Below are 288,358 nucleotides of genomic sequence, written 5' to 3' on the forward strand. Positions count from 1 at the left end.
GTATGACTATCATAAATAATAATAATAACAAAAAAAAAGAAAAAAAAAACTGGAACAAATTGAGCAACAAAATGATTGTAATGGATTACAACCTATAGAATTAAATATTCTTGTGTTCTTACTGATAACAGTTGAATAAGTAAGTTAACTTTTGGAATATAGCTCTTCCCTACAGTAAAATCCCAATTTTATAATTAAAATTGAGATAAAGTAGAAGGAAAGAGGGAAATAGAAAATTAGCAACAAACAACACAGTAACTGCTGCTGGCAAAAACTGATAGATGCTAAAATAGCACAAAAATCAGTTTCAGAGTATCTCCTCCCATTGGACACCTACTAATTAAAAGTAGAAAATCAGAGGGGCACCTGGGTGACTCAGTGGATTAAGCATCTACCTTTGGCTCAGGTCATGATCCCAGGGTCCTGGAATCAAGCCCATCAGGCTCCCTGCTCAGTGAGGAGTCTGCTTCTCTCTCTCCCTCTCCCCTTCCTGAGGGCCTGTGCTTGAGCTCCCGTGCATGCTTTCTGTAGTAAAGTCTTTAAAAAATAAAAGTAGGGACACCTGGGGGGCTCAGTTGGCTAAGTGTGTGCCTTCAGCTCAGGTCATGATCCAGGGTCCTAGGATCGAGCCCCACATCAGACTCCTGGCTCAGCAGGGAGCCTGCTTCTCCCTCTCCCCCTTGCTCATGCTCTAATAAATAAAATCGATTTTTAAAAAAATTTTTTCAAAGTAGAAAATAGGGAGAAATTTGGTAGGCACCATTTTAATCAAAGGTCTAAGATTAAAATCACTAGTAATACATCTATTAACGTTTCATATAAAACAATGAAAAGGGCACATTAATTCTATAGTATTCTTAAAATGTCTATATTATCAGAATAAAGAAAAGGGAGAAACAAATATGAAATGGGAGAGGCGAAAGGGAACTCTGTGAAGTTGGATTAAAAATTGAAGTGTGGGATCCCTGGGTGGCGCAGCGGTTTGGCGCCTGCCTTTGGCCCAGGGCGCGATCCTGGAGACCCGGGATCGAATCCCACGTCAGGCTCCCGGTGCATGGAGCCTGCTTCTCCCTCTGCCTGTATCTCTGCCTCTCTCTCTCTCTCTGTGTGACTATCATAAATAAATAAATAAATAAATAAATAAATAAATAAATAAATAAATAAATAAATAAATAAATAAATAAAATTGAAGTGTAGGGCAGCCCGGGTGGCTCAGCGGTTTAGCGCCGCCTTCGGCCCGGGGTGTGATCCTGGAGACCCGGGATCGAGTCCCATGTCAGGCTCCCTGCATGGAACCTGCTTCTCCCTCTGCCTGTGTCCCTGCCTCTATCTCTGTCTCTGTGTCTCTCATGAATAAATAAATAAAATCTTTAAAAAAAAAATTTTGAAGTGTAGGGGATCCCTGGGTGGCACAGCGGTTTGGCGCCTGCCTTTGGCTCAGGGCGCGATCCTGGAGACCCGGGATCGAATCCCACGTCGGGCTCCCGGTGCATGGAGCCTGCTTCTCCCTCTGCCTGTGTCTCTGCCTCTCTCTCTCTGTGTGACTATCATAAATAAAAATTTTTAAAAAAATTTGAAGTGTACTACTAACAATTCATAAAATATATATTTACATACAAATGTGTGTGTTTGTTTCCTTGCTCTGTGATATCCCAGAATTCATGAGCATAATTAGTTCTCAGATTTAAGTTTCTAAGTATTATTCTCAAAACACACACACACACACACACACACACACACCAGTTCCTTGGAAAAATGGCTGATTCCAAGGCTCCGAAAGGTTCCAAAATTAGTATGGAACATCTTATTTTACTATAAAGTAAGGAAGTGCTCAAAACATGTCTGGTACATCAAAAGGAGCCAGATCTGATGGGGCTCCCCCAAGCCAAATCTCAGACATTTTAACATCAATGTAAATAAGTATAGTAACAGATTATAATCCACTAAACAAAATAGAAACCTAAGAGTCTATACTTTAAAAAAAGTCACACAAATGGTAGATGATATATAGATACACATGGAGGATTCCTTACAAGAAAATGATATATGTGTACCATGCAGCAGAACTGAAAAATGTGTATCTTACAGCTATCAGGATAAAGATTAGTTTAGACAATTATCGAGTGTTGTTAAGTCAGAGAAGAGAAATGGGACCTTTGACAACAAGCAAAATACTAAACATAATCTTAAAGTTTCTCTCCACAGATTGCTTATTTCCCCACGAGGGGAAAAATAAACACTACAGAGTGAAGACACAGAATACTACTCTGACCAAGTGTTGAAAATCAACATCAATAATGAGTTCCTCAGATGTGTTACAGTCATAAAAAGACACCTCACTTTTGTAGTATTTTGGCTGGTGATACATAACCTCATTCTAATAGAAATTTATCTAGAATTTTATCTAGAATAGAAATTTATCTACCTAGATATTTATCTAGGAAACACTAGACAAGCCCAACTTGGAAAATATTTTATAACGCACACAAATACACACACAGAGCTGACTATTTTTGTTATGGAGAACTGATCTTCATTACTATCTGACAGTAGAGATAGTATCTTTGTATCTCCACCATCTATCACATTACCTGATAATTAAAGCTTAATAAACATTGATTAAGTGGATACTCTCTGCCTAGACTAAGATGCTAATAAGTCCCAGACAGTGTCTTTTTTTTCCCAGACAGTGTCTTTATCTGTTTCTCACCCTAATTGCAGTGAAGATACAAAGTATAGTGGTCAAAAGAATAATAAATTTTTAAACTAAACAGAATTTGTTTACTGAGTTACATAATATTCTACACTCTCACCTCAACTAAGTTTCTGAAAGCAAACTTTTTTCAAAACTTGTTAATACTATATAAAATCAGAGAATTAGAAATTTTAAGAATCAGGACGACTAGGTGGCTCAGCAGCATCTGCCTCTGGGCTCAGGGTATGATCTCAGGGTCCTGGGATCAAGTCCCACATCAAGCTCCCTGCGAGGAGCCTGCTTCTCCCTCTGCCTGTGTCTGTCTCTGCCTCTCTGTGGGTGTCTCATGAATAAATAAAAATGAAAAAATAAAAAAATATATTAAGAATCACATCAAATACATAGTTATACACTAACTTTAAAAAGTCTTGTTTTCTCTCCCCTTGAAAAAGAAAAACCACGAAAATAAGTTGATATAACAAGATTTATGGTACACTGCAGTTAGAACCCAACTTTATTGTTACAACCAATTTTTATTTACAGAATATAAATCTCTTCAAAAAGATACATTCCTTCATTTAATCAATGGTAAAAGGCCTTATTAAACAGAAATAAAGCCAAAATGTCACTTATATTCAAACAGAAATACAAACAACTTCATTAAAAGTTTATGAACATACGGCAAAAATGTATCTTTACTTAAGCAGTTACATGAATGAGGCTGTTTTCCATTTTCTTCACTGGCAACCCCATTTTTATCCACAGAACAAGTTTTACACTTAAATTAACAGTAGTAAAAATGTAAAAATTAAATTTTAAACATGAAAATATGCAACAAAAAACAGGAAGTATCTCCATTACCAAACAGATTAACAAGTTTTCAGACACTCAGATACTTTCTGAGGCATATCAAAACACCTACATCAAAATTTGCATTCATTTGAGAGGTATCAATACATTTTCAGTGCTGAGACTATTTGTAGCACTTACAGTATATACAAAGCAGCATTATACTACTATGGTTCACATTTGATAAACACAAATTTAAGCTTTATGCCACAATTTTCCAATTCAACATACAGCTAACGCAGTGACAATTATTCATTTTGTTTTTTTCTTCTGAAACTCAATAAGGAAATTATCACTTGAGAACATGGAATAATGCCATGTCTTATTTCTTATGATAACAGTATATTTTAAAATTCAAATACTTCAAATCATGGAAACTTCACCCAGCTGTAAAAAGGTTCCTAAATACAGTACAGTTAAAATTAAGTTTCCCCTTAGCAGATTCCACCAATTTATAGTTCATTTAGTACACATAAATAACAGGAAACTTCTTCAGATTACTGGACAATAAAAACTTCAGTGTGTTACTACCAAAACTGAAGTAGCAGCACACCACAACCATGGCAAGTAAATCCTCTTGCCTCTTCCACTGCTTTTGGGGGTTTTCTCCAGATCATAAAAGCTAATTTACATGGATACTACCAGGTCTCAACCTATCTCTGGAAACTCCTTTATTAAAAAGTCTTGGAACTTAACTAATGAAACAATTCAAATCAGCCAGCTTCTTCTTACCCTTCACTAACTAGTTCCAATATAACATATAATGTTTTCAATTTTTATGAACATTTTGTTAAAATGATTAATGGTATTTATACCATTAATGGATAGGATGTAAACAAAAATATGCCTATATTTAGGAACTAAGAGTATTTTACAGAGCAATTTTTCATAACTAGAAAAGCTGAAAGATTCATAATGAACACAGATTTTATTTAACCTGCTATTTGATACCATCTATAGCATAGTAAGTGCATTAGGTACAGGAAAAAAGAGAAAGCAGATTCTAGGACAGAAATCTACTATAAAAAGTTGAATTTGGGATGCCTGAAAAACAAAACAGTATTTGTCTATAAGCCTATCATTTTTTGTCCAAAGAGTTGAAATCTTCTATTTCAAATTATGATGCATAAATTAAAGTTGTTTGTATAAAAACTGTGTTCAGAAAAATCGAATTATGTAAGATACCTTACTAATTTCAGTTTTCAAGTATTCAAGTAATCCAAACCCAAGTATTTTCTTTTATAGCAACACACAGACTAAGCTTCAAAAATGGGTAAAAAATCATTTAAAATAATTGCTATGCTTTTCTATCCAAAAAGTATCAAACCCAAAACATAACACTGTAATCACACAAGTGATATGTAACTTGAAAAAAAAGTTGATTCAATGTAACTAACATCTTTAAAAAAAAAAAAAAAAAGATTATCTTAATATATAATTGAAGTTTCCAAAGGACATTCTAAAATCTAATAAACTAAGGAAGAAAAATCAGAGCTAATCAATTTTGAAATAAAGAGAAAGCTGCTTTACTACACACTTATAATTTATTTCCTTCGTGCACAATAATTGTGTTTGCCTTTTGAGGAAAGTAGTAAAGTTTACTGCCAATAACAAAACTCTCCTCCTAGCATAAAGCATTAGTGATTTTTGTCTATCAACTGAATGACTGATTAATATTAGAAGCTTAAATCTGTATCACTTTGGAATGCATCTGAAATGCTTATTATAAGCAATTTAAAGCAGAAAATCAAACTGATAGTATTCTCATTCTTTTATGAAGGAATTTAAAAATGACACAAAAAGCTTTGTGTAATGTAAAAAAGAAAAATGTATATATATTTTTTTGTATATAATTTTTAAAGTGAAAGTTTTTAACTTTTAATTGAGAGTGCTTGGGGAACTTTTCTGCTTCAAATCTGGAAGCTTTAGTAACATTTATAAACTGAAATAAATATTTGTAGTTTAGCAAAAATGAAAATAGCAGTCATTAAAAGATTACTCATGACTTATGTCTTTTCTTTTATAATCCATAATGAACAATTTTATATTTAGAGAAGCCAACTGAGATACGCTTAAGTTGCACTAAGATCTATTATCATATCTCATATATATGGGATTTAGATTCACACAGAAATATGTAAAATTTCAAGGTTTTTTTTTTTTTGTAGAAAACAACCTTGAAAATAGGAAAAGATAATACTTCAGACTGCAATCATCACATTATATTTTTAATTTGCTTTAGCTTAGAATCATGAGTCAAAGAAAGGAGCTCGCAGTGTATTTATTTACTGCTTATAGGAGTCTAATCTCATACAAACTAATGGCCAACTAAAGAATGAAGAAAAGTCATATTAGGCACTGAGAGGCTAAATAAATAAGTACTGACATTAACAAGAACTGATAAACCTTATTTCCAGTTCCTCTTGTTATCCCACTGTGCAGCCAGAATTTTTGGCTATTTCCAGTCTAAAACCAAAGAGCTGTATCATTTCCTTACCAAAAACAAAACAAAACAAAAAACAAAAAAAAACACCTACAAAAGAGAATGCAAAACAATACACAATCTCATATGCAAGATACAATTCACACTAATTTACAAATTTTTATTTACACTGTTTTATATACATTCCAGGCAGACCTAGTTGAGTTTTGTGCTCATGTTGATCTCAAATGACCATGTGAACAGTATGATTTACTACCACATCTCTTTGATTTCCAGAAAATCACGTGGTAGCATAGGGTCAACAGGGGGGAAAAAACAAGTATTACTGGTCAGGTAAGATCATACAAGTATGTAAGGAACAAAAGGGAAAAAAATGTGGAATTTTGCTTATTAAAGCATCCAGGCCACTATGGTCTATTGACTAACAATAATGAGTATACATGAATGCCACTTCTCTAACAACCATTTTCATATTTACAAAATGAGCTTACTACCAGCTGAGTTATTAGGTAAGGCATTCAAGTTCCTTAGCGTAACATAAAAGGCAACAGACATCTCAGCAAGCCATATGACAAATTTTAGAGGGATGTTTCTCCTTCAGAAAGAATCCTTTAAATGGCCAATAAAAAGGGAAGCAATTTTGAACCCTCTTACTAGCCTGCAGCATGATCCCAAAAACCTGTACAGGTAGTGGGAGCATCACAACATCCAAAATCTAGCCATAAAGTGGGGAAAATATCTTCAATGTCTCATTTTGTTTCCAACTTCCACTGCATACTCCTAGGGCTAAAGTAAGAGCCTCTACTCCCCTTTACATTGAGTTCTATATGAATCTCTCTGAAACACAAGAGTATCACAGCCAGCAGCTATGTGCACTCTACCAGCAAAGGCTCAGTGAATCTCTACTCAAAATAATTTGAAAAATATGGAGTAAGATAGAAAACTGATCTTCTCTTCTCCCATAGTACTCCAAGATATATACTGTTGCACTTTAAAAAGTCAGAAGTCCAAAAAAACAAAAAAAAACAAAAAACAAAAACAAAAACATTCAAGGGTATTACATATTATTCATTGTCCTAAGAAAATGTTCCAAAAAAAAAAAAAGATAATGTTCCAACCACAGATGAAAATTCTACCAAAAACAATTCCTCAGACTCACTCTAACATTATGTAAAAAGCTATTAATTGTTTAATTGGTTCCATTCGTTTAGTCAATTAAGTAAAATTCTATTGATCCTACAGTAATATGATTTATAAAAACAGAAGTGAACATTTGTAACATTGGGGAGGTAGAAAACAAATCTTAGCCTAACACTGTTATAGACACAAGCAGATTTTAAGAGTCTATTTATGTAACTAGAATTTACCATTTAAAATGGCCTTTAAGTGTTTCTGCTTATTAGCTTTAAACATCTTGAGATAATCCAAGTATTTTAAAGCATTTATCTGAGAATATAAGTCATTTGGAATAATACATCAAACTCCCCAGAAGATTTCTCAGAGGATATGTTTGTAGTTGCATATTCTGAATATGCAGATTCATTAAGTCAACTTTGTACATGGGCACTTATGTGACCAAAGTGCAAAGCTTGTCAGACTAATTTTCTAAGTAAAGGTAACTATGACTGCTCAACTCCACACAGCAGCAGTCTTCAAAATGTGAACCCTACTTATCGCAAAGATCTAACTTCCTTCCATATAATAATTGCCACCTTCTCACTCCCAAACAAAATTAAAAATACACAAACAAAATCAAGAGAAACTAAAACAGAAGCCCTCCTACCATGAATATTTAATTCACATTTTGTCAGATTGTAAGTGTAGTAGATCAATGTCCTAAATGCTCCTTATTTAACTGCTTTTAATTTATTTCTCTGAACCTACATGTATCACGTAATCATTTGCTATCATTCTAAAGACATGGAGCCAAATGAACACATGAAACCAACTGTTAAGGAATGAATCTGGGAAGGTAAAAAAGAATCTATCTAAATGACATTTTCTTGTTCCCAAGTATGATAAACATTCTTTGTTTCAAAAATTAGCATTTGTTCTACCAGCTAAACAGACAAAAACACCGAATACCTCACTAAGTAAAACAAAATTTTTGGTAAAAAGTAAAGTGATATTATCAAATTTTAAGAACAAACTAGCAACCTAAATGACCATATTTAGTATGTGAAAACATTATTTAATGCAGATTTTGGTAACTGTATCTATTCCAGGATTATACAATAAATGTTAATATTTATACTGCCAGATATGTAGGAAAAGGAGAATTTAATTTTAAAATATATTCCCAAGAAAAACACTTTCCAATATTCTATTCAAAAAGATGTACCACTAAACATAGACAGTAAATACAGTTTACCCTCATATACAGATATTTTTTTATGAATACCCTAAGTAATCTATACCAGTATCTGGCATTTCAAGAGTGATGATTCATATTTCTTATAGTGTATCAAGATAAAAAGGTTATACTGAACATCTAGACTGTTTGCTAAAGTTAATATTATTAAAGCAAAACTTTAAAAAAAATTTCTCTGGAACATTTTCATTGCTTACACTCAACCAACAGATGAAACAGATGAAAGCAGTCACAGAATTATGTTAAATTTATAATAAATAATTCACATATAACATAGATTAAATTATCAAAGGATTACTGACATATTTATACCTTTTTGCAGATTTAACAAACTTCTAATCCACCACAAACTGATAGCAGTAGGTATACTTCTTGACATTATTCAGTCTATTTAAAAAATAGATTGGTTGTTTAGAGGCATAATTTGTAAAGCAAGATAACCAAATTAAACAACAGAATTTTAACAAATATTGGCTCTTCAAAATTTCTTAAGAAAAGATACACAAGCACTGTTCAGCTACTTGAAAATAATCAAATCTCTTCTTTACTCAGGCACTTTTAATGCAGTAACTTCAGGCTTCATTTTAAAGTATTGGTTAAAACGAACAATTGCATACCTAGTGAGAAATGAATAACAAGAGAATTAATAAAAAATGAAAAACTTAATCCTTCCCCTTCTTTTTCCACTCACCCTTCTAAGCTGATTTTAAGTTTTAAGATTTTTCAAAGGACTTATTTTTAGTTTATTGCACCATCTACTGGACAGTTTTCTAATACAGTATTTAACAGATTATACCAGATTTCCTTGCAGACCAATTATTAAATATATGCAACCCTTATAAACATTTGACTGAAAATAAGAACTACAGTGTAAATAATAACTACAGTGTACCCTACGAGTTGTGTGTATATCCAAAAAAAAATTTTTAAAAAGGAGAGACAAACGTGATGTGTAATGCATATAAGTACAATTAAACTTACCCAAGGAAATCAAAATCAATAGTGGAATATTTGGCTTGAATCAAAGCCCATAATCCCCAAAAGAAATGAGAAGCCTAAAGAGGAAGGAAGGAAAATCAAGAATTATGATACACATTTCTTTATAAAACAATTATCAAATAACTAATGTTTTTCCTTTTTCACCAACTCCATGTAGAATACTGTCTTAAAGCTTTTTATATATAAAATACTTAAAACACAAGTAATACTGAAGTGTACAGTTACCTAGATGGCTATAGATCACTTCTGTTCACATCCAAAAAGGTCAGAATATATTATAACCACTTGGAAAATAGAGCCCAATTCTTGTAACTGCTTTGCGGAGACAGAGTTCAGCGTAAGCACTAATAGATATTGGTTAAATGTTTTTAATGATTATAATCGCTAACAGGCTTCCCTATAAAATACATAATTACCAAAGAATCTTGGGTTTTTTATGTAAAAATATAAACAAAAAGGAAAATCCAAATCTCAAAAAATATATATTTAAATATGAAAAATGTTCTAGGCATGAAACATCTGAAAACAATTTTTATTGGCCCAACAATTCTGCATAAGCAACCATGACATAAAGTAACATGATTTTACTTATGTCAGAGAAAAGTGGGTCTTAAGACTTAAGAGAAAAACAGATGACCATGTAGGAGCTCTAAAATAACTACTTGTGTGTGTGCTTTACAATCTATTTCTAGTTAAACATGAAAATATTTTAAGATTCTGATAATAACTAACAAAACTTTACTTCCCAGGGATCCCTGGGTGGCAGAGCGGTTTAGCGCCTGCCTTTGGCCCAGGGCGCGATCCTGGAGACCGGGGATCGAATCCCACATCGGGCTCCCTGCATGGAGCCTGCTTCTCCCTCTGCCTGTGTCTCTGCCTGTCTCTGTGTTTGTGTCACCCATGAGTAAATAAATAAAATATTTTTTTAAAAAAATGTTTAAGCCCTTATCGTAACAGAAGTTATAAAAAAAAAAAAATTACTCCACAGCTGTGGTATTACCTAACCAAGTCCGATTTGGTTAGGTAAAACAATACAGTGCATGAGAAAGGATTCTAAATTTTAATTGAGAACTATGAGGGTTTATGTCCAGGTTCTGTCACTAACTCCTTTTGCAACCTTCATTAAGTCACAAATTTTTAGTCATAATCATCACTTAAAAGATGAGAAACTATTAGCCTTCTGTATTCCACAACAGGATTGTTTTAAAGATTAATGGAAATTATATATACACACACATACACACATATATACAAAAAATTTGCCCTCTAAATTTAAAACTAAAGAGGTCTTTAAAGTATGTTGCTGTAAAAATATCTATTTAAGGGCAGCCGCAGTGGCCCAGCGGTTTAGCGCCGCCTTCAGCCCAGGGCATGATCCTGGAGACTGATGATCGAGTCCCCATGTCGGGCTCCCTGCACAGAGCCTGCTTCTCCCTCTGCCTATGTCTCTGTCTCTCTCTCTCTCTCTCTTTCTCATGAATAAATACATAAAATCTTTTTTAAAAAATCTATTTAAAAATTACTATTGCACTTTGTTTTTAACTTCCTTAAAAAAATCACTATCGGGATATAGAACTTCCCTTCATTTTCTTTTTTTAAGATTTATTCATGAGAGACATTGCGGGGGGGGCGGGGGTTGCAGAGACACAGGCAGAAGGAGAAGCAGGCTCCAGGCAGGGAGCCAGACGTGGGACTTAATCCCAGGACTCCAGGATCATGCCCTGAGCCGAAGGCAGATGCTTAACCACTGAGCCACCCAGGCATCCCTAAAACTTCCCTTCATATACAGATAAAGAAAAGAATAAATGATGTAGTAAAGAATAAACAACTAAAGTACATGCACATGAGCCCTAACAATTAACTTAAAGGGGAAAAAAAAAAAGCTGAACTCTGGAGTCAAGTTGAAAAAAATTACTAGCTGCATGGCTTTGAGCAATTTAATTAACCCATCTGTACCTTTATTTTCTCATCTGCAAAATGCAGATGTGATACTATGATTTATAAAAGAATTACGTATTTGGCCTTCATCCACTGTTTCTGGATTAGAGTTCCCCAAATCCTCAGAATTTCCTAAACATAAGAGCAATGGCAACATCTTGTTAATAACATTTGATCTCTTATCCTAAGTTTCCGAAATAGTTCCAGAACAATAAAAGTGTAAGTAATGAGGGGACTTTTGGAAACCCCCTCTAGAGGACTGGATCCAGGGAACTTAACTATGTGATTGTAGAGGGATGGATCTTCCAGCCCCCCATCTCACCACCTTCAGAGAAGGGAGAGGGGCATGAGACCGAGTTCAGTTTTCAATGGCCAAGGTTTTCATCAATCTTGCCTACGTAATGAAGTCTCCATATAACCAAAGGTGGGGATTCAAAGAGCTTCCAGGCCTGGTGAACCAGAACACATTCACATGCTGGAGGGTGGTATGCCCTAACCTCCTAAAGAACAGAAGTTCCCAAGCTCAGAACTCTTCTGGACCTTGCCCTATATACCTCTTCATCTGACTATTCCTCTGTTTCTTTATAATAAACCAATAAACATACTTAAAAGCTTCTCTGAGTTCTACAAGCCACTCTAACAAATTAATTGTATCCAAAGAGGAAGTTTCAGAAACCTCCGATTTATAGCCAGTGGGTAAGAAGAACAAGAACAACTGAGACTTGCAAGTGACATCTGAAAAGGAGGATTGTGGGGTGCAGTTTTGTGAGATTGAACCCTTAACCTGTGGGATCTGACACTTATTTACAAAATTGAAGCTCACAGAGTCACAGCTGAGAATCAGAGAACTACTCAGTGGTGTGGAAAAAACACATATCAAAGCCTAGTCTCTATACCTAGTATATAACAAACACTCAATAAAATGTTAATTAATACCATTATATAAAATAAGGATGATAAAATTTTTCAAAAATGGTTTATTCTACCTGAGGAAGTCTCAGGTATTGAGAAGTGAATTATGAGAGGAGATGCGCCTTCCTTCTTTTTAAAGTCTAAAAGAATGGCTCCCAACCATGGGAGATTCCTGAGGCCCAAAACTATTTTTTATAATATTATTAATATGTTACTTGCCCTATGACTATCTTAATATCTGCACTGATGGTTTAAAAGCAATGGTGGGTGAAGCTATCGGCCCTTTACAGTGCATCAAGGCAGTGGCAGCAAACATTCACACACACTCACATCATCTCTACACACAGTAAAAGGCCAGTCTCACCAAAGAATGTCCTTTATGAAGCCATTGAAACTATTAATTTTATTAAATTTATATCAAGAGAAAGGTTCTTTCAAGGAAAAACATTTATGACCAAGTTACGAGCTGAATTTGTACATTTTTACTGGAACATCATTTTTACTTGAAAGAATTAAGTGACATTCAAACTAGGTATTAGAGTTGGGCAGTTAGCAGATATTTCTCAGATTAAAAAAAGGGGGAACTTCTCATTTCAATGAAAATAATTGACAGTATTTGTTGCCAATGATGGTCTTCAAGTATTCAACCTAAAATTAGAACTTTGGAAAACTTGTATTTGATTCTGTGAGCTTAGCAGCTTCTCAATACAGTACTCAAAACCTTTTCTGATGATACTGATTGTTATCAATGGATGTGATATTTTTATATCATATAAGATGTTTCAACAAAGATCTATACAACTCAATGATCAGTATTTTCCAAATAACACTTAATAATGTTAAAACTACAAAATCATGCACTGCTAAAAGAACCACTCAACGTGCAACATAAACCAATGGATTATAACGTACTGGAGTACAAAAAGTTAACTGATGTTTTCAGACTGCCCATTACAATTAACCTCTAAGAAATAATCACTTGCTGACTTTTGGTGAAGTATCAAAGAGAATATCCACAACTATCTGAAAAGGCAAAATATTCATCTCTTCCAACAACATGTGGGTGAAACAGAATGTTTTTTATATACTTTAACCAAACCATACATTGCAACAAATGAAATGCAAAAGAAGATATAAGAATCTAGCCTTTACATCTGCCTTCAGGCTCAGGTCATGATCCCAAGACGCCCCACATAGGGTTCCCTGCTCAGCGGGGAGTCTACTTCCCCGCCTCTCCCTCTGCCTGCCACTCCCGTTTGTGTGTGCTGTCAAATGCATAAAGTCTTAAAAAAAAAAAAAGGAATCTAGCTTTTATTAAGCCAGTAGTACAGAGATTTGCAAAAGTGTAACATAATGCCATTCTTTTGTTTTGTTTTTGGGAAATGGTTATTTTTCATTTTCAAATGCTATTTATGGACACCTGAGTGGCTCAGTGGTTGAGCGTCTGACTTTGGCTCAGGGCTTGATCCCGAGGTCCTGGGATCGAGTCCCACATCAAGATTCCTGCATGGAGTCTCCTCCCTCTGCCTATATCTCTGCCCCTCTCTCCCTCTTTCTGTGTCTCTCATGAGTAAATAAAAAAATCAAAAATAAATAAATAAATACATACATACATAAACAAACATTAAAATCGCAGATAAATAAATAAATTGATTAATTAATTAGTTGCTGTTTGATGTTAACAAGTTTATTTTTTAAGATTTATTTATTTGGGGAAGGGAGAACAAGTGGGAGGGGCAGAGGGAAAGAGAGAATCTCAAGTTGGCTCCGTGCTGAGCATAGAGCCCAATGCAGGGCTCAATCCCACAATCCTGAGATCACAACCTGAGCCAAAACCAAGAGTGAGACACTTAAAAGACTGTGCCACCCTGGCACCCCTACAAATTTATCATTTAAAAAAGATTTACTTAATAAATATTTTCAATTTGTTTTAATTTTCAATAAGATAAATACTGATAATTAACCTAAATAAACAAAAGCTCATAGAGGTCCTCAAAAAAATACTGAAAGTGTAAAGAGAATCCTGAGACCAAAAAGGTTAAGAACACTAATCTAAACCACCAGGCATATTTTAAGTGATATAAAAATCATCTGTGGATGCTATTGTAATTTCTTCCTATTAGGCTGGTTTTATAAGCAGAAAAGACTGAAAGTGGGAAATTCTATACTTAAAAATAACATCAAACCAGCTCTTCCTACCATTTCAAGCAGCATTCATTCCTACAGTAGTGTAAAATAACTAAATGATTCTACACTAGAGAAGGATTATACTTAGTACCTTTTAGGGGGTGAAAAATGAAAAACTTAGATCTACCATTAGACTCTTAAATGGATGAAAAGGAAATGTAGGAAACAGTTTTTTCATCATTTGCATTCCCCAAAATGGCAGAGAAAATTTAAGTCCAAATAATATAATATTCTGTGTGATTTACTTATACTATTTCTTTCAGACTTGGAAGCTATAGATATATAATTCTATCAAAGGGCATTTTAATTTCTAGGCTACTCATTTCTGTTGGAAAGAAAAATTCAAGGCTTTATATGACGAACCAGTAACTAACAATGTATCCTTGAACTGTTTCCTGAAAAACCCCTAAAAACTCTAAGATTTCACTTAGAAATAATCTGAAGTCTGAAAACAATGTGCCTAAAAACTCTGCACAGCTTAAAAAACCATATGTACACTTTGATTTTATAATGCAAATACCTACTTTTGTTTACCATCTTAATATTAATTATAGTAAACAATAAGAAACACGTGAAATCTTTTAATATTTCCAAGTCTGCTCACGCCCTCAGCAATAAACAAATATTTAACCAGCCATTTATTAAGAAATATCTATATCCTGATTTTATTCAAACCTCTTTTCCAGGGCACCCGGATGGCTCACATCATGATCTCAGGGTTGCAGGACACAGCATCGGGTTCTATGGTCAGGTTCCATGCTCACTAGGCATGGAATCTACCTGGGATTCTCTCCGTCTCCCTCTCCCTCTCCACCTCTGCCCCTTTCCCTACCAGTGTATGCCTGCATGCACTCTAAAAATAAACAAAATCTTAAAAAAAAAAAAAAATTTCCCACTTATCAAATCAGTTTTTTTTTTTTTAAGATTTTATTTATTTATTCATAGAGACACAGTTAGAGAGAGAGAGGCAGAGACACAGGCAGAAGAAGAAGCAGGCACCACGCAGGGAGCCCGATGTGGGACTCGATCCCGGGTCCCCAGGATCTCGCCCTGGGCTGCAGGCAGCGCTAAACCCCTGCGCCACCGGGGCTGCCCAGTTTTGTTTTTTTTTTAAGATTTTATCTACTTATTTGAAAGAGAGAGCATGAGCAAGGGGAGAGAGAGAGAGAAAGCAGGCTCCCTGCTGAGCAGGGAGCCCAACGCAGGACTCAATCCCAGCACCCTAAGACCATGACCCGAGCCAAAAGAAGATGCCTGATGACTAAGCCACCCCAGCACCCCTCAAATCAGTTTTAGAAATTATGTATATGCCGTCTTTGTGACAAGTGATCAAGGAAGGAGGAGTCCCAGAGAAAGAAACAGTATTTAAGACATGTCCAAATGGAGTAAGAGGAACTTGCCAGAGGATGCAGGGAATAGAGATTTTATTTATTGGGGCATCTGGGTGGCTCAGTGGTTGAAGCATCTGCCTTTGGCTCAGGTCATGATCCCGAGGCTCCCCCACATAGAGCCTGCTTTTCCCACTGCCCATGTCTCTGCCTCTCTCTGTGTGTGTCTCTTGAATAAATACATTTTAAAAACTTAAAAAATAAAATAGAGAATCTTACCAAAAAAAACCTCTTTCATTGTTTGTATTTAAACTTACCAACGCAAACTGATTGACCTGAATGAAGAGTATTTCTACCTCCTTTTCAGTAACTTCAGTCCCAAAGCCTTTATATTCTTTGTAGGCTTCAAGGTAAGAACGCAGCCACTGGCCCTGTAGTTGTCTGTCTGGATAGAGACTATAGTCTACATCACTCACACCTAATACGGAAAAAAAAATACACTTAAAAGATTTTAAAAACACAATGTCTTCTATATGCTTTAATAACCCCTAAAGAAATCCTAAATACTTAGATGTTAAGTAAATAGCATTAAAATAATAAACAAAAATACATAAAGTATTCCAGCTTAAACTCTAAAGCACAATACATTTCGTCATCATGAAATCAATTCTCATTGCTTCAATTTCTTCTGAGAGGGTGAAGCTTGAACCACCAACCATAAAAGCTCCAAATCTTCATTTAATAAGTACTTCAGATTATTATGCAAACTAATACTTAGAGCATTTCCTAGAACTGCAGCTCTAAAAACATTTTTGACCATTACTCATGGGGTTAAGAAATACATTTCAAAAAAAAAATAAAAAATAAATTAAAAAAAATAAATACATTTCATATTGAACTTTGATACACTCTACTGGTATTAAGTTCCACAAAACAATATCGACCCTAACTATACACCTTCCAACTTGGATATTTTCTATTTCTTTTCTATTCTGTACTTTAAAATAATTAACCCACAAATTTGGTTTTAAGATAAGCAGTTTAAAAAAAATGCTAACCTAAAAAATTAAGTTCGTACTTTTTTTTTTTTTTAAAGCTTCACACTCAAAGTTCTACATAACTTGGTCCAAACTTTGCTTCTCTGGTCTTATAACCCAACCCCTGTATTCTCCTTCATGAGTTTTACATCCTACAAACAGGTGCACTCACATTGACATTTTCTTCCTCCTTCCTGCAGTGCTTTCCTTTCTGTTCTATCTGCACATCTCAAATTCTACCTAACTTGCAAGCTTAGCTCAATTTTTCTTACACAAAATCATATTAGGACCACTGGAGAGTTTCCTATTTCATACTGACAGCAGTGACTACACATTATACTAACATGGATTTGGTGATGTCCCATTATATGCACAGCTGCTTTCCCTCCTGACAGATAAGTGAAAATATGTACAGCACATGTGTGGGGATATAGCATGTATATGAAAAGTCTATTGTAGGGAAATAACTAAAAACATGTCAATTAAAATTAATTAATTAAAATAAAATAAAAAATAAAAACATGTCAATTAAAACCCCCTCCAACTTTTTCCCAGTCTGATAACCTTAAGTAAATGAAAAAAATAGGAATGCATGAATGTATACAAATAAAAATTCAGCAGTGAAAAGTCCCTCCTAAGTATAAACCATCCAGGGGAATTTCCTAATCTTTAGTTTTAGAACATTCATTGTTTCCAAATATAGTCATAAAATGTGTGATCTTGCTAAGTTACTTTCTCCATTTGTAAACTGGGAACATAACCTAATTGACAGGAGGAAAAAGTGAGATGAGATTATTGGAGGAAGGAGATGAGATTATTGGAGGAAGGAGGAAGGAGTGTAAGGTGTTACACTATGTCAATCTAAGTCACAAGTATTATTTTTTCTTATTTTCCTTAAGGAATTAAGGAAAGGGTCATCTCTTCTCCCTCCTCCAATAATAAAGAAAAACAAAGTACAAGGTCAGGAAGGAATTTAAAAATGTTGTCCCTGAAAAAAAAGAAAAAAAGAAAAAAAAATGTTGTCCCTGGAACATCCCAGGTGAACTTCTCTAAAGAAAAACTATAAACCAAAAAAACAGTTCTCAAATAATTATTTCAAAGTTATATATGCTGCTCCGTTAGTTATACCCTCGATTTTACCTGCAAATTCATTGAAATGATTTCCGATATCATATGCCAGGTAGTTGTATCCAGAATATTCATAATCAATGAACTGTACATCACCTATGTGAGACACAAAAACAAAGACATAAGAAATCATATATAAGATCAGAAAATCCCTATGCTATTTGTAATTAAATAGCTTCCAAAATTTTGTCTCATTGTATGTGCTTGGTTACATGCACTTCTGAGACAATACAGGGTAAGGCTGTGAATTTTATGGCAATGAGCTTTACAAAATTCAAATTGCATATTGTCAACAGCTTCTTTGTGAACACTAATGTCCACTGTATTAAAGAAAAGTCAAAATAATCATTCTCCAAATTCAGACAAAAGCAAAATATCTCTTTCACCACAAGGGGGCATCAGTTACTTAAAAATTCAAGTTTAATGAGCAATGAATACTATCTCTGGAAATTAATAATCTATGCAATTTTAACAAATTATGACACTCCAAAAGTAAACTGACAAGCTACTTTACATATACAAATCAAATATAAACTCTGAAAGACTTGAATTCTGCAGATCCTGCAGTTTTGCTATCATACTTGATCAACTTGACAATATCCCTAATTTAAGAAATTAGTTGCTATAAACTCTTATTTTCCTCCAGTGCTACATAACTAATATTTCCAATAGCATACCTGAGCAGCATTACGGTGGTGGTTTTATCTTTTAAAAAGAACAAAGTTACAAAGTTACTTGTAAACTTTTCTTTGAGAAATTTTTACATTAAGATAGATGCCAATTCTAAATTAATGGTAAATATATATGCATATTTCAATCTTTACTTAAGATAGTTGCCTATTCTAAATTAATGGTAAATATATATGCATATTTCATTACATTTCTCCAAAGACAATCCTGCTCTACCTGCCCAGGGGACATGCTCCTGCTCAGGAACATTCATTTTTGAGTACTAAGTATTATAGAGGGTTTGTCTGAACAAAGATATAGGTCTTTTTAAAAAAGAGACAAGAGAAAAAGTTTTATTAAAAGAGAGAGAAAGAGTTAGAGACATTAAAAAAATAAAAATAAAATGGGTCACTGTCGACACCAGGCATCACAAACTCAAAGGCTTACAGGGCCATACGATTAAAATGGATACACGAACAGAGATGGCTGTAAGAACAGTTTCTAAGCAGCTTATATTGAGAAAATGCATAACAAATGCCTAGTTACACTACTGTCTTTTAAACATCAAAATGAATTAACAAAACAAACTCCTGGTCTACACACACTGGCATTTTCTAACTAAAAGTTTTTTTGAACTATAGTATCTTGATACAGAGATACATGTTTAAGTTAGGGGTATATGCTGATTATATCCAAACTCAGAAAAAGAGAATTACATGACAGAAAAATATCATGGCAAATGGAATATTAACAAAGCAAAAAAATTTTCATGTAATTGCATTTAATATGTAATTCTAAACTTGTATAAATAATAATCAAGTCTAGAGTAAATTAAGTGAGCATTATCAGAGTATCAAAGCCCAGTTATCAAAATCTACATGCATACTGACAAAATAAATATAAGGTTTTAAAATGTTGGTGACTATAATAAATCACTGCAATTGAACCACCATAAGTATTATAGTCTTGAATTCAAAAAACTATCCCAGAGAAAGTCTTAAAGTTAACCAAATTACTATAGTAAATTGCAGAATGGGAAGTGAAAACATGTTTTAAGGTTTGTTCTAGATACCACTGGGAATAAGAGGGTGAAGACCACCATCATGACAAAATACTCTGTAGCCATGAAAAAAAATTTCATTTTCAAAAATTGATGACCAGGAGAATTACAAATGTTATATGAAAAAAAAAAAGATACAAAATAGTAAACACAGTGATCCAAATTATTAAAATATTATGCCTGGAAAGAGAGAAAAACATATAATGCATAGGGGGAAAAGATGAATGGAAATTAACCAAAACAATTATGTTTCAACTGGTTTCATTACAGGTGATAGAAAAGTGACCTTTTTCTCCTTTTATTTTAAATCACTAACAATAGACATTACTTTTAGAAGGAAAAAAAATGACAGCTCAAAAAGATTAAGATGAATTCTCTGAACAAAAATTGTAAGAGACTAATAATGATTTGGGATAGATCTATCCAGCCAGTCTTTAAGAAATCAGGACTCAAGAAGATTCAACAAGTTGCAAAACTGAGTCAACCAGTTTTTAATACAGTTTTTTAAATTGCAGCTGTTGATTGCTTTAACTCTTTAAACACAAATTCTTGTAGAGCTCATATTAACTGTTACATGCCAATAAAAATACACAGCCCAGTCCTGAAGCTTACTTTTGCCACATAAACAAAAGCTTCAATTTCAATTTTCAAAATTATATTTAGAATTTGGTGACTATAGTTAAAATGGCAGGTAAAAATGCCTGCTTGTAGAGTAAATACAATTTAAATAAAGCATAGATCATCTTAACATAAGTTAAAATCTGTTTCAGTATGAAAATTTTAGCAATGACTTTTTGTAGTAGCATTAATTCATTAACACTAGCCTTTATTTTTAAATGCAATGTTGAGTTTATAAATAATGAAATTTAAAAAATAAGAAAATGAAGCTAACAAGATACAGATGAGGCTGTTACCAGGCTCCGTGCATGTGAACAAGTGATGCGATAAACCTCCAGTCAGTGCGTTTAAGAAGCACGGGGTGCGCCGCCACATGGCAGCAACAATGGCATACCTAATCTGTAGCAGATGAAGAAAATTTGGCAAACTCACATTTTACAAGACACAAAGCTTAAAAGGAAAAAATCTTTTTTAAAAAATCTGCATTAACTATTCTTTTTTCAAATTATTGCAAACAAAGTGGAACTCAACCTTAAATTTAATCTTCTGCAACAAAATAAAATTAAAAAGGCCTACTTCACTTATTTTGGGTGCCAGAAAAATCAAATTACTGGAAAATGCTTTCCTACCAAGAGAAAATATACTGAACCTTTTTCTTGTACAAATTTAACTTCTGGTTTCTAAAATTTCCAATTGTTTAGAATATCCACATCACTATCAATAATAGTTCATATGGCACAACTATCTTTAATTCTTTAAGACATGAATTTTTAATTGTGGTTTCAAGGATGAAAAAAAATGAGACTAACTCCCAAAATTTTTTACAAAATTTTGTATGTTCATTTTCTGAGGGCATTCTCAATTTTCCAGATTCACAAGGGATCCCTGATCTCTAAAAAAGTAAAGCAGCACTGCTTTAGTGGCTAAGATTATATATTCCTTATCTTTACTTAATTAATACATTGACTGCACATAATGGGTATATCATAAGATTAATGAATAAAGTTATAACTCAGATTTTTAAGAGCTACATTTTTCTTTTTATTACTTTATTTCTTGCATATCTTCAGTTATGAAATCCACACATTACTGAGTTTAATTGTTCAGATCTCAGTATAGCTGAAAACAGCCAATTTTTAAAGTACTTTAAACCAAAAAGAATTAGTTTATTAACTAAGGCTATAAAATTCACATGCTACATTTGTTTGGATTCCTTTATTTTGTAGTTGAAGAGAAAGGGATAAAAATAAAAAGCAAAATAACCAATATGAGAACTTGAAAACCTTTTCAACTCCCTCTACTTGCTCTGCAAGTGTTAGGTAAGGTAGAGAGAGAACAAAGAGAAAAAATAACCACAATTACACTACTGTTAGCAAAAGGCTTTTTCTCTCATACAGAAAAAGTATTGGAATAGTCTGCTCTGAGAAACTTTCTCTTCATCCCTCACTCTGGCGTCCAGGACCTGTATATACCTCCACCACAGTGCTCATCATTCTGAACATAAATATACTGTTTCATGATCTGACTCCTCCACTACATGGAATATGGCTTCCTGGAAGGACAATAAGTCCCTTTCATCTTTCATCATGCAATCCACAGAGTAATCAATATCTAGGCACATAGTTAAGTATTAAAATGCTTATAAATGGAGGGCTTTGCATAGAATGCTGAGACACAATGATAACACACATGTTTAAATGGGTGGTGGGGAAGAAGGAATAAGCATGAAACACTAAGAACAAAGTATGGCATTTCTGACATTCATGTACAGGCTTGAACATACAGTGGGAATGAATGTATGAGTAAAGAAAAAACACTAAGCTAATAACGTTTAGGCAGCTCTTCCTTCATAGTTCAGGTTTTACAGTCCATTCAAGCTTTTAATAACCGAATTTAAGGACATTTTATTTTATGCTAAGTAGTAATCCAGAATTAAAACAAGGTTAAGACTATCCTTCATAAAAACTCCACTTTGGAAAATACAGGTTACCAAATGCAAAAATAAATTTGTATTTACTTAAATTTTAAAACAAAACCAACAACTGCAACAAAAAACCCTCTGTCATTAAAATATCAATGAAACAACCAAACCACAGTATCTTTCATGAGTAATAGAGTGGGTAAGACTTATAGCCAACCAAGTGACTGAGAATGGTGCCTCACACATTTTCTATTTACAATGTGTAAAACTCTAAAGAAAAACCTGGTTTACATTATAATTCCCAGAATAAGTTTCATTTTTCTTTCACTCATTTGTATTTCTTTAAATAACTGTAAATCAGCAAGTTGTATATTTCACTGACAGAGAAAATAATCAATGAGTGTCATTACTGAATTTTAAAGTTCTATATTAAATCTTTATCTGAGCTTTTATGAAAAAATGGGGAGAGGGGGAGAAATGAAATAGTCACCAATAAACATTCAGACAGAGCATCAAGACATGAGAGAACATACTCAAAAGCTTTAGCAATTACTTCTAACAGGGCAGCAGTTTAAGGGTTAGTTGAAGTTATAGTATTAGAATTCAAGTCAGTTAGTCTATAAGCAATACTACAATTTATTCTACTTCGTATAAATTCTTTTTAAATTAATGATTAATTTAAAAGATGACTGAAAGCTCTGGAAGCAAGAACCGCTGCTTCCGGTTTTCTTATTATGTAATAAATTCTATCATCATATCAGTAAGCATTCTTTCCTTACCTTTTTAAGATGTCATTTCACTGAAGGCAAGGAATGGGCCGCTGTTTACCAACCACCTAATTCCTGGCACTAACTTTTCAAAAATCTTGACAGCTACCATCACCTTCAGAAAGGAAGCTCACTCTTCTCCCATATTCCTGTGTCCTGTCAACTGACATGGTGAAAACAGGTAGAGGCAGTATTTCTTCCTGTGATGCCTACCATCTCCTGTAACATTCACAGGTACAAAAGCCTATAAACTGCAGGGTGCTCACAATCTTTGTGTATATGTATGTGTGTATAAATATGTACTGATATGTTCATAAACACATACATATATACATTTTTAAACTTTACTCACTCAAGTTATAGTTAGGATAAAATCTGGAAGCTGCACTTAAAGACAAACTGATTGTCATCTCATACCTATGAGCCATAATTCCACTAGTTATAAGACATATATGTAAGTCAACCACTGGCTTATAATAACTATTTTCACTTCTTCAGAATCAAGTATATTTCGTAAAATTGCATCCTGTAAACATAATAAAGGGGTTGGCGAACTATGTATATTCATGCCAAATCTAGACCACTGCGTGGTCTTGTAAATAGTTTTACTGGAACACAGTCACACTCATTTATTAATGTATTATCTATGGCTGTGTTTGTGCTATAACAGAGCTGAACAGTCACAATGGAGACTATAATATGGTACACAAAGCCTAAAATACGTACTATCACACCTTACAGAAAAAGTTTGCCAACCCCTTTTATAACAGCAGCAGCCATGAGCTGCTAAGTATATACTCCAATGCTATATACTTTATACACATAACCCAAATTTTTGTCAGGAATCACCTGAAGTAGATATTACCTCTAAGTTAGAAATAAAGCATATTAAAAGTTCTAGATTATCAAAAAGTATAAGCACTGCATGGAAACCTGTTAAACATGCAGATTCCTTAGCCCACCTACGAAATTCTTGTTCAGTTAGTCTTAGATGGGACATAGAAGCCTGCATTTTTTTTTCCCAAGTACTCTGGGTGATTCTGGTGCAGAGTCAAGGATCAAATATAAAAATAAAAAAATAAAATGGGGGTGCCTGGCTGGCTCAATCAGCGGAGCATGCAACTCTATATATCATGGTTGTTAAGTTCAGGCCTGATATTGGATGTACAGATAACTTAATGATAAAATCTTTAAAAAGGGAAAAAGGGAAAATGATTTGTCTAGTATCACCTACTTCCACATGTGATTGAGCAGGAATGTGAACCTGTGTGTGCTTGGTTCTAACATCTACATTTTTTCCAATTTCTCTTAGTTGTAACTAAGTTCTTAATACATTTGCTTTCTAAGAGTTACTCAGAAATTCTTAATCTGGTGACAACATACAAAATCTAAGTTATTACAGTTGAAAAATACATGTGGAGACTTCAAGATGATCCACTATAAATTCATAGTTTAACTAAAATTTGCACTTCTGAAAAATGAAGGGTATGAAACATATTACGGAGAGAGATACTAAGTTTGATGATGTTAAAGCCAGTACCTTGGCTTTCATCTTATTATGCTTACATATTTATAACTCAAGTGGGTACAAAATACTGAAGTTTTAAACTCAAATCACATGAATCACTCAACAAGTGATAACAAATTAAACACATCTGTGAATATGATATGCAATATAATCATTTACCCTATGTAGAAATTAATTTAACCTCAAAAGACTGCACCCTTGGCTTAGCCAGTTAAAGAACTTCTGCAATCCCTATTTCTAATTTTAATTATCATCTTTGAAATTGCAGCTGTAAGTACTAATGCTACAGTCTAACTTTTTGCTCATTAAATTTACTAAATTTACAGCGTTTACAATTATTAAGCATGGTATGCTTATAACTAAAAACAAGTATGTCATACAGTTACATTACTTTAAAACCATTAGCTCCTAATTTCAAACAGATAGAAAATAATACACGTTAACAAACCTCTTGCCACACTCTCATGAGTTTTAGATTTTACTTGAACATTCCAACTGTATTTTCTTAATCCTATGTATCAACTAATCACATAGCAATGGACTTTTTTAATGGATGCCATAAAGTCCAAACTTGCCTTCCTAAAAGACACTATAAAACCACTGTCAAGGAAAAATAACAGAACATATCCATAACTAACACACAAACATAACCACAAAGACAAGAAGAAACAAATGGTACACAATAGACTTCTTAAAGAAAGAAAAACTAAAAAATGTATCAAAATAGTTACATTTGTTGAACTGTGAAATTCATTCTTCTGTGTAGGGAAGAAAAATTAGGCACAAAAATATGATTTAGGTAACTTCTGGTAAAACAAACAAATGAATAACCTTGAAATCTTAAGAGTCAAACTGAAACAGAAAGATTTGTTTGAAAATATAAGAACTTTTCATATCACTGAAAACAGTTTAGATAAGCAACTGATTAAAAGTAAAAATGCATTTTTTTTAACTTAAAACAAAGTAATCTGATTTTTTTGGTCCCTTATATTTTAGTTTTATAAACAAGTTTGGTCTGTGAAATGAATATGCAAAAGAAACTTATAAAATAAAAATATGAAAAGGTAAAATATATTCCAAAGGAAATACGATTCTCTTTGATTATCTTGCAGTTAAAAATAAAGCTGAGTGTCCACTTCAAACGTAAGATGAAGTCCCTCACTTGAAATTCCATTATATAAATTGTGTTATTTGGTTTTGCACTGAACTTAAAAGCTAATACATCACTTTAATGTATAACTAATACTCTTGTCTCACAAATGGCCTTGAGATTTGGTTACTAGTATATAATGAGTATACATGTGACAATTATATATAATAAATGGATAATAAATAATAAATAGGACACTGTCAAGCACTCCATGTTTTAAGGTACACCTTTAAGATTTTTTTAATGTTTCCACACAAAGACCTCCAACATTCAAAATAAAGATTTCAGCTTAATGTATTCTAAAAAATAAAACTTCTAATCCACATTAAAATATAAAATATAAAAGGTACTCGAACATGTTTTTAAGAATATATGCTTCAGTCTACCATCCTTGACAGTGCTCTTTTGTTAATTTTCTTCAAGTCAAAGTCAGTTACAAATATGAACAATCTTTGCATTTGAATAGTCTCATGTTACAATCAAGTAAGAATGGTCATAAATAGTAATTTAATAGAATTATGACCATTTCATCAGAATTGTTTGGCTTTAGCATTCTCACAAAAGCACAATTTTGATTAAAAATAATCTTCCAACTATAATGACTATTCTCAAAACTGTTTCCTTTAAAATGAAAGTTTCACAATTTCAGACTTTTTAAATTAATACTAATCCTTCAACCATAATTACATTTTCCAATTTCAATTTATTATTGAAGGGGCATCTATATTTTAGCAACCAAACCTCAAACCACTTTTATCCAATAACGTAATACAACCACAAGTGTTTCTTAAATACGTAAACAGAGAATTTGAATACAGCAAGATATGAACAATTACAGAAAACATTTCATCAAAAATATCACTGTCTATACCTCAAAAAATGTTAAAACTATTTACCAAAGCTTCTTGATTACTACTTTACTAGATATAAATTTCAGCAAGTACAAATAACATTTCCTCCATCTGTAGCTCTCTTTAGCATCAAAATATCTAACAAATCAGCACAATAAACGAATAGAAAACCTGGAGACAAATTTGTTTCTAATACTGTCGTCCTTCCCAACACTGAGAAAATTCTGTATTTATTAAGAGCACTGCAATGTCAGTTGGTTTTTCAATAACCCCCATTACAAGAAGGTACATTTTCAAACCATGAATTAATAGATTTTACAGTTAAATTTAAAAACAAAGTCATTTTATCATTTTTCATTTAAGACTCTTAACAAGAATCACAAACTCTAATAAATGTTTTATACAAATATATAGAGAATATATATTAATTTAGCACAGTTACCACGATTTTATAACCTAAAAGAAAATCTTTAAAGACTTCATGAATATTTTTAATCCTTACATCTGCATTAAATTTATTTACTGATACAAAGATCAAAGGACCATTAAGAACATCAAAGGAATCAACTTTACTTACTGCTAAGGTCAGATACCTACCTTGTTTCTCATTGTAGATTATATTCTTACACAATAGGTCATTATGGCAAAGCACAACAGGTGAGCCCAGGTTGGAAAGAATCTCCTTCATCCAAGTCATTTCTTCCTGAAGAATCTGAGAGCTTGGGATATCACTTAAGAACCTTTTAGTTAAAAAAATAAAATAAAATAAAGTTATATATTACTTATATTAATGACTTTTTTCAAGTTTAAAGATTAAAACCTATTTTTTAAAGATTTTATTTATTAAAAACAAAGGGGGGTGGGAGCAGAGACACAGGCAGAGGGGGAAGCAAGGCTCCATGCAGGGAGCCCGATGTGGGACTCAATCCCGGGTCTCCAGGATCACACCCTGGGCCAAAGGCAGCATTAAACCGCTAAGCCACCAGGGCTGCCCTAAAATCTATTTTTAGTAAAATCTTTCCATTCAAGTGCATAGACTTCTGAATTAAAACAGGCCATTACAAAAGTTGGAATAAAGGAAAATCTTATTTCATGAACTTAATATGAATAAAAAGAAACTAAGCAACTTAAAACATAGGGCAGAAAAGTAAAAAATCAATTATTACAAAATTGAAGGAGGAACTCCCAGGTGGCTCAGTGGTTGAGTACCTGCCTTCAGGTCAGGTCATAATCCCAGGGTCCTGGGATGGAGTCCCGCATCAGGCTCCTTGCAGAGAACCTACTTCTCCCTCTGCCTCAGTCTCTGCCTCTCTCTCTCTCTCTCTTTCTCTCTCTCCATGTGTCTCTCATAAATAAATAAAATCTTTAAAAAAAATACAGGGAGGAAAAAAAAAATACAGGGAGGAAATATGTATATTTAATGGCTAGCATTTACTAAGCACTATTCTAAATATTTAACAGTTATCTCCACACACAAAGTTTATTTTTTAAAGATTTTTTATTTATTTATTCATGAGAGACAGAGAGAGAGAGGCAGAGTCACACACAGACAGAGGGAGAAGGCTCCTCACAGGGAGCCCGATGCAGAATTCGATCCCCGGACCTAGGATCCCACCCTGAGCTGAAGGCAGTGCTCAACCACTGAGCTACCCAGGCGTCCAAGATACAGAGTTTAATAAAAAAAAAGAGGTTTAAGTATATTATTTAAAGTTATAAAGACAGTTTATTAAAAAAACTAAAATGTCTATGGGAAGGGTGAATGTAGTACAAATCAGCTAAATTTACCTATCAAAGTCAACAGACTATCACTATTAATAAACCTAATCAATTCTATGATAATCATCAGATATAACTTATGAAATCATATCTAGAATACTCCATTATCTATTATAGAAATAGTTTCAAAGTAGTGAGACTGGGAAGTCTGGTAGGGAGAGTAGCAAAGAGGACTAGAGTTCATGGCTTTTTAATCCTACACTCTTCTGTACTATTTATTACACTATATTTATACTCATTTGATAAAAATAAAATGAAACAAAAATAGAGTGCTACCACTCATTCCTCAATAGCACCATCTGGCTTACAAAATTGCAGTTAGTTTATGCTTCCTCTTCCCTTAACACTTTAAGCCAAGTTTTCTTCATTCTTTCTCTACACTCAAATTAGCGCCTTACTTTTCCAATGTACAATATAATAAAGACTGTCAATGAACTTAATTTTAATAAAGTGGCCTACTTAGATGGTTGCTGCCTGTATTTGCCAATATTGCATTCTTCTCTAAACACAGCTTCCAAATACAATCCTTAAACACTCTTTTCAAAATGGTGTAATTGTTCAAGAACCTATTTAAAAGGTAAAGAGTTGAACAGAAATAATAGAACTCAAAGGATTGAACATAATTACAATCCTATACAAACAAAAAGGAACAGAAGAAAATATGAAACCTATTTCTAATATTTTAACTGTTTTTAACATTTTCGTTGTATATCATCTATTAGGGCAGAGTGCTTTTTGTGCTCTGTTCTACATTGTACATACTAACTCAATGAGCCGTCATAAAAACTCTAAAAGGTAAATATACTACTCTTATTTCCATTTTACTTCTGCCCCAGCTTACAAAGCAGAACTGTTAACTGGCAGAATTAAGGCTTCATCCTAGGCAGGCTGCCTCCAGCATCTTGTGTTCTTAATCCACACAATACTACACTGTCTCTAAACTCTGCATTATCTTAAAAAGTCGAGAAAATCATACATTCACTATTGCCAATACTTCATTATTTTTTAATTTTTCAATAGAATTCTTCAATAAAATTGCTATTTCAAAAGAGGATTTTGTGTTTTTACACTATCACTTCTTAGAATCTAGCACACTGGACACACTTAGACAAATGTTTATCTATCCCAGTTAATGGCTATCTACTATCCCTAACAAATTCAAAGTTTGACAAATCACCTGCAAATAAACACATATACACTGAGTGAATCAAACTAATCTCTAAAATAATCCAATTCAACAGAATAATACAGCGACTTTTCCCTAATAAACAGTAAAAAGAGAAACATGAAAAACTCTATAGGTCCTCTCTGTCTCTATTGTTCTTAGATGAAAATTTCCTGAATACAAAAGTTGGACACTTTTGTTTTAGACATAAGAAGAAGAAAATAAAATTCCTAATTTTTGTCCTAGTAGTAATCAGACTATAAAAATATGTTCATATAAGATTCTAAATCCTAATTTACAGGATGCCTCGGTGGCTCAGCAGTTGATCTGCCTCTGACTCAGATTGTGATCCTGGGTTCCTGGGATCAAGTCCTGCACTCGGATCCCCACAGGGAGCCTGCATCTCCCTCTCTATGTCTCTGCCTGCCTCTCTCTCTCTCCCCCTCTCTGTGTGTCTCTGTCATGAATAAATAAAATCTTAAAAAATAAATCAATAAATATATACTAATTTACAATTTTTTTATACAAAGAATAATAAAATACCTTACTTGGAACCTGGGGAGTCAGTTTCACAAAAGCTGAGTAAGGGCAGCCCAGGTGCTTCTCCCTCTGCCTGTGTCTGTTCCTGTGTGTGTGTGTGTGTGTGTGTGTGTGTGTGTGTCTCATGAATAAATAAAATCTTAAAAAAAAAAAAAAAGCTGAGTAAGACTCCTGTAACTGAATTTTCAACCTCATAATAGATTTGAATAGTCTCAGTAAACTAAGACAATCAAAATGTTTTCACACTCCAATATTACTACACTGCACCAATGTAAATCTTCTGGCATATTTAAAACAGCTTTGAATAGGGATGCCTGGGTGATTCAGTGACTGAGTGTCTGCCTTTGGCTCAGGGCGTGATCCCAGGTTCCTGGCGTGGAGTGCCGCAACAGGCTCACCGGGGAGCCAGCTTCGCCCTCTTCCTATGTCTCTGCCTGCCTCTGTTCCTTCGTGAATAAATAAATAAAATCTCAAAAGATAAATAAATAATAAACAGCTTTGAACAAAAAGAATTTTTTAAAAAGGGCTCCATCACCAACTCACTCCATGCATAAAGTACCATTCCTAGCAATCGTAACACTATGTTTACTTCTAAATAAATATATTTGTTTCTTGGCTGGGTACCTCTACCCACTCCCTACCCCTGGCTTTTGTAGGGTGTTTTTTCTGTTTTGCTTTGGTTTTGAGTTGGATGGGGGGAAGGGCAGTTATATTTCTGTAGTGCCACCTGAAGGTCAAATGAATCAGGGCTAATTTAATCAAATGTGAAAAGAGCAACCAAACCAGACTTTATACACAAAAATCTTGTAAGCTATCTCTGAAACCTTTTATGTATAGAAAAACAAGGCTAAAACAATTTCAAATGTAAAAGTAAATTTACCTTTTATTAAGGTCTTCATCTGCAAATCCTGTGGGAATGAGAGAGAAATATTTTCCCATCTTTAGCCATAGATTAGATTTGGGAATCCAGCCATTGTGTGCATGGATAGCATGGATTTTAGCAAGCTGACGTGCTATGAGCCTGTTTTAAAACAAAACAGCATAAAAAGAAAATATTAAGCATCACAGGGTTCATGAGTAAACTAAAATAACAGTATGCATTTGATAACATGATTTCATTTTTACCTAGTATAAGAGTCAAAGTAATTTGTGTCAAGACAACACTCACAAGAGGCAAACAAATGTTTCAAAGCATCAGTAGGAAGAAACACCTACAATTAATTCAGTCAACAAATAATTATGTCCAAAAGAGGGTGAGCGTCTGGGAGTAGGTGGTCTATTCTGATTACATAAGCAATGGTTAGGACCAACAGGACAATACATAATTACAAATTATTTCAAGGCCTATATTACATATTAATCAGATACATTTAAATTGCACTGAGAGTCCTTTGAATTTTGAGCCTTTGTAGTCACTGAGGTTAAAGGACAAAAGAGGACTAAAGTAAAAAGGTCACTGGCAGGTAAATGGGTTTTAGAAGTTATTTTCTACAACTGTGTTAAAGACAAATTGCCTGAACAAACATTAAGATTTCATGATGTCAGAATCAATCTCCTGGAACCATACAACAAAATAATTTGAAACTGTATATACCTGTATCCATGCTATCTTTGTATCCTGTAGAACCCAGAAGAGCACATGCTAATATAAGTATATAAAACAGAAATAAGTTACCAAACAGCCTATATAGACTAGTAGGTGGGAAAATGACTTAAAGTACTACAAATTAAAGAACTTAAAAACTGGCTGGTTTGAAAATGCTCACAATCTAATGTAATGCTCCTCACAGCATTACATAGTTCTAGGACCAATAACATAGGGCCACCTAGGAATGTCTGAGGCCCCACTTCAGATCTACTGAATCACAATCTTTGAGAGTGGGCCCCAGTTCACTGCACTTATTTTTTTAAAGATTTTATTTATTTATTTGAGAGAGAAAGTGAGAGCATGAGCAGGGTGGGAGGCTGAAGGAAAGGAACAAGCAGATTCCCCACTGAGTAAGGAGCCAAAGCAAGACTCAATCCCAGGATCCTGGATCAAAGGCTCAACCAACTGAGCCACCCAGGTACCCAACAGCATTCTGGATTTTAAACAAGATCTCAAAAAACAAACAAACAAAAATAATAAAAAAAATAAAAAATAAACAAGATCTCCAGATTACCTTAATCCACTGTAAAGTTTGAGAAACACTGATATAATGAATGATCCGATTCTGCAGCATGGCTCCATACGGAAAACAAACTTTGGAAACTTAAAAAAACAAACAGAGGCATAGGTACTACCTCTAGAAATTCTGACTTAATTGATCTAGAGTATACAGCCAAGGCATCAAGATATTTAAAAGGTCCCTGGAGTGCCTGGGTAGCTCAGCCAGTTAAGCACCCAACTCTTGATTTCGGCTCAGGTCATGATCTCAGGGTTATAAGATTGAGCCCATGATAGCTCCACACTGGGTATGGAGCCTACTTAAGATTCTGTCTCCTTCTCCCTCTGCCCCTCCCTCCACCTTCCTCTAAAAAAAAAAAAATGTTTAAAGTTTCTCAAATGACTTAATATGCAAAAGTATTTGACAGCTGTTCGATTAAGACATACAGAGAATCTAGCATTGCAGTATTGTGATTAAATAGACATTTTTATACTAGAGTGAATATTTTTTACCTAGTTTCTAGTAACAAAGGAGTTCTGATTTTCCTTTGGAGAAACCTTCATCCCCTTCACTTTTAGTTCATGGGTTCATCCAGAACTGACCTCAATCCAAACACTATCCCATCTGTAGCACTAATTTTAGGAGTTAAGATACGACACAGACTTGCCCAGAGCATTCCATCCTTCTGTATTTGTTCCCCAATGATTGGTTTTGAGCATATTACTCCAACTAAGCCAAAAGGTTTGATCTCAGGAACTCTGACTGATGCTATTGATTTCGGCTGAAGCTATTAGAAAAAGAATGCCGGGCAGACTGGGTGGCTCAGCGGTTTGCCTTCAGCCAAGGGCCTGATCCTAGAGCCCAGGGATTGAGACCCACGTCAGGCTCCCTGCATGGAGCCTGCTTCTCCCTCTGCCACTCTTGCTCTCTCTCTCTGTGTTTCTCATGAATAAATAAAATAAAAATCTTAAGAAAAAGAAAAAGAAAAAGAGAAAGAAAAAGAATGCCCTGTTCCCTACTCTCCTCCCACCATGGCTGAACTGATCAGATAAGCCTGCAACTGCTGATAATTATAATTGCCATTCCTTTTTTTTTTAAGGTTTTATTTTCAAGTAATCTCTAAACCCAACAAGAGGCCCTAACCCACAACCCTGAGGATAAGAGCCTCACGCTCCACCAAGGTACCTGTATAACTGCCACTCTTGAGGAAAATCTGCCAGAATATAAAGCTAACACAGAATAAAACAGAAGAGTAATACTCCCCTAAAAACAATGTTAGAGTCCCTGGATCCACCCATGCTTGAACTCAGTATTCTCAGTTATATGTACGAATAAATTCCTTCTTCATTAAGTCAGTTTGGATTTTCCAATTATCAAGAGATCAGTGGGTAAAGCTTGATTGAGCTTGATTGAGACACTTGATTTCAGGGTTATTGCTTCGAGTCACATATTGGATGTAGAGATTACTTAAGAAAAAAATTTTAAATTAACATTTCCTCCAAGAAGCCAACAAGTATAAGATAGCCAACAAGCATAAGAAAAAATGACTAAAGACCAAACAAATGAAAATCAAAACCCCATAACCATTGGGAGGATAAGTGCTGGCAAGGATACAGAGAAACTGCTGTGTTGTGCAATATTAGTGGGAATGTAAAATGGTGCAGTTGATAAAAATAGTATGGTAGTTCCTCAAAAATATAAAAATAGAATTACCATATGATCCAACAATTCCACTTCTGGCTATATATCCAAAAAAATTGAAGTCTTGAAAAGATATTTGTATACCTATGTTCATAACACCCTTATTTATTCATAATAGCCAAAAAGGTGGAAGTAACCCAAAAGTCCATCCATGGATGAATGGATAAACAAAACACAGTATATACATAAAATGGAGTATGAGTCTTAAAAAGGAAGAAAATTCTAACATGCTACAACATGGATGAACCTTGAAGACACTGTGCTAAGTGAAATAAAACAAAAAGACAAAAGTGTGATTCCACTTGATGAAATACCTACAGCAAATTAATACTGACTGGAAACAGAATGATGATCGCTAAGTCTGGAGGTAGGGGAGTATTGGAAAGCTCCATTTTAATGCATATAAAATTTAATTTTGTAAGATGAAAATACTTGTGGAGACAGGTTGCAAAACAGTACCAATGTACTTAATAATACTTAATGGTATACTTTAAAAATGATTAAGATGGTAAACAGTTATATGTATTTTACAGTTGAAAAGAAACTTTTATTTTTTTTTTGAAAAGAAACTTTTAGTTTCCTGCCCAACACCTCCACCAAAAGAAAAAATTTTTTTAATTAAATGGTTATAAAAACATAGTTCTTGGGACTCCTGGGTGGCTCAGTGGCTGAGCATCTGCCTTTGGTTCAGGTCATGATCCTGGGGTCCTGGGATCCAGTCTTGCATCAAGCTCCCTACAGAGAGCCTGCTTCTCCCTCTGCCTATGTCTCTGCCCTCTCTGTGTCTCTCATGAATAAATAAATAAAATCTTTAAAAAATATATATACATATATAGTTCTTAACACGACTTGATTTGTTCAATTGTTTTCTATTAGTAAAATTTATATACAACTGAAAAATTTATAAAAAATCTCATTAAGAGATCCCTGGGTGGCGCAGCGGTTTGGCGCTTGTCTTTGGCCCAGGGCGCGATCCTGGAGACCCGGGATCGAATCCCACATCGGGCTCCCGGTGCATGGAGCCTGCTTCTCCCTCTGCCTGTGTCTCTGCCTCTCTCTCTCTCTCTCTGTGACTATCATAAATAAATAAAAATTTTAAAAAAATCTCATTAATTCTGTACTACTTAATAAACCATGAATTTTTATTTGTATATTAAGAAGGTAATTGGGACGCCTGGGTGGCTCAGCAGTTGAGCATCTGCCTTTGGCTCAGGGCGTAACCCCAGAGTCCTGAGACAGAGTCCCACATCCGTGCTCCCAGCATGGAGCCTGCTTCTCCCTCTGGCTATGTCTCCGTCTGTCTCTTTCTCTCTCTCTCTCTGTCTTTCATGAATAAATAAATAAAATCTTTTAAAAAAATTTTTAAAAGAAGGTAATAAAACTTACTTAAAGATTTCTGATTTTCACTATCATATATTGGTCGGTCCTTCTTCTACCTGATCTCAGTAAGGCTTTAATGCACTAACATCAAGGCAAATGCTACTTTAAAATCCCATTTTCCAGGCAGCTCGGGTGGCTCAGTGGTTTAGCGCCACCTTCAGACTAGAGTCTGATCCTGGAGACCCGGGATCGAGCCACGTTGGGCTCTCTGCATGGAGCCTGCTTCTCCCTTTGCCTGTCTGTCTGTCTCTCTCTCTCTCTCATAAATAAAATCTTTAAAATAAATAAATAAATAAATAAAATCCCATCCTCAATAAAGCAAAACATTTGAAAATTTGAAGGCTTCAGAGAATTTTTTTAAATATCCACTAATACTAATTGCCCCCACTCTTGGAAACTTTTAAAAAGTTAAGAGCATTATAATAATAACAGGAATTTTTTTAATTGAGAAATAATCCATAATCCTACCACTCCAATAGTTTCATTTTTAACACACTCCCTTTGGATTTTCACATAAGCAAATTATTGTGTGACTGTAGCCACAGTTCAGTTATTAAGCTGATTTCTTCCTCTTAGCTTTACATCAGCCATTCTGCATATTTTAGACACTGTTCAAACTTATCATTTTAATAGTAGCATATTTATTTGTGCTGATGTGCCTTGGTTATAACCAAATATAAGAACTGTTATAACATAAACATACAACTTTCTTTTATAAATTATATATTATATCATATATCGCCCTGACTTCCAAAACTGCCAAAATTACTCGTAACTCACGATATACCAGTTCCACTACAATACGTTCCAGCACTGGAAGTCAGTGATTTCTAGTTATGCTCTTTGATAAATGTGTAAAAATTCATTTTAAACTGCATTTCCTCCCATCATGTCTGTTGCTGGGTAGTTTTTAATTAAACTGCAGGCAGGATTCCTAGTAAAAAGCAACTTTCAGAGAAATACCTGATGAGAAAAATTCCTAAACATCTGTGAATTTTTATTTAAACATCTGTGAATTTTTAAAAATTTTCTGAAGGTCTCTGTAATACTTGATTGCCACAGAAAAGTTCAAATAAAACAAATCATGATAAATTTCTATAAACTGAATTACTAAGTGTTAACCTGGCACAACTCATCTTTATCTATCATACCATTCCCTCAGTCTCTACCATGCTCTGCTTCTTCCTTTAAAGTCCGGTTCAGGGACACCTCGGTGGCTCAGTCAGTTAAGTGTATACCTTTGGCTCAGGTCATGATCATAGGGGTCCTGGGATTGAGCCCTGCATCAGGCTCCCTGCTCAGTGGGGAGCCTGCTTCTCCCTCTCCCTCCCCTCGCCCTGCACTTACGCTGTTCTCTATCTTTCTCTCTAATAAATAAAATCTTAAAAAAAATTTTAAAGTCCAGTTCAGAAGTGATCTCACTGAAACACTGCCTGATTTCCCCAGTATACCACAGTAAACTCTATATATCTTTTCTGAAAATCATTTCTGTTCTTCTGTGTATACTATTTAGCTTACTTTTTTCTTTTATTAAAAGATTTTATTTATTTATTCATGAGAGACACACACAGAGAGAGAGAGAGGCAGAGACACAGGCAGAGGGAGAAGCAGGCTCCATGCAGGGAGCCCGATGTGGGAATCGATCCTGGGACTCCAGGATCGCGCCCTGAGCCAAAGGCAGATGCTTACCCACTAAGCCACCCAGATGTCCCAGCTTACTTTTTTCTAAGATTACTGTCACACACTGCAAATTACTAGGAGAGCATGGACAGTCTGAATTCCTTTTCTTTCCCTAGACTAAACATAAATATAAATCAGATTTCTTATATTCCAAGTAGATACTCTTACAATCACAATACAGGCAAGTAGCTAGGTCAGAATGAACCAAAGCAGGAGAGCACTGTAGACCTTGACCTTAGGCTCAATCAACATTTACTAAAGCTATGATTAATCAGTCTGGATTACTGGCTGCAGAACAGCTTACCTAGTAACAATGGCTCAAATGTGACACCTAAGTAATCTGAAATTAGAAATAAGCCTTATTAATTAATAAATCAAAGACCCATTTTTATCATAAATATATGAAATTCATTTTTTAAAGGAGAAAAGCTAAATATAAATACATCATCCTAAATTTAGATCCCTAACCTCTTCTGGAGCTCTAGAATTATCATTTATTCAATTGCTTACTTGATATTTTTTTAAAAGTACCTCACTGTACATATTTGAAAACAATAAAACATTCCTTTCTAAAATCATTTACATTTCAACTATTTTATTAATATGCCCTTCCCTCCATTAGCTCTTTCTATACTCTGTTCTCCAGTAATTAACAAAACCTTCTGAACACTTAAATATCCCATGAGAGAATTACAACATAATCTGAAACAAATTTAATTGCAAAATAAGGATAAATAGCCAGTGTAAATACTCATAGTGTTAACTAACCATAATCTAGCATCTTGTTTTGCTTCCTTCCTCAACCCCCATTCTATTGTTTTTCAAAATTGTGAGTCAACTCAATATAATTGTGAATCAACTTCATTGTAAGCCAACTGTCATAGAACTTAATTAAAAGTATTGCTTTTTGGTCTCTAACGGCATTCTTTTTCAAATGAAATGTGTATATGCCTGTATTAATATCATAAATGCATATTCTAAATAAGTAGATCTAACTGAAAGTATAGGAAAAGACTTCTAGTAGACTTCTTTTAGAGCAGTTTTAGGTTCACAGCAAAAACTGAGAAGGTTGAGATTTCCCATACGCCCCCTACCCAAAAGAAGCTCACCTCCCTCCATTATCAACATCCTCCACCATAGCAGTACATTTGTTGCAAAAGAAGAACCGATATTGACACCCAAAGTCCATAGTTTACATTTGGTGGTGTACATTCTATGGGTTTGAACAAATTTGACAAGTATCCATCATTAAAGTATCATACGGACATTTTCACTCCCCTAAAAATCCTGTTTCATCAATTCATCCCTCCCTCCCCACTAATCCTTAGCAACCATCAATCTTTTTAGTGTCTCCAGTTTGGCTTTTTCAGAATGTCATATAGTTGACTTAATGCAAACATGTTTATGACGTGGTATCAAACACCAAAGTGAGCTTTTGCAAAACTTCAGTATTCTTGATCTGGTGGCTCAGTCAGTAAGCATCCAACTCTTGATTTCAGCTAAGATTATGATCTCAGGATTGTGAGATCAAGCACTGTGTGGGGCTCTGCACTCAGCAGCAAGTCTGCTTGAGACTGTCTCTCCCTCTACCTCTCTCACCACTGTCCTTCTCCATCTCAGGGTTGCTCTCCAAAATAAATAAATCTTTGGGACTCCTGGGTGGTTCAGCGGTTTAGCATCTGCCTTCAGCCCAGGGTGTGATCCTGGAGTCCCAGGATGGAGTCCCACATAGGGCTCCCTACATGGAGCCTGCTTCTCCCTCTGCCTGTGTCTCTGCCTCTCTCTTTCTCTCTGTGTGTCTCTTATGAATAAATAAAATCTTAAAATAAAATAATCTTAAATAAAAAAGAATGTCAATGGGCAGCCCAAGGGGCTCAGCTGTTTAGCGCCTGCCTTTGGCCCAGGGCGTGATCCTGGAGACCCAGGATCAAGTCCCACGTTGGGCTCCCTGCATGGAGCCTGCTTCTCCCTCTGCCTGTGTCTCTGCCTCTCTTTGTCTCTCTCTGTGTCTCTCAGGAATAAATAAAATCTTAAAAAAAAAAAAAGAATGTCAAAAAAACTATAATTATTCTTTCTACTTAAGATTACCTAAGACCAATTATGCGAAGCTTTCCTTCTAAAAGAAAATTCTATAGTAAACTTAATGACAATTATTTAATTATGAAGAATCACAAATCAATAAATAGGATAAAGTCTGCATTAATTTTCTTGAGTCTTTTCACTTCAATTCTACAAATTTTCATGTAACTTTCTCTATGTGATGTAACAACGGCCTTACTATTTTCCTTACATTTTATGATCTTTTCTCAGTAAGTAAAAAGATTTACTCATTGTTATTCTGGGGGATATACTTTCACTTAGCCACATGACCTTAGGCAAATTACTTAAAATCTTTACACCTTACTTTTCTCATCTATTAAAGTGAGATCTTAACATTATCCATTCCCTGGAATTATTATGAGTTGAATTTATTAATATACATAAAATATTTTGGGGCACCTGGCTGGCTCGGTCAGTGGAGCATGTAACTCTTGATATCGGGGTCATGAGTTCAAGCCCCATATTGGGCATAATTTACTTAATAAAAAAAAATATTAAAATATACATAGGGACACCTGGGTGGCTCAGCAGTTAAGCATCTGCCTTTGGCCCAGGGCATGATCCGGGATCAAGTCCCACATTGGGCTCCTTGCAGCCTGCTTCTCCCTCAGCCTGTGTCTCTGCCTCTCTCTCTCTCTCTCTCTCTCTCTCTCTCTCTCATGAATAAATAAATAAAATCTCTTGTAAAAAATAAGTAAATAAAATATAGATATAGCAGAGCCTGGATGGCTCAGTGGTTGAGCTTCTGACTCTTGGTTTTGGCTCAAGCAGGTCATGATCTCAGGGTTGTGAAATGGAACCCTGCTTCAGGTTCAGTACTCAGCAGGGAGTCTGCTTGGGATTCTCTCTCCCTCTGCTCCTCCCCTACCACTCTCTCTCTAAAATAAATCTTTAAAAATACACACACAGTGTTCAAAAGTGTCCTGCCCATATTAAGCGCTATATCAGTATTAGCCACCAGCATCAGTTTGACAATTTCTCTAATTAATAAGAACTGTAACATACCCATTACTACCTTTTCCTTTAGGATCAACTAAAAATAAAATCGTGACATTTTAATATAAAACCGTCTCCTTGAGGCAATTAAAAGAAAAACCCCAAAAAGAGGACTACTCGTGGGTAGTTAATACATAAAATCACTTAGTTGAGTAAGATTCTGAAATCTCATCTATGTTCAGAACTAAAGAACTCGGGATCCCTGGGTGGCACAGCGGTTTGGCGCCTGCCTTTCGCCCAGGGCACGATCCTGGAAACCCGGGATCGAATCCCACGTCGGGCTCCCGGTGCATGGAGCCTGCTTCTCCCTCTGCCTGTGTCTCTGCCTCTCTCTCTCTCTCTGTGTGTGTGACTATCATAAATAATAAATAAAATTTAAAAAAAAAAAAAGAACTAAAGAACTCCAAGATTGGTTAGTTTTGTCTGTCACAAACAAGAAGGGGGGTTTAGTGGCAATAGTTACTTGGTATGCTACATCTACATGCTGCTTGCGTACATCTTAAGGAATACTACATATTATAATAAATAGTACACAAAAGCAAAAAATCTGTGAATTTTAAAATTCAGAAAATGTCTCTAAAAGCATAATAAAGTCAACTGATTTATAACGTCCATAATTTACCTAAGTACTTTAATACTTTCTTGTCCAGGTTGTTAGAAGCTCTGCCTAAGTCACATAAAATATGAAAAGTCTTGCAGAAAAAAAAATAATAATTATAAAGCTAACATTTACATAGTGTTTAACATATGCCAGGTATTGTTCTAAACTTTTTACATATACTAACAACTTTAATCCTTACAACAACCCTAGAAGTAAATATCACTATTTTCATTTTTTAGATAAGGAAATTGAAACACAAAATGTTTTAAGTAATATCCCCAAATTCACATAGTTCGTAAGTCTGAAGCAGTCTGGTTTCACTGTGTATCCTTAGCGGCAGAGATATAATGCCATATATAGAATTTCACATGGCTTTAGATTTTATAACGTTACACAATCACTAAAAGAGAAAAAAACTGCCCTAGACCTCCCATATCAATCAAGAGAAAAATCTCCTGAATGTGAACTTTTTGACCAGCAAACAGCACCCATTGCCAATAGTTCAAATGGAAGTTTAAATTTTGTGAGTTAAAAACAGCATAAGAATGTCAACATCAAATGAATAAAGTATGGGTTTCACAAAGCAATTAAAATGGGTACACCAGGGCAACCCGGGTGGCTAAGCAGTCTAGCACCGCCTTCAGCCCAGGGCCTGATCCTGGAGACAGGGATCGAATCCCACGTCAGGCTCCCTGCATGGAGCCTGCTCCTCCCTCTGCCTGTGTCTCTGTCTCTCTCTTTCTCGTTCTGTGTCTCTCATGAATAAATAAAAAATAAAATCTTAAAAAAAAAATGGCTACACCAGTAAAAATGGTTATAGACCCTAAGCAATTTTCTTCTTAAATCTTTTGGACATTGACTCTTAAAACTAACATTTTTCTCCCTGCTTTAGTTACTAGGAAGCTCATATGGCCCTTCTCTAACAACCTTATGGAATATACTTTTTGTATCTGAATCTAACTCCAGCTTTTCCTTTGACCTAATTTGTGCATCTAATCACTTTTAATCCTGTTACATAGATGTATCTCAAACATTGTGAACAAAACTGAAGATTTATGAGGGAGCCTGGGTGACTCAGCTGACTAAGCCCCGTGTCAGGCTCCCTACTCAGCAGAGGAGTCTGCCTGCCTCTCCCTCTCCCTCTGCCCATGTTCTCTCTCTCTCTCACTGACTCACTCTCTCTCATATAAATAAATAAAATCTTTTAAAAAATTGATTTATAAATAAATCTGATACAGACACGCACACAAACCTAAAGACCAAAAAATGTGACACATAAGAAAAAACATAATATCTATTAATCAGGTCCTTCAATATATTCTAAAGAGTACACTCACATTAGGAAAGAGACTCTCTGGTTAAAAACTGGGGTTTGAATAAATAGATTTCTCTGCCAAAATATTTTTAAATACTATTTGAAACAGTTTAAAATAGGTAAATACTGTTCTACTCCATTTCCACCAGTGTGTTAACGAAGCACCTTTATAATGTGATCCAGGCTCTCCTCTCTCAAATAAATAAAAAATTTTTTAAAAAGAAGGAAAAAGAAGAGGCGCCTGAGTGGCTCAGTCAGTTAAACAACAGCCTTCAGCTCAGGTCATGATCCAGGGGTCCTGGGATGGAGCCCTGCATCAGGCACCCTGCTGTGAGGAGTCTGCTTCTCCGTCCTCTCCCTTTGCCCTTCCCCCTGCTCTTGCTCTCTCTTGCTCTCAAATAAATTAATTTAATTAAAAATATATATACGATCCAGGATCCCTACAGACTCAAATCTATTCAGATTTATGAAGTTAAAACTACTTTCATAAGATACCATTTACCTTTTAAACTCTAATTCTCTCATGAGTACATGGTGTAGTTTTCAAGAAGTTACATGTGTGATGTTATCACACTGACAGCTAATAATGTGAGCTTGATATTCTTATATTCAAAAAATGTTTTAATTTTTAATATGGTAAACATTGATAAATAAAACTCACAAAAACTCTAAGCCCTCAATAATCTGGAGTTGTAAAGGGATCTGGAGAACAAAATGTTTGAGAACTTCTGGTTGGAACTATGAATGAATTTGCAGTTTGTTTGGTTTTTTTTGAATCTGCAGTTTTTAAATCAAGCTCATTTACTAGTTTTTTAGAGCAGAAAGAGAAATATAAAAAACAGTAATAAAAAAACTAATTTTGGAAAAACGATGTAGCATATGCAACAAATTTTTCTTACAGAAAACATAATACACTGAATTAAAGTTGTACAAGTAACATAATACACTGAATTAAATAAAAAGTTTAAAAAGTAACAGTATTAACAGAATTGAAAGAATCTTAGCAAAAACTCCGAAAAATATGAGCAACTGAATTACAAAAGTTGGTAGGAAGAAACGTGTAATGCTTTAATCCAAGCACTACTTTAAAAAATTAAGGGGACCAGGATCCCTGGGTGGCTCAGCAGTTTAGCGCCTGCCTTCGGCCCAGGGCGTGATCCTGGAATCCCGGGATCGAGTCCCGCATCGGGCTCCCTGCATGGAGCCTGCCTCTTCCTCTGCCTGTGTCTCTGCCTCTCTCCTCTCTGTGTCTCTCATGAATGAATAAATAAAATCTTTAAAAAAAAAAAATTTTTTTTTTAAATTAAGGGAACCACTTCACACCAGTCAGAATGGCTAAAATTAACAAGTCAAGAAACAACAAATGTTAGCGAGGATGCCAATGTTGGTGAGGATGCAGAGAAAGGGTAACTCTCTTACACTGCTGGTGGGAATGCAAACTGGTACAGCCACCTGGAAAACAGTGGTTCCTCACAAAGTTAAAAATAGAGTCCCCCAGCAATTACACTAGGTATTTACCCCAAATATTTACAGCAGCAATGTCCACAACAGCCAAACTATGGAAAGAGCCTAGATGTCCATTGACAGATGAATGGATAAAGAAGATGTGGTGTGTGTGTGTGTGTATATATATATATATACACACACACACACACGCGCGTGCGCGCGCACAATGGAATATTACTCAGCCACCAAAAAATGAAATCTTGCCATTTGCAATGATGTGGATGGAACTAGAGGGTATCATGCTAAGCAAAATAAGCAGTTAGAGAAAGACAATTATCAGTGGTTTCCCTCATGTCAAAACAGAGGAGCACAGGGGAAAGGAGGAAAAATAAAACAAGACGAGATCAGAGAGGGAGACAAACCGTAAGAGATTCTTAATCACAGAAAACAAACAGGGTTACTAGGAGGGTGGTGGGGAGAGTAATTTGGCGATAGGCATTAAGGAGGTCATGTGATATAATGAGCATCAGGTGTTACAGACAACTGATGAATCACTGAACTCTACTTTGAAACTATGTTAATTAATTCAATCTAAATGTAAAGATAAAAAGTAAAATAAATAAAGTAAAAAATTAAGGGGAAGCCTTGACACTACAGCAGGCTAATCTAAAACCACATCTCACAGTCCTTTCTTTTACAAAGACTCGATGAGACAGCAGACAGAAAGGATTGTCTTTCTTCAGGAAAAACAAAACAGAACCCTAACTAAAAAAGTTTCTAAGTTAACCAAATAGTTGCTCAAAGGAAGAAAAGGCAGTTTTAAAAAATATTTCGTTAGAGCACTTAATACTCTTATTTTTCAAAAAGATAAATTATTTACAAAAAGAAATGTACCTGAATATGGCAGGGTTGCAGACATGCTTTGGATCCAATGCTTCTCCCTGTATAAATTCATAACACAGTCCATTATTGAAGGTACAGTAGAGTTGTGGTGCACAGCCATGAGCCTGTAACACTCGGAAACTCTTCACTTCCTCATCTCGATCAACCAGTAACTCAGTCTTATTGCCATAAATTCGCACCAGGACTACATCTTCCATTGTATTGCTCACATAACAGCCAATAAGTTTATTTGTGATTCCATCTGTGAAAAGCTGTCAAAAAAAAAAAAAAAAAAAAAGGAAAGGTAAAAATGTGGGGAAAAAGCAATTGCATACTTTTAACGAATGAAATAGCAGATAGCTTGAAAATAAATACTAATTAAAAGAAAAATATCTACCTTTAACATAAAAAACTTTTATTTTTAAAGATTTTGTGTATTCATTCATGAGAGACAGAGAGAGAGAGAGGAGAGAGAAGCAGAGACACAAGCAGAGAGAGAAGCAAGCCCATGCAGGGAGCCCGACCTGGGATGTGATCCTGGGTCTCCAGGATCATGCCCTGGGCTGAAGGTGGCACTAAACCGCTAAGCCACGGGCTGCCCTAAAAAACTTTTAAATACAATTTTGCCTAACATGTCTATAATTTTAATTCTAGATTTAAACAAAAAAGAATGCTGTAATTCCTATATAACATTGTCTTTCTTGATCCAAAATGTTAATTATTCAATCTCTGGTACTCCCACACAATGTTTTGATACCTATTGTATCTCAAAGTATGCTTGTACTTCAATCACTGCAGTACACACACACACACACACCTCTCTCCTATGTCTAATAAATTGGAAAGTCTCTAAAAACAAGACACTGCCCTCCTCCAGCATGGCATATAGCATATAAAAGGTCTTTACCAACAATCACAAGTATAAATATACAAATATAAATCTACCATAACTTACACATTATGGTAAATCTCATAGAAAAAATTTAAGTGTTAATTTTAAAGGTTACTTAACATGCATTAGAAATTGTTTTAAGGGCAGTCCTGGTGGCTCAGCGGTTTAGCGCCTGCCTTTGGCCCAGGGCGTGATCCTGGAGTCCCGGGATGAAGTCCCACATTGGGCTCCCTGCCTGGAGCCTGCTTCTCCTTTTGCCTGTGTCTTTGCCTCTCTCTCTCTCTCTCTCTTTGTGTCTCATGAATAAATAAATAAAATATTTTAAAAAAAAGAATTTCAAGTTCTTTTTTATATCAACACAAATGGTACATTAAAAAAAAGCAGGGATCCCTGGGTGGCGCAGCGGTTTGGCGCCTGCCTTTGGCCCAGGGCACGATCCTGGAGGGCCGGGATCGAATCCCACATCGGGCTCCCGGTGCATGGAGCCTGCTTCTCCCTCTGCCTGTGTCTCTGCCTCTCTCTCTCTCTCTCTCTCTCTCTCTGTGACTATCATAAATAAATTTTAAAAAATAAAAAAAATAAAAAATAAATAAATAAATAAATAAAAGCAAACAGATGATTAGCAGTCTTAGTTCAAATCTACTCAAAAATTGCAACCTTCACCTTCCTCTGATACTAAAATTAATTTTTCTATTTGCTCAACAATTCAAAGCTCTTGGAGGCTTTCAGGTGGAACAAAGGGATAAGAGGTGAAAGTGTAAGCAAGAGTTAAGCACTTTTTTTTCAAGAAAACTGGCAAAAAACAAAAGGAAAAAAGCCAAAGTATAAGTTTTAAATGTACACATATTTACCTGATGCCGGAGAAAGAATATAAATGCTTCTAATTCAATTTTTGTAATGATAAATGACATCTGAAAAAGCTTTACATCTTCAGATGAAAATTTCAAAGTATTTACCAAAGTATTATACAGCTACTAGTTTTTATATAATGCACTTTTTTTAATTATATACAAAACTTATTAACCTTACTCACCTAATGCAGGTAAACTGTATGACCTAATGTAAAGAGATTTATTCTAAATATCTACTTTTTCAGGTATGCAGTGACATACAAGTACTGCTTCCCACCTAGATTTCACAAAGACTTGTATGCAGAATTGACAAGAACAATATGCACTTAAACTAAATGTGAATCATTTTATTAAAAACTGTGTTAAAAAGCATGTTGTTTACTACAAAGGCATAGAAATTTACACACGTTATTCTGTAACTTCTTCAGATGTCATGTACAGATAAATATCTCAATTTACTGTAACAAAGACTGAGAAACCAACTCCAAAATTCTCTATGTACAACAGCCACATACTTCCAATGAAATAACAGTCACAATAAATCTTTAGGGTAAAAAATAAATACATGACGGATGGCTCATGAGTGGCTCAGCAGTTGCGCGTTTGCCTTCAGCCCAGGGCGTGATCCTGGAATCCCAGAATCGAGTCCCACCATCGGGCTTCCTGCATGGAGCCTGCTATTCGCTCTGCCTATCTCTGCCCCTCTCTCTGTGTGTCTCTCATGAATAAATAAATAAAATCTTTTTTAAAAAATGCATGAATAATATAACTTCACATCTATAAAATATTATATAAATAAGGATAAAAAAAAGTCTGCAAAGATATTCGACAAATATTAGGCAGTAAATCTTGGTTTTTGTTTCTTGTTTCTTGAATTTTTGTTTTGTTTTGTTTTGGCTTTAAGTATGTTTTCTCACTTTCTTTTTCCTGCAATGAACCATAGTTTACATATGGAAAATTAAATTGCTAAAAGAAAAGCCCAACAGCTAGGAACTGACCTGGCACTCATAGTAAGGCCCTGTGGTTCTGCTGAACATAAACAATTTCACAGAACACCAACATCAGATGAGGCCACTCTGACCACAATGAATCAAGACAGAGATAAAGCCACTCTTCAATCATGTCCGAACATATACAAATTATAAAATTTTTTTCAAACCACAAAAATGACTAAATATCCCCTTATTTGAGCTAATATGAATGACAGCTTTGGCCTTGCTTCGTTCCTTCAGTCCTCTAGGTAAGATTAAGATATCCAGTCATAGACTTGCCCCACTTTCTTCCTGACAGACTTAATCCAGAGGAAAGCCTGCTTCTTTGACACTCTCCCAAATCAGCAAGCCCAAATTCTATAATAAGTTCTTTCTAACACCCACTTACTGAGATCCCTACCATTCTGAGTGATATAAGCTTTCTCTTAAACCCAACATGTTCAGCTATCAGTGTGTTCCTGATGGTCACTGGAGAACACTGGCTTTAAAGATGGAAAGATAATGGTTTTTGCCCTCCAATGGTTCCCACTCCGCATTTATACCAACAAGAAATTCAATGTGCTGAACCTTCTGAAATATACAATATATACTAGATACATACTAGATATATATATTGTAGTAGATATATACTAGAAATATCAAATGTTGGGGCACCTGGGTGGTTCAGTCAGTTATGAATCTGCCTTTGGCTCTGATCATGATCTCAGGGTCCTGGGATACAGCCCCGAGTTGTGTTGGGTTCCCTACTCAGCAGGGCCTCTGCTTCTCCCACTGTCCCTCCCCCCTCCTCATATTCTCTCTCTCTCTCTCTCAAATAAATAAATAAAATCTTTTTTAAAAATGGGGGAAATGTAAAAATTTCATCTCAATAAAGGTGGGACAAAACTAATAGAAATCTCATGGAGCTCCTTTTCTTAATTATCCTGCACTGTTTATCAAGTATTTAGGATAGTACTAACTCAGATGATGAGCTAGAAAGCAAGACTTCTTTGAGTCTGAATTCTAGCTGTATTATCTACAGGCTGCATAACCTTAGGGAAGTCACTTAATCCCTATGTGCTTCATTCTCCTTATATATAATATTAACATACTGGATCTATTTCATAATGTTATGAGGATTAATGACTTAATACACATAAAAGCTTTAAAACAGTGACTGACATACACTAAGACCTTAACATGCATGTTCTATGCATGTAGAAAACTCCATATTTACATTTTAATAAAAGACGAAGAATTCACAACAGAAGAGTTAAGACAAAATGTATGTTACAGGGACCCCTGGGTGGCTCAGAGGTTGGGCGTCTGCCTTTGGCTTAGGGCGTGATCCTGGAGTCCTAGGATCGAGTCCCACATCAGGCTCCCTGCATGGAGCCTGCTTCTCCCTCTGCCCTTGTCTCTGCTTCTCTGCTTCTCTCTCTCTCTCTCTCTCTCTCTCTCTCTCTGTCTCTCTCTGTCTCTCATGAATAAATAAAACCCTTAAAAAAAAAAAAACCCTATGTTACAGATTTACAGATTAGCCTAGACTCTAAGCTACACTGGTCCCACCTAACAAACCTTAAAGACCCAAAAGACTCAAAGTATTCCCAAGTAACTATAAAAACTATTCAGTACTTAACAAGGTAAAAATTCACAATGTCTGACATCCAAGCGAAGATTACTAGGCATGCAAAAAAGGCAGAAAAATATACTCATGAAGGGAAGGGGGGGATCAATTAATCAATTAATCTAAATGTTAGACTCAGCAGACATTAAATCTGTATTCTACTAATATGTTTTGTATTATATAACAAAAAGTTATGCAGAGACATTGCATATAAAAAAGACCCAAATCAGGCAACTCAAAACATCTAAGGAGAGAAATGCACTAGACAGATTTAACAGTAGGTTAGATATTGCCCCCAAAAACGCAAACTTGAAGAAAAAGCAATAAAGGGATGCCTGGGTGGCTCAGCAGTTGAGCGCCTGACTACAGCCAAGGGCATGATCTTGGGGTCCCGGGATCAAGTCCTACATCGGGCTCTCTGCATGGAGCCTGCTTCTCTCTGTTGTCTGCCTCTCTTTCTCTCTCTCTCTCTCATGAATGAATAAATAAAATCTTAAAAAAAAAAAAAGCAATAGATACTAGAACAGAACACAGAAATAGAAAACAGAACACATGAGGGGAAAAGAAAAAAAACTAGCTAAACTACAGAGCAAGTGAGCATGAGTGAGTGAGCAGAGTATCCATGAGCAAAGAGATTTTCTATCCCCCAATGGAGAAAAGAGGAAAAAAATATTTTTAATGGCCAAAATTTATCCAAATTAGATGAAAATCTATACACTGAAATATTCAAGAAGTTCAATAAGCCTGACCCCAAGAAATACAAAGAAAACAATATCAACACATATAACAAAATTGTTTAGAACCACAGATGAAACATGTAATGGTAATAGTACCCATTCATTTTATTTTCCATGTACTCAAGCAAATTTCTGAGAGTCATCTTTGACCCCTCCCCTCTCCAGCCCCCACATAAAAAGTTCTGTTCCTAAATAATTCTTAAAACTTGTTTCTTGGGGGGGGAAAAAAAAAAAAACTTGTTTCTTGGGCAGCCCGGGTGGCTCAGCGGTTTAGCGCCGCCTCAGGCCCAGGGCCTGATCCTAGAGCCCCGGGATTGAGTGCCATATCAGGCCCTCTGCCTGGAGCCTGCTTCTCCCTCTGCCCGTGTCTCTGCCTCTCTCTCTCTCCCTCTCCCTCTCTCTCTCTCTCCCTGTGTGTGTCTCTCATGAATAAATAAAATCTTTTAAAAAGAAAAAAAGAAAAAAAACTTTTTTTGAGAGAGCTTGTTAACTCATTAAGTAGTTACACTAAATGTGAAAGAACGAAATCCATTTAAAACACTGTGAAAAATACATATTTATATATGCTGCTTTTACAAGAGACATGCAAAAGAAAGCTGACGTAGTTACACCATATTAAACAAAATAGTCTTAACAATATGTTCTGGGAAATAAACAGACATTTTATAATAATGAAAAAAATGGATCCAGGAAGAAGATGTAACAATTCTAGATGTGTAATGCATCCAGTAACACAGCTTCAAAATGTATTTAGAAAAAACTGACAAACTAATTGGATAATTGGTTGAATCTTAAGCACACTTCTCAAGAGCTGATATTTTTAAAAACAGACAAAAATCATTATGCATACAAGTGATCTAAACAACAGAATCAAAACCCCAACTTCCTTGACATACACAGAACTCTGTATCCAACGATAATACACATGCTTTTAAAGCCTACATGAAGTATTAGCAAAACTGACTATAAGCCTGATTATAAACAAGCCTCAATAAACATCAAAAATCAGAATATTTTCTCAAACTACAAGAGAATATGTGCCAGACATCAATAACACAAACTGCACATTAACTTATACATATCCCAAATAAAAATGATTAAAATAGTAAGTTTTATGTTGTTTTTTACCACAGTAAAGAAAAGACTTTAGGGCCCCTGGGTGGCTCAGGTCATGATCCCAGGGTCCTGGGATGGAGGTCTCCATCAGGCTCTCTGCTCAGCAGAGTCTGCTTCTCCCTCTACCCCTCCCCCTTGCTCATGCATGTGCGCACACACGTTATCTCTCAAATGAATCTATTTAAAAAAAAGAAAAAAGACTTTAAAACTCTCCCATTCATTTGAAATGAAGCAATAATGAATATGTAAATAATCCAAGGGATGAAGAAAAAAAGATAATTAGAAAACATTCTGAAGTGAATGATGATAAAAATATTTCAAAACTTGTGGGCACTTTCAGGGTCACATAAATGAAAATATGAAGAAAAAAAAAAAAAGATGGGGAGCCTGGGTGGCTAAATTGGTTAAGCACCTGCCTTTGGCTCAGGTCATATTCCCAAGGCCCTGGGATCAAGCCCACATCAGGCTCTCTGCTCAGTTGGAGCCTGCTCCTGCTTCTCGTTCTCCCTCTTCCTCTCCCTCCCCCTCAGCCACTCCCCCTGCTTGTGCTATCTCTCTGTCAAATAAAATCTTTTAAAAAATAAAGGCAGGGATCCCTGGGTGGCGCAGCGGTTTGGCGCCTGCCTTTGGCCCAGGGCGCGATCCTGGAGACCCGGGATCGAATCCCATGTCGGGCTCCCGGTGCATGGAGCCTGCTTCTCCCTCTGCCTGTGTCTCTGCCTCTCTCTATCTCTCTGTGACTATCATAAATAAATAAAAATTAAAAAATATTTAAAAAAATAAATAAATAAAGGCAGAAAAAAAATAAAATAAAATAAATAAATAAAGGCAGAAAACTGGTGACATAAGCTTCCAGCTTAAAAAAACTAGAAAAATAACAGCCAGTTAATCTTAAAAAAAAAAAAAAGATTAGGAACAAAATAAAAGGGCAAAATTATCAATAAAATAGAACTCAACAATCAAAATTGTTCTTTTTAAAGATAATGTTGATAACTTCCAAGCAAAATTATTAAGAAAAAGAAAACAGTTAATAAGATGCCAAAACATGCCAAGGACATTACAAGAAAATAGTTGCAAAAATCCTAATCAAAATATTAACTAGGGGCATCTAGCTAGCTCAGTCAAAAGAGGGTGAGACTCTCGATCTCAGGGTAGTGATTTTGAGCCCCATTGTATAGAGATTATGCAAATAAAAAAAATGTTTTTTAAATTAGTAACTAATACAATATAAAAAAAATAACAAATCGGAACCAAATGGGGCTTACTCTATATAAGCAAAGACTTTTAACATTCAATTTTTTTAAAAAATCAATGTTATTCAGCTTAATAACAGAAATTTGGAGGAAAATATGTAATCATCATGAGATGCAAAAAAGAAAAAGCACATGAAAAATTCAATACCCATGTATGATTAAAACATTTGCAAACTAAAAATAAGATGAAAACTTCCTTGGAGCCCCTAGCTGGCTCAGTCCATAGAACATACAATGTGATCTCAAGGTTGTGAGTTGGAACTCCACACGGGGTGCAGAGATTACTTAAAAACACATACATACTTACATACATAAAGAGGAAATTTCCTTAATCTGACAGAGTATCCAAAGAAAACCTACAGACATCATCATAACTCATAATAAATTACTGAAAGCATTCTCCCCCTGAGATTGGGAACATGATAAGGATGCTCACTATCACCTTTTATTTCAACATTGTGCTGGACATCCTAGCCAGTGCAGTAAGGCAAAAAAAAATAAATAAATAAAGGAAGAATAGGAAAGAGAAAAAATACATGTATCATCATTTGCAGACACAGGGAAAATACAAAAAGCATATACATTAAACATTAGAACTCATGTTTGAAAATTTCAATACATAACAATAGATTGAATTTCTATATATACCAACAATTCATTTTTTTAATTATACCTTTTATAATAATATCAAAAAACATCAAATTCCTAGGGGGGAAAAAGAAAAATCAAATGAAACATGCAAGACCACCACACTGAAAACTTCAAAAGTCTGAGATGCCTGGGTGGCTCAGTGGTTGAGTGTCTGCCTTCAGCCCAGGGCATGATCCTGGAGTCCCAGGATCAAGTCCCAACATCAGGCTCCCTACATGGAGCCCACTTCTCCCCTCTGCCTGTGTCTCTGCCCCAACCCCCTCTCTCTCTCTCTCCCCCCGTGTCTCTCATGAATAAATAAATAAAACCTTAAAAAAAAAAAAAAAAAGAAAAGAAAACTTCAAAAGTCTGAGAAGGGGTGCCTGCTGGCTCAGGCTGTAAGGCATGCAACTCTTGATCTCGGGATCATGAGTTTGAACCCCACATTGGGAGTAGAGTTTACTTAAAAAAAAAAGTTTGAGAGAAATAAAAGGACTAAATAAATGGAATATTCCTTGTTTATGGATTTTAAGACAATATTATTAACGATTTTTACTTCTCAAATATCTATAGATGCCACAAAGTATCAAACTCTCATTCAGTTTCTTTTTGTGAAAATTGAAAAGCTAAGTCTGCAATTTATATGGCAATTTAAAAAGAACAGTCAAGGCAATTTTAAAGAACAAATTAGAATCCTTTACCAAGGAGTGCAGTAAATATACAACATATCAACACCTACAGCAATTAATCAGGTTCTACACTTGATGATGTGTGCTTTTTATTACGTGTATAACTTAACATCAAACAGACTGTTATTAGAGTTAATGTGACATCCACATCAGGAAGAAATGTACCTTCACATAACCTTCTCATTACCTTCAGCTCTAGGTAATCTTAAAGAAAATTCCCCAAAGCTTTAGAGTTTTAAAAACTGAAAAGAAATATACAAGTATTTTTGCACTTTCTCTAATTTCTACCTTAGTATTTTAAAGAAGAGGTATAGATATAGACAGACAGATGGCCCCCAACTTAGGATAGTCTGACTTACAATTTTCCAACTTTACAATGGTGTTAAAGCAATATGCATTCAGTAAAACCATACCCTGAATATGAATTTAGGATTGGCAATATATAGTATGATCCTCTCTCATGACTATGGGCAAAAGCAGCTCCAGCTCTCAACCAGCCAGAGGATTATGAGAACAACCAACCGGTACATAAATGACCATTCTATACCCATACAACCATTCTGTTTTTCACTTTCAGTACCATATTCAATAAATAACATAAAATATTCAACACTTTATTATAAAATAGGCCTGTGTTAGATGATTTTTGTCCAACTGCAGGCAAATATCAGTGTTCTGGCATATTTAAAGTCGGCTAGGCTAAGCTATGAGGCTCAGTTGGTTACGTGTGTAAAATGCATTTTGATTTAGGATATCTTTGACTTAGTATGTAAAATGCATTTTAATTTAGGATATCTGACTTACAGTGGGTGTCAGGATGTAACTACATCTAAGTCAAAGGATACATATATCTATGAAATGAAATAAAATTTCTTACTCTATTACATGCATTCTCAACACAGCTATCACTAACAAAGAAGAAAAAAGAATCTTAAGTATTACAATGGTTTGTGGCTCATCAAAACGCAATCCTGACAAAATCTTATTCTTCGGTACATAATTTCTGTTAGATAGAAATCAATAAAATTTTTAATTCAAACTTTCTGTTTAGGGAGAAATTATTAAAAGGGTTGAGAAACAATGGCCTAGAACACAGGCATATTCAATATATGTTTGCTTATATATAAACTGATTGTAAAATACCTTAGAAATGATCAATTTGTAGAATGAGAATCTATGGGAACTAAGGTAAGTTCCCTTACTTATCCAAAGTCACAATGGCAGAACAGGTCTTAATCTGTTTCAAGGATATCAAAACCTACCTCACGTTCACTAGTATAATCCTAGACTCACTATAATATTGCTAAAGCATCATTTGGGGGAAAAAAAAGGTTAGAGGATGATAAATCCCTGATGCCAGGTGTTTGCCAAATCACCCATAGTATTAAACAGTAGGCATGCTGCCATCTGTTACAGGAGGTAAAAATAAATGGAACCTAGCAATGACAGATCCAACCTCAGGAGTTTAGTCACTGAATCCACAATAAAATGCAAAATGAGAAATTGCCTAAATGCACAATTCGCTGGCTATTGTTAGCATACTACCTAGAACAGAAAGCCAGACACTTTTAGGGTGGATTGTGACGTTACACAGACCCAGATTCCAACTGGTCCAGTGCACCATCAAGCTGCTAACCTCAAAACCATCATAAAGGAGAAAAATCATGCTGAACAGCAAATTTACAGCTGTTTACCAAAATGATTCAGGAGGCAAGGAAACAAAATCAGGAAACTAATAAAACCAGGGGATATAGTGTAAAAGTTGTCTCATTTAATGGCTCAAGATAGCTAGCTCCCTAAAAAACCTTTTAGTTTTTTTAATTTTTTTAGAGATTTTATTTATTTGACAGAGAGAGCACAGGAGCACAAGCAGCGGGAATGGAATGGCAGAGGGAGGGGGAGAAGCAGGCTCCCCACTGAGCAGGGAGCCCAAAGTGGGGCTCAATCCCAGGACCCTGGGATCATGACTTAAGCTGAAGGCAGACACTTAACCAACTGTGCCACCCAGGCACCCCTAAAAAAAAACCTTTATTAATACGACTCATAAGAATGGTTAAGTTAGCCTGCTTCTCCCCCTCCGTAGCTCCCTCTGCTTGTGCTTGCTCACATTCTCTCTCAAATATATAAAAATCCTTAAAATAAATATAAAAAAAGAATGGTTAAAGTAGAAGCAGTCTATGGTTTGAAGACCATGGCACGTTTGTGATAATACAGGACCCACAGCTCACTACTGTTAGTCCTTAATGGCAATGACTAACCCAAACAAGAGGGCTAGCCTTGTACAACGAATGAAGTGGCTAGAAAGTTTGTTTATCCCGAGAAGAGGAACTGTCCTGTCCTTTGCATGCAAAGTGGAATAGTCCAGATGAAGTGGCTGATATGCTGTACATGCAGGCCACACTAGATTTGCTTTATAGTGACCAAGATATTCAACCACTTAATATATCCCATCCCCAGGTCATGGTGAATACTGTGTATAAAAATTACTCCTACTACATACATGGGTCCCCCATGTAACTTTACTTTTACCAACAAAAGAAACTGTTCAGGATGTTGGATCAGAGTTGCTGTCTCAAGCTTCCCATCATAGGTCAGGAATAATACCAAAAAATTAGATGGTTCACTAACAAGCAGAAAAGATGGCAAATCTACTTGCCCCAGTAGAATGGAAGGTTTTAGTGGTTACTGAAAAACCAAATAAATAAAGCAGATATTGATAAAGTTGAAGCAAAAGTTTTTAACCCATCATTATCAGATACTGAGTGGACTGACAGGACTTGCTACTTAGTCTCCCAATATTGAAAGGCCCCTAACAAATCTACTCTATTTACTCTAGTTTGGAGACCTTAAAAAGCCAGAACACAGGGACACCAGGGTGGCTCAGCAGTTAAGAGTCTGCCTTCGGCTCAGCGTGTGATCCCGGAGCCTGGGGATCAAGTCCTGTGTCAGGCTCCCGGAAAGGAGCCTGCTTCTCCCTCTGCCTATGTCTCTGCCTTTCTCTCTGTATCTCTCATGAATAAATAAAATCTTAAAAAAAAAAAAAAAAAGCCAAAACACAAAGAGGAAAAAAACTATGATATTAAGCATGTGCCATCAACCTGGGGATAGTCAACAGATCAATCAAAGATGAAAAATGACTGTGAAGGTAGAATCTTAACCCCCAGGAGCCAGAGACCCGAGACCAAATGAACATATGTGGGTAAAATGGCCTAGAGCTGGAGAGAAGAAACCTTTTTGAGACTCCTTGACATGGAAGCCCGATGCATTGAATCTAACACCTTCGTCAGAGACTCTAAAAGGAACAATAGGTAAAACTTGAGATACGGGGATGCTACTGTTGATGAGAAAATTTTGGATGCAAATTAGTGTTGGAACAGATATATGAGGTGATTTTGTCTCCTCTGCCAGAATGTATTACTGATTAGATTATGTTTTGTAGAAATGCTTCCTTTAGCTTTATAAAATAGAAGACACATAAATTTACCCTGCAGTCTGGACTAATGGACCATACCAACTGGGAACTTACAAAATTGCCCAAACCTGCCACAGATGCTATTTACAGCAATATAGAACACCTGGTGGGCAAAAAGAGTTTATAGCTTTAATGACACCTTAGAAGCTAAAGTGACATCAATAAACTTAAAGGTCATTTTGAGACCCGCAAAATACAGTCCAATACCTTCTTTCGGTATGTGACACTGTCCTACAACTACAAACCCTGAGGTGGTAAAAGTATTAAACTCTACTTAGTCACTCTTGAAATTTCATTAATCCTAAGGATGATTTAAGATACCAAGCAGAGGGACACCTGGGTGGCTCGGCAGTTGAGCGTCTGCCTTTGGCTTAGGGCATGATCCCAGAGTCCCAGGATTGAGTCCACCATCAGGCTCCCTGCATGGAACTTGCTTCTCCCTCTGCCTATATCTCTGCCTCACTCTCTCGCTCTCTGTCTCTCATGAATAAATAAAATCTTAAAAAAAAAAAAAAAAAAGATACCAAGCAGGGAACCTGTTTTGACATACATTTATGATCTAGGATAACTAATTACTGAATTTAAATGAATAAACTCTTTCAAGTCAATAAAATAAAAAGTTTCAATTAAATTAACGGTTACTACACACACAAAAATCCTAGAAAGGTGGAAATTAATACCTATCAGTTAACTGTTTTGTGGGGAAAAAAAGTCATTGGGTTCCATCATCTTCCAAAATAACAAAAAGAATGTAATGAACAATACCATTTTTGTGCATCCCACTAACAAAAATTTTTTAATTTTGTATCAGATTGGACAAGATATAAGGAAAAATGTACTCTCCAATACCGTGTTGAGAACTATAAATTAACACACCTTTCATGATAATCTGGCAATATTAAAGTGAGAAACAGCATGATAGTTTTATATGTCAACTTGGATTGGCTATAATACCCAGTTAGTCAATGAAACACTAATCTAGATATAGCTGTGATAGTATTTTGTAGATGTACTTAACAACTACCGTTACATGGGTGGGCCTCATCCAATCACTTTAAGTAATGTAAAACAAGTTTCTTAAGTGTTCCTGAAGAAATCTGCTTTAAGGGACACCTGGGTGGCTCTGCCTTCGGCTCAGGGTGCAATCCTGGAGTCCCGGGATCGAGTCCCACATCGGGCTCCCTGCATGGAGTCTGCTTCTCCCTCTGCCTGTGTCTCTGCCTCTCAATATCCCTGTGTTTCTCATAAATAAAATCTTAAAAAAAAAAAATCTGCTTTAAGATTGCAGCATCAGGAGCACCTGGGTGGCTCAGTGGCTGAGTGAGTGTCTGCCTTTAGTGCAGGTCATGATCTTGGGGTCCTGGAATTGAGTCCCTCATCAGGCTCCCAATGAGGAGCCTGCTTCTCCCTCTGCCTATGTCTCTGCCTCTCTCTGTGTCTCTCATGAATAAATCCAAAAAAAAGAAAAAGAAAAAGAAAAAGAAAGAAAAAAAGAAAAAGAAAAAGAAAAAGAAAAAGAAAAAGACAAGACAAAACAAGACTGCAGCATGGGGCGTCTGGGTGGCTCACTCGGCCAAGCATCTGACTCTTGATTTTGGCTCAAATAAAGATTTTATGGGTTGTGGGATCAAGCCTAGCATAGAGACCCCCATGGAGCTCCACATCGCACTGGGCTCCACACACAGCAGGGAGCTTGCTTGTAGATTCTCTCCCTCTGCCTCTCCCCTGACTTGCATGTACACAGGGACGCTTTCCCTCTCTCTCAAATAAATAAATTGAAAAAAAAAAAAAAAAGACTACACCATCAACTCCTAAGTTTCTAACCTACTATCCTGCCCTACAATTCAGACTTATCAGCCTCTACAACTGTTATGAGCCAATTCTTTGAAACAAAGACTATATAGTATATATATGAAATTCTGTTTCTCTGTAGGATCCTAACTGGCACATAGTTTTTAACCTTTTAATCCCACTAATAAGGTTTAGGGACACTTGGATGGCTCAGTCAGAGGAGCATGTGACTCTTGATCTCAGGATTGTGAGCTCAAGCCCCACGTTGGGTGTAGAAATTACTTTAAACATTAAAAAAAAAGGGGGGGGGGGGTGGGAGAGGCAGCCACGGTGGCCCAGCCTGCCTTTGGCCCAGGGCGTGATCATGAGGCTCCAGGACCGAGTCCCACATCGAGCTCCCTGCATGGAGCCTGCTTCTCCCTCTGCCTGTGTCTCTGCCCCCCCACCCCTCTCTCTCTCTGTCTCTCTCTCTCATGAATAAATGAATAAAATCTTTAAAAACTATACATATATATATAAAAGCAGTTTATGCAATACTATTTTTAACATGCAAAAAATAAAACAATTCTATGATGTTTAAAAAACATGGGGCAGGGGTACCTGGGTGGCTCAGTCGTTTGAGGCTCCAACTCTCATTTTCTTTCTGCTCAGGTCATGATCTCAGGGTTGTGAGATGAAGCCCCACATCAGGCTCCATCAGCATGTAGTCATATTAAGATTCTCCATCTCCCTCTACCCCTCCCCCCACTTGTGCAAACATGTACACAGCACATGCCCTCTAAAAAAATTAATTCTTTAAAAAATATATGGGGCAGATTATACATACTGACACAGGAGGATGTCTAAGATACATTATTTTAAAATGCAAGATACAGGGCAGCCCCAGTGGCTCAGCGGTTTAGCGCGACCTTCAGCCCACAGCGTGATCCTGGAGACCAGGGTTCGAGTCCCACATCAGCCGCCCTGCATGGAGCCTGTGTCCTTCTGCCTCTTTCTGTGTCTCTCATGAATAAATAAATAAATAAAATCTTTTTTAAAAAAATTAAAAATGCAAGATACAGAATAGCTTTGTTGTGTATATAAAAGGAATATAATTATATTTATTGATATTATTAACATAGGTAATTTGTGCCCTAATAAATCCATATAATCTAATTTTTTGGAAGTTCAAAAAATTGCTCACAAAATTACTGCAGAGAGAATGAATGAGTTGGAAGTTGAGGGAGTTAAACTTTCTACTTTTCATCTTATAGCCTTGTATAAGTTTTAAATATTTTATAAGGAGCATATATTATTTTTTAAACAATATTATTTATATTTTTTAAACAAAATCAACAGGTTTAGATAGGATATGAGCCTTTGTAGTTTTCAAATTTTTTTTTTTTAATTTTTATTTATTTATGATAGTCACAGAGAGAGAGAGAGAGGCAGAGACACAGGCAGAGGGAGAAGCAGGCTCCATGCACCGGGAGCCCGACGTGGGATTCGATCCCGGGTCTCCAGGATCGCGCCCTGGGCCAAAGGCAGGCGCCAAACCGCTGCGCCACCCAGGGATCCCAGCCTTTGTAGTTTTCTACTCTATATTCTCTAGCTATCTTAAGCTTCATTTTAATAATTAAGTCACATGATGTTTAACATGACCAAATATTATGTTTATAGCTATCAAACATTATAGTCAATAACATACAAACATGTAGAAGTGAAAGGATGAAAAAAACAGGAACTCAAAACTGTACATGTGGCATGATCCTAATTATGTAAAATATGTATGGCAGAAATATAAGGTAATAAAAAACGGTCCATTTTTTTTAATAAAATACGAATAGAAAATGGTTTTTTCTTCCTATTCAAAGTTTCAATATTGTGAAATGTTTAGTAAAACTAAATTATTTCTTGTTCATGCTCCCTATAGAAGAAAATTAATAACCTTAACATATTATTTTCTCGTAGTACTGACTTGTAAAAAAATGACTAATTCAAAATACTGTTAGTTTAAAAAAACAAACAAAAACAAAAACAAAAAAACAACCTGCTATTGTGACTTCCACTAGAGGGAGGGAGAGATTAGGACCAGGAAGGAAAATAGAGAGATTCTGGATTGGGGATATTTTCTTTCCCAGGGTTCGGTTACACAGTATTTGTTCTGCAAAAAAAAATTTATATTTCATGTATTTTCCTGTATGCTTGATTGTATGTCATGACTTTTTTTTTTTTTTTTTTTTTTTTTTGACAGAGAGAGAAAGCCAAGCAGAGACAGTGACAGAGGGAGAAGTAGAAACAGGCTCCCACTGAGCAGACAGCCTGACGTGAGGCATGGGGCTCGATCCCAAGACCCTGAGATGATGACCTGAGAAGAAGGCAGGCACTTAACCAACTGAGCCACCCAGGAACCCCTGTATCTCATGACTTTTAAAAGGGTCAGGGACACCTGGGTGGCTCAGCGGTTGAGCATCTGCCTTCAGCTCAGGGCGTGATCCTGGAGTCCCATGATCGAGTCCCACATCCAGCAACCTGCATGGAGCCTGCTTCTCTCTCTCTCTCTCTCTCTCTCTCTCTCTCTGCATCTCTCATGAATAAATAAATAAAATTTAAAAAAATAAAAGGGTCATAAAAAATATTTTTTATCAAAAAGCAAAATAATTCCTGAGAAGACAAAATCATGAGAAATAACCTGATTCCTTAAACACAGATCTTCCATTACTTCTCTATTTTTTGTCACCCACAGAAAAATAAAGGGGAAAAAAACCCCGCTAAGCTTGCCTTTTCCCTCACCTGCAAGCAATTAAGTCCTGCATATTTACTTTCTGAAATGTCAAATCTGTTCTTTATTTTCATCTCCAAGGCAGCTGTCCTAATTTGGGTCACAGCACCTCTTGTCTGGACTAATTCAGCAGTCTCTCCTAGGCTAAGTCTTTCTCATTTTTTAATGTGATATGCAGACAAAAATATACATTTATCATCTAATTCAGTACCTACTTTCATATGAAACTAAAACAAGCTTCACTAAACAGCCTTTACTTCATTGTTTGCAAGACTCTCTGATCTATCTTATCACATCCTATTTTAACTCATCTTTTTAAATTGTAGTGGTTTCAATTCACTTTATTGATTTAACATCGAATTAGTGTGGGTAACCACCAGTTTCAAAACCAATATCCTAGGTGATCACTTATTCCCCGATTCAAAACATCTCATTCAACTACTGCTGCTTTCAATATAGTCTGCCACTGCTCTAAAAAATATACAATATAACTCACCTGCTTAAAAATATTCACTGGCTTCCCCTTATATCCTAGATAATAAAATACCACCCCCTTAATGAAGCATAAAACCTTCATATCTAACAACTCCCTTTCTCAAAAATCAGTCCCACTTCTTTTCTTGTTCACACTCCATTCTGCCCCCAAAATACTCATAGCCTAGCTTTGTTTTTTTTCCCCTCATAGTCTAGCTCTGTGAAACTAGGTTTCATTACCCAGAAATGTTTCCCCACACCATCTGACCACATCTTTCCTTCAAAGCTCAGTTCAGGTATCCCCTCCATCAAGCCTTCCCTCCTACATTTTCCCATGCTTACCTTGTTACAGTTAGTTGTACAAAAGAATGCTGTTTAAAATCAGCATCATCCCTGCTACAAAAAAAAAAAAAAAAAATGTATCGGGGGCACATGGATGGCTCAGTTGGTTAAGCTTCAGGCTCTTTATTTTGGCTCAGGTTATGGTCTCAGGGTGTGACATCAAGCCCTGCATTGGGCTCAGTGCTGGGTATAGAGTCTGCTTAGGATTCTCTCTCCCTCTGCCCCTCCTCACTCACACATGCACAAGTTCTTCCTCTCTAAAACAAATAAGGCTTTTAAAATATATATACACACACGTATATGTCTATATATATATATATGTATATATATAACAAAATTACTGAATTTTAGGAACTTACAATTCTTTCGGATCAAGTATCCCATTTACAAATAGGAGGGGCTGCTGAGGGAGATGGGAGGGAAAGAGTTGGAGGTATGTAGTACTAATATATACTATGCATAACTTTATGTATTTCTCAGGATATTCTATTAGTAGTAAAGTAGTAAAAATTGGTGCTGGTTGTAAAATTACCATTAGTAGTAAAGCGTTAGAGTAGTAAAATTCTATTATTTTCTACTAGCCTATTTTCCAAGGTAAATAGTAATCCCATTTCACAGAGATTTAAAACTTGCCAAAGGTTGTACAAATGGCTGGTATCCGGATTCAAAAACCAGCCTCTTTCCACCACATTATGCTGAGGCCCCAGAGAGGTCAAGCTGTTTTAGTCCAAGTCGCACAGCTGTAAATACCTGAAAATGAACTAACATGTTAGGCTTTTCTGACATTTTAGTCATAATAAAAGACATGGGAGTCTATCAAACATTACATATCTTTGGGGAGCTTAGCTAGTTCAGTTGGTAGAGCATCTGACTCTTGCTCTCAGTGTCATGAGTTCAAGGCCCATGGCGGGTGTAGAGATTACTTTAAAAAAAATATACACACACACCTTTAATAGGAGGTGCCTATCAAACATCTGTTCTTAGCTACACTCAACAAAGTATTAGGGCCTACTACTCATCAAATACATTATTATAAAACACTGATAATCTCACAAAAAGAAAAGGCATAGGAAATGGAAAACTGGACCTAACTGCTGATTTTAAAAGTCATGTTGAATAAAAACTATAACCTCTTTGGGAGGCCTGGGTGGCTCAGCGGTAGGGCGTCTGACTTCGGCTCAGGGCATGATCCCAGGGGATTGAGTCCCACATTGGGCTCCTCGCGGGGAGCCTGCTTCTCTCTCTGCCTGTGTCTCTGCCTTTCTCTGGGTCTCTCATGAATAAATAAAATCTTAAAAAAACCACTAAAGGAGACATAGTTCAAAAGAACTGTGTATGTTTTTGTTTTGATTCTTCATTTAATACATTATTAGACATTAAATATCAAATATCAATATTAAAATAAGAAATATTATAGGTTTTGTTAATAGGGTATTTTAGCAACCATCTCCAACATAACTAAATAAAGAGAAGGGGATATAAAAACTGCTATGTAGCTACACAACCAAACACAAAAATAAAAAAAGGGATAACAAAACTATGCATCCAAAAACATGAAAAAAACTTGTAGTACAGCAGGAAAAAAACAGTATGCTTTTTAAATGTTCTTCTGTAGTCTTTAAACATGAATATGAAACGTTTATTCCAAAAACACTACATTATGATTATTTTATCCTCCCTAGTAGACTAAAAACTTCAGTAAATATTATGAAATAAAAACCATTGTGGGGAAAAAAAAAAAAAAAACACTGTGACTGGTACTGTCGTTTTGGGTCTACTTTCCAGTAGGGAGAGTAACTTAGGGTAGCTAAGCATTAGGGTACACTCCAAAAAGCTCAACAATCTTCTCATAATTTTTTTCAATCTTGTGTGAATAGGAAAGTAAAAAAATTAACTTGTTTAAATTCCAACTGAAAGAAGATACAGCATTCCTTGTGTGTGTAAGTTTTGAGCAAAGATTGGGCCCTGTATCATTTTGACTGAATCAGTCTTTTTTGTTTGCTTTTGGATTTTCCAGTATGTTCTGAATAGTTTAGCTCATGAGTAATCATCAGGTAAAATAAGTATTACTAAACTTCTAAGGTATGTTTAAAGCATATTTTAATTACACAAAAATCTTAGAAAAAAATTTCTTTGAAAAAATAGGCTATATACCCTCTTTTTTCTAAAAAAAGATTATTTGTTTATTCATGAGAGACACAGAAAGAGAGGCAGAGACATAGGCAGGGGGAGAAGCAAGCTCCATGCAAGAGTACCCAATATGGTACTCGATTCCAGGACCCGGGTATCATGACCTGAGCCAAAGGCAGACACTCAACCACTGACCCACCCAGGTGCCCCAACTATATACCCTTATTAATCTGTTGACTATATGATACATACTTCCCCTTCTGAAATGTTAAGTATAATTGTTATCTTTATACTTCAAAGGAAATAAAAGCAAATCTCAAAAGAAATATTCTGAGATTTACTAAAAAAAAATACAAGGGCAGCCCGGGTGGGGCTCAGTGGTTTAGCGCTGCCTTCAGCCCAGGGTGTGATCCTGGAGACCCAGGATCAGGTCCCACGTCAGGCTCCCTGCATGGAGCCTGCTTCTCCCTCTGCCTGTGTGTCTCTGCTCCCACCCCCATGTCTCTCATGAATAAATAAATAAAATCTTTTAAAAAAGAGAGAGAGAGAGAAATCCTAAAGCATCATAAAGAAGAGTCTGTAATGATAGAATACAGGAGTCCGATTTTCTCAAGTTGAGAAATCACCAATGAATGACTACCAATTCGAGTAATAGTTGTCTCAGCTTCTGTATCAAAAGCACTGCTTGCACAGGGAAGAATTATATTTCTAATAATCATTCTTACAGCAAAATAAGCGGTAATATTTACCTTCGCTGACAAGCATATTGGAAGTTTGGATTATGAGTCCAAAGGTCTTAAAAGTGAAAAGTTGCTGCAGAATAACAGATAGGATTCAATCCCAAGTATTTTCTGACATCAAAAAAGTTTGATGTTACTACATTTTTTCCCCTTTTTTACCTATACCCTGGCTTTATTTCACGGAGTTTCATTAAAAAAGGGGGGGTGTGGGGCGGGGGGCAGCCCAGGTAGCTCAGTGGTTTAACGCCTGCCTTCAGCCTAGGGCCTGATCTTGGAGACCTAGAATTGAGTCCCACAACGGGCTCCCTGGATGGAGCCTGCTTCTCCCTCTGCCTCTCTCTCTCTCATGAATAAATAAAATCTTTAAAAAAAAAAAAAAAAGCATCTACCCTAATATGGTTGTTTGTAGGATTAAATGATAAGATCACCTAACTCACAACCTGGCACATTGGTACCTCAGGGTTAACTGTTATTTACTGTTCTACAGACAAATACATAAACTGAAACCCCAATCTTCAAAGCTTTTCAAACTTTAAAGTCTCTGTGTTAAAAGTAGCAGTTTGCCAGCACCAAAGTTTCCCAGGAAGCAGCACTGTCTTTAATTAATATCTGTTTAGTTTATAATTGGCTGCCAGAATAGAAATAATTTTAATGAATATAAAACTCTTCTGTAATAAACTACAAACAAATTAATAAATAATAAACTAATGAAGTTCAGAGTTTCAACTTGGAAGTTTCAATTTTGGAAATTTCAATTAATTTAACTTTCTTAATTAAAGGAAAGAAGAGTGGGCGCCTGGGTGGCTCAGTAGTTGAGCGTCTGCCTTTGGCTTGGGTTGTGATGCTGGGGTCCTGGGATCGAGTCCCACATCAGGTTCCACGCAGGGAGCCTGCTTCTCCCTCTGCCTGTGTCTCTGCCTCTCTCTTTCTGTGTCTCTCATGAATAAAAAAATATTTAAAAAAATAAAGGAAATAGAGATTACTAGTTTTTTTTAACTACACATGAAAATCATTCTGACTTCCCTATGTTGTTTAGTCAGCTAACAGTCCCTTAAAATTTCAAAATTTTTGTCTAACAATTTTTTTTTCCCCCAAAACACATGGGTCCTTTTAATATGCTCAAAACTCTTCTACGCAACAAGAACTGAAACTAACACTTCTGAAAGCCCAAGTGTCAGGAACCGTTCTGGGCCCCAGAACACTGTTCATGTTTTATTCATCTTTGTATAGGTGACTACTTTAGCAAAGAATCTGAGATAATATTCAGATAACACTGCTGAATAAATTAGTCGACAAAATAAAGCAGATAACTTGGCCACTTCTTACAGTATCGCTCATATTTGAAACAAAGCCCAAATATCTCAGCTTTCAAAATTACTGACTTTATTTTGTGCACGCAAGGAAAATGGAGGTTCATTGTCCTAGATCCTGAAACTCCGAAAGTTACATTAATATTCAAAATAAATGTCGTATGTACTAAATCTTAATTTATTAGAAATAAGTTAGTACAAAACACGTAGGTCCCTAAGGACTTTTTCTCCTAATTTTTGCCTATGAATACAATGGCACACTGATCCATCAAATACGGTTAATTTTACTAACGCGACTAAAAAAATTCAGAAATATCGATTCGAATAAAATATGTGTAAGTGCTACCTTAGAACCCGATCGAGTAATGCATGACCACAGTTATTACTCTGAAACCGAGTGCTCTCGCCAATCCGAGGATTTGAGAAGATAAAACGCAGGGTGAGACATCAATAGGAGTAAACCGCCGAGGGGGGGAGGGGCGGGGAGGGAAAGGAAAAGATCAGAAGGATTAATTACTGCATTATCTGTGGAAGGAGAGAAGGTACCTGGGGACGAATGAAGAGGACCCCCTTGCGAGGGGAATGGGAAAGGCCCCTTTTGCAGTGAGAAGGGGCTGGGGGAGTGGGAGGAGGGGCAACGAGCAACAGGAATTTTCCCGGTATGAATGGGTGCGTCACTTACGTCGCTGCTTCCAGAAAGAAATTTTGCCCTGAGGACAACCTCCAAAAAAAGCAATTGTGAAGGAAGGGGGAGTGACCTTCGTCCGTGGGATGGAGGAAACACACGGTCACTTCCCAAAGGACCGAGGGAGAAGACGTTCCCGTTGGTTCTCCCTCGATCACCCGGGAATCGAGGGATTGTGGGAGCCCCCACCCCCACCCCCACCCCCACCCCCGGCCCGGGCCCAGTCAGGGCTGTGAGAGACCCCGTGCTGAGGTGGGCGTTACCTGCAGGGTCACCTCCTGAGGGTCCCAGTGCGGCCGCAGGTGTTGCAGGAGGCTGAGGGCCCCCTCCCGGCAGCGCTGCTCCTCCTGATCCTGCACCGTGACGTCCAACTTGGGCACCTCCGGGGAGCCGGGCGGGACGTGGATGTAATTGGCCATGGCCCAGGCGACGGCAGAGACTACCACCACGACGACGGCGACGGCGACCACGAGAACGGCGGGCGCCGACAGGCTGGTGGATCCTTCCGTCCCGGGGCGCCCTCGCAGGAGGGCTAGGGGCGCTCCAACTGACGGGCGAGCGGTCGGACGACGGCCGGACGCGGCTCTCTCGCCGACCCGGGCGTGCACAGCGGCGCAACGGGGCAGGGGATGTGCACGCGAAAAGATTCCGCTCGTCTGCGCTCCACCGCCGGCGGCCGCGGAGCATGCCGGGACTGGCCTGACGCTGGCGTCATGCGCGGGGCGGGGCCTGGCGTCTGCGTCACAAGCCGCAGGCGACTTTCTGGCCGCGAGCACAATGGGCTGGCGGCTGTGAGCTCGCGCCGTCGGGGCGCGGGGCCTGGGCCCGGCCGCTCGCCGCTGCGCCGCCGCGCGGGCTCCTCCTCGGGCCTGAGCTTGGGCGCGGACAAGCCCCGAAGGCGGTGAAGCCTTAGCTCAGCTGCTCAGGAGCGTGGGCGGGAAGCGAGCTGCATGCCCTGGAGTAACCCCCGGAATAGCCTCGAATTGGGCCCGGGTCTGGGTCTGGGGGAGCAACGGGGTCGCCCCCGCCTGGCCGCTCTGTACGGTCGCGTGGGCAACGAGATGCTCCTGGCCGTTGGGGCCGACTTGAGTGAGGTTTGGGTGAGGCAACGACGGCACTTCAAGATCTGTTTTGAGGCCAAAGGTCTGACCGTACCGAGAGTTGTGCAGAGCCAGGGAGAAACAGCCCGAGGACCAAGAGGAAAAGGAAGGGAGGAAACAGAGTTCTGAGACTCAGCGCTAGGACGGCTCCAGGCCTGTTTCAGGGTATTTCCCGCGCGGACCCTAAAACAGCTACTTTAAAAACTTCTAGCTTCAGGGCAGCCCCCGTGGTTCTGCGGGTTAGCGCCCCCGCCTTTGGCCCGGGGCGTGATCCTGGAGACCCTGGATCGGGCCCCACGTCGGGCTCCCCGCCTGGAGCCTGCTTCTCCCTCTGCCTGTGTGTCTCATGAATAAATAAATAAAATCTTTTTTAAAAAAACCTTTTAGCTTCAAAGTTTTACATCAGCTATTTCCCCTGTTAAGATAGTGCTGGAGGGGATCCCTGGGTGGCTCGGTGGTTTAGCGCCTGCCTTTGGCCCGGGGCGTGATCCTGGAGACCCTGGATCGGGCCCCACGTCGGGCTCCACGTCGGGCCCCACATCGGGCTCCCTGCGTGGAGCCTGCTTCTCCCTCTGCCTGCCTCTCTCTATCACGAATAAATAAAATCTTTAAATATATATATACTAAAAAAAAAAAAAAAAGATAGTGCTGGAAACTGGATAACCCCCAAGTAATTTACTGGTTTCTCCTAATTTTCTTGATTGAGGAAAATGGTCCGAGATGTGGCTTCTTCACCTGTCTTCCCTGAAACACTTAGGGCATGGTATGTTTATTAGGGCTAAATTGAATCACTAACTGGGTTCGGCTTAATTAACACTCAAATGCTTAATTGCCTCCTTAACATGAGTTTACATTCTGATTGTTCACAAGGAACTTACTTAGTTTTGTAAATCACAAAATAAGTAGCTATCAATAAGGGCAAATTCATAGGCTAAAAGGAAGAAAAAGAGGGGTACCTGGGTGGCTCAGTTGGTTAAGTGTCCAACTCTTGATTTTGGCTAAGGTCAGGAACTGAGGGTGGTGGGATCCAGCCCTGTGGGGAGTCTGCTTGAAACCCTCTCCCTCCCCCTCTCATCACCACTGCATGTGTGCAGGCCTGCGTGTTTGTGCTGGCTCACAGTCTCACTCTCTCTCTCTTTAAAATAGGTAAATTTGCAGATCCCTGGGTGGTGCAGCAGTTTAGTGCCTGCCTTTGGACCAGGGTGCAATCCTGGAGTCCCAGGATTGAGTCCCCGGTTGGGCTCCCTGCATGGAGCCTGCTTCTCCCTCTGCCTGTGTCTCTGGCTCTCTCTCTCTCTCTCTCTATCATAAATAAATAAATAAATAAATAAATAAATAAATAAATAAATAAAAAATAAAAAATTATGAAAGATTAAAAACCTTAATGTTATAAGCAAAACTTTAGAAATATATATATGAGGAGTGCCTGGTGGCTCAGTCAATTGGGTGTCCAAACCCTGATTTAGGCTCAGGTCATGATCTTGGGGGCATGGGATCCAGCTATTTGTCAGGCTCCACACTCAGCAGTGAGTCCACTTCCTTATTTTTCCCTCTCCCTTTGCCTCCTCCCAGCTCATCCACACATGCAAGCACACATTCTTTCTAAAATAAATACATAAATCTTTAAAATATATATATAAAAAATAGAATTATAGGGATCCCTGGGTGGTGCAGCGGTTTGGCGCCTGCCTTTGGCCCAGGGCGCGATCCTGGAGACCCGGGATCGAATCCCACGTCGGGCTCCCGGTGCATGGAGCCTGCTTCTCCCTCTGCCTGTGTCTCTGCCTCTCTCTCTCTCTCTCTCTGTGTGACTATCATTAAAAAAAATAGAATTTTATATATATATGAAATGTTCATTCCTATCAACTTGATCTACGTATTTGGTGCAGTTCCAATGCAAATTCCATCAAGTCACTTTTGTGGATATTGACAAACCAATTGTAAAGCTTATATGGAAAGGAAAAGGACCCAGATTAGCCAATGAAATACTGAAAAAGAAAAAAGTCAGAAGACAGACACTACCCAACTTCAAGACTTACTATAAGGCTGCAGTGATCAAGAGAGTGAAGTATTAGCAAAGAATAGATAAACAAATCAGTGGAACACAATAGTGCAGAAAAATAGATTCATATAAATATAGTTAACTGCTCTTTGAAAAAAAGCATAAGGCAATTCAAAGGAAAAATAATAATTTTTTTCAATAAATAGTGCTGAAAGGACTTTATTTCCACATATAAGAAAACATGAATCTAGACATAGGCTTTATATCTTTCACAAAATTAACTCAAAAAATTATAGACCTTAATATAAAAACTATAAAATTCTTAAGACAAAATGTAGGAGAAAATCTAAGTGACCTTGGGTTTGGCAATGACTTTTTAGATACAACATCAAAAGTATAATCCATGAATGAAAAACTGGTGAATTGGACTTCATTAAAATTAAAAACTTCTGCTCTATGAAAAACAGTTAAGAAAATGAAAACCAAACCACATGACCAAAAGAATATATTTACAAAAACAGTTATCTGATAAAATACTTGTATCCAAAATATACAAAAAGCTCTTAACCATAGGTTAAAAAAAAAAAAAAAAACAATTTCAAAATGGGCAAAGGAGGGCTGCCTGGGTGGCTCAATTGGTTAAGTGTCAGACTCTTAATTTTGGGTCAGGTTGTGATCTCAGGATTGTGAAATTGAGCCCATGTCAGGCTCCACACTAAACATAGAGCCTGGTTAAGACTCTCTCTCTCCCTTTCTGTCTGCCCCACCCCATACAGTCTCTCTCTCTCTCTCTCTTAAATAAATAAATAAATAAATAAATAAATAAATAAATCTTAAGAAAAAATAAAGAATGTATTGCAATAACGAAAGTGATGGGAAGGCCTCCCTGGGAACAATTTTTGGGCCTGATCTGAATGATAGGGACATATGTAGAGAAAAACCAGTAGGAAGAAACCACAAGGAAGCAAAAACAGATAATTAGAAACAAAATAGAGATGAAAACAGGTGGAGAGAGAAAAGACAGAGAAGCCAACTCTTCGCAAACTAACCAGAGGTACTGTTGGATTCCCAGAGCTACTCCTTGATTTCTGACTTCTGAGCCACTGCTATCTCCTAAATGTATGCATAAACACATGCATATATTCCACCTGCCATCTTTATTTTGTTGTAAGATATTTTTATCTATCTATCTATCTATCTATCTATCTATCTATCTATCTTTGTCCAATCATTTCCCTAAAGAAGGATAGCTCAGTTGCTAACAGATTTAGATATTTTGAACAATACCGCAATACACATTCTTGCACACTTTCTCATGTATACGTGTGAGGGGCAAAAGGAGAAGGATAGGGAGAAGCAGACCCCCTGCTGAGCAGGGCTGGATCCCAGAACCCTGAGATCATGACCTGAGCTAAAGTCAGATGCTTAACCAACTGAGCCACCCATGCTCGCCCAAGCTGTTTTAATTTTTTAGGTATCACTTATCACTATGTAAGTTATGTTGAAATCAACATACTTACTTTTTTAGAATCTATCTTTTGTGCTACAATGTTACCTCCAGGAGAGCAAAGCCACAGTTTATCTTGTCTATTGCCACACTGCCTGGAATAGTGCCTAGAACATAAAACATACTCAATAAATAAGTGCTTACGCCCACCTGGTTAGCTCCTGAAATTCTGCCAATCTCACATAAGAATAGTTCTCAGTCAAGGGTTGTATTTGCTCATCCCCGTAGAGTACTCTGATTATGTTGAGCTGATTACTTCCTAGACCACAGGCCAGCCCATAAATTGTCTCTGGCTTTGGAACAAATTCTTAGCTTCAGGGTATCATTAAATCTGCCCAGTACTTTGCAACAGATCTGGAATATAGAAGATAGTTGTGAAAATATAATATCGATGTAAAACGTCCGACCTGTTTTAGTCCCCTTCCTGTATTTAGCATGACATTGGGGTCTCCAGTACCTGCCTCCTATCTCTGTTTCTTGAAGTCCCACTCATTCTCCAGAGCTTAACTGTCCAACAATCATGTTCATGGAGCTCTAAAGGGAAGCAGAATTCACTATCTCAAAATATCTCACTTTGGTATGAGGATTATTTTGAGCGAAAGGCAATCAAAACCCAGCAGATTCAGGAAAAGCTCTTAACCTCCCCTTCAACTGAATTTACATTGGAAATTTACATTGGAAAGGGGGCTTATACTGGGAAAAGAGCTATTCCAGAGGTATCTTTTTTCCCTAAGAAACTTATCTGCATAGCAGGACAAGCTATGTTTTCTAAATATCTCCTCTGACTTCCTATGAATGGTCTTCCTCTCCTTCTTCCTCTTCCTATTCCAAACCACTAATCCTTTCCTTAGCTCAGGATATTACATGACCCTCAACTACCTGGCTGTCCTTTGAGTCTTCCTACTTTTATGGAGCTTCCATATACATACTTTTGTTTGTTTTTCTTCTGTTAATCTGATTTATATCAATTTAACTAAGACTAGCCAAAGAATCATAGAATGGAAGAAGAGAAAATTTTTCTCTCCCTATAAAGCCTATCTGGATTTTCCTAAACCAAATTTACTTCTTCCTTTTATGTATCTTTTAGAACACCTAACAAATTCTGCCATATGCCACCCACATTGTAGATGTAAGTCATAAAGATAGTGCTACACATAAAAGACTAGTAAAAGGTTTATAACTTGTTACATAATGAGCATTTTGTATGAAGGAATGAAAGGATCATTGAATATAATTCTAGAGGCTCAGTCATAATTTTTTAAATTACAGTGGAGTTAACTTTAGTTACCAGACTAATATCACAAAGAATTTGCAGAAGAGGGACGCCTGGGTGGCTCAGCGGTTGAGCATCTGCCTTTGGCTCAGGGCGGGATCCTGGAGTTCCGGGATCGAGTCCCACGTCGGGCTCCCTGCATGGAGCCTGCTTCTTTCTCTGCCTGTGTCTCTGCCCCTCTCTCTCTGTGTCTCTCATGAATAAATAAATAAAATCTTAAAAAAAAATAAAAAGATTTAAAAAAGAATTTGCAGAAGAAGATATTCTGTAAAATAAGATTATGTGGTCAAGTCTAATAGCTAGATCAGACACTAAAGTGAAATCCTGTTTAAAATGAATCACTCTTGGGCACCTGGGTGGCTCAGTTGGTTAAGAAGCTGGCTCTTGATTTCGGCTTGGGTCATGATCTCAGGGTCGTGAGATAGAGCCCCACATCAGGCTCTCAGTGCAGAGTCTGCTTCAGATTCTCATTCTCTCTCTCTCTCTCTCTCTCTCTCCCTCTCTCTCTCTGCCCCTTCCATCCCCCTAAAATAAATAAATAAAAAATTAAAAAAAAATGAGTCACTCTTCTGTGCCCAACAGAGAATCAGTTATATAATGTCATTGTAAAGTGAACTGAAAATTCAGAAATCCAAAACATCTGTAATACCTGACAATAAGAGATGTGCATGGGGCATCTGGATGGCTCTGTCAGAAGACCATACGACTCTTGGTCTTGGGCTCATGAGTTCAAGCCCCATGTGGGATATAGGAATTACTTAAATTAAAAAATAAACTTTAAAAAAATATAAAAGACATGAACACTCTGTTCCTCTATTCCCCCCACCAAAATAAAAAAGGAAGAATTTCTAAATGCTTAGATTTTCAGAGCTGCTACCTAAGAATGAAACTGTACCTATTCCATACTTCACAACTTTAAGGTAGCCTAAGGGTTCTGGCCATGTATAAAACTACTATAACAGCCACATTAAACATCTGAGAAAAATTGTGTTCCTTATATGCAGGCTCAGTTATAAGAGCTAATAAATATTTAACTCTATAAAACATGTCTATTGGTACTTGTTCTAGCTTGCCTCTTTTTCATATTCCTAGAATCAGATTATTACTCCATTATTTCACACAATGGAGAAACTCTTTAAGAGCGAGAATTCTATCATCTTCCTTTTTATATCATTTTCCATGGCCTCAAGGCACACTATAAATCACAATTATGGATTTAATTGAATATAGAAATTTTCATTCATTTGAATTTGAATTTTTCTATCTAAAATATATAAGGGCAGGGGCACCTGGGTGGCTCAGTGGTTGAGTGACTGCCTTTGGCTCAGGTCATGTTCTGGGGGTCCTGGGATGGAGTCCCACATCAGGCTCCCCGAGGAGAGCCTGCTTCTCCCTCTGCCTGTGTCTGCCTCTTTCTCTGTGTCTCCTATGAATAAATAAATAAAGTCTTTACAAATAATTAGAAATAAAATAAAATATATAAGGGGAAAACTTTTAAAAATCAGTATAACAGTGGGACACTTGGCTGGCTCAGCAAGTAGAACATGAGACTCTTGATATTGGGGTTGTGAGTTAGAGCCCTGTGTTGGGCAGAGAGATTACTTTTAAAAAATAATAATATAGGGGCATCTGGGTGGCTCAGTTGGTTGAGCGTCTGCCTTCAGTTCAGGTCATGAGCTTGGGGTCCTGAGTCAAACCCTGCATCAGTGGGGAGCCTGCTTATCCCTCTGCTCCTCCAACCCCCCCCCCCACTCATGCACTCTCTCTCAAAATAAATAAAATCTTTAAAAACTAAAATAAAATAAAGGGCTATTTGTTTTTTAAAAAATCCTTTTAAGAGTAATAAAAGGGGATACATTGGGGGATCCCTGGGTGGCTTAGCAGTTTAGTGCCTGCCTTCGGCCCACAGTGTAATCCTGGAGTCCTGGGATCGAGTCCCTGTATGGAGCCTGCTTCTCCCTCTGCCTGTGTCTCTGCTTCTCTCTCTGTGTATCTCTCATGAATAAATAAATGAAATCTTTAAAAAAAGGGGGGGGGATGCATCTTACCAAATGTTGAATCATTTCATAAAGCCATAAATTGTGAGACTGACACAGGAATGAATAGATCAAAAGAAAAAAGAAGAGAAAGAGAAAAAAAAAAACAAGCATATATGGGTAGTTAGTATGCAATAAAGGTAATATTTTATTAATTTTTTAAAAGATTTTATTTATTCATGAGGAACACAGAGAGAGAGAGGCAGAGACATAGGCAGCGAGAGAAGCAGGCTCCATGCAGGGAGCCCAATGTGGGACTCGATCCCAGGTCCCCAGGATCACACCCTGGGCTAAAAGCAGGTGCTCAACGGCAGAGCCAGCCAGGCATCCGTAAAGGTAATATTTGAAATCAGTGGGGAAAAAAAATAAATAAATAAATAAATCAGTGGGGAAAACAGATTACTTTGAAAATTTGAGATCATATTTTTCATAAAGTTTGATAAAGTGGGTTTAGCAGTCCTTATTATTGTTCTTTAAGTGGTATTAATTAAGTTCACGAGTGCTGATCAATGCTTCATCTTAATTCCATGTAAATAAGTGACAAAAACATCATCTTACAGGTGAAAGAACAGATATTAACTTATTTATATTGCGTATTTTCTTTTTAAATCCATCTTTCCCAGGATTTGGCTGATGATTGGCATTTAATAGGCACTTAATAATTCATCAGATGAGAAAATGGGTGACAGGATAAATATGTTCTGCATTATATATATTTTTAAGATTTTATTTATTTATTTGTGAGAAACACACAGAGAGAGCCGGAGACATAGGCAGAGAGAGTTGCAGGCTCCCAGCAGGGAGCCTAATGCAGGATTGGATCCCCGGACTCTGGGATCACAACCTGAGCCAAAGGCAGATGCTCAGCCACTGAGCCACCCAGATGTCCCTGCATTATAGGTTTTTTTTTTTTTTTATTGAGTTCAATTTGCCAACATATAGCATAACACCCAGTGCTCATCCCGCCAAGTGCCCCTCTCAGTCCCCATCACCCTGTCACCCCAACCCTCTGCCCACCTCCCTTTCCACTATCCCTTGTTCACTTCCCAGAGTTAGGTGTTTCTCATGTTTTGTCACCATCACTGATATTTTCACTCATTTTCTCTCCTTTCCCTTTATTCCCTTTCACTAATTTTTATATTCCCCAAATGAATGAGATCATATAATGTTTGTCTTTCTCCAATTGACTTATTTCACTCAGCATAATACCCTCCAGTTCCATCCATGTTGAAGCAAATGGTGGGTATTTGTCGCTTCTAATGGCTGAGTAATATTCCATTGTATACATAGACCACATCTTCTTTATCCATTCATCTTTCGATGGACACCGAGGCTCCTTCCACAGTTTGGCTATTGTGGACATTGCTGCTATAAACATCGGGGTGCAGGTGTCCTGGCGTTTGCACTGCTGTGGATTTACCCCAAAGATTCAGATGCAGTGAAACGCCGGGACACTTGCATTATAGTTTAAAACAATTTTTTTTTAGACTCCTAAGATACGCTGATTTGAATAGTCACTGTATATTGTTTTACTACCATTTCAACTTTCCCAGATGTCCCTAATTACTTTAACATCAATTCCTAAGTTAAACATTTAATATCTCTCCTCTTATGCCTATTCCATATCCCATAAGGAGTATTTGAAACAATATTTTGGTAGTCATAAGTTAGGATTTCAGAGCAGCTCTGTATGCACAGAAATTACAAAAAAACTAATACCTGCTCCCTGTGTAATCACAACATATGAAAAACACACATCAAATAAGGACCACTTACTGCAGCTTGAGATTTTATTCTATCTTGCTCTAAAAGGCACGGTTTTGCTTCATAGTTATTTATTTATTTATTTATTTATTTATTTATTTATTTATTTATTTAGCTTCATAGCTCTTTAAAGCATACTATACAGAGATTAGAGAGGTAATGAAGGAGTTTAAAAGGATTTGAGATTTGTAGTTAGACCTCCTGCTATAGAATTTGAGCAGTTAGTTTATTTCATCTTTTAAACTTCAGTTTCCTTATCTTCAAAACAGTGATACTAACAGTGATGTCAGGATGCCTGGGTGGCTCAGGGGTTGAGCATCTGCCTTTTGGCCCAGGGCGTGATCCCAGAGTACGGGGATCGAGTCTCACATCGGGCTCCCTGAATGGAGCCTGTTTCTCCCTCTGCCTATGTCTCTGCCATTCTCTCTGTGTGTCTCTCATAAATGAATAAATAAAATCTCAAAAAAAAAAAAAAACCAGTGATGGCAAGAAGATTTTTTTAAATTTTTTTAATATTTTATTTATTTATTCATGAGAGACACAGACTGAGAGAGAGAGAGAATGGCAGAGACACAGGCAGAGGGAGAAGCAGGCTCCATGCATGGAGCCTGATGTGGGACTTGATCCTGGGATTCTAGGATCACACCCTGGACCAAAGGCAGGCACCGAACCGCTGAGCCACCCAGGGATCCCCAGCAAGAAGATTTAAAGATTGTATTTATCTATTCATTCATGGGAGACACACAGAGAGAGAGAGGCAGAGACACAGGCAGAGGGAGAAGCAGTCTCCATGCAGGTAGCCCAGTGCGGGACTCGATACCGGGACTCCAACATCACGCCCTGGGTTGAAGGAAGACGCTCAACCGCTGAGCCACCTGGGGTCCCAATGTTTACCTGAATTAAATGAAATGATACATAATAGTTATTACTAAATGAGGTGGTTCTGTTATTATTAGATAGTAGAAGGTAAAAGACTTTCTTAAACCAGGGGAACTGTTCCAGTGTTTTGACATTAGTTCAGTAAATGGGTCTCAAAATCTAGAACTTAGTTATGTCTTTGGAGACTGCCTATCCCAAGAATGTTTTTTCCTCTTCTCTTGAGATAGATTTATCAGAACTTAAAGGAGAATATTCTGGAGGAACAGTAAGGAGAATATCAAGGACCTACTTTCACTGGCCCTTTGTAATCCACTAGGTCCTCTCATCTTACTCTCCTTTTCTTCCCATTGTATATTTTAAGGCTGCCCTGAGTAACATGACCTGGAAAGAGACACAATAGCAAGAAATGAGAAGTGACATAGTGACTGGTTGCTCAGTGATAAAGTCTGCAAGTCACCTAAACACAGAGCAGATGCAGGGAGATTGGCCATTGTTTTGGAGGATTTACGGATATGAAAATTCTAAAGGTTGCTGCTTAAGAGTTAAATGAAATGCCAGTTGTGTTTTGTTTTGTTTTTTTAAGACAAAGATGGGAGGAATGAGCCCTATTAATTGTAAACTGGCAAGATAAACTAGGCTGCCTAGGTAACCACTAGATAAGAGCTTATCAGGCAATCCAGTAATATAACAATCCAGAAGAGCTTAAAGTAGCAGGGCTAAATCCTGATGGCTTAAAAAGGACAAAGCCTACTGAACTAATTAATTAGCTTTTATAATGGTGTCCGGCCATTAGTAACTATAAGGAAACGTTGGCTTTTATGTATTTGGACTTTAGTAAAATGTGATTCTTTCTTCTAGTCAACATATTAAGACCATAAGGTCTAGAATTCAGTATTATGCAGTAGAGAGAATTATACAGTAGAGAGAAAATTGATTGAATATCTTATCCAAGTGGTTTACAGTACCACTGCTGCCAAAATGTGCCAAATGGGGCTGCTTAAGAATCAGTCCCAGGGATTTTCAATCTATGTGACAAGTATGAGGCATTTTACAAAAACCAATAGTAGTTTCTACCCACTCCTGCAATTTTGAGTCCATGTCTGGAAGTCATAATAGCCAAACCAAATTATACCTTCATGACCCAAAGCCATATGTCTGAAACAAATACATGAGAGGTGGCCAATACACAGACCTTCAGGTGGAAAAAAAATTTTTTTTTAATTGGTTGGGGGGATAAATGAGAAGAGGTAGAATGGTAGAAAAACCCGATTAACATAAAGTGTACTAGCTACCCATAAAAGAAATATAGATACAAATTTTAAATATAGATACAAATTTTAAAGTTAATTGTATTTTGCATTGATCATAAAATAATAAATGTTATAACAGGACACATGCCAAGTCATACAGAATCAAAGTTATTAAGTTGTGGTTGAAAAGAAGGGTCAAAAATTAAGAAACAAAGAAACATTCTTCTAAATAAAAACTGAGTCAAAAAAGGACATTTAAAATACATTAACAGGGATCCCTGGGTGGCGCAGCGGTTTAGCGCCTGCCTTTGGCCCAGGGCGCGATCCTGGAGATCCGGGATCGAATCCCACGTCGGGCTCCCGGTGCATGGAGCCTGCTTCTCCCTCTGCCTGTGTCTCTGCCTCTCTCTCTCTCTCTGTGACTATCATGGATAAATAAAAATTTAAAAAAAAATTATAAAATACATTAACAATATTTGTGAAATAATTGATGTGAACACAATATACACAAGATAAATCAGAACTTATACTTGTGGGTTGACTTATGACTATTTTGTCATACATAGGAAAAGAGATAATACAGTTTTTCATTTGAAAAACATCCTGTGGGGGGCAATTGGGTGGCTTAGTCAGCTGAGCAAACAACTCTTTTTTGTTTGTCTGTTTATTTATTTGACAGAGACAGAAAGCATAAGCAGAGGGAGGAGAAGCCGACTCCCCACTGAGCAGGGAGCTAGGAGCCCAGTGCAAGACTGGATCCCAGAATTCTGGGATCATGACCCAAGCCAAAGTCAGACACTCAACAGACTGCCGCACAAGCACCTGAGCAACCAACTCTTGATTTCAGCTCAGGTCTTGACCTCAGGGTTGTGAGTTTGAGCCCCATGTAGGGCTCCACACTGGGCATGCAACCTACTTAAAAAAAGAATAAATTAAATTTAAAAACATCCTAGGGAAGGGAGGGCAGAGGCACAATGAGATTCATAAAATCAATCTTTCTTTGAGCTCAGCCAAGCCTACCTTAGTTTTAAAAATGTATGGGATATCTGGGTGGCTCAGTCAGTTAAGAGTCTAACTCTTGATTTTGGATCAGGTCATGATCTCAGGGGCCTGAGATTGAGCCCCATGGCTTAAGATTCTCTCCCTTTGAGGCACCTGGTGTCTCAGTGGTTGAGCATCTGCCTTTGGCTCAGGTTGTGATCCTGGGGTCCTAGGATCAAGTCACACATGGGGCTCCACACAGGGAGCCTGCTTCTCCCTCTGCCTATGTCTCTGCCTCTCTGTCTCTCATGAATAAATAAATAAAATCTAAAAAAAAAAAAAAAAAGATTCTCTCCCTTCTTCCTCCTCTGCTCCTCCCCATTCCCCCGCCCCAGCTCATAAATACTCTTTGTCTCTCTTTCAAAAAAAAAAAAAACAAAAACAAAAACAAAAAACAAAAAATGTAAATGGAATTCTATACACCACCAATAACTAATTTGGAAGAAAAATAAATTTTTAAAGATTATGTTGGCAATTGCAGCAAACAGAATAAATTACCCAGAAATAAAGATGTGCAAGAATTCTTTTTCCTAAGTGCATACTAATTTTTAAAAATTATAAAATATTAATATGTATAAAGAAAAAGTCCTGTATTTTTTCCTACTCAGAAATAATTATCAATAACATTAGCTTCAGATGATTTGCCTGAGATAATTTAATCAGGAACGGCTGGGTGGTTCAGTGGTTGAACATCTACCTTCAGATCCAGGCATGATCCTGGGGTCCTGGAATCGAGTCCCGCATCAGGGTCCCCACGGGGAATCTACTTCTCCCTCTGCCTATGTCTCTGTCTCTCTCTGTGTGTCTCTCATGAATAAATAAATAAAATCTTTAATAAAACAAAAAAACAGAGAGTGGGACGCCTGGGTGGCTCAGCAGTTGAGCATCTGTCTTTGGCTCAGGGCGTGAACCTGGAGACCCAGAATCAAGTCCCACAATGAGCTCCCTGCATGGAGCCTGCTTCTCTCTCTGCCTGTGTCTCTGCCTCTCTCTCTGTCTCTCTGTCTCGTGAATAAATAAATAAAATATTTTTAAAAATACAGAGAAGGGTAATTTAATCAAAATGACAATTGGCCAAAACGTATTCCCAATAACTTTAATTTTCAAACATGATGCCTCATTTAACAACTTCTCAGTACTTATTTATATTATTTTTATTTATTGTTTAAACCGTGAAGATTTGGGGAACTGTATGTTAACTGCAATAAAACCCAATCCATTCTGAATAAGTTGTGACTCAAACAGTTTTCAGATTATTGTACCAAAATGTTTAAGGTTTAGGAAACATTTAAATGGCTTTTGAGACTTCATGGCATAAGATAAAATCTAAATGTAAATCAAAAGCTTTGTATCGGGGATCTAGTCATAATTTTACAATGATTTTTTTTTTTTTTACAATGATTTAAAATGTCTTTTGGAACCTCTGAAATGGAAACACAAGAGACCTTTTGTGAAGCAGATAAGATGAAATTGGTTGTCAAATAATATCACTAAGTGTTAAATTCTGCCAAGTAACTAGTAGAATTTACATGGAAAGCTTTCCTTTGAATCCTATTTGAAATTCCAGAGCCTAAAGTAAAAATGATTCTGACCATTATGGGTTAAACTATATAACTTAGTTGTTAATAACCGGACCTTTACCAAAGTTCTCAAATTCCAAAAGTTCTAAAAACCAAGTTTTTTTGACATTTGCCACAGAGTAATTAACAATTCAAAGCTGAACTGAAACCAAATTACTTGGGACACCTGAGTGGCTCAGCAGTTGAGCCAGGGAGTGATCCTGGAATCCTGTGTTTGAGTCCCACATCGGGCTCTCTGCATGGAGCCTGCTTCTCCTCTGCCTCTGTCTCTGCCTCTCTTTCTTTCTGTGTCTCTCATGAATAAATAAAGTCTTTTAAAAAATCAACTTACTTATAGTCCTCATTTGTTCTACTTGGTGTAAATTCATAAGTTTAAATCATATTCATTTCTTTGTTTATAGGGAAGTTCCCAGATTCTGCTGGAAATGTTAAACAAATTTGCCGTATGCTCTCATTTACCTTTCTAAAATCTGAAAAATTCTGAATTCCAAAATACATTGAACCTCATGGGTTTTTGATAAGGGGTATTGATTGAGCTATAAATTTTAAGGTTTTTTTTTAATGATGTATACTCTATACCAGACTACTCTAAATGCTTTATTTATTTTAACTTAATTCATCTCACAATACGTATAAGAAAGGTACAGTGGTTATTTCTATTTTACAGATGGGGAAACAGACACAGAGAAAGGTGAAATAACTTGCAAACTAGTAAGAGGTGAAACCTAGATTCACATCACCATGTCACTGGGACAGCTGGACTAGCTCACCTGGCTTTTGAATGATAGGTCAAGACTTACTTAGTAGGTAGGTAAAACAAAGCTAGTTCATACTTAGTTTTCTCATTGTAAAATGAGATGGATATTACTAACTAGCTCATCAGATCATTGGCTCGATTAAATAAGACAGGTAAATCACTTAACGCAGTGGCACATAGTATCTACTTAGTATGTTTGCTATTGTTAATAGTTTTGGTCAGTTAATGTTAATCTGAACTACCAACCACAATGGGGACCTCGAAATACTTAAAGGCAATTTTTTTGCATTAGTTAAAAGAAAATATCTGGGGTGCCTGGGTGGCTTAGTTGGTTAAGCGAATACCTATGGCTCAGGTCATGATATCTGGGTCCTAGGATCAAGCTCTGAGTCAAGCTCCCTGCTCAGCAAGAGTATGCTTCTCTTTTCCCTCTCATGCTGCTCATGTTTTCTCTGTCTCTCTCAAGTACATAAATAAATAGCATCTTAAAAAAAAAAAGAAAAAGAAAATATGTTTGAACTAGACCGTGTTTATAACTTAAAAAAATATATATGCAAATGAAATCCACTTTTTTTCCTTGTACTATGGTTTATATAACACAGTGTCTGATACAGAGTAGATAATAAATTTTTTTGAGTGGACAGTGTTGCAAAGTTATAAAGAGACAACCACATGCTTCAAATTGTGAAATGTTGATTCTGAGTCCATACAAGATACATATCACTGAAAACCTTCGTTGATAATGGTAGATAATAAAATGTTAATGAGTTCATTGACTTCCTATAAACAAATAGTAGAGTCCATAGTACATATTTCATTAGAGTTATGTTGAAGAACATCTTACCACTTATCTGGCACAATGTCCAATAAAGAGGAAAAAGAACAGAGCTTACCTTCTCATTTTAAGTCCCTCAGGCCACATGGGACACCTAGGTGGCTCAGCGGTTGAGCATCTGTCTTTGGCTCAGGGTATGATCCTGGTGTCCCAAGATCTAGTCCCACATTAGGCTCCCTGAATGGAGCCTGCTTCTTCCTCTGCCTGTGTCTCTGCCTCTCTCTCTCTCTCTCTCTCTCTGTGTGTAGACACACATGAATAAATAAATAAATGAATGAATAAATAAATATTTTTAAAAAAATCCCTCAGGCCACAAACTGGCTAACATGGAGGAGAGGAGACACCCTGGTGAGCGGAACCCAGATCTGATGGTTGAATTTCAAATAACGAAATATAACTAGAAAGCTCTGGGATCTGACTGAGATATCAGTAACAGATGAATCAGGTGATTTTGATGGAAGAGTTGAAGTCATTTAGAAAAATATGTTTTCAAAAAAAAAAAAAAAAGAAAAATATGTTTTCTGTTTATACCATAGTGAGGGGACACTGCTTATTAAAGTAGTTAGTTATTGTATATTTTTCTGGTAAAACGGCTTTGAAAAACTTTTAGAGCCCTTAAAGATTTTAAAAGCCCATAAAATACATCAGAATATATTTATTTATTTATTCATGAGAGATCTATCATAAAAGCAGTGGAACACCAGAAATATGTCCTTCCTTTGGTTTGTGCCCCCCACCCCAACTCCTACCCATATTTCAAGATCAATACAGACCAATAAAATGAAAAGGCACAGGTGTCTGTTTGGCTCAGTCAGTAGAGCACCAGACTCTCGATCTTGGAGTTGTGAGTTGAGCTCTTATCTTGTTGGGTGTAGAGATTACTGAAAAATAACATCTTAAAAAAAAAGTAAAATGAAAATGAAAAGGCCCCCTTGAAAGGGTAGAAAATATTTGCAAACTCTATATCTGATAAAGGATTAATATTCAAAGAGCAGATTGGTCATTGCTTGGGAGGTGGAGGGAAGGGGAAAGAATAAGTGAAGATGGTTGAAGAGCACAAACTTCTAATTATAAGATGAACAAGTTCTGGAAATCTAGTATACAGCATGGTGATTATGGTTAACAATACTGTATTACAGACTTGAAAATTGCTAAAGTAAATTTTGAAGGTTCTTATTACTTAAAAAAAGTAACTGTATGAGGTTATACAGGTGTTAACTAACCTTATGTGTGTTAACTAACCTCGTTTCATGATATTTGCATATATCAAATCATATTGTGTACCTTAAATTTACACAACATTGTCAATTTATTTTTTTAAAACAGTATTTTTTAAATTTGTATTTATTTATTCATGAGAGACACAGAGAGAGAGAGAGAGGCAGAGACACATGTAGAGGGAGAAGCAGGCTCCATGCAGGGAGCCTGACATGAGACTCGATCCCAGGTCTCCAGGATCACAGCCCTGGCCGAAAGTGGCACTAAACCGCTGAGCCCCCCCGGGCTCCCCTATATGTCAATTTATATCTCAACAAAGCTAGGAAAAAAGGAAAGGTAGTATTTGGAACTAGATGAGGTGATCATTGCATAGCGTTGTGAATGTACTAAATGCCATGAATTATTCAGTTGTGTGTTTTTTTAAAGATTTTATATATTTGAGAGAGAGAGAGAGAGAGAGAGAGCATGAGTCGGTGAGAGGTGCAGAGGGGCAAAGGAAGAGGGAGAAACAGACTTCCTTCTAAGTGGGGAGACTGGCCTGGGGCTCAATCACAGGACCCTGAGATCATGACCTGAGCTAAAGGCAGATGCTTAACGACTGAGCCACCGAGGCACCCCTGAATCATTTTTAAAAGCTTTATTTATTTATTCATGAGAGACAGAGAGAGGCACAGACATAGGCAGAGGGAGAAGCAGGCTCCCCTGGGAAAGCCTGATGCTGGACTCAATCCCAGGACCCCGGGATCACAACCTAAGGCAAAGGCAGATGCTCAACCACTGAGCCACCCAGGTATCCCTATAAGAGGCATTTTAAATAAAATTTTAATATTGGTGGCAAAATAGTACCCGATTATGTGTCCTGCATTGTTTATATTTTAGAACCTGTGACAAATGAAAATGTCTTTTCTAGCTGAGAAAATAAACTGTGTTTTATGATTAACAAGATTGAAACTCATCTGGACTTTGAGGAATAAACAAATCAATTTGGTTTTAATTATTAAAAAAAAAGAAAATGATTGAGTTAATTAAAGAATTAAGTAAGTTACATGTATTTCTCATCATGAAAGCTGAAGTTAAGTTTTGGATGGCCAGTACATTTTAGAAAAGTCACTGATGTTCCTGATCATGAAGTGTCAAATGAGCCAGGTTATTTAGACCTTTTTCGTAATATTACAGGAGATTGACCTCACAGAGTTGATAATTGACTTTATTTCTTGCCAAATTGCAGGCACTCATATACCTGTTAAAATTATGAAAAACATCTAAGTCTGTTGACTTTTTATAGATCACTTTGTTTACTTCAGACTGTGATGAATTTATTACTGTAAAGAGAGTGAAACAGTTCTAAGAGATCTTCATTTCCTGGTAAGGTGATAGTGAGCTGGATGGGGGAATATGACCTAAGGCTTGCAATTCTACACGATTGTTTCACTTCAAGTAACTCATTAACTATTTGTACTGTGAATAAAAAATGCCTGGTGATTTTAAAGTAACTAAATAGAACAGTAATTGTTTATGGAAATAGGAAATTCTTCCTAATTTTTTGCTCTTGAGGGCTCTACTGCTTGTGAGTTGTCTTTCATTCACTGGGATATTCCCTCAAGTATTTCCTTAGTGTGTAACTATTCCAGCCTCAAATGTGATGTAGTTAGGGTTGTAAAGCCTTCATTTGAACTTTGTTTTGTGATTCATTTCTCATAACAATGGAACTTTCAACTTGGCACGTGCTCAAATATGTGCTTGGAAATATTCTTCAAAGAAATAAACATAGTGATGCAGTGATGAATTAAAAAAATAGTCTAGTAAGAAGCAAAGTTAATATTGTTTAGTTTAGGTTCTTATACATGATGGTTTGCGTTTAAGATTTTAACTAACGTAACATTGGTATTATTATGGCTATATTCTCAGCTTTAGGAGACTGGCTACAGGTCTTCTCTCTGTTGACTTGCACAACTTGTCTAATGTAAACAAAAACTTTCCTCAAATAAAGGTGAAATATTTTCAGAAAAAGTCTTGTTCATCTTTGGTTTCTTGCCAAAAAAAAAAAAAGCCTGAACTAATTATTTTACAATTTAAGAGTATCTGAAATGAACTGCAATTTAAAAACCTTCATTGATTTTGATATATGTTTTTCACGCATGGATGAGTATCTCAATGAAAGAAAGTAGTCGTTCCACTTAACTGAGTTCAAATCAGACCCTTATAGGATTGTTATTAATTTATAATGTCATTAAAATAAAGACAAAAGAATACTTTTTAAATGAGGGTGTGGATAAATATAACCAGAAAATCAAGGCTGATTATATGTATGCCTCCTGGGAGCTAAAGTAATGTGTCGGTTGCTAATATACAACTAACATTTATTAAACATTATGGCAGCCAGTGTTCTGCACACTTTATGAACATCACTGATCTTCACAAGCACTCTTTAAGAGAGGACCATGATGAGATACACAGCTCTCTTCAAGGAGAGAAAAACGTTTTACTAAAACTTGTCAATATTAGGGGATGCCTGGGTGGCTCAGCAGTTGAGCATCTGCCTTTGGCTCAGGTAGCGATCCAGGAGTCCTGGGATTGAGCCCCTGCATTGGGCTCCCTAGGGGCGAGGAGCCTGCTTCTCCCTTTGCCTGTGTCTCTCCCTCTCTCTGTGTCTCTCATGAATAAATGAATAAAATCTTAAAAAAAAAAAATTGGCAGTATTAGGCAGCTGAGTCTATTCCTAAAAGATATTTCCAATTATTTTCAGTTGTAGGTTTTGTAGAGGCTGCTTTTAGGCAACAGGCTTGAGCAATGAAAACTTGAGCAAGGCATAAGAACCCACAGTGACCACCCAGGTGAATGCAAACAAGTTCATTAAGCCATCCTCCTTGAAATAGCTGTAATTTACCAAAGAGCTACTTGCAACCAGGCACAGTTACCAAAAAAGGGAGCTTTCCTTATGTCCCCATTCTCCCTCATTCTGTCTTATAACTGGAGCCCCTCACCAGCATCCTGTGGCAGTCTCCTTTGCTGTCCTGTTTGCCGCTCCCTTGATGTGTGTTCGATAAACTACAATTTTCGTTGTGCTTTGGGGAAGACTTTCAGTGCCTGTGCCACTTTTGATCTGTGGTCACATATCCCTTTAAGGACTGCCCTGAGCCAGCAAGACCCCATTCATGACAATGATCACCTGACCTTTACTGCCTGACTGCATGTACCCACTGACCTATGGATATATATACACACACACACACACACACATATACCTAGAAGTATTTCACACGTGGATGAGTACCCACCGACCTATGTGTATGTGTATATATATAATACACACATATATATAATATATAATATAATATTTTATATATATATATATTTATATATATATATATATATACCTAGAAGTATTTCAGCACTTTGGAGACAGTCTTTGAGATATTAGTCTGGTGTCTTTCTGGTGTCACCCTCACTGAAATAAATTCCTTTCCTGTTTCACCATCACTTGTCTCTGTGCCTTTGGATTTTGTGAGCAGGAAGTGGCTGAACTGGTCTGTCTGGGACTTCTGGAACTGGGTGTTTTTACAGTCCTGCATCCTGGCTACATCTTATATTACTTTGCATTTACCTCTTAAAGTAATTTTTGATAGATTATCCCCATGTATCCCTCCTTTCTGCCTCTCTTCCAGTCTCCCTCTCTTCTTCCCTCTCTCCCCTTCTTTCCTTCTTTTCTTTTCATTTTTTGGTAAAGCTCTTTTACATTATTTTGAAATACATTTTAAAAGAACAAAAACAAACTCTGCCCCCTGGTAATGTTAATCTCAGTGCTTTCAGCCTCGCAAAGGGACCTCATTCATTCACTCTCCCTTTCCCTTTCCCAAAATGTCTTTGTAAATCTCCAAAGTCAAAGGTCACAAATTTGACAAAAATAACTGTAGCATTTGAAATGGCAATCCGTCTGCTACCCGCTATTCCCCTTTCTCTGCTTTGTTTCTCCATCTTCTCACCTTCCAGCACACCATATAGGGACTTGTGTATGAATTTATGGTTCTACTCTCTGTGCTAATACCTAAGCTCCATGAAGGCAAGGGTTTGTGTCACTTTTGTTCACTGTTGAGTCCCCATTACCCAGCACAGGGCCTGGTACACAGCCAATGCTCAATAAATATTTGTTGGCTGCAAACAAAGCTGCTCTGTTGTTTGGCTCCATGCAAACGTCATCACTTTTTTCCGCTGCACCACCCCAATAGCAGTCTGATCACTCATGCAGAGTGTGGACTCCTGCTTTCTGATTGGTCTTTCTGCTTCTGCCTTGCTCCCAGCCCTCCTATGCAGATGATCAGATGAACCTTCAAACACGCAGTAGATCACATCACTACCCTGTTTAAAAGAGTGCAGTTTTTTCCCATTCCACTTAAATTCTTCTTGGCCTATATACTTTGGCCTTTGCCTGCATCTCCAAACACATCTTACACTACTTTTCCTTTACTACCTTCCAGCCTTAAACACCACCTTTTGGGGATTTTTTTTGTTTGAGGTTTTGTGTGTGTGTGTGTGTGTGTGTATGTGTGTGTGAGGCAAACTCTTTTTCTGAAGATTTTATTCAGTTATTTGAGAGAGAAAGAGAAAGAGTACAAGCGGGGGTGGGGCGAGGAAAGGCAGAGGGAGCAGCAGACTTCCTGCTGAGCAGGGAGGGAGATGTGGGGCTCAATCTCAGGACCTTGAGGTCATGACCTGAGCTAAAATCAAGAGTTGGATGCTCTACCGGCTGAGCCACCCTGGTGCCCCCTTATTTAATGTGATTGTTTTCCTGATTTTTATTATGCTTGCCAAATCGTAGGATTGGATCTTCCTACTGGGAGGATTTACAACTTGAATGCGACAGAAAGGAAGGGATTGGCCTTGGGCGTCTTAACTCAAACCCCTGGGGCCAACTCAACAGCCACCGGGTTATTTAAACGAAGAGCTTTATCTGGTGGCCTGTGGCTGGCCCGCTTGCCTTAGGGCAGTGGCTGCCACTGCCCTCTCCCAAAGCTATGAAGTATCACTCTGGAAGGAACCCTCCACCCTTTCCCATGCGATAGGTAGTGGGTGTGACTGGCGGGTGGAAATTTAATCAGATCAAAACAGCCGACACCAAAGAGCCCATAAAAACTCCTAGATTTTTAGATTTTTTTTTTAAAGTTTATTTTTTATTTTTTATTTTTTATTCATGATAGTCACAGAGAGAGAGAGAGAGAGAGAGAGGCAGAGACAAAGGCAGAGGGAGAAGCAGGCTCCACGCAGGGAGCCCGACATGGGACTCGATCCGGAGACCCCAGGATCACACCCCGGACCGAAGGCGGTGCTAAACCGCTGAGCCACCCGGGCTGCCCAAACTCCTGGATTTAAACACCAAAATGGCAACCCTCTTGGGTCCCCTCCTTCTATGGGAGCTTTGTACTCTCGTTTAATAAACTTTGCCATCTGAGGGCTGCTGGCGGGGATGGATGTGGGGGGATGGGTTAACTAGATGATGGACATTAAGGAAGGACATGATGTAATGAGCACTGGGTATGACATAAGACTGATGAATCCCTGAACTCTGCCTCTGAAACTCATAATACACGCAGAAAATAAATAAGTAAACTTTGCTATGACTCAATACACTTTTCTTTGTTGTCCCACGCCCTTCATTTGGTTTACCTCCTCATTCTTCTAAGCGGTGTGGTGTGACCAAGAATTGGAAGCACTAAAGGAAAAGAAACCAGGCCAATCTATTATCAAAAAATATGTTTTCAAAGAATATGTACCAGCATAGAAAATTATTCGTTGATAAATGGAAACATTCTCGTAGTTCAAGTAGCCGAATACTTTTAAAGGAATCCTAATAATAATTTACTTAGCTCTCCTCTAAAAATTCTTTTTTTCCTCTAAAATTTTTAATAAACTTCTATTTATATGCCCCACCAGCACTTCCCACACCTCTTTTTCTCTCCTTTTGATTTTCGATAACCCCATGTTATTCTGGAGCCACTTACAGACAAACTATATTCAATATTCTCTTCCCTTTTTCTCAACTGCTTTCCCTTCCTCTCCATCACCTCTGTTTTAAATGACTTCAGTTAATTCGTTTTTCTTTTATTTCCACCCTTCCCAATCTTGAATTTTGCATCTCAAAAGTCCTTCAATCCAGTAGGGCAGAGTGACCTTTTCTCTGGACTAAAAGCGTGGGAAGCTAGAAGGGAGAAGAAGAAGAAGAAAAAAAAAAGCAGTCAGCATTTGCATTCTATCTTTTGGCAGAGGGAGGGTCACTTCTACATTAAGAATTTTTTATCCTGTTCAGTTATGAACTCCCTAACAGAACTTTAGATACCAAATATTGAAACTTAGTATTCAAGTATTATTATCAAACTGCACTTTGGTTTCAATGTATCAACTTAACCATACTCCCACCAGAAATTCATCATCATCTGTATCTTTATCAACATGAGGTATTTCTTCATCTCTTTCTTTATGTGAAACTAAAAAAAATTATTTTAAGATACTGATACACTCTTATTACATGAACTATATATATGGGCCATATATTCTAGTCCACTAAAGTAACATAAGTAGAAGTGTTAAAATAAAAAAGAATATAAAGGTCTCCCAGATAGAAGGGCCAGGATTTTGCTGTAAAAATAAAAACTTATATTTGAATTGTGTTCTAGGATCCTGCCAATCCCTTATGGTTTATATAGGTATGATTTACATATATACTAGTTACACTGAGGGGCCAGAGTGCCAAGAAGTAGCCAGTGGTTAATAGGGAATAGGTCAAGAGGAAGGAAACGCAGAAGTAAGGGCTTAAAATTGCTTCCTTGTTTTTGATTTTTAAAAAATTTCCATTTCTAAATATAATGATATTACTAGAGCCCTGCTGCTCTCTTTGATTAACTGAGAAAAGATTAATTGCTACACTTTGCACCTCACTAGATACTTCCTGTAATATCCTGTTTTCTGTTAACTACTTGATAATTCAATTAAAAATCAGTAGAATTATAAGTAAATGAGATGAAGTCTCATGAGGTCTTAGATGTACTTTAAAATACTTTAGCAACAAAAATAAAGTACAGGAGGGTAGATGAAGCTACAGTGGCAAAATGTTTATAATTTTTAAATCTGGGTGTTGCATGTATTAATTAGTGTTCAGTGTACGAGCCTCTTCACTTTTGCGTTAGAAATTTTCATAACATTAAAATCACTGGTTACATTGAAAGCAATCAAGCTCTTAGCTTTAAAGAATAGTTTCATGTTCTACCAATGAAGAATTTTTTTGGTTGCATCTTAATTTATTCAGAAGAGTATTGAAATTTTCTGATACCTGAAAATTTTCTCTCTAAAGACAAAAAAAAAAAAAAAAAAAAAAAGGAAGAAGAAGAACCAAAAACCTATGCAATGGTAACTATCAGATTCAAGACATTTTGAGATTCGGCATACTTAATAGTGACACCAATTTGTACTTGTCACAAGTGAAAAATCTAAATGCTTCTGATACCCAGATTCTTTACTAACTCTTTCCCACCTCCCACCCCACCCCTCTTCTTGTTCTTGTACTTTAGTCTCAGATTTAGCCTTAAACACTCTTTTACTTTACTTTATTTTTCTTATTGATTTACTACAATGGAAAATAAGCTACATAACATCCGAGAGAAAGAGACTCTTAGGTCAAAAAGAATTTTAGAAGAACTAGGACAAATAATAAGAATGGTGGTAAATAAAGAGAGAAGACAAAGGAACTAACAGGTTTCAAATCCTCCACTGTGGACCAAGGCAGTATTATGGATATTTTACATATAGCAGAGTAAGACATTTTTTGGTATTGTTTGTAAGAAATGCTTATTATTTATTTCTTGAAGAGTCACTAGAATGGCCCTATTCTTTATATAAATGTCAGGCAGGCAGAGATCTTTAATGAGGGTATAATGCTCTGTAATAAGAGTATAGCAAATATCTTTCATTGCTTCATCAAGTCTCTCACTCACTGTGACTCCTGAAATGTAAAGCTGGTTACTTAGGGCAGAAGTAGATTAATTTGCATAAGGAGCTCAGAGTCTTCTGGGAGAAAATAAACCCTAAATATTCTCTCTGGGGATATCCTATCTTCTCCTCTCTGAGAATGTTGCTGGAATGGAAAAGGCAGGCTTTATTCATCTAAGGGCCAGTGGTAAGGATAGGCAACATGTCTCCTAAAATAAAATTAATGTAGAGAAAGGAGTTTATCTGGCCTGGTGGCTCTAACTCATGACACATAAATAATATAGAAGTAAATAGAGAAAGGGGCTTCTGGCTGGCTGGCTCATTCACTAGAGCATGTGACTCTTGATCTTAGGGTTGTGAGTTTGAGCTCCATATTGGGTGTGGAGCTTTTAAAAAAGAAAGAAGTAGAGTAATAAACATATTTATACTGTTTTTCCACATAAAACATTATTTGGTACTTAACATCCTTCCCTTGAATAAGACAAAACTTTTACCTCTCTTTGGATTTTCCCATCCTTCACCCTCTGCTGCATTGAAATTATCTGGAAATTCAGCTGTAAATTATTATTATATTTTTATTTTTATTTTTTTAATTTTTTAAAAAATATTTTATTTATTTATTCATGATAGTCACACACACAGAGAGAGAGGGAGAGGCAGAGACACAGGCAGAGGGAGAAGCAGGCTCCATGCAGGGAGCCCGACATGGGATTCGATTCCGGGTCTCCAGGATCGCGCCCTGGGCCAAAGGCAGGCGCTAAACCGCTGCGCCACCCAGGGATCCCTATTATTATATTTTTTAAGATTTTATTTATTTATTCATGAGAGATGCACACAGAGAGAGGCAGAGACATAGGCAGAGGGAGAAGCAGGTTCCATGCAGGAAGCCCGATGTGGGACTCGATCCTGAGACTCTGGGATCACACCCTAAGCCAAAGGCAGACACTCAACCCCTGAACCACCCAGGTGTCCCAACCTGCTGTATTTTTTTTTTTTTTTTTTTTTTTTTTTGGCTGCACCATACTTCTACTTTCTTGGGAAAATTACCTATGTATAAACAAGTGTGGCTTGTATTTTAAAATTAAAGGAAAATTATTTGGAGTCCACTCTAGTGGACAAAGCAAGAGGTATTCAAATCTCATACAATCTGCTCTAAGTTCCCCAACTTTCTCATGTTAAAACCTGACTTAATTCCCACCTTCCTTTCTTGTCTGAGTAGTTCTCTCCCTTGATTCCCAATATAAGGTGTCATTTTCCCCTTGAAATCTCTCCAAGCATCTCACTTCACAGAGATTCTTTTCTGCCTCTGAATCCCTATTATCTTTACCATTCATTTTCATATTATTTTCTATTGTTACATTTTAAATATATACATAAACTAAAATGGAAGGTATTTGAGAGCAATGACTGTGTTCTAGATCTCTCTGTAGTTTCAAAGGGCTTAATGTAGTATTTTAGATACAGGCTAAACATTAGACTAAAACTAATTTGGTCGGAACACATGAGTTCTTCCCCTACCTCTCCTTGGTTCTTTTTAGCTTAGTAACCGTCATGGACAACTGAATGTGAGTCTTATGGCTTTTATTGGTCTACCTAGCAACCAGGAGGGTTCCCAAGGATACAAACCCTGAAGATACACGCTTTTGAAATGGTAATGAATGGAACTAAGGAGGTAGTCCTAAAACAGAGTACATTTCCATATAAACTGAAATCATATATCAATATTAGAACTACTGTATAATCAACTGTGGTTTATGATCTCAGTAGGAACTATTATTGCCCTCTTTATAATCAAACATTTTATTTTAGTCACATCAAGCAAACATCTCTAACTTTTATTTTTAAGATTTTACTTATTTATTTGAGAGAGACAGAGAGGGAGAATATGAGCAGAGAGAAGGAGAAGCAGACTCCCTGCTGGGCAGCGTGTCCAACTCAGGGCTCCATCCCAGGACCATGATATTATGACCTGAGCTGAAGGAAGGCAGACGTCCAACCGACTCAGCCACCCAGGTGCCCCCACCTCTACCTTTTTATTTATTTTGTTTTATTTTATTTTTAAAAACATTTTATTTATTTATTCATGAGAGACACAGAGAGAGAGGCAGAGACACAGGCAGAGGGAGAAACAGGCTCCATGCAGGGAGCCCAACGTGGGACTCGATCCCAGGTCTCCAGGGTCATGCCCTGGGCAGAAGGCAGGAGCTAAACCGCTGAGCCACCCAGGGATCCCCCATCTCTACCTTTTAAAAATGAAATCATGAGGGCTGACTAGAGGGATACCAAGAACAAAATTACAACCAACCATGTTCACATAAGGCAGATTTAACAAATACTGATCAGCCATTTTTCTTAAGAAATAAACATTATAAAGATGAAGCCCTCTAGCCTTGTTTTCCTTTCTCTTACCCCAGGAGAACAGCTATCCCAAAGCTCTATGTATATGTGTATATGTATATTCTTCCTATCCATGTTTATATATATTTTACCACACATGTATATATCCATTAATACTGTATAATATTATTCTGTATGTTTACGAATACTACACAAATATTATATCATATATAGTATTCTCCAAACCGGTTTTTCATTAAAAGGTATGTGTTTGAGATGTGAGCATGCAGGTACATGCAATGGATTCATTTACATTGCTACATAGGATTCCGTACAGTGCATAATATACAATTTGCTTATATATTCTCTTATTGAAAAGCATTTAGATAATTTCCAGTTTTGGGGGAGCACCTGGTTGGCTCAGTAGATAGAGCATGGGACTCTTGATCTTGGAGTTGTGAGTTCAAGTCCCATGTTGGGCACAGAACTTACTTTAAAAAAAAGATTGGGGCACCTGGATGGCTCAGCTGGTTAAGCGTCCAACTCTTGATTTCAGCTCAGGTCATAATCTCATGGGTCATGTGATCTAGCCCCAGTGGGGCTCAGAGCTCAGCAGGGAGTCTGCTTGAAAACTGTCTCCCTCTGCCTGCCCCCACACATACATGTGCTCTCCTGTGTTCCGTCTTTCTCTAAGATAAATAAATAAATCTTTTTTTTTAAAAAAAGAGATTATTTCCAATTTTTTTTTGAAATTAAACCAAAAGAGCAGCAGCAAATGTCCTTGCACCTGACTTGACATGCATGAGATCCTTTTAGTATAAATATTTGAACATGAAATAATGTTAATGTGATAAATCATTACAGATTTTCTGATGTTAGATAGACGATGCTTATGTTCATGGAATAAACCTTATTTGGTCATGACTTTTTTTCAAGCTTTGTTTATGACTTTGGCTCCGTATTCATAAGTGAGGTTCGTCTATGATGTTATTTTCTTGTAGTGTCCTTACTTTTGTTACCAAGGTTATAGAGCCTTCTAAAATAATTTGAGGAGCTTTCCCTCTCTGTTTCTAAAATAGTTTGATTACAGGAGAATTTATCTCACATTTAAAAAACACTGAGGTAGGATGCCTGGGTGGCTCATTGATCTGCCTTGGACTCAGATCATGATCTCAGGGTCCTGGGATGCAGCCCCACATCAGGCTCCCTGCTCAGAGGGGAATCTGCTTCTCCCTCTTTCTCTGCCTTCCCCCCTCCCCCCGTTTATGCACGCACACTCCCCTCACTCTGCTCTCTCAAATAAATAAATCTTTTTAAAACAAACACTGAAGTATTCTTTGTTTTGTTGATATTTTAGATTTTTCAAATACTTTTTCAATAAATACTGCAAAATTAATTTTTTTTAACATTTTATTTATTCATGAGAGACACAGAGAGAGAGGCAGAGACAGAGGCAGAGGGAGAAGCAGGCTCCCTGTGGGTAGCCTGATGCGGGACTCCATCCCAGGACCCTGAGATCAGAACCTGAGCCAAAGACAGACACTTAACCACTGAGCCACCCAGGTGCCCTACTTTTTTCCTTAAAAAAAATTTTTTTTTTTGAGAGTGAGAGAGGGAGGAAGAGAGGAAGAGAATCTCAAACAGGCTCCCCGCTAAGCAAGGAGCTTGACATGGGGCTCACTCCCATGATCTTGAGATCATGACCTGATCTGAAACCAATAGTTGGACACCTTAACTGGTTGAACCACTCAGGTGCCCCTATTTAGTGTTCTCTTATGTAATAATCCTGAGGTGACTAGACCAAGTTTTCTGGCTGGTTTTGCTCTAGACAGTCATTAAGTGGATCTTATACTTTGCGAGCGGTATCTTCACCATTGCCTAGGGCAAGCTTTTTTTTTTTTTTAATTGAAGAATAATTGGCATACAGTATTATATTAGTTTCCAGTTAGGGCAAGGATTCTTAACGATTTTTGTGCTATAAACTCCTTTGGCACTCTATTCAAAATGATACATAAAATAAAATACATTTTTTAATGCATAAGATGAAATACATTTGGATTTAAGGGAAACAAATTATGCTGGATTATAGTTATCAAAATAGTTTCCTAAGTAGTTATATAATAATAAGTAGACTTAATTCATTAAATGACACACTCTAACAATGGGTCTAATAATAACCATAACTTTGAAGTATGCTTAAGTATAAATGATATTTAGAGATATCTGAAAAAATGTAATCTGATATGAAAATATTTTTTATTTTATTTTATTCATTTATTTTATTTTTTTTGAAAATATTTTTTTGAGTAGGAAATTCATAGGTATTACTAATACCACAGCGTGATTTGTTGTCTACATTCATAATTGAAGAAAATATTAATTTAGCTAGAGGCTAGTGATGACAAGGATGGTAATATTTTCCTATCCAAGTTCATGAACCAAAGATTAAGAACCCCTGCCCCTAAGTGTGTCTTTCACTAGAAGCTGAGTCTTAGGCAGTGATCTCACAAAAAGGGGGAAGAACATGAAAAAGTGTACACTCACTGTCTTATTTATTTATTTTTAATTTTTTTGCACACTCAGTGTTTTGAAGTTCTGCTCTGAAAGTGGTATATATTACTTCTGCTCACTAGGACTTAGTCACTGGTCACTGCTAGCTATAACATAAGCTGAGAAACACAGTCTTTGACTAGGAGCCACATGTCCAAATACAACTGTATTACATAGTAAGTTAGTAATTGGCAATCTCCTCCATGCTCTTATAAGAAAAAATAATTTTTACAAGTTTTAACTTATAAACAGATATATGGCAGGGTGGGATTCCCTGAGCATTTCTTAGTGTGTAAACTTCATAAGCATTTTAAGCATTTTTATGTTTTAGTTAGATGAAATATATTTTTAAATTGCAAACCAAAAGCATATAACCTAAGCTAGGGTGGAAATGGAATTAGCTCACCACAAAGTTGTGAATTAGGTAAAATTTATTTCTGTCTTTTTTTTTAAGATTTTATTTATTTATTTGAGAGAGAGTGTGTGCACAAGCAGGGGGAGCAGTAGTGGGGGGTTGGGGGGGAGCAGGCTCCTCACAGAGCAGGGATACCAATGTGGGGCTCCATCCCAGGACCCTGGGATCACGACCCGAGCCAAAGGCAGACGCCCAACCGACTGAGCCACCCAGGCACCACTATTTCTGTCTTTACATTTTCATTTCTACCCATGTTTTAAAATATCCTCTCCTCTTCTCTCCCGTTTTATGAACCTGCATCTTTTAGCCTTTATTTCCATTTTATTTTGAACATTTTCAAACATACAGAAAAGTTGAAAAAATAGTATAATACCTATATATCTTCCACCTAGATTCAAAAATTGTTAATTGTTAACATTTACTTTATCCCTCTTAAATTTTTTTTTCAAAGATTTTATTTATTAAAAAAAAAAAAAAGATTTTATTTATTTATTCATGAGAGACACAGAGAAGGAGAGAGGCAAAGACACAGGCAGAGGGAGAAGCAGGCTCCATGCAGGGAGCCTGATGTGGGACTCGATCCTGGGACTCCAGGGTCACACCCTGAGCTGAAGGCAGATGCTTAACCGCTGAGCCACCCAGGCATCCCTATCCCTCTTTATTTTATATTTATATACACATTTGTCAAGAGATGTATATTTACATCTGTGAATGCACAGATATGAGGTGGGCCTTTCCACAATGTAGGCTTTCCTAAGTCATAAAGCAAGACTGAAGTAATTATAAAACAGTTTCAGGATTCCAAACTCAACATTTTGTTATGCATTTAATTTGGTTTCATGCACATTACACAAAGCAAAGCACAATACAAAGTCACACAACAAACAAGATACAACAAGAGGCGAGGAGTTAGTCCATGAGTACACAGTTGAGATGAGGTCCAGGTCAGCTCTCAGTGTGTACTGTTTATTATGCTCTAGCAGTGGAGGATCTCTATTATGTTCAGAGATCAATCAGGCAGAGGCTTTGGCACCAGTTGCCTTTTCAATGTGGTCAGATGTGAAAGGGTCAGTATCTAGAGTCTATTTGCTGCAAAAGTCCTTCCTTTTTAAAGGAGTTTAATCAGTCTTGGGCCTTTGCAGGCCTCTTCTGGTTCTTCCCCTTATCATTATGGGGCGTCGATGGGGCATCTGTGCTGATTTCAGAAATATCCAGTCTTAGCTGCTACGCCCTTGGCTACATGACATGAGTCACTGCTTGACGTGAGTGATCCATCTTGCTCTCTACAATATTTTTAAACAATTTGAATGTAAGTTTCAGATATCATGAAACATCCCCCCTAGATACCTCTGCATGTATCTCCAAAGAAATAAGGACATTGCCCCATATAATTATATTATCACTCTTAAGAAAATTAACAATATGGGGTGCCTAGGTGGCTCAGTCAGTAAGCATCTGCCTTTGACTTGGGTCATGATCTCAGGGTCCTGGGAATGAATTCCACATCAGGCTCCCTGCTGTATGGGGAGTCTGCTTCTCCTTCTCCCTTTGCTACCTGACCCCCACCCCACCCCTTATGCTTGCTCTCTCTCTCTCAAATAAATAAAATCTTAAAAAAAAGAAGAAAATTAATAATAATTCCCTAATATTTAATATCTTTTCCATATTTAAATTTCCTAATCATTTCAAAAATGTTTTGGATAGGGGTGCCTGGCTGGCTCAGTTGGTAGAAAACGTGACTCTTGATCTCATGAGTTCAAGTCCCAAATTGGGTGTGGAACCTACTTAAAATAAATTTTTTTAAAAGATTTATTTATTTATTTATGATAGACAGAGAGAGAGAGAGAGAGAGAGGCAGAGACACAGGAGAAGGGAGAAGCAGGCTCCATGCGGGAGCCTGACATGGGACTTGATCCCGGGACTCCAGGATCATGCCCTGGGCCAAAGGCAGGCGCTAAAACGCTGAGCCACCCGGGGATCCCCAAAATAAAAAATTTTTAAAAATGTTTTGTATAGCTAATTTTTCTCTAATATGCATCTTTTAGTTTGGTAACAAACCTTTTCAGCTTTGAATGAAGCTCCTTAACATCTAAGTAATATCCGTGTTTATCTAGACTTATTTCTACTTGTGCATCCAATTAATACAAAGACAGGAAGGAGAAGACTTGGGTTTTTTCCATTTTATTAAGTGGATCTTTTGCTTGTACCTAATATTAAATTAGACCTCATGCTGTTGCTAAAAGGATACAGGTCTTAGTGACTTTAAATAAGAAAAGGTAGATTACAGGGTATTCTGGGACTATCTGTGCCATTTTAGGCCACACTTGACCTCTTAGCTTTCTTTTTAATTTTCCAAGATTTTCAAGATTCTACCAATGTTTATTGACTAGTCAATATGTGCTAGTGACATATAATTAAGATAGACATGGTCTCTGCCCTCGAGGGAGAGAGATCACTTAATAGTTTCAATAAGAAGAAAACAATCATGTTTATTGAAAGTGTACTACACAAGAGGCTCAGAATTTGTATTGCCTTTAATCCTATCCTGCAATCTTCTTGCATTCCCTGGCCCTGAGATCTCCGCATGTTAGACATCTGGGTGTCATTATTACACTCCATCTCCTCCCTGTAGTGTCTTAGCCTGGTGTTCCAATTTTCCAATCCTGCAGCATTGGTGTTATATTTTCACCCCTAAAGCACCAACATAGAAGTCCTAGGCACAATGGTTCTGGAGCCTCAAGCCCTTTGGTCCCAAGACTCTTGGATTATGACTGTGAAAAAGAAAGTAACTGCTCAATTGTTTTAGTCAGTTACTGCTGCAATAATGCTGCAGAATACACCACTCCAAGCTCAGTGGTTTAAAACTACAAGCATTCAAAAATAAATAAATAGGGATGCCTGGCTGGCAAATAGCATGTGACTCTTGATCGAATAGCACGTGACTCTTGAACTTGGGATTTCGAACCTCACACTGGTGTAGAAATTACTTAAGAATAAAATCTTTAAAAAAATAAAAAATAAATATAAAGCTACAAGCAATCATTTTTCTCTTACAGGTCTGTGGGTTGCTTGCTCCTTAGCTCTTCTGGGCAAGAATTCTTTTTTTTTTTTTTTTTAAAGATTTTTATTTATTTATTCATGAGAGATGGGGGTGGGGGGGCAGAGCAGAGACACAGGCAGAGGGAGAAGCAGGCCCCATGCAGGGAGCCTGACCTGGGACTTGATCCCAGGTCATCCAGGATCAGGCCGTGGGCTAAAGGCTGCGCTAAACCGCTGAGCCACCCAGGCTGCCCAAGAATTCTTTTTTTTTTTTTTTAAGACTTTATTTATTTATTCATGAGAGTGCAGAGAGAGAGGCAGAGAGAGAAGCAGGCTCCATGCAGGGAGCCTGATGTGGGACTCGATCCGGGACTCCAGGATCACGACCTGAGCTGAAGGTAGACGCTTAACTTCTGAGCCACCCAGGCCTCGTCCCTCTAGGCAAGAGTCTTATCTCTGATCTCTGGGTTCCAAGTTCCAGGTTGCAGGTTGGGTTCAGGAATGCTCCATATACTTCTACAGCAGCCATTCAGGTCAAATCACCACAGCACAACAGGACAAGATAAACTTTGCAAGTACATCTAAAGCCTGTGCTCACATAATTTACTATTTCATCATCATATACTGTTGATTAAAGCAAGTCGCATGACTATCCCACAAATCATTAGGACAGGGAAATAGAGTCTATGAGAAGTTGGAAGGAGAGTGGAGTGAATTTTTGTGGAACATAATGTATTACACCAAGATTTCCAGGAAAAGAGGCACAGAGGGGGGCAGGACACAGAAAAGCTAAATTCTGGCCATGATTAGAGATGGAAAAGCCCCCCCCCCCAACACTACCTATCAGGAGATAATATGGAGGACCCACCTCAGTGAGTGTAATGATAATAGTGATGAAATAATATATCATAAAAAATTCATTGATCTAAACTAGAGTGAAAACTAAAATACTAGAAATAAAATAAAATAATATATTTAAAAGCTATTTTGCAGAAATTAACAGGAAAAAAAGATTAAATAAAAGGATAGATTAGATTGGATTAGATTTAAGAGATGGATAAATCCAAGATTTTTAAAATTATTATTTATTTATTTTTGTATATTTTTTTATTGGAGTTCAATTTGCCAACATATAGTATAACACCCAGCGCTCATCCCGTCAAGTGCCCCCTCAGTGCCCATCACCCAGTCACCCATCCCCCCACCCAACTCCCCTTCCACTACCCCTTGTTCATTTCCCAGAGTTAGGAGTCTCTCATGTTCTGTCATCCTCACTGATATTTCCCACTTATTTCCTCTCCTTTCCCCTTTAATCCCTTTCACTGTTTTTTATATTCCCCGTATAAGTGAAATCATACAATGTCCCTCTCCGACTGACTTCACTCAGCATAATACACTCCATTTGAAACCACTGGAAGCAAATGGTGGGTATTTGTCGTTTCTAATGGCTGAGTAATATTCCACTGTATACATAAACCACAGCTTCTTTACCCATTCATCTTTCGATGGACACCGAGGCTCCTCCACAGTTTGGCTATTGTGGACATTGCTGCTATAAACATCGGGGTGCAGGTGTCCTGGTGATTCACTGCATCTGTATCTTTGGGGTAAATCCCCAGCAGTGCAATTGCTGGGTCGTAGGGCAGGTCTATTTTTAACTCTTTGAGGAACCTCCACACAGTTTTCCAGAGTGGCTGCACCAGTTCACATTCCCACCAACAGTGTAAGAGGGTTCCCTTTTCTCCACATCCTCTCCAACATTTGTTGTTTCCTGCCTTGTTAATTTTCCCCATTCTCACTGGTGTGAGGTGGTATCTCATTGTGGTTTTGATTTGTATTCCCTGATGGCAAGTGATGCGGAGCATTTTCTCATGTGCATGTTGGCCATGTCCATGTCTTCCTCTGTGAGATTTCTCTTCATGTCTTTTGCCCATTTCATGATTGGATTGTTTGTTTCTTTGCTGTTGAGTTTAAGAAGTTCTTTATAGATCTTGGAAACTAGCCCTTTATCTGATATATCATTTGCAAATATCCTCTCCCATTCAGTAGGTTGTCTTTGAGTTTTGTTGACTGTTTCTTTTGCTGTGCAGAAGCTTTTTATCTTGAGGAAGTCCCAATAGTTCATTTCTGCTTTTGTTTCCCTTGCCTTCATTGATGTATCTTGCAAGAAGTTGCTGTGGCCAAGTTCAAAAAGGCTGTTGCCTGTGTTCTCCTCTAGGATTTTGATGGATTCCTGTCTCACATTTAGATCTCTCATCCATTTTGAGTTTATCTCTGTGTATGCTGCAAGAGAGTGGTCTAGTTTCATTCTTGTGCACGAGGCTGCCCAATTTTCCCAGCACCACTTATTGAAGAGACTATCCTTTTTCCAGTTGATAGTCTTTCCTGCTTTAAGTTTTTTGTTTTTTGTTTTGTTTTGTTTTTTTTTTAGATTTCATTTATTTATTTGAAAGAGAAAGAGAGCACACAAGCAGGGGGTGCAGGAAGCAGACTTCCTGCTAAGGGGGTGCTAAGCAGGGAGTCTGACATGGGGCTTGATCTCAGGACCCTGAAATCATGATCTGAGTCGAAACAGACACTTAACCACCTGAGCCATGCAGGAAGCCCAATCCAGGATATTTTTGTATACAAATCTATGTGACTTCTTAAAGTATAATAAACAAAATCCAGAGAGTTGTGAGGGGTCTGAGAAATAATCAGTGGTATTGTGATTTTTTTTTTAAAGATTTTTATTTCTTCATGAGAGACACAGAGAGAGAGAAAGAGAGAGGCAGAGACACAGGCAGAGGGAGAAGCAGGCCCACGCAGGGAGCCTGACACGGGACTCAATCCCGGGACCCCAGGACCACGCCTCAGGCCAAAGGCAGGCGCTAAACCGCTGAGCCACCCAGGGATCCCCCTGATATTGTGATTTATAATAAAAAATATATTTGGTCTTTGTCTCATTCCTGGCACAGAGCTCCTGAAACCCTTGTAAATTCCTAAGAGATAAGAGCACTGGGAGAATCTTTTGTTCTAATGAGGCAACTCTAGGTGGGCTCCAGGATGGCTTCTGGATGCAGGCTGATAAGATTAAGCTATGATTGGAAATTTGGAATTTTCAGCCTCATTCCCCATACACCAGGGGAAAGAGGCTAGAAATGGAGCTAATTATTGATCATTAAATACATGAGGAAGCCTCCATAAAATCCCAAAAGTATGGAGTTCAGAGTGCTTCCAGGGCTGCTGCACATACCCACATACCCCAATTCTACAGAGACAGAAGCTCCCGTGCTCAGGGTGCTCCCATACCTCACCCTACGTATCTCTTCATCTAGCTTTTCCTCTGTATCTTTCATCAAACTACTTAATAAACTAGTAAACATGTTTCCTTGGGTTCTGTAAGCCACTTTATTGAATTAACTGCACCTAAGAAGGGAGTCATGGGAACCTCAGACCTATTGCCAGTCAGAAGCACAGGTGACAAACTGGACTTGTGATTGGCATTTGAAGTGTGGTGGGAATAGTTTTGTGGGACTGAGGACTTAAGCTGTGGGATCTGATGCTATTTCCAGGTGGATAGGGTCAGAATTGAATTAAATGAAATCGTAGGATAGCCAGCTGGTGTCAGAGAATTGCTTGGAGTGGAGAAGAAACTCCCACACTTTGAAATTGGGTGCAGAATCTTAATCTTCAAAAATAACTGTCAACTATTCTTCTCAATCCTATGCAACACATGATGGTTCTCTCATCCAGATTGTCTTGTGACTTGTTTTGACCAATGAACTATGGGCAAAGTTATACTGTGCAGTTATGCATTTTTACTTTAAGGGGTCATCTTGAACATTTCAGCCTCAACTGAGCTCCCAGCTGAACATAGCTGGAAGAGTAATCCTAGTCAATACCATATTAACAGATTTGCTATTCACTTCAGTCTAGCCAACTCACAGGATCATGATAAATTCTAAAGTTTTTAAGCCATTAAGTTTGGGGATAGTTTGGTACTCAGTAATAGATACTTCATAGAGAAATTGGTACTGGGCATGGAGTTCAGTTACAATAAAAAGCATAAAATATGCAGTGTTAGCTTTTGGACTGGGTGGTGGGCAGAGAATGGACAGATACAAGGACTGTATATTTATATTGTAAAAGCCTGGAAAAGCAGTGAGGAGACTGTCGATAAAGACAAGACAAATATCAAAAATAATATTTAGTGGAAATTGGCAAAGATTTTATTACTGGAGACTAGAAAAAGAGAATCCCAAGTATGTAGTGGTAGAACAATTAGCAAGCCTACCATCTGAGTAGCTTGGAAGAGAAAAAGTATTCAGTGAACCTATAGATTTATTTGTGGAGATTTCCAGACAGAACATTAAAAGCATCAATTGGTCTCTTTAGCAACAACATATGATAAAGTATTACAAGAGAAAGAGGAGGGTAAAAAGGGATTGTTCAGTTTGCAAGTGGAATTTAAAGGACATACACAAGGCTGACAGCCTTTCCAGTAAGCAAAGATGTCTCAAGGCAAGAAATGTCTTCAGAACAAAGTTAAAATTCAGAGTTCCGCCAGTAAAACACAGTCACAATCAAGGCAAGTGCAGCTGTAAGACCTTTAGTTAAGGCTTCAAAACGAGGGATGCCTGGGTGGCTCAGCGGTTGGGTGTCTGCCTTTGGCCTGGAGACCCGGGATAGAGTCCCACAATGGGCTCCCTGCATGGAGCCTGCTTCTCCCTCTGCCTGTGTCTCTGCCTCTCTCTGTGTGTCGCTCATGAATAAATAAATAAAATCTTGAAAAAAAAAAAAAAAAAAACAAGACCTCAAAATGAGAGGGTACCTGGCTGGGTCAGTCAATAGAGCAGGTGACTCTTGATTTCAGGGTCATGAGTTCAAGTCCCATGCTGGGTGTAGTGCCTGCTTAAAAAAGGGGAGGGGGGAACACTTGGGTAGCTCAGTGGTTGAGCATTGCCTTTGGCTCAGGTAGTGATTCTGGTGAACCTAAGTGAATCTTAAAAAAAAAAAAAAAAAGACTTCAGAATGACTTAAGGAAGTGTCTTGTAAATTCATAGATTTCTATGGAAAGGTATCTCTAAGAATCATAAGGGCATCATCCCATAGTAGCCTAATATATGCCCCAAGTAGAGAAAGGGCTGTCTTATTATTTTTTTTTTTTTTAGATTTTATTTATTAATTCATGAGAGACACAGAGAGAGAGGCAGGCAGAGACACAAACAGAGGGAGAAGCAGGCTCCACGTAGGGAGCCCGATGTGGGACTCCATCCGGGGACTCCAGGATCACACCCTGGGCGGAAAGCAGGGAGCCAAACTGCTGAGCCACCCAGGGATCCCGAGAAAGGGGCTATCTTGCAAACAACTATCAAAATGGCTTTTGAAGCTCACATAGAATGAACCCCCAAAAGATTTTTTTTAAGGTTTTATTTATTTATTCAGGGCTAAATCACTGAGCCACCCAGGGATCCCCCCAAAAAGGATTTACATACAACTTCCAAAGTCATTAAAAGAATTGTCCCAGCAAAAGCATCATTATCTTATACCAAGGGATAAAGTTAACTTTGAAAGAAGCATCTGGGCCCAGAACTTTTTTTTTTTTTTAATTTTATTTATTCATGAGAGACAGAGAGAGAAGGAGGCTCCATGCAGGGAGCCCGACGCGGGACTCGATACCAGGTCTCCAGGATCACACCCCGGGTGAAAGCAGCGCTAAACCACTGAGCTACCCTGGGCCCAGAAATTCTGATGGAAGAAAGCAGGCTGTGAGAATTACTTATGGAAAAAGAATGATAATTTAGGCAGACCAAAGATCGCACAGAGGCCAAAACCAAGAATCCATAGAACAGTGAATTCAGAAAACTTTCAGAGAACAGAAGTAGGACCCATCTCTGGAGGTTGGGAAATGGCTACATGCACTTCCCAGATTTCAGATATGGACAGTGACTAGTACGTGTCTTCTATTTCCTGCTTTTAGGACATGAGCTTCTCTTGTAGTTATCCTATACTTTTCTCACTCATATATATAAGTGTAGTCAGGTGTAGGGTGTGGGGAGACAGGTGTTTTTAACTCACAGGTCTCCAGATCAAGATTAGTCTTCTCCACCTTTGGACTTAGATGACAAAAGCTTAGTTTTTGTTTTGTTTTTTAAGATTTTATTTATTTGGGCAGTCCCGGTGGCTCAGCGGTTTAGCTCCTGCCTTCGGCCCAGGGCGTGATCCTGGAGTCCTGGGATCAAGTCCCACGTCGGGCTCCCTGCATGGAGCCTGCTTCTCCCTCGGCCTGTGTCTCTGCCTCTCTCCCTCTCTGTGTTTCTCATGATAAATAAATAAAATCTTCAAAAAAATCACCAAATTACTGGGGTGGTTTATTATACAACAATAACTAATGAAAACATGATATATGAGAATATTTTTGGGACGGTGGGACACATTTAGGGAAATAATGACAATAATTAAGGCTTCAAACATGTTGAATTTGAGATAAGAGTGGGATATATAAACAAATGTTCTGCTATCAAATTTATAATGCCTTTAAGAAGAGTAAAACAAGATTATATATTTATTTAATATCTTAACCAATTTATGCAATTATTCACTGCTAATCTATTATGTGCCAGGGGTTGAAAGATAATGCATTTCAAGAGACTTAAACTATTTTAGCCAGTTAATAATTTCTGAATATTTTTGTAAATACTGGTAGCTTCTACCAATGAAAAGTAGGCATGACTATTTCTCCACTCTCCTCCCTTCTTAACAGACTTGATATCAGTGGTATCAAGTCATAGACCAAATTCTGACAAGTGCATAAGATATAGGAATGGTCTTTCCTTGACATGAATGCAAAATTCTAAAAAAAAAAAAAAAGACTGCAGAATTCTATTGAGAAACATATATTAAGATGGTAAATCAAACCAAAATCATAGTATTAATATTTTATGGTAGGTTTGAGAATATGCTCTTCATCTTTGGTTTATTTTAGTGTTTTCAGGGGTTTGAAAGATTTAATATTTTATAGATTATCCTCATGATTCTAATATGAAAAGCTTCATAGGGGCAGCTGTGTGGCTCAGTTGGTTAAATATCCAACTCTTGGTCTTGGCTCAGGTCATGATCTCAGGCTCCATGATCAGTGCAGATTCTTTTCCCCTCCCTCTTCCTCCCCCTGCTTGTGCTCATGTGCTTTTTCTTCCTCTCTTAAATAAATAAATAAATAAATAAATAAATAGTAAAGAAGAAAAGAAAAAGACAACATCAAGTGCTGGAGAGACTATAAAGGAACTTAGGTTTATAGATTTCTGGAGGGAATGCAAATGGTGTGACTGCTTTGGAAAAGTTTGGCTTATTTTATTTTTTTAGATTTTTAAATTTATTTGACAGAGTGAGAAAGCTCAAGCAGGAGGAAAAACAGAGGGAGCCTGATGCAGGGCTCAGTCCCAGAACCCTGGGATCATGACCTCAGTCGAAGGCAGACACTTAACTGACCGAGCCACCCAGAAGCCTGTAGTTTGGCATTAAAAAAAATTTTTTTAAGATTTTATTTATTTATTCATGAGAGGCACACAGAGAGAGGCAGAGACACAACACAGACAGAGGGAGAAGCAGGCTCCATGCAGGGAGCTCAATGTGGGACTCCATCCCGGGACTCCAGGACCGTGTCCTGGGTGGAAGGGAGGCACCAAACCACTGAGCCACCCAAGGATTCCCTGGTATTTTTTAATTTTTAATTTTATTTATTTATTTATTTATTTATTTATTTATTTATTTATTTATTTATAAGATTTTATTTATTTATTCATGAGAGAGAGAGATAGGCAGAGGGAGAAGCAGCCTTCATGCAGGGAGCCTGACATGGGACTCATCCAGGGTCTCCAAGATCACATCCTGGACTGAAGGCGGTGCTAAACCACTGCGACATCGGGGCTGCGCCCTGGCATTTTTTAAAAAACAAAGTTAAGCATACATTTATAGCACAACCCAGCAATTCCACGTTGGTATTTATCCAAAGGGAATGAAAACATTTCATTTCATTTCATACCTACAAAAGGACTTGATCCTGAATATTCAAAGCAATTTTATTCTTAATAGCTCTAAACTGGACCCAACCCAAATGTCCATCACGAAGTGAATGGAGGGGTGCCTGAGTGACTCAGTCATTTGGGTGTCTGACTCTTGATTTCAGCTCAGGTCATGATATCAGGGTGGTGAGATGGAACCCCAAGCCGGCTCCATACTGGGCATGGAGTCTTCCTCCCTCTCTCACTGCCCCTTCTCCCCTTCCCTCTTAAAAAAAAAAAAAAAAAAAAAAAGCTAAATGGATAAGCAAACAGGTTTCCTTTTATTGCTAAGTACATTTCATTGTATGGATGTACCATTGAACGTACTGTATTTCCTATTCTATCTCTCTCTAAACTAACTAAATAAATCTTTAAAATGGCTATACCAGGGTGGCTCAGTTGTTAGAGTATGTGACTCTTTTTTTTTCCCCCCAGGTGCCCTCGGCATGTGACTTTTTTTTTTTTTAAGATTTTATTTATTTATTCAAGAGAGACACACAGAGGCAGAGACACAGGCAGAGGGAGAAGCAGGCTCCATGCAGGGAGCCCGATGTGGGACTCGATTCCAAGACTCCAAGCTAACGCCCTGGGCCAAAGACAGGCGCTAAACCACTGAGCCACCCAGGGATCCCCTGGGCATGTAACTTTTGATCTGAGGTTTGTAAATTCGAGCCCCACAGGGGATAGAGAAGTTACTTTAAATAAACTTCAAAAAAAATAATAAAATGGCTCTACATTTTGCACTTCCACCAGCAATTCTTGTTATGAACTGAATTGTGTCCCCCCACTCAAATTTATGTGTTGAAGCCCTGACCCCCCAATGTGACCATATTTGGACATAGAGCCTTTAAAGATACAATAAAGGGGCGGTGGGTCGGGGCGCAGCGGGCAGCGCAGCCTGCTCTGAGGCGGCTGGTGGTTGGGGGGGAGTTGCGAGGGGGGTGCTCAGGGGAGCGGGAGTGGGGGGCGGGGGCGGCGTGCGCGGATGATGGCCAAGTCTTCGGACAAGCTCTACTGGGTCGAGTACGCCTAGGGCGGGCGCGCGTCTTGCAAGAAATGCAGCGAGAGCATCCCCAAGGACTCGCCGCGCATGGCCATCATGGTGCAGTCTCCCATGTTCGATGGAAAAGTCCCACACTGGTACCACTTTTCCTGCTTCTGGAAGGTCGGCCACTCCATCCGGCACCCCGACGTGGAGGTGGACAGGTTCTCTGAGCCCAGGTGGGACGACCAGCAGAAAGTCAGGAAGACTGCGGAGGCTGGAGGCGTGACAGGCAAAGGCCAGGATGGAGGAGATGGCAAGACAGACAAGACGCTGGCTGACTTCGCAGCCGAATTCGCCAAGTCCAACAGAAGCACGTGCAAGGGCTGCCTGGAGAAGATAGAAAAGGGCCAGATATGCCTGTCCAAGAAGACGCTGGATCCAGAGAAGCCCCAACTAGGCATGATTGACCGCTGGTGCCACCCAAACTGCTTTGTTAAGAACAGGGAGGAGCAAGGGTTCCAGCCTGAGTAGAGCACCAGCCAGTTCAAGGGCTTTGGCCTCTTCACTCCAGAGGATAAAGAAGGCCTGAAGAAGCAGCTCCTGGGAGTCAGGAGTGAAGGGAAGAGGGAAGGCGGTGAGGTGGATGGGATAGATGAAGTGGCCAAGAAGAAATCTAAAAAAGAAAAGGATAAGAACAGTAGGCTTGAGAAGGCCCTGAAGGCCCAGAACGAGCTGATCTGGAACATCAAGAATGAGCTAAAGAAAGTGTGTTCTATGAATGACCTGAAAGAGCTGTTCATCTTCAACACGTAGCAAGTGCCATCTGGGGAGTCTGCGGTCTTGGACTGAGTGACCGATGGCATGGTGTTCAGTGCCCTCCTTCCCTGTGAGGGAGGAATGCTGGGGCCAGCTGGTCTTCAAGAGTGATGCCTACCACTGTACCGGGGATGTCACTGCCTGGACCAAGTGTATGGTCAAAACATAGACACCCAGCCGGAAGAGTGGATGACCCCAAAGGAATTCCAAGAAATCTCTTATGTCAAGAAATTGAAGATCAAAAAGCAGGACTGGATATTTCCCCCTGAGACCAGTGCCCCGGTGGCAGTTGCACCCCTGCCGTCTACTGCCTTGGCGCCTGCTGGCATGAACAGCTCTGCTCCACCAGGTAAGCTGTTATCCAACATGAAGATCCTGACTCTTGGGAAACTCTCACTAAACAAGGTTGAGGTGAAGGCCATGACTGAGGAACTCAGTGGAAAGTTGACAGGCACAGCCAACAGGCCTCCCTGTTCATCAGTACCAAAAAGGAGGTGGAGAAGATGAACAAGAAGATGGAAGAAGTGAGAGAGGCCAGCATCCGAGTGGTGTCTGTGGATTTCCTTTGGGACGTGTCCAATTCCACCAGGAGCCTTCAGGACTTGTTCTCCACCCATGTCCTGGCTCCCTGGGGGGCCAAGGTGAAGGCGGAGCCAGCAGATTCTGCAGCCCCTAAAGCCAAATTGGGAACTGCGTTCTCCAAGAACAGCGAGGGCCCCGTCAAGGAGGAAGACGTCAACAGATCTGAGAAGAGAATAAAATTAACTCTGAAAGGTGGTGCTGCTGTCAATCTGGATTCAGGTCTGGAACACTCTGCACATGTCCTGGAGAAAGGTGGGAAGGTGTTCAGTGCCACCCTAGGCCTGGTAGACATCGTGAAGGGAACCAACTCCTATTACAAGCTGCAGCTTGTAATGACAAAGAAAGTAGGTACTGGATCTTCAGGTCCTGGGGCCATGTGGGCACCATGATTGGCAGCAACAAACTGGAGCAGGTGCCATCCAAGGAGGAAGCCATGGAGCACTTTATGAAATTGTATAAAGAGAAAACTGGGGATGCCTGGCATGCCAAGAACTTCACAGAGCATCCCAAAAAATTCTGCCCTCTGGAGATTGACTATGGCCAGGACGAAGAGGCAGTGAAGAAGCTGATGGTGAAGCCTGGCACCAAGTCCAAGCTCCTCAAGCCCATGCAGGACCTCATTGATGATCTTTGACATAGAATGTATGAAGAAAGCCATGGTGGAGTATGAGATTGACTCTCAGAATATACCCTTGGGGAAGCTGAGCAAATGGCAGATTCAGGCTGCGTACTTCATCCTCAGTGAGGAGCAGCAGGCAGTGTCCCAGGGCAGCAGTGACTCCCAGATCCTGGATCTCACAAATTGCTTCTCCACCCTGATCCCCCACGACTTTAGGATGAAGAAGCCCCACTCCTGAACAATGCGGATTGTGTGCAGGCCAAGGGGGAAATGCTGGCCAACCTGCTGGAGGCCTACAGTTTGCTCAGGGGTGGCTCTGATGACAGCAGCAAGGACCCCATTGACATCAACTATGAGATGCTCAAGACTGACATTAAGGTGGTGAACAGAGATTCTGAGGAAGCAGAGACCAGCAGGAAGTATGTTAAGAACACTCACCCGACCATGCACAAGGCATATGACCTGGAGGTAGTTGATATTTTTAAGATCCAGTGTGAAGGCGACAGCCAGCACTACAAGCCCTTCAAGCAGCTGCATAACCGGAGGTTGCTGTGGCATGGGTCCAGGACCACCAACTTCACGGGGATCCTGTCCCAGGGCCTCTGGATAGTCCCTCCCACCCAGGCCTGTGACAGGCTACATGTTTGGTAAAGGGATCTATTTTGCCAACATGGTCTCCAAGAGTGCCACCTACTGCCACACATCCCAGGGAGACCCCATAGACCTGATCCTGCTGGGAGAAGTTGCCCTTGGGAACATGTATGAACTAAAAGCACACGTCACATATCAGCAAGCTACCCAAGGGCAAGCACAGGGTCACAGGTTTGGGCAAGATGACCCCTGACCCTTCCGCTAGTATTAGTCTGGCTAGCGTAGAAGTCCCTCTTGGAACTAGGATCTCCTCTGGGGTCAACGACACCTGCCTGCTGTATTACGAGTACATTGTCTACAACTTCACTCAGGTCAATCTGAAATACCTGCTGAAGCTCAAGTTCAACTTCAAGATGTCCCTGTGGTGAGCTGGGGCGAGAGGCTGAGGCATAGCCCGGTGGCAGGGATGAGGATGCCCAGCACCCCGTACTGCCTGACCGGGCCAAGGCCGCCGCCCTGCCGCCCAAGACCCACCTCCACTCAGTCTCCTTAGGAAGGATTTTCTACGAATGTTTGCTCACGTGTTAAGCGATGTTTGCCCACTTTTCAAATCCCTTGTTTGTATGGGTCTGGGAGTGGGGCATGGGTGGGGTCCCCCTGTGGCCAGCACCCTGGTGGGGACGACTGAGAGTAGAAGAGGAAGGGAGTTCTAGACTAGTCCTGCAGGAAGAACCACCCGCGTCACAATGTCTGCCTTACTCACTGGCTTCCTAGGGGGTGGGGGGAGGTGGGGGTGGAGGGAGTATTCCTTCAGCCCTTCTAAGTGTTCACGTTTAGTTCAGTTTTGGAAAAATGTTATGCATTTATTTTGAGGTAAAAATAGAAACTAATTTCATACTAAAAAAAATTAAAAATATGTAATAAAGGTTAAATGAGTTCATGAGGGTGAAGACCTAATCCAATAGGACTAGTATCCTTATAAGAAAAGAGACACTAGAAGTCCACACACACACAGAGGAAAGGTCTAGTGAGGAAACAGAGATAGGGGAGTGATATTGTGGCCATCTGCAAATTAAGAGAGGCTTCCCCAGAAACCAACCCATCAGCACCTTGATTTTTGACTTCCAGCCTCCAGAACTGTGAAAAAAAAAAAATTGTTGTTTTAAGTCTCCTTGACATATTCTGTGATAGCAGCCAGAGCAGACTAATATAGGTATATAGCAGCATCATTGTGGTTTTAATTTTCATTTTCCTAGTGATTAATAATCTCATACCTCTGTTTGTATATTTATTTGACATCTCTAGCTCTTCTTTTTTTCTTTTTAAGATTTTATTTATTCATGAGAGACACAGAGAGAGGCAGAGACACAGGCAGAGGGAGAAGCAGAGGGAGAAGCAGGCTCCATGCAGGGAGCCTGATGTGGGACTGGATCCCGGGTCTCCAGGATCACACCCTGGGCTGAAAGAGGCACTAAACCTCTGAGCCACCCAGGAGTCCCTGCTCTACAAATTTCTTAATGTTAGGATCATTGTTTTTACCATGATTCTGTGATTCATCAGCATTTGTATTTGCATATTCTTTGTAAAAATTCAGTTTCAATGTTGAAAAATTTTTTAAAGATTTTATTTATTTATTTGATAGAGAGCACAAGAAGGGGGAATGGCAGACTGAGCAGGGAGCCTGATGCAGGGCTTGATCCCAGGACCCTGCTGAAGGCAGACACTTAACCAACTGAGCTAAATGGTGCACTTCTACTTTTGTAAGTAAATAAGAAATCAGTCAATAAAAAAATGAGTAAGGATGCGTGGGTGACTCAGTCTGTTAAGCATTCACTTTTGGCTCAGGATCGAGCCTCACATCAGGCTCTGCTCAGTGGGGAGCCTGCTTCTCCCTCTCTTGTTCCCCCTTCTTGTGTTCTCTCTGTGTCAACTAAAATCTTTTTTTTTTTTTTAAGATTTTATTTATTTATTCATGAGAGACACACAGAGAGAGGCAGAGACATAGGCAGAGAACCAGGCTCCTCGAGGGAAGCCTGATGTGGGACTCAAACCTGGGACTCTGGGACCACGCCCTAAGCTGAAGGCAGATGCTCAACTGCTGAGCCACCCAGGCATTACCCACCCCCTTTTAAATATTTTATTTATTTGAGAGACAGAGTGTGCAAGCAGGGGGAGGGGCAAAGGGAGAGAGAGAGAAGCAGACCCCCCACTAAGCAGGGAGCCTGATTTAGGGCTCCATCCCATGACACTGGGATCATGACCTTAGCCAAAGGTAGATGCTTAACCTACTAAACCACCCAGGTGCCCTGTCAAATAAAATCTTAAAAAAAAAGATCAGTGAAATTAATTGAACAGTCATTTGATCCAAAGCATCATTAGTGATAGGTAAGTGGGCTTTTTACACCTGCTCATGTTAAATTTTTGTCTTTCAGCATAGTCTTTAAAAAAATGGTACTCACTTTTGAAGTAGATGCCAATGCTTCTTCAAGTGATTTGTCTTCTGGATTTTCAGTAGTCAGTACTATCATTAACTATGGCCCCCATGTAAATAGTGAATGTAAATAGTGCCACACACATTGTGCAAGTTACTATTCCATCATCAATGGAAATAGAGTACTTAACTTTTCACTAAACATGCATGTTATGGTTGAGTTACGTTGTGTTCTCCAAGATTCATATACATTGAAGTCCTAGTCTCCAGTACCACAGAATGTGTTCTTATTTGGGTCTGGAGTTTTGCAGATGTAATTAGTTAAGATACAGTCATACTAGAGTAGGGTGGCCCCCTAATCCGGTATCACTGGTGTCCTTATCAAAAGGCTAATTCTGGATATAAGCATGCACCCAAGAAGAATATCACGAGAAGATAAGGAAAGAGATTGAGGTGATGTTTCTAAATGCCAAAGATTACTAGCAAACCACCAAAAGCTAGGGGACAGGCATGGAATATTTCTCTTAAATAGCCCTCAGAAAAAAAACCTACCCTCCCATACTTCTTTTTAGACTTCTAGCCTCCAGAATTGTGAGACAATAAATTTATGTAGTTCAAACTGCCAAGTTTGTGGTATTTGTTATGTGGCAGCCCTAGAAAACTAATAATTGAGTCCATGTGTTAGAGGTAACCACATAATGGGAAGTTCTCTTCATTTACTATCATGTAGAAGAAAATGCTAATTTAAAAAGGAATAAAAATGTGACATTTGAAGTTTATATATGTATTATTAAAACTTAATAGTATTGGGGCAGCTGGGTGGGTCAGTCAGTTGGGCATCTGACTCTAGATTTTGGCTCAGGTTGTGATCTCAAGGTCATGAGATGCAGGCGCCACGCTCAGCAGGAATTTGCTTGGATGTTGTCTCCCTCTAACCCTTACCCTGTTAGCTCTTCCTCTCTCTCTCAAATAAATAAATCTTTTTTAAACCCCCCCCCCCAAAAAAAAAAAATTTAGTGTCCTTTTGGGACTCCTGGCTGGCTCAATCAGTAGAGCATGGGACTCTTGATCTTGGGGTTGTGAGTTAAAGCCCCACATTGGGGATTGAGTGTAGAGATTACTTAAGATAAAATCTTAAAACAACAAAAAACCCAGAAATAAAATATTAAAAAACCAAATAATAAATAAAATAAAATTCCCCTGGCAATATACCCACTTCATGCCCATTCCTAGGGTAGACTGCTCCCACCATCTTATCCTTGGCACACCACTGATCCACATCCTTGTCTAGTGCCTTCCTACATTGATTCTAAGCTACACCTTATGATTTGCTTTGGCCAATGCAACATTAGTAATCATGATGAAAACAGAGGCTTAGAAAAACACTTATACTTTGGGGCTAGCTCTTTATTTGTAGTCTTGAGATTGCCATGTGAAGAAGTCTGGACTAATCTGCTACATGGGGGATCACATGGCCCTACCAACAGCAGCACTTATAAGACTTATGAGTGAGCTCTATTTCTCAGTTCATCCCTGATCAGGTTACCAGATGACTGTAGACAAATGAGTAATCCTAGGTAAAAGAAGCAGAAGAATCTCCCACTTAAGCCTAGCCCAAATTGTTCTGATCCATGAATTATGAGCAAATAAAATGGATGTTGTTCTAAGCCACTAAATTTTGGGGTTGATTTTTATGTAGCAATATGTAGTTTATGTAGCAAACTAAAGCATCATCATAAAGATTTTGGCTTTTAGTCCAAATGAAAAAATGGTTTTATGAACTGAATTGTGTCTTCTCCCTGCCCCCCACCCCCATTCACATGTTGAAGTACTAACCCCCCATGCGACTGTATTGAAGATAGAGGAAAGTAAGGTTAAATGAGGTCATAGAGGTAGGGCTCTAATCCAATTGTATCAATGTCCTTATTAGGAAAAAACACCAGAGATCTTCCTCATATTTTCTCTGACATGTGAGGAAACAGTGAGAAGACAGTCTTCAAGCCAGGAAGGGAACTTTCACCAGAACCCAACCAGGTTGGCACCATGATCTTAGATTTCTGGTTTCTAAGACTGTGAGAATATAAAGTTGTGTTGGTTGAGCTATGTAGTTTATGGCATTTTGTTATGGTTGCCCACGCTGACTAATACCTATAGGAAGATAGTTTTTGAGCCAAGGAGTGACATGATCTGATCTTTCAAAAAAAATTATTCTGGCTGCTACTATGAAGAAAAAACAAACAGAAAACCCATAGGTAGCCAAGGGAAGAAACAAGAAGACCACTTAGAAAGGTGGTGGAATGATCTAGGTAAGATATAATAGAGGCTTGGACCACATGGGTGGTAGCTGTGCAGATGATGAGAAATGGTAAGAATCTGATTTCTGAATCTACAAACAAGGTTGCTGACAAAATGAATGTGAGGTACAAAAGAAAGACAGTCAAGGATGGCTCAAATAATTTTTGCCTGAGCAAGGAAACAGATGAGATCATTTAATGAGAAGGCAGAGAATACAAACAGCAATTTGGGGAGGATCTACTAGTAAGATCAGGAATTCTGTTGGAAAATATTAGATTTGAAATACCTATTATGTTTCTGCACCCAATATTGATGTGTGGGTTTTCCCCCCCACAATTCCTTTTTTTTTTTTTTTAAAGATTTTATTTATTTATTCATGAGACACACAGAGAGAAAGGCAGAAACACAGGCAGAGAGAGGAGAAGCGGGCTCCATGCAGGGAGCCCAATGTGGGATTTAATCCCGGGACTCCAGGATCACACCGTGGGCCAAAGGCAGACGCTCAATCACTGAGCCACCCAGGCATCCCTCCCCTCACAATTCTTTCAATAACAGCTGGGTACCCTACAACCTAACTCATTTCTGACACTATCTACTTGATAATAGTCTCAGATCCCATGGGATAAAGATTCAGTCCTACAAGACTGCCCTCCCCCTACTTCAGATTGCAGTGCAAATCCAGGTTGTCACTTCTGTTTCTGACCAAATGACTATAGGTTAGAGATTTCAACAACCCACTCCTTGGGTTTGATTAACTTGCCAGAGTAACTCATATATTTAGAGAACCATTTGCTTGCTAGATTACCACTTTGTTATGAAAGGATAATTCAGGAGCAGCCAGATAGAAGAGATGCATAGAGCAAGGTATGTGGGAAAGAACATGGAGCTTCTGTGTCCTCTTCAGGAGTGCTACTCAAATTTCCATGTGTTCACAAACCTGGGGACTCTGGCCCTGGTCTTTAGGGTTTTTATGAAGACTCCAATTCTGTAGGCACGATTAAATCACTGGCCATAGATTTAACTTCCAGCCCCCTTCCCCAGAGTTCAGGGGGATAGGACAGAAAATTCCAACCATCTAATCACCAGGTTGGTTCCCCTTGCAGGCAGCACCCATTCTTAGATGCTTTCCAAAGTCTTCTTATTAGCATAAACTTGGGTGTGGTTGAAATAGGTTTGTTTTGAATATCAAGATAAATCATTCTTATTACTCAGGAAATTCCTGATTTTTAGGTGCTCTAGGCCAGAAGTGAGATGAAATCCAAATATACATTTCTTGTAAATCACAATATCTATACACATCTAGTCTACAGGAGAAATATTCAGGCTGGAGACATAAAATTAGAAGTCATGAGGATAGATAATTTAAAGTCACAAGACTAAGGATTTTCTATGAACTTAGAACAAACTGAGAAGGGAAAATACCAAGATTAAGTCCTGGGACACTTGAATGTTAAGAGCAACTCTCAAATTATGATTTGTGTCTCCATGGGGTTCTCTGAGATTTTTCTATGGGGTCCTGGAGGTCAGACCTATTTTTGTAATAATACACAAACACTATCTGCCTTTTAAAAATAATGGTATTAAGAATCGCACTGAAAATACAAAAACAATGGTGGGTAAGTCTGCTGCCACTTTAGCACAAATCAAGACAGTATCATTGAACTCTATTAGAAGCCTTTGTACTTTTCATCACTGCTCTTGTAGTTAAAAGTACCAGTTTCATTGAAAAATGTTCTTGAGGAAAGAGTAAACATTACTCATTAAATCTCAACCCTTAAGTACATATTTAACATCCTATCAACACGGAAAGTCTTTTTATAGCACTTTTAGTACAAGCCAAAGAACTATGCTTATCTTAAAGAAAGACACTTGTGTCATTGTTGAACTAAACAATATTATTCATGGAACACAATTTTTATTTGAAAAAAAATGGCTAACAGAAAAAAATTATGCCTTTTCAGACTTGGGTTCTTAATAGACATTTTCTTGAAAAGGAACCAAGTGACCTTGGCACTTCGAGGAAAACAACTGATGGCATTTGTTGGCACTGATAAAATTTGAACTTTTAAACAAGACTTATACTTTTGGAAGATTTATTTATTTTTAAAGATTTTATTTATTTATTCATGAGACACACACACACACACACACACACACACACACACACACACACATACACAGAGGCAGAGACACAGGCAGAGGGAGAAGCAGGCTCCATGCAGGGAGCCTGACTTGAGACTCAATCCTGGGTCTCCAGGATCACACCCTGGGCTGAAGGTGGTGTTAAACCACTGAGCCACCCGGGCTGCCCTAATTTTGGAAGATTTATAGCTGCTCCTGAGCTTGATAGGTTCCCAATACTTGTTTGATGAGATGGGTGGTGATAACAGCAAATCTGATTGTTTTAGATATCATATGAGATGTGTAAATATTTGGAAGATCTGCATAATTCAGGGAAATATTTTCTTTTTTTAAAGATTTTATTTTTTTAAGCAATCTCTACACCCAATGTGGAGCTCAATCTCATGACCCTGAGATCAAGAGTATCATGCTCTTGGGGCACCTGGGTGGCTCAGATGAATCAGTGTCCAACTCTTGGTTTTGGCTCGGATCATGATCTCAGGGTCCTGAGATGGAGCCCTGGTTACAGGCTTCATGCTCAGTGGGGAGTCTGCTGAGATTCTCTCCCTCTGTGTCTGCCTGAGCCCCTCAGGCTCTCTCTCTCTCAGATAAAGAAATAAATCTTGAAAAATAAATACTCCTTCTTTTTCCAAATACATACTGTATGAAGTCAGATTTTCTTCATTTGCTTCTGGAGAAGAGGAAGGTGATGGTATCTAGAGAGTACTGGTTGAAGACTTTGCTTTAAATGAGTGAAAAGTCCCTCTTCTGTTGAAACAAGAGGTAGTAAATAGAGGATGAGGGTAACTGCAGACAAATTTGTAGGTGCAGAAGCAGGAAACTGAAGGAGTACCAATCTGATGGCTTCTATTTTCACTTAGAAGTAGGAGGTGACGCATCTGTTGAGATGAGGGGGTGAAATGTTTGGAGGCTTTAGAGGAGGAAAAAAAAAGTGAAAGGCTGAAGAAAAGAGAGCTGACTTGGGAAATTAGAAGGAAGTCTAGGTAATGTTGAGTTTCCAGGTGGGGTTTAGGATCATGCATCATCCAATGCACCAGTCTGTACAATTGTTGGTTTTTCCCTAGCAAATATTTGACAGTCCAGGTGTTAGTACAGAGATTACAGGCAACAGACCTGCTGGACAGGGGTAGGTAAGTTTTGTTTCTGTAAAGAGATAGATAGTACATATTTTAGGATTTGTGGGCCAGATGGTCTCTATCACAGCTATTTAACTCAGCCTCTGTAGTGTGAAATCAGTCATAGACAATTTGTAAATGAATAAGAATGACTATATATTCAAATAAAGCTATATATGGACACTAGAATTAGAATTTAATACAATTTTCATGTGCCATAAAATATCCTTATTTTGAGTTTATTAACCAGTTAAAAATGTAAAAATAATTATTAACTTGTGACCATAAAAAATAGGCAGTAAAAAAAAAAAAAAGGCAGCAGGTAGATTTGGTTTGCCCATAGTTTGTGAATCTCTGCACTAGACTGTGGCAGATTAGAAAAAAGTTGCACCCTCAGGGAAAAACTACCTCAAGACCTTGAATAGAGTCTGGGTTGGTTTCCATTTCCTCCCTTTGTAGCATGTTCTTGTGTAATGTATAACGTGCATCTATTTATTTATTTATTTTTGAGTAGGTTCCACGTGCAACATGGGGCTTGAGCTCATGACCCTGAGATTGAGAGTTGTATGCTCTACTGACTGAGCCAGCCAGGTACCCCAACATGCATCTATTTATATCATGGTCCTTACAGAGTCTATCAGGTAATATGACAAAAGGAAACTAAGTATGGGAATTGAGATTGATACAGAATGTCTGAAGTGATGCACAGCTGCAATATAAACAGGATAGAAATAGAAGTGAAAGTGGAAAGGAGCTCATAGGCGTCCATATCAGAGTGTCAAGGGCAATTAAGTCTTGATGAGCTCAAGGGACTGATGGATAACGGAGTGACTAAGGGAAGAACTGGAAGGAAGATCAAAGTCCTAGAGTGGTATGTTTGCATGTAAGATTTTAGAGTGAAGGAACTCTGGGTTAATAATAGGATACGGATGGCTCACAGGGGTCAAAGTCTTTTACGAGAAAAAGGTAATGACCAAGTTGTCAATAAGTGACAGTACCAACAAAGGTTAGAGTTTGATGTCATGAATCATAAAGGAACAGAAAGATCTGAAATGTAATGAACTGAAAATGGTTCAAGGACAAAGGGAAGATCCATCAGTGCTCTAACACATGCCTGACATTCTCTGGTCATCTCCCTTCCAAAAATTAGCTTCTGAGCTTTTGCTCCTGTACTCTAAGGAACTAGGTTCTTCAAGATCCTTTTCTTCCCTTCCATAGAACTGGTCTGGCAGGAAGACAGTAGTGAAGAACCTTAGATGATAACAGGTGAGGGAGCAGAAAAGTTTGGTATAATTTTTGCTTTGTTATGTTCATATTTTTCACCTGCCTACAGGAATCCAGTTCAATGTATTATTCTTCTTAAGCTCAGTATGTACAAAATGGAATTTAGTTTCCTCTTTGACACACTCTACCCTTTCCCCTAACTAAACTTTTGCTTCCCCTTGCGTATACTCTCTTAGACAAGGGCCAGCCCTCACTGACACAATTCCTTTCATAGCAATCCTTAACCCATCCAACTGTCTTTATTGCCACTGTTACTTCTCTGCTTCAGACTCTCATCATCTCTCACATAATAATTTCAATAATTTCCCTAATAACTCTGACTTTATTTGCAATTTTCATATTGTTCATTGTGGATTTTTTTGCATTAATTTTGATTTTTAAAAAAAGATTTTATTTATTGATTCATTCATGAGAAACACAGAGAGAGAGAGAGGCAGAGACACAGGCAGAAGGAGAAGCAGGCTCCGTGCAGGGAGCCAGACGTGGGACTCGATCCAGGGTCTCCAGGATCACACCCTGAGATGAAGGCAGCGCTAAACCGCTGAGCCCCCTGGGCTGCCCATTAATTTTGATTAAAAAAAAAAAAATTCATTGGGGCACCTGACTGGCGCAGTCAGTAGAGGGTATGACTCTTGATCTCAAGGCCCTAACTCTGAGTCCCATGCTATATATAGAGATTACTTAAAAATAAAAATCCTAAAAAAGTATATTGCATTAAAATATCATTTATCGTGTTTAGTGAGCTTTTTAGTTCCTCCTTAAATTGTGCATACAAAGCAAATGCTTTCTTTACTCACTTCACCCTTGTCCCAGCCCTACTTCCTACTACCACTATCTTGTCTTTTTTTTTTTTAATTATTTTTATTTATTTATTCATGAGAGACATAAGAGAGAGGCAGAGACACAGGCAGAGGGAGAAGAAGCAGGCTCCATGCAGGGAGCCTGACATTGGACTCAATCCCAGGCCTCTAGGATCCCACCCCAGGCTGAAGGCGGTGCTAAACTGCGGAGCCACCAGGGCTGCCCTCTATCTTGTCTTTTGTAATCTGTTTTCCATTCAGCAAGGACAGTCAACTCAAATACATGTGCAGTGATGCCACATTTCTGCTTAAAATTCTTCAATGAAACCCTCTCAGGTTAATTCAACAAGACCTGCCTGTCCTTGCTTACCACGATTTCTGGTTTCTGCTTACTATTTTAGCCTCTTTTGTAGATTTCCTCCCCCTCATTACACATGGGCATATAATGAACACATTGTTTTTAGAGCTTAACATGTATTATTTTATCCTATATGATGAGGTGGGGTAAATACTCTTATTTTACAGCCAAAGACATTTAACTATAAAGTTCTGTAATTCCCCTCATCTAGGTCTGTTTTAAGCTTTTTCAAATGTTTCCACTGCCTGGAAGATTCTTCAATCTCCTAATCTAGTTACTTCCTATGGTAGGCTAAATAATGCCCCTTTGCCCGCGGAGACATCCACATCCTAATCCCAAGAAACTCTTACCTTACAAGGTAAAAGAGATTTTGCAGGTATGATTAGGTTGAAAATTTAAGAATTTTGAAACGGGGTGATTATCCTGGATTATTTGAAGGGGTTCAATGTAATCACAAAGGCCCTCACAAGAGGGAGGCAGGAGGATCAGAGTGAAAGAGAAGATGTGATATGGAAGTAGAAGTCAAAGTGATGCCATTGCTGAAAGGGGGCCAATGAGCCAAGGAATGTATGTGGTCTATGGAAGTAGGAAAGGATAAGGGACAGAGTCTTCCCTAGAGCATCCAGAAGGAATATAGCCCTGTGACAGCCTGATTTTGGACTTCCAGTGTCCAATGACCAGAAATTTGAAAGAAAACAATTTGTGCTGTTTTTTTAAATTGTTTTTTTTCAAAGACTTTATTTATTTATTCATGAGAGACACAGAGAGAGAGAGAGAGAGACACACACAGACAGAGGGAGAAGCAGGCTCCATGCAGGGAGCCCGATGTGGGACTTGATCCCGGGACTCCAGGATCACGCCTTGGGCAGAAAGCAGGGGCCAAACCGCTGAGCCACTCAGGCATCCCCATGTTTTTTTTTTTAATTGTTATATAATTGACATATAACATTACATTAGTTTCAGGTAAGCAACACAATTATTTGATACTTATATATATTGTGAAATAATCACCATGATAAATTTAATTAACATCCATCACCACACATATATTTCTTTTCTTGTGATGAGAACTTTTAAGATCTATTCTCTTAACAACTTTCAAATATACAATACAGTATTATTAAGTTATAGTCACTATGCTGTACAAATATATCTTATTTTAAGCCACTATGTTTGTGGAAGTTTGTTACAGTAGCAATAGGAAACACTTCCTCAGGGAAGCCTTTTTTTTTTTTTTAAGATTCTATTTATTTATTCGTGAGAGACACAGAGAGAGGCAGAGACACAGGCAAAGGGAGGAGAAGCAGGCTCCATGCAGGAGCCCGATGTGGGACTCGATCCCGGAACTCTGGGATTACGTCCTGAGTCAAAGGCAAAGGCCCAACCGCTCAACCACTGAGCCACCCAGGAAAGGGAAACCTTTTTTAATCCCCCCACCCCAAACTGGATTAGCCATTCCCCAATGTTTGCTCAATTCCTTGTCCTTGCCTCTCCCATAGCATTTGACTTGATGCATTGCATTTCTCTGTTAGAAGCCCATTTCTGTGTCTAGGCTGTATGTTCTAGACATAGGGCTCATGTTGTTCCTCTTTACCCCAGAGCCTAACTTAAAGATACACACTTAAGGCTCAATAGGTATTTGTTGGATAAATGAATGAATATGACTTCTCAATCAAAGAGGGCTAAGATAATGTATTTATATTAAAATCATTATGTCGTGGCTATTTAGTTTGAAATGGAACTGAACTTGTCTTCCTAGCAAGAAAAATAAAAATAAAAAAGGCACAGAGTGGACTTTTTCTTAAGTGCCCATGAAAATAAAAGGAAGAAGTGGTTACCTCGACAACCGTGAGAAATCTGCTTTCCTTAGAGAAATGAAGTAACAAAGTAAGAGAGAGAAATAATTAAGAAATGTTGAGGTTTAGCAGGGGCTTCTAAGTTATTTACAGAGTGAGACATAAGCTTAGACATGACATATGTGCCAGCTGTCAGAAGTTTTTATTGATGACAATAGTGAATTAAACGTGGCTCTGCTGGGTTTGCTATATGCAAACTCATATATGACTTGCATATATGACTCCATCATGAGTCAGGGCCACATGACATTTTATTTATTCTTATTTTCCTTATGTTGTAAATCTTTGTTATGCCCTAGTTTCACAATGTTAATTTTAGTATGCTGATTTTCAAAGGCAGAGGTCACTACAGAATTGTGAGGGGTCATTACTGGGTCACCTGAGTTTCTCATCATCTACTTCATCACCTGTTCAGAAGTCTGGCATGGTGGCTGGGTTCTCTGCTCAGGGTACTACAAGGCTGACATCAAAGAGTCAGCTGGACTGAGTTTCTATCTGGAGGCTCTGGGGGAAATTTCACTTCTAAGCTCACTGCTATTGTTGGCAGAATTTAGTTCCTTACGATTGCAGGACTGAGGTTCTGTTTACTCACTGGCTGTCAGCTGGGACCCGCTCTGAGCAATTAAAGGCTGCTGTTAGGTCTTTTCCCCATGGTCACCATTGTTTGTTTGTTTGTTGAAATGAACATAATGTCAAGATTTTATTGTCTTCATAACAAAATATGGAGCTTAGAACTGGATCACTTTCTCTTATCTCCTCCCAGTTCAAAATGCTTGCATCTCTTAACAGCCAGCATCCTCTTAGATCTGCAGTTGAGCTTGACACATTCAAGCCTCAGCACAATCTTCTTGTAGTTTTAGCCTTTTCCCGGAAAATTGGCTTAGTCTGCCCACAATAGCCACTCTGCTTCCTGCCATAACGCTGCTTTCCCTGGACATAAAGAGAATCTTTGCCTTTCTCTCTCTCTCTCTTTTTTTTAAAATAAGGATTTTACTTGTTTATTCATGAGAGACACACACAGAGAGAGAGAGAGAGAGAGAGAGAGAGAGAGAGAGAGAGAAGCAGAGACACAGGCAGAGGGAGAAGCAGGCTCCATGCAGGGAGCCTAACGTGGGACTCCAGGACCATCCCTGGGCCAAAGGCAGGCGCCAAACCGCTGAGCCACTCAGGGATCCTGCCTTTCTTGTACTGTGTCATTTTGAGGGGTTGGTGCTTACCACACTTCTTGCAGAAAGTCCAGCGGGTTTTAGGAACATTCACCAACTTTGCGAGAGCGCTATTGGCACGGAAAGAAGCCCGTGGTCACCATTGTTACTCCACAACATGGTATGTTTGCTTTCTTCCAGGCCAGCCAGAGCACAGTTCTCAAATTTCGCCTTCTACAACCAGCCAAAGAAAACTCCCTACTTTTTAAAGAGTTCATAGAGTTAGGTCGGGCCCACCTAGATAATCTCCATATCTCAAAGTCACTTCTGCCATATAAAAACATAATCACAAGAGGAAAAGTCATTATATTCACAGTCCCAGGAATTATCAGGGCATGTATAACATATGGGTGGAAAATTTGGTGCTATAGTGAGAGTTCTGCCCACCATATCACTGCACATGAAAGTTTATCAGAATGGGAAAAGGGAGTATATTTTGAAGACAATGCAATCAATAAGTCATCAAAAATACCTAAGATTTTTCTTAGTACTTTTCCCCACAGTCCCAAAGAGAATCATTCCTTTAATGGTATTAAACTTGAACAATTCACACGTATATAATTAGTTTCATTCAGCGTGATTAATATGACAAACCCAGTTCTTCCAGCATGATTCAAAACTTAACTGGGTCATACAATTAGCTTGTGCAGGCTACCCCTGCTGGCCGGTGAGTGCAGGTGAGCTAACTAACCCATGAAACAATAAGACATTCTTTTGAAGAGCTAACAGTATCAGGTGGTAGTTATGTTATTATGCTAGAGTTTTCCAAGGTGCTGCTACTAGGGGAAACTGGACAAATGGTACATGGGATTGTGAATATATACGTTTCATCTCAAACTTAAAAGTTTAATTAAAAAAAAAATCCAGGTTTAATATGGTGGCGAATTAGATCTAGGTGCCCCATGTCAGATATCTGAACGTAGGTATTGGTTTTGCTCTTTCCAGAATAAGAAAACTTGACCAGAGGTGGGATAGAACTGGAAGCTTGAGGAATGAGAAGGACGTTTGGATCTCTCTTAGTGAGGAATCTGATAAGAGCTCAGTGAATGATGAACAAAAGCTCCAGATAAGCTCTTTTTTAGCTGATGTAGCAGTTTCTAGATTTCATAGTGGATAGTGTTCCTTCCATTCATATTTTGAAATTTGTGCATTGTTCAGAAGATTAGAAATCCAAAGTTTTTGCTAAGTTTTCCTTCTGTTATTCAGAAGTACCACATATCTTAAGCAACACCTGTGTGTTTTGTAATGACTTAATAGAGAATAATTAAAAAAAAAAAAAAGCCACAAGGAACAAGGTACCTATTTTCTCCTAGATCCCATTTCTGTAATTCCAGTCACCATTACCATGTGACAAGGAGGCCCATCAGTGTTTTCTTGTCTGTAAATAGGTTACACCCTGGTAAGATAAGAGAGCTGAAATGAGACTTTGATTCAGTCAATTATGATTTTGACTATATTTTAGAGGATGCAAGGGTGGCTCAGTTGGTGGCATATGCAACTTTTAATCTAGGGGTTGTAAGTTTGAGTCCCATGGTGAGTGTAGAGATTATTTAAAAAATATTCTTTAAAGTATTTAAAAATAACTAAATTTAGATTTTAACTTGTTACATAATGAAACATCAAAGTATTATATCCTATGATCAGCTTCATTCTTGAGTTATTCTATTTGATTCCAAGCAAAAAATTTCCAAGCAACTTTCCAATGTCATCCATCAGCTATTTTTTCCTTACCTCTTAGTTATTAAATCTTCATGTGTTGCTACTCCAAGCCTGTAGTAATTGAGGAAATTGACTAAGTGTCCTCATTCTGCTAATCCGTGCTTATTTTTCACAAAACTACTAATCCTCAGGGAACATCTCAAACCATCACTTCTATTTCTTGAGTCAGAAAAACAAAAAGTAGGGAAAGTTGTGGATGACAAGGACTCTTGGAAGATTAGATAATCTGTCTTTTAACTAGAAAGAGATGGATTTGATAGACTGTCATTAGAAGTTCAAGGTGCCCCTTTGAGGTGCCTGGGTGCTCAGTCAATTAAGCCCAGTTCATGATTCTAGGGTCATAGGGTGAGCCCTGCATCAGGCTTCCTGCTTAGTGAGGAGTCTGCTTTTCCCTCTTCCTCTGTTCCTCCTGCCTGTTCTTCCATATCTTCCTCCCTGCTAGTGTGCTCTTTCCCTCTTTCTCAAATAAATAAATTAAATCTTTTTAAAAAAGTTCAAAGTGCCCCAAGGCTAGGATTATTTGATTATCAATATATGTTTTAAAAACTAAGACAAAGTTGAAGGAAAAGAGTATAAAGGATGTTTTTGTCTTTGTATCTTACTCTCTGTCATGAGAATTTTTGTATTTATGCAACACTTCAATTAAAGAAAGCCTACCTTTCAAGGCCCTAAACATAAAAAACAAAACATTTGAATTTGATGTCATTTTAGGCATCAAGGTCACTTTTCAAGGAAAGAGGTGCCTAGCTCATGACTATGGGTCCTGACCACAGATGTACTTTTCAAACTTTGGAAACAATGAAGGCAATAAATTTCACTAGCAGATAGCTTTTGCCCTATTGGAATGCTGCTTGAGGCCACCATGTTAGAGCCAATCTATCCTGCCATAGGATGGCAAGCCATGCAGAAGAGACCCGAGACCTGACAGATATGCAGTTACATGAGTGGGTCCAGCAAAACCTACAAAACTGACATAGGCAGGTTGGGTCTGAGGACCCAGGGGGTGTCCCACAGGACCAGCCAAGAGGGTTCTTGGCTTCACACAAGATAGAAGTAAAATTCAAGTTAGGAGGAAGTGAAAACAGGGATCCCTGGGTGGCGCAGCGGTTTGGCGCCTGCCTTTGGCCCAGGGCGCGATCCTGGAGACCCGGGATCAAATCCCACATCGGGCTCGCGGTGCATGGGGCCTGCTTCTCCCTCTGCCTATCTCTCTGCCTCTCTCTCTCTCTGTGACTATCATAAAAAAAAAAAAAAAAAAAGAAACATAAAAAAAAGGAGGAAGTGAAAACAGTTTACTGAGTAGTATAAGTGATAGAGTATAGCAAATAGAGTGTTTGGGAGACTCGGAAAGGAAAGGAGAGTGAGTCTCTTTATTGCTTGGGGTTATGGGTTTAAACTGGAAAAGGGTACAGGGTATATGTTCTTTCAGGAATCCAGGGTAGGGTCTGACCAAAGGTGACTGACAGGTGAACAATAGGTGTTATTTCACATATCATTGAAGGTAGAGGGTATTGATATCAGTGTCAGCTGAGATTTGTTCAACGCTAATGTCCTGGGAACACATTTGAGATCCAGTTCTTCTTGGATGTCATCAGGTGTTTGGGGTCCTAAGATGAAATTCAAAGAATGACTGTTTTGCTTCCTTCTTGGAGTGGGAACATAGCTTCTTTGATTTATTCAGATGTAAGATGAAATATGGAACATGAGGAAATGCAGCCTAGCAGAAAAACAGTAGAGATGGAATCTTTCTAAAAATGAAGTCTCTTTAGTTTCCCCTCTCAGAGCTATCCAACCAACCCACAGAACTGTCAGCATAATGAATTCTTATTAAGTCACCAAGTTTTAGGGTAGGCAAAACAGATTAAAATAGTTGAGCAAGATTTCATGGAACTCAACATGGAAAAAATTAGACTCATTTTTCTCGACTTTCAGACTTCACTTTTTCTAGTAATGATGCCACCATTTCTTTTACTCTGTTTTGAAACAGAAGCATTTTTTTCTTCCTATCTTTTTCTCCCTGATATATAGTGTCTAATTCTTATCAATTTTTCCTTAATGATTTCCATCTCAACTCTCGTTTCTATTACCACTGTCACCATGTTCACGCTAATTTAATAATTAAAGTACAGCAATGATATTTTGCTTTCAGTCTTCAGTAGTTCAATTAATCCTGAATCCTCATGTGACTATCATTGTACCAAAATATTGTTCCACCAATTATGCTTCTTTCCTTTTTTTTTAATGCTTTTTGCCACCAAAAAAATTCCTCAATGGCTTTCTTTGCCTACCCAAGAAAGTTCTTGATCATCAAGCCTTATCTATTGAATCATCTCCTTCCTAATTCTGATTGCTATATATATTTCCAGGCATAGCCTATCTTTCTCCCAATTATCATTTTTCTCCAAAAATCCCAACTCCAGCCCAACTAGCCTACTCATAGTTTCTACACTATGCCATAAGGATTTAAAAATTTTTTTTTCTAAATGAATTCCCACATATCTAGAAGTGTTCCATTCAAATTCTACCTTCTATATGAGGTTTCTTCCCTAATCATTCCCAAATTATTTTTACAAAGTCTATTAATATTTTACTGTCCAAACCATTCAGTTAATACCCACTACTATATAGTCATTCATTATAATTATATTTATTATGTATACATGTTTTATCTACATGCCTTGTAACCTTCTGTTGATCAGAACCTTCTGGAGATCAATGTTTACATTTTATGCCTTGTACAAATATAAACTGTTGGGCAGCCCCAGTGGCTCAGTGGTTTAGCGCCGCCTTCAGCCCAGGGCGTGATCCTGGAGACCTGGAATCCAGTCCCATGTCAGGCTCCCAGCATGGAGCCTGCTTCTCCCTCTGCCTGTGTCTCTGCCCCTCTCTTTCTGTGTCTCATGAATAAATAAAATCTTAAAAAAAAACAACAAATATAAACTGTTGTCAGTAAATATTAATTGATGTTGAAAGTGGCAGTAAGATTTGAGTGGGCTGGGGGGAGAGAAGGCTCATTCTAGAGGAATAGGAGCAAGTGATAGTATGTATGGTTTATTCCAGTGGTGGGAAAGATAGTATCAAATAAAGGGTCAATTTAATTACCTAACAATAACAACGACAATAAAAGCAGAACTCAGCCAGACAATGATGTTCATTTATGCCTCAGGACTTTATACTGTTGTGGAAAATATGATCACAAAAATAGAAATTTAAAAATACTTTGTTTGCAAAAACTGTGTTACAGGAAGGAAAGAGGGGGAGTGTTCACTCACTGGAGGCAAATTACCACCATTTGCCAGTTCCAGGATCTATTTTACACCTAAGTTCTCCTCCCCATCCCCCAGTTGTCTAGTGGTTAGCAGAGGAGGAAATACCTCAAAACACCCAGCAGGGTAGGGGAAGGGTGGGCCCTGTAGTCAAAAGGAGATCAATGCAGGTGGCATAGGCCAGTGGAAGAGTCATGAAAATAAAGCTAGTATTGTTGGTAGGGGACAGATCACGTGATTTAACAGAGTCTTATAGTCTAGATGTTAATTTTTGGTTTTTAACTAAATAGCAGTAAACAGGTACTGAAGAGTAGTATGAATTAGAGGATGTTTGAAAAATCCTCCCTTAGCTGGGGGAGGTGGTGGGTCAGTTTCTTTATCCATATGGGAAGCATCTCCTGGTGGTCAAGACACTAGGGGAGTAGCAGTACGTAAGGTCCCAGGGTATGTAGCTTGATTTAAATTTGGAATATTTATTCAAGTCCCAACATTTTTATTTATTTACTTTTTTAGGTCCTAACATCTCCAATATTAAAAGATATGTAACTGACTTACATATTACTTATGGAAACCACTTAAAATTTCAACTTTACTCCATCTTGATTGCAGTAGCTATCTGCAATTATAGCACCAATAATATGTAAAACTACTCCCTCCTGTGGGAAGCAACATATAACCTGTTTAAAAATCCCTTATCCAGCTATCTAGAACAGACTGGATAGGGTTCATTTCACCATAGGCTATACAAGGTGCTAGCCATAAACTCAGCTCACTTTTTTTCTTGCCATCAATTGTAGTAATTAGTAACCACTCGTCAGCACTCTTCTGTTGAATAATGCTTGTCCACATTGGAAGCTGAATCTTGCTCATGACAAATTTAGTAAATATAGAGCTCTAGTTTTGCTTTCCAAGGTACATTAGATGTATTACTGGAGCCCTCTAACAACAGGAGAGATTTGAAGTTAACAAAAGGTTTAGGAAATTATGTATCAATGTAAATCCAATTAACTTAAGTGTTAGTGTCTCTGTGAAGATAATGGCTTTTAGGATCATAAAAACTCTACTAGTGCCACCTAATTGGCAAAGGAAAAATGGTATGTTAGAAGAAATACAATGTTAACTTTAAAGGGTCAGGCATATAACTTAGATCCCATGAACTGAGGCGAATTGAGACCTACTTCAGTCTGTAGATACTGAAATGGAATGATTCATTTGAACAATTCAGTTGAAATGGAATGATCTAGTGCTAGGTGATAGATTAACATAAGGAGAAGTAGGCATAGTTTGACTTTAAAAAACCCAACAAGGCAAAAATGAATGAAAAATCCACTTCTGATGTCCTGCTCTTGAATCTCTGAACATTTTTACTTTCTTATATAGAAAAGGGTCTGACAAGAAAGAATAAGGGATCTTTGGCAAAAAATTCCCCTACAACAGAGTGATATGAATATATTTGTTATTTAAAAAGATCACTTGCACTACTTTATGGTGAACGGATTAAATGAAAGCGAGAGTGGAAGTGGGGAATGCAGTCTTCCAGGTGAGAAATAATAGTGGAAAATAGATGGATTTGAGAAATCTCTTAGGAGTTATAAACAATAAGACTTGGTGATTAATTGGGTGTCAAGGGTAAGAGGAAGAGTCAAAGATAATTGTCAATGTGGCTAGGGTTTTCCACAAAGGCCTTAAGTAGATATAAGTGGAAAGCCTCTAGGCATTGCAGTACAGGTACAAATGAGAAGAGCTTTTCCTGGTGCTGGTACAGTAAGTCAGGCCATAACCTTCCATTACCCCTAGATGACATAGATCACTGAGTGCATTGATGGGTACTGATATGAAGCAATGTGTTTCACTTCAGTAATCTTCCAATATAGAGAACTTTTTAAAAAATATTTTATTTATTTATTCATGAGAGATACACACACACAGAGAGGCAGAGACACAGGCAGAGAGAGAAGCAGGCTCCATGCAGGGAGCCCAACATGGGATTCGATCCTGGTACTCCAGGATCAAGCCCCTGGCCAAAGGCAGGTGCTAAATCGCTGAACCACCCAGGGATCCCCTAGAGAATGTCTTACTTAATGTGGCCATTGTGCCTTACATACATGAGACACTCCTTTATGCGATACAAGGGAACCAATGGGAAGATAAGCTGACCTAGCTAGCTATTTAACTCATTTTTACCCTTTACTCAACTGATTTGCTGCTTTAGAAGGAAATCAAAGTAAAAGCACCTGAGAGTTCAAGTTGCCATGTGTATCTATCCTCAAATTTAAATCAGTGAGTTTCCGGCTTGAGCACTTGACTAGGTAGCTGGTGTTCCATAATTCAAGATGGGTAACATAGCAGAGAAGGATCAGGTTTTTTATTTTGTTGTTGTTGTTGATGATGGTGTAATTATTGTTGTTGTAGTTGTGGGAGAGATAAATAAGTTCAGTTTTGGATGTTAACTTTAAAGTCCCTTTGATACTCCAAATGGAAATTGGAGGCTGGGGATGCCTGGGTGGCTTAGCGGTTGGGTGTCTGCTCAGGGTGTGATCCCAGATCTGGGATCAAGTCCCACATCGGGCTCTCTGTGAGGAGCTGCTTCTCCCACTGTCTATGTCTCTTCCTCTTTCTCTCCGTGTGTCTCATAAATAAATAAAAATAAACCCAAAAAGAAAAGAAAGAAATTGGAGCCTGAAATTTGAATATATGGATCCAGATACCAGAAAAAGGTTGTGGGCTAAAGATAAAAATGTCATAATCCTCAGCTAAATAAATAGAAATTGAAATTAATTTCTACCTATTCAGTTAACTAATTGAATGAGATCATCAAGGAGACAGTATAGTTAGAAGAGAAGAGGTCCAAGAACTGAAACCCCGAGGAAAATCCCTATTTGTTAAGGACAGTGAGGAAGTTTAGAAGGCAAATACATATATATTGCAACAGATAACAGAAGCATGGTATCTGAATATGAAGCAGAAAACCATTTCAAGGGGAACATGATTAACAATGTCAAATGCTACTGGGAGTCCTGTAAAATGAAAATTGTCCACTAGATTTAGCAATCTAAATTATTGGTTATTGATGGCTTTGGAGAAAGTTGTGGAGGGAGTTATTTTGGTAGATTGGTGGTAGCTAAATTCAGAAATGGTTGTGCTTTTTTTTTTTTTTTTGTTGTTGTTGTTTTTAATTTAGAGACAGTGAGAGAGAGAGAATGCACATATGGGAGTGGGGGAGGGAGAGAGAAAGAGAGAATCTCCAGTAGACTCCATGCTGAGCACAGTGCCCAACAACCCTGAGATCATGACCTGAGCCAAAATCAAGAGTTGGTCACTCAACGGACTAAGCCACCCAGGCACCCCAAAGTCAAAAATTGTTTTAAGAGTGTTTGTGAAGTGAGGAGAGGGCATCAAAACCCTTGAGAAGTTTAACCTTGAAGGATAGAGAGGGATTCAAAGGAATATTTTAGGAAGTCAGAAAAGAGAGAGCAAGGCAGTAAATGTATATTATTAACATTTAATTGCATAGGCATTTGTGGATTACAAGAAGAGCATAGAGAGGAAACTGAGAATTGAAAGATGGACAGTAAACAGTCCTCCCCTTCAAGGTGGTCAAAGTTTTTAACAGAGGATAAAGAAAGATACATAATTATGTATACAGACTGCACAGTAATAGATATATTAGATTTAGTGGTAGCATAGCAGTGGAAGTAAAGAGTACGTTTATCAGGAAGGCAATAAGGGAAGACATTAGAAGTAACATTTAAATGTTTGCTAGGATGACTATGAGAAAGAGGGAAAAAAGCATAGTTTATAGGAAACTACACATAGCCTTTAAAAAGGGGTTCTTGGAGTCAAATTGCCTAGATATAAATCCTGCCTCCAACATTACCCGCTCTGTGGCTTTGGGTAGTCATCAAGTAAGCATTACAAAGCTTCAAATTCATCATCTATAAAATGAAGGCTGATAATTCCTATTGTTTAGGATTTTAGAGAGCTTTATTATTATTATTATTTTTATTTTTTTGGGGGGGATTTTAGAGAGCTTTAAAAGCTGTGAAGCACTGAATTTAGTGGCTGGTACAGAGCAAATACTCAATATATGTTAGCTTTTGTTATTATGGGATCTAAGATGCAAAAAGAATGGTGCAGTATGACGCTACAGAAGCTAATTAGGAACGAGATCATGATAGATTTGTCAGGAAAGTTAACACTGTTCCCAGCATTAATTAAAACAAACTAGTATAATTATTAGAAAACAAACTGAAGTCAGGCTTAATTCCACTAAAAAAAAGTCTTCAGGAAACATCTTAATTATAATCTCCTGTTAATGAAGCCTTAGGCAACAGGTATGTATAAGTACCTTATACTTGTACTTGATACTAATTAGAAGGTTGAGATAGCTAACCCCTAATTGTACAATTTGCAAATATATTTTTATATTACAACATTTTGTACTACAAAGCATTATTTCCCATTAAGATTGTTGCAAAACTTGAGTTTTCTAATTTTTTTTTTAATGTTTCAGTACTTTTAAATTTTTTTCTCTTAGAATTCTGATTTAAATTCTAGTTAGTTGGGACGCCTGGGTGGCTCAGAGGTTGAGCGTCTGTCTGCCTTTGGCTCAGGGCATGATCCTGAAGTCCAGGGATCGAGTCCTGCATTGGGCTCCCTGTGAGGAGCCTGGTTCTCCTTCTAGGCCTCTGCCTCTCTCTCTGTATCTCTCGTGAATAAATAAATAAATCTTTAAAAATAAATAAATAAAATAAATTCTAGTTAGTAAGTACATTAACTAACAGTACATTATTGGTTTCAGGAGTAGAATCCAGCAATTCATCTCTTAATACAACACCCAGTGCTCTTTATAACAAAAGTACTCAATATCCATCATCCATGTAGCCCATCCTCCACTGACCTCCCTCCATCAATTCTCAGTTTGTTTCCTATCTTTAAGGGTCATTTATGGATTGTTTCCCTCTATCTTTTCTTCCCCCCCCATCTGTTTATCTTTTTTTTTTTTTTAAGATTTTATTTATTTATTCATGAGAGACACAGAGAGAGAGAGGCAGAGACACAGGCAGAGGGAGAAGCAGGCTTCCTGCAAGGAGCCCAATGTGGGACTCAATCCCGGATCCCAGGATCACGCCCTGAGCTGAAGTCAGACTTTCAACTGCTGCGCCACCTGGGCTGCCCGAACTTATGCCTTTAAAAGAGAATTTTGCGTCACCACTGCCTGGAGTTAAATTAACCTGTTTAGTATTTTTTTTTTTAAAGACTTTATTTTTAAGTAACTTCCACACAGAATGTAGGCCTGAAACTCACACCCCCAAGATCAAGAGTCACTGGCTCCAACCACTGAGCTATCCACATGCCCCACCTGTTAAGTATTTTTATTTTTATTTATTTTTATTTTATTAATGAGAGACACAGAAAGAGAGAGAGAGAGGCAGAGACACAGGCAGAAGAAGCAGGCTCCATGCAGGGAGCCGGACACGGGACTCTATTCCGGGTCTTCAGGATTAGGCCCTGGGCTGAAGGCGATGCTAAACCGCAGAGCCACCTGGGCTGCCCTGTTAAGTATTTTTAAAGTTTAAAAGGTGTCTCAGGGGATCCCGGGGTGGCTCAGCTGTTTGGTGCCTGCCTTTGGCCCAGGGCGTGATCCTGGGGACCCAGGATCAAGTCCCACATCGGGCTCCCTGTGAGGAGCCTGCTTCTCCCTCTGCCTGCCTCTCTCTCTCTCATAAATGAATAAATTAAAAAAAAAAAAACAACCTTAAAAAAAAAAGGTGTATCAATTTAGGGCATCAGGATGGCTCAGCCTGTGCATCCAACTCTCGGGTTTTAGTTCAGGTCATGGTCTCAGGGTCCTCATGTCCAGTCCTGCAAAGGGGTCCCGGCTCAGTGCAGAATCTGCTCTGGGTCCTATCCCTCTCCTTTTGCCTCCCCACACCCCCATGATTTCTCTCTTTCAAATAAAGAAATCTTTTTTTAAAATTTTATTTATTTATTCATGAGAGGCAGACACAAACAGAGATGCAGAGACATAGGCAGAGGGAGAAGTAAGCTCCCCATGGAGCAGGGAGCTGGATGTGGACTCCATCCCAGGACCCCAGGATCAGGCCTAAGCCACCCAGGCAACCAAAATAAGTATCTTAGAGAAAACGTGTATCACTTAAAAAAAAAAAAAAATCATTTGGTCATGTTCCAATCTTGATGAATCCAGCGGTTAAAACAACAACAACAACTAAAAACAACAAAAAACTTTCTATGGGAATTGATAATGGTGATTTTGGTATCTGATATAGTATATACTGTTAATGCTGTTTTTCCTATTTGGTGTAGGGGGACTTGTGTCACATCCCGTGCGTGTGCCTCAATTTCCCGAATTTTTTCCCCCGATGGTTTCTTATAGATTTTGCCTCTTTTTTGCATGTTTATTTACAAATGTAATTAGGCCGATTGTTCAAGCGGTTTCATTAAGCTCGGCTGGTTCTTTCTTTGCAGTTGACTAGGAACTTCATAAGGTAGGAGGTCCTGACCTCCGGCCAGTGAAGTAGGTCGTCGGCTTGTTGATGCTTAATAAACGGACTGAGCCTGTGCAGGCATGCAGGGGAAAGCCCTTCGGCGGCTCTGGATTTCAAAGGATTGTTTTTCCCCAAGACCTACAGTAACAGGTGTACACGACTGAAAAAATAATAAATGTTGCTATGCAATACTTACTTGACTAGGACCCAAAATGTCCCTGAAATTTCTTACCCTCCTCCATACACGACAAGGACTGCGTCCCTTCCAGGCAGAACCAGGGAAACTGATTTTTACAAACCCCTGAGGACTGGTGGCTACAGGCCGCCTGAAATCGCTTCTCGGGCAGTCTGCGCCGCCGCTCCTTCGGTCACACCCCTCGAGAATGCGGCGCTCGCAGCCGGGAAGCCACCGAGACCTCCGGGCACTCCGCCCGCCCCTGCGCGACCCGGGCCGCTCCGAGGCAGGCAGGCAGGCGCCGACCCACCGCGCCGGCTCGGTGGATGATGCAGGGCTCGACCAACTTCCCTGTGCTCCCGCTTCCTCGGAGTCCGCCCCGCCCCCTCCATCTGCGCTCGGCGAATTTAATTCCTCCTCGGCGAAGCGGGCCGAGCGCCGAAAGATCGATGTCTCCCCCACGCCCCGAGAGCCGCCATTTTGGGGGGAGGAAAACACCAGGACGGGTTGGCGGAGCCTGCGCGGGATGCTCATGGGCTTTTGCTTCTCTTGCCAGCACTGTGGGGCCGGGGTAGAAGAATCCTCCGGGGCCACTCCTCCGGCTGCCTCTCCGGCATGAGGCCTCAGCGCCCGCGCGGGACGGCCCCGTCATTCATCCGAGAGTGAGTGGCGATCGGCGGCGTGGCGCGCCCTCGCGCGCCCTCGCGCGCCCTCCGCTATCAGTTATCCCGCGCGCCCCCGGCTGCGCGCGCGGCTCCTTGCGCGCTCCCGCCCCTCCCCCGCCCGGCGCGGAGCTCGGCGCAGACTCGCTTGTTTGTTTCTGCAGGAGCCCAAGAAGAGGCCGAAGCCGGGAAGATGCCTGGGAAGCTGAAGGTGAAAATCGTGGCCGGGCGCCATTTGCCAGTGATGGACCGAGCTAGTGACCTGACTGATGCCTTCGTGGAGGTTGGTGCAAGGTCCTGTCCCTCAAAACACAGGGAGAGTCAAGCCCTTGTGAAGGAGCCTACCCACCTCGCCCCCAGCTCTTCAGCCCATTCTCCTTTCGACTGCCGTCCTTTGTGCGGTGCTCGCCCAGCCTTCCCCGGAGGGCCGACTGCCCAGACTGCAGCCCCTGTGACGGGTGCACCGCTCCCGGGCATCTGCGGCGACCTCCGCCGCGCGGGGAGGCAGCTCCTGCTCTGCATGCTGGGGTGACCCTGAGGTCAGGACTCCTAACAGGCCAGCTGCCGGTCGGCAGGAGATCCCGAGGCGTGGCCGCGCAGCCACCGGAACGCGCGCGCGCGCGCACACACACACACACACACACACACACACACGTGTACGTTCTCCTGTTTGAGGAGGGGGGGCCTCTCAAACCAAAGTAATGGAGATCACGTCAGGATGGTAGATACAGCCCGTTATGGGCACTTGCTAGGTCTCCAAGGCGAGGCGATCGCACTCTTGAGCGTAACATTCTCTGAGTCATCCGTGTTAAGTCTTAAAAGACAACCCCAGCGCTTTCTGCTCTTGTGTAGACTGGTAGATCCGATGAGCTGTTTTAGGGTAATTTAGTGCCTAGAGGTAGGAAGCCAATTAAGTGCCATGGATTTCAATTGCAAAATTGCTTTTTAAGCCAGATGATTAGTTTAAAACTCATGCAAATTAGCACAGGCCTAGGGCCCCGGAAAGTAATAATAACCCAGAGTCTGAAGGAAGCCAAGTAAAAATTGTAATAAAAACTGACTTGAGGGCAGCCCGGGTGGCTCAGCGGTTTAGCGCCACTTCAGCCCAGGGCCTGATCCTGGAGACCCAGGGATCGAGTCCCACGTCGGGCTCCCTGCACGGAGCCTGCTTCTCCCTCTGCCTGTGTCTCTGCCGTGCGCGCGCTCTCTCTTTTTCATATTAATAAATAAATAAAATCTTAAAAAGAAAACCTGACTTGATGAGCCAGAGCATTAGAATGATAATCATCTGGGCTAGTAATGCTTAGAGTTGAAAGCTGCAGGATAATAAACAACCTTATTTCATCTCAACATAAAATATTCTTGATGTTCCCTAAAGGTTCTCTGACTTAATAACTGCAGTTTCTTCCCCTCCCCCAACATTGCTGTGGTAATTCTTAATCCCAGCTTCATTTTCGCTTGAGAACCAGATGCTGAGTGTGTTCTTGGGCCAGATGTCAGGTAATGGGGATACACGGATTACCAAAGAGTAGTTGCTTTCAGGTAGCTCAGAGACTGACTCATGCAGTTTAGGTTAATAACTAATAGTTATCGTGTTGAGTCTCATTATAGGTCTTTGCTAACTACTTTTTAATTCTAACTCCTCATAACAGGCCTGCTATTCTATTATCCCATATTATAGTTAAGGTAACCGAGGCCTAGGAATAGTAAATAATTTGCCTAGGGTTTTTTAACCTAATAAATAAACTTGTGGTCTGTTCTCTTAACCACCGTGCTAACATTACCTCTCTAGACAAGTTGATGAGTGTTGTACAATATAGAAACTTCATTCTGTCTCTGAAGGTTTAGGAAGTTTTCCTAAGAAAATGACATTTGACCTGAACCTTGAACGTTGAATGACGATCAGGATTTTACTAGGTAGAGGGAACATCAAAGGCACAGAATGGGGTACATGGTATGTTCACGGAACTATCTTAATTTGAGATGTGTCTGGAGTAAAAGGCAGTAATTGGGCAGTAGATGTTAGAGGGGATGAGGCTGGAAAGGTTGGTTGGTGCTAAATCTCAAGTTCTGTACTGCATAATTTTTCTTTTCTATAAGCAGGGGTAAGCAAAGCACTTTTTTTTTTTTTTTAAATATTTCACTTCATTTATTCATGAGAGAGACACACACACACACACACACACACACACACACGGGGGTGGAGGGGCAGAGACACAGGCAGAGGAGCCCATTGTGGGACTGAATCCTGGGACCCTGGGATCATGCCCTGACTCAAGACAGATGCTCAACCGCTGAGCCACCCAGTCGTCCCAGCAAAGCACTTTTTAAGAAGAAATGAAATATGATCCTGTATTAGGTTGTTTATAGGAGGACTTGTGTGATAATGTTATTGATGGACTGGACAGATGAGAGATGAGACAGGGAGATGAGAAGGTGGTAAGATTATCCAGGCAATATGTGTGTGTCAGGAATGGCTGTGGGAACTGATTAGAGGAGAAAAACATAAGGGACATAGGTAAAATCATCATGTCTTGGTAATAAATGGTTTTTGCTGCTGAGGGAGGGGTTGGATTCAAGAATGACTTTTTAAATTTTAATTTTTAAAATATTTTATTTATTCATGAGTGACACAGAGAGGCAGATGCAGGCAGAGGGAGAAGCAGGCTCCCTGCAGGGAGCCTGATATAGGACTTGATCCCAGGACCCTGGGATCTCACCCTGAACCAAAGGCAGACGCTCAACCACTGAGCAATGCAGGTGCCCCAAGAATGGCTTAATTCCTTCTGTCAGCAAATAGCTATTGAATGCTATTTACCAGGCCCATTGCTAGTCACTGGTGTATAGCTTGATGCTTATATGATGGTGAACAAAATAGACTTGGTTCCTAATATTAAGGAGTTTATATTTTGGTGGGAGAGACAGACATTAAAACGTAAAGAAATAATTAAATAGGCAATTGTATTGAGTGCCATGGAAGAAGACAATAGAGAGTAACAGGGAACATCTACTTTAGATTGGGTAATCGGGAGACCTCTGAGGAAGTGTCAATCAGACAAAGACCAACTGAGGAGCCAGCTGCTCTGGGAGTATATTAGGAAGTGAAGATGGGTATGGCTGGCATGTATTAGTATAGGAGACAGTGGTGTAAGATCAAAGTTGGAGAGTTAGTCAAGGAGGTGGAGGGGCAGTTAGTCAAGGAGCCAATCGTGCAAGATCTTAGAGGCCCTGATTAGGACTATGAATTTTATTCTAAGTTCTTTGGGAAGCAGTTGTTGAGATTCTTTTTTTTTTTTTTTTTTTTTTTTGGCTATCTGAAGTATCTTTTTTTCCTGAAGAGGGAAAGAAGCTGAAGCAGACAGCTAATTAGGAGATTCTATAATACTTCAGAAAAGGAAAAAAAAAAAAAAGCTCAGAAAAGAGAAGGTAAGAACCAAGATGTTGGTTTGGTAATGGAGAGAAGTGAATGGATTCCAGATATACCTTGATGATACTCTAGATTTGTTGGTTGACTGGAGTAGGGGACCTGGGAAAGGGAAACTAAAAGATGACTTGTAGCTGTCTGGAATCTTTGGGGTAATTTTCTGAGGCTTCGGGGGGATTGGTAGAGATTGATTGAGTAGGTGGGGGATCAATTTCCATTGAAGTGTGTTGGGTTTGAGATGTTAATTGGAGTTGTCCCCAAGGAAGTTAGATTTGTGAATATGGTGTTCAGAAGAGAGGTGCAAGTTAGAAATGAGTTCATACAGGCCAGTGCTTTTCCATTCTGTGAGACTCAGTGCTCCCTTTATTAGCAGGTATTTTGAAATCCACACTTTATTGTGCTGGCATGATATTTATGGCCAATGTAACCTATTCTCACAATTAAAAAAAAGTCAATATATTGCTCTATTAGTATGACAAATGAGAGAATATTTTTAGTACGCATTTTAATACAGAAGTACTTGTTTATGATCACAGTAGAAGGTACAAAGTAATCAGATTGAGCCCATGAAATTTATTAAGCCTTTGAATATATCCATCACAGTACTGGGTATATAGTATAGTGTGCTGGGGATATAGTAGTGAATAAGACAAAAATTTCTTTAATTATGGAACTCACATTTTAGTGGGAGGATGGAGTTCATAAAGAAGATAATTAAAAGATAAACTGATAGATGGCGAGAATTTAGAGAAAATTAAAGCAAGGATACAAGATAGAGAGTATCTCACCTATCTGTAAAAATCACATGAATCTGACTTTTCATACAGAGACAATTGTGCAGTTTTGACATCTCAGATAGGTCTTCATTGCTATCTGATTTTCCAAAATACTCCTGGGAAAAAGCAGAATTTCCCCTTAATTTACATAATGATTGTATTTCTTGACAAATTTGTAAATGAAAACTGCATTACAACACCTTTTTCCCCCATTACAACACTTTTATCTGTAAAATGAGTTAGATTTTTAATCCTGTGTGATTATCTGGTAGGACACTTGCAAGTCGTGACATGAGACAACTCTTCATTGTAGGGAACTATTTCTTGTATTACAGGGTACGTAGCTTCTCTTGTCCTTCCTTCTAAGTATTAGAACTATTCCCCACAAATATCCCCATAGAAATATCTAAAATTCCCTTAGGAATTGGCCTTTCCCTTTTGTAGACCTCTGCTTTAGGGGGAGAGAGGAGGCATGGATCCTTGAGAAAAACTTGACATGAACATGTTTATTAGAGGAGGAGGACTAGGGGGAGAAAGCAGATTATCAGCGAACGGGGAGAGAGAAAAATCAGGAAAATAATGTCTCAGAAGCCAAGAGAGGGTTTTTAGAAAGAGGAAGCCTCTTCCCATTAAATTTCACTGAGAGGTCAAGTAAAGAGAACAGGAAAATCAATGGATTGGACAGTATGGAGGTTGTTATAGGAACCTGGGAAGGGGAGTATCAAGGAATCTCATACTGTAATGAGTTAAAGAGGGTTAAAGTACAAAGGGAGATGAGGAAGAGGTGTGGATGAATAGACAACTGTTTTGAGAAATGGGGCTGTGAAGAGGAAAGGAAAAATAGTGTGGTATTTGGGGAGTATGTAACTTTTAGTACTTAAGATAAGCTAGATGATACTAGAACATATTTGTGTGGTAATAGGGAAAATCTGTCAGGAAGGGAAAGATTAATGCAAGAACAAGGGGATAATGAAGGATTACGATATAATAAAGGGATAAATTGTGTGATGTAGATAAGTAACTGTGTAAGATCATAGGAAAGGGAGATAATGATGCCTGAACTGTTCACGAGAAGTCTTTGTGCTGGGCTTGGAGGATGGTAAAATTTAGATAGGCAAAGAGGAAAAAGGGGTATTTTTTTGGATGAATAGGACAAACTCGGTAAAAGCAAAAGGAGAGGGATAGAGCATATGTGGGAGGGTTTTTGTGGGGGAAAATTCTTTGCTAAGTAGGGGGGATGCAGGTTATTGAACATTCTGAAAACTAGGGAGGAGGAGTCTGTACAGTAGAAGCTCTCTTAAACAACTTCCATTAACTAACTTAACCATAGTTCCCAGTGCACTGCATTCCTTCCATAAGCATATTCTTGAATACCCCCCACATTGCTAGATTATCCTCTAATGTGCCTGTTCCTCCCATCAGTTGGCTGGTAATATTTTACTAAGAGGCAGTTATGTTTTTTCCCCAAACCTGTTTAGTAACTCTATTTGTTACTGTAATTTATTTAAACCTTATGTAAACTGGTGAAATAAGACTGAAAATGAAGTTGATAATGCTATGTAAAGACATATGGATACAGTCACTAAACTTTACTCTTGAATTAGATTGTAAGAAAACTAGGATTCTGTGTTCATATATTTTTACAAGCAATTTTAAGTTCTACCACCACATAAAAAAAACGCAAACTGGAAATCACAGATGGTACATTATGGGTGTGGTTTATGCAAAAAATATGATGCAGAACTTACGCTGGACCCTTACTCAAAGAGGCCTTAGCCATACATTCAGATATAGAGGAATGAATATTTACATGTTTTATCTTAAAATGTTTACCATTTGTATCTTTTTTTCAATAAAGATTTTATTTATTTATTTGGGAGAGAGAGCATAAGCAGGGGAAGAAGCCAACACCCTGCTGAGCAGAGAGCCCGACTCGGCCCAATCCCAGGATCCTGAGATCATGACCTGAGTGGAAGGCAGACACTTAACCCACTGAGTCACCCAGGTGCCCCATTTGTATCATTTTTAATGATTCTTTGATTTAACCAAATTACCAAATTATTTGATGAGCTGATCAGATACCAGTTGTGATTGCATTGGTGGAAGGAATTTCTACTATATACAGCGGGAGGAAATTAGGAAGCTAGTGAAGACCAAATAGTATGTATGTAGGTATTTAAAGATTTGTTTATTTTAGAGAGAGAGAATGAGTAGGGGGAGGGCCAGAGGGAAAGAGAGAGTCTCTAGCAGACTCTACACTTAACACAGAGCCCAGAGTGGGATCATAATCTGAGCTGAGGCCAAGTTGGTCGCTTAACCAACTGCGCCACCTAGGCGCCCCACCAAATAGTATTTTAAGATAATTACTCTTGGCAGGAGTCTTTAGGATGGGTGAGATGATGAAGTTCTGTAGAAGAGAAGTATTAGTGGAAATTTATCCCATTATTAATGTGCATGTTACAAACTGTTTGGCAAGCTTATTACCATTTTATGTGTATCCAGGAGCCTTTGGGGGAACAGGGAGATGAAAGGAAATTAATATTTAAAGATATACAAGACATTTTGCTAGGCTTCTAAATGCATTTTCTTCTATGATACAACAATCCTCCTTTCAGAGGAGGAAGCAACATTAAATAACTTTCTCAAGGTAATTTAGCTAATGAGTGGGGAAAGAATGCTTTTACTTTACTAGGGAATCTCATTAAAATCTCTGATGTTCTTTAACAAAGTTGTAAGGCATTCATTTAATTGCTGGGTAATAAAATCTCCTTTGAATTAAATAAGACCAAATGAACTATGATTCTTCTTTAGTAGAAGAGGAATCATCACAATTTGGCAAAGTCCACATTCAAACCTTTTTCTTTTTCTAAAATCTTATTTGTTTGTTTGTTTAATGTAGTTCGGGAGCTCTCAGATCTTTATTATATCTGGAATGAATAGTTGACCAAAAGAAGAATAAAAGGCACAGTATAGCAGTACAGTATAGTGGGACAGTCTTGAAGAAGGCTGAACTCATAATTTAAAGAATAATATAGTAGGGTACCTGGGTGGCTCAGTCAGCTAAGTGTCTGCCTTCTGCTCAGGTCATGATCCCAGGGTCCTGGGATCAAGCCTTGCATTGGGCTTCCTGCTTAGCAAGGAGTCTGCTTCTGCCTCTGCTTGTCCCCATCCCCCCATGCTCTCTCTCTCACATAAATAAGATCTTTAAGAAAAAAAAAATAAAGAATGATGTGGTAATTTTGTTGTTTTTTTTTTAAAGGTTTTATTATTTATTTATTTATTTATTTATTTATTTACTAAAGATTTTTATTTATTCATGATAGAGAGAGAAAGAGAGAAAGGCAGAGACACAAGCAGAGGGAGAAGCAGGCTCCATGCGGGAGCCCGATGTGGGACTCGATCCCGGGACTCCAGGATCGTGCCCTGGGCCAAAGGCAGGCGCTAAACCACTGAGCCACCCAGGGATCCCCGGTTTTATTTATTTATTCATCAGAGACACACACACACACAGAGAGAGAGAGAGAGAGAGAGGCAGAGACACAGGCAGAGGGAGAAGCAGGCTCCATGCAGGAAGCCCGACGTGAGACTCGATCCTGGGTCTCCAGGATCACACCCCGGGCTGAAGGTGGCACTAAACCACTGGGCCACCTGGGCTGCCCTGATGTGGTAGTTTTGGCAGTTGCACCCAAACCTTTGTCTTTTGAAACAAGTGTTAGCAGTACAGTATAACAGTGTTTTACTTCAAATAAAGCAGTTATTAGGTAAAGTAAGTACTATTTCCTTAATGTTTTGAATATTAAAACATAATTAAAATTAAATGAGAAACTGAGCAGTAACTTCTATTCTCCCCTGGCTCCTCCCCCTTCACTTCCCCATTAAGTTTAATTTTTTACTGTTTGTGATTGAAAATTAAAAAAAACTTACTGAAGTAATACATGAATAGCTCACATTACAATAGGTTAAACTAATTCAGAAGTGGGGTGCCTGAGTGGCTCAGTAGGTTAGTCATCTGCCTTTGGCTTAGGTTGTGACCCTGGAGTCCTGGGATAGAGCCCAGCATCGGGCTCTCTCCTCAGTGGGGAGTCTGTTTCTCCCTTTTACTCTCCCTCTGTGCTCTCTCTCAAATAAATAAAATCTTAAAAAAACCCAAAAAACAACTCAGAAGCAAAACTTCTGTACTTTGTACTTATTACACTATACTGTATTCCCTACACCATGTCAGCCCTTTCTTCACAGATAATAATTGCTCTTAGTTCTTCAGCATGTGTTCATTTACCCCTCCTTTCCTTAAAAAAAAAAAAAAAGAAAATTTGCTTACATTTTAAAAAACAAATGTAAACTTGCTTTATATATTCTGTGACTTGTTTTTTTCAGTTATTGTGTCATTGACATTTCCACATGACAGTACTTAAAATCAGCTCCATTCTTTAACAGCAATGCATGTGATTTATTCAATAATTTTTGTGTTGAATGATTATTTAGATTTTTTTTTAGTGTTTTTTAGAATGGAGACTCATGTGAAAGTGCTTTTATGGGATAAATTCCTGGAAGTGAATCCAGAATTCTACAATTTTAATCAAAATAAAGTTATTACGATTTTTAATTTGAATTTCTAAGTTTTTGAGTTTTAAAATGATACATGTTACAAATAGAAAAAATATGTGCATGGTTCCGAATTCAGACGGCACAAAATAGGTCAACTTCTCTCACATCATGTTTCTTTTACCAAACCTATTCTGTTCTTTCTAGTGGTCACTGTTAACATTTGTTATATGTCCTACTAAAAATAATCTATACTATATATAGGCGTATATCATATGACTTATAAGATTTTGGCATTTATTTCTCCCAAAGAATGCCATACATGCTGTTCCACAGAAGAAAGGTGTATTTTGGTGATTGTTCTGTACCATGTGGAGAGAACTGCTTCATTCTATTTAGCACTATACTTTGTGGCTCTACCATGCTTCATTTACCAATTTCAAATTGGTGGATATCTAGGTTATTTCCAGTCTCTTGCTACTATAATGCTGCTTGTACATGTCATTATGCACTTCTATATGAAATTAAAGGATATAGGCATTTAACATTTTGATACGTTGTCAAACTGCCTTTCTTAGAGATTGTTTTAATTTATACTCCCACCAACAGACTATTAGAAGACCTCATTAATACTGTTTTCAAACTGTTTGCCAACATAATAGGTAAAAATAGTGGTTTAATTTGCGTTTCTCTATCATTTTTTGATATATAGTTGACTCTTGAACCATGCAAGGCCTTTTAGGGGCAGTTGCATAGTCAGTAACTATGTCAATATTGTCTTAAATGATACAAAACACAGTAGATGTTATACATCTTACACTAGATATCAAAAATGAAAAGATAATGTAAAAAAGTTCATATTTTTTTACAAGTATAATTTATGCATTGATAACAAAGAAGCAGCAGTATGATTGCTTTATGGTAGCCTGGTATAATTGGTAGGAATGCTTCATAATACACTAACAAGTGAATCATAAAGTTTTATGGCATACAGTATTGCAGTCATATTTACAATACAGTATTAGAAATGTAACTTAAAAAAAGAAACACTTACCTGTGATCATGGGCTGATATGCAGTTTCTCCAGTTATGAGAGAGGTATATTGCAGTTACATAATTCTTTGAAAACAAAGTTATAAAACAGTAAGAAAACTAATATGATTAATTTTGTACTAAGTATTGCTCACCTATGTCTGTGTAAGTATAGACTAAGCACTTCATGCAATTCTTGCACACAATGACTACTTAGGTACTGATGATGACATAAAAATACCTCATATGGCTCTTGCTGTATAGTTATTACATTTTCACATGAAGACATTTACATATACACACCAGATAAATTTATTAACTGTGCAGCATAATGATTAGGTACCATTCATTAAGTGGAAGTGAATTGTCATAAAGGTCTTCATCCTTGGCTTCATGATGAGTGGGTGGAGGAGGAAGACGAGAGGTTGGTCTTGCAGTTTCTGGTGGCAGAAGTGGAATAGGTCGAGGAGTTGGAAGGGGAGGCAGTAAAGGCAGGCACACACGGTATAACTTTAGTGAACTATGTTGTAATTTCTGACATTTTTGCCTTTTCATTTTTTAAAAATTACTTCTATACAGTACCACTGTTTGCTTTAGTTTTAGTGCTAGGCTCCTAGAAAGGTCCATGTTGTAAAAGAAATCAGTAACAGTCTTGAATAATCCCGTCCTTTCTGCCAGATTGTCTAATGTCATTTTGTTTTTGGTCACTGCTGCTTCTACAGCTTTTTCTCATTGTTTGGCACTGGTTTAGAAGCATTCCTCTCCATCATGTTGTCTTCTTTTAATTCTTCTGGTGTGCTGTTTATTAGCTCTTAAATTTCTCCAAGATCCAAATCTTGAAACCCTTTACCTTTTTGGTCATATCCACAAACTCTCCCATTATTCCCTTGATTAGCCCTGTTGTGAATCCTGTGAAGTCCCGTATGACATTCAATTTTCTCTGGCAGGAATTTATTGTATTGGGCAGCCCTGGTGGCTCAGCGGTTTAGTGCTGCCTGCAGCCCAGGGCGTGATCCTGGAGATCTGGGATCGAGTCCCATGTCAGGCTCCTGCATGGAGCTTGCTTCTCCCTCCTCCTGTGTCTCTGCCTCTCTCTATGTCTTTCATAAATAAATAAATAAATCTTAAAAAAAAGAAAAAAAAATTTATTGTATCATGTTCATGGCTTTCATGGCTTTTTCTGTAACAGTGATGGCATCTGCAGTGATGTAATCCTTCCATACTTTCATAATGTTCTCTTATCAAAATTCTCTATGGTGTTGACGATCCATTTCAAAGAATACCATGTGTGATGAGCTTTTAAAGGTCCTTATGACCCCCTGATCTAGAGGTTGATTATGGAAATCTTGTTTGTGGGCAGGTAGGTCACTTGGATGCCCTTGGTGTTGAGTCATGGGGTTCTAGGTGGCCAGAGGCATTGTCCAATATCAAAAGAACTTTAAAAAGGCACTAATACCTTAGTGGCAAGGTATTTCCTGACTTCAGGGACAAATCTTCAATGGAACCAGTCCAGAAAAAGGGTTCTTGTTGTCCAGACGTTCTTGTACAACTGAAAGACTGACAACTGGTATCTATCTTTTCGATAGACGAGGTTTGGAGGTTAGCAGTTTATAGATAAGGGTGGTTCTGATCATAGTCCTGACTACATTTGCACAAACAGTAGAGTTAGTCTATCTCTTCTTGCCTTAAAAACTGGAGCTTAATAAAAAAAAAAAAAAAAAAACAAAAAAAAACAAAAAAAAACTGGAGCTTATTTCTTTTCTCTTTCTTACTAATATGTATCGTTTGTGGCATTTTTTTCCCCCTCCAGAATGGGGCACTTTTGTCTGCATTAAAAATCTGTTCAGGCAGATAGCCTTTCTCCTCAGTGATTTTCTTTTCTTTTTTTTTTTTTTCAAGATTTTATTTTTATTTATTTATTCATGAGAGACACAGAGAGAGAGAGAGGGAGAGAGAGAAAGAGGCAGAGACACAGGCAGAGGGAGAAGCAGGCTCCATGCAGGGAGCCTGATGTGGGACTTGATCCTGGGTCTCCAGAGCAGGCCCTGAGCTGAAGGCGGCGCTAAACCGCTGAGCCACCCGGGCTGTCCTCAGTGATTTTCTTGATGGCGTCTGGGAACTTGTTTCTGCCTCTTGGTCAGTAGGAGCTGCTTCTCCTGTTATCTTGACATTTTTTAAGCTGCTCCTCTTTGTAAAATTATCATCCTTTGCTGGCATGAAATTATTCAGCTTTAGATCTTTCACCTTCCTTTTTGCTTTATATTGTTTTTTTTTTTTTTTTTTTTTTTAATTTTTTTTTTTATTTATTTATGATAGTCACAGAGAGAGAGAGAGAGGCAGAGACACAGGCGGAGGGAGAAGCAGGCTCCATGCACCGGGAGCCCGATGTGGGATTCGATCCCGGGTCTCCAGGATCGCGCCCTGGGCCAAAGGCAGGCGCCAAACCGCTGCGCCACCCAGGGATCCCCTTTGCTTTATATTGTTATATAATGGCTTCACTTTTTTTTCGATTCATATGCCTTTTTTTTTTTTTTAAAGATTTTATTTATTTATTCATGAGAGAGACAGAGAGGGAGGCAGAGACACAGGCAGAGGGAGAAGCAGGCTCCGTGCAGGGAGTCCCCCGATGTGGGACTTGATCCCGTAACTCCAGGATCACGCCCTGAGCCCAAGGCAGATGCTCAACTGCTGAGCCACCCAGGTGTCCTTGAGTATGCCTTCCTAATAGCAATCCTGCATCCATATAAAAGCGACATTTTCAATATGAGATAAAAAGGTATTTTGCAAAAAGTGTAGGTTTTTGCACCTGTTGGCATAGATGCAGCATTGGCTTCATGAGTTTTCTTTTTTACAATGGCCCTTATGCTGGATTCATTTATCTCTTGAAGTAGCTGGCAAGTGCAGCTGTAGACCTCTATAGTTCATATCAAGCAGTTCAGCTTTTTCTTGTAACGTCATGACTTTTCTTTGAAACAAACAACAAACAACAGCACTAGTGGTACTTCATATGGGTCCCATGATGTTATTCCAGGCTTATGGTATTGAATGGATACTATTCAATGAATACCATTCAATGAATACCATACAATATGCACGAACTGCAAGAGGTCACTTTGTACTTCAATATGCAAATTACTGGAGAGATGAACCCCACTCATGCAGAGATGGGTAGTATTAGTGTTTAAAGTAGATACTAGCGGGATCCCTGAGTGGTGCAGCGGTTTAGCGCCTGCCTTTGGCCCAGGACGCGATCCTGGAGACCAGGGATCGAATCCCACTTCGGGCTCCCGGTGCGTGGAGCCTGCTTCTCCCTCTGCCTGTGTCTCTGCCTCTCTATCTCTCTCTGTGACTATCATAAGTAAATAAAAAAAAAAAAAAAAAAAAAAAAAAAAGTAGATACTAGCAACAACACTTGGGCTCATGGCAGTACCAACAGAAGGTGGTATGAAATTATTACAGTATTATGGTATATGTTGCAATTAATTTTATGCAGTTATAATTTAATATCGCATCTTTACATTCATTTACATTTCTCTGAACTGCTAAAGGCATCATGTGTAGTCTTACATACTTCTGTGTATGTTTTGATCAATTTTAACTCTATAAATAGGGTATATTTTATGGTAGTAAATGATAAAATAGACTAGTATTTGCATATATTTTATACATTCATGACATAACTATTTCTTAGTTTTTTTGCTATATTTCTAGCTACATAGTTTGTATGTGAGTTTTTTCAATTTGTCACAAATCTCCAAAATATTTTCCAGTATGTTTATTGAAAAAATTCTACCTATAAGTGGATGTGTGCTGTTCAAATCCATGTTGTTCAAAGGTTAACTGTGTTTTAAAAGCATGTATATTAAAATAAATAAAAACATCTATGTTTCCATTTATTTGAATTGTCTGTTCAGGTCTTTTGTCTATTTTTTTTTGTTGGGTTGTTGATCTTTTTCATATTGCTTTATAGAAACATAGTAGAAATGGAAGAAAATAGCTCTTTAGTATATATTTAGCAGATAATTTTTCTTATTTATCTTTGACTTTCATATATTCTTTACTGTGCCAGAAGTTATTATTTTCACATAATTTTTTTTAACCTTTTCTACCCTCTAACTAACCTGCCTAGGTACCAAAATGGTTGGTACCATGTCTGATAATTCAAATTAAATGATAAAACACCTAGAAAAAAATACAGAAGATAAAAATAATTATTGTTTTGGATATTTTGATTTTAGAAAATTTCCTGGACTGATAAAACAGTAAAATCAGCAAAATATAATACTGAAGGAGAAAGGACATTTCTTTCAAAAAGGAAAGGAGGCTTCATAGACTATCTGCTTGAACTAGCATTTCCTAAGAATCTACAGTGTGCAAAACTGTGTGCTGGATATTGTCTTAAAGGGAATAGGCTTTAGTGAATTTAGAGGTTAGGAAAGATAATGATAATAGCTAATAGGATTAGGGAAGAGATCAGATTTAGGAAAGATGAGGCCACCTAGGAAGTAGTTCCCTGGCTGTTTTGCTTTTAAGCTTCCTGACCACTTCTCAAGTTCAGTCAGATTTCATAATATCCATTCTAAGTTGGAAGCAAATCCCAGGGATTTAGTCTGCTTTCTGCATTCTTTATTCCCTTCTTCTTAATTATTTTCAGATCTTTGTGATTTAGTGTCTGCTAAGACTGGTTGTGAAGTAAGGTAGTCTCCCTAATCCAATCCCTTTCATTGTTCCTGAGGATAAAACCCTTAATGATCATGGTTTGTTGCTGATCACTATGCAGTGTGCACAGATAAGCATTCAAAAAAAAAAAAAAAAACAAACAAAATAGGGAAGCTGGAAAATAGGATATATTTCCAAGTTCTTACAATAATGGGCTCTAATTCTGGATTCCCAAGCTGAAATGGTAAAAGGATAGTCAGCTGACTTTTTTACTTTCTGATTTTTTGCTGGTCCTCTGCCATCAAGATTCCTCTTTTGTCTGGGCTTTTGTTCCCTGAAGGCTATATTGACTCCTTCCTTCATATTGACAAAATGGTCTGTTTTTAATTTTTGTGTAGAGCTAGTCAACCAGAATAGTAGGTAATCTTTTATTTCAGATGTAACCTACAAACTTATTGGACCCACCTGTACTTTCTTTTCTTTTTGTTTCAGGAGATAGTTGTCTTTTTTTTTTCCCTCTACGGTTAATCTTGTTATCGCTTGGCTGACATTAAAATGTACTTATATTTGCATTTTTGATGTTTATATTTGGATTGTTTATTTGTTTTTAGGTAAAATTTGGTAATACCACCTTTAAAACAGATGTGTATCTCAAGTCCCTTAACCCTCAGTGGAACTCAGAATGGTTTAAATTTGAGGTAAGTTTTTTTAAATTTTTATTTTTTAAAGATTTATTTATTTATTAATTTAATTAAAAAATTTATTTATTTATCCATGAGAGACATAGGAAGGCATAGAGGCAGAGGAAGAGGCAGGCTCTTTGCAGGGAGCCCGATGCCGGATTGGGATTTTAGCCTGGAACTGGGATCCTGCCTTGAGCTGAAGGCAGACGCTCAACTGCTGAGCTACCCAGGCATCCCAAGATTTTATTTATTTGAGAGAAAGCAAGCGAGTACAAGCAGAGGGAGGGGCAGAGGGACAGGAATAAATAGACTTCCCACTGAGCAGGGACCCCACTTGAGCTCAGTCCCAGGGTCTTGGGATTATTACCTGAGCTAAAGGCAGATGCTTAACCAACTGAACCACCTAGGCACCCCTTGAGGTAAGTTTTTAAATGTCAGCATTTTTTAGTATACTTTTTGGAAGTGATAGCTTCCCCCAGGAATGATAGGAGTACCTTTTATTTCAGGTGTAGTAGTTCTCCTACACCATAAAAATACTTTTCTTTTTTGCTTAACTTAGATTATTGAATTTTTTTAAAAAAATAATGTTTATAGTTAAGAAAATACAGTGTATGAATATAAGAACACAAATTAAAAAAAATAGAATCTTTTAAAATATCGTATTATTATTACTGTAATAATCTTTGGGTTTTAGTATGTACCAAAACCCACTTAAGGATAGTATACAGAAAAAAAAAAAAAGAATAGTATACAGATTAAATTAAAAAAAATTGTATTCAAAAGTATGTGTCAAAAATAATGCCATTTTAACCATTTTTAAGTATAATTCAGTAGCATTAATTACATTCACAATGTTGTGATAGCATCACTACTATTTCCAAAACTTTTTCATCACTCCAAACAGAAACTGCTCATTCGCAGTAACTACCATTCCCTCTTCTCTGAGCCCCTGGTAATATCTAACCTACTTTCAGTCTCTTTGAATTTGCCCATATTAGATATAAGTGGAATAATATGATATTTGTATTTTTGTATCTGGGTTTCACTTAGCATAATGTTTTCAAGGTTTATCCATGTTGAATAATGTATCAGAATTTCTTTACTTTTTATGGCTGAATAATATGTGTGTGTGTGTGTGTGTGTGTGTGTGTGTGTGTATCACATTCTGTTTATCCATTTATCTGTTCATGGACATTCAGGTTGTTTTCACTTTTTGGATACTGCAGTAAACATTACTGTACCAATATCTGTTTAAGTCCCTGTTTTCAGTTCTTTTGAGTATATGCCCAGAAGTGGAATTCCTGGGTCACACGGTAAATTGTATATTTAGCTTTTTTTTTTTTTTTTAAGATTTTATTTATTCATGAGAGACACAGAAGGAGAGGCAGAGACATAGGCAGAGAGAGAAGCAGGCTCCCATGGGGAGCCTGATGTGGGACTCAATCCCAGGACCCTGGGAATCACTCCCTGAGCCAAAGGCGTCGGCCATTGAGCCACTCAGTGCCCTTTATGTTTAGTTCTTTGAGGAACTGCCAAACTGTTTTCCATAGTGGCTACACCATTATACATTCCCACCAGCATGTATGAGAGTTTTAATTTTTCTACATCTTTGTCAAGCTTTGTAATTTTCTTTTTTTTTTTTTTTTTTTTTTAATTTTTATTTATTTATGATAGTCACACAGAGAGAGAGAGAGGCAGAGACACAGGCAGAGGGAGAAGCGGGCTTCATGCACCGGGAGCCCGACGTGGGATTTGATCCTGGGTCTCCAGGATCATGCCCTGGGCCAAAGGCAGGCGCTAAACCACTGCGCCACCCAGGGATCCCTCTTTTTTTTTTTTTTAAATATCCATTCTAATAGGTGTGAAGTGACATTTACAGTGTAATTTTAATATGCATTTCTGTCCTGAATGAGGTAACATGAATTTTTATGGCTAAGGACCATTTGTGATTCTTTTACTTTGAACTACCCCTCATATTTTACTCCCCCAAAAAGATATTTAGAGATGACATTATGAAGGTAGACTTCACAGGACTTGGTAACTAGTTTAATGTGGAAAATGTAAATATGATATGATATATCATTGGTTTTGATTTTCATTTACCTAATGACTAATAATTTTGAGCCTCTCGTGTTTATTGGCTGTTTGTATGTCTTTGGAAAACTGTTTAGGTTCTTTGCTCATTTTTAAGTTGGGCTGTTTATCTTTTTATTAATTTTCTTGATAGGACATTAATATTTAAGAATATTAATTTCATTTTATTGATGCAGTACTAGTAATTCTTAAAGCTGCAGAATACTGAAGTAGCATAGATAACTTTAAAAAATAATATCTTTGTACTTTTCTGAAATAAGGGGCTTTTATAATGTTGAGATTTAGTAACTAAAGTTATCAGCCATTTCCCTTAAAATTTACTAAGTTTACTACTATTTTCGCTAGTACTTATAGTAATACTGTATATTGTGTGAAAAATGTTCCTAAACTTTGTGTTTATAGTTAACATTAATTATAAACTTTTTTAACTTTGTCAGTTGTGATTGATACTAGTTTATATGTTGTGAACTCTCAAATATCATGAACAAATGGATGTTTAGCTTTTTTTTTTTTTTTTTTTTTTAATGTAAAAGAAGTATTAGGCCAGGCAGTGTAATGATATTTGGGAGCTCCATGCACTGATTTGGGACCCAGGATCCTTTTGTCTTTCTTCTTCATCATCTATAGCCTGTTGCTTCCGTATTGATGATCACATTAGTTTCCGAGTTAGTAGCTGGAGTTCCAGTGATTACATCGGTGATCTAGGCTAGAAGAAAGAGCTGAGTAAAATGGAGTATAGGAAGAGCACCTGGATGGCTCAGTAGTTGAGCGTCTGCTTTCAGCTTGACTCATGATCTCAGGGTCCTGGGATCAAGTCCTGTATCAGGCTTCCTACAGGAAACCTGCTTCTCCCTCTGCCTATGTCTGCCTTTGCCTACAGAGCCTCTGTCTCTGTGTCTCTCTTGAATAAATAAATAAAATCTTAAAAAAAAAAAATAAATGGATTATAGGAGAAGTGGTGATGGGTTTATATGTATTTTTCAGCTGAGCAAGCCCTGTTTGAGAAATTTTTCCTTACCCTATCTAGTGTATATGATTTATGCTTATATCTTAGTAGTTACAAAGAAGGCTAGGAAATTTAGTCTTTTAGCTGGGTATGTTGCTGTGCAACTGGAATTTTTAAACACTTAAAACATTTCTGAGAAAATCTTTATAATATTTCATGATTTGATATTGACTCAATTTAATCTATGAAATATCCTTAATTACTTTATTGAAATTAATTAAGATTAATTTCTGAACTTCTCTCTTCAAATTATTTCTATTATTAGCTATCTATATATATCATCAAGAATTCTAGTCACTTGGTTGGTATAGAGCCCTGTAGTGTCAGGGAAGGAATACTGTAGTGTATTAGTACGTAAGATGAGGGTACTCCTGGGTAAATGTGTAGATGGTTAAATAAGTGTACACAAAAAATGTTATTAGTGGAGGTAAAAATTGGAGGAATGTCTTTGGAGCAGCAGTTAATGGCTTAGTTTATGATTCTTTCCCTTTTACTAAGAATATAAGTTAATGTCATAGTGTCAGATGCCATTGATGACATGTGATTCAGAATGAACTGGAAATCGAAGTGATTATTTTGACATTTCACTATGGAAATTTTCAAATATGCATAAAAATAGACAGGTTATATATCTATCATTTACCTTTACTTTAACCTATGCATTGTACTGTTCTTGTTTTATCTGTTATACCACCCCACACTTGGCAGGAATTTTAAGACAAATGCAAAATATTATGCCATTTCATCCATAAATTTTTAATTATATTTTTTATAGAGAAGTATCCTTTTTTTTCTTAAAAACAAATCATCCAGTTATGGTATCAGTAATAACAACAATTCTTTCTCGTACTTTATTTATTTATTTATTTATTTATTTTTTAAAAGATTTATTTATTTATTCATTCAGAGAGAGTGAGAGAGAGGCAGAGACACAGGCAGAGGGAGAAGTAGGCTCCATGCAGGAAGCCCGATGTGGGACTCAATCTTGGGTCTCCAGGATCATACCCTGGGCTGCAGGCGGTGCCAAACCACTGTGCCACCAGGGCTGCCCGCTTTCTTGTACTTTAATTATTAAAATAATCCTCAGAGGTTGGGTTATTAGCCCAAGACCAACAACAAATGGAATGGGGAAAGGCATATTGCATAGTTAAGTTTAAAAAGTTAATCAAACTATATGGATTTGCAGAGATACCACTTGACCAAAGCATATGTAAGGAGAATGTAGAGATTTTAGTTAATGACAAACTCTGTCTTAATGAACAGAGTGGTATGTCTGCTGTAACAACAAACATTCATAGGTTGTGTTTAAGAAGTATATTTTAGTAATAGAATATAATAATCCTTTTATCTTCCATCCTTACAAATATCAGTAAGATTGTGTTCCATCTAGCCATTGCATTTGATGAGGAGTCCTGGCAAATTAGAGGATGACATGGTATCTAGAGTGTGGCAGCTGAAATATGAACATGTCTTCCATAAGGGAGAAATGTTTTTTGTATCATGCTTTGCCTCAGTTTGGGGTACCATAACAGAATGCCATAGAATGAGTGGCTTAAACAATAGCCTTTTACTTCTGACATTTCTGAATGCAGGGAAGTCTGAGATAGTATACCATCATAGTTTTGTTTTGCTGAGGTCCCTCTTTCTGATTTGTAGATAGCAGTGTTCTTGCTGTGTCCTTACTTGGCAGAGAATCATCTCTCCCCATCTTTACTTGTAACGTGATCCCATTTGTGAGGAATCTGCCCTTAAGACCTAAATAACCTCCCAAAGACCCTATCTCGAAATATTGTTATACTGGGGATTAGGACTTCCAGATACAGATTTTCAGTGGGTAGAAACATTTAGTTCACTCCATTCTCCATTGTAGTTCCTCTTTCTAGCTGTATCACATTACTTGGCATGTGATAAGTAATTAAGAATAAGTAAAAAGAGAGAAAATAAACATTTATTTCACTTAATTCATAAACTTAATTTTTTTCTTAAATAATATGTTTTCCTACTGTTTGTTTTGTAAAATTGAAATTGTCTTTAGAAATGATATCATTGTGCTCATTAGCATCCTTACTCTCCTGTGAATAATATATGGACTCTATTATGACATTCTTTAAGCATTTTTGCTGGATATTAGTAGTAAAACACAGGATAATATGTAGAAAAAGAAATAGAAACTTTGGGTGTTAATCATTTTATCTTTGTGCCTGGAGGTAAACCATACCTTTATTTATTTATTTTTTAAGTAGGCCCCACGCCCAGTGTGGAGCCCAACATGGGGGGGTCTGAACTCATGACCCTGAGATCAAGACCCAAGCTGAGATCAAGAGTTGGACACCCAACCAGTTGAGCTACCCAGGCGCAAACTTTACTTTTTTCCTTTAGAAATTTGTCAGCTTTTATTTTTATTTTTATTTTATTTATTTATTTTTAAAATATTTTATTTATTTATTCATGAAAGACACAGAGAGAGAGAGAGAGGCAGAGACACAGGCAGAGGGAGAAGCAGGCTCCATGCAGGGAGCCCAATGTGGGACTCGATCCTGCAACCCTAGGACTACGCCCTGGGCCAAAGGCCAGCACTAAACCACTGAGCCACCCAGGAATCCCCTGAAATTTGTCATCTTTTATAAAAAAAAAAAGGATTGTAATGTGTGTGTGTGTGTGTGTGTGTGAGTGTAATTCCTTTACATTTGTGCTTAGAGATCAATTTTTTTTCCCTAGAAATAAGTAATCTTTTACATTTAGTATATGTATATATTTATGGTAATGAAGATTTAAAAATGAAAAGATGTAATTTTAAGGTATACTTTTAGGTGGATGATGAAGATTTACAGGATGAGCCTCTACAGATCACAGTTCTTGACCATGACACTTACAGTGCAAATGATGCCATTGGTAAAGTGTACATTGATATTGATCCTTTACTCTACAGTGAGGCTGCAACAGTCATCTCAGGATGGTTTCCAATTTATGACACCATACATGGTAAGCAGTATATTTTAAGAAAATAAATCATAGTTCAAAAAATTTTTCCTTAAAGACTTCTGTACTATACTTGTAGTTTTGAAATAAATATCTTTAAAAAAAGTTTTCTTTTTAATAAATAGTCATATTGTTGGTAGAAGTGTTATTTTTCTGAACATAATTTGAAGTAATCTCTGCTAAATTTGTACAACATAGTAAATGCATTATTTAAAAATCATGTTACGAGTGTACAGTGGCATTTTCTAGAGGTTTTATGATATATTACCACACATTGAATGCAGAACAGAAATGAGAATCTAACTGTATTTCATGAAGCTCAACATTATAGAGAACTACAAAAATATTATTCTTATTACTAGTTTTTTGTTTTTCAAAATATAGTAATTTTCATAAAAATGTTTATAGTAATTTTTATAACAATGTTTATAATAGTAAATATTTTTTGTAAGTATTTTTCAAAATTCTCGTCTTTAATTTTCATTCTCAATTTTCATTTGACTTTTTAATTTTTGATTTTTAAAATTTTATTTTATTTTATTTTTTATTTTTTTTTATTTAATTATGATAGTCACAGAGAGAGAGAGAGAGAGAGAGAGAGAGGCAGAGACACAGGCAGAGGGAGAAGCAGGCTCCATGCACCGGGAGCCCGATGTGGGATTCGATCCCGGGTCTCTAGGATCGCGCCCCGGGCCAAAGGCAGGCGCCAAACCGCTGCGCCACCCAGGGATCCCTGATTTTTAAAATTTTAAAAAAGATTTTATTTGAGAGGGAGACAGAGAACAAGTGGTGGGAGGGGCAGAAGGAGGGCAAGAAACAGACTCCCGGAGAGTGGGGAGCCAGACACGAGGCTCAATCCCAGGATGCTGAGATCATGACCTAAGCTGATGTTAGACACTTAACCGACTGAGCCACCCAGGAGCCCCTCTCAATTTAAGTTTTAATTATAACATGGTAAATATTGATATATGACTCATATAAACAAAAACTCCTTGAAGTTCTCAATAATTTTTAAGATTGTAAAAGTGATCATGTCATTAGAAAGTTTGAGAACTGCCAGCCTGAAAATATGCCATCTTTTTAGAAAGGCAAATGGACCCATAAGGAACTGGCAAATGTTTCTCTTTACAGTCTAGCGCTGTTCTGCCTATTTTTGACCTGGCAATTCCGTTGCTAGCAGCTTATTATAAGAATAAGAAACTGAGATTTATGTAAAAGTATATTGTGATACTATTTTTTATTATTATATTAATATTTGCAATGGTAAAATAAATTGGAAAAGATATACTTAAATAAATTAGAGCATACATAGACCATGAATTACACAGTTAGAACAAAATGCGTGTTTTTGGAGTACAGTGGCATAAGGAAATGTGTATGATTTATAAAATTGTAAAATTCTGTAAAATTCAGATTATAAAACATTATTATAGGATGATTCCATATTTGTTTTAAAAAGATTATAAAAAATAAAAAAAAAGATTATAAGTATGTGATATGTGATAAATTGACAGAAGACATGATAAAATACTAATTTTTTTTTTTTAAAGATTTTACTTATTTGAGAGAGAGAGAGACAGAGGTTGAGAGCATGAGTGGGGAAGAGCACTCCCGCTGAGCAGGGAGCCTGATTTGGGGCTCAGTCTCAGGACTCTGGGATCATTATCTGAGCTGAAGGCAGTTACTTAAGTGACTGAGTCACTCAGGCACCCCATTCTTTTTTAAATTATTTTTTTAAAGATTGGTTTATTTATTTTAGAATGTGAGGAGGGGCAGAAGGAGAGAATCTCAAGAAGACTCCCTGCTGAGCACAGAGCCCTATGGGGCTCAATCTCAAGACCCTAAGGTCATGACTGAAGCTGAAACCAAGAGTTGGACAGTTAACTGAGCTACCCAGGCGCCCTGATAAAATGTTTATTCTTGGATAGTTTTATTTCTGGACTATAATCCTACTTTTCCTCTTGCTTTTTTAAAAAGATTTTATTTATTTATTCATGAGAGACACAGAGAGAGAGAGACAGAGACACAGGCAGAGGGGGAAGCAGGCTCCATGCAGGGAGCCCAATATGGGACTTGATCCTGGGTCTCCAGGATCACGCCCTAGGCTGAAGGCGGCGCTAAACCGCTGAGCCACCGGGCTGCTCTGTCCTCTTGCTTTTTTATGTATTCTCTACAATGTAAGTATATTATCATTGTACTCAGGAAATAAAATCCAGTCCCAGAGTATATTACTAATAAAACAGGCCACTGGAGAAATAATCTGGGTTTGGATTAAAGGCAGTAACATTATGAATGAATGAATTTTTGAAATACTTTTTATTAAATTGGTTTATATATGTTTATATACATAAGTATTTTGTATTAAGTTGGCTTAGTATGTTTATGGCCCCTCTATTAGGAACATAATTTATTATTATTTCAATGGGTAAATGAGCAAGTCACTCTTTTTAGAAGGCCTTCCACAACTCTGAATTTGCTTGACTTGCAATCAAGACAGTCCAGTAAAAATACTTAATAAATGTTAGAGATAGAGACTGGGTCATTTTTATTTATTAGGGCATGTTCTGAAAATCCCTTATTTTTCAAATTTCTTAGCTCAACTTACTATATTCATTGAAAAGAATAAAACTTTTGTCTTAAATGAAATTCTAGAATTAGCTGATAGGACAGTTTAAGAACTGACTTCTAATCCTGGCTGTACTACTTAACTATTATTGACACTCTGCAAATTACTTAACTTTCATTAAACTTTAATGTCTTCCTCTATAACATGAGGATGATAATACTACAGAAATTACCTTACTGGGTTGGTATGAGAGCTATGAAATACTACATGTAAGGTATTTCGAACATTATCTGTGCTCAGATGTTACTATCATCATCATTATTGTCATCAGTTTAATTGCAGCTCCTTCTAGTTACTCATGATTTAAATAAGTAGAGACTTTCAGTAAAAATGAAAAATTTATTCATTCTCTAGTGTATACGTGTACTTCAGAAAATGTAAGAAGCTACTTAGAATAAAAATAATAGGAAACAAAGGAAAACAGCATTGCTGTTATGATCGATACGTTATTTTAGAGTCATCAGTTGATGTTCGTTTGCTGAGTTACTTAATTGTGCTTTGTTTTGTTAAGGTAAAAACTTGATTTTCCTTTTGAAATTTTAGGTATCCGTGGGGAAATCAATGTAGTTGTCAAAGTAGACCTCTTCAACGATTTAAATCGATTTAGGCAGTCATCATGTGGAGTCAAATTCTTTTGCAGTAAGTAAATGCATTTTCTCATTTAACAGGAAATTTAATTGTTAAATATAGTGAATCAAATTAATATTTCAGAAACCTAATGGAAAAGCTATTATACTTTGGTTTTAATGCCAAAAAGAAAATTGTTAATTTTTCAGAAACAATAACTATAGCTTTGGGGACTATTTATTTGATTTTAAAGTAAATGAAATTAGTTTTTATAAGTTCATAGAAATTTTTGTTAGATAGTCCATTGGAGCATGAGGTGTACATTGACCACAAGGTCAGAGGAGTTTGTGGGGCAGTAGGAAGGAGACTACCCTTTCTGACCCTACACTGGCTTGTACTTCAGACTGGAACATTGCTGGTAACAGTTGCTTACCGCTAGTAGAAAGAGTGACTGCTGAAGATCTTGGATTCTTAACCACAATTTTAAAGAAGAATCCACGTATTAATGAAACAATTTAATCTTGTTTACTTAAATCTTACATTAGTATTGGGCCCAAAGGTGGAGAATTGATTGTAGAAGCACTACATAATAGTACAAATCTGAGATATCTAAGAATGACTGGAAACAAGTTTGAAAATGAAGGTGGAATGTGTTTTGCAGGAATACTACAAATTAATTCATCCTTAGAGAAATGAGATCAGAGTGATTTGGTCTGGAAATGTAAAATGTGATAGCATTTACAACAGTCCTAACTGAAAATCAAACAACTAAGGGAGTATACCTAAATCTACCTAAACTGTATGGTGAATAGGAGGAGTCCACAGTTCATCTAGGCCACATACTGAAAGAAAATCACTGCCTTGTTGCACCTTTCATGTATAAGCATGGTTCTATAAAACAGGCGATGCAGTGTATCTGAACAGTAGCCTATATGCTACCTTGGTGTCAGCTGGTTATTAGCAGTTAGCAACATCATAGGGAGAGATGGACTTGTACTTTCAATGAAAACAAATCCCACACTCTATAATATCTACATTTGGGGAAACAAATTTGATGAGGCTACATGTGTGATATAATCAGACTTAATGCAAATGGGCCATCTAAAATTAGGCAATACAGATGGAGCATTTGTGGTGGGTGGACATGTGTATTTTGCAGAAGTCTCCAGTGGCCTTTTAAAGCATTATAATCAGACATCAACTTATAGAGAAGTTTGCAGCCACTCATCCAATTCAGGTTTTACTCTCTCTTTTGAAAGAGAGAATTTTCAAGCAGACTCCCCACTGAGCACGGAGTTTGATGCTGGGCTCCATCCTACCACCCATGAGGTCATGACTTGAGCAGAAACCAAGAGTTGGACTCTAACTGACTGGGCCACCCAGGCACCCTACAGGTTTTATTCTTCTACCAATAAGTCAACCTCCATGAAAAACAAGCTCTGATATAATTTTCACAGATTTATCTTACTACTTTCACAGCAATGAATATTTTATTGCCTATTACATTTTTCTTTTATAGATTAGAACAAGTTACCTTGTTAATGTGTAAAAGATATGACTATATGGAACTTCGTATAACTGTCAAAAAATACAGTGATATTTTATTTTTTAATTTTTATTTATTTTTAAAAAATATTTTATTTTTAAGTAATCACTATAGTCAATATGGAGCTCAAACTTACAATCCTGAGATCCAGGAGTTGCATGATCTACCAACCAAGCCAGTCAGGTACTCCTCCAATGGTGTTTTAGTATAGGACATTGTAATAAGATAGGAGCAGAACACTATAGCCAGACATTGTGATGCTATCCAAAATTAAATCAGCATTTATAGGTGCAGTTCCTCAAGTGCCATGATATGTGGGCTGGTATTTGGCAGATGTGGGCACTCACAGCCAGCCTGGGTTAATAGGGTGGAAACTCCTAAGTAGCTGAGTTAACTTTAAGGCATGGATGTCTGTTTTAAGAGACTAATTTGGTATAGATGTTCTCTGGTTCTCCCTTTGTTGTTTGGTTTGGTTTGTGTTTACGTTCTCCCCCCGCACCCCTTTTTAAAAAAGATTTTATTTATTTGACCCAGAGAGAGAAAGAGCAGAAGCAGGGGGAGGAGAGGGAGAAGCAGGCTCCATGCTGAGCAGGGAGCCCCCAAGTGGGGCTTGATCTCAGGGTCCCGGGACCATAACCTGAGCCAAAGGCAGATGCTTAACCACCTAAGCCACCCAGGTGCCTCTAGGTTCTCCCCTTTTTGAATCTGAATAGATCTTATTTTAAATCTAATGACATTTGGTGTTCTATATATTAAATTAGTTTGTTACATAGTATAATGACTATTGAACCAGTTGGCTTTATGGCTATGGATTATTGGAAATTGCAGGGCTATAGGACTCCTCAGATTATGTCAGAAAGGTAATGCTTTGATTTTTGAGGCTGCACTATGTGTTGTACAGAAGAACTTTTTCCAAGGGCTTTGAATAAAGTTTTTTGTATTTTTTACCCACTTTTTACTTAACTTACTATATAATGATTACCTAGCTGACTTTCACTTTGATTTTTAAACTTTGTATTGAATCCTATTTAAGGTTGTCTGTGGCTGTTTTCTAAATTATAAAAATACAGTTTATATCTACTGTTTACTGTGAGAAAGACAAGAGGTTTCATTAAAGAAAATGATTATTTCTAAGAATAATATGGAATTTAGAAGACTGAAAGTATAGCATTATAATTACATTGAAATTAGCACAGTAAAAGGTGTTCTTGTATTATATATCCAAAAGGTAAGAACTTAGTTGTACGTTTTTTAAAAATTGAATTTAACCTTATGATAAATAGAAACATAATGGACAATTTCTTTTAACAGCAACATCTATTCCAAAGTGTTATAGAGCTGTAATAATTCATGGCTTTGTAGAAGAGCTTGTGGTCAATGAAGACCCAGAATATCAATGGATTGATCGAATTCGTACACCAAGGGCATCAAATGAGGCCAGACAGAGACTCATTTCTTTAATGTCAGGTATTAAAAAAAAACCAACTTTGTTACTGACTAAATTAACACTGTTATGTTTTTCATTTCCTTTTTTATGCTACCTGAAATTTCACAACGAAAGCTATAAATTATACATGACTGATTTCCCTACCCTTCTCCCTATCTTTCTGGACAAACACGTACTGCCACCTTATAAGAGGAAATCTGAATCAGAAGCTTATACTTCCTTCTTAACTAGGTAGTAAAAGGAATTTGTGCTCATGAAGTGGCATAATGGAAAGAACCCTGAGCAAGGAAGTAGGAACTGGGTTCTAGTTTTCCTTTTCTAGTATTTATTTGTAGTCAGAGTTTAGGTAATACCTCTTAATGTTTTTTGTTGCCTTTTCATAGCCCTTCTCTGACAACTTGTTTTAGCTCTCTCTGTTTCTTCCTACCATTCTTTTTTTTTTTTTTTAAGGAGTTTATTTAAAAAAAAAAAAGAGTTCATTTATTCATGAGAGACACAGAAAGAGAGAGACAGAGGCAGAGACGTAGGCAGAGGGAGAAGCAGGTTCCATGCAGGGAGCCTGATGTGGGACTCAATCCCGGGACTCCAGGATCACATCCTGGGCCAAAAGCAGGCGCTACACTGCTGAGCCACCCAGGGATCCCCTCTTCCTACCATTCTTAACCTATTTTCTTTATTTTTCTTTGAAGAACTTGTTTACCATTTAAAATTTATATGTATATATGTTTGTGTGTGTGTGTGTATATATATACATATATATACATACATATATATATACACATATACACACACACACTCACATGTATATCACATGTATATCAGACAATAAGTATACATGTTATATTTAATAAACACAAATGTTATACTTATGTATAATAAATTTGTTTTAAATATAAAATATAAATACATTTATATTATATTAATAAGTATACATTTATTAATACTTATAAATCAGTATAAGTATATTTATACTTAATATAATATATAATGTTATATTTAATATATTAAATAATATATCTTTTTTGTTCACCTCTGTATTTCTAGCACTTAGAAGAAAGGAAGAATGCCAGGCACATAGTACACAACCAAAAATTATTTGGTAAATGAATGCATGAATGAGTGAATCTTAATATATCGCATCTGTAAAATGCAACTAGTAATGTCTTACCTCCCTGAAAGTAGGAGGCTGAGGCAGATAATCTTTTAGGTTCTTTTCAAGTTCTAAAAATCTATGATTTTTTTTTTTTTTACTCTTTTTTTATTGCTATCCAGCTTTATATTACGTAATATGAAGATCTGAAGCAGAATGAATTTTCTTTTTTTTTTTTGGTAGGTGAACTGCAGAGGAAGATTGGCTTGAAAGTACTTGAAATGAGAGGAAATGCAGTTGTTGGGTACTTACAGTGTTTTGATCTGGAAGGCGAATCTGGGTTAGTGGTACGAGCCATAGGAACAGCTTGTACACTGGATAAACTAAGTAGCCCGGCAGCATTCCTTCCTGCATGTAATTCTCCATCCAAAGAAATGAAGGAGTAAGTATGAATCAATGAATCATTCTTATGGAGCTTTTTATCTTTTACCTGTATGTTTTCATTTGATTTGAAATATTCTGGTAGAGTTGTTTAACATACATTGTTCCCTATGGTGATTTTTTTTTCATATGGTAATTTTTATTATCAGAGATAACTATGAAAACCTGAAGCTTTAATCTGTTTAGCTATTCCTAATATTTTATTTATAGTGTCTTAATATGAAACTCAAGTTAAATAATGTAAAACCAAACTGATTTCAGATCTTTAGACACTATATTTAAAGCATAAAATGGATATTTATGGAATTTTTATTTATTCTTTGGGGAGTGCTTAAAACCCATTATTATACATGATAATCCAATTATGCTTATTGTTACCAACATAGTATAGAAAGGAAAAGTATAGCAGGAAAGATTGACCTTTGCAGGGGTCTCAAATGCAAATGTCTATGAAGGCCAGACAGTTTATATAAATAAAATACTAGAGTATAATTAAATAGGGAGTACTAAGGGTCATGTAAAGCAGATGTTGGCAAATTTTTTCTGTGAAAGGCTGGATAGTAAATATTACACGCCCTAGCCATATAGTTTCTGTCTTTGTTTACCAGAAAAAGGAGTTTACTGATCCTGATCTAAAGGAATTTAGGCTCATACAAAAACAGAGTGTGATTCAACAAAAACACTTTGGTTGGCTGGATTTGGCTTAAGTGTTATCGTTTGTGTCTAAGGCAAAAGATTCTCAACGAGGTGGTGGTGCTGTCTACAAGGAATGTTTAAAATGAAAATTTTCTGTCATAATGATTGGGGTGAGGGGGAAGATCCTGGTTGAGGACTAGAAGTGCTGACGGTTCTGTACAGCAAGGGACAACTCTGTACAATGAAGACTTGTTCCATCTTAAATACCAGTAGTACTTCCATTGAGACCCACTGATATAGAGATTCTTCTAGATCCAGGGTAACAAATTTTTTGTAAATGACCAGAAGATATAGGTAAATAATTTAGTCTTTGTTAATAACTACTCAGCTTTGCCGATGTAGCATGAAAACAGCTATGACAGTATGCAAATGAATGCGTGTGGTTGTGTTCCAATAAAACCTGATTATTTACAGAACAGATAGCAGGATGGATTTTACCTGTAGGGTATAGTTTGCCGACCCCTGCCCTATATCATCAGGGAGTCAGGATTCTGTAGTCAGAAAACCCAAAATGCTTCCCAGATTAGCAATAGCCAAGAGGAGGTTGACTAAAAAACAATCACAATCTTTTTAAAAAAAAATTTAAATTCCAAAATAATTGACATACAGTGTTATATTAGTTTTACATGTACAATACGGTGATTCAACTTTTTTTAACAATATTTTTTAAAGTGAGATTTTCCACTTAAGCTTATTTTCTGTTTAATTATTTCCTTTCTATTGGCCTTCAGATACATTCTGTTCCTCTCTGTTGGCCTTCTAATACGTTCAGTTATTAGATTAAGTTTTAGTTACAAGAGGGAGCACAGTATTAGATATATTGCTTGATCTTATTGGGAAATACCTTGACAAGTGAGATGAATTGTTTTAAATGAATTGAAGAGTGAATTTGCTTTATATTCCATTTAAGATATGTCTTAGAAAGATATGAACTGCTTGCTGCCACAGATAAAATCAGGTTGCAGGTTTAACTTTTTGAGGGATTCAGTTATTTTCTTTTTCCACATCAAATTTAAGTAAAGACCTAGGTCCCTCCTTTTCTTGCCATCCTCCATGTTTATCTAAATTGCTTGAAGGGGCCTGACTTTTGCAGATGTGATGTCTGAAATTTTCCTCTTTTCACTAAATTACTTAGTGGAAAGAGAATAATACTATATTATCTGTTGGTTTCTTACACAATGATATATTGATAGTAGTGGAGTACGTTTTACCTACATTTAGGAATAGTTCCATTAATGTAAATCTTCTGGGGTTTTGTAAGTGTTCTCCTTTTCCAATTTTGTTGTAGCCCATCTGCCTTAAGTTGTCAAATATTCACATCGTGAAGAATTTAAATTGCTTCGTTAAGATTTTCTGAAAGACATCTTATTACTGCCTCAGTCATGCTATTTAAAAAATAAATAACTCAGTACTCTGGCTGCTTTATTTCATCCAGCTTCTTTGTATTTTTGATTATGACTCAACTTGGGTGCTAGTATCAATTGTTTTATGATTCAACTGATTATAATTATTCTGATGTTTAATTATAATGTTGATTCTAGACAGGAATTTGATAAAAGATAGTTTGGATTATGTTCCTGTTTGAATGGATTTAATATTAGAAATGTCACTAGGGTATTATTGCAAGATATCTTTAATACAAGGAGACTGATAAGAATTAGAACTCCAAGAATACATATAGTGATACTCTCTTGTATTTGGATTTTAATTAGATGTGATAATTGGAACCATTTACAGTGTTCATTTTATTTTACCTTTATTAATAGTGTGTTCTACTCCATTGGGTTTTTCTTTCCTTTCAGATATTTATTGTAATGGATAATATAAATCTCTTTGGCATTTCCTTGCTGAGCTATCTTGATGGTAGAGAGTGCATTTAAATACAATCCACTGCTTCTCTACTTAAAAAAAAAAAAGTAGTCTCTAAGAGAAGTTAATTGTAATTTCTCCTCTACAGCACTGATTCTTAGAATTTTAACTTCATTAGTGACTTCAGCAGAGAAAGAAAAAAAAATGAAACCTCATTCAGTTGTTTGTATACAAATAGGTCATCAATGAAATGTTTGATTTTTATCAACTGTATTAAACACAATTTTATTTTAAACTAGCAACAAAAACAGAAACATTGTCCTATTGTAAAACCAGTGATATTTTCAGAAAATAGTCTGTAGATGTTGTGAAAGACCATTATTGCCAGTTAATGATAGCTTATATTTGAACTGTGACAAATTGTGATTGTCGGTAATGTTCACTGGCCAGTAGAAAAGAAGAGGCAAGGAAGAGTTGAGCTCTTGATCTGCTTAGTTTGCATTCTAAAAAATGGGGATAGGATAGTTTTTTAGAGTGTATTCACATATGATTCTTTCCCCTTTTTATGCATAAGCAAAGGCACTGCTTAGTGAAATAATTGCTAATATGAAGTACAGGATTCTTAGTTGTCTGTCATTTTTCTCCATTCAATGTAACTATGTCCTTTTAGCAAAATTTCTTCATGGAAATTTAAATATTATATGTGAATATGTATCTGTGGATGTGATCTAAATATATACCTATACTTACATATAGATATGATCCATTGTAGGATATCAGTTGATACTTATAAAATTTCAATTCAGAATGTAGTTTAATAAATTCTATTTAAGTTTAAATAATATATTCTCTTTGAGAGCTAGACAAAAGTTACCTACATTGTTTTACTAATGTGTTTTGAAAAGCAGTGTCCCCTTGCTTTGTTTTGTTTTCCAGTGTAGTCTGGAAAGCACTATATTTGGAGTGCTGAAGTCCTGGAATGTTTATATTTGCTTGTATCCATTTACTTCATTTTTTTATGCTGTCATTTTTCATATTTTCTATTACCAATGTCTTGTGATTATAGACAGAAATAGTTCTGTTAAACTTTTTTAATAGAAAAATGTCATTATTACATCAATTCAGTTTCAGAAGTAATATAAGAACTTTATATTTGAGTTTTCACTTTTATGGGTGTAGTAAGCTTTCTGGTGATCAAAATAATAACAAGCATTTTAAAGCAACTTAGAATCCAAATCTTAGTCTTTTTCTTATTTAATGCCACAATTTCTGCTTGCTGTTTTTCTTATTCACAGTCCTAATTATTAATCTGATCCCTTAAAACTATAACTGTATCCTAACAAGTTAGTATTTAGCAATTCTTTTTAAATTAAAATTTGTTTTTTGCATGTTGAGGATTAAAAATTCCTCTCCCCTAACTAAAGCTCCTTTGAAGTTATTTTAACATAACTTTGCTATCTGTTGTATGTATTGTTTTCTTTTCTTCCACTTTGACTACAAATTCCCTCAGGTCTCCGCTGGTTCATCCTCCAAGCCATGGATGCCGCTCGACTCACAACAGCCCAATTCACACTGCTACTGGCTCACGACTTACTCAGAACTTCTCTGTGTCTGTTCCCACTCTCATCTATACTGGTACGAGACTGCTCAGACTCAAGAGCTGGGGAAAGCAGGCCACAGTCAGAGTGGCTGCAAAGGGCAGGCAGGCAGGTAGCATAGTGTAGGCAGGTACCACAGGTCTTTGCTTCCTCCTTTTCTTACTTGAAGTCCAGCTGCAGTGAAGAAATCCAGTATTTAGCCACCACAGAGGCTGTAACTACTTGGAAGTGAAAATGTTCTTCTAGCTTCCAAAGTCTCTTCCATAGATCCTGTAAGAACCCAATCTTACATAGGCATCCTGTAAGTTTTTAGGAGAGTCCTCCAGTATGTATTTTTGCCATTATTTCTGCATTTGGTTAGAAATAAAATTGATGATTGGATTCTAAATGAAATAACTGTCAAAGCTTTTGATTTGCTTATTTTATTTATGTACAAAACTTATTACATAGTAGGTTCTGTTTTATTCTGTGGAAGAGAGCTATTGGAAAACAGGTAAGCAACTTCTGCACAAAATGCAATGGTTCTGTGTAGCTGTATTCATTTTTTTTCACTGCTGTGTTTTTAGCTGTGGCACTCTTGATGCTATAGGATAAGGAAACATTTTTCTTTTGAAGATATCTGTGTGTGCAAATATAAAAACAATTGTGAATATTTACACACACCATTTGCAGCATCATTTTTTTTTTGTAACCTTAAAAAGCATTGTTTATTTGAAAGTATTTTAGTCATGTATTTATTCTTTTTATTTTTCCTTTTAATATTTTTTACCCCCTTAGTCTGTCATTTCATGCTTCTTTGCTTTTTTACTTGGCTTATTAACTGTTTCAGTGCAGATAATTTTTTATCTGGATAATGATGAATGGTTAAACAGCAATTGGTTGTCTTTGGCCTCATACCCAGCTCCACACTTAAGAAATGACTGCTGGCCCTGCCCAATACTTTCCTGGTGTTTGGATCATGCTGCCTTCCGTCAAGTCCTTTGGCACATGATTGCTTAATATTTCTCCACCTTCTTCTGGCAGGATTCCCTTCAATGAAGATCCCAATCCCAATACTCACTCATCAGGACCCTCAACCCCTCTGAAAAACCAAACTTATTCCTTTTCACCTTCCAAGTCCTACAGTCGACAGTCCTCTTCTTCTGACACAGATTTGAGTTTGACACCCAAAACTGGTAAGGCGCTTCCACCCACCTTTTTCTTTTCGTTTTTTCCTTTTTTTTTTTTTTCTTTCAAATTTGTTTCTGTTCTTTATTAGCTTTCCATCCAAGGCTTTCCTCCTGTTTTTGGCATTTAAGTTAAAAGATAATGTGACTACTGATCATTTTCAGTTACTATCATTAAAATATGGAAATTTCATACAGTTCAGAAATTACCTTGTTCAAAGATCTGCCATTTGTTGATTTAATCAGTGTGGATATGAAGTCCAGAATTTATTTTTGCATGTAGACATTTTTCATTTCATGATCATAGTATGAGGAATAACATCTTAAAGCTTTTGAATAGAAAGTAATACTAGTACTTGCAATCCAATTCCTCATGCAGTGGAGACATTTTCAAATTCATTTTTCTGTCTATTTCTGAGTTTAATTATAAGATTTTATTATAAAAAAGTTTGGAACATTTGAAATGGTTATATTGGAGTGCATATATCTATTTATTAACTTTGTGCTATTTAAAATGTTTGGTTTTGCTAGTCCTTACTCTTTAGGTTAGAAAGTAGCATTTTTACTTATTCTTACATATTTCTCAATGTTTGAAATTTATGATTTTCCCTCTCCTATTTGTATTTTGATGAATAATTTCTGTGAGTTTTTATGAATGTTTTATGATAAAAATTGTTTAAAAAGTCAAAATATTTTGTTACTTCTTAAAGTAGAATTAACCTATTTAAATCATTAAGTTAGTATTGTTAAGGAAAGTAAAATGTAAAAAGTCAAAAAGTAGTTAGCAATTTTTGTAAATATTGTTTTTGTCTGGTGGTTTTTTCACCAGATTAATGAAAACATCTTGCATAGTTTGTGTCATTTTTACCATCTTTAATAAACTTTTGTGTGTTAGGAAAGAAATTTATAAAATGATCCTAGATTTTATGAAAACAATGAAAAGAAATTAATTCAATAGCCAGTGCTACTTCTAAAATAAGGAAAGAACATTAAAAAGAAAGCCTATAGATTTAGTATCTATTTGTATAAGTGTAGTCACAAAATGTGAGGAAGATAAGTATGAATACCTAATTCTTTAAAAAGAATAGCTTATTTTTTATTTAGGTAAACATAACATGAATAACACATAAAAATCATGAGATTTAAAAAAAAATATTTATTTTAGAGTGAGTGAGCATGTGCCCACATGCACATGGAGTGGTGGGGAGCAAAGAGAGAATCCAAGCAGCCTCCCTGCTGAGCATGGAGCGCTATGTGGTGCCAGTCCCACAATCCTGAGATTGTGACCTGAGCCAAAATCAAGAGTAGGATACTCAACCAACTGAGCCACCCAGGCCCCCCAAATCATGAGATATTTGATAGTGAAGCTATGGAGTGTGGCATCTTAACCATATTTATGCCATAAAAACTGAACCAAAGTGTAGTTTCTTCTTCTTCTTCTTTTTTTTTTTTTAAATAAAAGGTGAGATTCTGGCCTTCAAATTCATACCTATCAAAACAAGAAAGGCTTAGGATAGTATTTGAAGAATAAGTTTTCTTAAAAATATTTCTTTAGGCTTTGACTCTTGGTGACTTGTGTATTCCAGGTGACTTTCTGATATTTTAAACTTTATTTTTCTTTACCGTGCCACAGATAAATTTTTGAAAGTATTTCCTTGGTCTATTTCCTTTCTTTTAATACACCAGAAGACCAAGTCTAAAAAAGATGGTCAAATAAAACTTAATTGAATGAGATTTGTCTTCCCTTAGCTTTCTTGTAGGCAGTCAATTATCAATGAAAACTTTTTTGCATTTGATTTTCTAGCTCCAAAGTTCTAGTTTTTATTTATTTATTTATTTTTATTATTATTTTTTAAAGTTCTAGTTTTTAAAGATTCATTTATAATAGTTATTATTCTCATGTATTTCTATATTAGCTGTCTCTAAATAAATTATTTTGTTTTTCTACTGCATATGCTATGCACTATCGTTAATATATATTTGTAGAACATTAACGATTTTTAGTATTTTGGCCTTATCCTGATCCCTAAATACTTCTGAATATTCCTGAGGAGTGTTCTGGAAGAGATTTGAAATGGCAAAATTATGATTTTTTATTTTTTATTTTTTTATTTTTTTTATGATTTTTTAAAAATTTCTCAAACTATAATTGAATATGCATTTCATAATTCTCTGCTTTCAAATTTATCTGTATACAAAATCAGTCTCTCGAGAAATAGTGGGGATAGCTGATTATGATTGATTTATTATATGTAAACTGGGAAACCAAAAATAAATAAAGCATGGAGAAAATTCATTTTCTATTTGTAGTTAAACTGTTGTTTTTTTTTCAGATAAGTCTAATTTTAAAAAATGGATATTTCTGTAGGTTCTGATTTTTGGCATTTTACAGGTTTTATTTTCATGTATTTTTTTTCAAGTACTCAATTAGGGGATCCCTGGGTGGCGCAGTGGTTTGGCGCCTGCCTTTGGCCCAGGGCGCGATCCTGGAGACCCGGGATCGAATCCCACATCGGGCTCCTGGTGCGTGGAGCCTGCTTCTTCCTCCGCCTGTGTCTCTGCCTCTCTCTCTCTCTCTCTCTCTATCATTAAAAAAAAAAAAAATTCAAGTACTCAATTAGGAGTGGAATTTTAGAATACTAGTGTTAGAGTATTGATCTGACACTGATTTAAGCTAATTTTTACTTAAAAAAAAAAAAAAGGCTTTTAACCATGTATATTTTTTGTGATTTGAGAGTATTTACCCCTTACATACTCAAATCTTTAAGTGTGAACAGTGTTATGGTCAGACTTGAATAATTAAAATTTTAGAGGAAAAAGAAAAGTAGTAATATCTCAAAGATGGACAGGAAGAAGTTAATATTTCAGATTAATGATGGCAACTGTTTAATGTGGTGCTTTTTATGGGTATTCAATTAAAATACTCATTAGTGATACACTTTAGTAACATTTGAAGAACTGTACTTTGCCACTTTAAATCATGTTTATATTTGAGGCAATAAGTTTCTGGCTTTAAAAATGTTTAAGATGTACATTTTAACTTTATACATTCTTAAGCAAAAAAAAAAAGGCAATTTAGGTGTTTTTGAAAAATCAGTTCCCAAGTGATTATAATGGTATAAAATCCCATGTTAATGATTTAAAAAATTTTTTACAAATGCAAAGTTTGTAAAGGTTTGGCTAAATTTTAGACTATACCTTTTATTTATATTGTGTTGGGTAGATGGTCTTGCTAATGACTTCATATGCTTAGTGTAATTTATGTAGCATTTTAAAAACCATTTTTACTGTTATGTTTTGTTTCATCATTGCTTTCCTTATTCTGCATTTTCTGATCATCTTCTGAATCTGCATCTTTTCTCTGCTACTTTCCTCCACAGCACCTTACTTACAGGGGCCTAGGATTTACCTATGTCCTAGCTCCCCCTCTCTCTCTTGTGGTTCCCTTCATCTTAAAAAGTCCTGTCTCCTCCTCTCGGAATCTAGCCTTCCCCCTCATCCTTCTAGCCCTGTCAGCCCAGTTCTGAGGAAAAGTGTTTCTTTCAGTGAAGAGCTGTTCCTGGCTGCTTCTGGTAGGATCACATTATGTCAGCTTTTTAATCCCTTTATTTTAAATCACCTTTGAAAACAGTTAATTATTTCATATTATAAAGAAGTATTGGGTATCTTACATAGGGCGTACTTCTTATTTTTCTTATTGGTGGACAGAGTTAAATGATTATGATGATTGTGAGGACGTGATTGAGGGTTACTTGATAGATAATTATGAATATTCTGAAATTATTTTATTTATTAAAAAATTCTATGTCCGAGGACATAGATCTGCCTATTTCCAATGATTTTTAGACTCTCATTACTAGAATTTCTGTTTTAGACACTTTACTTTCTTTCCCTTCACACCAACTCCATTTACTTCAGTCCTGCACCATCATGTTGCTTAGCCATATGGTTACAGTAGTAATTATTCTGTTTGAACCAATTTAAGTCTCATTTGGTGATATTCTTTCATTATCCATTTTTTTCTGTCCATTACATTAATTTTCAAAATATTCTGCTGTATTTTCAGATGTTTTATTTATCTCTACAAAATTACATTTTATTTTATGGCTTTCAGTATGCTTCATATAAAGATCTTAGTTTCATTTCTATGTTTAGTATTGTATAGTCTCTAAAAACTGTATTTAGATTACTACAAGAAAAATGCTTTCTTTTTTTATTTTTAAAGAACAGAATGGGACTATACATATGCTAACCTTTGTTTCCTTATCCAAGAACAGCTAAAAATGTATAAGTAAATTAGTTCCTTTTTTAAGTCATTGCAGTAAATCTGACTGTATGTATCTTCAGTTTTGAAAGGGTGGAATTGAACTGTTAACTTCAGTTTATAGAGCACTGGCTTCTTATCTGTCCCCTGCTTTCTGTAATTTTTTTACCATAGTTGATCAATTGGTACTATCAAAAGATAAAGTAGGGAAAGAAATGAGAAATTAAGCCTTTAAAAAATACATCTAAGAGCTTGGGAAATATACTTTTTTCATTCATAACTATGTACATTTGTGATGTGTCTAATATGTCTGATTTTTAGTTTTTAAAGGTATTTTATGTAGATTTTTGCAAATGAGTATTTGAAAACTATGAATGTTAATAGTGTTTTGTCATACTGTTATATTTAGGAATGGGAAGTTATCAGAAATTAGATTTGCCTATATTTCAAAACTGCCTAAAATTCATGCTCTTAGAGAATTTTGGAATATTTTTAGTAAGCCCAATTAAAAGTGCTTCTCTTTATTTACTTTTAAACAAACATTTGATGTTTCTCGATTTCTTTTAGTATTCTTAAATTGTTACCATAGTAAGCTTACAGTTGACCCTTGAGTAACAGGACCCTGCATAAGTTGAAAATGCTCATATAACTTCTGATTCTCCAAAAGTTCAACTATTAATAGCCTACTCTTGACCACAAGCCTTACTGATAACATAAATAACACATATTTTGTCATGTGGATTATATACTGTATTCTTGCAATGAAGTAAACTAGAGGAAAAAAAATGTTATTAAGAAAATCATTAGGAATAGAAAGTACATTTACAGTTCTGTACAGTATTTATTGAAAATAATTCATGTGTAAGTGGACTTGTGCAGTTCAAACCCGTGTTGTTCATGGGTCAAGTGTAATTGGTAATATCTTGATTATTTTGTATTAGAAGACTCGACTTTTAAAAATTGAATATTATACAAAAATTCATCACATTAAAACATACTTTAAAAAATAGGTTTTAGAACAGATTGAGTCTAAAACTAGCTGTGATCAGTATGGTTTTGACATCTTGTTTCTAAAGAAAACTTTGTGAATAAAATAGAGTAAAATATGTGCTAATTGCCATGTCAAGTACTCTAAATGTTTGGATCATTTTAAGAGATTTTGACTCATGATATTTATAAAAATGAATGCAGTTAAACCTTCTGTTTCTATAGTTGTTTTTTGGTTGTTATTTATGTACTGATGTTCTGTAGGAATGGGAAGTGGTAGTGCTGGAAAAGAAGGGGGGCCATTTAAAGCTCTTTTAAGACAACAGACTCAATCAGCACTGGAACAAAGGGTAAGAGACACTCAACATTCTTTATTCTTACACTGTTAATATGATTTTATTAACATGTTTCCTTGTATTTATAACTTAATATATGGTTATATAATATGGTTTTGATCATGTATCTGTAATGTAATTTCAAAGTCCAAAAAAATTTATTTAAGATATCAAAGAAACTTGTTTATGAATAATTAATTTTAATTTGGAGTAATTTTGTAACTTTTTTGTTTTATCCTCCCATCTTTTATTAGAAATAGTCTTTTTGGAAATAGCCATTGAATGATGAAATCATTTCTCATTTTACCTTAAAATTATAATTTATAGAAGGAAATAGTAGACTTTTTCCAGAAAAAATATTTTAGTTGTATATTAAAGATAATTCTTGGGACCACCTGAGTGGCTCAGTTAGTTAAATGCCCAGCTCTTGATCTGAGCTCAGGTCTTACCTCAGGATTGTGAATGCAGGGCTCTATGCTGGTCATGGAGCCTCCATAAAAAGAAAGAAAGAAAGAAAGATAATTCTTTAGTACATTAATATATTTATATGCTGTGATTATTTTTATGGGTGGCCAATCTCTGAGGGGTAAGAAATGCACAGATTTGGTATTTCTACAGATTTACATAAACAATGTGTATTTGGTATGTGAATACATGTCTTTTAATTATTATAAGTTTAATCTTTAGTTAACTATGTTAAATGGGAAATAAATAGTTCAAATTTTTGGATGATTTTTCTCTTTTTATTTTTTATTTTTTTGTGTGTGTAAACTTCATTGCTAAGGGAGGATCGCCTCATAGGTTCTGTAGAAGGCGGGTATGTTTCTGAACATGTGTGAGAGCCTATTTCTTGTATTGGTAGCTGTTCTAGTTTTAATCTTGATCATTTGTTTTATTTAAGCTTTAACAAATGTTGCCAGCTTTATTTCTTTTCGTAATGCAATTTTTTTTAACTTATTAGCACTGTGAGGCTCATTTTTTTTCCTACTTAACTAATACAGTGCATGATTATTTATATGTTATGTTAGTTATTTTAAGGCACAGTTCCATAGCTTTCATTGTGTCTGATTTGGAAGTTTATAGCATTTACAGAATTTTCTTTTACATGTTCTATTTTACACTAGCATTAAAAAAAAAAAAAAAGGTAAAACCTAGTAAATACTTATAAAAGAATGCATTCTATAAAACAAAGATATTTCTTCTCTAGAGATTAGCTTTTGAGAATAGTGTTTTTAGATTCTATTACTACAAACAATAGAACGGTTTGCTTTTTTTAGACTTTCTTTCCTATGTGGAAAGTATCTGTATGTATTGTTTGCCTTTTAGACCAGGCTGAGGGAAAGGAGAGCTGAGCTAAACAGATTGATGAGACTTCAGCACCACAAGCTGTTTGCTTTATCCCCTTATCAGGCAGCAGTTTCCCTTGAGCTACTTTAACACCTTGCAGGCATACCAGCTCCTGTCATGCAAAAACCCGCTTAAACTTTGGAACCATTTATTAAAACCAAATACTGAAAGAGACTGAAAACAGAGAAGTGAGTCAGGGTGAGGGTATGTGTTCACTTAATAATTTTTTAGGCCAGAATGCTCTTACCTCCCCCCACTCCAGTTTTACATTCTCTACAGAGTTCCTTACACTAGGAATATTTCCTTGTAATTATCATTCTAGAATTCATAAGAATAGAAAAACTGATACGAGATCAGAGATTTTGCCCATATGTCTGCCTGTGACTGTATTATCTATATTAAGAACTTTTGAAAACACCTAGCTTTATAAATAGAAAAACACTAATCAATAAAAATTGTTTCAGATTTAGTTTGGATAAAATTTATGTTTTCAGATGTGCTTTTTAACACTCTTAAAGTTTTGGACACGGGCATACATTACTAGATAATCTTTATGGAATTAGCGGTAAAGTTGTGGGAGAACTATATAGTTTTCATTTACAACTTTGTAAAACCTGAGTTGGCAATATATTTATGTACCTAACCTGTAGTAGTTACTTGAGTTAATGAGATTACCTCTCTATCCTGAGTATGTAATAAATAGAACAAGCATCATCTTTAGCTTTCCCATTCACTAATGTGAGTTGCCATTAGTATGTCTTTGTTTTGGGAAAAAATTTGTAGAGAAGTATGAAGAATTCTCCCCATATGTGTCCAGATATGACTTAACTGCCAAGTTTAATACTACATCAAGGTGAACATATGATATACTTAATGCCATTTTTATATTTATTTTTAAAATATTAATTTATACCCCTTGCCACCTTTAATAAATTATATGGCTTTTTTTTCTTGAGGCAAAGAGAACCTTTGTCCAACATCTTTTATTTAATGGATTAATCAAGTAGCAGTTCTCAAAAAACGAAGTGTTCTCTTTTTTCTTTCACAAAATCAGTGAAAAGTAAGTTGATAAAATCTTGGTGATAGAGGTCAGATGATTAGGAGATAAGAAGTAGAGGTAAAAGTTTGATTAGATTTAGGTTCTACCTGTGAACTATTTGATGTAAAGCAAATTTATTTTTCAGTATGATTCTTCTTTCACCTGTAAGAAAAATGAAGTTACTTTTCAGCTGCTGGGATGTATATTTTTCTTCAGTAAAGAAACCTGGTTGACTTGGTTTAACCTAGGGTTTCCGAAATATATTTTACAATGAAATCTTCTATGTGAAATACCTATTAGTATGGACCACACTTTGGGAAACACTGGCATAAAGCAAACTCTGTTGATAGATTATGAGCTTTTTAGAAGTGGAGTAAAATTATACAATAAATCATAGTTGGAATTTGGCATGGAATTTTTTTTTTTTTTAAGATTTTTATTTACTTATTCATGAGAGACACAGAGAGAGAGGCAGAGACACAGGCAGAGGGAGAAGCAGGCTCCATGCAGGGAGTTGGGTGTGGGACTCAATCCTGGGTCTCCAGGATCAGGCCCCGGGCTGAAGGTGGTGCTAAACCCCTGAGCCACCCGAGCTGCCCGTGGAATTTTTTTTTTTAAGATTTTATTTATTTATTCATGAGAGACACAGAGAGAGAGGCAGAGACACAGGCAGAGAAAGAAGCAGGCCCCATGTAGGGAACCGGATGTGAAACTCGAACCTGGGTCTCCAGGATCATGCCCTGGGCTGAAGGCAGTGCTAAACTGCTGAGCCACGCGGGCTGCCCCTCTTGAATTTTTTTTTTTCCTGTAATTTTTTTTAATCTCAAAAGTTAACTCTGGTTTCTTGGGATAATAAAGGGAATATTTGATTAAAAAATAAACTATTTAAATATATTCTAAGAAAAATTCTAGTTAAATGTTAAAACATTACTCCCATCTAGGCGTTAAAAAGGGGTTAGTCTTGGCTGATCTTAAGGAAGCTGTTCTTTTCAGTGGAAGAGAACCTATAAATTTATCAGGAATAATGATAGACTAGAAATTAAGACCAGCTCCTTGCCTCACTGTTTTAATCAGAAATTTCAAGAAACCAGGTTTATAGCTCACAGAGGGCTGGCACTGTTGTAAGTACTTCTAGTAGTCACTATATATTGGGGCTGGAGATGATAGGTATTTAACAATGGGTATCAGCTGTAGTTCTTCTGAAAGAATTATCTGAAGATGGAGTTTTGATTGAATAACCATGCCATTTTTACATGCTCCAGGTTAGATTTTGTGTGTTTAAATGTGCTGATTGGACAGGTAGCCCGGTTTAAGTTGACAGAGTAGGTGTCTGCCTCTTTGGACAGCCATTCCCCTACTTTTTCTTCTATGACCAGCAACTCTGGTATGATACTTTTCCTCTTGTCCCTTTATCTCGTCTTCTGGAGAAGAGTCAGAATCGCAAGTTCATTTAGGTTCATTTTTATTTTTATTTTTTTTAAACAATACAAATGTGAAGTCTTTTTTTTTTTAAAATTTTTATTTATTTATGATAGTCACACAGAGAGAGGGAGAGGCAGAGACACAGGCAGAGGGAGAAGCAGGCTCCATGCACCGGGAGCCCAACTTGGGATTCGATCCTGGGTTTCCAGGATCGCGCCCTGGGCCAAAGGCAGATGCTAAACTGCTGCGCCACCCAGGGATCCCTAGGTTCATTTTTAAACCTTCCTAAATTCTGATATGCAGATATTTTCCAATATGTGAATTTATTGAACTTCTTTCTTTTCAGAAAGATGTGCAGATTTCCATTTAGCTTACAAAAATTTTACTTTCAGTCTTTTGTCTAGAATATTTAAAATGTTTAAGTATAAAGATTAAATGTAAAGTGCTTTTTTATGCTATGCTTCAGTACTTTGAGGAAATTTAAAAACCATGTACTTAAAATTGAAAAAGAAAATCATAGGTAAGATATTTAAGTTTCTGATAGCATAAGCTTACTTGTATGTTTCTCATTTAAAACTTATATTTAAAAAATTCAGGTGGAAATGAGACATTTTGACTAAACATTTTATAATACATGTAAGTGAAATTCCCCTCCTAGCCTCTCCCTTTCTTCCTTTTTGCTTATCAGCAGGACAAACCTATCCATTTCCACAGATTGGTTTTTACTTTTTTTTTTTTTTTTAAATGTAGCCTAGGTTTTTATTACCCTTGTTAATTTAAATATTACTTTTAAATTCTAACTGAATTTATTTCTAAATCCTCTATATATTTTATACTATATCTTCATGGGTAACTCAAATGTGCAGGACTGTTTGCCTTTGTGCTACATAACTCCAAGTTGCTATGCTTTGTGAATTATGCTTTGGTGAGTGTATTCTCTGTGCTTTAAGCAACCAGTCAGTAACCTTGCTGTTTTACATGTGCCTGCTTCTAGTAGTATATTCTGTATGTCTTTATCTCTTAGCTTTTATTTGCTACATATAATCTGCTATGGTCCAGAAAAAAAAGATATTGCTAGATTTTAAAATATGTTCCTAAAATTATGTATTTTTAATTACTGTATGACATAGTATGGATATAGTCTATAGGGATTTCTTATGAGTCAAGTAAATAAATTTTAGTACTTGGATATATAGCAGTTCTTTTGACTGTTGAGAGCACTGTTTTGCTTATTTTCCAGCTCTCAGTTATGTTCTGAATAGCTGAGGCTACTGGTAAGTGACTTCTGGTTAAGTGAGCTACATTAATCTTATAGCCAGATGAGGCACATATTAAATTTTCCTTGCTTGCATCCAATTTTCTGTAATATGAGAGGCCTCTATATTTGGAGAGTCACAAGAGCTTCCCTTTTTTCCTGGGTTCTATTTCAGTGAATTTCCTTTCTCTGTTTTCCCATTTCTCTCTTACCTCTAAATTGATGATATTGATGTCCTTGAGAAAGAACGGGAGAATGAAACTTGGAAGAACTCCTGGAATTTTATTTCCTCCCTTTCTGTCATCTACATTTTTCTCCCTTTTCCTTAACATACATTTATGTACTTAAAATTCTCTCCCGCTGGGGTTGGTGTTCATAGAGTAAATAATCTTACACAGCGATTCTCTACCCAGTAAAGCTTGGTATTTGCCTTTCACATTTCCATGAATGTCTTAACCCTCACTGCTTATTCTCTCACTCTTCCCTCAGTCCCACATTCTTACTGATCTCTTGGACTAGGCCAAGAGTCTTTACCAGTAGCCTGGAATTGAGTAAGTGTACATCAGGGGGATTTTGTCTATTCAATGTCTACTGAGAAGTAGACATTCAATAGAAGGGCAGGAGAATCCTTGCATCTCCCTGTTAATTTGCATCTGAGTAGGAGATAGAGAGGAAGGAAGAGTGTGTTCAAATATCCCAAAACTCTGAGAGCCTTTTTTTCTCACTGAAAATCGATAAAGAGAGTGTTTGGATATTGTATAACATGATATATATGGGGAAAGGATTAGGAACTCTAAACATCTTAGAAAACTTTTATTTACAAAGCATGTATAATGTGTAACTAGTTGGTAGCCTTTTGTTAAGGGATAGGATTCATATTTCATAGGATGAATATAATCTATGGGGATCAGACTTTTTAACAAACACATTTTTTGTACTTTACACATGGTCAATTATATTTTCCCCCATTTCTTTCTACTAGGAATTTCCATTTTTTACCTTGACGGCATTTCCTCCTGGATTTCTTGTGCATGTTGGGGGTGTTGTTAGTGCACGCTCTGTGAAGCTTTTGGATCGTATCCACAATCCTGGTATGTCCTTTAAAAGTTTGTTTTCAGTATTGCATTTACTTAAACTGTGGTTATTAAAATTAATTTTTATAATTAAAAAAAATCAAATCTAACTGAAAAATGAAAAAGAAAATAAAAACTGGCGCATATTGCTTTAAGTATTTGCAGTAACCCTAATTGAAAAAAAATCAAATAAGTAGAAGTATATTCTAGTTAGCTTTTTATGTAAAGCAAAGAGATCTTGATTAATTTTTTTTGGCCAAAGCATCACTTTGAAGGAATCCTTAAGTAACTTTTGAGTCAGCTCTTTTTCTTTGATCCAGGCAGATAGCAAATTTTGCAATTTGACCATTTTCATAAGATGTTAATTCTTTTAACTAGCAATAATTCTCTGTAGGATATTTTAGTAATTTCCTTATTCCTAAAAGAAGTATTCCTTTGAAATGTAATTATAAACATTGTGTAGTATCTAAGAATTAAAAAAAAAATAGTGCTGTCTGTGTATTTTCGGTTTCTTTTCTGAAGCTATTTATTCTATATAAGTAAACAAATAAGAATAGTAGCTCACCTCTTTAAAACATGGGACCATGATCATAAAAGAAAGGCATCAAATCAGTTTCAATTTCAGGCCCTTGGTTTAGGAATGCTTTGATGGTTTTTTTTAAATCCCAAATACATGATAAGTGTGGTAGAAACTTTCTGTATGGAGTGTTCTTGCAGTTCTCATTGACTGGATTCCTAGTAATTTGCTCAAGTCACTTATTATTTTGATGATATACTATAAAGCTGAAGTTATGTTACTGTTTTTATTTGGCATATATACGTACATATTTTTGAAAAATTTAAATTGTCACTTCCAATAACCTCTTCCTGACACTTGTACTAATAGCTACAAAAAGTAAAACTCTTCGAAATTATTTTATGCAAAACATTGCAGATAGTGATTTTTGGGATTCAGAACATTACCATTCTTTTAAATTTAAGAAAAAATGTAACCTGTGCCTTGTGGTTTGATGTCATTTCAGTTAATAATTCCAGAGAAACAGAATGGAATTTTTTCCAGAGCTGGAACGAGATTTTCAGAAGAATAATAGCTAGGATTATTTAACTCTTAAAGCTGAACAAATACATCTTTTAAGCATTAGTCTTCTCTTTTTCTTCTCTGGTTTATTATTTTTTCCCACTATTTCTTATTTTTTTCTGGTCAATTTGAGATCTTTTCTTTATTCTGTAGTAATTAAAGACATATTTAGATTGATGCCAGTTTAATGTATTGAGACATTGGAGACTTCAAGTTCCATATCTTTATGTTTAGGAACTTGTATTATTTGGAAAGTTCAAGGAATTACTGAGTTAATATACCTGACATTAACTGTGTGGCCCAAGGCTTGTTGCCTCTGTTTCTTTGGCCTGTTGACTCAAATATTTTAATAGATTGCACCCACTGATAAGCTCCAAAAATGGTTTCAGGAATATATTTAACTGTTGGTGATATCTTCTGTTTACTGAAAACATTATGATTTTATTGTTGCTTCCATGTACTCTGAGTAAGCCATAGAGTCTGGGAGAACAAACAAGGGTGACTTAAAAAAGTTTAAGTAGAGAGCTGTATTTAAAATCCCATTACTTTTGACAAAAAACTCTTCTTTTAAGTAGAGAGCTGTATTTAAAATCCCATTACTTTTGACAAAAAACTCTTCTTTCGTGCTTATCATTCTTGCCAGTGTATTATAGTGGTGTGAGAAGTGTAAGAATCCAGGCCCAGGGAAGAAAACAGGAATTTTTATTACAGAATACATTTTGTGTATTGTAATTATCAGCTTATTCATTCTCTTACTTTGCTCCCCTTTTTGGAATATTTTTTTCAATTTGCATTTACAAATTCTCAGTTATTAATGTACTTATTTCCCAAAAGATTATGGGCATATAATATAAATGCTTTTAATGATACATAAATTATATTTTAATTTTGTTTTATTTTCAGTTAAATACAAATCGACTATATATTCTAATGGTTTCATTATTACAGTATTTTGATGTAAATATCACATTCTTTGGGTTGTTTTATATATGTATTATGCATAAAAGATTTTAAGAACGTTTTATTAATGTTCTTAATATTTCATAAATAATTATTTATGAAAAAGATTTAGTTTGTTGAAAAAAGCTGAATGTTAAAAAACCCCTCTAGATTAGCATCTACCATGATGATGATGTATTAATTTTATGTCACTGAGTTACTTTGCTGAGAGAAACTTATGATGAATCGAGATGCATGTGCTAATGTTTAAAGTGCTGTATTTGCACCTTCAAATGAATCTTGCAGCTATTTTTTTGTCTAGTGAATATGGGAAATTTTCATTCTACACTGAGCATAGAAGGAAAAAAATCTTATTTTAAAACCACTACCACCTGCTAATTATGGATTATTATTATTTCGAGTTAGCTCTTTTAGAATTTTCTCCTTTCTTAAATATTAAACACGGAAAAGAATGGAGTGGTTTTAAAAATCAAGGTCATTATCTTAAACAACTCGACTTTAGTTGATATTAGATTATGATAGCATGCTCCTTCTTCTCTTTCTATTTCTACTTCTTATTAACTCTGCTGTCTGTGTCTTTCCAGTTCCTGTCGAGTGGTGTTGTCAATTATGTTCTTGTTTGTAGTGTTTTTTTTTTTTTTTTTCCCTACTATTCTGCACCTAAAACTGATCTACTAATTTGCTGTTTTGAACTCAGCCTTTGTCGGAATTATGGGTAACACAAGATCTTACAAACTGCTAGACTGGAATAGTTTCAATTCAGGTATTTTGATGGTCATTCAGTACTACATATGCTGACAAAAATTATGGCAGCTCAGTGAAGTTTTTAGAAATGTTCTAGATTAAATAGGTTTAATGTCAATTCAGTTATACAGATAAATTCTGCAGTACATGTGTTAAAACTCTTACAGTTTCCAGGGAAATGCAAATATAAAAACGTGTTAACTAAAATGAATTAACCAAAACCATAGAAATACCATAAATTACAAATGGCTTTTGTTAGGTGATTAACTTTCAGAATACTAAATTTAAATTATATTTATTACATTTTGGGCAGTTTTTTCATATTATGTAAATGACATAGACATTAACTTTACGATTAAAGAAATATTGTTAAATATATTGTAAGTGTTAAATGGCTAGTTTGATAAGCTTAAAGTATGTTTAAATGTTAAATTAGATTTGAATATAATATATTTAGTAGTCTATAAATACTATAGAAATGTAACTATTACCATTTTTATTTATAATTCTAGAAGTGTTTCAAAATTTGGTAAGTAAGAGCAGATTTTGGGGGAGATTAACAGCTTTCATAAGCTGCCTTCCTTCCCTTTCCACATGAGAATATGATTTTTCTTTTTAAGTAATTTTACATATGGATATAGTTTGTAGGTTTTAGAGAAACTTAACTAAGGTAAATTTACAGCTGATGATGTGGTTTAGAGTCAAAGCCAATTTTTCTTTTTGATAAAAGTATATTTTTTTAATATAACTATCTAAATTATTGTGCTATTTATTTTTGGAATTAAATAATAGAACCATTTTGATTCAGTATCAGGAGCTGATATTTTGCCTAAAGGATTTTACCAGTATAACTATTTACAGAAAAACAAAAACACCAAGAGACTCAGCATTTTAGATAATATCCCATAATCTTTTCAATATTGTAAACTTTTTTTGTTCTTAGGAGTCCAGGATATAAGTTCGGATGTAAGTAATGCATGTTTGACTATAAAGTATCTCATGTACATCATGCAGATTTACCTAAGTTTAGTGTAGTAAACAATCTGATCAGGTCTAACCTTTGCAGATTTAGAATGACATCATTTAGTAAGTCTTCAGGGAAATTACCTCTATCTCCTATCCAAGTTTTTGCCAGTATGTTATCATATTGATTAGAATTAAAACAATCATTTTTAATGTAATGCGTTATACTTTTAGTGAGAAAAATACCCTGCTAGATTCATTTAATAAAAATAAGAATGTGTTTTTAAAATGTAGGCAGATTAGTGTATGGGCAGTGAAGAAGCTTAATTATGTAAGAAAAGGATATTGGAATAGACTGATCGTTAATAATATAAGTAGCTTAAATGTTGTCAGGGCAAAGTTGTTTAGGGTGAGATGTGTGTTAGATGAGAGAACAGCCTTGGAAAGTAGAAAAGCCATTAAATCTTTTTTTTTTTTTTAATTATTAAATCTTATGGGTATAATACTTTGTTCCCATAAACAGAATTGCAGAATTTGGCGAGGAGAAACATGGTTGAGGAAGCAGTATATCTTGCCATCATTTAAAATAAAGTCAGGTAGTAAGTGTATGAAAAAAAGATGGATATAAGTAAACAGAATATTAAAATCAAAGCTGACACTTTCAGTTTAATGTTCTCATAGCTCTGTGCCTTTGACTAAGATATTAGAATCTTTATGGTAATGGTACATATTCAGAAATCAGGCTGATTTTGATATTAGGTTAAGAAAAATAATGTGATAATTCTGAAAAATAATGTTAAGAATGTTATATTTGATAAATATATACCAACAATTAATGTATTCTTTTCTGTAATTAGGGAATAAATTAGCGATTACTGTCTTGTATTACCATAGAAAATCAAGAATTGATCATGTCAGTAAGAAAAATTATTGTTGATATGATTTTTATTAATGTTAGAAATTGTTCATCAATACTGAGTTTCCTGGATTCTCTGACACCATTTATTATGTGAGGTATCACCAATTTAATAAAAGCTTTCCAAGAGAAAGGAGAAACACCACTACCATATTAAACATATTGATTAATTATTTAGATATTTTTATTTCAGAAATATTAAAGTATAGAAAGATATAAGAAAGCATTTTTATCACACAACAATATTTCATGAAATATATATCATGCAAGCATCTACTAGAATCAATTTTGTGCCATGCACTTTGCTAGATAATAGGCATGCAAGGATGCCAGCCAGTCACTGTTTTCATGAAGATCATATTCTGGAAGGTTAGAAAAAATAAATTGATGGTTTACTGTGTGTTGTGGTGTGGTGTGATACAAGATACAGAATTAAAGAGGAAGAAGGTGTGATTAACTATGTGGCAGGGAAACTTGGAAAGGTAATTCTTGAGTTCAGTTTGAAGTATATATAAGAGATTTACATAGATACAATTTTCAGGGGCGCCTGGGTGGCTCAGTGGTTGAGCGTCTGCCTTTGGCTCAGGGCGTGATCCTGGGGTCCTGGGATTGAGTCCCACATCGGGCTCCCTGTAGGGAGCCTGCTTCCCTCTCTGCCTATGTCTCCACCTCTCTCTGTGTCTCTCAAGAATAAATAAATAAAATCTTAAAAAAAAAATAAAGATTTATTTTTCAGACAGTATATTTAGAAGCATATTGTTCCATCCTTTGAATGTAGTTCTGAAACTTCAGGTGTACGTTGCAAAACAAGACCCTAGCCATTACCTGTTTGATGATATTTACATAGTTACTCCATACCTATTGTTTGCCCTTGAATATAGAATGTCTTGGTTAATTGAGCTGTGTGTGTGTGTGTGTGTGTGTGTGTGTCCCATTTGCTCCTGCTTTGCTGTCTTAGGTTGTGTTAACTATAGTGATAGAAAATATTTTTGTAAAGCAGGAGGAAGAAAACTCAATTACCTGAAAATTTATTTTAAAGTTACAGTATTACCTTTTCTTATCTTGCTTCTATGTTTTTGTCCTGGTAACAGACTTCATGACAGACAAGATGAATCTTTCTACTAGAAAGGAGGAAGCAGGATTTGCAGCTCTGTGTGTGACATGCCAGGAACAGGCTGCATAAGAATAAGACTGCATATCCCATAGTCACATTTGTTTTAGATCATGATTATAGGATGGAGAATGGATTTAAAGGCAGCAAGACAAGAGACAGGGAGGCTACTTAGTTGACTGCAGTATTCCTGGTCAGATAGGTGATTTAGGATTTGGTGATGGTAGGAGAGCTAAAGTTTATAGAGCACTTACTATGTGCCAGGCACTCTTCCAAGTGGTTTATTGTAGTAGGTTATTTAATTCTCAAAACATAGATATGAGGTAGGTATTTTTCCTATTTTGTGGATGAGCAAAACGAAACAATTTTCCCAAAGTAAGATACAAACTTGTTGAGCTATACTGTGAACCTAACTACTCTGGCTTCAGGGCTTATACTCTTAACATAAACTTATAAAATATTTTAAATGTGAAATCATAGGAGTTGGTAATTAGTGGAATGTGGCAAGTAAAGCAGTGTCTTGGCAACTTTGAGCTGAGAGAAAGAGGTGGATTAAGATTATCCCACATAGCTACAGATCGAAAATTCCGATGAGTAGTTGAATCCTATGTTTTAGAAACCCAAGTCTGTTTGAAAATTGAGTTGTAAAAAATATTCTAAGAGTAAGTTTTAAAAATCATAGCTCAGTGTTTCTCAGATGGCTATGCTTTTTTTTTTTTTATTCTTCTGAATTTACCACTGAAAGTATTTATGCATAGCCTATGGTTATAACTTTTAATTAGGAATAGTCTTAGTGTAATTGAGGAAAAATTGTTATTCTTTTTTCATATATGATGCATGTGAGGTTAGATATTTTTTCAGGAAGTCATAAAAGGAAATATGAAGAAGACATATAATGTGGTTTGAAAGAAAAATAGCTTCCAAGCTTAGACTTAAGCTTAGACTTAAGAGTGAATGGTTTAAGTACTTAGTGGAACAGCTTGTTTGAAACTAGGTAACTTTCCTTTGTTTTGAGAATATTTTAGAAAGTTTTATTTAGATTGTAAAGTTAAGGACGTATTTTACTTACAACTTTCTCAGTCTTACAATGAATGAGTTTTTGCTAGTATTAAAGTCTTACAATGAATGCATTTTTGCTAGTGCTAAGCTTTACTTGAGTGGTCTGAATTTAGAAAATGTTACTCTTTTTTTGTTAGTTATCTGAATTCTAGTTGTTTAGAAAATTTACCTTCCTTTGGGGGCAAAAACCCAATAAAACCAAGAAAATAAATATAATTATTACATTAAACGTACTTAATTTTAACAAAGTGATTAGCAGTTTGATAATCCAAATTTTTTTTTTCAGTTTTAAGTAAAAATCTTTTTATTCAGTGGATGTTTGTGGTGTGCCTACCATGTCTTAAATATGATGTTGGGGATTGGGAACACAATTGTTCCCAGACAGCCTGTTTATATACCTAATCTAGGTTATCTTATACTATTTTGCTGTGCTTGCGTGCGTGTTTGTGTGTATGTGTGCATGTGTGTAGTAGTTAAATGGAGATAGGCTTTCTTAGAACTTGAATTCGACTAATGATCGCAGTAGTTATTTTTACCACATCTGGGAGGTACTCATGAGCAGATGTGCAAAACTAAACCCAAAGTAGTTAAGCAGCTTTTGGTTTTAAGAATTTTAATAAGAGTTTTAGGAGGTAGATATATAGAGTTCAAGAAGACATAAACATAGCCATGTATGATGTGCGAGCTTCTCTTTATATGTAATACAACATATAAATGTAATAATTTTCTGTCTGTATATAACTGGATATTGATTGATTACTATCCATTCTTTATTATTTGTAATAAGTCAGATGTATAATTTTCTTACTTTTGAAATTTTGCTCTCTATATATCTAATATAACTGGATTTTAATTACAGTATTATGTGACATGTAAATATAATATACAATCTATATATAAAGAGGGAAATCTCACAGATAAGGAGGAATTATATATCTGACTTATTTTATAAATAATGAAGACTTCAGTTTGATCTAACATGGATTATATCCCAGTTATCATCATAACATCCCAAATTATTGCAAGTTGGTGTCTTCTCTGAATTTGCATATCATTTCCTCTGTGATTGGACTGTTCTTCCTAAGTTGGTGTTGAATCCCCACCTAGTTTGAGGTTGTATACATACTTAAATCTGAACTAATTTCTTCTTCACTAGGGGAAATTTATCTTCAAAAAGTTGTTTTGTGTTGGAATAATACTTTAAGGTGTTTAAGAATGTGGCTTTCTTATGCTGTCCTTTAATGAGATAGATTATCACTGTACTAAAGATGTTTATTTGAGCTCAGTTAACACTTTATCTCTTCTTATTTATTTAAAAATTAGATTGGATATTGTCCATTTCCTTTTTTTTTTTTTCTTTAAGCCAGATTCAAAGATTCTCAAGGGCAGAATTCTTCTCTTCCAGAGCTATGTAAAAATAGGATTAAATTCAACATTTAGGGAGTCAGGGTTTCTTAGTTGCAAGTGTGTTATTGCCTAAAATCTCAAAGAGATTCAGTTTTGTAAAGGCATATTATGTTGAATCGTTCACTTCTTTACTTTCTGAGATATAAGCATTTACTTCCATTTTAGGAATCTTTACCAGTTTCACTTGCACTTCAGAAATAAGATAAATTGTTAAAAAAGATGGCAAGATATCAAGCTATGGCCATGCTCTAGAAAAGTAACAGTAGTAAAATGAATGAGTTGTGATGTCAGCCCAAGTGTGCAGACATTACCTCTAAAAGAAGCATTAGTGAGGTATTGATCTAGAGCTCAGTTCATGACTACGAATAAAAGGATATATTAAAAGATTTATGGGGCATCTGACTGACTCAGTTGGTGGAGCATGTGACTCTTGATTTTGGGGTTGTGAGTTTGAGCCCCAAGTTGATATAGAGATTACTTTATAAAAGAAAGATTTGTGATATTATCTATGAGGAGTTTTGACCCATAGAAGAAAAATATAACATTGTATGAAATATAGTTTATAAAATAAATAAATTTTAGTATCTCCTAAAATGAAATCTTTTTAAAATTATAAGTAATTCTATGGATTTTTGGGAGGAGCATGGTATTTTAGAGAAGAAACGTTTTTCTTGCATCTTTGAAATGTTGATTGAGACCTTCACATCTCAGCTGTATATCCTTCAAATGACTAAATTGTATCCAGTTTTATGAGTGGCATGTATAATTGCCATAAATTTTTAAGCCAGACTCTTTGTTTTGCCTTTTACAGGAGTATGGTAAATCCTCAGTTTTGACCTCTGGAGAGTGAATAAAACAATTCAAATTCAACTAGTGTGTTTCCTAGAGGAATACAGTTAACAGTTGTTAAGCTTTAAAAATTCCACTATAGAATTAAATACTGTGATATTTCTGAATTTTCAGTTATAGTAAGTTAGGCTGAATCATTACTGTGTGAATATTCTCTGGCTAATCTCTGGCATAAATATAATATAGGTTTTGAAAATAAATTTAATTTTTTCTAATATTAAATAAATTGATTATTCTTAATTTTATTTTAATTAAATAACCCCTAAATTTAATAGCCAACAAATTCATCCTTTGGCTTCTTGCTTACAGTTATAGATAATTATTGTTAATTCAATTCCTAGTTTGTGATGAAATGCTCTTTACTGTATGCTTGCCTTGCTTTCACCTAGAATCTAGGGCCATTACTTTCTGTAACCATTTCAGTGAGCTGCCATAGTTTTCAGTCTGTACTGTCACCTGATCCAAGCATGCGCCAAAATATCCACTGTTTCTGGCTCCTGTCTGCTGAATCTGCTTTGCAAAACCCTTTGTTCTCTGAGCTTTTGCTTAAGCCAAAAACAAAATTTAACAAATTCTTTGGAGTGTGGACATATGCCATTTGCTTCCTTAGCTCCCATGTTATGTAACTTTAGCTTTTATTAAACTTGTAAATACTTTATTAAATACAACAATGGCATCCCCATGTGCAATTGTGTGGCTCATGTGTCAAAATAAAGGCTGCTTGTGACCTTGTCAGAAGAATATGAATGCTCCACTTGCGCTGCATTCAGCTTTTTGTTTTGTTTTGTTTTGTTTTTTAAATCAGCCACTTATTCTTTCATAGTGTTTGATTTAATTATCTGATTATTTTAAGTGTTATACCAAGGTAAGTTTGATGTAAATAAACTTTGTATTCTATGTGGTTATATGTATTTCATAGTAATTATTACATACTTTTCCATGTAGACATGCTAGCCATTTCTAAATAAATATATCCTGAACTTAAAATAAGTAACTTCCTCCATTTTTTAAATTAGTTTAAAAAACAATGTCATGGATCACTTTCTGTAAAATTCAATTTAAAACAGAAAGGCTGCCATGTATTACTTGTGGCACAGATGTAGTATCACATATGTGTAATCACATATTAGATTATATGAGAAAATCTGTTTTTATAAAAGCATAGTATACAATTATTTGCTTTAGCAAGTAATATTTTAAACTTCCAGAAGAGTTTAGAAAGTAAATAGCAGGTCCTACTAGTGTTTTTAAAGAAAAGCTAAACTTTATTTTACAATTTTTCAGGGAAAATAGTTATTTTCTAAACTGAGATAATATTTCTTTTATTATTTATGATATCCATTTTTAGAGAATCATAAATAATTTGATAGATTGAGCAACTGTTTAAGTTTTTGTCTTATGGTAAAAATTCCCTTATTAGGAAAGGAAGATGTTAAATAGATGCCCAAATTGTTTTGGAACCATATGTGCCTTAAAAAGAGAATGGATTTGAAAGTGTATTTGTGCTGTTAATGTCTATATTTCAGGGGGAATATGAAGAAATTATTTAGCATAATAGAATATGTGCAATATAGGGTTACCTAATTGTGTTACACATTTCTTAATTCATAATATTGATTGCTAACACCATGTTGTAGTCTTTTCTATTTCTCTTCTTTCTTTATTTTATCTCGTCTTTGGATCTTTTCCTCAGTTTCCTAGAGGTTGCATTTCTTTGGTTTTTTTGTTGTTTTTTTTGTTTTGTTTTTCTGAAAGAAAGTTTTAGTGTAGCTCTGTCTTGGATCCAAAACTTTATTACGAGAACTGACTGGCATCATTTGTAGCTCTGGCTATTATCTCTTCATTTCTCCATTTTGCTGATCTCCTCCCTGTGGAGGAAACAACATTACATCATAGGAATGTCAGCTATAACAAGCTTTTTAACCTTTCTTTACTTTGCTGTCTTCAGTATTTTACTAGTGAGTATAATTCTACTTTTTCTTCTTTTTTAAAAAACATTTTGAAAACTGGATATGTACTGAAATTCAAAAAAGAAAGTTTATGGATTGATTTTCGGTTTTAATAGTGCCTTCTATGTGGAAAATTTACAATAAGAGGTTAGCATCCCGTTTAGAGTTAGATTAAGTTTTTTCTGTCCCAAATTGCTCCCAAATGGAATTGGCCACAAAAAGAAACAAATTAGGATATGCTCATTATAGACTGTTTCTGTTTTTAATGTCTTTGCTCATAAAATGTTACTATAATTTGCAGCTGCTGTTCACCAGTAGTTTGCCGCTAAATGCAAGTGATTAGGAAGTATGTGTGCCAGATGCTCCATTTATAATGCTCTATTACAAGCAATATTGGACTCTTCTGTGGTAATAAAATGCAATGCTGTGATTTTAAGGCATTTTCTTCATTATAGAACCATATATGAAGTTACAATGTACTAACTGAAATTTGTCCTTATATTTGGTTAGTTTTCATTAACCAAATTATTTGTGTTAATCTTTAAATGTATTGTTTTTTTTTTTTTTATTTTAAATTGGCTAGTCCCTTCATTTCTTGTTACTTTGCTTTAGGACCCACAAGGATGGCTACATGGCTTTTTCTTTTTTAACATTGACAAACTGTTGCCTTGTAAGAATATAGAATATAGTGGGTTATAAAAAAAAAATAGGTCCCAGGAAATGAAATCAGAATTTTAAATTAAATTTATGGGTATGACTCAAAATGTTCTCTGAGCGAAGTGAGTGAGACATAGATAGACATAGAATATCCTCTCAGTTTAGGATTAGAATCCGGAAGCTCTGTGTTGACATTTTAAGTTACATCTAATAAAATACATCCCTCCCTATAGATGTCCCCTAAAGTAATAAAGCAAATAGAACTAGTTGGCTTATTTTTTTATCAATCAAGTTTAGAGTGTTAAACTTTTTCAGAAGTAACATGAAAATGTTAATAAGCATTTTGAGAAATAACATTTTAACATGTGAAGTTAGATTCAAAATCTGTTGTAGACCAGTATGTCTTTGCCTTCCAGAGTACATTTATTTTGAACATTTCTTCATCGTATAGACAATGTGCTATTGAGTAGTGAACTGATTTAAAATTTATTTTTCAGATGAACCAGAAACTCGAGATGCGTGGTGGGCAGAAATCAGACAAGAAATAAAATCACATGCTAAAGCATTAGGCTGTCATGCTGTAGTGGGCTACAGTGAATCAACTAGCATCTGGTAAATGATAATAACTTGATTTTCTAGATGCTGTAATTTACAGATTGTCATCTGAAAGGGTAAAAAATTTATGCAAGTATAGGAAAAAGAATTATGGAACATAAACTTTGGAGTACATAGACTGGGGTCCACATGCCATTTTTACCAGTTAATTGCTTTGAAACGGGAAAGTAACTACTCCTCTGAGCCTCCATTTATATGTTGAAATGGGGATGATAACCACCTATCAATTAAGACTATTGAAGAATTAGATGAGAATTGATACTGGCACATAGCAAGAATTAATTTTAGCCTGACTTGACTTTATGACCCCACTGACTGCTTCTTCTGGAATATTTGGACCCTTGATGTGTTGTAAATGAACTGCCATTTGTCTTTTAAAGTTTTTCTGTAAACTCTGTCTTCTTTTACTAATCCTAGCTTAATTTTCTCCTCCATCATCTTTCCTAGCTCTGCCAAGTTAGGAAGGGACTGCCATACTCTTACTCTCCATTCTTTTTTCTTCTACCTTTCATTTGAACCACCTCTCTTCCTTTAAAGGCCTTGCCATTCTGCAGTTCAGACTTTTCTACCTCCAAGCATTCTTCTTCCTTTCTTAATTCTTTGCTATCTCCTGCAGTTGAACATGATTACCTTCCAACAGCTTGACCATGTGCTTTCTTATTCTCAAGTCCTTCTCTTTCTCCCCATTTAACTTTCTGTATTTTTAAAAGATTTTATTAATTTATTTGACAGCACAAGTTGAGCAGAGAGCCCAATGGGCGCTCAATCCCAGGACCCAGGGATTATGACCTGAGCCAGAGGCAGATGCTTAATTGACTAAGCCACGTAGGCACCGCCCTTAACTTTCAGTCACATTTTGGACTTCATTATTGCTCAAAGCTGTTCCCTTTTAAAAATTTGAAACTATAAAAATTCACTTTTGGACCACAACTTAATGTTTTCCACCCATCTTGTTTGTACATTTACACCTGCTTTGTTTTGACTCTTACCTTAACCAAGACTTTGCCCAATTTCTTACTCAGGTTCTGAGTTAACTTGCTGTCATTGATGAATCCTACTTTTAGCCCCTCAAAAAGTTTATAATAGATATCATCTAGAAACCATTTGACCTTCTGCTGTTTTTATTTTTCCACCTAATCTTGAGTAATTCTTACTGTCAGCTGTAACATGGGTAATTCTCTTGTTCAATATAGTGGTCATTATACTCCAGTAAATGTAGATATTATAGAGCCATGCTGTTTCTTCTTCTTAGGGCCCTTTCTTTGCCCTTGCAGGCCAGGTATGATATCCTTGGGCCTTTCTGTCCCCATTGAGCTATTCTACTTCTGTTAAACTAATAACTTTGTTACACTTTTCCTGCCCTACTCCCCCATTGATAGCTTGGTTCATTCATAGATTTAGTGCCCTATGCTTTCAGGTCCTAGTGTTACGGTTTTAAAAGACGTTAAAAGGTGGTTTTTGTTCGTTTGTTGTTTGTTTTTTTAAGATTTTATTTATTGGGGCACCTGGGTGGCCCAGTGGTTGAGCATCTGCCTTTGATTCAGGTCATGATTCTGGGGTCCTGGGATCAAGAGTCGCACCGGGCTCCCCTCCCAGAGCCTACTTCTCCCACTGTCTATCTTTCTGCCTCTCTGTGTCTCTCATGAATAAATAAATAAAATCTTAAAAAAAAAAGATTTTATATATTTACTTGGAAAGAGAGCAGGGAAAGGGGCAGAGAAAGAGAAGTCAGGCTGAACACAGCCTGACTTGAGACTCAATCCCACAACCCTGAGATCATGACCTGAGCTGAAATCAAGAGTTGGATGCTTAACGAAAGTGCCCCTGAAAGACATAGTTCTTGTTATCAGATTCATATTCTACTGGAGGAGTTTGACAAGTTTAACACATTTTATGACAGAAATATCCCAGGATGCTATGGGATCCAGAGGGATCCAGAAGTAAGATTAGAAGAAAGTGTTAATAAAGTAACTGAAACTTTAAATCTCAGGGGAAGAGTGTGAGTTATATAAATGAGGAGGCATGAAGGGAGTATTCCACGCTAGAAGAATAGAATGTGAAGAAGGCTAGTGGTGTAGATTCAGAGTGGCAGGAGATAGGTCACAGATGGATGCAAGGGTCTACAGAAATGAGTCAATTTATTTAGGAGTTTGAATTCACCTGATATATCAAGGCTCCTTTTTTCTCTCTGGACCTCAAAAAATCTTTGTATTTAAATCTTAACTTTACTAATTTTTTGTTGTTGTTGTTGTTCTAGTCCATCCTATTTACTATTACTGGATAAAACTCTTTGAAGTGGGGCAGCCCCGGTGGCTCAGCGGTTTAGCGCCGCCTTCAGCCCAGGGCGTGATCCTGGAGACCCGGGATCAAGTCCCATGTTGGGCTTCTTGCATGGAGCCTGCTTCTGCCTCTGCCTGTGTCTCTGCACCCCCCCCCCCCATCTCTCTCTCTCTCTCTCTGCTTCTCCCATGAATAAATAAATAAAATCTTTAAGAAAACCAAACCAAACAAAAAAACTTTGAAATGTACTTCTGCCCTCATAGTTCCTTAATTCAGTACTTTTATTTTTTTTTTAAATTCAGCACTTTTAGTGGCTCCACATTATTTCTTGACATTCTCAGTGCCCACTTGAACATTTTGAGCCTGGCCTCTCTCTACTCACTGACATATCAAGTGACCATTTGTTTCATGTCCTTTCAGGCTTCTGGTTTATTGATACTTTGTTTCCATCATTTTGTCCCTAGGCTGCCATTTTCTCATTTGCTTTGGGTGATCTCATTCAGTAATTTTGTTGATTTTTTAAAATTAGGTGATGGTAGTAAACTACTACGTAGTTTAAGAATTCCAAAGAATTCTTTGAAAATTACTTATTATTCTGCATTATAATGATGTAGTTTAAGCTCCATTTAGTATATTCTGGATATTACTTGTTTCAGATACCTTTTGTTATTAAGTTTAAATTAAACGTAGCAATATTGATATTGATAATTACATAAATAAGCTTTTAAGGTAAACTTAAATTAAGGTAATAACGTTAATATGCATTTATAGAGTACTTTAATATAGTTTTACGGGTTACTGCTGAATTCAGCAGTATAATTTGTTACTACTTTCATTTTGAAACATTCCTGTCATAAAATCTTAAAAAAAAATATGTGAAATATTCCTGTCTTTATCAGTTTTAACATATTTTAAAGAAATTTATTGTCATTAATATACCGTTTATCTTATACTTTTTAAGTAATAATTCTTGCTCTTTTTGTTTTAATAATGTTATATTATTTCTATTTTTTATTCTAGGATAGGAGTTAATCCTATGATATTATTAATATTTAGTGGAGTCTAACTTGAATTTAAATTGTCACCCTTATAATCATTTTGATATTTAACATTTTCCAAAGCTAGGTTGCCTGCATATATTAACTATTTTATATTTTTTTCTTTTATAGTGAAGAGGTCTGTATTTTATCTGCATCCGGCACAGCAGCTGTACTCAACCCTAGATTTCTGCAGGATGGCACCGTGGAAGGCTGTTTGGAACAGAGGTTGTCATCAGCCTTGCTTATTTTCTTTAAAGACAAAAAAAGGAGAAGTTGATTTTTAACTTCACAGCCAGGATAGTTCCGTATAAGGATGGGTTACAGTAGAAATCAGGACCAGACACTTTACTAATTTTTACATAACCTGTAGCAACAGAGATGAATTGAGTTCTGCATTATCTGACACACATTATTATAATTTTCTGAGTATCTTGATAAAATACATGTGTGACTATCAAAGAATTTCAAGTATATATTTTTTTGTCTGTGACAGTATAGAAAATTTTTTGATTTTTCTCTTCCTTTCCTTTTGTCTTACCTCTGGAATAGAAAAAGGTCATGAATAGTATAGGTCAGAAAAGGTTAGCAAATAGTGTAAATTTGCAAGTCTCTGTATAAGAAAAATATTCTGGCTCAGGTAGGCAAACAGAAGACCTTGGTTGGTTTCTTCTTTAGTTTATATCAAAAATGGATTTTGACTGTAATATATTACAGAGCATTGAAAGTCATCACAAATAGGAAAATAGAGGTGGAACATTTTGAAGTATATTAAAAATCACAGTGTTCTATTGAGAAAACTGCTGGCTGGTAAGTTGTCCCAGTGTTGCAATACAGTTCTCACACATGTCAGTAGATTTCTCTTGAGTAGATAGAAGCCTGATAGAACAAATGACCTTCCCCATGCAGATTGATTATTTTTGTATTGTGGCTTGGATAGATACAATGAATTCTTTTATATGGTAATCCTGTGCAACAGATACTGTCCCTATCTGTAAAAGAGGAAAAGTCTTTTTTTTCCTGCTATAAAATTATTTCTGTTTACAAGAATTTGAAAAATAATACAGGAATAGAAGGAAGAAAACATGCTCCATGATCTCAGTATTCAGAGAAAATCCCTTTTGTATATTTCATATTTCCAATTTAAATACTTCTGTTTTTATGCCTATGATATTATATCACTTATGTTCAGATTTCTGTGAGATAGTTAGTTAAAAATTATCCCAGTTTTCATCCTTTCTTGCCCCTTTGTAACAGGGGCTTTGATTCAAACAAACTGACATTAGAATCTGAGGTCTGCTACTAAGTATTTACTATGGCTGAACAAGTTACTTAATGTCTCAGGTTGGTTTCAGACCAAGATAGACTAGTTTTTGTTGCTGTTTGCAGCAAACAAAACAGGGATGTTTTGTATTTTGGGGAGGGCTGTGTTTAGCTATGTTTTCTTACTTAATCTTCAAAGAAAAAGCCTTTGTTAGTAGATATTCTAGTTTTATAGGGGAGGCTCTGAGAGGTTAAATGACTTATTCAAGGTCACACAGCTCTGTTTAGGATCTATTTGACTTCCCTGTTACTTCTAATGTACTAGAATGCCATCTCAACAATAAAAGAATAATACCTGAGAGTAATTTGATTTAGAAGGTTATGGTGGATCAATTCTGTGAAATAGTATGTACAAGGAATCTGCAAGAAGCCTGACTCATAGTATAGTATAAATTTCCTTTTCTTTTTTAATTTGTCCATTTGCCAAGGTTCAACTTCCAAAAGGTTGCTTTAGATTGGAGCAAATTGAGAATCCACATCTTTCTAGAGCCCTAGAAGATGTAGCTGTGTGAAAGTCTGGAGTTCTCCATGAAGCTTCCTTCTGCTTCCATTTTTGTTCTCCGAATTTCCTCAGATTTGATGAGTGAAAAAAATACTTAAATCATTCAAAAACGAATTCATAGCCAACATTATTATAACAAACATTTTACAGTGATCGGGAAGGTTGTGTTATCATTTCTGGTTTATATAGGATGTGTATATTATTTGTGAAACAGGTATTATGATTTCTCAAGAAATGTTAAAGCAGTCATTGGAAATTAGAAATGTCAGATTATGCCTATTTTTTACTTTTAAATTTTTATTATTTTATTTTTAAAATATTTTTATTTATTTATTCATGAAGGGGGGGAGGGGCAGAGGGAGAAGCAGGCTCCATACAGGGAGCCTGGTGCGGGACTTGATCCTGGGACTCTGGGATCATGCCCTGAGACGAAGGCAGACGCTCAACCGCTGAGCCACCCAGGCGTCTCTTGATTTTTTAAGTTTTTAAATAGGTTTGTTTTTAACCATAATTTTTTTTTTGAAGTTGTTAGATTGTCTAGTTAAAGAGGTTTTTTTCCCTTGGGAATTTTTTTTGTAATTGTATTTGAGTTATATTTGTCACAGTAGGAAAATGTCCCCCATATCCAACCACTTGTTTTTATGTTCTATCACAAAGAACAAGCTTTGGGATAATAGTGGCTTTTGTCAGGTGGGACATCCTTAAATATATGAATTGATGTAATTCTGTGACTACTTGTGTGAGTCTTATTTCTCATATGGAAATGTATGATTTTCATTTTATGGTCATCTTTAATTCTTAATAGTCATAGTGGTACTCTCATAGCTTACTGTGCTAGAAGTTGTGTAGTTTGTATACAAGTACTGTATGTGAAAAATAGGTTTTTGAAAAAATGCATGGAATTTTAAAAAATGCTTCATTTTTTTCCCTTGATATTTCATGTAGGCTAGAAGAAAATTTGCCTGCAGGCTGTGGATTTTGCCACATACCATATGATGAACTGAATATGCCATTTCCAGCTCATCTCACATACTGCTATAACTGCAGGAAACAAAAAGTTCCTGATGTTCTCTTTACAACTATAGACCTCCCAATAGATGCAACAGTTATTGGAAAAGGCTGTCTTATTCAAGCAAGGTATATTTGTGCAAACCGTATTTGAGATCTCTGAAAGTGTATGGAGTATGGAGTCAAACAGATCTGTTTTTTACATGTCTTCTATGCTGTTTCCTACCGGTGTGATCCTGGGCAGGCTGGGCAATGATACCCGAATTTTGTATTTATTTAATCACATGGAAAATTGGGAGAAAGAATATCCTCTTTATAAAACTAAAATAAGTTTATATGTAAAGACAATTTTAAACATTTAAATTCTGTACAGATGTTTATTATTATGAGGATTACTAAGTAACCTGTTGTGGGCTAGTGATGAGGCTCTGTTTTAAGGATATCAAATATGTAATACATTTTAGAAATTGATTTTTTTTTTCTTTTAAAGAACAGTGCCATGTAGTGTTCCTTTCATTATCTCATTTAGCTGTTAACAGTTCCTTTTGAAATGTGCTGGAGTAGGAAATGCTAAGTTGTGGTTGACATAAAGGAAGCAGCTATAACTGTCTAGGTCACTAACAACTACCAGGTTACCAGATCCATTGAGCGGTTCTGTCCTCATCTTCTCAGCAGCAGTCACACAGTTCACATCATTTTCTCCTTCATACTTCTTTGACTTCATAGTACTCCTGGCCACATTCCTTGAACCCCAGCTTTTTCCCACCTCTATGTATAATCCTCAGTCTGTGTTGATTTCTTCTCCTTTTCTTGATCCCTGAAGGGCCATGGGTCTGGACCCTCTTCTCAAAGCTCTCTCCCCAGTTGAACTCATCAACTCCGATAGGTGTGTGCTTTCTATAAGTCTGTGACTTCGAGATTTACAACTGTAGTCCAAACTTTTTCTGAGCTTCAGGCTTGTATACTTTCATACTCCATTTTGAAGTCTTGTAGGCATCTCATATTTGTTCCAAATTGAACTACTAATTTTCTCCACTTTTTTGATATTAGCCTTCTTTATTTTAATGAATGATCAATCACTCTATCCAATTCTTCATGCCAAATATGGTGTTCTTTGACACTCCCCTCCTGCCTCACCTTTCTCCGTCAAAGTTATCTTACAAAGTCATGTTGTGTTTTATTTTCAAATATAATTCTGATTCATTTACTTTTGCTTTCATCTTATATCTTAGACCTTCTATTTGGGATTGTTTTTCTTTTGCTAATATCCTTTAGTATTTATTTTGGTGGGTCTGCTGGTGGTAAATTATCTATGTTTGCTTATCTGAAAATATTTACTTACCTTGAAAAGATATTTCGAGCTGCCATTTATTTTCCTACAGCACACTAAAGAAAGCCTTCCCTTGCCTTCTGGCTTTCATTGCTACTGTTGAGAAATAACCTATTAGATTAACTTTTATTCCTTTGAGGATACCCCCCCTCCTTGTATATGTGCTATTCTGTTTGTCTTTGGTTTTCTGCAATTTCCCTATGAAATGTTAGGTATGGACTTCTTTTATCTTAATTGCTATATATTGAATTTCTTGAATCTGTAGATTATTTCATGTGCTTTAGAAAGTTTTTAGATACTAGTTCTATGTTTCATCTCTTCTCAAATACTAGTTCTATGTTTTATCTCTTCTCTCTTCTTGATACTGTAAAAATGTTAGACTTTCTCACTGCTTCTTCTAGGTCTGTTATTCTCTTGTCTGTATTTTCTATCTTTTTTGTTTATGTCATATATTGGATATTTTCTTATCTACCTTTCAATTCTTTAATTTTCTCTTCAGCTATCTCTAATATTATAGTAAGACCAATAATTGGGGATTTACATTTTTGACAGTCTATTTTTTTTAGAGAGATCTTATTTATTTATTCATGAGAGATACAGAGAGGCAGAGATACAGGCAGAGGGAGAGGCTGGCCACCTCACAGGGAGCCCAGTGTGGGACTCGATTCCAAGACCTCGGGTTTATGACCAGACCTGAAGGCAGACGCTCAACCGCTGAACCACCCAGGTGTCCCTTGATAATCTATTTTTATTTCTAGATGTTTAATTTTTTTTTCAAATCTAATATTAAATGTTGTAGCCTGTCACTGATTCTTTAACAGATCATTTTAATAACTATATTTTTTTTTGTATTCAGTTATTTCTTTTCATTATTATTCATTGTGTTTTATTTCCTTAGACTGTGATAGATTCATAGGAAGTTGCAAAAATGGTACAAAGAATCCCATGTACTCTTCAACCAGTTTGCCTCATTGGTGACATTTTACATAGCTATAGTAGAATATCAACTAGGAAATTAACATTGATGTAGTACTGTGAAGAATCCTACAGACCTTACGCAGTTGTTACACTTTTTTAAACTTGCATTCATTTATGTAGTTGTGTTTATTTGTAGTTCTATGCAACTTCATTCCAAAGTAGATTTGTGTAACCACCACCATAGTCAAGATGCAGAACTGTGTTCCACTACCACAAAGAACTTCCTCATACTGTCCCCTTATGAGGACCCTTGTCCTGGTCCTGTGATGCTTTTAAGAAGATTCTGAAAATTCATAATTTTTTTTATAACTTTAATATAACAAATGTTATTAAAAGCAGCAATTCAAAACCATGAAAATTCATAATTTATACAGTTTATTCTTTGTTTGTTTTAGGTAGAAGGGAGTTTATGTTCATCAGCAGTTTTCAGAGTGTCATCCCTAGAACAATCATCACCATCCTTGGGAGAATTTATAGAAATGCAGATTCTCAGGCCCCCCTCCAGACCTATTAAATCAGAAACTCTAGGGATGTGGGGCTAGTAATTGTTTCTTAATGAGCTCTCAAGCTAAAGATTGATAACTACTAGCCTAAACAGTCCAGTTTACAAGTTTGGGGATCTTTTCTTCATCTTTACTGCTACCTTTTTAGTCTAAGCTCTCATTGTCACCTAAATTGCTTTTTGGCTACCATCCCCTCATTAATTCGTGTTATACTTATTCCATGCTGTGTGTAGTAATATATACGATATCTTAAAACATAAATTGGATCATGTTACTACTTAAAAGCTATCTGGACTTCCTCATTGCTGGTAGAATAAAATCCAACTCCTTACCATGACCCTAACATGATCATGCCCCTGCTTAACTGCATCCCCATCCGTACTACTCTTACACTTGCTCACTTCATTTTAATGTCGTAGTCTCTTTTTGGTTCTTCTAATATGCTAACCCCATTCATAAGTGTCTTTCTCTAACTCTCTTGGTTCCATCTTGATTTTATGATCTCAGGCCAGGTATAATCTATCCTGTGAGGCCTTCTCTCTAGTTTATTCCCACTTATTTTCACCTGATTCATTTTCTTTAGTTCATGTCTAAAGAAAATGAACCAGGTGAAATAAGTGGGAATAAATGATTCTTCAACATAGTCTGAGGCTAACTTGTATCTTTGCTTATTCCCACTCTTCTCCACTGGAATATAACCGCGAGAACAGGAACTCTGTGTTTTGTTTATTGATCAGTGATCACCATCTAGAACAGTGTCTGGTACATGATAGATATTCAGGAAAGTTTTGTGTGCTTTAATGAGTAAATTAATTTTTTTTTGCTATGCATTCATATGACCACATGGAGTTATGATACCTCTAAGATTTTAAAGTATATTCTCTAGTGATTTTGATGGGTATTTTCTTCATTTCTAGAGATTTTGAAATTTTTCTTTTTCATTTATTAATGTAGGACTTTTAGCAAAAGCATACACAATGAAAAAAATGGCAGAAAAGATTATTGATGAACTTAATAAGCCCATTTGAAACAAATATTTTATCAAATACACTTACAGAAAGTTTTAAAAATTGTACAGTTTTTAAGATGGCATCAAGAATACCATCTAGTGGGCAGCCCCAGTGGCTCAGCGGTTTAACGCCGCCTTCAGCCCAGGGCATGATCCTGGGGACCCAGGATTGAGTCCCATGTCGGGCTCCCTGCATGGAGCCTGCTTCTCCCTCTGCCTGTGTCTCTGCCTCTCTCTCCCTCTGTGTGTCTCTCATGAATAAATAAATAAAATCTTAAAAAAAAAAAAAAAAAGAATACCATCTAGTGACTAACTTATTTTCCTTAACAGATTATGTCGCTTAAAAAAGAAAGCACAGGCAGAAGCAAATGCCACAGCTATCAGTAATCTGTTGCCATTCATGGAATATGAAGTACATACACAGCTAATGAATAAACTAAAACTGAAAGGAATGAATGCTTTATTTGGACTGAGAATTCAGATCACAGTGGGTGAAAATATGTTGATGGGCTTAGCGGTAAGTTTAGATGTTTTGGTTTGGTTTTGTGATTCCTCTAGTTTAATAGATTCTGTTTTGTGTGATTCAAAGAGTCTTTTAAAAGGACTTATTTAAAGAAACTGGTATTAAGACCTTGGAGGGTTGGGGACATTATAAGAAGTAAAAAGTCTGATAATAGGCTTTTACATTTATATATGAATCACTGTTTAAAATTAATAAATTATATAAAGTTTATATTATTATATTCTGATCATAATCTCAGTAGTCAAATTTCTGAAAATTATCATGTGTAGCTTATTTAGTAAGTTGGTCATCATTGTTCTGGATTTTATTATTTTTTACACATTGTTAAAACAGGATTTTTCCTCAGCACTGACATTTGGGACTAGAAAACTTCATTGTTAGGGGCTGTCTGGTATATTACAGAATGTTTAGCAGCCACCATGGCCTCTGCACACTAATGGCTTCCCTTTAGTATGACATCCAGAAATGTTTCCAGACATTACCAGGTGTTCCTTGGGGGCAGAGTCACTCCTGAGTGGGGAGGACCACTATGCTAAAACAATCTTTAGTTCTATGGAGAAAATTAAGGAATACATATGAAACACTGCCTACTGCTGGATAAGAAAATGTTTCATCATAAATGTCCACCTATGGTCAACGGTGGAATGTGCAATAAAGTATATGTTTCTTTCTTTTTTTTTTTTTAAGTTTGTGTTTCTTAAGTGTTGATAAATTGTGAGGCAGTAGAGGGACACCTGCGTGGCTCAGTGGGTTAAGCCTCTGACTCTTGATCTTGGCTCAGGTCTTGATCTCATGGTCGTGAGTTTGAGCCTGCATTTGGCTCTACCTGGGCATTGAGCCTACTTATAAAAATAGAAAATGAAAATTCATGAGGGAGTGGAAAGCTCTTTATCTCAGCTTTACGTTCACTGTGACTTATTAGAAAATAAATTTTGACTACAAGTTGTCACTGGGGAAAAGCAAGAATTGTCTTTGTAAGTCATCTAAGACCCAGAGAACTAGATGCCTGCAAAATACATATTTATCAGGTAGAAACTGATTCACAGTATTTATGGAAATCTTCTCCTATTTTAGACACTTCCTTAGCCAGGATCTTCATCTGTGACACTGGCACTTTTCAAATTGGAATTCTCTGCCATATTTCTGAGATACATAAAAATTTAATTTTAAGAAATTTATAGAACTTGGATTTTTTTTCCTCAGTATGCATTTGTAGATAAAATGCTAAACTCTTTCCTGTTCATACATTTACAATTATGTAAATTTCTGAATGTAGGGGTAATTGTGTGGTGAAGATAAACTAATCAGGTAATCACGATTTTTTTAACAAGAGAAATTTGCAACGATTAGTGAAAGTAATCTGATGTATATTAAAATTTTTGATATCTAGATTAACTGAATAAAGTGTTCATTATAATTCATTCATCTAAAAACTCACATGCTTAGCAATTATTATAAATGTATAATTTGGACTGAATATAAAACTAGTTATTGGTGGGTGTCTGTGGGAACTAAGAGCTTGATTCAGATTCAAAGATTTAAAAAAGCATGGTGGAGGGCAGCCTGGGTGGCTCAGTGGTTTAGTGCTGCCTTTGGCCCAGGGCTTGATCCTGGAGACCCGGGATCGAGTCCCATGTCAGGCTCCCTGCATGGAGCCTGCTTCTCCCTCTGCCGCGCTCTCTCTCTCTCTCTCTCTGTCTCTCATTAATAAATTTTTAAAAAAATATTAAGAAAATAAATAAAAAATAAAAAGCATGGTGGCAAACATATCAAATACTTCTAATGGTTGAGCCCTAGGAAACTAGTTTGTGATACTGGTGTAATTTTTTGATGCCTGCCTGAAATATTGCCTTTTCTGATTCTTGCTGATCTTTTCCTTCTTGACTACTAGTGACACTCATTATATACTGTTTGTGATTTTGATCTTTGTGCTGTAGTTTAGCTTGTACACTTAAATCTCAGGGCCCTAAAGGGATCCCTGGGTGGCTCAGCGGTTTAGAGCCTGCCTTCAGCCCAGGGCGTGATCCTGGAGACCCGGGATCGAGTCCTGCATCAGGCTACATGCATGGAGCCTGCTTCTCCCTCTGCCTGTCTCTGCCTCTCTCTCTGTCTCTGTCTCTCTCTCTCTCTCTCTGTGTGTGTGTCTTTAATGAATAAATAAATAAAATCTAAAAAAAAAAAAACAACCCAAAATCTCAAGGCCCCAAGAGTAGCTTCCATGATAATTGATCTCTGCCTACTGGATATCCGGCACTGTGCTACCCCAGAAGTAATGCAATATTATCTTCACAAGAGGGGCAAATGGATGCTATAATAGATTGAGACTTGTCCAAAGTGATATGATGTACTGGAACTGAATTTCAAACCCAGGTTTGTCTTATTCCAGAGTCTGTGTTCTCAACCATTCTGGGCTGTTACCTCGTTGGTGAGTGCAGTGAAAACCTGTTAGAGATATTGTGCTAAGGCTTCATATGGCAGGAGGGTGTTCTGAGGTTGAGCATCAGAGACTGAGTCATAGACACAGTCATGGACACTAATGAAAAAACCAGGAGAGAGAACTTCTGAGCATCAATGTCATCTACTGCACAGAGTTCATCATAGAATATCATACCCTTTTTAGTGTGGGTTTTCACAAAATTGGCATTTGATTAGAAAGAATAATAACTCACACAGGAGCATCTGACTCTTGATTTCAGCTCAGATCATGATCTCAATGTGTAACTCCCCACCCCAATCTCACTTGCGAGTACAGCCTCAGTCATACTCTCTTTAAAAAAAAAAAAAAAAAAAACAACTCACACAGTTCAAAATACACAAATATCCAGAGTTAAATGTCTTTTCTTTTCTACATTCCACTCTTTCAGTGTAAACAATTTGATATTTATATTTGTATATATCTTTTGCTTTGCTTATATAATAAGCATGTTGAAATGTAGATGTACATAGAGGGGTGTGTGTGTGTGTGTAAATATCGTGTGTTGTATTTCCCTTAATAGTTTTCTAGTACTTATGGCATGTGGTACAGTTAGAGTCAGAAATTAATAGTCATTTAATTAAATATTTAAAATGAATCTGTATTAAGTAAAATTTTCTTTCTTGGTAATTATGGATGTAGTGTGGTATCATGAGAAGTTCTTAGATTTTAGAGTCAGAAACACATTCAAATCTCTTCTCCATGTTTATTGACAGTGTGATCTTGAGTAAATTTCCTGTCCTTCCTGAAGTTGTTTCCTCACTTGCTTTGCAAAAGTTTCCCTTTTACTTTTTAATAATTTTTAATCTTTTTTTCCTACACTTTTTTCAATGCAATTTATTTTTTGAAATCATAGGTAAAAATTTTAAAGTGCAGTTGGGTATGCAGTGAAAAGTAAATCCTTCTTTCATTGCTGTCCCTCCTATTTACCCAAGGTTCTCGTCAGAAGCAACCAATTCCTGTTACCAGTTATGTGTTTCTGCTCTCTTCCAACATATGTCCCATATGTGCACTGATGCTAATTATCTTTTTCCTGTAGGGCAAAGATAGTTTTCCTAAGTATGAAGACTTAAGGACTATTATTCTTTAGATATTTTTTCTGATTATTTCCCCATTGTTTTTACAAGTCGGCCACAGGTGTGTATTTAGCAGCTTTACCTACGCCTGGTGGCATTCAGATTGCTGGGAAGACTCCTAATGATGGCTCCTATGAACAGCATATATCTCATATGCAAAAGAAGATAAATGACACAATTGCTAAGAATAAAGAATTATATGAAATCAATCCTCCGGTAAGTAAAATAAATCTATATTGTGAATATATGTTATTGTTAGGGGTTAGTTTATTTTGGGATTACCTTATTTTGGACATAATTTTTTTTTTCACTGTTAAGATTTGCTCTCCTCATTACTCATTTCTTTTACCTCCCTTTGCAATCATACTCAAATGTCTCCTTTTAGGGAGCCGACTCTGACTACCTGATTTGAAAATTGTCCTCTCCCATCAATTTTTGATACTTTCTATCCACCTTCTGTGTTTTATTGTTTTTTATTTCTCTTATCTGTGTGTGTGTGTGTGTAAACATGAGAAAATATGTTTTTGATTTTTATAACTGCTTGTTGCATACAGAAGAATGAAGCTTCTTTGAGGCTGTATTCCTGAGGCCTAGCATAGTTCCTCCTAGTAGTAGCCTCTTGATAAATATTGCTGAATGATTAAATAAATAGTTTAAATGTTCATTTTTAGTAAAAAAGAAAGATTGCTTATCTAAGATAAAAATGTGAAAGAATACCCCATTTTTCAGTTTTAGCTTCTTAGGATTTTTCTACGAGTAACTTCCGTAGTCATTCTTTGATACCAAGTTTGTAGTAGGTATCAGTTTCTCCTACTCTGAGGATGCCTTATAGCCAGTTATAATTGAAAGAAGAAAGTGTCAGAGTTAGAATGAATCTATTTGTTTTTTATGAGTCTTTGATAATGAAATACTTATGTAAAAGGAACATGTTTGAATAACATTATTATTGTTATTTGACTTTATACACACTCAGAATTTTGGTTGCTTATCTGGGACAGTGCATCTGCATTCTAGTTTGAGACTTACAGCTTTCTAGCAAAGTTAAGTTGAGAGGAATTTTAAAGATATGACCTAGAGCTACACTGTTAAGTGTGGTGGACACTGTCACATGTGGCTGTACAGCACTTGATATGTGTCTGGTCCAAATTGAGAGGTGCTATCAGTATAAAATACGCACTTAATATGAAAAAGAATGTAAATTATCTCATGAGTATTTTTTATATAGATTATATTTTGAAAATATAATCTTTTGGATATAGTGAATTAAATAAAATTTTATTAAAATTCTATTTCTTTTTGATTTTATTACATATGAGGCTTGCTTTATATTTCTATTGAACAGTGCTGATACAGAGCTTCTTGAAATTCACTAAGAAAGTTGGTATGTTAATATATTAATGCTTAAATAGCCTTTTTAAAGCTTTCCACACCGCCCTTTACTGATGCTTGTTTGAAGTACATTATTTTTCTTTTATAATTATGTTTTGATATTTGAACATTTACTAATAGTATTTATGTCTTTTGGGGAAAATGATTTGCAAAGCTTTATGTTAGGGCCTTGTGATATAAGCTGAACTCTTTTACTTACCAGTATTTATCAACTATATGCTCCCATGCTGACCTCTCATAGGAAGTATCTACTCATATCACAATTTTGTCTTTTCTGTTTCTAAAACAATGTATGCCTACCCTGAAAATATACATCAGTGTGTTTCTTCTCTTAGGAAAGAAAGGTAGCTCCAGCTGAAGTCAATGTACTTGGTTTTTTTTTCTCAACACTGAAAAATCTTTCTAATGTAGAGCTGTAGTACCACTTAAGTGGAGATCATTTAGTCAACCAAAGGTATCAAAATAAGGTGCAAAACTTTTAGAATAGGGGATCCCTGGGTGGCTCAGCAGTTTAGTGCATGCCTTTGGCCCAGGGCATGATCCTGGAGTCCCGGGATCAAGTCCCACATCGGGCTCCCTGTGTGGAGCCTGCTTCTCTCTCTGCCTGTGTGTCTGCCTCTCTCAATCTCTGCGTCTCTCATGAATAAATAAATAAAATCTTTGAAAAAAAAAACTTTTAGAATAATAAACAGTATTAGTGGTAAAAACTTCGTTACGAATCTAAGATATATTAAAAACAGATACTGGCTTTTATTAGATCTATAATGTAATGAACAGAAGCATAAACAAATTTTAAACTACTGAAAAATTAAAAAAAAAGAAAGATGTTATCTGGTTGGAAGAATATTACACTCAGAGTCAAAAAAACTGATCTGGATAGGTTTGTCACTTAACTAGTTTTCAAGCACAGGCAAACTACTTTACCTCTGAACTGTAGCTCTTTTTCATTTTGTAGTCATTATAATAGGTACCCTGTTAAAATTATACAAGGCAAGGTAATTTGGGGTACAAATAAGAGAAATGAATGTGAAATTACTTTATAGATAGCTATTATGAAATAGTAGTCTTCTGTAAGGTGTACATTAGCAATGAACATTTAAAGCTGCATTCTTGAAAAAATTTTAGGTTCCTTGTTATTTAAAAACAGCTCTGTTATGCCAACAATAGTGTAGGCCTTTTTGCATTTGTGCTCACATAGTCACATTCTCCTGATAGTCCTTGTAGCCAACAGATACTTAGAATCTCTAGTTAGCTTTGATCTTTGGCTATGTAATAGGTAAAAGCTTGCAAACCCATATAGGGTTACATCCTCAAAAAGATCATCATTGTAGCTACCAAAGTTTGTTTAGCTTAGTAAGTTGCATAGCAAATATCTGCATAATATATGTATTAATGTGTACATGCACACGTTTATCTTATTCCTCATTTTATCATGTGGAGCTTTGAAAAATTGCCACTGGGTAAGAAAAGATATAAGGTTAGAATCCTTTTCGGGGACTACTTTTATTCATTTTATTTTTTATTTATTATTATTATTTTTTATTTTTATTTATGAGAGACAGAGAGGCAGAGACATAGGCGGAAGGAGAAGCAGACTCCCTGCAGGCAGCACAGTGCAGGACTCGATCCCAGGACCCTAGGATCTCGACCTGAGCTGAAGGCAGACACTCAACCACTGAGCCACTGATGTGCCCCTTGGGGACTACATTTTTTTTTCTGGACTACATTTTTAAAAAAATATTTTATTATTCATGAGAGACACAGAGAGAGAGGCAGAGACACAGGCAGAGAGAGAGAAGCAGGCTCCATGCAGGGAGCCCAATGTGGGACTCGATCCCAGATCCCAGGATCAATGACCTGAGCCGCTGAGCTACCCAGATGTCCCTGGACTACATTTTTTTATTATTTCGGGCTGTTTGGTCTTTTTTTTTTTTTTTAAATTTTTTTTTTTTTTTTAAATTTTTATTTATTTATGATAGTCACAGAGAGAGAGAGAGAGGCAGAGATACAGGCAGAGGGAGAAGCAGGCTCCATGCACCGGGAGCCTGACGTGGGATTCGATCCCGGGTCTCCAGGATCGCGCCCTGGGCCAAAGGCAGGCGCCAAACCGCTGCGCCACCCAGGGATCCCCTGTTTGGTCTTTTAAAGGCTGAGTTGAAAATACTTTCTGAGCTGGAAGGACTGCCAATTCCCTACTTGTTATGTCTTTTCTGTACACTAGATGTCAGTATTGCCTTGCTGTGTCTGTGACACATCTCTATGTGTTTATCAATTAGTGTATCAAGACTGCTATTATTGATAGAAGGAAATATCCACGTACTCTACAAAAAGATAATTAGTCATAAAAGTTATAATTAAATATAGTCTGTGAATATATTTAGACTTTATTCTTTACAGATATTTATCTATTAATAAAAATATTTAAAACCAAACTGAAGCATACAAGTATTGAATCATGTTGTATATCTGAAATTAATACGTTATATGTCCATTATACTTCCGTAAAAAGGAAAAAAACCCTGCAGTTTACAAAATAACCCCAAAACTGAAAAAGACAGTTTTATATGATATAAAGCAATTTTATTTCTTTTAGGAGGTATCAGAAGAGATTATAGGATCACCCATTCCAGAACCTAGACAACGCTCAAGACTTTTAAGATCTCAGTCAGAAAGCTCTGATGAAGTTACAGAGTTGGACCTTTCACATGGGAAAAAAGATGCTTTTGTTTTGGAGGTAATACTACATTAGACTAATTTCTTCAAGTTTTTGGAAGATGCACATTTTTATAGTCAGATCCTAAATTGATGTGATATGATTTTGTATCATTACAACTGTTATTAAATATATAAAGAAATTTTATTATAGAAATTATAACAAATTTGAAAATATTAGAACATAGTAATATTTTTTGATCAATACCAGATACAATAATTCAGGTGGCTCTGGAAAAATTAATGTGTGGGTTGAAATAAAATTCAATGCTAAACTAAAAAAATAATGCTAAATTCTTAGAGCTTTTGTAAACTTGAAAGAATTTAAGAAATTAAAATGCTTTTCTTTCACTTATTACATCTACTTGCTTCATGTCTTATAACATGTTAGTATAATCATATCCTTTTACATGTGGTATCATAGCACTCCAAATGCTGAGCAGTGTTTTCTTACTGAATTCAGAAGGTATAGTTGAACTTTCATTATAAAAATACACTCACAACTTTCCTGGAGAATGCATGTGGCACAGAAGATATATGGAGTCTCCTACCTCACAAATCTACTCCCTCTGCCCTCCCCTGTAAATAGTTAGCTTTGAAAGAGATAGATGATCTTCCTTTGGTATTGAAGGAAAGGAAAACAAATGAGGATACTCGGAAATGTTCTGGTAAGGTGCCAGTTGAGAGAAAAAAAAATCAGATGCCTTTATATTAGTAAAGCAGGAAGCTGATGGTAAAATTGTATTGAGATGGGATTGGAAGTTTGAAGAATCTAGAATAGTGTCCATGAATGTGATCAGGATGTCAGCCACGGGAGATGCACAAGGCTTAATTAACAGGTGAGAGTGTTAATTTGTAGAAAACTCAAACTGTATGAGTATGTGCCTATTTCTCCTATTTTTCTACAATCTGAGAATGAAAAACAAAATGGAGGTTGGTAAAAGAATATGTTGGACTGAGGAGGTAAAAAAATTCCAGGGTCTTGTTTGCAGTAATGCTACTCAAAGGGTGCTGTGACTGCCTATAGCAGCAGCAGTATCTGGAGTCTTATAAGAAATGCAAATTCTGGGGCCCTTACTTCACACTTAGTGAATGAAATTTCAATGTAGAGCCCCGGAATCTGTCTAACAAATTTTCCAGCATTCTAGAGCATAATTGATCTTTATGGTCTTGGATCCTGACTAAGTAGAGAACAAAAGTGCTTCACATCTGTGTGGAAAGCTGAGAACAAAGTGGAGATTCAGTAAGAGACGGAACAGACAGGCAGAACATTGTAGTTGGATTTGGGTGTGGAATGTTTTGGGGAATAGTGGATTGAGGTATGGCCATGACTGTAGCTAAAGTAACATTAAAAATAGTTCTTAAAGTCTCAAGGGTTGAAGTGTGAGTCCTTCAGACCCACGATGTACTGATGAATCTCAGTATATGTCTAGTTGGATAATAAATAACTAGACATAGTTATTTGCAATGGAATATTATGGTGTAAGAAGAGTAGGAGTTGCACTTATTTTTTTTTAGATGTACCTTTAAATTTATCCCTATGTAATTCAGTTTTAAAGCATTTTTGTATTTAAGTCAAAAGATCTTTTTTTCTTAAAATTTCTCTTTATTAACTTATACAGGTAGAGATAATAATTGCTTATGGTATCTTTGTAAGCCTTTTGAAAGATGTCCTCATAAAGGCTTGAGAAAAGGCTCTCTTTTTACCTGAATATACTTATAATGTGAAATATTTACTTAGAAGTATTTATAATTACTGTGGAGAAATTTACAGAGATTAGAATTTTTTTTTCAAGTTTTGAATTTTCATTTAGGGAATAATGGCTCCACTTTTTCTTGACTCTTATGTTTCTATTTATTTAGTAAATAATAAAAACAATGATTTTTTTAATAATTTGAAATTATTATATATTTAGTACTTACGTAATAGCTCTAATCTTTTTATTTTCAGATTGATGACACTGATGCTATGGAAGACGTACATTCTCTGCTTACTGATGTTCCTCCTCCTTCAGGTGAACAGAAAAAATTGAGATGAGACTAGTTTTATATATCTTAGTTCATCAGTTCTGAATTTATTTTAAAATACTTTATTTAAAGTACTTTATTTTAAAAAAATAAAAAATAAGTAAAGTACTTTATTTTAAAGGCTTTATCAGCGTCACATCCTGTTATTTACTTTGCTGCCCCAAAGCTAGAACCATAGTTTAAAAATATTTATGTTAGGACTTAGGTGAACTGAGGGGGCTCCTAACTGGCTCAGTCAGTAGAGCATGTGACTCTTGATCTCAGGATTATAATTTCCAGCCTCATGTTGGGTGGAGAGATTACTAAAAACTAATATTTTTTTTTAAAAAAGGGGAACTAGATTTTTTTTTTTACGATTATTTTTTTAGAGAGAGAAAGAGCGATCACTTGTGTGAGCAGGGAAGGGGCAAGGAGAGAGGGAGAGAATCTCCAGCAGACCCCCTGCTGAGCAAAGAGCCCATGGAATTTGATCTCAGAACCCTGAGATCATGACCAGAGCTGAAATCAAGAGGCTTAACTGACTTGAGGACGGTTAACTAACTTGAGCCACCCAGGTTCTCTTAGCTTAATTGATTTTTAATCCTTTTATGTTCATACATTAAAAAAAAAAAAAAAGAAAAGAAACCAAACTGATAATTTATTAAGATATTCTAAAGTTTACTGAAGGTAATAATGTTTTAGAAAAAAGAATAAATGGATTTTATAGTTAGAATTCTATGTAATAAGTGAAAAATGTTATGTTTCAACATAAAAGTAGATGAAATATTATATAGTTTAACTATGATTTATTTTGACAGGCTTTTATAGTTGTAATACAGAAATTATGCCCGGTATAAATAACTGGACATCTGAAATACAGGTAAACCTTTCATAATTTTAAATAAATACAATGTATGTGATTTTAGCAAGTTCCTTCTTAATATGTTTTCTCTTTGACCTCCTTATTGCAACTAAAATGTTAGCCTTTTTCATATCACATTATTTATTATTATTAATTATTTGGCAGTTTTATCAACTGTTATACTATTTAGTTAAAAATAATAAAATGACATGCTATTATATCTCCCCATATTTAGATGTTCACCTCAGTAAGAGTAATCCGATTAAGCAGCCTTAACCTGACTAATCAAGCCCTTAATAAGAACTTTAATGATCTCTGTGAAAATTTGCTCAAGGTAGGAACCTTTTGACTAACTATATTTTAGTTAAAACTCCTAAGAATTATGAAATTAAAAAAGAAAAGTATATTGTCTTGAATATCCTACACAAGTGTGAGCTGAATGATTTTTACTTATATATTATGTTAATCTTAACTCTCTCAACTGGTAAAATGCTAAAGTTGCCATCTTAATATGCCACACTATAAAAAAATATATATTTTAAGTTATTTTATAATTTTAAGCTTCATAGAAATCTATTGTATATTTGAAAATTTAGAAAAACCATTTTTCTTATATTTTATGGCATCGATAAAGCTGATTAAATCTTATTATCTGCTTAAATATTTAAAATGTAAGAATATACAAAATAGAAGTGGACCAGCTTTGTCTTAAACTTTCCTTTTGCCTGATATAATGTACAGTGAAAAATCCATTTTTAAAAAATTTTTAAATTCAAAGAAGTGATATTACTCATATTTTCTGTTATGTAGAGCCTGTATTTTAAACTGCGGTCTATGATCCCCTGCTGCCTTTGCCATGTAAATTTTACAGTATCTCTGCCTGAAGATGAATTAATACAGGTAATTAAGATTCAACTTATTAAGATTTCTAGCTTTTCTGATTTGTTTTAATATTATAAATCTGCCATAATTGAATAAAATATTTTACTTCAAAATATTTTTAAACAAATATATTAGAATAAATCAGATCATGTATATTTTATTTTTCTAAACTCTAATTATCCGAAGGTAGAATTATATTTCTAGCACATATACAATAGGATGTGTACTTACATGGGATTTCTTCAATCCCCATATTTTAGAGAAGGTACTTGAGCTCTTTCTGGAATATCTGGGTTTAGTATATATGTCAGACTCAAATGCAGTCTAAGTATCTGAGGTTATCTGTAATTCTGGTTGAGAATCTTAACCAGCAAAAGTGAATTAGCCAGTTAGTATAAATTGTTCCATTGTACTGAAGAAGATTTGTGAGAAACTTATTTTGGTGACGATTGTTTTGCTAATATTGTTTCTGTAATTCTAGGTCACAGTCACAGCAGTTGCAATAACTTTTGACAAAAATCAGGCTTTGCAGACCACAAAAACACATGTTGAAAAGTCATTGCAAAGAGGTAAACCTGTGATGGATGGGAGCATAGTTTATGTTTGTCTACATTTATAGTTCAGTGAAAAAAGTAGATTAAATAAGTGACTTGTTTCTTGAAGAAGCAATACCGTCACTTTTTCTGTTTATCTTTTGTCAAGATAACTTTGTGAATAAGAATGTTTGACTTGGTATTCTTCACAAATAGGCGTTTGGTGTTTGTTTACATAGAGAATGCTGTTATTTTTTAGACTTAGGTTATAGCATATTCTGCAGTAATTTAGAGGTTTTTTTTCCTGAGGTCTCTGGAGAGGCCCTCAAGACATCTGAGAACATAATTGATGTAGTAAGCATCATGTATTTTTCTTAGGACAGGTCCTCAGAGTTGTGCTTTTTTCAGTAAAATCTAGGAAGTAACATTCTTAATATATTCCAAAGAAACTCAAATTATTAAAAACCGCTTATGTATTCTGAAAAAAAGGAGAAGGGAGATAGTATGCTTTCTAAAATTTAAGGACTTACCAGCTAAATAAAATATTCATGATTAGTCTAAATTTTTATAGTGATTACATTCTGCATGTAAAACATTGAATTAATGTCAAATAGAGATATGTTAAATGACTGTGTTCAGATATTTATCAAAGAAGGTAGAAAATAACTGATTTAAGTATCATTGAACTAGTATGGTAGAAAGAATAGAATAATAATAGTTATTGAGTTATTATTATTTAGTTATTATTTGCAAGGCATTGTGCTAAGAGATTTATACTTAGTATTTTTTTCTAAATCTCAAAAAACAATCCTATCAGGGAAGATAGCATGTCTCAACATTGTGCAGGTGAAGGGTCTCCATGGGAGAAGTCAGGAAGAAAATAATCAGAAACATTGGAGTGGGTGAAATAGATATATTTCAATCCAGATTCTTACTTTTAAAAAATTGATACTAGATCATTACTAAATAACTAGTATTTTTCTTGCCTCTCAAGCCTCTACAGATAATGAAGAACTTCTGCAGTTTCCACTGGAGCTCTGTTCAGATTCACTTCCTTCTCATCCTTTTCCACCAGCTAAAGGTTGGTTAAGTGAGGGAAATGCAAACACAAATCCTATTTCCTAGTTCCTTTTACTTCTTCATTATAGGCAGTCTTAATCTTGAGATGAAGGTTTATTCTTCATTCCCTCATTGTTTGTTTCTTCATGTTCATAAAGGGGAGAGAGTAATATTCCTCTTATTTTAATTTCTCAAGTAATCTCATCATAAATTATTAAGGTAATGTTTCATGTGATGTTCCATTCTTATACTTCAAATGTAGTAAAGTTTTATTTTCAGAGATCTGAATTTCCCAGAGTGACTATTCACATGTGATATATTGATATTTATATTATATCTGGTAAGGTTTTATCCAGCCACAATCGAATCTTTACAAAAATTGTTAGATTTTCATAGATGACAAAATACTGATTTTCTTCAGAAGAAATGTGGAGGAATTTGGGTGGGGTACTACAAGTGAGAAAGGGATGAGCTCTCTTTTGAGTGTCTTGGTTACTGTGGAGGAGCATTATTATGTGCTTAAAGATATTGGCATATTTTCAAATGCAAAATGATAGTCTCTTAATGGCAATAAGTCTACTTAGATCTATACAGTCTTTGGAGAAAAATGAGGGGTAGTATTTTCTATTTCTCTTCTGATTTCAGGGCAATTTTTATTATAAGATTTTTCAGAATTACTGTATCTTATTTTGTAGCATTATATATAGAATACATGCAGCTTGTGTTTTTTTGTAAATTTTTTATTCTGAGAAATGTTATTTGTAATTTCAAACCAAATTGGCTTTTCTAATTATTACAGTTTAATAACACAGGGACATTTTTTTGTGATTTGTACTTATCAGTTTATCTGATACCAAATTAGAATAGTTTTATATTCACATTGCATGTATGTGAACAGAGTCGTTACTAAATCAGGGCAAGGCTTGTTTATCTATGTAGATAAATAGATCTTGTCTCATCGTTTAAAGATGAAAGGATAAGCTACTTTCAGATTCTGAACTTCATAACATGGTGATTATGATTCTCTTTGTTTTTTTTATCTAAATTAAATTTTCTAATTTAGAACTCCATAGGGAATTTTAGCATAGTTCAACTCCTATGTTGAAAGAATAGAGATGAAACATCAAATCCAAAGATAATCTGAGTTCAGCTTTATAAATTAAATATAGCTTCTAGAACAAAAAGAACTGTGAAGAATTTTCCTTGAACTGACCAGACAGAATTTCTTTATTTTTTTATTTATTTTTTTCAGACAATTTTTTTTTAAAAACACCTACTTTAATACAGAAACTTGTATTTAACACAGGGTTAGTTCCAAATTACTTTTAGGTGTCATTTCATTTATCCTTACCCTGCAGTGGGACCGGTGGGGTGTGGAGGGGGAACCCAAACCAAAAATCTAAACACTAAAAAGATTTGATCAGTTGCTAATCTATGGGTATATATATTTATGGAGATAGGGTCTCTGTTAGCTCAGTTTTACCTTGTTAATCATTAGTGATTTCTGCAGAAGATTGGATTTAAATTCTGTAAATTTGTCATATCTATATCTATACCTTGCAATTTCTGCAGTAACTTTCAAAATGTTTTCAAAGGTAATTAAAATTAGTGCTTGTTGAGGTCATTAGTCTATTTTGTACAAATGATACTCTGAACTGAAGAACAACAAAAGAAGAATTTGAGTAGAGTAAGTCATATCTGAACAGTACTTAAAATATTGCAGTTTATTTTATAGTATGAAGAGGGACCAGAAGGTGGAGTAATAAAGTTAGCAGACCTCAATTCTCATCCCAGTTTTGCTGCTGATAATGTGAGAACTTAGGCCAATTATCCTCTAATAAACCAATAAACCTCAGTCCCTCATCTGTAAAATGTGAAAAGATTAAGATTCTCTCTATCCTTTAAAGTTCTCTGATTCCTTGGGTTTCTATAATTTATGGTTCTTCAATAATTAATGTGTTTCTATTATTAAAAACAAGTCAAAAGCTAATGATTCAAAATCAAAAGCTAATGTTTAAGTTAAATTAAAAATTTCCAAATATCTTCACATCTGTTAAACCAGTAATTTTTAAACTCTGCTTCCCCAAACCATGGAATTTGTTCAGAGATGCCTCAGGCCTTCTACAAGGTAGGGAGGGAAAAGAGGGTAGGGAGAGTGAGAGGATAGGTCTGGAACCCCTACCACTGAGCTGGAGCAGCTTTGATTCAGTAGGCTTTTACTTACTGATTTTCTATATGTGATTTTTGTTGTAAGAGAGAGTTTCAAAAAGTTTGAAAACCACTGAATCATATCATGCTGCCATCATGATCATCTTCAAGAGCATTACATCCAATACTAATATATAGAAAACTTTATATGCGAAGTACTTAACTACAAAACCTATGTGCTTTTCCTTGAACATTATGTTTTAAAATAATCAGTAAACACTAAAGGATTTACTTGTACCTTTTCTATAAATAGTTGTGTAAATTATAGCTTATGTTGCATGCTGATTTATTGTCTTTGCTTTCTCAAATCTTTTCAGGAGGACATGGGCTATACTAAATATACTTGAAAAAGTTACCACAAATTATTTTGGAAGATTTGGGGATAGGATGGGTTTTGACAAAGGTCTGAAGGATGTAATAGAGTGTAATACGTGAATTTAGTGATTGAGCATTTTAACATGAAAGAAGGTTTTAAATAGAGAATAGAAATATATGATAAAAGTTAAGCTTAGCGATTTAGATGTAACAGGCAAGAGAGGAAGGTAAGAGTACTAGGAATAAATGCTCAAAAAATTTCTCTACTTATATGCAACCATAAAGGGCTTAAAAGCCAACTACTAATACTGATAAGCAAATAAATATATAGTTTTTATAGTTTTGTTAGGTCAGTTAACTAAGCTGATGGAGCTTTATCCTTTTTTTTTAATTGTATCCTAATTTTTTTTCATGTTCTTACTATAAACACGGTGATTAAAAATTTTTTATTTCTTTTATGTTGGCAGAGTAGTTTCAAGAGCTATGCACAGTGTATTTATTAATACTTCCATCTTTTAACTTGTAGATAAACCTTTCCTTATCTTTTTAAGTTACTGAAAATGAGTGAATATTACATGAAGAAAAGATGCTTCAATTACATGTATCCTAATTCACTGTGTAGAGTAAGCCTGGGCCTGAATTGTCCATCCATGTTCAATTTTTTTCCTTTCATCTTTTGTTATATTTTGTTTTGTTTCTCAAGGTAACAAAATAGTTTGATGTATGTCTCAAATTCATGGCTGGTTTCGTTACCTTGTTCTAGGTATCTTGATTTTTCTGATTTGAAATATTAAAAGGTGCTGAGCCTGAGTGATTTCTTCCAGGAAATTATCATGTGAACATCATAAAAATTTTTTGATGAATACTATGAGGAATACAGATGATGTGGCATCAATGTAAAAATACTTATATGGGGCTGTAAGATGAGAAAAAGGATGGTATAACAAATTTTTTATATCACTCTCGTGTTTTTTCCCATCAATATGTGTAGTTTTCTGAATACTACTTTACTCTGAAATGGTTTTAAGAAACTTTAAAAATGTTATAAAATGATAGAACAAATACAGTAAAAATGGAGAATCTGAGTGATAATAATCTGGGTGAAAAGTTAAAAAAAAGGTTTTATAGACTATAGTTAATCTCAAAAATTTTATGCATGTAGCTTTTTTATAGAAGGTTAGCATATTATTTTTGATATATGTCTAAAGACCTAAATCTCAGGTACCATACTGCGGGTCTTAGGATCTTAGACAAATGTGTGTGAATTATATGCCACTAGAAATATATCTCAAGTACTTTATAAGTTTAATCTATAATAGGATAATAGTTTTCATTAAAATTCTGAGAGTTTAAGCCTTTAAAAAGGTTTAATTTAGATTTTATATACTGTTGGATAAAACCATATGAAGAAAGGTCTTTTATACCTACCTTGTTCCTGCTTTCATTTTGCTTTATGCTGGGGTGGTAGCTTCATGTTCAATGGCATAAACTATAGACTGGCAGGAGTACACTTTCCACTAAGCAGCTGCTGATTAATGTGACAAGTAAAGATCAAATTCTGGATTTCAGTATAAAAATAAAACCCTCAATACATTGTACTCCATAATTAGGTATTCACATTTGAACTTTTTTTATCTTTATTTTTTATTGAGGCTGTAAGGGTTATTTTTTTGTTAAGCCAAATTTGATTCTAAAATGATAGTTTGATTTTTTTTTAAATTTAGTGACTTGCCTTCCATTATTTTAAATGAGTGATTAGAAATATAAATCTATAAAAACTACAAAAGTTAGCTTTTGTTTTATCTTGCCAATGAATGGTTCTAAATTCTTAAAACTGTTATATAATTCTTTGCACTAACTAAAAGCATCTTTATATATTAACAATTCATTGCATGTCTGTTTTTTCTCTCCCTTTAAAATGTATTTTGGGGGTCCCTGGGCAGCGCAGCGGTTTGGCACCTGCCTTTGGCCCAGGGCGTGATCCTGGAGACCCGGGATCGGGTCCCACGTCGGGCTCCCTGCATGGAGCCTGCTTCTCCCTCTGCCTGTGTCTCTGCCTCTCTCTCTCTCTGTGTGACTATCATAAATAAAAAAATAAATAAATAAAAAATAAAAAAATTTAAAATGTATTTTGTCACTATGACCAAATGGCAAAATAAAAATGCCATGTTATCAATGGCCCCAACAATTAGTAGGAGGTCCTGAAAGGAGAGAGACACTGAGGGGAAGGATATTGAAGGGAAATAGAAATTAAGGAGGGGAAAATGTATGAGGAACTCATCCCAGACATGGGAGAGAAGGAAGGAAAGAGAATTGATGGAGAAGTAGGGATAAGGAATCTTTGCCTCTTCAAGGCAACTTGAGTTCAGTGAAATCCAGAGTCTGAGGAAGAGGGAGTAAGCAGCAAAGAAAACTGAATTGGGTTACTGGCAAAAATGGCCTTATTTGGAAGAGAAGACCTAAAGGATAGGAGAGAGAGAAGTGGATGCCTAGAAACAGGCAGGAAAACAAGATGGGGATTGAAGAAGACAAGTGGTTTAGGCTATTGTACACCTTTAAAGTTGGAAGCTTTAATGACCCAAATAGAGAAGCACATTGTCTTTGTCATCTCATGTATGAATTGTGAGGGAAGTTGAGTTTGTTCCCTTAGTGGACCATCCAAATTGAAGCTATTTATATTTGTCTCTGTGCTTTAATGATTTTTAGCTGTAATATGGCAATTTCATTATCAGTCCACCAATATTTGAATACCACTATGGACAGGGTTTATACAGAATGCTTATACACATAATTTAACTCTATCATTAAGCAAGATTTTATAGTTATAGGACATAGCTAATCAGTACATTATATATTGATGGAAATGCCTAAAGAGACATAAAACCAAATTTTTATCATAATAACTAAAAACAATGTTTAGGGGTGCCTGGGTGGCTCAGTGGGTTAAGTGTCTAACTCTTGGTTTGGGCTCAGGTCATGATCTCAGGGTAGTGGGGTCAAGCCCCACGTTGGGCTCTGTGCCCAGTGGGGAATCTGCTTGGAATTCTTTCCCTGCCTGTCCCCTTCCACCACCCCTGCACTGCACCTGTGCATGCCCCCGCCCCCCCCAAATAAAACAAATCTTTTTTAAAAAGTTTAAAATAAAAAAAAAATCTGAGAATGTTTAAATAGCTAAATCATACATTTTTAAAGACTTCAGATTGCATATAGTTTCTTTTAAGCAGGTTTGCACATCGTGGAGTTTAAACTCACAACCCCAAGATTAAGAGTTGCATGCTATACCAACTGAGCCAGCCAGGCACTCCAGATTGCATATATTTTAATCTGCCAGAGAATCTTGAGAGGTTTCAGGAACTTTTTTTTTTTTAGTTTTAGTACTTTTCTTAAGATAACCAGGTAAGATTATCTCAGATATTTTTTTAATTATTCAGAGCAAAGGAGATCTGTAAATTATGATGATATAAAGTGAGTAAGTTGTCAGAGGAGTTAGTAATCTGTATAGAGCTTTATCATAGACAGCTGAATGGTTATGACAAGTTATTTAGGAGAATGGAGTAGTCTCAAACATCAGAGGCATTGGAGCATATATAATTGAGGGAGGAAGAATCCTTACCACATTGGTTTTTTTTTTTTTTTTTTTTTTTTGGTCATCAATACACTCATTTCCTCTCAACTGCTTTTAACCTAGGTTAGTCCCCCCTTCCCACACCAACAGGACTTGTTAAATATTGTTAGAATGTACTAAGAGAATAATAGAACCTTCTGTTTTGTTTGCCTTGCTGACTTTCTATGGTTGTTCTTTTGTGGATAACAGGGTTATCTCTTATTGGTAACTTCTTAATGAAGGAAAAATAATCATTTTCTTGTATCCAGTGGGAAAGGAAATTGTAAAAGAAGTAGGTTGCTGTGTGGCTTGATTGAGACTTTCTGCATGTCGAATGGGGGAACCTAATATAAGTGTTTGTCTCAAACTCTTCAACATAGATATACGAATGGCTGACAATGAACATTAACTCCTTAACAAAGCCCAAAAGATTTTAATAAGACTTCTAATCCTGAATATGAAATATGTTCTTTTTTTTTAAGTTTTGACTTAGAGATTGCATATGGGTTTATTTCTTTTTTCACCATAATTGCTAGTTTACCAATGACCCAGGCAGCTAATACTTGCAGTCCCTTCCCTTTTGAAAAGCCTATTACCTTGGAAGCCAAACTGTAATTGGAATGGCAGAGTGACTGAGAATCTGAGGTCATTAGATATCTGAGGTATTCAAACGTTTGAGGTGTTGGTGTTCATCTGTTCCCAGGACCATCTCATCTTGGGCCTTTTCTCTGAGAGAAATGTTAAGATCGTAGCAAACATGTTGGATGAACCTGCTCCTTTTAAGTGAGATAAAAAAATCATCATCTTTAACCTATCCCTTAAAAATAGCTGCAATTTGGGATACCTGGGTGCTTCAGTGGTTGAGCATCTGCCTCCGGCTCAAGGTGTGATCCTGGGATCCAGGATCCAGTCCCACATTGGGCTCCCCATGGAGGGGCTGCTTCTCCCTCTGCCTGTGTCTCTGCCTCTCTCACTGTGTCTCTTGTAAATAAATAAATAAAATCTTAAAAAAAAAAAAAAAAAGAACAGCTGCAATTTACACTTTTTTTTTTTCCAGATTTTAATTCAGATACATTCATATGTGGAGGCAGGAAAAAGACATTTTCCCTAGCTTTTCTCCCCCTCCACCCTTTGTAAAAAAATTTTTTTGGGAGGTGGGGAGTAATAAATGTACACAGTGAAGAATTCAAATCTTAAAAAAATTATATAGTCCAAAATCAAGCTCCCTTCTCCATTCATTTTACTTTCTAAGAGGCAGCTACCCTCAACCAGCTTTATTGTCAGTTCTTTGCAAATATACTGTTTTTCCTTTTTTAAAAAAACATATTTTACAGATCACTGTATACCTTTATTTTTTTTTCACTTGCTATTTAGAGATGAGAACAGATACTTTTTACATGTTTAAGCTCTTCTTATGAACTATTGTCATTAAATTATATACAGTTGCTACTAGGAAGTTTCATATTACCCACATAATACTGAGTTATAGAAGGTAAATTTCATTTTAGTAATTTTCACTTTTTTAAAGCTTTTTTCCCCCATTCCCCTTTTAAAAACTTGCACAGAATTCCTAATGCCAACTATATTTTCTGTAAGTCTACACTCCCCAAGTCTGTACTGCACAGGACATAGAGCCCTGGGACTTTCCTGGCATCTGTAAGCTTAGGGTAGGCATTTGTTGTCCCAGCTTCTGCACTTCAGCCTTTTTCAGTGCTGGACTAGCTGTCCTTAGAGATGTGGTAAGCTTCTGAATGTCAGTTCTGTTCTGGTCTCCTTCCTGTAGGTTCTGTCTCCTTCTGGGCTTCTAAAGCTCCTCAAGATCCTGAATCAGGGAGGACTTTTTCTTGCCCAGACCTACAGTCTGAGGGCAGTCAGGGCACAGCCACAGCATGGTATCCTTACAGTCATTTTGTGAACCCTGCCTTGTGGTATAAGAGGAATGCCAGTCACTATACACTTTCCAGTATTACCTAGTGGTCAGTTGCATTATAAAAATGGGAAGAGGAGAGAGTATGGAACATTGCATCCAGTTGCACCTAGTTAGCAGAAACCTGTATAAATCTTATCTTAAAAAGGTGTAATGTTTATTAACTTAAGAATATTACCTAAAGATTAACACATTAAACAGATAAAAATATGTATTTACTTAATTTATAAATTTCTAAGAAAACTGGATGACCGAAATCACCCTCAGTGTTTTTTAGGAGTTATTTCTAACATGGCAACACTATTTTTTCAGTTATAAAATTTTTGAATCAAAATTCAAGTATGGTAGTGTAGGTAGAGTCAGAACTTTACAAATAGATTATGAAAGTTTTTGTTATGGTGCTGTTTAAATTTGTACAATACCTTAAATAGCAATAATAAAAATGCAAAATACCAAGGAAAATTCTGGATGTTCCTTTTATGAGGTTACTGGAAAAGGAGTGATTTCCAGTTTGGGATCTAGTTTTGTTCTGTGGGGTACATCACTTTTTAGTTCTGTGATGTCTTGATGCCACCAGATGGAGCTGTTGATAGTGAAGTCCTTGAATGAGGGGTTTGGTGGTGAGGGGAAAGGTTATGGCTAGTAAGCAGTTTGTGTTTATTTGTGAGACATAGGTCATTGCCTGGTCTGTAATTTTTAATCTTATTGGCTCTTCCCTCCCCCACCCCAACAAACATTTCCCTCCATGTTTCATTTCAGATTTTCTTCCTAATACATTGATGCTTTTCTCTGCTCAGTTTTCTCACCCTGCTTTCATCCTACTAACATTTGTTACTATGTCTATATTTTCTTATGTCTATAATGTTTCCTAAACTCTTTATGTTACAGTAACAAGTAATCTTCCTTGGCATGATATTTATTAACTGAGCTAGCTTTCATATATCGGTAGAAACTGCATAAAAACCTAAATACTTCTATTTGGTTTGCTTTTATAATGAAGCCCTAAATATTTCCTTGTATTCATCTGGCTAAAAGAGGTATTGACAAACAGCAAAGAAGAGATACTGGCTTGTACTTAGCATTCAAGCTAATGTTGTTCATATTGTCTTATTAGAACACCTGGAGAGTGCAAGTTCTAACTCAGGTATACCAGCTGCACAGAGAGGTGAGTTTGTCTAATTAAGCAAATAGTCACCAAAGGTGTGTAATTCTAGTATGGTGCATAAACATACAGACATTGGAGAAATGCACTGGACAGTGGAATAGACACCAAAATGTGGCTTTATTGTAGTTAGAATGTGTCTTTAAAAATATTAATTAAACTAATAACATTTTTAGCATTTTAATAGTTTCCCTGTTTCTAAAAATAAAATTTTAGTGCTTTAACATTATTTTTTAGCTCAGTAGTGGTAAAAGACTTTTTTTTAAAAAGGATAACTTGTTAGACTCCCACCTGCCTTCCCAGTCAATGTCATCAGAAGCTTTGTTGCCAAAATTAGATGTGAAAACAGAATATTGGCCAGTGACCCTTTGGCTTTCCTGTTACTGATGGTAGAAAGAATGTGTTTTAATAAAGGATAAATCAATTAGTGATTTTTAAAATGTATTCTTCAGCATTTGATTCACATTATTTTTTTTTATTTTAGAGTAAAAGTAGGGAAGAGAATTATTCACAAAGTTTGGATTATAAATTAAAGTCCTAAAATATAGACAGTTAAAACATTGTAAAGTTTAAAAAAATGGGAAATAAAGTTAGTTAAAGTAGTATATGGTCCTTTCACTGATATTTCTATTAGGCCTTGCTTCCATTTCCCCTAAGAGACCACACAACTATGACATTACCAAAAACGCTCAGCCAGCTAATTGAGAACTTGGTTTTGGACAAATCAGTGTCTAAAGCTTGACTCTTTACTGTCTCTCATATCTGACTTGAAAAGGACCATTCTTTTTCTAAGTTACAGTTAAATTACATCATCAGAAGGAGTGTTATGACGAGTAAGAGACGTCATCCATATTTTTTCTTTGTTTTTTCTTTTGTTTTCTGTCTGTGTTTTCAGCAACGTCAGTTGATTACAGTTCCTTTGCAGACAGATGCAGCAGCTGGATAGAGCTCATTAAACTGAAAGCTCAGACCATAAGGCGCGGATCAATTAAGACAAGTAGGCGGATGTTTCTACCACATTATGATCTGAGAAGCATATCCCTGATTTCCCAGTGGTGAAGGCTAGACCTTACTACCCAGTAATAACATTGCCAATCAGTCACATGATGGAGTGTGAAAGCTGCAGACTCTCGTGGTCACTTAGCAAAAGTTATTGAAGAGCTTTGTGATTTGTTCATTTTTAACTGTACAGTTGTGTTTCAAAATTTTACTTTTTTGTGAAAATATTCTTCAAAGTGTATAAATAGATATTATATCCTTCTAATGGAAGGAAATGAGCTCTCTTACTGAAGAGATACTCTCCCAGGATCCAAGCTAATATGTTGTAGATGGCATGTGTTAGTTTACTAAGAGTGATATCCAGAGGGCTAAAAGAATGAGGTATTTCTGAATTAAAAGGAGTTAACTCTTATCGCACTGCTAGAATCTGGATCATTACTACGTGTTCTTTATACTCCATGTGTTTCGGTAGACTTTGAGTCCATGTATTTGAGTGAAAAGAATTTCCATTAAAAAGGAAGGAAAGGATCTTTTAAAGGAAAGATCACAGGATATGGAACCAGCCAGATCTGGTTTGGGATCCTAGAAGTGTCATTTTAATAGCTGTGTGACCTTGGTCAAGTTATTTAACTTTTCTGAGCCACAGTTTCCTCATGTGTAAAATGGGGATAATAATACCTATGTTGCTGGGTTGTTGTAAGGATTAGATACATATACATATATATATATACATATATATATATCTGGCTTATGGTAGTTACTTGTTAAGTCGTAGCTATTATTATTCATGTTATTTTATAAGCAGTCAACTTTTAAACAGCCAAGGTCATTTAAGTTTTTAAAATTATGAGTTTGATGAGAAAGTTTTGGAGAAAAAAACCTATTACAACTAGTTAACGTAAGGTTTATCTACAAGTTGACAATGAAGAAGTCGTCTGCAAAAGATGGAAAAAACTGCACTGGGAAATATAACAACTTTCACACTCTCTTTGTAATAATTTGTTCCTACAGCAGATAATTTTTAATGCTCTACCGCTTTTTCTTTGTCTTCACTTTATAACAATCATTGTGTGTGTAGCTACACCGCATCAACATTTTCTTTTGCAGGAATGCCATTTTTCTTCCAAAAGAATTCCATTCCAGCATTTCTACTTAAGTTTTTCTTTCCCTCTCTTTTTAATTGCATGCAGTGCATGATAATTTCTTTACTTTCATGACATGGCTTAGCCTCACAGACAGCTGAATGTTGTCACCACTTATTTGGAAACCTTAGGGAATAATTAAGTTACCAACACCTGATCTTGATGTTTTTTCTTCTTTCTCCAAATTTAGCTGTGACAGTTGAAAAAGCAAGTCCTATGGGTGAAGGAAATTTCCGGAACCGTTCAGCTCCACCTTGTGCAAATTCTACAGTTGGAGTTGTTAAGATGACACCTCTTTCTTTCATTCCTGGAGCAAAAATAACTAAATATCTTGGGATAATTAACATGTTTTTTATTCGGGAAACCACTTCTCTTCGTGAGGTAATTTTATGACATTGTTTTTGTGAATTTTCTGATTGAAGACATTAGTAAAAAAAGCAAATTTCAGATTGTTATTTTTTGCCAAAGTGCACACACACACTTTTTTTGTTTTTTTGTTTTTTTCAATAACCTGTATAGATTGATTCTGGATTAGACTTAACTAAATTTCATATAGCACACAGTATTATCACAAGAGTTATGTTGGCTTTAATTTTATTTATTATTAGAAATCCCAGATCCTTATCAGGTGATAAATAAAATAAGTAAATTGATCCATGTTTGATTAGAGATTTAAAACAGCCTGAAAGTGCTTGCTTTGGTAACACATATACTGAAACAGCCTGAAAGAACAGCTTAGTTTTCTCAAGTAAGTTACTTGCCAGATATATTTAAATAACAGTTTTTAAGGATTTGCATTTAGAAATCATGGGGTCTATATTATAGATGGATGTCTATGGGAATAGTTTATCTCTATTATTTGCTTCCCCTGAGAAAGAATGCAACTGCTCATTTTATTCCACATCCCTCCAAAAGTACATGTGAAACCATTTATTCAAATTCTTGCCTTACCCTGGGTAACAGTAGTTACAATATTTTGATGTGGTCAAATTTAAGAATTAAAGTCAGTCTTTTATATATTTTATTACAAAGGAATTTAAACTCAAGAAGAAAATTTTATTTACATGTATCTTAGGTTATGAAATAAGGCTAGAGCAAATTAATATTGTGAATAGGGAAATTTTTTATTGAATATGTATGAAACCCAATAAACTCTTCAGTTAAAAAACTCTTTTTTAAGTGTATGCATTATAAAGATGACTTAATTATGCTTTTTTTCCCATTGTTTCACCATCAGTGTTTCTACACTTCCTTATAAATAATAGCCTTTGTACTTTTTTTTTTTTTAAGTTGGGCCTAGCATGGAGCCCAACACAGGGCTTGAACTTGCAACGCCAAGAACAAGACCTGAGCAGAGATCAAGAGTCAGGCACTTAACCGACTAAGCCACCCAGGTTCCCCCAGCCCTCATACATAAATACATACATACATTTATTACTTATTTTTAAAGATTTTATTTATTTATTCATGAGAGACACAGAAAGAGAAAGAGAGAGAGAGAGAGAGAGAGGCGGAGACACAGGCAGAGGGAGAAGCAGGCTCCGTGCAGGGAGCCCTATGTGGGACTTGATCCCAGGTCTCCAGATCACGCCCTGGGCTGAAGGCGACGCTAAACCACTGAGCCACCCAGGGATCCTCGTACAATTTTTTAATGTCATGCTCACCGTCCTGTACCTGGCACAGTGCCCGGCAGAATAGACATAAGTACTTTGGTGTAAATGAGGCAGTGACTTCTGGCAGACTGATTGATAGATGTTTCCTTTATGATAAATTAGTTTTTAAATCATATTCTAATTGTATTGAAATGGAAAAGACACTATTAATATATTCTCAAAAACCCTTTTTAATGTAGAATTAAAATAGGTAACACTTTTGAGCCCATTTAAGTTTGACAAAGAAAGTTGGGTGTGAGAAGCTAGATAGATTGGTGAATTAATTTTCCAATTGCTCCGAGTAGTACATGGATATTGCATTATTTTAGTCCATAATATTGTATATCCTAAGTGCCTCCTCTACTGCTTACGCAGCCATATCCCAAAATGTTACTTCATAGTACATTTCCCTTCAACAGAGATTTTGTAATAGTAACTGTATGGCATAATATCCCAAATTTATTCACTGCTTGATACGTTATTTGCTTTCAATTATGTAATCTTTTAAGAATTACACTTCTGTAGTCTCTGTTACTCTGTTATCAGAATTCTGAGATTTAAAAGGCAGGAGGAAAACAGATATGTAAAAAAAAAACAAAAAAAACATGTACTGAGCTATGACTGAGTTGGAAGTAAGCTGAAATACCTCAATTCCTTAATTACAAAGAGAGCTGCCTTTATGTGTAGGATCTATATGTAGGATCCTCGGGCTTTTTTAGAAAGGTATGATCTGGTCAAATGTGTTTTCTAACAGTGCATTAAATTTTGCCCTTATGTGCTCACTTCTGCAGCACATATACTAAATTTTGCCCTTAACTTCCAATTTAAAGTTGGAAATTTCTTCCTAGATTGTAAATAACCTCCAGTAGAATTCATGGAAAACTTAGGTTGTAAAGCTTTTTAAGCTCTCAGCTAGACTTCAGTTTCTGTTTTATTTTTGAACACTGAAAACATTCCCTAAACTACTGGATTTCATTCCCTGAAAAATATGTGTGGGATACTCAGTGTGTGCACCTGTTGAACTAGGTGTTAGCATATAATTATGAGCAAAACAGTCAGCAGTCTCTGACCTGTTGGAATTTACAAGGTAGTGGAACTGGAGTGTGGTGAGCATTAAGCAAATAATCATAGAACTAATGTATAATTACTAGTGTTAGTAAGTAATACAAAGAAATACCACAGAGGCTATCAGAGAGTATGATAGGGAAACTGAATTTAGATCTGATAGTTAGAGAAGGTTTTTCTGAGGAAGTTACATATAAACAGGGACCTGAGTAATTGAGTAAGTTATCCTGGTGGAAAATTGGGTGAGGAGCCTTCTGGACCAGCATGCATAATGACCCTGAGGCAGGAAAAGTGCTTGATATGTTTGAGAGATGGATACAAAGGCAATTGTACCTGGAATATGCTTCAGAATGGGAGATAAGGAGAGCAGACAAGTTTTATTATTTATATTTACCATCAATTTCTGTGAGTGAGGGGAATGATTTGATGGAAATGTTGAAGATGGAGAAACAGTTTGAATTCCTGCTCTGCCATTTTTTGGTAGCTACATGGTCCTAGCTAGTCATGGGCAAATGACACATTTCTGACTTTGGTTTCATCATCTGTATTGTAGGATATTAATCGCCGTCACAGGGATGTCTGGGTGGCTCAGCGATTAAGTGTCTGCCTTTGGCTCAGGGTGTGATCCTGGAGTTCCAGGATTGAGTCCCACATCAGGCTCCCTGCGTGGAGCCTGTTTCTCCTTCTGCCTATATCTCTGCCTCTCTCTCTTTGTCTCTCATGAATAAATAAGTAAATAAATCTTCAAAAAAAAAAAAAAAATCCCCATCACAGACATGTGTTCAGTAAAGGTTTGTTCATTCATGCAACAAATTAAAATGAAATTAAAACAATCATCCATTATATTAAGATCGTTTAAGATGTTTTAATATAAATTACTTGGCATTTTATATACATAGTTTGATTTTCTTGCATATTATTTTCCAGGAAGGAGGAGTCAGTGGTTTTCTCCACGCTTTTATTGCTGAAGTGTTTGCAATGGTGAGAGCTCATGTTGCTGCATTAGGAGGGAATGCTGTTGTCTCCTACATAATGAAGCAGTGTGTCTTCATGGAGAATCCAAATAAAAACCAGGTGAGTTGTAGTTAAAAACTTCTTTTGGGGGAACCTGAGGATTTCCCTCCATGGCTTTCCCATCTACCACTCTCTCCCTATCCCCCACCAAAGAGAATTGTTCTTTAGAACTTTTTCTAGATGCTTAAAACATGTTTTAACGAATATATTAATGGTCATACGTAGATCAGATGCTGGTTTCATATCCTGAGTATTCTTAAGTACCTATAAAACTTTTGCTCCTAAGTTACTGTGAAAAACACCCTTTAGTTTGGACTGTTATCTGTCCAGTTCTAACTGGTATACTGGTGAAGAGTACATTCCAATTATTATTCCCAATAAATAATTCTGTTAGTAGGGGCAAAGGATTGTTGTTTAGGATTAATTTTAGGAGAAATTTCTTTTACCAGTATTCTTCATATTAACTGACTTCGAATTGTTAAAGTTTCTTTTGGAAAATGTAATTATATCAATGGGGTTGTATGAGTGTCCTTTCCTGTGAGTTGCCTTCTTTTCCTTTGTTCATTTTTCTCCTGGGTTGTCTATCTTTTTCAACTATGTAGCACTGCTCCTTAAACAATAAGAAAATTATGAGCAGATTGTTGAGTTGCTGCTTGAACATGTCCTATTGTTTGTATAGGCACAGTGTCTTATAAATGTAAGTGGTGATGCAGTGGTTTTTGTTCGTGAATCCGAATTAGAAGTGGTGTCAACTCAGCAGCCTACTGCCAACTGCCAGCCATCATGTACTGGAGGAGAAGTTACAACCTGAAGTAAATTAGAAAGAAAGAGCTCAAGTAAATGAAATTCATCTGTCTCCATTGTTTTGTCTTTAATTATCTTACTGGACTTTTAAAGGTGAACTTAATTTGAGATAATTAAGAAGAAATTGGTATATTATGAATAGATTTGATTTATCTGGGATCTCTTGGAGGCATGGGAATTTTCAAATCTTTTCTGTTTGCCAAGCCTGGTCAGGTCCCATGGAATCTTGACCCTTCACTAAGTTCAGATAGATTTCTCAGAGAACTGTAGATGGAAGCTATTTGTAATTTATGTTGACTTTAACTAAATCATACTTTGAAACACAAATGGTAAGATTATCAAGAAACTGTAATAGCTATCCTAGTGTAATTGAAAGAAAGTAAGCAAGAAATTTTCCAAATTGTCAATGAGTAAATAATCTGATTTGAGGAATGTGTGGGGAAAAAATGGCAAAAAGTTTTGAGAACACTATGTGGGCTTCCTAACAAGTTTTATTTTGATAACAACTGAATTCGGAATTTGGTAACCAAAAGAGAAGAGTGCTTCAGCCATCTTTTAAAAAGAAGTTAAAATTCTGCAACTTGTATCCATACTATGCCCTAACTACTGTAAAAGAAGTAATTTATTAGAGCCCATGTCCTTCCTTTGAAAGTTTTTTTAATGTAAGGAGGGAGAAGAAAATTAACTATATAACTTTGTAACTGGTCAAATTTTGTTAGTGTTTAATTTGTCTAAAATAAGCTTGGCTTGCACTGGAAAGAAAAGGTCAGTGAATTTGGTCAAAGTAGCTAAGTACAATTGACCAGGTAGGAGCATAAAATTATTTCTAATAGAATCATATTGCACTCCTACCAAATAAACAGAATTATATCTTAGGGATTTTTGATGGTGAGTTAGATTATATTTGGCATAGAATTTGGAAATGTAACTTGAATGTAAATATGCTGCAAAATGTTGAATGTATACATACAAATACTTTTTTTTGTCAATGCCAAATACCTATTATAAATGAAACTTAAAATGTACATTCCTCCTTTGCACAATAAAATTTCTTTATAAAACTCATGATTTTGCTCTTTCAGGATAATAAACTACCCAAAAGATTAGGAGTCATTTCCTTGTTATCACAGGTGTCAATATTTTTCTGTATTTTGTTTATAATTTTATTTTTTAAATAAAAAGTTTATAAACTGGAATATTCCTAAGTTTTGTTTGCCTCATTTGTGTAGTGTAGTACTGCTGGAAGTCTGAAATCACTTTCCATATGATCATCTCTATTCATTTCTTTAGTTACCAAACATTCATTCAGTTAGCTTCTACTGTAATTCTTGTTGCACTTCCATTGTCTTTGATAGGTAGGTATTCACATTCAGCAACCACTGAATGCCTGCTAGATCTGAGGGCACAGTTTTAGGCAGTGAACAAAACACACCAAAGTTCCTATGATCATGGAGCATATTTTCAGTGGCTACACAAGTAAATAATTTGTAAAATGTGGTACACACACACACACACAGTAACCATTGTTAATGTTTCCTGAATGCTTACTCTATGCCAGGCAGCGTAAAAAATATATTTTTGTATTAATACTTTTAATCTTTACGGAAATCCTGTGGGGTAGAGGTAGATATTATAGTTAAGCCCTATTTTATAGGTGAGGAAGCTGAATAGAGAGTTTGATTTGCCCAGAGACACAATAAATAGAGTCAAGATTCAAGCAGAGGCAATCTGGCTTTGAAACTACACTATTAAGTAAGAAAATGTGTGTAGCTTGGGATGAAGGTAGCTTCCAAAAGGAAATAATATTTAAATTGAGTTCAGAAAAATACACAGTTCATTGGAATTGACTGTTCAATTTTATCCATCCATTCATTCATCTAACATTGCTGAATATGTTTTAGAGTTCTTTCTAGGCAGGGGAATACTACTATATCACTAATTGAGTACTTAACTTTGTGCCATATCCTATGCATAGAGATAAACATTATTACTAATTCTTTTTTAAAGATTTTATTTATTTATTTGAGAGAGAGCAAGCGCATACGTGTACACAAGCAGGGGGAGGGGCAAAGGGAGAGAGACCGGCAGACTCCCTGCTGAGAGTGGAGCCCAACTGGGGGTTTGATGCAATGCGGGGGTTCAAGGTGGGGCTCGACAGGGGGCTCCATCCCAAGGCCCTGAGATCATGACCTGAGCCAAAGTCAGATACCTAAAACCAACAGCCACCCAGGCACTTCAAACATTATTACTAATTCTTAAAGTAGCTGGGTGGCATTAGCTCCAGTTGGTATGAACAATTGTATGCTCAACAAAGGCCTGGGCTGATTTCTAGAAAAACTAGAGTTTCCTTAACTACTCAGGCTTGCTCTCTGCTCACATGGGCTATTTGCTCATGGTCTCTACCTTTGAAGCTTAATCAGCTCATGCCAAGATGGGCTCCTTCCAGAAAAGCTAACGTTGCCCTATACCCCAAGAGCTGCTGCTGTTTTGTGTGGATTCTCTCAAAATGATAATTTTGAACAGATAGGCTGTGACTTACTCTTTTGGAAAGACTGAGGCCAATATAGTTGCCTGTATCTATCTCTTTAATTTGCTAGCTGCTCCGAAGGTAAACTATACAACTTAACCAATGTTAGATTTGCTACCTGCACTGCCCCATGTCCTCTACCTCCTCTTCCCTAACCCATTAACATATGGATTCCAGTTCCTCTGCCTTTTGTATGACAATGATACAAGTATTGGATTGCTGACAAGCTTTTTCATATTTCTATTAATAATCTACTAAGCAGTTATTTACATTCAGTAAAATTAAGTGTACAGCTCATGGGGCTATAACCAATAGGTTCAGCTGTGTAACCAAGGTAAAGAACATCCCCATCACATAAGAGAACATTTCTGTCACACACACATGCACACACATGAAAAAAACCATTTCCATCACCCCAGGAGGTTTCCCTTTTGTCCTTTTGCAAACAGTCCACTTCCCCTTCTGTGTAAACGGGATCTTGTGCTCAATAGCTTTCACTTAGTGTAGTGATTTCTAGGTGCATCTACATATGGACAACATTTTTGGCTATTTTGAATAAAGCAATTTAAAAAATTTGAGTTGCTGTTTTCTGTGAAAATTGAATTTCTATTCTTGGGAGTTGACTTTTTCTTGTAGATAATTTGCCAGGTGTGTGACAAGTATGTTGTCCATCAACATAGTTTCTGGTACCTTTTAACCATAACCAAACATTTAATTTTATTATGGACAATATGACTGTCTCTTCTTTCTTAGATTTCCTTAGTTACGATGATCTCCCCTTGATTTTTTGGTTATTTTGAAGGTTCATCAAACACGTCCTGAATTGCTCTCATCTTAGAGGCTCCCCTTTAAACTTGATACGACCAAAAAAAATAAATAAAAATAAAAAATAAACTTGATACGCTTCCTTATTTCTTACTCGATAAATGCCATCACACGCAGCCAGTCTTAGCTTGAGTCAGATACCTGTATGCTCAACAAAGCTCTCCCTTTTGGGGGAGACCCAAAGCCTATACCCTTTCTACTACACCACTTAATTTCATGGAACAAGATTCATGGGTGTGGAGGCATGAAAATGTATGTTGTTATGAAAATAACATTTACTTACAGTTTTGTAGTTTGTTCCCTCCCCCCCCCCCGGGGGGTGTCTTTCACAGAGTACTTTGAGAATCTGATCTAGATACTTGAACTTTTCCCCAGAAAAATAGGCATATACTTGAAATTTTGTATATTTTGCAAATTTTGAGGTCGTTCCCACTTCTAGAATGTCCGAGAACCCTAGGGGCTCAATGCAGTCCCTAGAACTTTATACTACTTAAGGAGTATGAAATTTGAAACATTGAAACCCCCTCACTGCCCCCCAGTTTAATCTAGTATAGAATCAATGGAGGGGAATAAGGAATAGGCTGAAGTAAGGGTTAGGAATAAATGGGTAAATGCTATCCTAGAAATTTGCATTTTCCCCAGCAGGAAAGTCAAAATATTTTTAAGATTAGATTTTTAAATATTAAAAAATCCAGGGGTGCCTGGTTGGTTCAGTTGGTGGAGCACATGAGTCGATCTCAGGGTTGTGGGTTCAGGCCCCACATTGGGTATGGAGATTACTTAAAAAAATCTTTGGGGGGCAAAACCACCAATATACCTATAGTAGGTGGAATAATCCCACCCCCAAGATGTTCATGGCCTAATTTTCAGAACTTGTGAATATATTACCTAACAAGATAAAAGGGACTTTGCAGATGTGATCAAAATGTAAGAACTTGATATGGGAAAATTATCTATGCTTATCTGCAAGGGTCCTAGATTCTAAATATTAATCCTCAAAGGTGGAAGAGGAAGATAGAAGAGCAGGTTAGAGAGATTCTATGAAAGGTGGACTCAACCTGTCATTGCTGGCTTTGAAGAAGGAAAAACAGAGCAACAAGCTGAGAAATGTAGGTGACCTCTTAGACTCCAGAAATGGCCCCTCAGCTGACAGCCAGCAAGAAAATGGGGTTCTCAGTTCTATTAGCTGCAAGGAACTGAATTTTGCCAACAACTCAAACGAGCAAGGAGAGGGAATCTCCCTTAGAGCCTCCAGAAAGGAACAGAGCCCTGCTAAATGGCTTGATTTCAGCTTTGTGAGACATCAGATTTCCAACCTATGGAACTGTGAGATAATAAACTTGTTTAAGCCACGAAGTTGGCCATAGTTTGTTACGGAAGCAATAGAAAACTAATACAAAACTCTTACAAATTTAAACTATGGCTATATATAAAGTTACAATATAGTGCTATTTATAGTAAGATGAAATGCTTCACAAACTCAGGATTTAAGTGCTGAGATTATCTTATTTTTCTTTTTTTTTTTTATCTTTTTTTTTATATCTTATTTTTCTAATTAACTTTTTTGAATACCCACCCAACCAATTAGGATGAATCGGAATCTTCCACCTTTGAGGTCGTTCCCACTTCTAGAATGTCCGAGAACCCCAGGGGCTCAATGCAGTCCCCAGAACTTTAAGGGCATCTTCCCCACCCAAGAGTACAGGATGCTCTTTGGTACACTGTTGCATTTGCTTCTCACTGCCACATGATGTCGCTGTTGGAACGGGTTCCGCACGGTGGAACAGAAGAGGCTGGTTTCTGGCAGCGATGACGTCCAAGTAGCCAAGACTCCTGCAACGCTTTGCATGATTCTTTAGCAGGGAGTCTGTTTCCTCCATGTCTAGTCCATCCAAGGAAGCCTGCCAAGTTTCAATTCCTACTACTCAACCCAATTGTCAATAGAGTTGTGAGAATTTCCTATAAATTCTAGATAGCAGAGGTTTTTTGGTTTTTGCTTTTTTTTTTTTTTTTAATATGTACTTTGCAGACATTTTCTCTTGGTCTTTGGTTTATTTTGCATTCTTCATACATTGTTTTTGGGGAACAGATATTTTTAATTTTGATGAAGTCGGCTTCATTTTTTTTTTCTTTTGTAGTTTGTGTTTTCTGTGTTCTAAGAAATTTTTGCCTAACCCAACATTGCAAAGATTTTCTAGAAATTCCAGGTTTTGGCTTTACCTTTAGGTACACGATCTTTTCAAGTTATATTTTATCTATGAGGTGAGGTATGGGTTAAAGCATCCCCCCATTTTTGCATTTGGATGTCCAATTGCTCCAGCACAATTTGTTGAAAAGACAAACTTCTCTACATTTGATTGACTTGGCATCTTTGTTGAAAATTCATTACCTGACCACATATAGATGCATGGGTCTATTTCCAGACTCTCTCATGTGTTCTACATACCTATCCTTTTTCTAATATTACATGGTCTTGATTCTTCCAATTTTTTTTGATTCTTCTAATTTTATAGTACGTATAGCAATCAAGGAATGTGAGTTTTAAAACTTAATTCACACTCTTGAAAGATATTCTTGATGATTTCAGTTCCTCTGTTTCTCCATATAAATTTTAGAATAACTTTATATGAAAAAGACCTGCTTCTTAAAATTGCAATTGTGTTGAATTTATAGATCAGTTGAAGGACAATTGACAACTTAATACTGAGTCTTTCAATCCATGAATATGCTATTTCTCTTCATTTGGGTTTTAATTTCTTTCATCAATATTTTGTAGTTTTCAATACACAAATCTTGCACATTTGTGTGTATGTGTGTTGTGTGTGTGTTGGGGTGCTTTGTATCTAAGCACTCTGTTTTTCTGTCCTATTATAAGTGGTACTATTTTGGTTTTCCTTTTTCTTTTCTGCAAAAAGCTTTATTGTTTCCATTTGGTCCACAGCTTAGGAGAGGAGGGCCCCAGGGTGGGGAAAATGCTGCCTCTTGGCTGCAGGGAGAGGCTCGGGCACAAGGCCTGGCACCAGGGTGATGCCTCAGGGGCCCCTCAGAGGCCGCCGGGCTCCGGAGGCTCCCCAGGAGGCAGAGCCCCCCACCAGCCTGCAGAGGGGAGTCAGGTGGTCGCCACCTGGGCGAGTTTCACCTCCGCACCCAGGAAGTGGTCTCCATGGAAGAGAGCCAGCTTCCACCTTGGTTTTACATCTTCTAGGGACGTTCAGGGCCAACTGGCCTCACCGTCCCCAGAGCCCCTGGTCGCCGCGGTAGGAAGAGAAGCCCAGAGCCAGGTGGGTGCTGGAGGCCCGCAGGTGCATGTTGGCCAGGTGGAGGGCGGCGCCTCCACCTCCTAATGACTCTGAGGAACCTGGGGGCTCATGGGTTGGGCTTGATCCATAATAAGGAGTTAAGCTCAGGGTGTTCCCAGAGGCAGAGGGTGACTAAGAAGATGACTCCAAAGGTTGCCACTGGGAAAAAAAGGTGCAGGGTGATGGGAGGCTGGTAGGAGGAATGTCCTTGGGTCTCTTCTGTGTAAACACTGTTGAAGACCCAGAACCTCAGGACCTCACGGCGCACGCTGCCTTACTTTTAATTTTTCAGTGGTTATTTTTAGTGTATACAAATAGAATTGGGTTTTTTACATTGATCTTGATTTCTTCAGCTATGTATTGATTCTAGTAGCTTTTTGGGTTTTTTGGGGGGTTTTTTGGTTAGCATATGGGATTTTTATGTAGGCAGTCATTGTGATTGTGCAGGGGGACTCCAAAGGAATTTTATTTTTCTTGTTCCTTACTAAATCGGCCTTATTAATAATTACCTAGTTACGATATTAAGGGTAATATAAGTGGTTTAAATATTAAGTAGAAGGTGGAACAATAGGAATGGGGATCACAGTCTTCTTCCAGATTTCAGGGAAAATCATTCAGTCTTTGACTATTCAGTAGGATATCACTTGTGCATTTTCCCAAGACTTTCTTTGAATTTTGTCAAAGACTTATTCTCTTACAGAGATGATCATATTAATTTTCTTCTTTAGTTTGTGGATGTGATGGATTATGCTTATTGATTTTCAAATATTAAACCAAAAGCTCCATGCTTTTCTATTTTCCTGAAGTTTGTCTGTAATTGATACTATTTATTCCATAAATGTGTGAGACAATTTGCCTTAAAGCTGGCAAATTTGAGTTTTCTTTGTTGGTCTGTCTGTGACTATAAATTGATTTTATCAGTATATATCCCTTCTTATGTAACCTTTGGTAGTTTGTGTCTACGGAATTTGTCCATTTCTTCTAATTTGTCAAATTCATTGGTAAAAACTTAATATTGTTTCTTTATTTTTAATACCTGTGCTTCTGTTGTGTTGTGTCCTCTGTCATTTCCAATATTGGTAATTTGTGGCTTCTCACTTTTTTCTGATCAATTTATCTAGAAGTTCATTTCATTTGTTGATCTTTTCAAAGAACCAGCTTTCAGCTTCATTGATTTCTGTTGGTTTTTCCTCTGTTTTCAAATTTATTTGATTCTACTTTTATCTTAATATTTCCTTTATACTTGCTTTTGGTCTAATTTGCCCTTATTTTTCTAGTTTCTTAAGGTAGAAACAGATAATTGATTTGAGGCCTTTCTTCTTTTCTAATATAAACATTTAATCTGATACATTTTCCTCTAAATTCTAATAGGCTCTCCAAATTTTGGTGTGTTTTCTTATTTACATTAAATTAAAAATATTTTATAATTTATTTTGAACTTCTTCTTTGACTAATAGTTTATTTAAAAGAATGTTGTTTAATTTCCAAGTGTTTTGGATTTTCCAGATGTATTATTTGTGGTAAGAACAATTAAGATACAGTCTTTTTGCAACTTTGAGGTTTGTAGTACAGTATTATTGACCAAAATCACTATGCTCTGTGTTAGATCTCCAGGACATATTTATTTACTGTTTGCGAGTTTGTGCCCTTAAGGAACATCTCCCCAATTCCCCCAAAGCACAGCCCTTGGTAACCACTATACTACTCTGCTTTTATGAATTTAGCGTTTTTATTGTTAAATTTTATTAGTTAATTAATTAAAATTAATTTTATTAATATAATTGACATGTAACATTATATAAGTTTAAGGTGTTCAACATGTTTATTTGATATATTTATATGTTGCAACTTAAAAAAAAATATCTTACATATTTATTTAAGAGAAAGAGCATGGGGGGTGGGGCAGAACAGAGAGAGAAGCAGGCTTCCCACCGAGCAGGGAGCCAGACATGGGTCTCAGTCCCAGGACCCAGGGATCATGACCTGAGCTGAAGGCAGATGCTTAACTGACTGAACCACCCAGGCATCCCTATATATTGCAATTTGATTCCCACTGTAGTGTTAGCTAACACCCTCTCACTTCACATAATTATCATCTCATTTTTCTGGTGGGAATAATTAAGATCTAGTCTCTTAGCAAGTTTAATGTTCATAATACAGTATTATTGCTTATGATTGCTATACTGTAAAAGTTTGATATTTTAAAATTATTTTTTTAAAGTTCCAGTATAAACATTATAGTGTCAACAATTCCATATATTACTAAGTACTCATCAAGGTAAATGTACTCTTTTTCCTCTTCAGCTATTTCACCCTATCTCCCACCCATCTCCCCACTGGTAACCACCTGTTGTTCTCCATAGTTAAGAGTCTGTCTCTCTCTCTCTCTTTTTCCTTTGTTCATTTGTTTTGTTTCTTAAAAACACAAGAAACAACAAGTGTTGGAGAGGATGTGGAGAAAAAGGGACCCTTGTGAACTGTTGGTGGGAATGCAAACTGGTGCAGCTACTGTGGAGAACATATGGAAGTTCCTCAAAAATTAAAAATGGAACTACCCTATGATCCAGTAATCACACTACTTAGTATTTACCCAAAGAATATGAAAACACTAATTTGAAAAGACATATACATACCTAGGTTTATTGCAACATCATTTACAATAGCCAAATTATGGAAACAACCAAAGTGTCTATCGACTGATGATTGGATAAAGAAGATATGGTATATATCCATATCTATAGCTATATTGATGGATGCAATAGAAGATTTTCCAGCCATAAAAAGGAATAAAATCTTGCCATTTGCAACCACGGATGGAGCTAGAAAGTATAATGCTAACTGAAGTAAGTTAGTCATAGAAAGACAAACACCATATGATTTCACTCATAAGTGGAATTTAAGAAGTTTGATTTTTAAAAATTTCACATGTAAGTAATGTAACACAATGTTATATTTGTCTTTTTTTGTTTGACTTAATGTCATTTAGCATAATGCCCTTAAGTTCTTTCTGATTTCATTTTATATCTTCCCTATTGGCATATTAGTTATGTTTCTTTTTAAAAAAGTTTTAGGGTAGCCTGGGTGGCTCAGGGATTTAGTGCCGCCTTCAGCCCAGGGCATGATTCTGGAGACCTGGGATGGAGTCCCATGTCGGGCTCCCTGCATGAAGCCTGCTTCTCCCTCTGCCTGTGTCTCTGCCTCTCTCTCTCTCTCTCTCTCTCTCTCACTCTCTCTCTCCTCTTTCTCTCTCTCTCATGAATTAAAAGAAAAGTTGTAGTGGTTGTTCTAGACTTTTTAATATATACTTTTAACTTATCACAGTCTATCTTCAAATAACCTAAGTACTAGGTTATGAAGTACTTATGTATGAAACTCCCCCCAACCTACAAAAAAAGTACAGATTTGTATATTGAAAATACATTAAGTACTTAGGTATATGTTATAGTATGTCTTACTTCAAATAAACTAGCATAACTACTTTGTGGTCAGAGTATATTCTCTGAATATAATATAATCAAGTTTATTATTATTTTTTTCATTCTTTCTTTATGTTTTATCAGCTTCCTGGGGTGAATGCTTAAGCTTGTTTATTGTCTTAGTTCATGATAACTGTATCTAAAGTTATAAATTTCCCTGTGGTTGCCCTTTGATCATTCCACAAGTTTTATGTGGTGTTTTTATTTCTTTTAAATCTGAACATTTATAGCTATTATTGTGATTTCTTTTTTTTTAAGATTTTATTTACTTATTCATGAGACACACACACACACACACACACACACACAGAAAGAGGGAGAGAGAGAGAGAGACAGGCAGAGGGAGAAGCAGGCTCCATGCAGGGAGCCCGACATGGGACTCAATCCCAGATCTCCAGGATCGCGTGCTGGGCTGAAGGCAGCACTAAACCGCTGAGCCACCCGGGCTGCCCTATTTTGTTGTTTTCTAATTAAGTTGCACGGTGATGAAATATTATGATCCAAATGACAAATTCTTTGGAAATTCTTGAAAATTCCTTGTTTTTCTGTTCCTTGTGTATAACTTTCACATGTACTTGGAAAGAAAATTTGTTTATTTGTTGCATACAAGTTTATATATACCTCTGTTCCATCCATTTATCATCTATCAGCAAGTATCTATAAAATGGAGCTTGTTAACTAATTATTAATTCTTTTACATCCTTACCAATATTTTTGTCCTCTTGATTTATCAATTTCTAAGAGAGGTAAATGTGGTGTATCAATTATATTGATGGCCCTAAATAATGACCTCTGTGAAACTCCTCCCATGAAAAGGTGGAATCTATATCTCCATGTCTTCAGTTTGGGCTGGCCTTGTGCCTGCATTGGCCCGCAGAATACAGCAGAAGTATTGATGCACCTACCCTGCGCCTAGATCACAGGCGTACTGTCTGCCTGCTTTCTGTCTGGAACCTCTACCATGCCGTGCAAACAAGCCGTGACTAGTCTGCTAGAAGATGAGAGACTTCATGGAGCAAAGATTAGTCATCTTAACTGTTCATCTTGCAGTTGAATTAATTAGCTAATGAGCAGTTTCATGAATTATAATGACAGTTATCTTAAGCCAAAGAGTTTTGGGGTAATTTTTGTGCAGCAATAACAAACTGACATGTAGCATTAACATTTTCCATTGTACTTATGCAGTTGTCTATTTATCTTTATAATTTAGGTACTTTTACTTTTTGTATTTTGAGTCTAGGAATTTAGGTTTATGTAATTTTATGATTTCATATCATTTTTGTTTATATCTTTTACCAATGTAAATGTGTCTTTTATTAATAAATGTGAAATATATTCCCACAAATGCATTTCTTAAAAATCACATATTTTGAGCAATATGAAAATTGGTGTGCCAGTTTTCTTTGGGTTAATTTTTGCCTGGTACGCTTTTTTTTTTTTTTTTTTGTCTGGTATGCTTTTTTCCCCAACCCATTTTATTTGTTTGTTTATTTATGTATTTATTTATATATTTATTTATCTACTATTTTTTTATTGGAGTTTGATTTGCCAACATATATTAAAACACCCAGTGCTCATCCCATCAAGTGCCCCCCTCAGTGCTCGTCACCCAGTCACCCCATCCCCTGCCCACCTCCCCTTCCACTACCCCTTGTTCGTTTCCCAGAGTTAAGAGTCTCTCATGTTTTGTCACCCTCTCTGATTTTTCCCACTCATTTTCTCTGCTTTCCATTATAATCCCTTTCACTATTTTTTATATTTCCCCTATAAATGAAACCATATAATGATTGTCCTTCTCCAGTTGACTTACTTCACTCAGCATGATATCCTCCAGTTCCATCCACTGGAAGCAAATGGTGGGTATTTGTTGTTTTTAATGGCTGAGTAATATTCCGTTGTCTATACAGACCACATCTTCTTTATCCATTCATCTTTCGATGGACACTGAGGCTCCTTCTACAGTTTAGCTATTGTGGACATTGCTGCTAGAAACATTGACCCCCACTTGCAGGGGGTCTCAGCTTTTCACTGCATCTGTATCTGGGGTAAAAATCCCCAGTAGTGCAATTGCTGGGTCTATTTTTAATTTCTACTCTATTTTTAACTCTTGAGGAACCTCCACACAGTTTTCCAGAGTGGCTGCACCAGTTCACATTCCCACCAACAGTGTAAGAGGGTTCCCCTTTTTCCACATCATCTCCAACATTTCCAACCCATTATATTTAAATTCTCTGTGGATTTTTGTTCTGATTATGTCTTCTTATGTGTGGTCCACCATTCTCTTGCTTCTTTTTGTTTTCTCTGTGTGTTTTCTGTTGAATTCATCAAGTCCTCCACTTTTTTCTTTCACTATCAGTTTGAAAATTCAGATTTCAAAAAATATATAATATAATATAATATAATATAATATAATATAATATAATATAATATGTAATATCTTGTTTTTCCCCATATATATTCTGAAGCAACTGAGAGAGACAAGAGAGTGAGGCAGACGGAGGTCAAATGCCACTTCTACTACTCATGAAGGTTTTGGAGAATGTGACTTTAATCCATGTCTCTGAATGAAGCAGAATTACTTGGCTCCTAGTAGTGCTGAGGGGGATGAGCAGAGCAGAATGTATGTTCTCTCCTGATAAGCAGATCCCAAGAGAGGAAGGAGATTAGAAGAGTGGCTGAGCTAAGTATTCAGTTTTGTTGGAGGAGGTCATTGAGAGGATCTGACCACTGCTTGACTCATGAGCTGGACCCGGGCAGTCAGAGGCTCCTCACCTCCCCACCCTGTCCTTGGAGTGTATGTTTTGCCCACCATTCCTACAGTAGGAGCTGTTCTAAGAACAAAGCCTCGAGAGAATAGGGGTTGTTGAGACCATCTGGACAATATCCATGACTGAACCCAGCTAAGTCCTCCATATAAACTAAGAGTCTGGTGGGCAGGTGCAGGGATTTTCTCATCTTGCAGTAAGCCTCCTGTGCTAGATTCCTTGCTTATTAACCATCCCCTGCCAGTCCGGGGTGGGCTGCCTCTTTGTTCAGTCTCTCCTTGCTCTCTGTATGCAGGGACCAGCTTGAAAACCAACAAATTGCCTTTCCCAAACTGGCATTCAGAGAAGTAATTTTGTCTCTACCAAACAAGAGTGGGAAGGAGTGGTCTGAGAGCCCAGAAATATTCTTTTAATAAAAATCACCCCTAGTAACACAAGTGGAGGCATACGTATTCTTAGAAAATAAATAATATATTCCACATTTTTTCTTTTAGTTATCATGCCAACATTTTTCATGTATTAGTTACCTATGGCTGCTGTAACAATTGACACAAATTTGGTGGTTTAAAACAACACACATTTATTGTTTTTTAGTTCTGGAGGCCAGAATTCTGACAGCAGCATCCCTGGGCTGAGACCTAGGTGACAGCAGGGCTGTGCTCCTTCCAGGTGCTCTAGGGTGTGAATCTGTTTCCTTTCCATTTCTACCTTTGAGTCCTCCATCTTCAAAGCCAGATGTTTAGCATCTTGCTTCAATCATTACATTGCCTCTGTCTCTGTTCTCATCAGATCTCTTATGTGGACACTTCTGATTACGTTTAAGAGCCATGTGCACAGTCCAGTGTTGTCCCAGTTCAAGATCCTTAATTCTATCTTTAGTGTCCCTTTGTCATATAAAATATTATTCACAGGTTCTGGAGATTAGGAAATGATTATCTCTGGGGTCCATTATTCAGCCTAGCACACATATATATACTTAACATTTTATTTCTCTAACAAGTCTAAACTTAGAGCCTTTCTGTCCTTCTCCCAAATAAGCCAGGACTTAATGTTGTCTACAATTTTTAATTCTAACATTTCTAACATTTTAAAATATATACAAATTATAGTGTTTTATATTATAAATATTTATTGACATGTGCTTTTCTGATGTCTACTTACTAGTTTTTGCATATCAATGTGCTTTTCTGATGTCTACTTACTAGTTTTTGCATATCATTCCTTTCTTGCATCTCAAGTATATTTTTTAGATGTAAACTTATTCAAATTTGTATCTTTTGATAAAGAATTTGTATCTAAAATTGTTTTTATTCCACCTTCATTTTCAATGTAATTTATTGACTATAGAATTCTAGGTTCTGAAGCACCTGGGTGGCTCAAGTCAGTTAAGTGACTTTCTTTTTTTTTTTTTTTTTTAGATTTTATTTATTTATTCATGAGAGACACAGAGAGAGGCAGAGACATAGGCAGAGGGAGAAGCAGGCTTCTCACAGGGATCCTGATGTGGACTCAATCCCTAAACTGGGATCGCACCCTGAGCCAAAGGCAGACCTCAACCGCTGAGCCACCCAGGCATCCCAAAGTGTTTGACTTTTGATTTCAGCTCAGGTCATGATCTCAGGGTGATGAGATGGAGCCTTGCATCAGGCTCCTCCCTGGATGTGGAGCCTACTTAAGATTCTTTCTCCCCCTTCCTCCTAAAAAAAAAAAAAAAAAAAAGAATTCTAGGTTCACAACATTTTTTCCTCAGAACTGTACCATAGTTTCTAGCAGAGCACCAGAACCACTGGATGAATGAATGAGTTTTAGAGATAGTAGGAGAACAGAATAGTGAAAATAATCCCAGATTAAGGGTCAGAAAAACTGGCCTTAAATGCCAGATCTTCTACTTATTACAATTAAGCTTTGGCAAAGCCATTTAGCATAATAATCTCACTTGAAAATAGGATCCTAATTTACAACATCCTTGTGAGTTTCAAAATAAAATGAAAATAATGAATTTGAAAATTATTTCTTGTCAAATTGTATAATTTCTTGGTAATTGATTAATTATTACAGGGTAATTAATATCAATTGACAAATATTTCCAAAATGCTGATTTAAATCTATATCCACTTATTGAGTTGGTAATGTGCCTTTAAAATTATTTAGAATTTTTGATAAGGTTGGTTTATTTTTTGTTGCTAAACAATAGAATTATTTTAGATGTTTCACAGACCTAACTCTTACCTGTAGAATTTAATTATATCAATTAGTAAAAAGTATACTGCCCACAGCAAAAATAGATATCGTATATTTAAAGATTTCCTCCAGTATATCAATATAGTGTTTTCATTATGGTTTTTATTTTTATTTTAAAGATTTGTTTAATTTAGAGGGAGGGGTCTAGGGGGAGGGAGAGAGAAACTCAAGCAGAATTTTTATACTGAGCACAGAGCCTGATGTGGGGGTGGATCTCACAATGCTGACATCACGGCCTGCCCTGAAACCAAGAGTTGGTCAATCAATCCACTGTGACACTCAGGCACCCCTCATTATGGTTTAAAAAATAACTTTAAGTATAAATGGTTAATTGGAAAGCTTGATATTCCTAGCAATAATGTTTTTTTTTTACAGGAAATTATTTATTTGAGATTGTTTAAGAAAATTGATTATATCTGTAGAGAAGTTGACAGATGAAGTCTAGAATGAATAATGATCCAGAATCTATGATGGTTAGAAAAGTTTTTCTCAAAAAAAAAAAAAAGACAAATTTTTTTCCTTTTGCATTGCAGTCAGTCACATAAGCATTTTATCCTCACAGATAAGATTTTCAATGAAACTACGAGAGATCAGGTTGAGGGAATAAGATGGATTCTTTTTGGCATAAGGACAAAGATAACTATTCCGTACCCTATAAGACACAAGCGCATATATATTAGGTTTTAATAGCAGAGTCATCTAGTTAAATTATTCTTGTCTGCTTTGGGGGCATTTGTTAGGCTTCTTTAGGGAAACTGGCTTATCTGCAGATCTCATCCCCATCTCTTTGTCAGTCTCTGAAATTGAGGAGAAATTAATTTCTATTTTTGCCTGGCCACACTTAGTTGTGTTTGATGGGCCTCCTCTGAATTTAAATTGATCAGTTTCCTAATCCTCCACTTTGAAATACAGTACTCAGCTCTTGTTGGTGCCCAGTATAGATATTAGAAATACTTCTTGGTCTATAAGGCTTTCTTCTGCACATTGGCACAAACACATCATTTACCAAAGTGGTTATAACAGTGGAAATAAAAGCTGAAGCATCAATTCATAATGGGTAAAAGGAGGTGGGTAGCAGCTGGGTTCATCGGGCTGATTGCTGTTTGTTGCCTTGGGCATTTTCCAGAGAGGCCTTTCAGATTGATTCTCATCATGTTGCAAAGGCATGAACCTAAGGGATTGCCACTTAACGGCCCCCACTATAGACCAATTTTCTTTGATACTCAGCTGGATGGACACAAGTACAACTTTACCCTTCAGATTTTAGGTCTTGAACTATTAATAACTTCTTTACAGTGGCTTTCATATTGCTTCCGCTAATGTTGGCATGTTCAGGGTTCCACCAAGCGAGCACAGTGATTGGTACATAATAGGGGAAAGTAAATATTTATTACATGTAAAATAAATGAAAGCTTTTATTTCTTCTTTTTTAAAAAAAGCTTGAAATGCTATTTTTTTAGGGTCCAAGATAAACGTTTAAGCATAAAGATGTTCAGGCTAAAAAAAAAAAAAAACAAAAAAAACCACCACCACAACAACAACAACAGTTAATTCCCTTAGTGCTTGTGTATCTTTAATAGCTTGTTACCATATTAGTGTCATGCTGAATTTTAATCTATCTAGAAGCTACCTTGTTTATCTTTTTTATTAATATTTTATTCTTTGATCAGTATTCCAAAGTCTTTGAACATTTTATCACTTCTTTTGTAGGCTGTTTTTGGGATCTCAGGGTGATGTTTTAAAAGGTCACTAACCAAGAACCTTTTATTTGATTTCTTTTATAAACATCCTGGCTTTAAATACCTGCTACCTAAACAATAATCAATCTGGGAAAGAATAAACAGCCAGTGAGGTCAGTTATCCCTTTGCCCAAACTCCAAATTGATAACCTTCAATTATCATAGTGGTTTCCTCTAATTATTTAAAACTTTGGCAAAAGTATTAATGGGTAAGAAAGTTGACGTTAAGCCAGCCTGCCTGCCTTCCTTTCTCCTCTTCTCTCCCCTCCTCTCTTCTCCCCCTCCTCCCTCCTCTTTTCTTTCTTTCTTTTTCTTTCTTCCTTCCTTCCTTCCTTCCTTCCTTCCTTCCTTCCTTCCTTCCTTCTTTCCTTCCTTTATTCCTTCCCTTGCCCTCCTCCTTCCTTCTCTTTCTCTCCCTCTCACAGAGATATCCAAGATTCACTCTCACAACATGATTTATTGTATTGAAATTTGGATAGGTTTCATTGCATAAAATACCACCTATCTAAGACAGTTATATTTCCATTTGAAATGACCAGATGAAGTAGTTTGCTCTAAAGTCCACATTCACTTTGACATAAAAATAATGCCACCAGAGAGAAATTTTAAAAATAGGCTTTGGCACTATCATTAAGCCATGATCCAGCCCAGGTATGTTGGCAAGAATGCAGGTATTCAGGAAACTCTTCTGGTTTTGGCTCTTCCACCCATCTTCTTATTATTTCTTCAGCTTAAAGTCACCTCCACAAGATGAGAAACTTGATCATCTGAAGAAGCCTAATTCTAATTCTCTACCTAGCATTTACTGCTCATTAGAGATGGTCCTTGTTTTTGTTTTTGTTTTTTGATTATCCTCTTAGAATTTAAACTTTGGAGACATTATTCTGTCTTTCTTTATGGCTGAATATCCAGCATCTGGAAGAGAGCCAGGAATATACCATATGTTTTTGAATCTAAGATGACATCAGTTGTAAGATTCACCACCATTTCATGTATGTCTGAAATAAAAATGCCACCATGTAAGTTATGGGACAATGCCATCTTGTCACTTTAGACTTTTTGTTTTAACTTACTGAAGAGATCTTTTAGTTCCACTTAGAGAGGTCAGATATTTATCATATATCTTACTGCACACTCTAAAAATGAGGACATAAGCAAAATAAATTGGTTAAGCTGTTCCTGAAGCAACTTCTCCCTGTGAGCCCATGTCCTCAGTATCAATTTTCAATGACAAGTTGCCAATATACACTATTTCCCGCATAGTTATCACTCTCTGAGCCATCAGGAGTGTTGGTGCAGCAGTATTTCTTAAAAAATGGCTTAGTTATTGTCTTCTCTGAGATTTTCTGTTCTGATGGTGACAATTCCCTCTGTGAGTTTTGGTGTGTATGGCAGTTAATGTCTGGCAGACAGCAACTCTAAGACTAACCCCCATTTCAGAAATGTCAAAATGTGAAAAAGTATACATCTTGAAGTTTCAAAAATAGGATGTGGGTACTCAATAAATAAATAATTTTTGAATACTTGAATAAATAACTGTTGTCTATACTCTGTGTCCTTGGGCAAGCCAGTTTTTCCTTGAGCCTTATTTGTGAACTATTAAAAAAAACACAATGACTCTGTTCAACCCAGTCTTTTTTTTTTTTTTTTAAGATTTTGTTTATTTTTTCATGAATGACACAGAGAGAGAAAGAGGCAGAGACACAGGCAGAGGGAGAAGCAGGCTTCCTTCAAGGAGCTCGATGTGGGACTTGATCCTGGATCCCTGGATCACACCCTGAGCCAAAAGCAGATGCTCAACCACTGAGTCACCCAGGTGTTCCTGTTCAACTTAGTCTTAGAGGGTTCAAGGTCCAGGTCAAACAGTAAGACTCCCAACCAGCCCTTCCTTAGATAATTGATGAGAAGTGCAAAGCCGTATGTCAGAGGATGTGCTATGTGAAGTATGAGGATTTTTGCCACATTTAGCTGGCCCTTGTCTCTCTCTGGTTGTAACTGGTTGGTATACAGTAGGTAGAACACTGTTATCAGAGAGAGAAAAAATAGAGGATTTTTGAGAGGATTTACATGCAGGAAGAAGAAACGTATGTTTAAACTTTATATAGCTCAGTTCCTAGGATGTAGGGAAGGGATGGCCTCTGGACTCTGCAAGGTTAGAAAATATTCAGAGGGGCCAAGTAGAGACTAGACCTCTGATTGAAGCCACAGACAGACTCTCCAGCCAACATGGGAGTATTTGGCTTAGCTGCGGATGACCCACTGGGCAAAAATTTAAAAATCTTGGTTGTCAAACAAGATCTGTCTGTGCACAGCCCTCAGAATCCCATCTCCAGGTGTGGCTGAATTGCCACTTTGTACATACAGAACTGCTCCTTTCTGAGCCTGAAGCCAGTGCCTACAACCTGGGGGAGTAACTCCATGAACCCCCAGATAGCCTGAATACATGCACACTATCCAGCTGAAAATATATAGAGGCAGCGCTCAGCATGGCTACTTACCCCCATTCATCTCCATGGCCTCAAACTAAACTATACATCTCACTATGTTTCAGGAGGCCCTGTCCTGGCTACAGTGACGTGCTTTTTCAGTCAAAGAACTGAAAGTAGAGTAAGGAAAATCAGGATTGGTTTCTACTTTGTTTCTTCTCTTACTGAAAGTATCTGACTCTATTGTCATTAATTGCTTCCTGCCTGTTTCTTTCCCTGAGTTATGAGATACTCCCCCAGAGAACTGAGGAAGAACAATAGAGTACATTATTAGCTAAAATCAGGGCATTTTTTTTTTTCTAAACCATTTTGGAACAGATAATTTATCGTAGTTTGATGCCTCAGGAAACCTTCCATTTTGGTTACATGACACAGGGAGAAGCTGTCTTAAGGACTCCTTCATAGACGTGGCATGATGCTAATGCCTCACACTGGTGTGGGAATCTTCTCTTCCCAGCAAAATTTGAATTTCTACTTCTAGATCAGAATCAAAAGATTAGAAAGAAGTCCATTTTAATATTTAAAAACCTCTTTAGGAATACTTATCGTATCCTGCCAGTTATGAATGTATTGCGTTTACTAAAAATTGCTAAGTATGCTGCCAAATTTTTGTTATTATTATAATCAGAGTTACTTATTACTGGTATTTCTGCAGCCACGGAAAGTGCCATGCAATTTTATACAGAATATATTTTCTCCTTTGAAACTGCAAAGCCCCAGAGGTTCAGCTAATGGCCATGCGCTTCCAGATACATTATTCATTATAAACTAGCTTTCCAGAATCCTACATTATGGAAAACTAATTACCTGTCACATTTTAAAACACATGTATGCTAATGTATATAATGAATATTTGGAATAATCTCTCATTGGTCAACTGCTTTCTTTTTTTTTTTTTAATTTGAACATTTTTTGGTAAAGTTTAAAAAATAGAAGAAAAACAAATTAGGGAAATCTAACAAAGGATTCAGTGCAATTCATTATTAGATGAATGATGAGTAAGTGAAATGTAGGATGGGTAAGAGATTTATATGCTGAATCAACTGTTAACATGTAAGTCTTTATTGCTTTTGATTCTGTATAGCTGCTATCCGTGAAATGGAAGTGATAAGAGATTTGTCTCCTGATTGGGGACATGAAAGACACACTCACCAAGTTGAGAGGATGAGATGGGATGCTTTTGCTAGGTGCCCTGCTCCCTATATATGGAAATTTCCCAAAGCATAATATATTGAATTATACGCCTAGAAAGGGTTTTCAGGTCATCTGGACCAGTCTTCTGTCATTAAGTTCATCCTTTGTTTTTAGGGAAGGATATTCAAGACTAGTCTCAAGTACCAGTGTTCAGAAACCCTGGGAAATCCTGAAATATTATCATCCGCAGAACAAATATAGAGAAAAGTTAAACAATAATAACAAACCAGGTAACATTTTTTTAAAAGATTTATTTATTTTAGAGAGAAAGAGCATGAGTGGGAGGGGCAGAGCAAGAGGGAGAGAGAGTCTGAAGCCGACTCCATGCTGAGCATGGAGCTTGACATAGGTCTTGATCCCAGGAACCTGAGATCATCACCTGAGCTGAAACCAAGGGTCTGACGTTTACCTGACTGTGCCACCCAGGCACCCCAAACCAGCTATTGCTATTGTAATAGCAATATCTAGAATACAGGTTTCCTCCAATCAAGTTCTCTCCATTAACTCCACCACCCTGCATTGATGTCTCATTACCTTTAGAATGCAGTTAAAATCCTGCAGGAGTCTATATGAATTGTCCCCTCCCACTCTATTAGCTCTTACCACTCTCTCCTAGGGTTCCTGGCTTCCTCTGCTTCAACTACCAGAAGGTAGCTGCAATCACTGCCTCCTTTACATAATATTTAATAAATATTTATGCAAGTCTACAGAAAATGGAGAAGTTTCATATATACATTTGAGTATGTGCATATCTATATAAAATATATAATGTGTGTTTGCATGCACATATGTGTATGTGATTATTTGAATAGTGGTGCATTATAGTTTTCAAAATACTTTTACTTGTTTCCTTTGATTTCTACCTTGTTTCCAGAAACTTTCTGATAGTTTCTATCAGTTCTCTAAAAACTCTCATATTCTTGATATTAGATTATTATTAGGATATTAATAATTAGGACATTAGCAGTTGGTAGAAGTAATTAATTAAAAAAGCCAAGTCAGGGGATCCCTGGGTGGCGCAGTGGTTTGGCGCTTGCCTTTGGCCCAGGGCGCGATCCTGGAGACCCGGGATCGAATCCCACATCAGGCTCCCGGTGCATGGAGCCTGCTTCTCCCTCTGCCTGTGTCTCTGCCTCTCTCTCTCTCTCTCTCTGTGACTATCATAAAAAAAAAAAAAAAAAAAAAGCCAAGTCAATCACTCTGGCTTGTTGGAGGCATTGAAAAAAATAACTTAGTAGAAAAATATATGGGAAAAGTTCATTTATTGCTGTCAGAAAATACATGAGAAAGTCAGTGACTCCAGTTAGAAAAGTTAGACAGAAAGTGAAATTTTTAGCACAGTCCTGGAGACAAGGTGAGTCAAAGTGCACAGATACAGAATGGAATGACAGCTGGCCAAGATTCAATTAGTGTCAGATGAAGAAAATGCATTTAGAAATCTTGTGTAGCACTGACAACAACCTCAGACCAGAGCAAAAAGTCACGCGTCCTTAGATTGAAAAGCCTGTTGCAGGCAGCCCGGGTGGCTCAGCGGTTTAGTGCCGTCTTCGGCCCAGGACGGGATCCTGGAGACCTGGGGTCGAGTCCCACGTCAAGCTCCCTGCATGGAGCCTGCTTCTCCCTCTGCCTGTGTCTTTGCTTCTTTCTCTGTCTCTGTGTCTCTCATGAATAAATAAATAAAATCTTAAAGAAAAAAAAGAGAAGTCTGTTGTGTCTCTAAGCCTCTCTTGTTTGAAGGTGATGATAGAACTTTCCATCATGGCACTACTTAATGAGAATAGAAAACCAGGCTCATGTGCCCTCCATAGGAAGAAGAATTAACATACATGTTCAGATTCTGTTTATGCTTCTGCCACAAATGGAAGTCATTTTCTAGGTCGAGTGAGAACTACCTTACCTGCTTCATCCTAGCTCCAAGTTCAGCCTACAGCATGAGCTGGGTGTTGACCACACTAGCTGTGCTCACTTGCTTAGCTCTGAGCTTTCCCTCCCTCACTTGTGATGACAAAACTCAAAGAGAAAGTGCCTATGTGTTACAGGTTCCTGAGATTCAGGTGTGAAATAAAATGATCTGGTTTAAAAGCTAGACCACTTTTTGAAGAATATTGAATGAAGGGACTATAACAAACAGGAGGGTGATATAGCCTTCTTCCCCCCCCCCCACAAAGTTTTTATCAGTAAACATTTAAAAGACCTGATGGTCCAGCTCACAATGGGACTAATCTGCTGTAAGTTATTGTGTGGCACATTGTAGTTTCCAAATTTGACATTGGAATGTTTTGAGTTCCACATGCTCTCCAGACCTTGCCTTTTCCCACCAAGAGGTGATTTAGTTGATTTCCACTTGAAATTGGAAATAGAATAAATTGAATAAAGAATATAGGAGATATTACCCAACTTCTGAGGCTTCATCATAAGAAGGTAATATAGTCAGTTCTCTCTCTCTCTCTTTCTCTCTCTCTCTCTCTTCCCTCTCTCACTGTCAATACTCAGCCTTGGAATCTAGCCACTATGTTTTAAAGAAGCTCAAATGGGGGCAGCCCAGGTGGCTCAGCAGTTTAGCACTGCCTCCAGCCCAGGGCCTGATCCTGGAGACCCGGGACTGAGTACCACATTGGGCTCCCTGCATGGAGCCTGCTTCTCCCTCTGCCTCTCTCTCTCTCTCTCTCTCTCTCTCTCTCTCTGTGTCTCTCATGAATAAATAAATAAAATCTAAAAAAAAAAAAAAAGAAGCTAAAATGGCTAATATGAAGAGACCACATAAAGCGGTCATCACCAGACAGCCAGCATTACTGCTAGACTTGTGTGAGAGTCAGTTTTCAGTTGATTCCAGACCTCAGTTTGTTATGCAGCAATTGATAAATAATATAGGTTTCATGCTCTTTTCTCATTAACTTTCATTTTGGCAGCTTGCCATAGCCATGCTCTATGTGATTTGCTTTGGGCTTCTCTGTGGATCATACACTTCACTTGGAATGCTCTTCTCTTCTTAAGCAAATGCATATTCTTCATTTTCATTTCCCAGCATAACCCAAAATCTCCCCTCCAGGATCTAGTACTATTCTCCTTGCTCTACATGTCCCTTCACTCAGTGAATTCATTTATATTGTATCCCTCTTCATTCACGTTTGTTTTGTTTTTCTTTTTCATTGTTTTATTCCTCAGGGTCAAGCTCCGAATATTCAATTAGACCACTAATGACTAGAAATTACAAGGAGGCAGAGTAGGGTGGTGGGTTAAGAACATTGGTTCAAGGCTCAGACTGCCCAGGTCAGGAGAGTGGCTCTACCGCTAACCAGCAGTGTGCCCTTGAATAAACCACTAATGTCTATCAGTCAGGGACCTGCCAGAGAAACAGAACTACTAGGAGATCTACACATAAGTATACATGTACACACACATACAGAAAACTGATCTATTTCTAGGAATTGCATGATTGTGTGACCTAGCTAGGAAAATTTGAAATCTGTTTTCTCGCCACACCAGCTGACAAGATCCCAGCCCTGGGCCAGGCTAGCCATCTACCCTTTTCTTGAAAATTGATGCTATAATGATCTCAGTTGGATGGCAAACAATATATAGTAGACTTCATCCCGTCTCTGGCGGGCTCCCTCTCTCCTTCCTCTCAGTAGCTATTTCAAACTTTATTTACTCCTCCCCACTTTGCCAGATGATGGGGATGCCCTCCTCCTTTCCCTAGACAGTCTCCTTGTTCAGTTGTAAATCTCATTCATGAGTTTCCTCCTGGAATTCCTCCCAATTCTAGTCCATCTCTTTTATTTTTCAACTTTTCTGTCTTGATCTTGACATAAATTGTTCCCACTCTTCCCTATGCTGGCCCTTAGCTACTGGCCCTCCCTTCTTCAAACAAAATTCTTGAGAAAGTAGTCCTCTTTACCTCCTCACTTGCTATTCATTCTTCCATCCATGGAAATCTGACTTCTACCTCTACCTTTCCACTGAAGCTGTGCTTACAAGGTTGATGACCTAAACTATAGATCCAGGAGCTGACTAAAAAGCATGTTGAGCAGAGCATCTGGGTGGTTCAGTGGTTGAGCATCTGCCTTTGGCTCAAGTCATGATCCTAGGGTCCTGGGATCAAGTCCCTCATTGGGGTCCCCAAAGGGAGCCTGCTTCTCCCTCTGCCTATGTCTCTGCCTCTCTCTGTGTGTCTCTCATAAATAAATAAATAAAATCTTTAAAAAAATTGCTCATGTTGAGCAATTCTGTTCCAGTCTCGGCAGCTCTGGACACTGTTTACCACTCTGCTCTGTATGGACCCCTGTCTTCTCTGGGCTTCTATGGCATCACTTTCTCAAAAACCTTACATCCTTTAATATTCATAGTAATTGCTCAGACCTCATTTACTCAAGTTCTAATGTCCTCTAATCAAATGTGTAAGAACCTGGAGGGTTACATAGTGCAGAGGGGCCACAACTCTGTCTAGGGCCCAGGGGAAGAAGGAACCAAAGACTCTGACAATCCATTGGGAGGCTCATTTTTCAGCTGCTATTACTTCTGTCATTGCCACTCAGCATTCCTGTGAAAACCTGTGAGTCATGGAGCCTTCAGGTCTCTTTCTTGAATAATGAAAATGCTGACCAAATTGAAAACGTGTTTTTTTCTAAAGAGAAAAGAATTAGGGAACTTTAAATGGCCAGTTTAAAAAAAAATCCTGCCTAATTGGGCATTATCATATTTCACATAAATTCACTTCTCAGTTGCACGAAAATTTAAGTATTTCTCAGAATATAGTTGCTTCATGTAGTTTGGACAGAGAAAAGGGTACATTTTTATGGTTTCTTGGAGTTGTCAGATTAATTCTATTAGCATTAACTCTTGGTTATTATTTATTGACTCTCTAATTTGGATAGTTCCTGGCTTCTACAGTGTTATTGGTGTTAAATTTGTGAGCTGTATTTAACCTTAGCGTATTAACTTTATAATCCTCCATTTACTAAGAAAATAGCTGGCTTTTAGGGATGTCAAACTGTCAAGTGTGAAGAAAGCTAAGGAGCCATATAATAATTGCCTCAATTTGCTGATGGGTAGCTATAAGAAAATGCAATCATCGGAAAGGGGACCTGAGTGCCTTGCGGTGAATTGAGTGAATCAGTAGTTTTCCTGAAAAGTAACTCAGAAGAAATACACTAAAATCATAATAGAAGATAGGGCTTCAGCTCCATGTTTGTTGTCCTTTATTTCCACCTGAACAAACCACAGCAAATACAGCTGAAATTTATATTATGCTTGTTATATACAAACGCTACTCTGAACGCTTTACATCTATCACATTTTTAATCCTCACAACAGTCTTGTGAGGGAAGGATTATAAGCTCCTCACTTTTTTTGTTTCATGTTTTCTGTGAAGCACAGAGAAAATTATTTTCCCCAAAGTCACACAGCTAGTAGTAGAAAAACTATCATTTCAATTTAAACTGAGTTTATTGCAATAAAGGCTGGACAGAGCTCTGTGGCTCCATTTTACCAACACGAGTGACCAACAGCTGCTTCTGTTTTTAATTTTAATATCCTTTTATATTGCTTCCTCTTCTGTTGCAAGAAAAAGACAAAAAGGGCAAGTGATATTCTAGAACAAACAAGTGCTTCTCCCCAGGGGTACCCTGCTATAAACCACAAGACAACAAGAACAAGAAATGACTGATGTTAATGCAAGGCATCAAGGTAGTGAGAGAGGAAGCGGGTGGCTGGCCCAGGAGCTGGGAGGGGGACATGCAACAGTACAAGGTTTTGAGGGCATCTGCAATTCTCCTGATTCAGCAACATTTTGGATATTTATAATTTTTTCAAAAGATGCACAGTGGCTTCTATTCCACTTTAGATCACTGGAAGCTGCTAAAATAGAAATTACAATGAATGCTCAGCAGATGTGGAAAAAAATCTAATCACCCTTAACTGGCTCCATATAAAGTAATGTCTTGCGATATTCCTGGTGGAGGTTGAGGTGTTTGATATTTATGCTGTTGAGGTTATAAAAATAATTATTAAAAAAAAATAATTATTGAATCTATTTCCATTCTTAAAAGCAAAACTTGTTTTGTAATGACATGAGTTTTCATCCCCAAATTCAAAGGACTGGCTTTGTCTCTTTGCTCTTTTGGATTGAGATTCGCAGGGCTATAGATCTTGTCAAATGTAAATTAACAAGGAGTTTATTTTCATATTTCAAGGATAAACCTCAACAGCCTTTGTTTGAGTAGTTCCTGTGGAAAGAAACTTACTACTCACAAAGCAGCTTATTCTGTTTTTAAAAAGACAAATTGAAGTATCAGAACACGGATATTAAGTAATTGTCTGAAAATGTTTTCATGATGTGTAAGTACATCCTCACCTTGTTTCAGAAATCCCATTGGGAGCATCTAGGTGGCTCAGTGGTTGAGTGTCTGCCTTGGCTCAGGGCATGATCTGGGGGTCCTAGGATCAAGTCCTGCATCGGATTCATCGCAGAGAGCCTACTTCTCCCTCTGCCTGTGTCTCTGCCTCTTTTTCTGTGTCTCTCATGAATAAATAAATATAAATAAAATCTTAAAAAAAAGAAATCCCATTGAAAAATTATACTGACAATCAAGAAAACTTGCCCTTTTAATTGCAATACTGAGATAAACAAATTACAATTTGAATAAGATAAGGTTTTCTTTAAAAAAAAAAACATAAAATAGCCATATTAAAGTTCCCAATGTGGCTCTAAGACAATGGATACTACTCAACACTCATCTGAAAAAAAGGGCCAGAGAAGTGATTCCTGGAATCTGATTGTGTAATATTGGATGTGAAAGTCATCCAAGATTTTAACATTGTCCTAGAGAGGAAAGTTATGATATCCTCAAAGACCACCATTGATATTTGTTACAAGTGTGGAGGAATGAGAGGGCAGGAAACATTATCAATATTTTTAGCAATTTTCTTTCAAGAATGAGAGTATAACAGGGCAGCCCTGGTGGCTCAGCGGTTTAGCACCGCCTTGGGCCCAAGGTGTGATCCTGGAGACCCGGGATTGAGTCCCACGTTGGGCTCCTTGCATGGAGCCTGCTTCTCCCTCTGCCTGTGTCTCTGCCTCTCTCTGTGTGTGTCTCTCATGAATAAATAAATAAAATCTTAAAAAAAAGAATGAGAGTGTAACAGATACATGTTTGAAACAGTGAAATAATGTATTTTCTTTCCCTTTAAATTATGGTGTTCTGGGACTTCCCACTCAATGAACCAGTGGGCTTCGGGCTTCAGAGTATACGCTGTTTCTTCCATGGATGCATTTAAGGCTCTTGTAAAAGCAGGCTACTGAGAGGCAAGGTTTGTTGAGAGAGAAGAGGATTTCTACATTTCCCAACTCCTTGAAGTCTAGGGAGTGCAGAAAGAGGAAGAATACAGTCTGTGATATGGACAGGCCTTTGTTGGTGTAAGGAAAGAAGGAGGGAGATCTCCAGGAAAAGAAGTAATGGAGAAGACAAAAGCAGGGTATGTGACCACATCTATAACTTCTTTCTCCCTGTTCCAGGTCAAGTTCTAGGGTGGAGTACTAAAAATAATCAGATAAGGTTCAGGTATGTGGGAGCAGATGGACTTTCTCCTCACTTCCTTGGGCATAGGCTGGAATTTCAAGTCCCTTCAAAAAGGAGAACAACTGACAAAGTACATCCCAGGTGACAGGTTGGAATGGTTGAGGAGATGCTCCCAACAGAGGAGAGGAAGGGTCAGCTCCTCTTCTATCCTACCAAGGCCAAGTTCAGATTGTGGAGGGACCACCACAAGGATCTGGTCAGGACAGAGAAAAAAACTACAAGTTTCTGTTCCTGTGGGTTTCTGCAGCACTACCAGGAAGATGCCCAGTGTCCAGGCAGGATGAGAAATGGCCCGGCAAAGTTCAGGGATGGACAGGAGCACAATGCTGGACCTTCCCCCAGAGCTCCAGATGCCAGGATCCGTCTCTCTACACTCAAATACCTCTGAGAGTGGAGACACTGAAGACTGAGAAATTACCTGGAATAAATGACACTAAACCCAAATAGGCTTTTAAAAAATAATGAAGCCTAAGTTACTTTTAATTGGCAAATTCCTCTTTTGCTTAGCCTTTACAGGATAAGGGCCTCGGATCAAGATGAGAAGGCCCCCTTTATTTTCTAGAAAAATAGAGAATGCTACATCTCCCTTTTTATCTTTTTCCTCATCTCACAATATCATAGAAATACTAATTCCTCCACAAAAAACATTTAGATGTATTTGTTAATTTTATTTTTTGCAGGCACTAGCTCACATTGAGAATATTCTGGTTCCAAAAACAATTTCATATTTTCCATGATCACATGAGCACGATGGCCTGTGACAAGGACATGGCTGTATCCTCCACCAAGCCGTATTTCCTTTTGTCTCCTGGGCACACAGTTAAATTACAATTAAATTGCATCTCAGCCACCCCAGTAGTAAGGTGAGGTCATATGACTATATGTTAGTCCAAGGAATGTGGATGGAAGTAATTTGGGCCACTTCCAGGCCAGGTCTCTAGAACTTACTATGCAGTCTATGTTGGTCCTTCTCTCACCTGTCAGCTAGATCTAGGTGAGGATTCTGGCTAGAAGAACCACTGGATGGAATATGCCTGGATCCCTTGCATGACTCTATAGAACAGAGCCCCAATCTCCACCCATCAAGAATTGTGGTAGGTCTGGGATTTTACCCTCCTTGCGAGATAGCAAGTTAACCTGTTCCTGTTTCTTGGATCCTGGAAGAACACCTTAAACTCCTGAGTCAGAGACAAAGGACTTTGTTATTCCTAGCAAAAGTAGTAGCCAGTGCTTCATATCGGCTTGTATCTATTCTTGTCTCCCAAGTCCCATTCAGGCAGCACAGGATACATGAGACATGTCTACACATGCAGTGGACTACATTACAGAAGAGGAATATTGAGCTTGAGGAATATACTGCTTTAAGCAGAAGCAAGATTGCACTTTGCCATGGGGAAGACATTATTTCATTTTTCAAGATTGCTCCTAGCAAGTGTAACTCTGAGAATGGCCCTAGTAAAGAATGGTTGGGGTCTCAACGTGACTAATAAAACTTGCAGTGATACCCAGGGCCTCTGAAGAATTGGGCAGGAAATATATCTTTAGTAGGTTAAGCCACTGAGTTCTTGGGTTGCTGTAGTAATTAGCCTATCCTACCCTATACATAGACTCATCAGGGAAGAACCTTCCTTGCTCTTCCCGGAAATTGAGTGGTGATTCCTTCTTTTCTTCTGCCTCATGCTTCATTTTCTCTATCTACAGCTGATAAACACCTAGGGGCTGGGTTTTTAGACCGAAGAAAGTATCCGTTTTTTCTAAGGTAACTTTTTTCCCTCAAAAATTATGACTAGAATTCAAGTATCAAGGTTTCAATTTTATTAGACTCAGTGTTAATTTTTTATCTAAACATACATATTTGGAAAATATGGTCAGTGGCAATTCTGACAAATTTGCAGAAATTTTCAGGGTGTCCCAATTAATGATCCATCACTAAGCATAATAAATAAAGTTTATTACTTTTGTTACACTAGTGTTTATGTATTAGTAGTAATAATTATACTATTGCCATTATTAAGTTTTATTTTTTTAAAAGATTTTATTTATTTATTCATGAGAGATAAAGAGAGAGAGAGAGAGGCAGAGACATAGGCAGAGGGAGAAGCAGGCTCCTCGCAGGGAGCCCAATGTAGGACTTGATCCCTAAACCTGGGATCACATCCTGAGCTGAAGGCAGATGCTCAACTGCTGAGCCCCTCAGGTGTCCCATCATTATTAAATTTTTAATAGCTATTTCTTTTACTCACAATGGAAAACTCAAGTGCTAAAAATATTATAATAATGGGTATTGTGAAAAGAACTAGCAGGATGATGTTTTGCAATATCCAGAGTAGCTAGCAAGAACTTTAGAATGTATTTCTTCTCGTGAGCAACTATGGTGAGTTGTTTAATATTTAATGCTGAACTAGGAAAATTCAAAAGAAGACACATTTTTCTGTGGGAAATAGTGTGAGTTAGTTGTACTAGGTCCCATGTGGTATAAAAGAATTTTATCTCATATCAAGAGTGAAACAATGGATTACATTACTTGAAATAATATTTAACATTTTCCACCACTGATAGGAGTATCATTTGTGTTCATAATGATTGACTCTCTTTCGTTTTAAAGATGGTACTACTGATCTGCCACCTGCAGAATAAGCCATTTGAATAGCTTTCCAGTAATAGATATAAGTTCATATATTCCACTTCCTCCCACCCCCTTTCTATTCTACCAAGGGCAAATTGTACAATATAACCTAAAAACAACAACAACAACAACAACAACAAAAACTGGCCAATCAGGGGATTAAACATACAACTTTGACCTCATTACTGGCACCATTTTCTATTCAAAAGAGCAACCTTGGCACAGATAATAGGTTCCTGACCCTGTAACAAGTATGTTCTTAATCAATTTTCTATTATCACAGCATTTCAAGCAGACTGCACTATGACTGCATCACACTGAGTTATATTTCTGTCTGAATATAGAGACATGTTTTTTTTTTTTCTCCTAGAATTGATCTTCTGGGATTTTGCATTTTGTAAAAATAAGAATTTCCTATCTGGATTTCTGGATGACTTAATTTATGACTATCCAACCAACTTTGATGTCTGATACCTACTGTGGCAAAACTAGTGACTGTCTGTAATGATATATGGATGGATGCTATTTCCTGAAGTGATTTGTTGATGTTTATTTCTCCAGCAGATTTATGTTGTCTATTAAGTCTTTCACCACCATCTGGTATAATTAATGACTTGTGAAACTTGCCTCTTGTAGCACAAAATCCATCACATGGCATACAATGCAGATGGACATTCCATGGATGAGCCAAGATTTTGAACACAAAGCCTTCCTCAACCAGCTGGGAACAGATATATGAAGAGTCTTTGCTACCTGGAATTTATTCTCCTTCTCTATTCATTGTCCCAGAACATGGGGCAGCAGCTAGAATTTGTGGCTGAAACTGAAGCTTTTGGTTAGCAATCGTCCAGACTTATGTCATCATCCTAATGTTGACTTCGGACTTCACTGATATTTGTCAGTATCTTTATCTTGGTTCATAGCTCTTTACTCGGTATTTTTATGAAATTCTATGTATTATGTGTTAGATTATTTCCTAGACATTTATAGTTTTATTGCTATTGTTCAAAGTATCCTATTTCCTAGTACATTTTATAGTTGATTGGTGCTCTATAGAGGATTGTTGTTGATTTTTACATGTGAATCTTGTTTTGTTGTTGTTGTTGTTGTTAGTTTTTTGTTAATCTTGTATTGAGCAAACTTGCTGAACTCTCTTATTCTCTGCACCAATATTGGTTATTTTGTTTCTTTTCTTTCTTTTTTTTTTTTTTTTAGCCAACCTTTTATTTGGCAAAAATAAATTACAGGGGAGGAATACATCATATAGAGAAAGGGAGCATGAATTATCGGCCTTCGTATTATGAAAATGCACATGAGGACCTTAGAACTAAAATGAATGTTACATATACAGAAATAAAAGACAGATTCTGTAAGCCTAGTATGTCTACTAGGCCTGGGAGTACATCTTAGCACAGGCATCAAGATTGTCTTGTGAATAAATGATAATTTGCACTTGGAAGATCATTAAGTTAAGGATCTACCCCTTCATCCCTAACTGCCTTTCATAAATCAGGTGTGTTTCTTTTTTTTTAAGTAAGCTCCATGCAGGGGCTTGAACTCACTACCTTGAGATCAAGACCTGAGCTGAGATCAAGAGTCGGACACTTAACTGACTGACCACCCAGACATCCCAGTAGGAAACATTTCTAGAACCATAATTGCTGAGTGGAGGATGCATTCCTTAAATTTTTGGTAAATGTTATCAAAGAGAGAAAGAGCTGAGCATTTATTCATCTTGTTCTGTATATTATTTCAAGTTAACTAGAGACCCTTAGTTGATGCGAGTAAATTGGTTTTATAGAATTCTAAATGAAAATATAGGTAAGACGGTAGCATTATAAATGCATCATTTTGGGACTTTCAAAGCAGTAATTGATTCAAACAGTGACCATTAATGAATGTCAAAATCTTGAAAAGTTGATAATTATAATAGAAGGATCATCAGCCAGTGTCTGAATGTACTTGTTAATTTTAACATCGACACAGCCTAACAACCAGACTTTATGAAATACACAGAACAACACATGAAGTAGTCTCACAAAAAAGTCTCACAAAAAACCTGAATCTAGGCTTCTAATACCCAATTTCCAGTTTAATGGGAGATAGAGGGGAAGGGGAAAATTTAAGTAGCACCGAGAGGAAGCAATCAAACAAACCCTGAATGGGGGCACTCTACAGAAGAACCATCCTATTTTATTCACAAGTGGCATGAATATGAAGGGAAGAAGTGACTTCTAAATTAACAGAGCCTTAAAAAATGTAACATAGCAGTCAAATAGAATGTGTGGACCTTGTTTGGTTCCTGTTTCAAATGAATCTGCAAAGGTATTTTTAAGACAGTTGAAATATTAGTATAAACAAGGTATTAGATGATACCACAAAATTACTAATTTTGTTACAAAAGAAAATAGAATTACAGTTATGTAAGAATAGATCCCTATATTTTAGTGGAACTTATGGAAAGTACCTATGTAGCATAAATAAATAATACCAAGGATTTTCTAAAAAATACTGTAGTACCACTTCTCAAAAAAAAACACTAAAACCAAAACCAAACCAAAAACAACCAAAAATTAAAAAAAAAAAAAAAAAAAGGAAGACAGGAAGAAAAGAAAAAGGGTAGTTGAAACAAATATGGAAAAATGTTGATAATTGTTTAATCTGAGGAATATGCAGATCAAGTACACTGTTCCATGTGTGCTTTACAACTTTCAAGTTCTTTTAATTGTTACAAACTAGCTAAAGTCCACAGGATTTAAAATCTGAAACCAAATTATTTTGCTTTTGTCCATTATAAATACAAAAAAATCATAATCCAATTTTCTTGATCTTTGAAACTCCAAAGAAATTATAATTCAATGGTCCTAAATTTCCCCCTTTCCCCTCAATTCTAATTTCCCAATCTCTTTTCTGCTCCGTCTCAGCCAGCTGACTCTCGCTCCAGTGCCTAGATAGATTCATGGATTCTTTAATATAGTGATTCTGAATCTTATGTCCAGACTCCTTGAGTTTCTGATTTCATTTGCTTGAGATGAGCTAAGGCAATTGTCCTCAAACTTTACTGTGCCTTAGAATCCCCATGAAGGTTCAATAAAACACAGATTGATGGACCCTACCTCCTAGTTTGCATTTCTAGCAAGTTTCCAGGTGACGTTGATGGTTTTGGTCATGGTCTAGGGAACCACACTCTGATAATCATTGTGCTATGGAATTCACAGATTTTAAAGGTTTAGAGTTGATTTTAATACCAGCCAATGCTGAAAATCACTGCTAGAAAAGCTGCAATAGCTACTATTTTTAATGGATATAGGCATGGTTCTTTTGGGGTCTGAGAAAGTTAAACATGCTTCATCTTTAAATAACAGGCTACTCAACACAATCACAGTTTCAGCTCCCCACACTTATCCCACCACCAAATTTATTTATTTTTATTTTTTATTTTTTTTAAATTTTTATTTATTTATGATAGTCACACAGAGAGAGAGAGAGGCAGAGACACAGGCAGAGGGAGAAGCAGGCTCCATGCACCGGGAGCCCGACTGGGATTCGATCCCGGGTCTCCAGGATCGCGCCCTGGGCCAAAGGCAGGCGCCAAACCGCTGTGCCACCCTGGGATCCCCCACCACCAAATTTAAAAAGATAATATTCCCAAACTCCTAGAGAAGAGCTATCTGAAGAAAAATGACATTCCCAGAACATAGTACTTGGTAAACTCCAAAGATGGGAACTCTGGTGAGTCAAGGAGATAGATTGAAGAAAGAAAACTTTGACTTCATGTTCATCAGAATCTCTGTCCATCCAAGTGAGTTGTTTGGATTCCATGATCTGTGAATATCAATTCACCAGAGATAATTATGGTACTTTGTATTTGCATGGGGGGCGGGGAATCCACCTGTGGATACTAGAATCCAGACATTTCAATGATGGCAGACCCAGTTACCAGGTCTTTTGTGGATCTCTGTTTTTGCCTCAATTTCTTCATTTCCATTTACCCTTCGAGTGTAACATTCTTTGGCAGCAGCTACTATTCTTTTGTTAGCCCACAAATTCAGGTCATGCTACAGAAGCCACTTCAACTTCCTCCTACTAAGGAAGTACCTGTGAAATCTGCTTACTCTGGAAGATTTTCACATTATCTCCACTTATGTTCCAACTGGAGAATCAGCCTCAGCAAATTCTGAACTGAGTTTCTCCTTGTTGAATCCCAAGGTTTTGACTCTGGGAGTGTAAGATGGATGGATGCTTCTGTCATGTGCTCCTCAAGATATGTTTTCCTCAGCCTTTATTTCAGGACTTGGAATGACATTTCTTACTCTTATATCTTTATTTTCCCAATTTTGGGATATATCTCAAGTACTTCTTCCCCCTCTGCTCTTCATCTATTCCTTTCAGAAAGGCTCAGCTGAGTCTCTCACCTTTAAATTACTCTTAAAAATCAAAGCCTTTACTTTTCTACTGTAGAAAATTTAAAAAAAATTCCATTTTTGTTTTTATTTTTTAATTTTTTCCATTTTTGTTTTTAAGTCTTCTTTCTTCCTAGCCTTACTGATTTTTTTCTCATGTACTCTTCCAGAGTTTGTTTTGTGTGGTCTCCCATTATAAGAGAAATGAGTCATTAAGAAATCTACCTACTAGAAGCATCAACTATTGAAACAAACTTCACCTATCTTCCCCTTTTAAAATTGGCTCATCTGACATACAAGGTATTTTTCCATCAACAAAAAATCTAATGCAGGCCTATACTTGATCTATTGTTATCTTACCTGGCTGGCTCCCTTTAATCTTGCCTCATTTTAGTTGTGTCTTTCCTTAAGAATCCCAAATTCCATGCATTTCTTGGCATGTCCCTACAGGGCATAGCTAATACTTTTACATTGTCCACTTACAATAAACTTTGTTTTACTTTGAAACTCACCCAATAATTCTTTGAATATTTTACTCTAGTCTTGGTCTCCCCCCTCAATCTGTCCAAAAATTTTATTTAGCAAGTTTTGTATACTTTTTCCAATGCTCAAAGGTAATTCCCCCAGTGGATCTTGCTATGGCCTTCCTGAACCTTTAACCCTGTCTCCAGTGGAGGACATGGGGGTGGGTCATTCCAGATGACTCTCTGAGACTTCATTTCTCTTCCTTTGTCAGATTTACTTGGGCTGCAGTCACCCTTTATGCTATAAAACTTGTATGTCTCTCTCTTTTCCAATATCTTTTTTCATTATATATATATCTATTCTGATCTCTAAAATCTCATTTTCCCTTTTGTGTCTCTCTAATTTGCCTTCTTTCCAACTTCTTAAAAAATATCTTTCTTCCTTCAGTTTAATCAACTTGTTGTTTTGTTTTGTTTTTGTTTTTTGTTGTTGTTCTGAGAGTAAGTTAGACTACTGGTTTGAAATCTGTGTCATGTTTATGTTAAGGACATATTCATAAATTCCTATTTTATTGAACTTTAATTAATTAAACTTTTTTTTTGAGATTTCACCCATCTATTTGACAGGGAGAGAGAAAAAGAGAGAGAGAGAGACACAGAGAGAGAGTAGGTAGAGTGAGAGGAAGAAGCAGGCACCTTGCTCTTTTTTTCAATTTAGTTATTCTTTTCAACTGCAGAATTTCTATTTGGTTCTTTTTCATAATTTTGTCTCTTTGTTGATATTCTCTCTTTAGTGAGACATTGTTTTCATATTCCCCCTTTAATTCTGTAGACATGGCTCTTTCATGACTTTGGAAATATTTATAATAGTTGGTGTAAAGTCTCTGTCAGGTACATCCAGTGTCTGAGAATACTCAGGGACCATTTCTATTGACTTTTCCCCCTTATATCTGGGCCATAGTTTCTTGTTTTTTTGCATGTCCCATAATTCTTTGTTTAAAACTGAATATTTAAAATAGTCAAATGTGTTAACTCAGAAACTATTCCTTTTCTCCCTCCTTAGGGTTAGCTGTTGCTGCTTGTTGATGTTGTTGTTGTAGCTGTTTGTTTAATAACTTTCCTGGACTAATTTAATAAATTTTGTATTCTTTGTTGTATGTGACCACTAAAATCTCTGTTCAGTTAATTTATTGGTCAGATAATGATTCAACAGATATTTCCTTAAATATATTTTTTAAGATTTTATTTATTTATTCATGAGAGTCACACAGGGAGAGAGAGAGGCAGAGACACAGGCAGAGGGAGAAGCAGGCTCCATGCAGAGAGCCTGACATGGGACTCAATCCCAGGTCTCCAGGATCACACCCTGGGCTGAAGGTGGCACTAAACCACTGAGCCACCCGGGCTGCCCTATTTCCTTAAATGTCTTGAACCAGTAAGTATCCTAGTCTTCTCTGATGGACTTTGTGTGTGTGTTAGCACATATTTTCAATGCTACAGCAGGAAACTCATGACTCTGCCTTAATCTTCTCTTCTTGTTTGTACACAGCCTCAGAGTCTGTCAGGAGTGAGAGATTGGAGCTTTTTCAGGTCTTCCTGGGATGGAAGCTCTGAACATGTGTGTAGCCTTCTAGATTTTCTGGAATGTGTCAGAGCTATTCAATGCCCCTTATAGACATCTCCTTCTTTTTAATGTTTTGGTAAGCTTCTTGTTAGCCCATGTAGCTGTAACATTAAGCAACCACCACTGATTGTTTTTAAGAAACACCCTAGGATAGGATCGTTTGCACAGATCAAGTCCTGATTCAGGTAAAATGAAGACAAAATTTGAGAATGAAGCTTTTTCAGAGAACTGACAAATACTGATCATTCTCTGAGTATGGGGGTGTTTGGGGGGTTTCAAACCTATTCTGTTCCCCTCAGGGCCTCAAGAGTCCTGGTTTCACCACTATGACAGTTGTGAGGTTCTTGGTTTGCATGGCTACAGTGCAGATGAGAATAGAGAGTTAAAACATCACAAGGCTCACTACTGTTATTGTGATTCAGCCTTGAGTAAATGACCCATGGATTGTTACAACCCAGTGGTTAAATTCCAGAATACTGAAAAAGTTGACTTTGACAATATTTTCTTTTATGGAGGACCTGATTTTCAGAGGTCCTTATCCCACAATCCTGAAAGTACTTCTCTGCCTGCCATGTTTTAAAAATATTTTCAAAAAATCTTAAATTTATTTTTCTCATTGTGAATCTTTGATTTGCTGTAAAATTTCCCAATGAATTTTCCTCCTCTTCCTTCTTCTTTATAGTGCAGTTTGTTTCTTTTTCTTCTCTCTCTCTTTTTTTTTTTTTTATTAGTTTCAGGATCCCAATGAGTTTTCATTTCAAGAACCATGGTCCTCTGAGTCAATATTGCCTTAGATTGTAAGAAACCTTTCAATTTCAAGGAAGTATCAATGAAAAAATAAGTACTATTATCTTTATGAAATTCATTATTATGAATTATTATGAATCATTAGAAGTTCTGTTGGCACCCATTACAAATCTGTGGGACCCTCATTATAGTTTTCTGATTCTTACAGATACTTAGACACTAGTTCTTTATGTTTTAAGCACAGTAATTATAGAATTATATTTCTGATAGTTTCCATATATTATCTCTTTTCATGCCTGTTTCTGCTGTTATTTCTGCTGGCTTTGCTCATTTGTTCCTGTTTCCAGTGATTTTGGTGTGTGATTGAAATTCTCTGATACCTGAGGTAAACATGAATTTTCACAGAAAGGATTCATGTTTGCATTTGCCAGTCTCCAGGGAATGCTGCAACCTGAGATAATTTTAAACTAAATTCTTAACTTAAGATGTTCTCACAATCCATGAAATATGAACATGATCTGATGATCATGTGTACACTCATTTGTGTTTCTAGCTTTTCAGGCTCATTCTCATTGCTCTCCTTTCCTGTCAAACTGAGATGCTGTTCTTTGTGGATGTTTCTTAGGTTTGGGCCAGTAGAGAGGGTTGACATTGTTTTTACATATATGGGGCTTAGAATTTCTTCTTAGTCTCTGGAATTTGTCAACGTAATGACCACAAGCTACTATAGCCAAAATCCTGGTGGCTTACAAAAAATAAAAATGTATTATTTTGTTCACATCACAGTTAAATATAAGTTAGATGTCTCTCCTGGGTTTATTTCCTTCACAGTCTCTCAAGAAATCTTTCACTTTTAGATAAGGAAGCTGAGGATCTTATGGATTACCTTAAGTGCTAGGCCTGGAAGTAGTGTACAGAAGTTCCATTGTCCAAAACTAGACATGTGCCCTCAAAGAAACTATGAGTAGGAATAGGCACAGCCTTGTTCTTGTGGATTTGAGATGAAGAAAGAGGATATGTGAGCACATCTGCTCTATCTCTCCGTCTAGGTCCATATATCTCTGGAAGCAATGAGAACAAAATCACAGGTTCTCTAGGTTGAGGAAATAGTCTCAGGCAAAAGTATTCTCCTTGCTTGGTTTCCCTCTTAGTTCCTACCTTCATTGACATTTAGGCCTTGGAATTGCTTATCATCTCCTCTTCTCATCAGTGCTTTTAAGATGAGATGAAAACATGGAAATTATATTCAGCATTTATAGTTGTTTCAGCTGGAGTGATGGATCAGGTATCCAGCCAGCCTGTGTTTCAGAAATGGAAGTCATAACAACATTTTCCACTTTTTTTTAAGGGATACCCCATTTATGTGATTCTGAGAAGCTTAATTACCCAAAATGAATTATTTATTTGGAGCTGATAATTACTAGATTCTTGTTTTGCAAATCTAAATAACATGTGTGTGAAGATAGAACAAATAACATTACTTAAGTTTTAAGTGATTTTACCTCTAAGCCTCATACTAGCAATTTTTGGAAGGGCCACTTTGTCTTTCTAAGTGAATGGAAAGACCCTTGCCCTACCCTCTATTACCTGGACCAAAGATGATCTGCTTTTTGAGGCTAATAAAAATTACAGATGGTTTCTGACTTACAGTTAGGATTTTTTGACTTTATGATGATATGAAAGTGATACACATTTGGTAGAAATTGTACTTCAAGTTTTGAATTTGGATCTTTTCCCAGGCTAGCAATATGTGGAATGAACCTCTCTGGTGATGCTGGGCATCAGCAGCAGCAGTCCCTGGCCAGACACATGATCACAAGGGTAAACAACCAGTATACTGACACCACTGTGTACCTGGACAACCATTCTGTTTTTTACTTTTACTATAGTACTCAATAAATGGCATGAAATATACAACACTCTATTTTATTTTGTTTTTAAGATTTTATTTGAGAGAGAGAGAGAAAGAGAGAGCACGAGTGAGGGGGAAAGGGAGTGGGAGAAACAGACTCCCTGATGAGCAGGGAGCCTGATGTAGGGCTCAATCTCAGGACCCTGAGATCATGACCTGAGCCAAAGGCAGATCTTTAACCAACTGAACTACCCAGGTGCCCCAGCACTCTGTTTTAAAATAGGTGTTAGGTGATTTTGCCCAACTGTAGGCTGATGGTTCTGAGTATGTTTAAGGCTTAAGGTAGGCTATGCTAAGCTGTGATGTTTGGTAGGCTAGATGTATTAAATGCATTTTTGACTTATGATATTTTTACTTAGTGATGGGTTTATCAAGATGTAACCCCATCATAAGTAAAGGAGGAACTGTACTCATTCTAGATTGCATCTACCTTCTACTCTGGGGCAGTACTCTGTTTCTCCAATTTTTTTTTGATATTTTCTTTTTAAATTGGTTCTTTCACGTTGGCTGTGTCCAAGCTCTACACATGCAGGGATGGGGAAAACCTCTGTCTTGCTGGAGTTTGGATATCACACACCAGCTTTCAGTTTGAGGACCTTCTTATCTCTCACTTCTTTTTCCAGGTTCATGGTACCCGAAATTCTGGTGCATTGACTAACTCTGATAACATATTTTTTTCTTTGGTTAACATCACCCATTTCATATCTCTTTCCTTTTATGAAAGAAGGTAGGAAAAGAATAATTCAAACCTCAACTTCTTTGCTAAATAATTCAGAACCTTCAGAAACTGTGGCCTCCATGCAAGGTCTCAAACTAACCTAAGTCATATCATTTTTTCCCCCACTGCTTGAAATGTCAGATCTGGATATGATGCTAGATTGTTTATATCATAGTTTATGAAGATCATCCTTAATAGAAAAGCAATAGAATATAAATATTTAAAATAATGGCAGAGTAAAATAATAGACAATCTTAACACTCCAATTGCCTTTTTCAGGGCCATTTTCAAATTTAGTAGAATAGATCTCCCTGAAAATAGTGAAGCTTATATATGTCTCAAAGACATTTAATCTGAATAATATTCTATTTCGCTTGGCCTTGTACAAACAGGGTTTAAAAAGATATGATGTTATATATACTTTAGCAATGAATTTCCAGGAATCTATTGAATATCTAATTCAAATAAAGAGGGCAGCCTGGGGGGCTCAGTGGTTTAGCACTGCCTTCAGCCCAGGACGTGATCCTGGAGACCGGGGATTGAGTCCCACATGAGGCTCCCTGCATGGAGCCTGCTTCTCTCTCTGTCTCTCTCTCTCTCTCTCTCTCTCTCACTCTCTCGAATAAATAAATAAAATCTTAAAAAAAAAATCTCTAAGGTTGTCTTTAAAGAACAGATTTTTCTTTGAATCTAATTTGTTTGTATAAATCTCAGTGACTCAGGCCAGGGTTGTCACAAAGGAGAACAATTTTAATATTACACTAAAACAAAATTTGTTGAAAATATGAATTTATGAACCAGAATTGGAACGGAATTATTTCCCCCATAATTAGCCTTTTTTCATGATTCTCAAATGTATATGTTTTTTATCACTTCAAAATGGAAAGACTAGAGGCCATTTTCTTTTTTAAAAAAATATTTTATTTATTTATTCATGAGAGACACAGAGAGAGGCAGAGACTTAGGCAGAGGGAAAAGCAGGCTCCATGCAGCAGCAGGGAGTGCAATGTGGAACTTGATCTCGGGACTCCAGGATCACACCCTGAGCCAAAGGCAGATGCTCAACTGCTGAACCACACAGGCGCCCCTCCATATTCTTTATAGTAAGAGGCAATATGTCTCTTGGATACAGATTGTGTGGTGCGACCTGACCCTTTCCTCATCTGCCATGTGTACACCTTGGGTAGTCACTTAGCTTTCCTGTGCCTTGATTTTCTTGTCAACAAATTGGGTTAAAGAACAGTAATCCATTTCATAGTATTGATGTGAGTGTTAAGAGAGTTAGTATATGTAAAGCATTTAGAACAGCTTTATGCATAGTAATGTTAAATTGATGTTACCTGTTATGATGACTGACATAAGAAACATTTTATTAACTTCATTGTTCCATATAAGCAACTTATTATTACTTTAATAAAAGTAATTTAAAAATGTTGTGTTCCCAAAACCATAGGCCTCAGACATTTTGGTATAGTGCCACTACCCCTTCCAACTTGGGTAAGCTATTAAACCTCTCACTGTACTAGCTTTTCCATTCACAAAAATGGACATCACAGTAGTGTTCACTTAGAAGGTTGTTTGGAGGACCAGTCGAATGAGTATGTCAAGCTCCTAGAAGAGGGTCTGGTATATATTATGCATATATAACAAATATAAATCATCTCCACATCTTTGTCACCACCATTGTAAAAGTCCTTATGTCTCCTTTCATCTAAATCTTATCTCTCTTGGATCTATGTGAGTACTAAACAGAAATCAGGGATATATCTTATGTTTTATTTTCAACCTTGTAAATTTTTTTTATTTGTAAAATGCACTAATATTACAGAAAATTTTACTAAAAGTAACTATGCATTTTTTTTTTCAGCATGGTGAAGTCAAGGATAAATTTCACAAATTTTTGGTCAGTATCCCTTCTGATTTTCAGGATTGCGTCTCTAAAATGTAAAAAAATCATTAACTATAGAGAAAAAAGAAAAAAAGAAAAAAAAAAGGTGAAGGGGAGGGATGCCTGGGTGGCTCAGCGGTTGAGCATCTGCCTTTGGCCCAGGGCATGATCCTGGAGTCTCAGGATCAAGTCCCACATCAGGCTTCCTGCATGGAGCCTTCTCCCTCTGCCTCTCTCTTTCTCTGTGTCTTTAATGAATAAATAATAAAATCTTAAAAAAAAAAAAAGGTGAAGGGGATTAAGGAGTGCACTTGTGATGAGCACTGAGTGAGGTATGGAAGTGCTGAATCACTATATTATACACCTAAAATGAATATTACAGTGTATGTTAACTAACTGGAATTTGAAAAAAAAAACTTTAAAACATTGAAAGAGAAATGTAGAACAACCAAAACAAAGCCAAACCAACCAACAAAAACCCTCTACCTATTCTAGGGTATAGCAAAAAGGATTTCAGTATTTAGAGTAATATAATAATGTTATCCATATTTCACATATTATGCCAAACCCTTAAAAATATTGTCTCACTTAATCCTTATAGCAGCCTTATGGGGTAGGTTCTGTTGTTATTCCCATTTATTATATACTGAGACAGAAAATGATTAAATAAGTTAAATAATTTGCCCAAGGTGACACCACTATTAAATGGCTGAGTCACAGAAATTGAACCCAGGGAGTCTGGTGCCCAAACATGGACTCTTAAACAAAATGCTATGATTTAGAGGGAAGGATTTTATTTTAAAGAACTCAATGTTTTATATATGTATATAAATATATATATTTATATACATATATAAATTTTATATATATTTATAATATAAATATTATAATATAAATAGAAATATATTTATTTTATTTTATATATAATATAAATATAAATATTTATAATATATATAAATATATATTATATTATAAAATTATAATATTATATAATATTATATATAATATATAATATATAATATATAAAATATATAATAATTATATATATAATATATATATAAAAATATATAAATATATTATTTATATATATTATTTATATATTATTTATTTACATAATATATATAATATATAAAATATATAATAATTATATATATAATATATAATATATATAAAAATATATAAATATATATTATATATTTATATATATTTTAATATATAATATTATATAAATATTATAATATATAATATTATATAAATATATAAAATATATAATAATTATATATATAATTATATATATAATATATAATATTATAATATAAATATAAATATATTTATTTTATTTATATATATAATATAAATATAAATATTTATAATATATATAAATATATATATTATATATATTTATATATATATATATAAAAGGTTTTTTTTAATCTCTTCACCCAACATGGCACTTGAACTAACAACCCCAAGATCAAGAGTTATGTGCTCTACCAACTGAGTCACCCAGGCACTCTGGGAGAAGAATTTTATAATCCTACTTCGATTTTCTTGGACAATTGCTTTCTCTTTTCTTAGGACAATATAATCAGATAGACCTGAAGTAGAGCCAGACACAATGTGATATTTTGTAAAACAAGCGGTTTTCTGGAGGGCTTTGTATGTACGTAGAAGAACCCTCATTTTTTATTTGTTTGTCAATTAATGTCTGTTTAATCCTTAATACAGTTTTTTCCCCAAATATTCACATATGCTTTACACAACTGTAAATAAAAACTTATTTATATAGCCAATTAAAATTTCCAAATATTTTAACATAGATTGTAATCCTATTTTTGTAAGTCTAACATATAAAACTTTTTTAAATGTTCTAAAGTCTTTTAAGAATAAACATAAAGCAAAGCAAGATTATAAACAAATTTTTTCTTTATTCTTATATGCAAACAAGGGTTTAAAATTTTTTTTTAATTTTATTTATTTATTCATGAGAGACAGAGAGAGAGAGAGAGAGAGAGAGAGGCAGAGACACGGGCAGAGGGAGAAGCAGGCTCCACGCAGAAGCCTGAAGGACTGGATCTGGGACTCTGGGGTCACACCCTGGGCTGAAGGCGGCGCTAAACCGCTGAGCCACCCAGGCTGCCCTGCTATTATTTTTAATAAGTGCCACAGGAATATTACTACTTTCCTATGGAGACCAGGTGTGCAATTCTCAGAACTGTGGAAGTTTCCATTGCAAGTCACAGGGTCTGTTCCTTTTCAGAGTTTATGTGGCTACATAGATCAGTGTTCTGCAGCTTGACAGAAACTGCAATGCTCAATATTACTAAAAACTTCTTTCTTGAGTCTCTGAAGAGTCTGTTAATGGAGCTTGTGGTCTCTTATACGAAACCAAGCATACTTATCAGAAAACCCAAAATATCAAAACTATAGAAACCCCAAATAAGGGATGCCTGGGTGGCTCAGCGGTTGGGCGTCTGCCTTGGGCTCAGGGCGTGATCCCAGGGTCCAGGGATTGAGTTCCGCGTGGGGCTCTCTGCAAGGAGTCTGCTTCTCCCTCTGCCTGTGTCTCTGACTCTTTCTGTGTTTCTCATGAATAAATAAATAAAATCTAAAAAAAGAAGGAAGAAAGAAAGAAAGAAAGAAAGAAAGAAAGAAAGAAAGAAAGAAAGAAAGAAAGAAAGCCCAAATAAGTATTTGATACAAAAACAGGTACAGATAAGGATATGGATGTTAAGAGTTACAGATAACAGTTTCCTAACTTTGGCACTCTTGATATTTTGGACTGGATAATTCTTTGTTGTGCAGTCTTGTGCATTGTAGAATATTTAGCAGCATCCTGTGCCTGGCCTCTACCCATTAGATGCTAGTAACACCCTTCCCCCATTTATCACAGCCAAAAATGTTTCCATCCTAGCATTGTCAAGGGTCACCTGGAGAACAAAATCTTCTTGGTTGGAAACCCCTGATACATTATGTCATAATCCAAATGTATGCTGCTATACAGAGAATCAGACCCAAGTACAAGTTTTTTAAAAAGCTTCTCTTCCTTTGATATTGCTAACTAAAGACAGAGAGTAGAGGATTCTTAATACTCTTCTTGCCTCTTTCCCTACTTTTGTGATTAACTACCACATCTACTGGCCCTTCACTCTTAATTGCTTTTTTCTTAAATAGCTTGATTGCTTAATAGAGAAAACGACTAGCTGATAAATTTTATTAGCCCGGATGCCTTTCATTAGATTTGGCAAAATCCTAACTCAAATGGTCTAATAAACATAGTAAATTTACTCGCTCAAAAACTGAGTTCAAAGGTAGATCTACAGAAATAGATCCAGAGACTTGCATTAGGATACCGTTAGGATGCAGTCTCCACACACATTTCTAAGCTCTGCTTTCTCTGTGTTAGTTCTTTCTCAACTATGTCCATGTGGTAGTAAGATGGACACTAATATCTTTAGATGTACACTCTACTAGTTCAACTTTAGTACAAAAAATCTTCCATTCCCTAATAGGTAAAAAGGAATCCTAATATAGAATCTTATTAGCTCTCATTGGCCTGGGTTGGGTCAGATGCCTATTCCTGAATCAATCGCCGTAGTAAGGGAGCCACAGCATTCTGATTGCCCATGCTTAGTTCACAAGCCTAATCCTGGAGTGGGCTGGAGTCAACTTCACCTGAGTTACATGGACAAAGACTAAGGAAGGCTGGCTGTCACTGAGCTAGGACCAGAAGAAGGGGATTAGGGGCTGCAATAGAGAAAAACCCCTAAAATGTCTATTCTAAGTGTGCTCATTGGGAATACCAGGAAGAAGAGACTGCCATGTTTTGGTTCATAGGTTGAAAAATATGATGTATAGTTCAAGACTGTTCTTATCAGTTCGTCCCAATAAACAATGCAATTCGCGGAAATTCTCAGATTTTGATCTATTGTCTTCTCTTAGCTTTAATTTATAGTGTAGCTAGAAGTCTCTGAGTATTTTCATTGGCATTTTAATAAATGTAATTTGATTGGAACTGTTTGGTGTTTTATTTTGATGAAATTTTCTTTATGCCGTGGAGATATCAATGCCACATATATTGTTGTAAATGTTAAAGCACCATGTGGTTTATTGGTAACTTCATGGCAAATAACCTTTATCTGGCCAATAAAGTTGATTTCAGTGTTATTTTAAGCTTAATATCTATGGAGAAAGTAGTTTTTCTACATTTAAAGGATATGAGAACCAGTATTGGACATACTCAGAAGAAAGCATTTAGATAATTTCATTTTCTGACATAGTCGGTGATGTTTTATATGCAAGCTGTAAGGGGAAATAATTGACAATATTTTTGTAAGAAAGAAGACTTTAAAAAAGATCTGTTTCATTGTGTGAGAAAGTTACTTCAACTTGGTAAAAGGCAGTAACATTTAGTACCCAGTTGTATTTGTGTTTGCATTTATATCTACATTTCCAGAAAGAGAAAAAAATTTCATACACTCCATTTCTTCCATTGTATATTTTTCTGTCTTTATCTTGTCTTTTCTTTACAACTCTCTTTCCTCTCCCTTTTTGCACTATATTATTCTTTTATCTTGTGCCTTTTACTTTTCCTTTCTTTTCAATCTGGTCCCTTTGGGTTAGTTTCTTTAGCTCTTAATAGTTTATTGAACAACCTGTGAAGGTTTTACCTAGTTTCTATAGGGTGAGAAATTGCTACAATTCTTTAAATTCTATCACTTGAAAAATCTTAAGCTTCTCATCATTTCTTTGTATAGAAAAGTATTTTTGCTAGTGAATAATCCCATGCAGATTTAAAGTTTCTGTGGTGGAGACTAATGTTTATCTAGAAGAGTCTATTCTCTCCCTTGTAATAATTATTGCTGGATGCAAGGTTGAAGAGCTCTGGCATAATTAAAAGTACATGGACGCAGGATCTAAAGCAAGGTTTTATCTTAATTTATTTTAAAACTTATTTTTGTCATAAGATTTTAATTTTACATACAGTAAATTTTATACTTTTGGGTGTACAATTCTGAGTTGTGGAACACATGTAGAAACATATAATCACCACAGCCACAGTCAAGATACATAACATTTTCATCACCCAAAAAAAGTTTCTCATGTTACTCTTTTATCATCAACCCCTCCCTCTCCTGTCCCAACATCTTGCAACCACTTATATGTTCTCTATTCCTATAGTTCTGGCTTTCCAACAATGTCATAAATTTGGAATGGCTTGGTAAGTAGCTTCTTGAATATGGCTTTTTAAACTTAACGTGATACATTTGAGATATATTTCTGTTGTATATCAATAGCTATTTTTTAAAAAATTGCTGAATAACATTTATTCATTTTAATTCATTATTTCCTTTTATAGATGTATCAGAATTTATCACTCACCAGTTAAAAGATATATGGATTGTTTCTAGTTTTTGGCAATTATAAGTTAATGCTATAAACATTCAAGTACACATTTTTGAGTGAACATAAGTTTTTATTTTTCTTGAGTAAATATCTAGGAATGGGATTGCTGATTCCTATAGTGAGTGTATACTTAGCTTTATAAGAAATTGCAAACTACCTTCCCAAGTTACAGTACCATTTTGTGTTCCTCTGAGTCCTGTAAGAAAGTTTTAGTTTCTTAGCATACTTATCATCATTTAGGATTGTTAATGCCTTTTCAATTTAATTATACTATTTTAATTGTTGTTTACTGATAGTCACTGTAGTTTTAAATAATTACTCATTATTTGTAATGAATAAAGATGAAAAGCATCTACTTAGGTGCTTATTTTTCATTTGTATATCTATTTTGTTAAAGTGTCCATTGAAATCTTTTGTTGTTGTTGTTGTTCTACTTCTTTTTACTGAGCTATTAATTTGCTTCTTGCTGAGCTTTGAGAGTAGTTTATCTATTCTAGACACAAATCCTTTGTCAGTAATGTGATTTGTAAATATTTTCTCCAAGTCTGTGGCTTCTAATTTCATTCTCTTAACAATATCTTAAAGAGACCAAAATATCTTAAATTCAATGAAATCCAGTTCATCAACTTAAAAAAATTTTTTTTTTATGGCTTGAGCTTTTGGTGTCATATATAAGAAATCTTTGCCTAACTTGAGGCCACAAAAATTTTCTACCATATTTTAAAAATTTTATGCTTTTATATTTTATATTTAGGCCTAATTTGAACTAGTTTTTGTTTTAGATGTAAAGTGTGTGTCAAGGTTTATTTTTCTTTTTCTTGCATATGGATGTCCAATGTTCCAGGACCATTTGTTGGAGCCACTGTTTTTGCTCTATTAAATTCCATTATACTTTTGTAAAAAGTTATTGTCTATATTTTTGTTGGTCTATTTATGGGCTCCCTATTCTCTTCCATTGATATATATGTCTATTTTTTTCATCCATACCACACAGTTTTCATTACAGTAGCTTTATGTTAGATCTTGAAATCAGGTAATATGAATCCCTAATGTTGTTGTTGTTTTTTTTCAAAATTGTTTGACTACTATAGTTCCTTTGTCTTTCCATATACATTTTAGAATCTGTTTATATTAATACAAAATTCTCCTGGGTTTTTTTGGGGGGGAGATTACTTTAAATTTGGAGATAAATTTGGGGGGAATTAGCAATTTAATAATATTGATTCTTATACTCTATGGACATTGTGTATCTCTCCATTTATTTAGGTCTTTTTTGACTTCTTTCATCAACATTTAACATTTTTTCAGCATACTGATCCTGCACATGTCTTCTTAGGTTTATATTTACTTCATTTATTTTTTGATGTTATTCTAAATGGCACTTTTCCTTCTCAGTTTTGATTTCTAGTTGTTTATTGCTTGCATATAAAAGTATAATTAATGTTTGAATCTTGTATCTTATCACCTTGCTATACTCATTTATTGATTCTAGAAACTTTTCTACACTTTCCTTTGGATTTTCTACATAGATAGTACATGCTATCTGAAAACAGAGAGTTTTATTTGTCCTTTTCAATCTGTAGGCTACTTATTTTTTTCCCTTCCTTTATTACATTAGCTAGGATTTCTAGTATGATAGAGTAGGAGGTGCAGAAGCAGACACTCTTGCCTTATTATTGATCTTAGCAGCAAAGTTTTCAGTCTTTTATTAGTAAGTCTTATGTAGGATGTAGGGTCTGGGGAGATATTTTTGTAGATTTAATTATCATGGGAAAAACATTTCATCTTTTTCTAGTTTGCTAAAGATTTGTATCATGAATAGCTATTGGATTTTGTAAATTCCTTTTTTCATCTGTAGAGATGACTATGTAGTTTTTCTTCTGTTAATATTGGGCAGTATATTAATTAATTCTATGTTGAAACAGCCTGGAATTCCTAGAAAATACCTACTTGGTCATGATTAGTGTCCTTTTAACATGTTACAGATTCTATTTGCTCATATTTTGTTGAAAATAATTATGTTCATATTCATGAAGTTCCATAGTTTTTATTTCTTGTAATGTCTGTCTGGTATTGGTATTAGAGTAATGCTGGTCTCATAAAATAAGTTGAGAAATGTTCCTTTCTATTCTATTTTCCTGAAGAGATTATGTAGAATTGGTATTATTTCTTCTTTGAATGTTGGTAGAATGTTGGTAGGGCATGAAGTTTTAATTTTTCTGTTTCTTCTTGAGTGAATTTTGGTAGTTCCTTCAAAGAATTGGAATTAAGATTCCTTGGAAGAATTATTAATATTCTATTTTGTCCACATTTTCGTATTATAGGCATGGAGAAATAGAAATAGAAATAGCATTCTCTTATGAACTTTTTGTTGTCTGTGTGGTCTGTAGTGATATCCCTTCTTTCTTTGAGATGTTAGTCTTCTCTTTTTTTATCCTGATCAATCTAGTGAGAGTTCTATTAATTTCATTAATCTATTCAAATAATTGGTTTTTGGTTTCATTTATTTTCTCCATTTTAAAAATTTAAATGTTATTGATTTTGCTCTTTTGTTACTTCCTTCCTTTGACTTGCTATGGTTTCGATTTGCTCTTCATTTTCTAGTTTCTTAAGGTGGAGCCTTTTTTAAAAAAATTCTATTTAGTTAACATATAGTGTATTATTAATTTCAGGGGTAGAATTTAGTGATTGGTCAGTTTCAAAGAACACCCAGTGCACATTACATCAAGTGGCATCCTTAATGCCCATCACGCAATTACCCCATTCCCATACTCCCTCCCCTCCAGCAAGTCTCAGGTTTTTCTTTTTTTGCTCTAGTGAAGAGTCTCTCCTAAGGTGGAATCTTAATTAAGATAATTTGCTTGATTTGAGACCTTTTTTTTTTTCTAATACAACCTTTTAATAATCTCTATGTACCTGTATCTGTATCTACCCATCTATCACCCCTAATCACTGATTTAGCTTCCTGCTACAAATTTTGACATATTACATTTTAATTTTTATTCAGTTTAAATAAGTTTCTAACTTTCCCACAACTTTCTGTTTACCCCATGTGGTATTTAAAAACAAGTTAATTTTCAGTTAATTGGATATCTTCCATTTATCTTTCTATTATTGACTTACAGTTTAATTCCATTATGGTCAGAGAAATAATTTGTATAATAGAACTTCTTGCAAGTATATTAAGGTTTGTTTTATGGCCAAATATATGGTTTGTCTTGGTGAATGTTCATGTAAAGTTGGAAGAAATGTGTACTCTACTTTTGGGGTAGAATATCTATAAATATCTATAAATGTCAACTAGGCCAAGTTTGTTCATAGTGTTGCTCAAATCTATATTCTTTTGGTTTGGCTGCCTTCTTGTTCTATCAATTACTAAAAGAGGACTCATCAAGTCTCCAGGTATAATTGTGGGTTTATTTATTTCTCTTTAAGGCATATAAGTGTTTGATCCACAGATTTTAAAATTCTACTATTAGGCGAATGAAAATTTAGGATTCTTACATATTTTTGGAGAACTAATCTTTTATAATTATGTAATGGCCCTCTTAATCCATACTTATCTTCTTTAATACAAAATAGCCTTTTTCTCATATTAATATAATAACTCCAGTTTTCTGTGTTTTTAAAAAAGATTTTATTTATTTATTCATTAGAGACACACACACACACACACACACACAGAGGCAGAGACACAGGCAGAGGGAGAAGCAGGCTCCAGGGAACCCAATGTGGGACTCGATCCCCGGTCTCCAGGATCACGCCCTGGGCTGAAGCGAGCGCTAAACCGCTGAGCCACCCGAGCTGCCCAAGTTTTCTGTTGATTAATAATTGCATGGTATATTTTTTCCCCTCCTCTACTTGTAACATATCTATACTATTGTAGTTAAAGTGAATTTCTTGTAGACAGTATATAGTTGGGCCTCATTTTTTTAATCCAACCTGAAATTCTTTGTGTTTTAACTAATGAGTTTAGTTTATTTATATTTTATACAAATATTAATCTGCTTATGATTCAGTATGCTATTTTATTATTTTTTCCATTTTTCATTTTCTATCTTCTTTCAGATTGCTTAATTTTTATTTATTTTTTTTTTTTTATTTTTTTTTTTTAAATGTTTATTTATTTATGATAGTCACAGAGAGATAGAGAGAGAGGCAGAGACACAGGCAGAGGGAGAAGCAGGCTCCATGCACCGGGAGCCCGATGTGGGATTCGATCCCGGGTCTCCAGGATCGCGCCCTGGGCCAAAGGCAGGCGCCAAACCGCTGCGCCACCCAGGGATCCCCTAAGATTGCTTAATTTTTAAAAAGACTTTATTTATTTATTCATGAGAGACAGAGAGAGAGAGAGAGAGAGTCAAAGACACAGGCAGAGGGAGAAGCAGGCTCCATGCAGGGAGCCCAACGTGGGGCTTGATCCCAGGTCTCCAGGATCATGCCCTGGGCTGAAGGTGGCACTAAGGTGCTGAGCCACCCAGGCTACCCAAGGTGATTTTTTTTTTAAGTCTTTCCATTCACTTCAAGAGTTTTTACCTTTGCTTCAGAGCATAGTCATAACATTAAAGTATTTTTCTGATAGTATCAATATCTGAGTCATTTAAAGTTGTCAACTCTTTATTGTCTTTCCTCTGAATAATTAGGCACATTTTTCTGGATTTTGGTATTTTGTTAATTTTAGATTGTATCCTGGACATTTTGAATAGAATGACATGAACACTGAGCTCTGTTAAAATTCTCTGCAGAAAGTTGATTATTTTGTTTGTTTGTTTTAAAGATTTTATTTGTTTATTTGACAGAGAGTGAGGCAGCACACAAGCAGAGGCAGGGGCAGAGGCAGAGGGAGAACCAGGCTCTCTGTTTAGCAGGGAGCTTGATGCAGGGCTCTGTCCCAGGACCCTGGGTTCATGATCCAAGCTGAAAGCACATGCTTAACTGACTGAGCCACCTAGGCACCCAATTATTTTGTTTTAAAAGACAATTAGGGTTTCTCTGGTTGTAAGACAAATGGAGTAGACAAATTTTTCCTTAGTCTTTCTAATAAGTACAAAATATATAAAGCAAACATAGAAGACTTTGGAAGGTAGAGAGAAGGCAGGAAGACTAGGGACATGGGGCATGCAGAAAATAGTCCTTCTTTGTTGATTTTACTGTTGTTAATGATTCATATACTCTGGACTGGATGCTGA

The 288,358-nt window shown here is 36.6% G+C and overlaps 2 protein-coding genes and 2 pseudogenes across 51 annotated transcripts; 3 read left to right on the plus strand and 1 right to left on the minus strand.

Annotated features, from left to right (window-relative positions):
- Positions 1 to 3,179: 3,179 nt before the first annotated feature.
- ETNK1 (ethanolamine kinase 1) lies at positions 3,180 to 67,363 on the minus strand. The gene is made up of 8 exons (XM_025995098.2): positions 66,915 to 67,363; positions 44,193 to 44,452; positions 30,813 to 30,953; positions 27,049 to 27,191; positions 17,900 to 17,983; positions 16,040 to 16,200; positions 9,340 to 9,413; positions 3,180 to 8,975 (listed from the first exon to the last, which is right to left on the minus strand). The coding sequence occupies exons 1-8, from the start codon at positions 67,068 to 67,070 to the stop codon at positions 8,903 to 8,905; spliced, it is 1,092 nt and encodes a 363-aa protein (XP_025850883.1). The 5' UTR covers positions 67,071 to 67,363; the 3' UTR covers positions 3,180 to 8,902.
- Positions 67,364 to 109,241: 41,878 nt separating this feature from the next.
- LOC112917534 (poly [ADP-ribose] polymerase 1 pseudogene) lies at positions 109,242 to 112,274 on the plus strand (annotated as a pseudogene).
- Positions 112,275 to 137,373: 25,099 nt separating this feature from the next.
- On the plus strand, positions 137,374 to 236,448 carry C2CD5 (C2 calcium dependent domain containing 5). 50 transcript variants are annotated; one of them, XM_025995101.2, is made up of 29 exons: positions 137,374 to 137,663; positions 137,828 to 137,946; positions 152,708 to 152,794; positions 158,690 to 158,861; positions 162,028 to 162,123; positions 164,909 to 165,064; positions 166,378 to 166,576; positions 170,591 to 170,715; positions 177,360 to 177,445; positions 178,215 to 178,247; positions 183,476 to 183,584; positions 186,302 to 186,367; positions 195,757 to 195,871; positions 199,324 to 199,419; positions 201,962 to 202,153; positions 206,175 to 206,361; positions 209,968 to 210,132; positions 213,899 to 214,039; positions 215,969 to 216,032; positions 216,843 to 216,904; positions 217,122 to 217,220; positions 217,697 to 217,786; positions 218,250 to 218,337; positions 219,296 to 219,382; positions 228,529 to 228,579; positions 229,472 to 229,573; positions 230,908 to 231,098; positions 234,362 to 234,508; positions 235,128 to 236,448. In XM_025995101.2, the coding sequence occupies exons 2-29, from the start codon at positions 137,857 to 137,859 to the stop codon at positions 235,257 to 235,259; spliced, it is 3,228 nt and encodes a 1,075-aa protein (XP_025850886.1). In that variant the 5' UTR covers positions 137,374 to 137,663; positions 137,828 to 137,856; the 3' UTR covers positions 235,260 to 236,448. The 50 variants fall into 50 exon arrangements, with proteins under 50 accessions (XP_025850886.1, XP_025850884.1, XP_072621888.1 ...); XM_025995099.2 differs by lacking the exon at positions 170,591 to 170,715 and adding an exon at positions 171,702 to 171,853; XM_072765787.1 differs by lacking the exon at positions 228,529 to 228,579.
- Positions 162,363 to 163,128, plus strand: LOC140600048 (leucine-rich repeat-containing protein 34-like; annotated as a pseudogene).
- Positions 236,449 to 288,358: the final 51,910 nt, after the last annotated feature.

The sequence above is a fragment of the Vulpes vulpes genome, chromosome 8, assembly GCF_048418805.1.
Source record: "Vulpes vulpes isolate BD-2025 chromosome 8, VulVul3, whole genome shotgun sequence".
NCBI classification, from domain to species: domain Eukaryota; kingdom Metazoa; phylum Chordata; class Mammalia; order Carnivora; family Canidae; genus Vulpes; species Vulpes vulpes.

Coding starts and splice junctions, on each gene's coding strand:
- ETNK1 (XM_025995098.2), bottom strand. CDS start 67,070: ATGGCCAATTACATCCACGTCCCGCCCGGCTCCCCGGAGGTGCCCAAG. Junction 16,201..17,899: donor TCATTTCAATGAATTTGCAG/GTAAAATCGAGG, acceptor TTTCCGTATTAG/GTGTGAGTGATGTAGACTAT. Junction 8,976..9,339: donor ATTGATTTTGATTTCCTTGG/GTAAGTTTAATT, acceptor ATTTCTCACTAG/GTATGCAATTGTTCGTTTTA.
- C2CD5 (XM_025995099.2), top strand. CDS start 137,857: ATGCCTGGGAAGCTGAAGGTGAAAATCGTGGCCGGGCGCCATTTGCCA. Junction 165,065..166,377: donor ACTCATTTCTTTAATGTCAG/GTATTAAAAAAA, acceptor TTTTTTTGGTAG/GTGAACTGCAGAGGAAGATT. Junction 234,509..235,127: donor AGAATCCAAATAAAAACCAG/GTGAGTTGTAGT, acceptor TTGTTTGTATAG/GCACAGTGTCTTATAAATGT.